This window comes from Indicator indicator, chromosome 30 (assembly GCF_027791375.1).
Source record: "Indicator indicator isolate 239-I01 chromosome 30, UM_Iind_1.1, whole genome shotgun sequence".
Classification (NCBI taxonomy): Eukaryota; Metazoa; Chordata; class Aves; order Piciformes; family Indicatoridae; genus Indicator; species Indicator indicator.
The window spans coordinates 2,268,590-2,553,426 of NC_072039.1; the positions used below are offsets into that span (position 1 = coordinate 2,268,590).

Genomic DNA, 284,837 nt, shown 5'->3' on the forward strand with positions numbered 1-284,837 from the left:
TTGGCTTGCTCTTGCAGTGAAAGAAAGATGTTGTATGACCACTGTGCTTAGCATATGTGTGCTAGGAGTAGCTCTTCTGGAGGTGTGGCTATGCACAGGATGGATCCTCATGGCACAGCATTAAGCAGATGTAAACACTTAGTGTTGGCTCTGCTCATGGGCCAAGAGCCTGCTTGGACTCTTGCCATCAGCCTGTGAATGTAGCTCCTCTTCTCTTGGTGTCTCACTGTGCACAGACAGCTCACACCTTTCAGCAGAACGTCATCATGGGAGATTTGCTTCACTTTTTTTGTTCTTCCACTAGTCTAAAATACTCAACTTTTATCAACTTTTATTGACCCAGCTCCACATTCCTCACTCTTAAGAATCCTGCTGGAATCAAGAATGCCAAAATAAAAGCACAAGTGGCACTGCTGCAATATTGAGTGAAGAGGTTTGTTTCCAGTAAGCAATGTACTACTTTGGGTTATGTCTGGGGTGAGCAAGGAGGAATAATTATGGTATTTATGGTTCTAAGGAAATGTCAGTTCAGCTCTGGAGGTAACCCAAACCCCAGTCTGACAGCTTACTTCCTTTTGACAGATTTCTTTTCTCCAATAGTGCTCAGCTTCAGAATAATTTTTAACCTTCTAGAATGAGTTTTATTTCCTCTAATTAGAACATGCATTTAAAAAAAAAACATTTTTGTTTCTTCTGGAAGCCTGCTTGACTGCTTTGTTTTGGCTTGGAATTTACACCAAATGTAATGATGGAAATGCTCCTGCTGATGTGTGATTTCTGCAATTTAAAACATTCTATTTTTTTAATTTCTAAGTTAATAGAGAGAACCCTGGTTTAAGTCCAAAAGGTTAAAGATTAAAGCCATAATGTCCAAAAGATTGAAGTCTCAAAGGTTAAATCCAAAAGATTAAAGCCACGGTGCCTCTCTGTAGGTGTTTATATGCTTGGGAAAGTATTTTCATGCTATTTTTTAATAAACACCATTTGTTTGTAGGACTGAGCATGGTTTTAGTTCAAGATAACTTCCATCTGAATCCATTGGGAATAGTCAGCACCCAGCATGCAAGGAAGTACCTGGCAGCATGACCATGAGCCAGCAATGTGCCCTTATGGCTCAGAAGGCTAAAGGCATCCTGGGGTGTATTAGAAGGGCTGTGCTGAGGAGTTTGAGAGAGGTTCTCCTCTTCTTCTCTGAGCCCATGCTTCCTTAAAGCTAAGTCCTGGGGGAATACTAGAAGCACTTTCAGATTTTAAAAGCATTTTAATGGTATGAATAGTGAACAGTACAAGTTGTTGGTTTGGGTGTTTTTTTTTTTTTTTGAGACTCTTCTGTTTCTCATTGCTGAAGGTCTTCAGGAGCAGGTTAGATATCCAAAACCAAACTACCTGATGTTGCAGAGGATCCACTTCCATGGAGCAGGACTAGATTTCATTGTAAGATCTTTGCAGGTCTTTTGGGGTTTTTTTTGGGGGGGGGTTTGTTGTTGTTTTTGTTTGTTTTGTTTTTGTTTTGGTGGTTTTGTTATTGTGTTGTGTTTGGTTTGGTTTAGTTTGGTTTTTTTTTTTCTTGATTCTTCAATGTCAGAGCTGTGGGAGGAATAAAGCAAAGAGAGGAAGAAAGAATGGAGTGGTTGTGTAGAGGTGTGGATGCCTCCAGCAGATACCCTGGCTGCAGTCACATAGAGCTGAAGTAGAGTTAAAGCTTACAGAATTCTTTGAGTTGGCTGATGGCTGGTAGAAGCCTAGCAGAGCAGTTTGGTGCAAGAGCAGTGCCACAGCCTGGGTGCACCAACAGGCATTAATTGCCCTGCTGAGCCTGCCTGGGACCCCTGCCTGTGGCCAAGAGCCCCCCTTGGAGTCAGTCTAGTCCCTGGTCCTTGCCAAAGCTGTGCCACAGGGACAGTTATGCCTCCCCTAACCCCTGCTCATCCAGACTCACTTAACCATGGCTCCAACTCATTGCCTTGTCTGGTCTGGTGATGCCTGAGCTGTTGGAGGACCTGTGACTGTTACCATCAACCCTGCTCAGGTACTGTGGAACTGTGTCCTGCTGGTGCAGTCCCTTCCCAGCCTGTGCTGTGGGTACCCTCAGCTCCTGGCTTGTCCTCCTCCTGGGGCAGCTGTGCTCCTTCCTGATAGCTAACTATGTACATAGGGAGCAATGGAGAGCTGACTCTGGAAGTGCTCTGTGGAGACCCTGAAGACAGGACTGCACACTGGCATTCTGCAGGCAGCTCCTACAGCTCCCAAAGCCATGCAATCTACTCTGTAAATATTTAACTGCAGACATTTAATCGACCTGCTTCTGGGAGTGTGAGGTATTTATGGCAACAGTGTTTGCTCTACCAGTGCTTTGGAGAGATGCTTTTCTTCTACTAATGCTCTACCTAATTTGACTTCCATTAATGTTAGTGTCAGAGCATAACTGAACTGATTTCTTCTTTTGGCCTTGCTTTGTCTCTGGTTGCTCCTAGAGGCTAACTTGATGCACATCCTGTTTCTCTATGGACTGCTTTCCTTGCAGGAAAAAATGGGGTTTGGGGTTGGAGGTTGTTTTGAGAACTGATTCATAGAATCACAGAATGGCTCAGGTTGGAAGGGGCCTCAGAGATCATCTCCAACCTCCCCACCATGGACAGGGACACCTCTCAGCTAGACTCAGCTGCTCAAGGCCTCACCCAGCCTGGCCTTGAACACCCCCAGGGAGGAGGCATCCACAACCTCCCTGGGCAATCCCAGCTTTAAAACCCCACAGAATATGGTCCCACAGCATCAAGCCTGTAGACAGCACTTCCCTTTTGCCCCATTTTCCTCTAGTGGAGATTTGTATTTTCAGGCCAGCTGTGTCAGAGGCACACACACAGGACGAGGTCACCCTGACAAACATGGACATGTTGCAGGCAACACCTGAGAGGCTGCTCTTGCTGTGGCTCAAGGGACCAAAACCAAACACTCTTGTAGTGGCCACAATAATGCAAGAGTCCAGAGTTGTGTGCAGGAGAAAAGGATCCAGGTGGATGAGACTGGCCACAGCTGCAGTGGCTCTGGTGTTACTGGTCTTAGCCTGCCTGAAAAGGTAACTAGGGTGAAAATAGTGCAGCTTGGGACCATGCAGAGCCATGTGCTTGCTGTTGCCACCTCACTCTGTAGAAGGTGTTGCTGGAATAATTTGTGGGTTTCCTTCTGGGGCTGGGAAAGCTCCAAACTGGAGGAGTGAGACTGGGCCCTGCTCTGAGCTCAGGTTTCTGGAGCAGGACAGCTCTCTGGAGGCTCATGTAGATAGACTTACTTTGGGATTACACTGCACCAGGCTGTTAAGACTGGGGAGGAAAGAATGGGAATAGAGAGGACAAATGATGTCTGAGTAGCTGTCAGTCATGCTCAGTTAGCTGTTAACACAGGGAGGGATGTTTTCTCAGGTTCTTAGAGTCCAGCACAGAGCCACAAGACTGCTGCAGGCAGTGGAACATCTCCTTGTGAGGACAGGTTGAGGGAGCTGGGGCTTGGAGCAGAGGAGCCTGAGAGGTGCCCTCATTGCTGGTGATAAAGATGTGCAGGGCAGTGTGGGGAGGATGTCCAGTGATAGGACAAGGGGCAGTGGGTGCAAGCTGGAGCAGAGGAGGTACCATGGGAACAGAAGGGAAAACTTTTTCACTGTGAGGATGACAGAGCCCTGGAGCAGGCTGCCCAGAGAGGTTGTGGAGCCTCCTTCTCTGGAGACTTTCCAAACCCACCTGGGTGTGTTCCTGTGTGACCTGCCCTGGGTGATCCTGCTCTGGTAGGGGGGTTGGGCTGGATGCTCTTAGGAGGTCCCTTCCAACCCCTAACATTCTGTGATCCTGTTGTCCTTCATTTGGGATAAGAAGCTTGTTCTGAGTATGAAACTAAGTAGCACCAATTAAACTATAAAGGTAAGGCTGCTGTGGCTGCCTTACACAACCCTCATCTCTCGGGCTTCCCTCTCCTGCTTCTGCAACCAGTCTGAGCATTTAGGTTGAGGAAAAAGCAGCCAAAGAGAGCTGGGTGAGCAGGAATAAGACAGAGAACAAGTAAACTTCTTCAGGAGAGGAAGAAAAAAAAAAAAAAGTGGTTGCTTCTGTTCTTCCAGCATGGATTTCTGCCCTCCTTCAGGGTGCCAGCTCAACAATCGCTGTATCAGCAGGAGGTGGCACCGCTGGTGTCAGTTATTAATAAACCTCTTTCTGACTCTCTTTTTCTTTCTTCCTCCTCTTCCTTTTAAAAACTCATTGTAGAGATTTTTTTTGTCCCTTTTTGAGCTGGCAGAGAACAGAAGGTCCACGAGAATTTAGGAAGCATCAATAGCATTGTTCAAATGGACCCACACTGAGATGCTCAAGGTCAAGCTGGGCTGTTCTATATGGACACCTCCTTAAGGTGGTTCTTCCAATGCCCTGAAATCTGTGTAAAACACAACCAACTGCCTAAGATGAAGGCTGGCCAGAGATTAATGCAGCCCGGGAAAGATATATCAGCAACTAACACATTTGTTGCCTGTCTGAAAAATCTCCCTTTGCTTCTCCAACAGCCTTCATTAGCATTGGATTTGGGGGCCCAGGGAACTTCTGAGGCCCAGAGACTTTGTTTTCTGCTTTGTGACAAAGCTGTTGATGTTTTTGTCTCTGAATCTGAGCTTCAATAAACTGTCTTCTAATCCTCATTTCAGTCCATTTCCAGAGCCTGGAAACAGTTTCCTGTGTGACCTGCCCTAGGTGATCCTGCTTTGGCAGGAGGTTTGGACTGGATGATTTCTGGATGTCCCTTCCAAACCATTACCATTCTGTGCTTCTGTGATCTGAAATCCATGAATGTTTGCCTAATGCACCTGACTTGTGTCAAAGGGTGGGATGAATTGGGTTATGGCAAGGGAGAAGGGGGAAGAAAATTACCTGCAGTCCACTAATGTTCCTTGGAAAGTCCCCAGGTGCTGTGGCTCCAGAAAGCAGGATGATCAGTTTGCCCCAGCTGAGACAGGTCTGTGTGTGGAAGCCAGAGGTTGAGTTTGTCTGTGCAAACAGCTGCTGCACTGCAGAACAGGAATGCTCCATAGATGCTTCTAAAAATCTTCCTCTCCCCTCAGCATTTCAGTTAGGGAACAGATGACTAAAAATAGCTGACTGTCTACAGCACCCAGAGAGCTGTGCTTGATGATTACTCCTCTAGCATTTCATTTTTGTCTCCTCAAGCTATCCAGGGTTTGGATTTTTGTCAAATAACACAGTCCCTCATTCAGTAAAAAAAAGAAAGATGGATTTAGCATCAAGCTGATACTCATCAACACATCTTGCATTCATCTCTGCTCCTGCTGATCTTTCCTAACATTCTGCTCTGCTATGGACCAGCAATCAGGCTCTGGGAAGGCTTCCTAGCAACGCATCAAACCATTCTAACAATGTTTTAGAGAAAAACAGGCTGCCTTCCTGGCAAGTTACAGTGAGAAACTGCAAACTGAGAGGCATTTTCACAGGGAAAGGTGCTGACCTGTGCTTCTCCACTGAAATGGAGAGACCCCACAATTCTGTCACCATCTGACCCCACAATTCTGTCACCATCTGACCCCACAATTCTGTCACCATCTGACCCCACAATTCTGTCACCATCTGACCCCACAATTCTGTCACCATCTGACCCCAGAATTCTGTCACCATCTCACCCCACAAATCTGTCACCATCTGACCCCAGAATTCTGTCACCATCTGACCCCACAATTCTGTCACCATCTGACCCCACAATTCTGTCACCATCTGACCCCACAATTCTAGCACCATCTGACCCCACAATTCTAGCACCATCTGACCCCACAATTCTGTCACCATCTGACCCCACAATTCTGTCACCATCTGACCCCACAATTCTGTCACCATCTGGACCCCACAATTCTAGCACCATCTGACCCCACAATTCTGTCACCATCTGACCCCACAATTCTGTCACCATCTGACCCCACAATTCTAGCACCATCTGACCCCACAATTCTGTCACCATCTTGACCCCACAATTCTGTCACCATCTGGACCCCACAATTCTGTCACCATCTGGACCCCACAATTCTGTCACCATCTGGACCCCACAATTCTGTCACTATCTGACCCCACAATTCTAGCACCATCTGGACCCCACAATTCTGTCACCATCTGACCCCACAATTCTGTCACTATCTGACCCCACAATTCTGTCACCATCTCACCCCACAATTCTAGCACCATCTGGACCCCACAATTCTAGCACCATCTGACCCCACAATTCTGTCACCATCTGACCCCACAATTCTGTCACTATCTGACCCCACAATTCTAGCACCATCTGACCCCACAATTCTGTCACCATCTGACCCCACAATTCTAGCACCATCTGACCCCACAATTCTGTCACCATCTGACCCCACAATTCTAGCACCATCTAACCCCACAATTCTGTCACCATCTGACCCCACAATTCTGTCACCATCTGACCCCACAATTCTAGCACCATCTGACCCCACAATTCTGTCACCATCTGACCCCACAATTCTGTCACCATCTTGACCCCACAATTCTGTCACCATCTGACCCCACAATTCTGTCACCATCTGACCCCACAATTCTGTCACCATCTGAGCCACAATTCTAGCACTATTTGACCCCACAATTTTATCACCATCTGATTCTACAGTTTTATCACCATTTTCCTCCTTTTTTTTTTTTTTTTTAATGGGAAAACCAGAAAGGTCTCAATAAAGCAGAGCAAGTATCAGTAAGACTGGAGTTTGGGGAGTGTGTGTTGTTCTTTATCACGGGGTTAGGTTGGACAAAAGAGAGGGGCAAGAGAGAACAAAGTCTGAGCTATTCCATATTGAAAGAATGAGATCCCTAACCACAAAGACTAAGAGCAAACCAGCAGAGCATGGCAGGTGTTAGCTTTTGGTTTTCATTGGTAGAGGCTGATTAACCTAGACTTTTGTGTTTCTGAAGCAATCTAGATAAAAACTGGGCCTTTAGGTTTGTTTGCTTCTTCCTCCTTTTCCTCTCAGTATGGGGTTTTGCCACTGTCCTCCTGCTTTTTGAGAGTGGAAAGGTTGACCAATGAGAGCTGTACTCTAACATCTAGAAACTTCAGACATTGCCCTCCTGCTCCAGCTTGCTCTTCTCCTCACGTCAAATCTTGACCAAAATAAAAGCTCCCCAAATGGCCCAGCTGGAGCAGGTTTGAATCATTTTGTGGGCAGATGTTTCCAGGGGGGTATTGTGTCAGTTGCTAGTGTTGTTCACTGAGCTCCCATCCTCAGGTGGTTCTGCCTTGCCTCTAACACATGGCACTGCCTATGGTGCAGATTATTTTCTGCATGCATGAGCATGCAGACCTTGTTTTGAACAAGGTTTGGTTTCTATAATTAGACATCTTCCAACACCAGAAAACCTGTTAATGATGGGGAGTGTCCTTTGACAGAGGCTCTGCTTGAGAAGAGTTTCTCTCTTCTATTGTAAGGAAGAGAACTTTGGTCATCAGAGTGTGCTCAGAGGGAATGCCTGGAATTAGATTCTTTTCGCAACAGCTATTTGGGTGTATAAATGTCTTGAAAGGATTCCCAGTTCAGGTCATTGCCTGACTGATCACAGGGTGTTAGGGGGTGGAAGGGACCTCTGGAGATCTTCAAGTCCAGCCCCCCCCCAGTATATTTTTATTTGGCTGTGACTCTTGTAGAGCTTTTGCATGTCCATAATGCATGAAAAACAAAAGGCCGTGTGCCTTTTATGGAAGGTGTCCAGAGAAGGGCCACGAGGATGAGCAGAGGGCTGGAGCTCCACTCATGTGAGGACAGGCTGAGAGTTGGGGCTGCTCAGTCTGGAGAAAAGAAGGCTCTGAGGAGACCTCATTGTGGCCTTCCAATATCTGAAGGGGGCTACAAGAAAGCTGGGTGTCAGGTAGTGATAGGACTTGGGGGAATGGATCCATGCTAGAGGAGGGGAGATTTAGATTAGACCTTAGGAAGAAGTTCTTCCCCATGAGGGTGGTGAGACACTGGCACAGGTTGCCCAGGGAGGTGGTGGAAGCCTCATCCCTGGAGGTTTTTAAGGCCAGGCTGGATATGACTCTGGGCAACCTGATCTAGAGTGAGGTGTCCCTGTCCATGGCAGGGGGATTGGAACTGGATGACCCTTGGGGTCCCTTCCAACCCTGACAATCCCATTATTCTAAGGATTAAGCTGCAATCTCTGACACTTTTGCAAGGAAAAAAAAAAATCTGTAGGTTTGTGTTGTCAAGAACTGGAATTTGTCTTCTTTCAGTATTCAGGACAATGTAAATTAATCTCTTTCCCTGAGGAAGGCATTGTGGTTCTTGCAGCCTTCAAAGGCAGCAGCTGACTGCTCAAGCAGCCACGTCAATGGACAGCCTTGGGGGTTTTTTTCAGTCACTGCAGCTAGTGTGGTGCAAAAAAGCCCTAAGGGATGAATATGTGGTGGAATCCTTTCTCTAGGATTGCTTTATTTGGTGGTGTAGTGACACTGTAGAGTCTTTGGGGAAGCAATGGGGTGGTCAGAGCTGTTAAAAGGGACTTCAAGTGAAAGAGCAGAGACAGCATAGCTCAGAGCCAAACTTTCCAGCTTGAAGCATATACACCCATAGCTAGGGGAAGGTGACCTAAGTTTACTTGTAGCTGGCTCTGGGGGTGAGAATTGCTGGGAGTTGTGGCTAGTCCACTACAGCCTCAAACAAAAACACTTAACTCGCTCTATTCCCAGGGGTATTTGCTGTGACTCCTCGGATGAACTGTTTAGCAACACTTGGAGCAAATCGTGTGTTGTTTTGTATACCTACCGAGTTGGTATTGGCACAGAGCCTGAAAGCTGCTTCAGGACTTGCTTGCATTGTTTACTTGGTTAATTTCATACCTTGAGCAAAAAACCCTTTTCCACTGCTTGACTTCGTGGTGTTCTGACATGCTCTAAATAAAATCCAAGCCCTCACAGGCTCTGCCTGCCTCTTCCCCTTGTTCCCACAAGACAAGCTGCCATGGAAGAGACTTCTTAAGGTGAATTTCCCAGTTCTCGGGAGACCTGAAGGAACTGGCTTCTCTAGTTCTTTTCTTGATGGTGTCAGAGAAACGCCGCTACCGCGGCTCCTGAAGAGGGAGGCAGCAAGTCCTGCCCCGCAAGGTGCCTGGTTCAGCTCTCAGCACACTGCGAGCTGCTTGCCTGCTGCTGCCTGCGAAGGCAGAGAGCTGCAGCCCTTCGGCCGCAGCACTGACACGGGAATTGTCTACAACCAGAGTATTTCTGCTGTTAAAATCCAGACCGAACACTTGCAAGAGCGATTTGCAGGGGTAGTGCTGCTGCAGCAGCAGCGACTGAACCGTGTGCCCCCGGTGAGCTCCCCTGGCACTCAGCGGGAACTCGGTCCCTGGGCTGTCGGGGCCTAGAGTCGGGTTGGGGGGCGGGCAGACGCGGGGCGGCGGGCGGCAGCCCCATCCCCGTTCCTGCTCTGGCTTCCTCACGCCCATGACCCCCAGGAGCACCACGACGGCATGGGAGCCTCAACCTCTCCTTGGCAGGCGCGGGAGGACGAGCCGGCTGCAGCCCCTGCAGGCAGCCTGAGCCTCTCACCGGCGGACTGCTCGGACCTCGCCAGCCATGAGCAGCCGCACCCCCACACCGGCTCGGCCCAGCCCGGCCCCCGCTTATCCGTGGAGCCGCTCGCTACGCCTTTAACGACGGCGGCTGCGCCGCGGCGGGTGGGCTGCGCGGCGGGACCGAGCGGTGCGGCAGCGTCTCCCGGCCGCGTCTTTCCGCGCCGCAGGCGAGTGGGCGGTGCGGGGCTTCCGCCAGGAGCAGATGGGGTGGCGGAGAGCGGGGGACTGGTGCGCCGGGAGGGTCCCGCGGACGAGCACCTGACGCGGCCGCAAAGGTTCGGCTGGGAACGGGCGGCCCCGAAATGGCGAAAGCTCCGCGCTCAGGTGAGTGCTGAGCCCGGACGGCAGGAGGGGGCAGCCCCGGGAGGGAGCGCAAGGCGCGTAGGGGCAGCCTCGGGGGGAGCGCGGAGCCCGGGAGCGCAGCGCGGAGCCCAGGAACAGCGGGGCAAGGCTCCAGCACGCTCCCCGCCCGCCCACTGGCGGCCTTGCGGGCAGCTCCGGTTAGTGTCCGCCGCAGCGGGCAGCCCCCGCGCACCGGGCACAGCAACGGTGAACGTAACTTCAACGAACGAGACACAGGTGCGTTTGCGCTCTTCGTTTTTCCCGACCGGGATTCGCTCTGTCTCGGCGCTAGCCTCGGCCGGTGCCGGTGGTCGCGGGAGCGCCGTGCGCGGCTGCAGGGACAGTGCGGGAGTTCCGCGCCGGTGGCCGCTGGCTGGCCGTCTCCCAGCCCTCGCCGCCGGTGCCTGGCCGGGAAGGGTCTCGCAGCTCGGGGGGAGTTCTGTGGCTGCCGCCTTGTGGAGCCTGCGCTCGCTGCCGCCGGCTGCCGTGTGCCTGTCGGGTAGGGCTTGCTGGAAGGCAGAGGCAGATGGAGTCTCCGCTGCGCCTTTCAGCTTCACACGCGCTCGTTCGAGGCTGAGCAGTTCGGAGCGGGGGCCAGAGGGTGTGAGGATTCTGAGCAGCAGAGCCCTGATGCCCCACGCCTGGTGGCAGTGGCAGCCCTGTACCGGGTGGCACATACTCTATGCAGGAATGACCAGTGCCAGGCAGCAGAACAGGTCACAGAATCGCAGAATGCTCTTCCTCTTGCTGTTGCAGAAGTGGTTTTCTTCCAGGCTGCACACAGAGCTCATTGCCTTTGAAGGTGAAGGCCCAGCGGTGTTAGGACTGAATGCCTGCCCTGCTGCGCTGTACCTGAAACTTGCCTACTGCTTGGTGCCAGTTCTCGGCACAGCTTTATGACAGCAGGGTAATGTTAAAGATAAACACAAAGGTTTATATTTTTATCATCCTCCCCAAATAGGATGGGTTGGTGGCAGCACAGAGACATAGTTCTCAGGAGTATGAGACCATGAATAATTTCAGAAGATGCAAATACAGTATTGAACTAAGTGGTTGTTTTCCATCTATGCAAGATGAAGAAATACTCCAATGTGGAATAACTTTTGGTTTTATTTATTTTGTGTGTGTGTGCTAGACATTGGTTTGCAGTCCTTTGATAGGAAAATAAGGGAGCACTGCTTTCACTTCCAATGGTATTGATTATTTAGCTTGCATGCCTAGCTTGTTTGTTCAAACCCACCTCTGCACAGGAATTTTCAAGGATGGTCCTTAGATGTGGTTCTGCTCACTTGGTCGACAAAAATACGACTTTTGATGCCAGCTTTACTGTGAAGGAAAGCAAGAATGACCATGCACAAGGGAGCTCTGGCAAAACAGATCTGGGCTAGCAGCAGGGGAAATGTGCTGCTTTTACAAACTGAGCCTGCTGATTTTATTAACAACTGTAGAAAAGTTTGGGCTGTTTTGCTTTGGTGTGCTCTTCCTTGTAGCCCCCTGCCAGTGCTCTAGCCTTAGCACAAAGACCATCGTTGTAGTAGCCACAAAATCTGCTGCTTGATCACTGTTGAGTGCTTCTAAAAGGCTTTTAGAGGTGTGCAACTTGACTTATTTGAGTACCCAGATTTCACCTAGTGGACTCCAGATCTTAAGTGCTTGGAATAACTCCAGCACAGGAATGCATGGAAAATGCAGGATTGTAGGTTACAAAGCCATCCAGCAGCAAACTCCAGCTCACTGCCTGACATGTCACTTTGGAGGTGGTGTGCTATGTGCTTTTCATCTCCTACTTCTTTTCTTCTTTTTTTTTTTTTTTTTTTTTTTTAACAGAGCAGTGACTCAAAAATGCCAGAGCCTGCTTAGGAAGCCAAGAATCCTTGCACTGTGAAAGTAGAGTCTTTCAGATGTGATGCATCTGAAAGTCCACCTACAGTCATTGCAGGAAAAGGTTAGAGCATATTCATATCTTCTCTGGTTTGGGAGGAGGTGATGATACTGCTGAGGGGGAGGGTGAAGTTAGTTTCTGCTGTGTGGAAGTTGGCATCTGAAGCATCAAGAAGCAGCTCTAAAAGAGGTACCATGTTTACAGATAACAGGATCTAGGATTTGGTTGAACAGCCAAGCCAAGCCTCCTCCATCTCACCAGTAATCCCATAAAGCACCAGACTGGAAATGTCACCAGCACCTTAAAATAGGGGCTTAAAGGCTTGCACAGTTTAGTTTCTTGATTTGTTTCCTGTACTCAATTAGCAAATAAATGCTTGTCCTTAACCATCTGCTGCAGAACTGTGAGCTGCAGGATGTGCAGTGTAGGTAACCAGGGACTTGTCACTGTTGAATTGCCATGAGATGAAAGCTGTGGAGTGAGGAGGAATGGGGGAGAGGAGTTGGTTACATTGGGTGCTTCTCACCACAGCAGTGCCTGGACTGTGCCTTCAGTTAGCTCTTTCACCTCTTGCAAGGGAACCTGCACTTTGTGTGGATGTTCTTCTGCCTTTAACAATGTGTCTGGCTTTGTCAGCTGTGCTCTGTGCTCTTCTTTTTATCTTTATCTAGGGACTGATGCAGCCACCAGGAGAATAAAGGGAGCTCCAGACCCTTTCCCTTTTCCAGCCCTTCCTGGTATCTGCTCAATCTTACTGACCATCTCCAACCTGCCTCTCCTTTCTGCTTCTTGTCCCAAGCTGCTCTCTTTCCAAAGAGGGCCACTTGGTTATTGCCCTTACTCTTTCCATCACCTCTCAGTTTTAACTTTGTACCTATCAACTCTCTTCCCACCTCTTAGAAATCCTGTCTCAGTACACTGCCCCTGTCAGCCCAGGGCTACTTCCAGAGGGAGTATTGGAACATCTCAGTGCTGCAGCTTCTCTGATAGACTTAGTGACTTTGTTGGCTCCAAGGCCCTGCTTGCTTTATTGCCCTTTCAGGATTACCTCCCTTCTCCTTTTCTCCCACTTACATGCCTCTAACTTCTTGCCTTTCATCTGCTTCTTAAACCAGAAGCTTTCTCCTAGTGCTTGTCCTCAAAGCTGGCACTTCTGTCCCTTTTTGATTCTTCCTCTTCTCTCCTTTCTGAAGTGCCAGCAATGCTTCTACACCTGCAATGGATGAGGCTGTAAGTGTGCACAGATCTCAGCAGGGCAGGGCTCAGCTGAGCACTGCAGGTTCAGCAGTGGAAGGTGTTTTGGTCATCTGGTGGCTTGTTGCAAACAGTGAGAGAAATTTTGCAGATTTCTGCCTCTTTCCCATGCCAGGTCCCAAGCTTCTCCAGCTCTTCTGCAGTAAAGTTCTAGGAACCAAACAGGTGGGAAACTTTGTTATCTTAATTTTTCAGAAATGGTTTTTTTTTGCAGTCTTTACAGGCTCAGCTGCAGGGTCAGGTGCCTGCCCTCCCTGGTGTGAAGGAGGAAATAGGATCACAACCCTTATCAGCAGCTACCTGCTCAGCTATTTGGATGCCTCTCCCTGCTCTCTCCTTTGGGGCTGTCCCTTCCCCTCTCTGTTTTCCCATTTTCCTGTGGCCTTTCACACTCCCACTTGGCTGTCTGCTCTGAGCCAGCCACCTGCACCCGTTTGGGTCACCCTGTCCTGCTGTCCTTCTCTTGGCCCTTGGTCTTCTGCTATCTCCTGCTCAGCCCACACCTCTGCTTCCTCTGACTCTCAGCCCCCATCTCTCCATCAGGTTCTCTTTCTTTATTTTCTTCCTCTCCTCCATCTGTCTGGCCTCCCACTTACCCCTCCTAGCACTCTGCTTTTCTTCTTCCCTGTCCCCCTTGGCCTTGTGTGCTTCCTCTCCTCCACCTCCCTCTCACCTCCCACTTCTATTTTTCTTCCTCTTCCCTTTTGGCCTCACACTCTTGTGGCCCTTCCACTCCAGTGGATTTAAATTGAATTTCAGTTCCAGTCTGCTACAAATTCGTTGTGTGACTTGAGTTCTGTGTGGCACTGCTAACAATGATGGCATAGAGGGTCCTGCTCTTATGTTGGTCTGCTTGCAGGCAAGGGCTTGCTCAAAGTGTGCTTGAGTTTTTGCTCTGGAATAATTGGAGAGAGGATCAGCATCTCCCTCTGTCTTGCCTGAGCTCCTGAGTTTGAGGAGTGGCTCTGGTAGTTAAATTCATCTTTTTGAAGTACCTCTTCAGTCTTACATTTGCCAAAGAAGAGATCAAACATAACTGGGAAATAACAGTAGGTAATTTTGGCCTCTAGTGGAGTCAGTAGGCAACACTGTTGGGTAGCTCAGTTCAATCACTTGATGGGTGAGCAGGAAGCCTCTGAAACCAGCAGAACAGAAAGAAGTATGATGATGATTGTTGTTGTTATTATGCAACAGCAGTTCACAGCAACAGCAGAGCTCATTCCTTCTACCCAGCATCTCTTTCCAAATGGACAAATGACTTTTGTGCTTTTTCGTTTTATTAGGAAACCCATCCCTGAATCCAAAATGGTCACAGTTCTAAAAACAAGTGGTGATGTTTCAGTCTTTTCCACAAAGCCTGTTTTTGCTTACTTTTTAATTGAGATTAATTCAGCCTTCCATGCTTTGCTATCTATAGGACTGAGTTTTCAGTAGCTCTGAGAACACTGTGTGCTATTTGTCTCTGCTAACTGGGTTGGTGTGGCAGTAGGATTCAGGAATGCTTTTTTTATGGTCCTCTGTGACGTGCTTATGTCTAAGCTTGATTGGAAATGCTTATTACCAACCAAAAGAGGTAGGAAACTGCTTAAAAATCTGTAATATTTTGACAGCAGTGTGAATGGCATTGAATTATTTTTACCTACTGCTGCAGTCATCTCCAATGAAAACAGCCATTTTTATCTTAGGCTGCTTGAATGCATCTTCCTGGAAGGCCCAGCACAAGCACACCTGAGCCTGGATGGTCTGTTGGAATAGCCTGGTCCTTTAGTGGCACTGCCAGGGCACACCAGGGACTGGAATGACTGGCACTCAGATCAGCCTGCTTGCCTGAGAAGGCAGCCATTGATTCAGGCATTGTTAAGGAGAAGAGAGGCTTTAGGAGATGCTGGAATGATCCTTAAACTGATGCTTCTGGACCATGCCTACTGTTCTGCCCTCTTCCAAATACACCTCTGGTAACAAATCTGTTGTTTCATTCTTAAAGCATTTGTGCTGATCCTGCTGGTGAAGTTCTGCTGTCAACAGTGATGCCTCCAGTCCTGGTTTTCTTTTCCAGCTGCAGTCAGTGTCTGTAGAAGCTAATTCAAGCTGAGGAGAAGGCAGAACCAGTGAAGAAAGGTAGCATGGTTGCACAGCAGGACTGGGCTTGCTCCTCCTGCTGCGTTTGTAAAACTAATATTGCGCTCCTTAGAGCAAAGGCAGAGCCCTGAGTCTTGGCAAAGGCTGCTGGCCACTGGAGGACATCGTTCCTGCAGACTTCACAGGAGGTATTGCTGTGCCCTGCACACATTTCACCTCCATGTGTGTTGCACAGAAAGATCTGGAGCCATCTGTGGACAGCACTGCTTTATTCCAAGCCAGAGGTAAGGTCACCTGCTGGGATGGAACAGGCAGAAGCCTTTTCTTTCTCCTGACCTGACAGACATTTTAAACACAATTTTTACCTAACAAATGATACCAGGACAGCATTTTTGGTGCTGGTAGCAGAGTGTATGGAATTATTGGGTGACAGTGGTGAGCAGTTCTGGGCTATGATGCTTGGGACTTAAAGGGTCAGTGGGTTTTTGGCACCAGGCCTTTTAAAAGGATACAGGAAAGAGATTAAAATTAAAACTGGGATTCAGCAGCACTAGCTGCTCAGTTGTCAGAGGAAGATCTTTGTTTCTTAAAGTGCTTTTCAGAGCCTCTTGCTTCCCTTCTTGGCTTTCTGCTTCCATTTCCTCAGCAGTGAGAATGTTGTCTCCAGACCAGTGAGGCCACTTTAATTCCTCTTGTGTTTGGTTTTTCTTTTCCCCCCTCTCTTTTAGAAACACTCAGGTCACGTGGAATGAAGTGCACTCATGTGCTGCTTCATTGTCACAGCATTGCTGGTTTGTCACATCTCTTAAGGAAGGCACCTTGGGAAAGAATTTGTTGGGCTTTGCTTACAAAGCCAGGAGAAAATCAGCTCTGCTCTGCTCTGCGGGTGAAAGTGGGATGGACTTTTCCTGTGGCTTCTCTACTAGTGGACAGCAAGGTGCCCTTGTGGCCAAGAGGGACAGTGGCATCCTGGGGTGCATCAAGAAAAGTGTGTCCAGCAGGGCTGGGGAGGCTCTCCTCCCCCTCTGCTCTGCCCTGCTGAGACCACACCTGCAACACTGTGCCCAGCTTTGGGCTCCCCAGTTTCAAGAGAGACAGAGACCTGCTGGAGACAATCCAACAAAGACCTATGAGGAAGGGACTTGAACATCCCTGCTGTGAAGGGAGACTGAGAGCCCTGGGGCTGTTTAGGCTGGAGAAGGCTGAGAGGGGATCTTAATCAATGTCTATAAATCTCTGAGGGGTGGGTGTCAAGATGAAGGTGCCAGGCTCTTTTGGGTGGTGCCCAGTGATAGGGCAAGGAACTAGAGGTAAAAGCTGGAACCCAAGAGGCTCCACCTCAACATGAGGAGACATTTATTATGAGGGTGTGACAGAGCCCTGGAGCAGGCTGCCCAGAGAGGAGGTGGAGTCTTCTCTGGAGACTTTCCAAACCCACCTGGATGTGTTCCTGTGTGACTGCCCTGGGTGATCCTGCTCTGGCAGGCGGGGTGGAGTGGATGATCTCTGGAGGTCCCTCCCAGCCCCTAAGGTTGTGTGATTCTGTGATACTCCTTAGCTCTGTTTGTGTGGATTTTACAGACTAAGACCAAGTAATCTCAGATTTTTTTTCCACATCTGTGGATGGATAGCATCAGAAGCTGCTCCCTCTGTGACAGGGGAGTGTAGCAACCTGCAGTACTGCAGAAAAGGCAACAGTTTAGGTAGGGAACTGCTTCTGCTTGTGGAAGAAAAGCACCTGTGCATTCTGTGAACTCCTGCCACTTCAAAATGTTCCTCTTGTCTCTTACTCTGTCATGCTGCCTCAAAAGCCTACAGAAGCATGTGCTTCTAGTTCCACTCATGGGACTGCCAAAGGAGTGGTGTGGTTGGTTTCCGTTAAAGGCACTGCATTTCCACATGGATTCCTCTTCTATCCTCTGCAACTGTGATGCTGACCAGTTGAAATGAAGTGCAGGCTGCTACCCTGCTTGCAAGAGCTGCTGAAATCTGGCTGCTGAGAACTGGTCAACAACGATAAAGTTTGCTGGCACAGAAGGCTGAAATGTCCCTGCCAAGGAGTTAGCCTGCTTTTTGAAGTAGTGTTGGGCTTTTTGTGCTCTGAACCAAAATAATACAATAAAATACGGAGCAGTTGACACTGGAAATCAAATCAGTGAGTCCAGGCAATGGCAGTGTATAATGCAATCAAGAAATGTTAATAGAGTCCTATTAAGGTGGCTAATGCTAATCTCTTGGCACAGAAGGAAGCAGCCCCAGTGAGACTAATGCAGAGCTGCTGCCTCTGAGAGTGGCTATGCTGAATCTGTTTCTAAATCTAGAAGCATTCCTAGCGCAGTGTAAGAGAACTCCTGCTCCCAAGGACTTTTCTTGGAGCCAGAACTTATGCCTGGAGATTTGTGAGACTTTTTCCCTTATCTCCCTTCACCAAGGTCACTGGAAGCATGAGTTTTTCTTTGGGGCCAGCAGTTTTAGTGATTTCCAGCCAGGCTAGTGGTAGTTCTGCTCCAGGGAGCTGCTGTTTCCTTGTGAAGTCTTCACATTTTAGAGCTGGTTCATCTTGCAGCACTGCAGTGCTGGCACTGATGTTCAGGACTGTTAACATTTGTTTCTTCCCATGTTTTAGTGCTTTTAGGCTTCTAAAATGTTGAAAAACCCAGAGCAATCTGTGCTCTGTGCTTTCCTGACAGCCTCTGCAGGCAGATGTCAAGGCTTGCATGCCTTTGCTGTGGAGATGAGTTCCACTGAGGCTTGGGAGCTTGACAGTGTGTGACAAATGGGATGTGGATTGGTAGCATTGCATCTGCTGCACCTCTGAGAATGCTCTGTGCAAAGTGTTGCTCTGCTCCTCCCAAAGGAGCACTTTCTTCCTTTCTCTGAAGCATCTCCAGTCTCTTTTCTTGAGTTGCAGATGCTGATTTTTTTTCTTTGCATGTGGTTTGACAGGAGGTGCAGTCAGATACTTACTACAGTGGCTGCGTCTTCCAGCAATCCCTCAGATGAGTTCTTTTCCACTTGTAACAATCCAGAGCTCTTTCCAAAGAAGCAGCAGCTTCTCTTGTTAGGGTTACTAAATGTTCCAGAAATCTGTAGCAGTAAATGTAATTGATCTGTATGCATTCTCTGGTAGGTTCCAAATAGCACTGGATGTGCTCCCAATACACTCTGTACTCTGCTAATGAACACTGACTTCTTAGCCATTTATTTGGATTTGATCTGGTTTTTAAGCTATTAAAATTCAAGTATCTAGTTGGGGTTTTTTTACTCTCTTCTTGGACAGCTAAAATCTGCTTCCTCTTAACCAGCTTTCATTTGTATTTCTGATTGGTTCAGCTGTTGGTGGTGAGGGATAGGAACCTGTTGGTGGTGAGGGAGAGGAACAAAAGGCTGTCACCTAGTATTTCCCCCAGAACAATGTGGTAGGATGCCTCCCCTCATGAGGTTGCTTTTTTACTACTGGGAGAAGGAGAACACCTTTGTGGACAGGGCCTCAGAGAACAGCAGATTGCAGGTCTGATACAATCATGTGGAGTAATGAATAAAACCAGACATTAATCTGTTTGGTCATGAGAATTCTTTCTCTAATAGTTGTAGTGGTGGATTTGAGCCCTTGTTCACCACTGATCTGGGGGAGGCTTTATTGGTAAGATAAGGAATATATTTCACTACTACTTTCTAGTGTTGAGTGGCTGTGGATGTAAGGAGAACTGATAGTTAGGCTGGTCTGGTTTACTAATTACAAATTACCCGAGTATGAAAAGCCATTGGGCCCCTCTGAGCTGTCAGGACTAGATCTGTTCCTGTACCTATTCTCATGTGGCTTTGCCTTCCTGGCTTCAAATGAAAGCCTCAGGCTTCAGCAAAACGAAGCTGTCTGCTGGAAACAGCTCAGTGAGTAAGAATTCAGTAATTTGTCTGTAAATCTGTGAGCCAAACAGGATGGCACTTCTTCTAGAAGTGAAATTGAATTTAAAGGAGAGCTACTGCCACGACCTGGGGAAATGCTGCTTCAGGTCTTAGAAACTGTGCAGTTTGAGTGCTGGAATTGAACAGCCAGGTGAATTCAACAGGGAAGGGTTTCTCTTTTCCAGCCTGCATTAGCTGCAGCCCTGCAGGTTCTCTGCCACAAGACCTTGCTCCCATCACTTCTGTCAGCTGGAAGGAGGAGGTTTGATTTTTGTGCCGCCCTGAGGACTCTGGCTGACTGCTGAGGTTAAAGTAGGTGTGCTGACCAAAGTGATCCTCCTGAGCCATCTCTACAAGCTGCTGGCTAATGGTTTGTTGCTGTTGTTTTTTCTTTCGAGGCTGGAGCAGAGGTGAGCGTTCCCTGGGGCTAACCTGAGTGTCTTTGTGTTCCCAGCTGCCCCCCGCCGCTTCAGTGGTGCTCAGTGGCACATGCAGAACGTCCTCAAGGACTCGGTGGAGAGCTCTGATGATGAATTCTTCGATGCCCGAGGTCAGTACAGGGTTTTTTTGTCTTCCCCCTCTATTCTTTCCCCAGTTCTGCAGCAAGTAGCTAAGCCCTTTTGGGGAGGAATTGGCAACGTTGTCCTCATCAGACTGAGATCTGAAAAAAAAAATATAAAACTGAACCCAAACCATCAAATCTTCTCTCCAGGATTTGTGAATGGACCTAAATTTGCAGGAGATGTGTGAGGTGCTGGGGTGGATGAGTGAGCTGCCATAAACTGGGTCTGGCAGCATGAGCAGCATGACTGCAGCAGTGCAGAGCTTCATAGAGAGCCTCTTGGCCCCAGGTTCTTTACAGATCAGGTAGCAGCTGATGTTGCAGATGGAGTACTCTTGTTTACAATTCCTGGGGAGGACCACAAGTGTTTGTGTTCCTGATGGCCAACTTTTAAAACTGGTGGCTTAGGTTTTCCACTCTGGCCCAACTTTCCCTGAAGCGATTGGGATCTCTGCTTGTTCAGGCAGCAGCTGTGTCTGAGTGCTCCTGGATTTCACCAGGTGGATCCAAAATGCAGTGTGCCCACCAGCAGCTGGTGAGACCCCAAATCTTGGCATGCTCTTTAACATGTTCTGAAGTGGGAATAAAATTGGTGTGCACACAACCTCCTACTTCCAACCTTACTGATGCTGTGATTCTGTGGGAGATGGGGAGGGAGGGCTCTGGTTTTAGTTTTGTTTGCAGGAGCCAAGCCTGATAATTTTCTGACATGTTTCATTTGCTTTCCTGAAGAGAATATCCAACAGAGGAGGATTAATTCTGCTGCTAGTGAGAAATGCAGCTCTAAGGTCTTTCATAGTAGAAGCTATTGAGGTGAGACTGAGCTGTCCTTAGGTTGTCCTGTTACCAGGAATTCAGCAGTAATGGTTGCTGGAATAAAGTTGGTGACTGTCCTTTGGCTTTTGTACTTAGCTGGATTCATTAATCCAGAGTAATCCCAGTGGTTCTGAGTGCAAGGTGTCCCTGCCCACAGCAGGAAGAGTTGAACTAGATGATCTTGAAAGGTTTCTTCCAACCCAAACAATTCTATGGCTCTGTGAAAAGCAGAGGAATTCTCTTGCCCCCAGACATTTGTTGACACTTCTGGTTTAAAGCAAACCTGATCCAAAGTGGAAAGCTCAACTGTTCCATGGGAAACTTGGCTTGGGTTTGGATATGCCTTGGGTTTGGCTATGGCTTGGTTTTAGTGGGTTGCTTCAGTAGCAGCCCACTCAGCAGGCATTCTGCTGATCTGTAACTGCAAAAAGAAATATTTACATGGGTGAGATTGTTACTGAGTTTCTCTCTCTCGTTATTTATGGTACAGAGAGCAACTCCCTCCCTTCCCAGCATCCTGTTTGTGAGCAAAGTAATGTCCTTTGCATTGGCTTCAGTCTCCTTGCTGCGTGCTGATTTGATACCTGGGGATGCAGGGAGCTATTGCAAGTGGCAGCTGGTGAGATGAAGGCAGGGGCTGGCATTAAATGCCTCCTGTCTTGCACTGCATTCCACATTTCAGCATGTTTTAGTGTTCTTTGTGAGTGGAATTGTTGCAGGAGTGGTTGGTGGCTGCCTCATGGTGTTTTCATGCTCGAGCTGAGCTTCAGCATGAAGGAGCTGTTACGTCAGGAGCTTTTTAGTTGCTTTAATAGTGCAGGGGGTAGGAGACAGGCAGTGAAAACAAAACGGCTGGTGTGGGAGGATCAGCTCGCTGCTCTTAAGAGGTTTTGAAGCTCTGAAGCTTTTCTTTCTGTGAGGATGAATTTGCAGCATTTTCCTCAGCAGGCTGGTTTTGCAGAGGCACAATTAATCTGATGATTAGTGTGTGATATCCAAAGGACAGGTTGGGATCTAAAGGTCTTCACCTCCAGCTTATCTGCCAGTGGCTCTGAGAATGATGCTGACTTTATCTGATGGTGAACCACTTACTTTCCATGTTCCTGCCTGTAAATTGCCTGCCGTAGCTATAAAATTTATGACAACTTTAAGCTTGAAAGACCAGCTGCTTACCCAAGAGTTAGATTGATTAATTTTTTAATTGCCACCTTTCTCCCCCTAGTAGTCAAGAGCCTCAATCAAGCAGGGGAAGAAAAGTGCAGAGAAGAGATGCAGATGATCTTAAGTACTTAATTGGAAAGGATGTCCTATGGCAGATTTGTTTGGTTTGTTGTTTGCTCTCCTGGGCATTTAAAAACCAACCAAACAATGCACACCACTCCAGTACATTCCAGGGAACAAAATTCCCTCCTTTGTTGTCTGTGTTCAGTGCAGAGCCTTTTTGAAACCTGAGACATGAAGGTTTAGATTGGAGCTTAGGAAGAAGTTCTTCAGTAGGAGGGAGGTGAGACTCTGGCACAGGCTGCCCAGGGCAGCTGTGGCTGCCTCCTCCCTGGGGGTGTTCAAGGCCAGGCTGGATGAGACCTTGAGCAGCTGAGTCTAGTGGAGAGGTGTCCCTGCCCATGGTGGGAGAGTTGGTGTGGATGATCTCTGAGGTCCCTTCCAACCTGAGCCATTCTATGAGGTATCAGTTTTCTCCCCTGTTCCTGCACAGCTTGGCTTGCAGTAATAACTGCTTGGCTGGTGTGGAAGAGTCTGTATCTGAGGATCAAGAAGCAATCCACAGGAGACTAAACAAGTGACCTGGAAAGGTAAATAAATGAGAGTGGTTAAAAATAATTTGTAGGTAGGATGAGGCACAAAGCTTGACTGGATGTTGTCTGGTGTCACAGTGCCAGCTCCTGCCCACCTGAAATCAGCTCAGATCTGCACTTCTGAGCTGGGATTTAGCAACCCAGCTCTGTTTGAAGAGGTGTTGGAGAGCTCTGGCTGTGTGCATGCACAAGAAAACACACTGCTGAACAGTGATTATTTTCTCCTTGTTCTGAACCAAATGACTGCCTTATCTGAAAGAGGCTTAGCACAGGGATGTTCCAGCTGTCTGCACAGAGAGAGGAAGGGAAAACTGGATATTGTAAGCTGATTTGTCCCTTGTAATCTTTATTGTCAGTGCGTGGGCACACAGATGCTGCAGCTGGTGCTGGGATGATCCTTGCACCTAGACTTTGAAAAAGTGGTTTCTTTCTTTTCCCCAGATGGATGCTTCAGTGTTATGGGAGTTTAACATCAGAGGAAACAACTGGGGCTGTGAATTGTCATAGGCACAAAGCTGACGTGAAGGTGTGCCTGAGGTTCTGGGGGAGAGGCAGTGTGCCCTGTGTGTGTAGAGAGCTATTTTATTTGCCTTTTTTAACTGTAAGAACGGCAGCTTAGTCATCTGGAGGCATGGAGGCAAACCCAAGATCTCAAGGTATTTGTGTCATGTCTCTTGAAAATCCATGCCTTTGACGTGGATCCCAGTCTGCAGAGGTCTCCTTGCACTGAGAGAACTGCTAAACACTCCATTAACTCACCAGCACAGAAAACCTTTTTGCATAATTGATGATCAGGTCTTCCAAGCATGGTTTGGCTTTGGGGATCAGAGGGAATGCTGCTCTTTTGGGAAGAGGCTTTAGCTGCAGCAGAACTGCACACTTCTGCTAAGCAGCTGAAGTGAAAAGGGACAGAAGAGTGTCCTGTGACATGCATGGAGATGCTGTTCTGCATTGCAGATACTCAGAGTGAGGTGAATCTGTTAGGCACTGAGAAGCTGTCACTGTAGGGAGAGAGGTGTGGTGGCCACTGTGCTGCCTCTCTCCCAGAGCCTAGTCCACAGGAACGGCAATAGCAGAAGGGGCTTGGGGTTGAATATCATTGCTTGACAGGCTGGGGCCAATCTTGCAGACACAGATCTGCAGCTGCTCTCAGCCTCGTTTGGAGAGTTTCGCTTCATAGTCACAGGCAAAAAATAATCACTTTCACTGATTACCCTCACCACTTAGGAGCATCATTTTAGATGTTGTGGTCTTTGCATTCTCACTTTGTGGCATTTCAGCTAACTTGGCCTGATTGTGGGTTGGCTGCTTACAACTTGTCTGAGAGAAGCTCTTCTCCCCCTCTACTCTGCCCTGGTGAGGCTGTATCTGGAACATGGTGTCCAGTTTAGGCCCTTCAGTCCAAGAAGGACCTCAGGGAACTGCTTGAAAGAGTCCAGCACAGGGCCACAAAGCTGCTGAAGATAGTGGAACTTCTCCCTGTGAGGCCAGGCTGAGGGAGTTGAGGCTTGGAGCAGAGGAGCCTGAGGGCTGCCCTCATTGCTGCTGATAAAGTTGTGCAGGGCTGGAGCCAGGCTCTGCTCAGGGCTGTCCAGGGACAGCACAAGGGGCACTGGGGGCAAGCTGGAGCAGAGGAGGTGCCACAGGAGCAGAAGGAAAAACTTTTTTAGAACAATAAGTATTTTGCTTTCTTACCCCCAATAGTGACTTATTTACACTCTTTCACTTTCTCTGTTTTGAACTTTGCAAGGAAAAATTAAAAAGACAGTTTCAAACCATCACACAGTGTGAGGATGACAGAGCCCTGGAGCAGGCTGCCCAGAGAGGTTGTGGAGTCTCCTTCTCTGGAGATATTCAAAATCTGCCTGGATGCATTCCTGGGTGATCCTGCTCTGGCTGATCCTGCTCTGGCAGAGGGCTTGGACTGGATGGTCTTTCAAGGTCCCTTTCAACCCCTAACATTAATTAAGGCTGTAATTGAGCCTTCTTAAATTGAGCCTTCTGGCACTGTCTTCTGTGTTGCTCTGTTCAGGCAGATCTGAAGCCAGTTGGTCTGGGGAAGATATCTCAGGCTGGGGTTTGTGTCAGCTTTCCCAGGATTCCTATTCATGGTAGAAGCTGTGGCAGCTCTCTGCTAATTAAGAGCTGCTTTTAATTTGCTGCATCTTCCTCTCCTGAAAATAGATCCACTAAAACAGCTTCATTTTAGAATGCTCTGGGAGCAACTTGAAGATGATTTAGGAATGCTACTCAAGCACTAAGGTGGGAGTTTGGGAGGTCTGAAAACTCCTCAGCTGTTTATGCTCTAAGGCAGCAGGGAGATGTGAAATTCTGTTGTGCTGAGTAAAAGCCTCTCACAGGATCACAGGAGGTTAGGAGTTGGAAGGGACTTCCAAAGATCTTTGAGTCCAACCCCCCTGCCAGAGCAGGACCACAGAAGCTAGCACAGGTTGCCCAGGAACACATCCAAATGGGTCTTTGGTAGAGATTTCAGGCCAGGTGTGAGGAAGCTGAGGACCACTCAGTGAAGTACATGAATTGTAGGAAGAAGATGGTTTGTAAATGTCTTAATGCCAAGAAGTCTGTGCTTTCCTGCCTTGGTTTTTAGTGAGTGTCATTCCCACTGGAACAGAGAAGACAATCCCAAATGATCCCTGTCCCAGTCTACTGCCTCCATTCTCTTAATTCCTTTTGTTGTTTTTGTTTAGAGGAACTACTTTAAAATCAGAATGTCTGTGCAATGATTTTTTTTTTCCCCATTTCTAATGCTGTCCACAGTTCTCAGCTCTTCCATAGCAGGATGATTCCCAAAGTTTTGGAAGGAAGAGGGTCAGTGTGTGGATAACATTTTGTATATGGCATTTGGAACCTCTTGGGAAGGGATGCCACAGATTCTGGGATTCTGTGATACTCCTAGTTTTTGTGTGTAAAGTATGTTGATGTAGGATGTCATTCAGCTTTCATTAAATACTTCTTAAGTTTGATTTTTTTTTTTTTTTTCATATCAGGAGCAGTCTGAAAGGGTTCTAATGACAGCAGCAATCCTTTGTGTAATTGTTGCTTGGAATAAAGAGTGACTGCTATGTATAGATAATGAATGACATCTGCTACTGAGTTGTTAATCCTCTAATCACAGACTTTTAGGGAGAGATAATAATATGTGATAAACTTCTTCTGTGGATCAAATTTACATGTGGATTGGAGGAATCTAGGCACAAAGGGAAGGAGAGATGATGTTCTCTGCCCACTGGGTGAGGTGACAGAACCCTGGAGCAGAGAGGCTGTGGAGTCTTCTTCACTGGAGATATTCAGAACCCACACAGATGTGTCCCTGTGTGACCAGCCCTGGGTGATCCTGCTCTGGGAATGGGCTTGGACTCAATGATCTTTTGAAGTCCCTTCTGGGAGGGGAGTTGGACTGAATGATCTTTTGAGGTCCCTTCTGGGAATGGGGTTGGACTCAATGATCTTTTGAGGTCCCTTCTGGGAATGGGGTTGGACTGGATGATCTTTTGAGGTCTCTTCCAACCCCTGATGTCCTGTGTTTCTATGAAAAGTCTTAGTGTACTAAACCTTTTGCAAAGGCACAAGGGATATCTTTTGCAGCCTTGTCTTTGTCACCTTTGGTTCTGGCTGCCAGGGGACACTGTTGACTCTCCCTTAATTTGCCATCAACCCAAACCTGCAGAGCTCTTCTGCAGGGCTGCTCTCCAGCCTCATCTCCTTACCTGGATGTATTCCCAGGATCACCATACCCCAGGTGGAGAATTAAATGTCATACACTTGGTGATTGCCTAGCTCTAGTTTCTCCAGATGTCTCTGTTAGGCTTCTCTACCCTCAAGGGAGTCCACAGCTTCTCCTAATTTAGTATCATCTCTGTTTTCTCCCAAACAGCCTTTGAGGAATAATAAAGTGTTGAAACATCAGGAAAAGAAATGTGCACAAAAGCATAGATGCTAGCAGGGGACAGAAGGTGTTTCTGTGCTCAGAAGCACTGTGGGTGCTGCAGGAGCTTGTGTCTTTGGTAGAGGGAAGCATGTGTGACTAAAGATAGTGCCAGAGAAACCCCAGGAGTTTGTGCTGTCCAGGAGAGAGACTGCAGCTTTCATCTCCTGGAGAAGTGGAGTGGCTTGGTAGCCTTATTCTGCCCCCAGTATTACATCTCCTGGTGTGTTTCTTGCCTCTCTTTCTCACCCATTCTCTGTTATTTATCCCCAGAGCTTCCTACTCCTGCAGCTGAGAGGACTCTGTGTGTGGTGCAGCTGGAGTTGAGTCCTGTGTTTCTTTATGGGAGAATTTGGAACCTGTCCCAGGCTCTCCATCTCCCCATGTGTAATTTGCACTTCAGAAACAGCCTGAAGTAGGAGGCAGAGGGCGCAGCAGTGGGCACAATTAAAACGTAACATTAGTGAACTGCTGCTGCATTCTGAAAAACAGCTGGAGTCAAACTCTGGTTCTTCAAACAAAGATCTCTGGCTGCCAGTCTTGTAAACAGAGAATCAAGCACCTGTGTTGGAGATGGAGCAGCTGTAGATGTTTCTACTGTTGATTCATCTGCCGTGGCTGGCTACTTAATTGAGTGAAATCCACAGAGAAAGGGAGAAGCAATATTTTACTGTTTTCTTTTGCTCCACTTCCTTTTGTTTCTTGCCTTCCATGTAGCAGGCAGAAAGTTTTCAGTTCATAGCAGGCCTGGGTTATGCTCCCATGTTGGAAACTTCAGCCTTACTAGATTGATTCTCTTTTGGGCTTTGATGCTAGCAGATTTTCCTTGGGTAAATGATGGTCACTAAAAATGTTTTTCTCTGTGTATCAGATGTCCTACCAATGTGAACTTCCAGCTGGGTGTGAATAAAGTAAGAAGCTTTTCACAGTTTGACCAGGCAAAGGATGGAAGGAAAGCTGGAGGAAGGTCATCCTGTGCTTGTGGGCAAGGAAAAAACCAAAGGCTTTCCCTGGGTGAGGCAGGACTGCAGGTCCTGTGACAGTCCCAGAGAGAGTCCAGGGCTTGTGAGTGAGTCAGCTGCCTGTAGATGTGCACTCACCCTCTGTGTCCTTCAGACCTCTCCTGCTGCCATCACCTCAGCAAGGAGGGCTGGAGAGAAGCCTGAGAGGAGGGAGAATGTTGTGCTTAGAAACATAGGGTCACATTCTTCTCAAACAAGTTGTGTTTCAGAGAGGCTGTGACATGCTGCAGGATTAGATGGGAACAGAAACTCAAGCCCAGGTTTGTATACTCAGAAAGTTTTTTTGCTTCTTAAGAGTTTTAAAGTGCTTCTTAAGTCCTTTGCTTCTTCAGAGTGTTTTAAAGTGGAGTTGCTCAGGGCGAGGACTGCTCAGAGGCAGGTGGCACATTGAAGGACAATGTTTGCCTACAGTTTCTAGGCCTGTTTGGGGTTGGTTGGTTTGTTTGTTTGAAGAGAGAGAATGTCTACAGCTTGTGTTTTGTGTCTTCAGCTTTTCCTGCCTCCCTCCCAGTATGTATTTGGATGGGATCCCAATCAAAGAGGTGGTTCTCTGCTTTGTGGCTTGGTGCCATTGCTTCCCATCTCTGTGTCCCTGGATGAAAATGGAAAGCTTGGCATAGCACAGGGGGTGAAAACACGCTTGAAAAGCCAAACTGCTCTGAGTGGCCAGTCCTTCCCCTTCTCTGTCTTCTGAATGTTCTGAAGTCAAAATCAACACCAACAACTTTAACACCCCCCCCAAACAGCCACAAACACAAACAAAAAGCCCCCATCAAGCTACTGTTGGGGTTTCTTTCTTTTTTTTTTTTTCTGAAGGAGGTAGAAGAATTCAGACTAATGATGTTGCTTGGTATGAAACAACAACAGCAACCAAAAAAAAAAAGTGATTTAGTAATCATGTAACAATTGCTAATTTTCTAATTTAATAATTAATTTATAACTTAAAGTGACTGCTCAATGAAAGCAAATACTCAGCCAGTCCTTTCTTTTCCTGCACTCAGTCTAAGGAGTGCAGGGGCATGTCAGTAAGCCAAGAAGCTTTCCTGGAGTGTTCTGGATATGCTAACTTGTTATCTGGTCCCCTTAGGGACCATGAAGAGTGTTTATTTCTCTCTCAATTACTATTTCTCACCATGTCTTTTTTTTTTTTTTTTTTAGCTCTCTTGTTTATCACTGTAGTTTATTCTGTTCTCCTTTTTCCTCCTACAGAAGAGATGGTGGAAGGAAAAAGTGCCATTCTCATAGGCATGAGCCAGTGGAACTCAAATGACCTTGTTGAGCAGATAGAAACAATTGGGAAGCTGGAAGAAAATCAAGGTAAGGTTTAGCTTGCCTTAGATATTAATTGAAAGTTGACAAGAAGATGGGAATGCTGAAGCCATTAGTTCAGAAATTGCTTTGGGTTGGAAGGGACCTTCAAGATCATCTAGTTCCAACACCCCTAAGTCCTTTTCTTCATAGCTGCTTTCAACCCACTCTGCACCCAGCCTGGATTTGTGCCTGGGGTTGGCCCAACAGAGATGCAGGACCCTGCACTTTGCCTTATTGATCCTCCTGCACTTAAGGAAGGCTATGCTGGTTCTGTGCCACAGCAGAAAGATGTTTCAGCCTTAGCCCAACTGCTGACAGGAGAAAAAAAAAAATCAAAGTTCAGGTACAGAGCCACAGGGATGATTAGGGGACTTGAGCATCTCCCCTATGAAGAGAGACTGAGAGCCCTGGGGCTGTTTAGTCTGGAGGAGAGAAGACTGAGAGGGGATCTGATCAATGTCTATCAATATCTGAGGGGTGGGTGTCAGGAGGAGGGGGCCAGGCTCTTTTCAATGGTTCACAGTGATAAGACAAGGAACGATGGGTTCAAACTAGAACATAGAAGATTTCACCTCAACAGGAGGAGAAACTTCTTTACAGTGAGGGTGACAGAGCCCTGGAGCAGGCTGCCCAGAGAGGTTGTGGAGTCTCCTTCTCTGGAGCCTTTCCAAACCCACCTGGGTGCATTCCTAGGTGATCCTGCTCTGGCAGGGAGGTTGGACCTGATGATCTCCTGAGGTCCCTTCCAACCTCTGATATACTGTGAGGCTGTGATACAGCTGGAGTCTCTCTTTACAAACATTATGGAGAAACCAGAAGGATGTCCTGTATGGTTTCTTTCCCACAGTACTTCACTCAAAAGCTGTGAGGATAATGCTCTGCTGACTCAGGGAATCTTTGGTTTTTTGCCCTTGAAGCTGGATCCCTGACAGCTTTTGGAGAACACTGAGTTCATTGCCTTTGGTTGCAGAGGGCTTTGTTACAGTTTGGTCTCTAAGGCAAATGGCTTTGCTAGGTGCCTGTACAGAGAGTGAGGAGCTGGTTCTTTTTCATGCTTTAAGAAATTGATTGATTGATAAATCAGCTAATTATGGGCTCTTTCCACAAATGAAGATGTGTGAGAAGATGCAGTATGCTCTGGGCATGGCAGAGGAGCCACTGGACACTACTTAACTAATGCTACAGTTCCAACATGAGACAGACAAGGTCCTCAGGAACGTTATAAATGGCAATTATAATTCAATCACTGAGGCTCAGTGAGTACAACTGAGAGCACTTGACCAGCACAACCTTTCTCATCAGAGGTGGAAATAAGTCTTCAGGGGAAAACTGGCAGCAGCATTTAAATGTGTTAACTTTTCATTACAGAAAATAGCACAAACAGCAATCGAGCTGAAAGGAAAGCAGACTGAGGCTGAGGCAGCCTCAGCAGGTTAGGATATCAGGAAAAAATTCCTCTCAGGCCTTGGAATGGGCTGCCCAGGGAGGTGGTGGAGCTGGCCATGGCAGCTGTGTTGAAATGGAGTGGTCTTTTTAGCATCCCCTGCTTCCTGGGGTGTTTCCTCCAACTTGCATTCAAGCCTTGATGCTGAGCTGCTGCTGCTGTCTCTCGGTGCAGTCCTTGTCACTGTGTTGTAGTTAATGGGCAGAGATTTTGTGATCTGCTGAGCTCCTTAGCACCCTCTGACTCTGGATTCTGTCTCCCCTACAAGCAAACTCATCAAGAACAGCATGAACAGATAAAAATTTAAAAATTACTTTGCAGAAAAAAAATAATTGTCTGGAGACTGCCCAGGGGCTGCCCAGGGGGGTTGTGGAGTTTCCCTCTCTGGAGATATTCAAAACCCACCTGGATGTGTTCCTGTGGGATCTGCTCCAGGTGATCCTGCTCTGGCAGGGGGGTTGGACTGGATGAGCTTTCAAGGTCCCTTCCAGCCCCTAAAATTCTGTGATTCTGTGACTGTGATGAAGGTGTCCAAGCTCTCAGTTCCTGAAGGGCTGTGTTGTTTTCCTACTCTCCACTTCTTCCTATGATTCCTTCCATTTGTTTGTTTGACAGCCACAGTTTTAGCACAACCATTCCCTTTTATTTAAAAGGAGGCTGCCTTGCTTTTGAGGGACTTCTCCTCTTGTTCAGAGGCTTAATTCTTTCTTGTCTGTTTAGCTTTCTGCTTTTTCTGAATCAAAACCAACCTAGAAACCTGGGGAGCAGTTTCCAAGCTCATTTGTACCTCTTACGATGCAAACAGGTTTTGGGACCATGTGGTCCCTGGGCTACTGGTAGCAGTTTGGGTGTGAAAGGAGTGATCTGTTCCACTGGTTGGCTGACAGAGCAGATCTCACTTTCAGCCTTTCACTGAAGTGACAGGAACCCAACACACCAGAAAGTCAGGACAAGACTCTGTGTAACTACAGTTGCCAAATATCCCAAAAGTTTGCAAAGCCAAGATTCCAGAATCTCTCAAATGCCAAGCTTGAGATCTCTTCCTGGCTCTCCTTTGCTATTTGCCCTGTCATACTCTGCTTAATTGCTCAGCAGTGTGAAGGCTGCCTTGCCTAATTTTACCCACAGTGAATGTTCTGTGTAAACAAACTGCTCTCTTCCTTCCCTGCACTAACACATGATCTTCCCCTCCTTGCCATGTTCTCCTAGAGCCATATCATTAATTAAAGGGTGTTTGTACATAACCAACTGTAATATTTACACTGCTGTTAAATCTATTGCAGTAGCATCTGCCACTGCCTAATAATGTGAAGAATGGCAAACAGAAAATTTGGCTTAGCTGAGTGAACAGTGGAAGGAAAGGAGAGAGAGTCAACAGCATTCCAAAGCACATCAGATGGCTTCTACAAAGAACAGATTTACTTCCTGCAGCAGGTTTCAGAGAGAAGCAGTGAGCTGGATTTCTGCAAATCGTTCATGGTAGCAGTTCACACTAGGGCAGGTTACCAGTGTCCTGCAGCTGCTCTCACTGCCTTTGTGATGCTGTGTGTTCTAGAATACAGATCAGCCAGTGCATGCAAAATGTAGGAAGCTTCAACTAGCCACTAAGATACCTTTCAGCTGAGTCTTGCTGCAGGGAGTGTTGCTTTCCTTGCAGTGCCTCCACAGATTACCGTTTTCCTTTTTAGTCTGTGTTAAGATCCGGTCCTCATGCTGCAATCAGCATGTGTTCTTGTCTGTTTCTTTGGGCCTAGAATTTCCCTGGCTGCTCTTCCCATCCAGAGGGTCACACCATCTGGAGGTGTATTACCTCCTTTCCTCTCCCCTGTTTCCCAAGTCTGACATAATCGTGCTCACACCAGTGTTGTGCTTCCCATGGCACTCCACAGAATCAATTGTCAGGGTTGGAAGCGACCTCAAAGATCACCTGGTTCCAAACCCCCTGCCATGGGCAGGGACACTTCACACTGGATCAGACTGGAAAAGCTATTAACCAAAGAGATTTTGGGGAAAGCTGTTCTCAAAAGAGATCTTTGGAAAAGCTCTTAACAAATGAGTTTTTTTATACCTAGCAGTTAAATTTCACAGTATTCTTGCTGGGGCAAGAGCCACGCTCTGAAGTGGAGCATGAAGTTTATTTGTTCCAGTAGTGTGGTGATGTCATTAAATGAATTCAGATTACTATAGGAGAGGAAGTCATGCATACCATAAAGCCTGCTGGCACTCCAGAGGCTAGTGCTGCAAGACTGGATGTCACAGGATCACAGCTCACAGGATAGTAGGGGTTGGAAGGGACCTCTGTAGATCATCGAGCCCAACCCCCCTGTCAGAGCAGGACCACAGAATCCAGTGCAGGTCGCACAGGGACACATCCAGATGGGACTTGAAAGTGCCCAGAGAAGGAGATGGGGAAGAAGGGTGCCCTCAGTATCTCACAGGTGCTGAGGCACACAGCTCTGTTCTGCTGTGCTGTCCTCAGGTGCTGGTTCTCTCAGCCTCAACAGTTCCTTTCCCTGTAAGGTGAGCAGGTAACAGTGTGAGCCAAGCTCGGTGTCAGAGCAAGACTCTGAATTGCCTTGGCAAGGAACTGGAAATGAAAGAGGTTGTGTGTGAAGTCTGGAAAGTGATTCATTCAAATCATTTCCATTCCTCAAAAGTCAGGTGATCCCTTTGCTTGCAGTCTCAGCACACAGGATGGAGAAGAGCAGATTCTGTGTGGTACATTGCAGAGCCTTGTCATCTGCTCTGTCTGTTTTACTCCCTCTAAAAGCCAAGTTGTCAGCTGTGATAGCTGGAGCAAAAAGAGACTTGTGGCAGAGCTCTTACTCTGTTCTGCTGCATCCATCAGAGGAGTGGAAACCTGCTGTTACTCATTGTACATTAACCCTGGTGGAGTTCACTGTAGCAGCATCTCTAATTCACGAGGTGAGGAGCAGCGTGTGCAAGTTCTGTAGCCTGAAGGTGCTGGGCAGAAGCTTTCACTGAACACCAGAAAATCAGCAGGCAGAGGATTGCAACACATGGACTGTTTTATTCAGCTATCATGGAGTGCCACAAGCTTCCTTGGTCCCTGTCATTTGTCCAGCCTGCTTTTTGTTTCCAAGTGCACAGAGCACAACGTGGCCTGCTGTTTGTTCAGACTGAGAGCAGAAAAGTGGAATCCCTTCACTTGTTTGAGTTTGCTGAAATGGTTGGTAGGCTCCAGGGAAAAGAGTCAATTTTGCCTAGACCTCTGAAGAAGGAATCTAGACAAAGGATTCAGAGCCCTGTGTTCCCACCCCAGCTCTGATGGTAGCTGTGGGCTGGTACCATTGCCTTTTGTTTCTGTTGGGGTGTGATGATGTGACAGTGTGAGAGATGAAATCCCTGTCCCACACCAACAATAGCCAGGCTGGCTCAGTCTGGAAGCAAATGCAAGCTGTATTTACAAGCAAAACTATCATCTATGATGAAATGCAATGAATCTGTACAAATAGACACTAGTCACAACATTTACAAATATGTACAATCAACAGAAAAGCACAACCAAGCTCCCTTTGCTTCCCCCAAGGGGCCTCCCCCCCCAGCCAGAAGGAATCCCCCCAGGCCCTCCTGGCAGCAGGCAGAGAGTCAAGAAGCAGGGAGGCTGTTAGACTGAGCTTGTCAAGGTCAGTGTGTTATCTTCAGCCAGAAAAGAAGCAGCAGCCAGGAGCCCAGCAAGCAAGCTGAGACTGCTCCACTCCCCAACGTTGTTTTGAGTAGTAGTTCTTAAACATTTCTACCTCTCCAATGGAAGTGTTTAGAATAATCATTATTTTGCTTTCTTACACCCAATGGGGATTTATTGACATTCTTTCACTTTCTCTGCTTGAACTTTGTGAAGAAAAATGAAAAAGACACTCTTAAAACCATCACAGATGATGGCAAAGTGTTTACACTCTGTGGCAGAAATGGCTTCAGTGCTGTAGGAGACCTTCGTGCACGAACTAATGAGAGGCTCTTCTGTTCCCTGTGTTTTAGGGGGTTGTATTTAGACCTTTGTGTTTGCAACTTTCCTTGGACAAGGGGACTGTGGGAGGGAATAGAAGCTCAGAAAGATTCTTAAAACCCACTGCTTATTAAACATTTGGAATAAGAACCTATTTTGTGTTGCTAGATAACTTTTGCTGATTCTTGGTTATGTATAGGTTCATGCTATGGGTGATCAAATAGATTCCTGGTTACAGTTTCACTGCTTGTGATGCCTTTCTTGAAATGAAGAGTTAAATCTGGCTGCCAGAGTAAGCATTTTGATGAGAACAGTTTTCAGCTGCAAAATATTTACTGCAATATAGTAGAAAAAATTCAAGAGCTTGGTGTTCCTCTAAAGCAATCCTGTTTCATGTTGTGTTTTTTCCTTTCTGCAGGTGAGGAGTCTGCATTTTCCTCTTCTGGCTTTCTACAGGACAAACAACGTGAGTTGAAGTTCTTCTCACTTTTCTCTGTGCTGAGGCTGTTCAGCAGCTAGAGATGGAATAGAAATGTTAACTAGTGTGGGGTTGGCGCTGTGTTGAGAAGGGAGAAGGGTGTGGAGTGACCAAGATTCTTTGGAGTTTTATTTTAAATGTATTTTATTTTTTAGTGTGGATTGTGAAAACGTACCAAGGAGGTGCCTGTAGCATTATTTGGTGTATTAGCCAGTGCCTGAGCATTGGCTGGAGTGGCAGAGCTGGAGCACTGGAGGGTGCAGCTGCTGCTCTACATGATGGCTCACACAAGACACCACAACGTGGCTTGATTTGGAGCATAGAAGCCTTCAGTGCTTTGTGCTCTGGGCTTCCTTGTCCCATCTCTGCTTGAAGAGGTGAAAGAGGTGTTAGAGCAGCCAGCAACTCTAACAGCAGGAATGAAAAGCAGCACCATGCCTGGCATTGCAAGTGCTCTCCTGCTGCTGGGGTCCTGCTTTCAGAAGTGCATTCATGAGTCACTGCGCTGTTGATCTTTTCTGTGCTTTTGCATTGCCTGCTGAAGAGAGCAAATTGGCCTAGAGAAGAGAGTGGTGTAATTAGGGTGTTTTCTTTCATCCCAGTTCTCTCTGAGAATAATTGCTGGTTGCCCTCATGGAGTTCACAGTGAAGCATCTGTTTGCTGTTACTGCAGCAAATGCTGTGCCCTGCCTGTGGAAACCAGGCTCTGCCCAGCTCACCTGGCCTGGTCTGAGGACTGGAGCTGAGGAACACTTGGAGTCTAAATACTGGACTAGAGCTTGTGTGTTGCTTCTAGCCCAGTGCTTCATGCACAGTACTTGGCTGCATTAGTCATGCCCAAGATCTGGTGTGCAAGAGTCACTCCATGAGGAACCAGTGTGGAAGTTAACACAGGCACTGTGTCATGGTGTGAGCTGCAGAGCAGGACTGGGCTCAGTCCTGTGTGCCATCGTTTTCCTCTGAGCAGCACAGTTTGCAAAACTGCCTCTGCAGCCTGTTCCAATGTTCTTTATCATTTGTTAATAGGAGGCATGTGCTGCAGCCTTCATCCAGACACATTCCTCATGACTGATTTGAGATTACAGCGACAGCAGCTGGCAAGAAGTGGCATCATTTCTCCTGGGACTGGGATAGAGGAAATGACACTTTTCTTTGGGGTGCATTCTGACTTCCAGCTTGCAGGAAGCACAGGGGGAGTGGGCTGGGTTCATTGGATAGCACGAAGAATTCCCTCTGCTCAGTGATATGAGCCAGAGAGTGGCTCAGCAGTTGTCTGGACTGAAGTTTTAAGTGTTTTGCTCCCAGGAAAGCATTCAAACCAAGGCTGGGTTTTTGAGAGCTCTCAGTGTGTTTGGAGACCTGGTTGCTTTTGCAAACTTGGGCAGCATGACAGCATTTGGAAGTCACCACTCCTGTCCCCTGCCCACCACTGAGCAGTTCCCTTGGGTGCCAGCAGAGGAGCTGGCCTGGAGGAATGAGATTTCAGCATGCTCTCCACTTCCTCTGTCTCCTCTCTTTGTGCCAGATTTGAGAGGTCTGCTGGACTCTGTAGCTTGCAGGTTAATTAAAAACCAAGACAAAACAAATGAACAGAAAGTTTTTAATCTCATCCTACCACCCTGACTTTTCCTGACTGCATCACCAGCTGGTTCCTGATACAACCCCCTGGTTCCTGACTCTGTGTGGGGTTTTTTGTTACTGTAATTTCCAGAATGATACAATTAACATAAATTGGTGCAATGATGGCATGAAAAAAAATCTGTAAAATCTTTATAGTGCCATCAGAGAGGTTCAGGCCAGTGAACCCATGTTTTTTTATTTTACCTCATTAAAGCACTTTCAGTAAATAGTAAACTACATAACGTCTCTGTAATCAGCTCCATTTTGGTGCCTAATTAAATTTCTGTCATTCTCTCTAGTAGGTCATGATGTCCGTTTTGGTCGCCTACAGGGTTTTAGCTGCTGGATAGTCTTAGTTTTTTTTATTGTCATCAGGGCAGAGTTATTTAAGTCTTTGGTATTTAAATGATAAAGCTGAACACATGCAGCCCCAAAATCTGATCAGCAAATCCCTTGAAATGCCACAGGCCCTACTGCCTCTCTTGCTGTGGGACTGCCTTGAATGCAGACAAGTTTGGTGCTTTGGGCAGAGCAGTGCTGGAGGTCCAGCCCTTGACATTCCTGACTTATGGTGCTGCAAATCAGCAAAAAACCCCATCTGGCTCACCACTCCTTCCAGCCTGAGCCATTCTAAGGTTCTATGACTGCAGCCTGATCTTTTAGCAGTGCTCTGAAGGCAGTTGGATGGTGCACGTTGGTGTGGCTTAAAGAGGATACTGCATCCTTCCCCCAGGCTGATCTGCATGTCAGTGTTTCTCTACCCCTTAAAGCTGACACCAGGCTTTGTTTCTCAGCCAAAGTGAGAAAACAGTTTTGAGAGAAGCCACATTTTATGACAGAGGGCTACTGCAACAGCAGAGTAGAAACTGCAGTTAAAGCAGTGCCCAGAATCCTGATGTCTGTGACATTTGTGTGTGTGTGAAGCAAGGAACAACCTGGAAGTGATGCATTAAGGAAAAAGCAAACCACCCTCTGCTTTCTGAAAGTTTCTTTAGAACAAGATTTTCAAAGGAACAGCACAGAAGTAATCCTAGGAAGTATTCTGGCTTAGAGCATTGCACTGTAGAGATAACTGAAGAGATTAGTGAGGAGGAGGAGCCCTGAGTTTCCTACTTCAGTGCTTTGACCAGCTGTCACTTCCTTGTCTTTGTATTTGGAAACAAAGCACAAGAGAACACCTCTTAGAGACAGCAGCAAATCAGAAGTTTTGATGCTTTCCTTCTTGCCTCTTCTTTCTTTACCTGAGAAGTCATTGTGCCAGGAAGTGCTTTGAGAACTCTGTGAGCTGAAGTGTAAGTGAGCTTCAGTTTGCTCTTTGCAAAGCTTTGTTCATCTCCTCTGATGCAGGCATCTCCTGAGTGCTGCAAGAGACAGGAATGTGAAACATTCCTTTAATTTGTAAGGAGGAGATTGGTCCTCATGTATAAATGTAACAATGAAGCTGACAACAGTGCTAATCAAATTTCTTCCTGCAGCTGTTTCCTAGGTAACTAACACATGCAGCTGTAGAAAAGAGACTGCATCATGAAGAGACCAGAAGGATCCTGTAGCAATTCTCTTCAAAGACTGAGGAAATGTGGGGGGGAGGAAGAAAAGTGGATAGTGTTGTATCATCTCCTTCTTTGTCTTCAAGACCAGAGGAGATTGTTCAGAAGGCAAGCCTTTTCAGAGCTAGCTGCAGAACTTTCATAGACTAGATAAGAATGTTTTCAGCTGGTCCTACGAAGATCATGGAATCATAGAATGGTTTTGGCTGGAAGGGACCTCCAAAGGTCATCCAGTCTATCCCTTTCTGCAGTCAGCAGGGACGTCCTCAACTAGATCAGGTTGCCCAGAGCCCTGTCAAGCCTCACCTTGAATATCTCCCAGGGTTGGGACCCCAACTACCTCCCTGGACAACCTGTTGCAGTGTTCCACTACCCTCGGGGTTCAGAACTTGTACCTAGGAGCCAATGTGAATCTACTCTTCTCTTTGCCCCTCATCCTATCACTGCAGGCCTTTTCAAACAGTCTCTCCATCCTTCAGGTGCTGGATGATCATGTAGTCCAACTGCCTGACCACTTCAGGGCTGACCAAAAGTTAAAGCATATTATTGGCTCTGGCCAGCCTGATCTAGTGTGAGGTGTCCCTGCCCATGGCAGGGGGGTTGGGACTGAGTGATCCTTGTGGTCCCTTCCAACCCTGACTGATTCTATGATTATTAAGGGCATTGTCCAAATGCCTCTGAAACACTGACAGGCTTGGAGCACTGAGCACCTCTCTAGGAAGTCTGTTCCAGTGTTTGACCACTCTCTCTGCAAAGAAATGCTTTCTAAGCTGTGCTTCCAAAGGCCAGTGAGCAGTCTTATGGTCTTAAAGCTGATGTCACGAATGCTCCACCACATAGAGCAGATTGCTGCCCAGCCAGTCTGCCCAAAAAAGTAGTCACAAGTGGGTCTTTGGGTCTCTTTGGTCATGCTCTGAAGTTAACCTTGTCAGCCTTTCATTGCTGTGTCCACTGCACACAGTCCTGTGTGACAAGGTATCAGCAGGGCACTGTGATGCTCTGCAGTGTCTACAGTTTGTTACTCCTGCTTTGCACCCTGGTGATGGAGCACTGGAGTTACTTCTGCAGCTTTCCCAGGTAGTCACAGAAGTTTCTGGAAGAACTGGGTCCTGAAGGTCTCTGGAGAACCAATAAAGAAGTGTTCAGTGCCACTTAAGGCATACCAGAGCATCTAAGGGGTGTGTGTGTGGGATGAGCAGAGATGGTGCAGAACATCAGGTAACCTCTGCTGCTCCAGAAGGGCCCAGATGAACCAAAGCAGCTGTCCTGGTACTGTTTACCTCTGTATAAGGACCTGAATCCTGTGCTAAATGTTGCTGTTAAGAATAGAAGAGCCCCTAATATTGAGGTCTGCAAGAAACCTTGTTTGTTGTTCTGTTTATCCACAGGATTTCCTGTGAACAGATTGTTGTGTCTTGAAACTAGAAACCTGTCTTAACTCCTGAAAGAGGAGGCAGCTAAATATTTATATGTTCAGCTATGTCTCTTTTCCTTTCAGGTGAATTATATAGAGCCTCTTTGAGGAAACAAAGGTTCCCAGCACAAGGCAGTATTGAACTAAACGAGGACAATGAGGTGAGATTGATTTCCAAGGAGCAGAGCTGTGGAAATGCTCTTGTCTTTCATTCAGGAATTGCAGACCTGCTTTGTGCCTTGCCTTTGCTCAGCAGGTGCACATGCAGTCACTGAAAAGCATCACAAGCTTCTTAGACATTGCTTTAGTGACTTAGGTGGAAATAGGACCCAGCTCTCTGAAGAGGCATCCTTCAGTCTGCTTAGGACTTCAGTGGAGGTGCAGGTTTTGTGAAGCAGGTTCAGCAGCATTGATGGTAACAGATTTGCTTCAGCAAAGGTCTAAAAGGGTTGTGTGCCTCCCCCTTAAGTGATTAAGGACCTGACACAGGCCATGGAAATCACAAGTTTGCCATTTTTTGAAGAATTCCAGTCCTATATCCCCATGAAAATTGTGGCAGTCTTTGGTTGCCTACAGATGTCCTTCTCATTAGCCTCTTGTCATGGCTGAACTACTGCTGGGGGGCAAATTAATTTCATTCCCTTTGACTCCTCCTGTGAAGGATACCTGTTAAAAATCCAGCTGAGAGGCTTTTTGTAACAGTGACCTTAAGCAATGCTGACCCACTTGAGTTTTACCTTCCTGTTTTGAACCTGTCAGTTCTACCAACCCATCAGCACTGACACTTACAAGCTGGAAACATAAGGAAAAACTTTTCCACTGTGAGGGTGCCAGAGCCCTGGAGCAGGCTGCCCAGAGAGGTTGTGGAGTCTCCTTCTCTGGAGACATTCAAAACCTGCCTGGATGCATTCCTGGGTGACCTGCCCTGGGTGCTCCTGCTCTGGCAGGGGGGTTGGGCTGGATGATCTTTGGAGGTCCCTTCCAACCCCTAACATTCTGTGATCCTGTGATCTGTGCTTCAAGGGTTTTCTGGCCAAGCATAGTTTGCTCTTCCAGGTTCAGCCATGCTTGGATGAAGTGTAGTGGAACACTGCACACATGCACAGTCATGGCAAATCTCATGAAAAAGATCACAGTAGGGCTGGGAATAAAACCATTTCTGCTAACTGCTAGTGAGTGTTGACACCAAAGACACCACCACTGTCCACAGAAATGCTTCCTGCCTTCTTACTGCTGCTTCTTCCTCACAGGAAGGAGTTCAACACCAGAACTGCAAAACTCATGTGCTCATTTTGATCCTACATGGGGGAAACATCTTAGACCCTGGAGGCGGGGACCACAGCAGCAAGCTTGCAGACATCAACACCTTCAGTTCTGTGTTTGAGAAGGTGACCCAAGACCATTTCCCTGCTGCTTTGGGCCACATCTTGATTCGTCTTGTGCCCTGCCCAGCAATCTGCTCTGCAGCATTCTCTCTTGTTTCCAAGTAAGTTGATTTGCATTTTGTGATGTTTGGCTTTGCTGGCAGCCCAAATGAACAGAGCTCCTAGTCTTGTTCCCTGTTATTTGACTCCCTCCATCCAGCCAGACTGAAAATAGCCAAGCAGGGTGTTTGAATTTCCTGTAGAAGCATTCCTAGCACTGACCTAAGATTGGCATTGCCTTGGTATGTTCTTGTGTGGAGCTGCTTGTGAGGTACCTGCTTGGGGCTGGCAAAAGGAGAGCTGATTGCCTGCTCTCACATTTCTGCAGCTTCACAGACAGAAGTCCAGGATGCAGTTGTGGAGCATAAACTTGTGGTAAACACTCCATTTAGCAAACTGTGGGGGAGGAAGTGTGCCTCTAATTACTGCAATGTTTCATCAAGGGTGAGCCAGATGACTGAGTAAGCAGCAGCACAAGAGTTCTTTTTTTAATTTGAATGCATCCTCCCTTTTCTGAATGTGCAAGGCATGGTGCATGCCAAGGTAGTAGAAACTTCTGTTTACCTTGGCAGAGGTTTGGGATCCTGCTGGGTCTGTGTGCAGAGTGCCTGGCTTCAGAGGGATTCCCCTCAATGCACCTATGCAGTTCTCCCTGCTTTGCAGACAGTGGGGTTTGAGGAAAGGGGGATCCTTCAGGGCAAAATCACTCCATCCAGTAAATGTCTCAGATGGCTTTGTTTGGCCTTCTCCTACCTCTTCTTACCACTTTCAGCTTCCTGTATCTCTCATGCAAATCAGAAAGTCACTGTTTGTGCAACCTGTGTAAATTCACAGTGCAAGACTGCTCTCTGCCTTTGTTGCTAAGGACAAGTAAGGGTTAAAAAATAAGGCACATTCTTGTTCCAGCTAGATGACTTTGAGAGCCATCTTGTGTCTTTTCAGGGAGAAAAATACCCCAGAGTGGATCAACTGTTAAGCTTTTTATAGCATGTGATTTGATGAGCACACATTGAGTCACACCTCAGACTAGAGCTCCTGAATTACAGTATTAGGCAAACTGGTGAATAGTAATTGCAATTGAGGGGGGGAGGGGAGCAAAGAAAAAAAAAAAAGATAAAGAGCAAATCTTTAAGTAGGAAAATAAGCATCTGAATAATCAAATGAAAATGTTTTGTTGGATGAGTTGTGGAGTGCTGAGAGCCTTGCAAGCTCCTTGCACAGTGGTGGGTCCTGCATTTTCCTGACCAATTTTATAAAATGCTTTAATAGTTGGATGAGAAAGTGTTGAATAACCTCTCAGCCTCCATGCCCATGGGGCAGTCGTGATTCTCCCTGCTGGCAGCTGCCACTCTGCCATCCATCACTTCTCCCCTGGGAGCCAGGGCTACTCTTACCCACCACGTACGACCAGTTCTGCCTTGCTGCCTGTACTGGGGAGGTTTTAGGTTCTAACACTGCTGAGTTTATCTGCTAGGCTTTTGCATTTAGTGGTTTCAGCTTCTTCCTTGTGATTTCCCCTCTCCACCTGCAGCCTTTGTGCAAGTATGGTATCCCCAAGTTGATGATTTGGAAAGACCTCCTGCAGTGTCCTGCCAGTGCATTAAGATAACAAGACCTGTGCTTTTCTCAGCTCCAGCACTGCTGTTTCACCCATTTGTCTCAGCTTCAGCAGGCTGGGTGCAGATGGGTTGAGAGTAGCTCTGAAGAAAGAGAATTGGGTGTAGTGGTTGAGGAGAAGCTCCCCAGGAGCCAGCAGTGCCCTCATGCAGCCCAGCAGGCAGCTGTGTGCTGGGCTGCAGCCAGAGGACTGTGGCCAGCAGGGCAGGAGAGGAGATTCTGCCCCTGGGCTCTGCTCTGCTGAGACCCCACCTCCGATCCTGCCTCCAGTTCTGTTGTCCCAACATAAGAAGGACACAAAGCTGTTGGAGTGAGTCCAGAGGAGGCCACAAAGATGGTCCAAGGGCTGGAGCACCTCTGCTGTATGAGGACAGGCTGAGGGAGCTGGGGGTGTTCAGCCTGAAGAAGATAAGACTCTGGGGGTACCTTAGAGCTGCCTACCAATACCTGAAGGGTCAGCCTATGAAACAATACTCCATTGTGATGATTGGATCCTGTTCTTTGATGTAGTAAGTTACTATATGGAAAACAAACAAAACCAAACCCCACCCCAAGCTGTTAAAAATTGCTGATTATGTCTTACTGCTATGTGGCAAAACTGCCCCAAGTTTGTTTAAGTACAGAAGAGCCTTCTGGCATGGTCTCATTCACATAAATCAGCAACTCCTTGATGTTATTTTTCTTTTTGTAAGCAGCTGAATTCTGTGAGGAAATGACCTTTGCTGTGTTCTGGCACTGTTCTAGCCCAACCCATTTCTGTTAACCACTCTTCATCCTCTCTTGCTGCATGCTGCTCCTTGGCATCTTTCCTGATGGCAGCATCTCCTTCTCTAGCTTAAATCCCTACAGCTATGATGAGAGCTGTCTCAGCAGCAGTGAAGACCACATCCCACTGGCTGCCTTGCCCTTGCTGGCTGTTTCATCCCCTCAGTACCAGGATGCAGTTGCCATGGTGATCAACAAAGCCAATCAAGTTTACAATGAATTTCTCAAATCCACTGATGGGGCTGGCTTTAATGGACAGGTATGACTGTTTTCCCTTCCATCACAGTACAATTCCCTTGGAGCAAAGCCGTTTTTAAGCCATTGTGTTGAGGGGGTTGAGTTGTGAGTGTGGGACAATACTGCAGGTATGATGAAGGAATGTGAGCCTGGGATAAACTCTACAAAATACCTTCTCAGTGCCCACCAGGAGAGAGAATCTTCTGGAATCCTGTGCTAAACTGGGTTTAATCAGTTGGTAGAAGATACTGTACCTTCTCCAATGAGAATTTTGACCCCCTAAGCTCTTAGTAAATATTGCTGTGACCCCAGGTAATGTATGAGAGCCTTAATTGTGTGCTAAGTACTAGGTTTGTAGTAGGGTGCAGGAACTGTCACCGTGGCAGGTGAGCTGGAAGAAGCCTACAAGTGACTTCACTGGGGAGTGGGTCACAGCAGAAAAAGGACATGGCATTCCCAAAGCTACCCAGGACATGTGCAACACTGCTGCCAGCTTTGAGTAGTTGTCCTCTAAGTTTCTTTACTGCTGTGATGGAGGCAGGAAAGAAATAGCAATAGTTAAATGTTGGATTCCTTATGCTCTTAGTCAGAGACATCCCAGCTTTTCTAGCAAGAGTGAGAGGAGCTCGGTAACACAGATTATCATTTGTCTCACTGCTTAGCACACCACATTAGCACACAGCACATTACCAAAGTTTGCTGCAATATTTACTAAGAGCTTAGGGGTCAGAATGCCTGTTGGAGAAGGTATAGCATCTTCTACCAACTGACTAATCCATCTTAACACAGAATTCCAGAAGTCTCTCTGCTGTTGGGCACTGAGAAGGCATTTTGCAGAGGGTGATCCCAGGCTCACTTTCATTCATCCTGTCTGCAGTGTTGTCCCACACTCAGAACTGCTTTGAAGGGAACTTGTGTGTTTGTGTCAATGTGAAGCCAGAGTGAATCTCTCTGCTTAATACCTCACTTTAAAAGTTCTGTTCCTTTGTGCTGATAGGGGGGTACCAGTCTGGTTTTAATCTCTTGAGTTCCTCTTCCCAGTATGACTCTGAAGGAAACCTGATCTAGGGGGAGGGTGTTGGAACTGGATGATCCTTGGGGTCCCTTCCAACCCTGACAATTCTGTGGTTAAATGTGTTTAAAAATCTTTGTGAGACTCCTTGTCCAGTGAGCTGGATTTTTTTGAACTGGAGTTTGGCTGCAAGCACCTGTAAGGATTCTTGTCTGTTGGACAGAACTCCCAGGTGGTCAAAATAGTACCTGGGACAGATATTCTTAGTGTAGGATGTCTGTAGTTAAAAGGAAGTGGGAGAGAATAGCTTTACGTTTTCAGCTGCAGGAGGAATGAAGGTGTGAGAAACCAAAGGTGCAAAGAAAGTGCTGTGATGCTTTTTGTTTCTTTTAACATGCCTGTTACAGCTCCCAGAAAAAACCCTTGTTATTTCCTCAGGTGTGTCTCATTGGTGACTGCATTGGAGGAATTTTGGGCTTTGATGCCATCTGCTACAATTCTAATCCAGCTGATGAGAGTCGAAGCAGCAGCAGGAGAGGAAGCAGCAGCAGCATCCAGGTGAAGAGAAAAAAAAATTCACACAGCTGAAACTCTGTAGATTCATTTCCTGGAGGAAATCAGCTCCATATAGACAAGAGAAAAATTAAGGCATTGGTAAATTGCCATCATAGCAGGAGATTTTTGGTCATATATATTAAAAAAAATGCTGTCTGAAAATTAGGTCTGCAGCTGGAGCTGTGTGATGCACAGAAGTCAGTACTGAAAGCTTTTATCTGCAGATCTTCAAAGCAGGGTACCAAGTGCTCTTTGTGGTATCCCTAACTGTAGATGCAAACGTTTTCTTTATCAGTAGTCTCTGGTAGGCTCCTCTTGCATCCCACAGAAGTTCACATTCTTTAACAATCAGGTCCTGCATCCATGGAGCATGAGGAGCAAGACCATTCATGTTGTAATGGGCACAGGTAAGACCCCTTCTGATTACCTTCTGATGTTTGCAGTTCTCGTGGAATGATGAATAATAATGAGGGCTAAGGCTTTGGTGTTACTCCTCCTTCCTGCTTCTAATCTCCTTCCAGCTTTTAGGCTATGCATTGCACAGGGAAATTTAGCCTTCATCTCTTTTCCTCATCTGCTGCTGCAAAAAGTCTAACCCCTTCTGCCCTTTCTTTGTATTTAATGGTAAAGAAGTGAGGTCGGATGTGTAAATAAAGCCATTTCATAGAAGCTCTGCTCTGGTTTGGTCACTATCTAAATTTCCCTTTTTTTTTTTTTTTTTCTCCTGCCTTCTGTTCATTCTCTGCAGGATAATCCCCTCTTGGCAGAGGACTCCAGTCTGGGTGGCAGCAAAGCCCTGAGCAAAAGCAATGTTGACATCTTGGGCAGCGTGGAGGATGAGAAGCCAAGGCAGCCGTTGCCTAGGAAACAGAGTGACTCGTCCACCTGTGACTGTGATACCATCACCCAGCATCATGCTTTCCTCTCTAGGTAACTGCTGCTGGATGGCTGAGGAGAGGCAATAAGCTTTGCCTTGGAATGGAGCCTGTCAGCACTGCAGCAGCAGAAGGATTTTTATTGTTTGTGCTGTGATCTGGAGGTTTGCTTAAAGTCCCTGTATACCCCTCGGAGAAAACCACAGGTGGGGTGGGCCAAGTAGGAACTTGCCCACACGTGGAGAGGTGTTTTTTGACCTCAGAGAAACCATAGATACAGTGGGTTAAGTATGAACTTACTCACACATGGAGAGCTTATTATTTAATCTTTATTCTACCCTGAGTCCTGAATATGCAAAACTGCATGCAAGCAGTTCTGCTTCTTCACTGCAGCCCACAGCAATCAGGATGGATGAATGCTTCCTAATTCCCAATTCCTCTTATGTTTTGCTTTCTAAAGACCTCTCTGACTTCCCTTACAGGCTTTCTATTGTTCTGCAAAGAGTGAGATAATTGCTTTGGGTGCTCCCATTGGGTTATTTCAGAATAAGCTTGCATATGTCTGTACTGCTAAAGAGGGGTGGGAGGTAAACTTCAATCTCAGTCCCTGTGTAACTTACCAATGAGTGTTCTGTAGAGCAACTGAGGACACTCTTGGATGTTGAAGATGGTAAATTTACTGAATAGCTGCACTGCAAATCAAGATAAGTGGCTGCTCTGCTGCAATAGCTAGCTAGAGTTTAAGGTATTGCTTGGATCTAGAGCTTTCTAACCTCTGCTCTGGGAATGGATTTGCTTTTTTTTTCTTTGGCTGCCATCTTCAATATTGTTGAAACAGTGCATTTTCTTTGCTCAGCATCCACTCAAGTGTGTTGAAAGATGGTGCAGACTTCCCTCCTGTGACTCCCAGCCTCTCAGAAGTCAGCTTGGGCCGATTTGAGTTCGAGGTGTCTGATTTCTTCCTCTTTGGATCGCCGCTTGGTTTGGTGCTGGCCATGAGGAGTACTGTTCTGCCTGGCCTGGATGGTAAGATCTTTCTGGGGCTTGGTGACCCTTTAAACAAAGAGAGTCAGCAAGAAGGGGTAAATAAAGGAGCCTAGTTGAAGGCTAGGGAGGTAAGTTTCTTCCTCTAAAAGATGGGAATGTAAGCATAGATAGGTGTTGAGCTGGTAAGGCTTGTTCTGAGGGTGGCACCACTCACCTGGCAATGTCTCTCTTGCTCTTCTGCTAATCATATACTCCATGGCATACAACATGAAGCTTACACCTCACCAAGGGTCTGTCCTTGAGAAGGATATCAAAAGTAATGTCTGTGCTAACACTCAGTAATATATTTACAATTTTTTTCCTTCCCTCTCTTCCTCTGTCTGGTCTTCCTCCCTGCTACAGGTGTGCAACTCTGATTGTGGGGTCTCTGTAATCTCTGTTGCAGTTAAATGTTTTTTACATATGAAGTAGCAAACAATCTAAATTTCTTGTGGCCTGGAGTTTGCAGAAGACCAACTTAACCATGTTGCTGTATAGGTTCCTTGAGAATTGTGAAGGGGCAGCTCTGAACTCTTTCTCTGTCTCTTTCTCACTCAAGTATGCCAGGTGCGCCCAGCCTGCAGCCAGGTGTACAGCTTCTTCCACTCTGCTGACCCGTCTGCCTGCAGACTTGAACCATTGCTGGAGAAAAGATTCCATCTCCTGCCTCCATTCAGTGTCCCACGGTACCAGAGATACCCACTGGGGGATGGAAGGTCTCACCAGTTAGGTACAGTACCTGTTTTCATAGCTCTCCTTACCTGTTCCCTTAAGCATTCTTTCCTTACACAGCTCACAGGTCTTGCTCTCCTCCTCACTCTGCAGGACTTTGCTCCATGGTTCTTGCATCTGATGCTATTCAGGAAAATTAGCTCTGTGATACAAATAAACAGACGGACACACTGGTTTCAGAGCCATGCTGTTCACCTCATTGTCCTTTCTTGTTTATTTTCCTTTCTGTAACCTGCAGGTGATGCTATCCAAGCCCACAGTGCTCTGTTCCTTGAGAACAGCTCTTTGAACATACCTTTCTCTCAGGAGAGCCCTGCATCTCCAAATGCATCTGATCAACCACAAGGGAAAACAAGGAAGTTGAGCTTGGCCAGCACAAACAGTGAAAACTCAGGGTCAACAGAAAGCTTGCCCTCAGCATCCCTCACCAACAGTGAGTGCAGCCTGGTGCTAGGTGCTGCCTGATATGGCACCATCCCTTCCCTTCCTGGCCTTATCTGTGGAAAAGGAAAACCAGCTTGGAAATCTGGGGAGAATCCTAAGTCACTGCAGTTTTTGAATACTACAATTTGTCTTCCTTTTCTGTTTGTAATTAAGTAGCTAAAGCAATACTGGGGCTGTTTAGCCTGAAGAGAAGACTGAGAGGTTCCACCTCAACATGAGGAAGAACCTCTTCACTGTGAGGGTCCCAGAGCGCTGGAGCAGGCTGCCCAGAGAGGTTGTGGAGTCGCCTTCTGTGGAGACTTCCCAGCCCTGTCTGGATGTGTTCCTGTGTGACCTGTGCTGGATTCTATGGTCCTGCTCTGGCAGGGGGGTTGGACTTGAAGATCTCCAGAGGTCCATTCCAACCCCTAGCATCCTGTGAGCCTGTGTAGCACAAGTGAAGTCAGGGGTTTGTATTGAGGTGTTGCTCATAAAAAGTCATAGGTTGGACTTGATGAGCTTGAAGGTCTTTTCCAACCTGGTTAATTCTGTGATTAAGGGTTTCATACTGAAGAGGTTTAGAAGCATATTCCAGTCAGGAAAGAGAATAGCTAGGTAAGGTTTGTTACCCATGATTAGAAGTGCTAGAAATCATTATACTGCCCTGTTGCTGGGCTGCAGTCATAGATCAGTGCTCCATTTGGGAAGAATTTGCAATTCTTCCTCTCTAACAGGACCATGCAACTACTGCTCTTTCACCCTGCATTTTCCATGGAACCAAGGGAAATCATGCCCCAGATGATTTCTTGGACCCAACAGAACTTTGTAAGATTGCAGGCATTGAAGTGATGATGCAGTCAGTGGAAAACAGAACTTTGTGTTTGGTAAATGCCTTTTAACAGGCTCAGATGCCAAGAATAAAAAAAGCAGAAGACTTCGTTCAGTCATCTGGCTTAAACATAAAGACAGAAAGAGGGTTGTTAGGAGGAAATCTTACAGAAATGTGATGCTCTTTTGGTTGATTTTCCTTTTTTTTTCTTTTCTTTTGTAGTTACTGCAAAGTGGTGGGGAACAAAACGAATAGATTATGCCTTGTACTGTCCAGATGTGCTGACAGCATTCCCAACTGTGGCCCTGCCTCACCTCTTCCATGCCAGCTACTGGGAATCAACAGATGTTGTGGCCTTCATTTTAAGACAGGTCATTGATCTCTGCATTTGGTTTTTTTTTCCCCTCTCTGACTGTCACTTGATACCATCCTTATGTTTTCACCATTTTCTCTGGAAGAATGTGCCAGCTCTATGGAAAAGCTTTGAAAAAAGTACTTGAAGTGTTGGCCAAGAGGTGAAAGCAGTTTGGACAATTCACGTGGCCCTGTGGCTCATCTCTTTGTGTTTTCGTTGTGCTTTTGGCTCTGTAGCCTTACTCAGCTGCAGCAGCACTGTACTTCCACCCTTTTTTCTCTTTTTGCCAACTAGCAGGGCTCCCCAGCACACAGTTTATTAAAATAATTGCTATAATTTCAGGTGATGAGGTATGAAAATGTAAACTTCAAGGAAAATGACAACCTGGATCCAGCAACGCTGAATCCATCCAATCCGCCGGAAAAATGGCTCCGCAAGAGGACCCACGTCAAGTTGAGAGTAAGTGTGGATCCGTGTGCCAAGGGAACACTGGGGGCTTGCAGCAATCTAAATGGAGTTTGGTCTCCCAGAGCATAACCAAATATTACTGAAGAGCTGAAAACATAATCCAGAGGCAAACAAATTAACAGTTAGGGAACAGGAACAATCTGAGAGGTGTCCATGCCTGGGTGGGGAGGTTGGAGTAGAGGATGCCTAAGGTCCCTTCCAACCCAAGGCTTTCTGTGATTCCTGATTGCTGTATGCTTGGAGAGAGTACCTTGATTTAAATAGCAGAGAGGCTTTACATTTGAGTTAGGCAAAGAGCTTGTTCTTTTATTCCCTTACATGTTAGGTGAATCCATAATTCCAGGAAAAAAACCATTTTCTTCATTCTTCAGATGCCACTTTGTTCAGTGAAGATGCACCTCTCTTGCATGTAATTCTGCAGCTCTGTGGCACCACTTGAAGGGAAAGATAATTAGCATTCCCTTAAATGCTCTCTTTTATTTGGTCATCATGAGTGCAGCCTGTTCAGGAACCTGCCATTAGCAGAAGCATGGCTTCAGCTGAAGTGGGAACAGTTTTGCTAGGTGCTCTCAGTGCACTGTGACACACCTCAGATGCATTGCCCAGGACTGTGTTTCAGTGGCACTGCTCCTCATAACAGAAGAGAGGCAGCAGCCTGGTTACAGCAGCGAAGAGCCCTCTCACCTCCTGCTCTCATTTCAGAACGTGACTGCTAACCACCGAGCTAACGACGTCATTGCAGCAGAAGATGGTCCTCAGGTGCTGGTTGGGCGCTTTATGTATGGACCTCTGGACATGGTAGCTTTAACAGGAGAAAAGGTAAAGTCTAAGTAATCAGATCATAAGGGTGTTCAGCAGTAGGACAAGGGGGAATGGTTTGAAGCTGAGGCAGAGCAAGGTTAGACTGGAGCTGAGGAAGAAGTTCTTCAGCGTGAGGCTGGTGAGACTCTGGAACAGGCTGCCCGGGGAGGCTGTGGCTGCTTCCTCCCTGGGGGTGTTCAAGGTCAGGTTGGATAAGGCTTTGAGCAGCTGAGTCTAGCTGAGAGGTGTCCCTGGGCATGGTGGGGAGGTTGGAATAGATGATCTCTTTGGGTCCCTTCCGACCCCTGACATCCTGTGATCTCTGAGGTCCCTTCCAACCTAAGCCATTCTATGAAATTCCTAATTTTTCTAAACCTGCTTTTACTGGAAAACAATTGCTGAAGTGTAGCACAGATGTACAGAACTAGAGAAAAAAAAGCCTTACAGGGAGGGGAAGGGCTGTCACTAGCCAAGGATGTCACTTGGAAGCTTTTAGTACAAGCCACAGCTGGAGATAGTAATGGGATCTAAGCTTGGAGGGCCTTGCAAAGGGAGGGATGCTGTGTGCCACAGAATCAGAGTTGCCTACGTTGGAGAAGACCTTAAAGACCATCAAGTGCAGTGGTTAGCATGTGTGTGTCTGTGGTTTCTGCAGGTGGATATCTTCCTCATGACGGAGCCCTCGTCGGGTAGGTGGGTGTACTTCGACACTGAGATATCCAACAGCAGTGGCAGGATATCCTACAGCATTCCCAAGGAGAAGAGGCTGAGAGTTGGTGTGTATCCCATCAAGATGGTGGTCAGGTAATAGCTCCAAGCTGCAACTACAGCTGTGATGATGGTTTGTTGTGATCAGAAAAGACACCAGTTCAGACTGGAGGGGGTGTGGAGAGGGATTTTGGTCAGGTAGTTATCTTTTCCTGGTCTTGTCACCGTGCTGTCAGCTTAGACCTGAAGCAGCAATCATCTGTTTAGTGGCCAGGCCAATGAGTTTATCCCTACTGCAACACAAATCCTCAGTGCTTCTATAGACATATATAGACACAGCACGTTTCAGTAGCAGTTTAGTTACTTCAGACTAGTTTGGAGGTTGTGGCTGCCTCCTCCCTGGGGGTGTTCAGGGCCAGGCTGGATGATGCCTTGAGCAGCTGAGTCTAGTGGAGAGGTGTCCCTGCCCATGCTGGGGAGGTTGGAGTCGATGATCTCTGAGGTCCCTTCCAACCAGAACCGTTCTGTGGTTTATACACATCTGATTTCTTACTGAAGTCAAGCTTCCCAATTTCTCTTTGCAAAGCTGCTTCTTAGAAGTTCCAGTTTTAATTGCCCAACACAAAATGGAAATCTGAAGCCTTATTTGACAGCAATTTTTGAAGCTGTAGATCCAGACAGATCTAATTTCAGATCTCAACTGGAATATGCTCAAAATACATTCTGACTGTTTTTTTTTTTCCTTTTTTTTTTAATGTATTTATTGCTTGGACTGTCCAGAGGGGACCAGACCAGTGCTGCAAGTTACCTGACTGTGCTTCCCCGAGGAATGGAGTGTGTGGTGTTCAGCATTGATGGTTCATTTGCAGCAAGTGTTTCAATCATGGGAAGTGACCCCAAAGTGCGAGCTGGGGCTGTTGATGTCGTTAGGTAAGTGAGGTTTGCACACTTCACTTCTTAAATCTCTGACTTTCCTATTTGAACATTAATAGGAAGGAAGAGAGCACAGGGGTTTTTATTGTGGTCTTTTTTTTTTTCTTTTCATTAAATGAACAACAGTCCTTTTTAAAAGCCAGGATTCTTCTTTGCAGGTGTATCTCGATATCTGAATTTTTTTTAGAGGAGTGTTTGAATGCTGTGGTTTCCTTTGAAATTTCTAGTTTAAGTTGCCTGAAGATTTAAAAAGTTGGCTTCTTGGGACTATGGCCTTAAAAGTGTGGTGGTGCAGGGAATTAGTGATGGTTCCTTGTGTCACTGTGACTAGCAGCTTGTATCTTGTGTTTCCCTCACTTCAAATAAGGACATACTTCTAAGATACCAAATGCCCTGAATGCGAGAGCATTTTATAGAGGGGAAATTAAAAGGTCTTTAAATCCAGTCTTCCAAATCTGTTAATGTCAAACTGGCTGGGGAAGCTCTTGTTTTGGATCTTGCATGGCAGTGGGTGGGTGTAACTTCTCAGTTAACTGTTCGAGGACAGATTGGATGAGGCTTTGAGCAGCCAAGTCTAGTGGAGAGATGTCCCTGCCCAGGTTGAAGTAGATGATGTCTAAGGTCCCTTCTAACCTGAGCCATTCTACGGTTCAAATTTTCCACTACTTACAGCTGAAGCAGGAGGAATTCTCACTAAAGCTTTTGAAGGTACCAGGACTTGATGCTTAGCTCTCACATTTAATATATCACTGTACAAGAATTTCTCTTGCTGCCCTCTGCCTTTTTTAAGATGCAGACATTAATACTTAGTTATTTTTTACTAGGAGCAGGGACTTAACTATGCTGCTTTCCACTTGTTGAAGGATGGCATCTGACTTCTAAGTGGCTCTGTGCTGGGCAAAGAAATGCTGAGCCGACCTGTGAGTCTCATTTCTCTTTCTGCACCCACATAACCTACCTGCTGTTCCTGACAGGCACTGGCAGGACCTGGGCTATCTGATTATCTACATTACTGGCCGCCCAGACATGCAAAAGCAGCGTGTGGTTTCATGGTTGTCTCAACACAACTTCCCCCAGGGGATGATCTTCTTCTCAGATGGGCTTGTCCACGACCCGCTGCGACAGAAGACCATTTTCCTCCGGAATCTCATGCAAGAGGTACCACAAACCTCTTTATAGCCTTTCAAACCTTTTCCCAGAGAATGTCATTCAGGGGGTTTAATAAATGTTTATCAATACCTGAGGGCTGGGTGCCAAGAAGGAGAGGACAGGCTCTGCTCAGTTGCACCCTGGGATAGGACAAGGGGCAGTGGATAGAAACTCCAGCACAGGAGGTTCCAGCTCAACATGAGGAGGAACTCCCTCACTGTGAGGGTCACAGAGCACTGGAACAGGCTGCCCAGAGAGGTTGTGGAGTCTCCTTCTCTGGAGACTTTCCAGCCCCATCTGGATGTGTTCCTGTGTGACCTGTGCTGGATTCTGTGATCCTGCTCTGGCAGGGGGGTTGGACTCAATGATCTTCAGAGGTCCCTTCCAACCCCTAACATCCTGTGATCCAATGACAAGGTTAAAGATCTCTCTTCCTTTGGTACAGTAAATCTCACTGGCCATCACAAAGTCTTTTTGCCATTTCTTATTTCTTTCCTCACTTTTTGAAGAGCAAGGAAGGCTGATAAAACATCCAAAGGGGCCCTCCTGGCATAACAGATAGATGAACTCCTTGCTCTTCCCTGTGTGTAGTCCTCACTGTCATGCAGACAGACAGATTGAGCCTCCTGTGGTTTACAGAATGAGGCTGCTAGCAATGATCTCAGCTGCTGCTTGATTGCAGAACAAGTGCCACCCTGGTAGTGCACATGTTGAATAGAGAGCTCATTTTAGGAGCAATGTTTGTTTCAGTGCCACATCAAAATCTGTGCTGCATATGGCTCCATGAAGGACATCTCTGTGTACAATGTCTTGGCTCTGTCACCATCCCAGATCTACATAGTTGGACGATCAACCAAGAAGTACCAGGCACAGTGTCAAGTAAGTGACTCTTGTTACTCAACCAGGAAGTCCTAGGGGGAACAAGGGGATGCAGGCATGTGAATGCATCTGCAAACTCACACTCACACACCCCCAAAGAGGAAAGGACCAGAGACACTGTTTCTGAGAAAGGCAGTTTTGCTTTCAGCAAAGGGAATGGGGTGGTCCTGAGGAGCAAAGGGAATGGGGTGGTCCTGAGTAATAATGGGCATGGGGTGGTCCTGAGGAGCAAAGGGAATGGGGTGGTCCTAAGTAATAATGGGGATGGGGTAGTCATAAGTAGGAGCAAAGGGAATGGGGTGGTCCTAAGTAATAATGGGGATGGGGTAGTCATAAGTAGGAGCAAAGGGAATGGGGTGGTCCTAAGGAGTAAAGGGAGTGGGGTGGTCATAGGTAGGAGTAAAGGGAGTGGGGTGGTCATAGGTAGGAGTAAAGGGAGTGGGGTGGTCATAGGTGGCATCTGTAAGCTGCATCACAAATTGCTGAATGACAAAATGGAACAGGTCACTGAAAGCAGACAAAGGGAGAGGAGCATTAGTGCTCTGCAGGTATCTAACTGGGATGCTCAAGAGAGGAATTTAATTCCTCGCTGAACTCACGGGTCGAGGCAGTCGTCATTTGTCCCTCCCTTTCTTCCCTCCCTGTTTCAGTTCCTCAGTGAAGGGTATGCAGCCCACTTGGCCTCGCTGGAGTTCAGCCTCCACTCCCGCCCCAAGAAGAACAGCTCTCGGATGATCCTGCGGAAGGGCAGCTTTGGCCTCCACTCCCAGCCGGAGTTCCTGCGCAAGAGGAACCACCTCCGCAGGACTATGTCTGTGCAGCAGCCGGAGCCACCTGCCTCCAACCCCAAGCCAGAGCGTGCCCAGAGCCAGCCCGAATCAGACAAAGATCACGACAGGCACTTGCCTTCCATTGCTTGGGTTCGAGGGGGAGTTCACAAGTTTGAATCTATCCCTTAGGAAGCTTGGGAACGTAGCTCTTGGGTGCAGCCCATCAGACTCCTAGGCCTGCCTCAGAGGTAATGTTGAGGCAGCTTGAAACTAAGAGATGTAGAGGGGAACCTGTACCTCAGAGTCTTCCCTGCTCTGGAATCTGCCTTCTTACACCAAGTGGGGAGCTTGCAGTCTGTTCCCCTTGATGTGTTGATTGAGAAACATTAAACCTAAACCCATGGCAAGTGCTTACGGCATCAGAGCAACAGGAAATCTCTTTGGTTATATATATATATATCTTATTTTTTTCTTCAACAGATGTAATAAAATGTGCAATAAGAGAAAAAGCTGCAACTGGCTGACCTTCCTCAAAAGGAGGAGTCTCATATCAGCTGACTAGCTGCACCCAAAACAGTAGGCCCCATAGGTTGCAGAGGTTTGCACTTTAACTATGAAAGTGAGGTATCTGTTTCCACTTCACTTACAGGGGAAGCAGAGGTGGGAACTGTAGTAACAAGTGGTCAGGATTTACAGAACAAGATGCTTTTTGGGTGCCTTAAACCCAAGATTTCCTTTACAGCTTGCAGTCTTGGTCAGCAGACCCCCAGCATGGGCACTCATGTTTGTGTGAGGTGCTGGACATAGATGGGAGAACTCTGCTCAAGAATCAAACCATGAAAAACAAAACAAAACAAAAACATGTTAGAAATCAATGTGTCTGCCACAGTCTGAAGCAGTTGGTGTTGCTGTATACAGAGTAATGTGCAAGTGTACAAAGATCACATTTGTTTTGTGGAACTTTGGTGACTGTGCAAAATGTGTTGGGACTACCAGTAAGGAGATGGCTCTGACCATCTCAAGTCCAAGAGGTACTAAGGTGGTAGTAAGCTAAAGGGAACCCTTTTACTAAGGGCTCTACAAACTTCAGAGCAATCACTTTTCTCATTGTTCTACCTAGAAACTTTACACTGGAGGTGAAGAGGAGAGGAAAAAAAAAAAGTGAGGGAATTCCTGTGAGTAAATTGTTTACCTTCTGCTTTCTAACAACTGCTGTGTTGAGACAATCTGTAGCATTCAGAAGGACAGCATTGGAGCTTCAAAGAACGGACACACCAAATTCCAGGTGCCAAACAGACGTTTTCCTACTAATGTAAATTCCTCATTGGATCCCTCAATGAACTTACTAAGAAGCAAAGTGTGTGGAATTCTCCCTCTGTGGTAATATTTCTAAAGTGTTGTGGTTAGTTTAACGTAGTAGCAGTTTGCAGATTCTTCCACCACACCACATTCAGCATGAGAACTTTGACTGAAGTGTTTTAAAACCTGCAATGAAGTTCCAAGTGCACAGAAAACTCCTTTCTCCTTCAAAGTGAAAACCAGACTAGTGACACTGAGAAACTTTGAGGTCAGTAGGAGATTTTTCTTTCCAGGTTTGTGTTTGGTTTTAATTTCAGGGAGTTGGGGTCGTGCCTTCCCCCCACCCACACTCCCCCTTCCAGGTTTTCCTAGTGTGCAGCTCGACCAGAAACAGCCTCTGAACAAGTCTGTTCAGTAAAATTAAGGATTTTTGAAAGTTGATGTGTAAAGAAAGCAAGAAATGCAGTGGAGAGCTATGAAGACAGTGCAGAAGTGAACCCAAAGGTTTCAGTGTGCATTTTGAAGGGCATGGTGATGCCTTTTGCTTTGAAGGGCAGCAAAGCAGCTCATGAAGGGAGAGCGTGGATTTAAATTTGTGGACAGTACTTGGTGAGATTATCTGTTACCTGTTTTGAACTTCTGGAAAGAGCTCTCTTGGCACAGCAGTAATTTGTTTTCTATAATGTGTCCCTTAAAGGAAAAGGGAATCTCTGCTGAAGATTCAGGAAAGGTTAAAAGTTGATAGCTCACACTACCTGTGTTACAGGGGGCTGGGGTTTTATGCCCTGTTGCCAAGTCAGCCAGCTACAAAAGCTGAATCAAAGATATCACATAGAATCATGTCATAGAATGGTTTGGGTTGGAAGGGACCTTAAAGATCATCCAGTTCCAAGCCCCTACCCTGGGCAGGGACACCTTCCACTAGCCCAGGTTGCTCAAGACCTCATCCAACCTAGCCTTGAGCACTTCCAGGGAGGGGACATCCACAACCTCCCTGGGCAGCCTGCTTCAGTGTCTCACCACCCTCACTGTAAAGAATTTCATCCTAATATCCAATCTGTCTACCCTGCTCTAGTTTCAAACCTTTCCCCCTCATCCTTTCACCCCAGGCCCTTGTAAAAAGTCCCTCCCCAGCTTTCTTGTAGGGCCCCTTCAGGTACTGGAAGGCTGCTCTAAGGTCTCCCCAGCGCCTTCTCTTCTCCAGGCTGAAACTCCATGGAAGCAGCCTTCAGGTTTACAAATATTTTCCCAGTAGTGTCACACCTAGTTCTCTAACCCATAAACTCAGAGGAATTATTCTGTGGCCTGTCTTGGCCCTGTTACTTGTATTAATTCTGATCATAGAATGCACTGCCTTGGGAGGGACCTCTGAAGACCATCTAGTCCAACCCCCCTGCAGTAAGCAGGGACATCCCCAACTAGATGAGGTTGCTCAGAGATCCATCCAGCCTGCCTCATTTCTTCCTCTGTCCTCTGCAGCTAGGAGGTTGTGCAGGTAAAGCAACCTGCATTTCCCTTCAGTCAGCTCACTGTCAGCATGCTCCTGCTTGCTGGGTTTAAACAGACCTGGGAACCCAAGGCTAGTAGAGGAGGAACTCATGAGGCAGGTAAGTTTGCTGAGGGGACCTAAAAGCAACATGGATTGCAAACTTCTTTCTAAGCACTGGGTGTTGTGTAGCACGTCTCCTGACATTGATCACTGTTCCTGCTGCAAAGTTCAAGGCTAATGTTTCTTTAGCTGTCTACCTCTATGATCCAAGAGACTCCAAGATCTATTTTTCTTTTTTTTTTTTTAAGTTGCTGTAGTAGAAAGGCTTCCTTCCTTTCCAAAGAGGGATCTGTGTGTGATTCTGACTGTATTGAAGGAACCAGCACCTGAGCACAAGGTTAGAGCAATCTCCTAAGTTGTTAAGCTCTGTCTTTTGTAGACATAGTGTCATGAAAACTGATTTTTGTCTGTTTCTATTATTGAGTCAACTTTGCAGTAGTCACTGTGCTGGCTTCTCAAGAATATTGTGAGCTAATAGTAGTAAAACCAATGTGTGTGTGTGTGTGTGTGTGTGTGCATGATTTAGATGGGTAATGTTTCAAACTTTCTACACCTGGAAATGAAGTCAAGCTGAAAATACTTTCCCTGATTTAATTTCCTACAGCTATGAGAGCTCATGTGGCCTTTTGCATAACTCTGATGTTACTTCTTGCTCAGGGATGGAATGGTTTATCTCCTGATCACATGCCTCCAGCTGAGCACTTTGGCAAAGAGTGACACAAGGCACTAATTTGGAGGTTAAGGCTTCTTGTTAATTAGCTGATCTTCCAAACCATTACATGCTAGATGCATTTCATAGGCTCATAGATTCACACTGGTTTGGGTTGGAAGGGACCTCAAGAATCATCTAGATTCAATCCCACTGCCATGGGCAGGGCTAGACCAGGTTGCTCAAGGTCTCATCCAACCTGGCCTTGAACACCTCCAGGAGGGTGGCATCCACAACCTCCCTGGGCAGTCTGGGAAAGCACCAGGCAATTGCCACTAAAGTGGTAAAGCAACTTCTGCTAGAGCTGAGGGTATGAACAAGGTTTGAGCCATCTCACAGCTAGGCTGGCTGTCCAGCAAGGCTCAGTGGCAATGGCTGGGGACCTCATGCATGTTGAACCTCTAGCTTGCTTTTTCTTTGTTTGTTGTCCCAGCTATGCTTAGGAAAACTCCTGTGGTTTGCCTGATGACTCATTGGGTTTACAGCATCATTTTTCAGTTGTGTTTTTTCCTTGAAGTCTTTGCTTCTGGTCAGAATTTTAGTTACATGAAACTGCATGTGGTGGTGGTTCAGGGGCAGGCAGTTTGCAGTTGGCTTTCAGTTTTACTCCTGTGCTCTCGTAGAATAGAATTATTTAGGTTGGAAAAGACCTCTAAGATCATCAAGTCCAACCATTCATGGAAGGATTATCAGTCCTCCTAAGCAGGCTGAGGATAAGCTCGGTCCTCCAGTCTTCTTGCTTAAACTTTATAAGGCCACAGAAGTGTTAAATCATGCACAGAAGGAAAAGGGATAGAGAAGTCAGGCAGGTGGATGCCCAAGGCACAGGTTACACTCAGTCAGCAATTTCTGCACCTTTAGTGCCTCCAGTCTGTTACAGAAAAATGCATTCTTTTAACCTGCTGAAGGAAGGAAACCTAAGCGAAACTGTAAATCACAAAATCATTATTTCAGTGGGTGCTAAGGCAGTGCAAAGTTGGAAGCATTTACTTCTTTTTTTCCCCTGTTGCTATGGATCCAGTTTTAAATTACTGCTTTAAAAAAAAAAAAAAAGTTAAAAATTAATGGCTGTGATTAATACAAGTGGTATAGACTTGAGATATTGTGAAAACACACCTGGCACAACTGTGGTTTGCTATTGTTTGTGTGTGTAGTTACTAAATTAAAACGAAAACCACCTTCAGTGAAGTTTTGGTTTTGCTTTCACAGCAACTTTATAACCAGTATTATTTTTGCAATTAAAAAAACCAAAACAATTAAAACCCCACAAACTAGACAAAACCCAACTCCACAATGGCTGTTAATTCAATTTTGTTGTCTAGTTAGGATTTGAATATATTGTTGTGTAAAAAAAAAACCAAAAAAAAAGGTGCAGAATATTCCACAGATCTGAATAGTGATGTTGAGCCAAATCTGTTTTATTTTTGAATAATAATTATTTTCTTTTTTTTTTTAGTGTTTGCATACACTTAGTGCTCTTGGAAAACAAATTCTTGCTTGACCAAAGTACTCCTGTTTGATTTCGTGGCATGGTTTGTATCTATTCAGTGTTTTGTTAGGCATAAAAAAAAAATGCCATTGGTAATTCTTGTTCCTTGGGGTTGAGGAGAGCTGCCACTTGGGGTTGTTTACACACAGGCAGGCTCAGTTCTTACAGATTACTTCACCTGTTCCTCTAGTATCATAGAATTGTCAGGGTTGGAAGGGACCTCAAGGATCATTTAGCTTCAAACCCCCCTGCTGTGGGCAGGGATACCTCCCCCTAGGTCAGGTTCCCCCAGACTTCACCTGGGGGAAGTCACTTCTAAAGTGCTTCTGTAGAAGTGGAACTATAAAGTGGAGGAAAAAAATATTCCATACCTTAATCTACTATTAAAATAAGCAGAACCATGACACTTTAGCTGGAAGCTCCACTCTTCTGCAAAATAACCTTTATTTGCCATTATTAATGACCAAAATAGTCCCTTTATTTTTTTCTTCAGCCTTTAGGCTAGGGCACTACTTCTGTGTATGTGTATGTGTGTGTGTGTGCCTAAGCACATCTCCAATACTTAAATCTACAGCACCAAGGAATAAATTAACAAGGGCGGGAGGGAGAAATGGAAATATTTTTCCTTATTTATTTTTGTTTCCTAATATTTGTTAAAATTCATTTTTAAGCATTTTTAATAATGTCTAGAATCAGTCAATATTTTCATTTTTAAAGTGTTTAACAATTGTTAGTCATCAGACAGGACTTTCCTCAGGCTTTCTTTCCTTGCTCCCTCTTGCATCTAAGCTCTAGAAAGGTGAGTACCCCAGCAAAGGTACTGGGTGAGCAGGGATTGGGCACCTTTTAATGAGCCCACTGGCATGAGAGAGTGGGAAGGAGAGGTTGCACACTGCAATTCCATGAGGTTTTGGGTTTTTTTCTGATTAGAGCTTGAAGTGTGCTATCTGACCTCAAGATAGCTGCATTGAATTGTTCATTTCAGGCATGCAGTGGCACTTCCCCATCCTCATCCAGAGCTGGTAGAGGATAGAATTACCACAAACACAAAACCTTCCTCCCTTAGCTTCTCTAAGAGCAGTGATTCCCCCATGCTGTGTTGATAGCCTCAGCAGAAATTGGGGGGGCGGGGGGGGATAACAAGGGACTTTGACTTCATTCTGTTTAATCATTCAAGGGTAAATAGAGGTTCCTAGAGATGATCCTAAATTTGGTTCCCCCATACAAAAAAAAAAAAAAAAAAGTAAAAAAATAAGTAGCTAATAACACATTTTTGGGGGCTGAAAAGAGCTCTTCTTTGCAGAAATAAAGGTACTGGAGCAGCTAGCATCCTGTGTCATGGACTCTGGAACTGAAGTCAGGTGTTGATATTGCCTCATTCTAGCTCAAACCCAAGGTAAAAGGATTACTGTTTACCCTCTGGTTGTATTTATGTCAATATGCTCCAATAAACTGGAGATAACCACAGGGGAGGGGGGAACAGGAACCAAAGCTGACAGCTCCTTTCTCATTTGTAAGGATGCACAGAACTCATGGAGGAGAAATGAGAGAGAGGTGCAGGCTTACTGTGATGTGTTGGGAGATGGTTTACCAGATGGGACAATGTTGAAATGTCACTTACAGATTGTAAGCTTTAAAGATGAGGTTATTGAGGGAGGACTGGTATAGGGCCCAGGGTGGCAGTCCTCTCACAGAACCCCAGGCCTTTTGCATCATTTATTTTTCTATTTGTGGGGGGGAGGGAGGGAACAGTCCACTTCCAACTGAATTCATACAAGGAAACTTGAAAATTGTTAGCTGTTAACTTTCAGTTTGTAGTTTTATTATGATGTGCATACTTTGAAATATTGTTTGTCAGTGAGAAGGTTCTATCTGGTGACAAATGTTTATATTTCCTATGGCTGCCTTGTAAAGATTCAAACAAACAAAAATGTACAATAATGAATTTCTTAATATGGAACAAGGAGTAAGATTTCTACAACTGGTACAGATTTTGATGTGAGCTGGTTTTTAAAAATCTTATCATGGATTAGTCAAATAAAAACCTTCCTTGCCTTTAAGCCAACAGTGTCACTGCTTCTTCTTACCAGGGATCTGGGAAGTAGTGAGCCATCATTGTACATATTTGAGTAGCTAATGGAAGCAGTATAAATAGAGGCTGTTTAAGCCATCTGACTGCCTGAAGTAATACTTAGATTGGAGGTTGACTTTTCACAGAGTTCCAACTCTCCCTCCTTCTCAGCAGTCATATAAAAACATTTATGAACAAGACAGCATCTTAGTGAAAGCTTTATAGGAGTAGTAGGAGGAGATACAAAGAATCAATTCAAGCTACTGTGTAGAATTAAAGATGTTGTAGCACAAAACCAATGGTTAACTTCACTGCCAAGATGCTGTTTAAAGCAGCAGCAATACTGTAAAGTTGCACTGATTTGTCTGGACCCTAACTACTTAGGTTTAATTAAGCTAATCTAATAGCAATCCTTAATAGAGTCTTAATGTGGTTTCTCTCTTGTGGCATGAGTGACTCCACAGAAGCCTGGTGCCTTGGAATGGCAGTTGTGGTCAGAACTCCAACAAACCACTGCTGTTTTATTAACTTCCAGTTATCCATGATGCTCAACTTTTGCTTTCTTTATATATATATATATAAAAAACATATTAAGCTTTCAGCATAAGGGACTGGGACTTTGTATTAATTAATGCTTGTAGCAATTGGACACCAGTAAATACTAAATACTACCTATGCTCACCCTTTGTGAGTCTGTGGCCCTTGCTCTGGTCAGTCCAACATAAGCTTCAAAGTACTTCCTGCCCTATGAAAGTCACACTCATGTGTGATGTCTGGGGCACAGTTTTGATTTTCCTGTTCACCTGGAAAGAAAAAGCAAGGGAAGGGAAGTCCTGAGCTGCTTTGTCATGCAGATTGTAAAATGTTACGGCTTGCTCAGTGGATGGAGTGCACCTTTACAAGTGCTCCACAGAGCTCTCCTGTGTTAGTTTATGAGCATATATAGTTACAGCTATCTCTGCCTAGGTACCAAGGGCTCCCTGGAGTTTCATTGCACAGCTTCTGATAGCTTGAGAAGGTTTCTGAGCTGGACGTGCAGGCTGTGAGTTCTGTGCCATTAGAGAGCTGTGGTTTGATCCTGCATGGTGCCTGCAGAAGAACAAGACTGCCATTAGCAGCATGAAGTCAGTAAGGTATATTAACTGCCTGTCATGCAAATTCCTGGGAAAGTGTTAGATGGGAGCAAGAAAGAGGTCTGTGGCCTCTACACTTTCAGGGTCTAACAATTCTGAACACTGGCCAGAAAATACTTTACCTTCAGTGAGCATAAATGCCAGTACAAGTGAAGTACTGCAGTGCTTTAGCAACAGGAGCATTTCTTGGGATAAAAATCTAAGCCTTTAGAATGAAAAACATTAGCACATAGAACTGGTGACTATAAACAGCTTGAGATCAAGATTTGTTTCATCATGGAAAAGATGAAAAGGGAGCTAACACTAAAACTCATGACAGTTGGATACTGTAACAAAGCACCTCCAAAAAAAAAGGGAGTTTGGTTATTCCAGCAGGCAACCCACAAACCAGCTGGTGACAGAGCACATCTACAGATGCAGGAGAACTGGACCAAATTGTTTACTGGAAGCAATGCACATCACTGCTTAAGGCTTCACTCAAGCATTTGAAGCTGCTCTTGTCACAGCCATCAACAGCTGAAACAGGACACAGCATTCAGAATGACTAACACAGAGTGATATGAATATCACAATATAGCTCTCAGTGAAGGTAATAGAGGCATTTAGCTGATAATGGTTCAATGAATTGACTTTAGAAGTGATGGATAGAAACTTAGAGCAAAGAATCCTCCTGCTCATCCACTTAGGTACCAATTGCTGTGTTTAAAAATGCCAATGATACAGGTCCCAACTGCTCTTACTGTGCTGGCATTGTCTGAGCTGCCAAGACAATGCTCAGGGATGGAAAAGAAAGGCTGTAAAATGTTCTTGTCATGCTTTGTCATCATCATTAGTAATGGGTGAGAACAGAGGTGGAGTAACAAAACCATTAGTACCAGTAGTTTTCTGGTCTGGGGTGAGAAAAGCTGCTCTTTGCATAGAAGCCAAACTTCTGGCTCAGTGTGAACCCACAAGGTTTCACTAGTCCAAAATGTCAAGGTGAAGCTTTTCAGCTGCAGTGATGTGCTGTGGCAGAGCCAGACACAGTGAATATGAGGGAAGAATCCTGTGGTTCCACTTAATACTTTAAAGCAGCCTGAGTTAAGCAGCCCTTCCCTCTCCAAACAGCAGGTTTTCTCCTCACAGATGCATGCAGGCACAGACAAGGGAAGTGAACAGCTACTTTACCTGGTTCATACTATCTTCAGTTACCAATGAGAGAAACTGTCATATCACTAACAGATGGGAGAATATTAGCAATGAGATTTAATGACCTTTCAATGGATATGATCATTAACTTCACACAAGATTTAACCTCCAGTTAGCTAGAAATGGTCCCATTGGTAAAATTTGAGCTTTTGGAATTATGTAGGATTTTAAGTCCTTACTTCTACAGGTTAAAGTACTTAATGCTAAGCCCTCTCCAGATTTTAGATGCTTGACATTTAATTATTGAATGCTTGACAGAGTCGTCAAGTGTTCCAAGAGAGGAAGAGGTTTAGGGAATTGCCCTATGACAACACTTCTGACCTTCAGTGCCTAATTGAGTGACATACAAACACAGCAGCCTACCACCTCATGGATTAATCAAGAGGCTTCTTCATCCCCTGCATTGTTGAGTTATGGGCAGCATGGATTATTTGTTAAGATAATGCTGCCTAAGAAAAAGCTTTTCTTGTAATTGTGCAGGCACCAATGACAGCATCAGTGCAGTGGGATTCCCCCTTTGCCTTGTCTCTTTTAGGCAGACAAGGAGGTGCTGTTCTCTCAAGGCCAAAAGTAGGCTCTTGCTGGGAAAAATCATTTCCACAGCAAGAAACCTAAAACCAGAGAGCATTTGGCAGGCTTTAGAAGGTGCAAGTCCCACTGCAGATTTAACCTGCAGAAGTTTCTTGAAGGCTCTGCCATACCACAGCTGGGAAAGTTCTCAACTATTCCACATTCTGAGTTAAAGGGATCACTTAGCCTGCAATTGGCAGTGTCCAAGTGGGTGGTAACCTGTTACTAAAAGCTGACAATTAGCAGCATTTACCTGTCCTCTTGCACAGCAGCATCATCAAATGCCTGGGAGATGTGCTTCAGCTGGCAGATCCTGGAGGAAACCAGCTCCAGCTCATAGTCAAACTCTCTGCAAACAGAATGGTCATTACTAAAGACCAAACCAAACCCCAACAGAATAAGGTTTACAAAGGAATGTGGCTTACATCTTTCTGCTGCTAGGAGCAGGTGATGAATAAGGGCTCTTGAGTGCTGCTGCTCTTCTTGATCTCCGGAGAGAGACAGCATCTTTGCCAAACCAGGATGCCAAACCCTTGCATTCCCTGCGTTCTGACAGCCTCTTTGGCCTAAGCAAGGCTCTTTTGCTGGATCTTGGGGTGCCTTTGGAACTGGCTGCTGACTCCTTAAGGCAAGAAGTTCGAGGTGTGGTACCTCTTTTCTTGGCAGAATTGGTGGCACAGCTTCTGCTGGTGGATTCAGATGGAAAGGTCACCTTGGAGCGCACTGGGCTTTGGCAAGACTTCTGTATTTTCTGCAAGATGCATTAGACAGACATGTTATGCTAAATTAACTCCTTTGGGCTGGAGTTTGAAACCAGAGAGACAAGGAAAAATTGAGCTGAACCCTTAGCTTTCGTTCTCATACCAGTTTTAAACTAGCACGAATGCTTCTCAACCTCTGTACCCATTTGTGCTGGGGGAGTCATTTCTTTCCCCAAGTCTAACTTTTCAAGGACTTCACCAGGCATTGGAACACAGCTCCTGTGCAGGAAAGAGCCAGGCTCCCTAACACACAACTAATGCAGTTACAATCAGAGGTCTCCACCCTTTGGTGGAAAGTGCAAGCTCAAGTTTGCTACCCTGATACCATTAGTAGGTTTTGTCAGTCCAGGTTTAGACTGACTGTAATGAAGAACATGCTAAAAAATAATATGGGTATAGGAAAAGGAATAAAAAAAAATAATCCAAAGAACCACACATTTATCAGAAACAATTCTTTACAAGCAATGGCAGTCTACCCACCTTCCTCCTTGTGAAGGCTGCTTTGCCATACATGATGAAATACAGTAGGAGAAGAGCATTTGCTTAGTTTCAGCAGAACTTTGACTTCATTGCTATGTCTTATAGGTCTTCTTTTCACCTTCCTTCCTGTTCTGCCAGAACCACAATTTGCCTCTCTATAATTCAGGATGGGTATTAAGGCTAGGAGACAACCTTTCTGGTGTGCAAGTGCATGGGACAGACTCCCTGGAATGCAGCTTCCTGTACAGAGTCCAGAAATCATAGTACAGAAATTGAAGCAAAAAAAATAAACTACCATGCTCCACTGCAAAGCCAAAGTACCTGGGACACTGTTCCAAAAGCATTTTTTGCTGTTCTTCTGAGAGTCTGAAGAGTTTGGCACTTCTGTCTTGCTTCCAGGCTTTCCCAAGTTGGGGTCTTGTGAAAATCCATCTCTACTTGCTTTAGTGGGACTCGCTTCCGTAGAGACATGCGGATGGTATTGAGAGAACTCAGAGAAGGCCTTGTCCTGAATTTGTCAGGGACAGAGCTCTCATTCTCATCAAAGTCACCCAGGAGGTGGTGTTTCCGCCAGGACATCGTGGCCTTGACGTTCTGTAGCACAGATGCCATCTTGGTCCAATTCTCGGTCGACCTTATTCCTAAAACACTTGGAACAAGAGCAAAGTATAGAGCACTGTGACAAAAGAGAGATGGAAATTGTTGTACAATACATTGTCACATCTGCCTGAGACAACTAAATCACAGCTAAGCAGACTTCTGCTTGAAGGAGAATGTAATTGATGCCTACAGATTTAGGTCCGTGCATGCCCATGAAGAAGTCTTACACTGCATTTCCAGCACTGGACGTCAAACTTAGAAAGCTGTGAGACTCAAGTTTGTGAGGTAGACTGCTCTGTAACTGCAAATTTCTTTTTGGCATCTTAGATTAAGATCTTGTATCCCAAATTCTTGTCTCCATTAATCAAACCAGCCTTCTGCTGCCAGGCAGATTTACACAGCTGCTGCGGTCTCTTGCCTGAGGTGCTAGCTGAAGGCTCATACAGTTATGATTGTGGATATGAGTCCTGAAACACACAGAATAGTTGCTGGCAGGAGACAGTGGTGGGAAAGGCTAAAATGCCTGTTCTCTATGTGATATCTGACAATTTAAATATCTATAGATACCACTAGAAAATTACTTCTAAACAGCAACTGAAAACGCAAATGTATTTTAGCAATCTGAACCGAGAGTGGATTAATTTTGCCAATACTTCACTGCAGGTTACTGTCAATTAAAAAAAAAACAAACGCTGGAGGGTCTCTACCATCATTACACCTTTTAGGAAAGCCTATTCCTTAGTACTATTCCTTAGTACTTCTGACCTCCCAAACTGTCTCCATCTCTCATAAGTGCTCTTATCTGTGTCAGAAAGCAGTGAGACGCATTGAAATCCTTTTAGTCTCTTCCGTTCCTAGCTCGCAGCTTATCCCCCACAAAAACGGCAGGCAGCTGCCGGGTCAGCCGCAGTGACACGACCCCGCCTCGGGAGCTCATCCCAGCAGCTTCCGCTGGTCAGCCAGGGCTGCACTCCCGCGGCTGTCATTCCCTGCGCTAGCTACCGAGAGTCGAGCACGTACAGATGCGGCCTGGCCAGCACAACCGGCTTTGCCCCGCGGGAGCTGACACGGCGGCACCGGACAAGCGCAGCCCGCACCATTGCTTGGCCCACCGGGCGCTGTTAAAACAAGTGCCAAAGGCGACGCCAAGACCGGAAGAGAGCGGCTCAAGCCTCTCGCACGGCCGGGAACCGCAGGCCGCAGCCAGCCTGCTGGGGCAGCTGCTGGGGTCTGTACTCACAGCAACGAACGGAACCAGGCGCAGCCACTGCAGCCAAAAGCCTTCTCGCGCTGCCACTACCCCTGCCACTGCCGCCGCGTTTAAACGACACCCCGCCCACCCCGGCTGGCCGGATTGGCGCCGCTGCCGCGGTCCAGTCCCATTGGCCATGCTGCTGCCGTAGCTCATTCTTATTGGCTGCGCCGCTGCATGCGCGGCGGCTGTTATGCGGCTTCGCGCCTGCGCAGGAGGTGCGGCTGTTGCGCCGGCGGAGCGATTGGGCTGCTCTGCCTGCGGTGGCGCCTGGGGCCGGGGACGAAGCGGGGACAGGCGGCGGCAGCACAGTTGTGCCTGCTGTAGAGATGCTGATGGCGACTGCTGCCCGAGCACGGCCGCACTGCAGCTCCTCCCTGCCCCCCCGCCGGTTTAGTGCTTTTGCGACCCTATGGTCTAGAGATCCATTGCCTGGCAGAGACAGCTGCTGTGACTGCACAGCTTGCACTGGAAGCAGTCTGGCATATCACTCGCTGTGGCAAACCAGGCAGCAAAGAAAGGCCAAGTGCAAACTGTGGCTTGTTTGGGTTGCAAAGCATTTTTTCACTTCGTGGGGTTTTCTTATCCTACCCCAGAGGAAACGAAGACCTGCAAACCATTTGTCTTTGAAACACTTCCACCTAACGTTTCGTTCTGGGAACAGCTGTAGCAAATTCTGGTTTTTTTCCAAAGGTTTGGCTTGTTTGCCACTCACCAGGTTAAACTTGGAGCTGACACTTCAGAGCTGGAGACACCTCCACTGCTAAGATTTGGCCTGGAGGCATGGGGAAGCCAAACCAGTCACACTGCAGGACACCTCCTGAGTCCCACCACTGGCTTATACTTTCTATGAAAGTTCCTCAGAGCTGTGTTTTACATGATGGTGCTGGTACCTCTTTGTATTCACATGCTATAACATGGGTGAGTATAGCTGTTTGCTCTTGCATAAGTTCATTTGTCATGACATCACAAATGTTACCCCTTTTGCTCCATGGTAACCACTGAACTTGGCAGAGGGAAGGCTCAGAGGGAGGGAAATCGAGTCCTGAACTCTGGAGGGAGACTATGAGAGCTGGAAAAGTGCACAGGGAGTCCAGCCTTGACAGTGGTTCGAACTGGTAACTCTGGCATTGTGGTGGTTTGCTCATGTGTTTTACCGCTACCCAGTTGCTCCTCTGGGCCACGAGCTTTCTGCCTGGCTGTTGCAGCGCAACTGAACGTCCTGCTCAGACCTGCTCAGATGGAATAACTTCTAATGTTTCTTACTCTCTAACAGGGATTGTACCTTAATGTCAGGTACAACCTCAGATGATTGTCTTGGAACAGTACTCCAGGAAGATGAGAACAGGCACTAGCTTTGCACTGACAGTACTGTTCAAATGTCTACAGCCCAAAGCAGAGAATACTTTTAGACACACCACAAACCATCACTTACAGCTGATGCTAGCCAAAAGTTTCCAGGGGCTGTGGCTGCTCTATTAGCTCTTGATAGCATTTTGCTGTTTAGCTAGATTGAAGGCCAAAAAAGTTAAAAGGTGTGCCCTGGGCTGGTACTGTGACTGTTCTCCACTCTTTTTTTTCTCTTTTCATATAGGTTAGACTATGGTTTAGAGCCAACAGCTTGTTTGGCTCTGACAGCTTGAGTACAGAGGCAAAGAAAGGATTGTTGGGTTTGAAAGTCAAGAGGCAAACTTTGATCCATTTGCCTGGCAGCTCTTCTGCTGGGAATGGCAAGAAATCTGCCCCCAGCTGTTGCCATCTAAGTTTGGCTCAACACCCAGAAGAGAAGTGGAGAAGCTGTCTTCTCAATGGAAGATAACAGTGAACCTGAGCAGAGCTCCTGGGCTCATCTACCTGATGTGTGTCTGAGGAATATTTTCTCTTGGTTGGACGACAAGGACAGATCTCAGGCTGCCTTGGTATGTGTGAAATGGAGCCGGGTTATGCACTCAGGATCCCTCTGGAGGTGCAGAACCATCACGTTCCACAGCCGCCCATCGAGGGCACACATACTGGAGGTTCAGCGGGCACTGTTCTATGCCAAGAAATTTGGCAAGTATCTGGAGCACCTGGAGATCAAGTTACCAAATCCTTACAGTACTGCCTTCACCCACAAATTTCAAGTGATTATGAGAGATCTTCTGTCACACTTGGGTAAGTGTAACCATCACCTCCTGTCCCTCAGCATCCGGCACCTGGAGTTAGACCGCTACTTCTGGAGGAGTGTGGCCAGGGCTCAGTTCATCAAGCACTTAGCTGCCTTCCTGAAAAGAATGAGCAAGCACCTTGAGTGTCTTGACTTAAAAGGAGCAAGAGCAACCATGGACAATGGCTGTGAGCTGCTGAATTCTCTCAGCTGCATGACAAATCGAAGCTTTATATCTAAACTCAATATTGAGGATTTCTTCAGTCTCCATCTTCATGTCTACAGGAGCAGCTTGTTTCACCAAACCATGTCCAAGTTCCATGGCCTGGTCATCCTGTCTTTCAATTATAACTGCCTCTCTGATGAGCTGCTGGACATCCTGCAGGAGCGCAGCGCTCATTCCCTCCGCACCTTGAATATCAAATGTCACATCCATGACCCTCACGGACAAGTGATCTGGGGAATGTCCTGGGCAAAACTGGCCAAGAGTGCCCCAAAAATGACCGTGAACTTCTTCTTTGAAAGAGTCCTGAAGCATGATCACCTGGCCAGGATCCTGCTGGTAGACATCCCAGTTAGGAGCATCAGTCTACGGAGCTGCTATTGCAATGACCCAGAGTGGATAATGAGACCTACCCTCACCAACCTTCTCCCAGCCTACCAGCGTGTTCTGGAGGTAAGGGACACAACAGTGCTACCTTACTGCAGCATCCCAAAGCTAAGCAAAGGAATCCTAACGGCCTTCTGCATAGCAGCACTTAGCAATAGGAATGTTCAAAGGGTGATTTTCCTAAGTGAGCTGTTCCAGTGTTCCAGCTGTGGTCTAGTTCAGGTAATGAGCCTTGTCTGATTACAGTCCCCATTATGCTAGTTCTCACTGGCAGGCTGATCTTAAGTTGCCCTCAGAAAGCTAAAACACCCAAAATATTGGTGGTTGTAATCCCATCTGTAAGCAGAAAGAACCTTTGAGGCAGGGAAAGATCATTTTTTGTAAGAAAGATTTAGGCTTTTTCTGGTTGTTCAGTCTGGAGAAGAAAAGACTCCAGGGGCACCTTAGAGCTCCCTTCCAATACCTTCCTACAGGAAGGCTGCAGAGGGACTTTTCCTGAGGGTGTCTAGAGACAGGCCAAGGGGGAATGGTTTGAAGCTGAGGGAGAGCAGGGTTAGACTGGAGCTGAGGAAGTTCTTCAGTGTGAGGGTGGTGAGACTCTGGAATAGGCTGCCCAGGGAGGCTGTGGATGCCTCCTCCCTGGGGGTGTTCAAGGCCAGGCTGGATGAGGCCTTGAGCAGCTGATCCTAGCTGACTTCTTTGGGTAAGATGGGGAGAGTCCTCCTCGTTGAATGCCAGTTGCTGTGCTCCCAGGCTGTGTGCAGCAGCACCAACAGTGTTCTTTCCCTTTCAAGAAATTAACTCTGGAATTAAACAATGACTGTGAGCTGCTGGACGAAGAGCTGCTCCAGCTCACCCTAGCATGCAAGAGGTTGTCATATCTGAAGGTCTGGGCATATCTCAGTGTCACCTTTATGGAGAGGCTGCTACAAAACCGTGCAGAAGGGAAATGCATTTTGACTACCATAAAGGTAAGCCTCTGTGCCTCAAAACTCCTGTTCCCTTGCTTTCTGCAATGCCCAGAGAAAGGTGAGGTCCCCATGCCCATAGAATGGTCACTTATGGAACTGGTTAACAACTTTCCCTCTATTTAGCATTATAATGAGCCTGGGAACCACTCAGCTTCCAACCTACTTAGCCATGTACAGAATACCATAGAAATTTAATAAGAAGCCTCAGCAATTCTGCAAGTCCTTCCTAGACTGAGTGCTCTCTGTCACCTCTAGTTCTCAGTCACTTCCCAAGCCCAGTGCTTACATCTGTGCTTAACTTGAGGCAGGTGGGCTGGATCCCACTGAACTGCAAAATAATACAAACACATCTGACTCCTAAGGGTGCTGTGTTGAGCTGGGGCCAACCCATAGCTGTAGTTGGTGCAAACCATGCTGTCATGCTACTGGATGTGCTAGATTCTGAACTCAGTAGATCCTCCCAGATCTGTGCAGATCCCAGGGATGCATCAGTACTTGGGAGTAAAAGGAACCTTGCTCTTCCCAAAAGTTGTCAGGAGATGACGTTTTCAGTCAGTTTGGAGTGAAAACAGGGTCAAACCTCAAAATTTTATTCAAGCCTGTGGAATTTGCCTTCTTTAGATCCCTCATTGTTCACAGAGGCTTCTTCTTGCCATGAGCTGTAATGGGCTGTGCCTGTTCCACATATCTAAGAGACCCAACTGTCATTGATGCACAGGTCAAGATTTACACAGCCGAGCAAGACGCCGCTGAGAAGGATCAGCTGCTGTGTGCTATCTACAGGAAATTCAAACACCTGATTGACTCAGAGCTTAATTATTTTGCCACCACCTACACAGTGCAGTAAACCACAGGCAGAGAGAACACCCAGTGATGTCTGCAGGCAATGAACAGAGCCTTTTGGAGGGCATTAAAGGGATTTGAATCTTAGCAGCAGTGCCTCTGAGAGTGAGATACCAGTGCAGCAAAGTTTTATACTCCATGCATTAAAGTGTTGGACTGAAAACTGTTCTCCTGTGCCTCCAGTAGCATTTATTCTTGCCCCTGCTTTGTTTTTCTTCACCAGAATCAAAGGAAGCAGTGAGCCCTTTTCCACTCTTCCAGGCATCTCTAGCAAAAAGAAAGCCACTTCTCATGGTAAAGCCTCCAACACCTTGCCAAGGAGCTCATCTCCTTGGTTCCATTTTACAAACAGGGAAACCGAGGCATGGGGTGAGGAAATGGTTGGTACTTGGTCTTGTTACACCTCATACAACTGCCCTCAGCCCCTCCATCCAGCCTGTCCAGGCCCCTTTGCAGAGCCTTCCTACCCTCCAGCAGATCAGCAGTGCCACCCACTTTAGAGCACAGATAGCTATGAAACAGGTAGCTGTAATTACCAGCTAGGTTTTAATTACTTTGCACAACTAGAACCATGAGAGCATTGAGCCAAACCAATTAACTCTGGAGGTTTGTCAATAAGATTCCAGCAGGAGCTGGCTCTCTGCAGCACACACCAGCTCCCACATGATGCCTTCAGAAGTTGTTAATGCAAACAGACTCTCTCATTTGCATGCAGAGCACTTCATCAATGTACAGGGAATTCTCCTTGACCTGGATCTCCTCCTCCAAGGAAAGCTGTCGGCGGCTCAGACCTTTCAACACTGTCTCAGCCTCTGCCAATGTGTCCTGTAATCTAACAGGGAAAATACAGAGAGGCTTTAGCTGACAGCACACAGACAGATTCTTTTCCTGAGAGAAAAATAGAGGGAAAGGGATTCAGACTGAGAAGAGCCATGCAGCTTCTCTTCAAGTGTCCTGCCTTTAAAGGAAAAGTAGTTCCCAGCCTTTCAGGGAGACCATAAGAGGGACATGGAGCTGCTGAAGTGGGTCCAGAGGAGGGCCAGGAAGATGATTAGAGGGCTGCACCACCTCCCCTGCGGGGATAGACTGAGAGAGTTAGGGCTGTTCATCCTGGACAGCAGAAGGCTCTGGGGAGACCTTATAGCAGCCTTCCAGTACCTGAGGAGGGGACTTTTCATAAGGGCTTGTAGTGACAGGACAATGGGCAATGGCTTTGAGCTGGAAGAGAGGAGATTTAGACTGGACATGAGGAAGAAATTCTTTACAGTGAGGGAATTGAGACACTGGAACAGGTTGCCCAGGGGCTCCCTCCCTGGAGGTGTTGAAGGCTGAGTTGGATGAGTCCTTGAGCAACCTGGGCTGGTGGAAGGTGTCCTTGCCTGTGGCAGGGGGCTGGAACTGGATGATCTTTAAGATCCCTTCCAAGCCAAACCATTCTGTGAGTTCATGAATCTATAAACAGCTGAGAGTCAGTGTTACTTTGACTCATTCAATTAACCCAGTCGTTTATACAACAGCTTCTCCTCTTCCATCATTTCCACTTGCCTTTGAATGTTTTGTGTGATCTCCTGGACTTCACTGGTCAGCCTGTGCTGCACTGGGTCGTAACACAGCTCCACGTTGGGCCGGCAGTTCCGAGCTTCCAAGCGGGTGTGAGCCACTTTAGCAGGTCCCTCTTTGTCAGCAATTGCTTTCCTCAAGGCTGCAATGTTCTTCTCCTGCGAGGCAGTCTCATCCAGCACCTTTAACAGTTGCAGCAATAGCAGTCACAGGCACACTCCTGCTGCTGAGATGTTATTTCATCAAAGGGTATTTCTAGTTGATTGGATACAGCTGGGTGATAGGTTGGACTGGATGATCTTGGAGGTCTCTTCCAACCTGGCTGAGTCTATGATTCTATTCTATGATTCTATTCACAAAGGGCAGCCAGGATTGCGATTCCTTTACTGGAAAGCAGCTGACACTGTTCTGACTGTTCTGGACATTTATGCTCAGCTATTCATTTCTCCTATTAACACTCAGCTGTCATGTAGTAAATTTTGAGAGCATTGCCCTTGATTCTCTTCAGTAGTTATCACAGTTGTGACAGTTTTACAGGAGTCCCATGTGCTTAAAATTCACAAGGGAAACCCTAACTTTACTGATGCCTACTGCAGCACCTACATCAAGTGACTCATTCCACAAATTCAGCACACAGAGCTGAGAAAACAAAATCCAAGCTGATTTGGGGCAGGGAGGGGAACAAGACGTGGCAGGAGCTGCCAATACTGCAAAGGTGAAAACATTGAAGCAAAGCAGCTTAAGCCACAGGACTGAGAAAAGTGGTAGATGATCCAAGCCCACTGGTGCTGCCCTTTCACTGCCCATCCCTTACCATTGCAAGCAGTGTCTCCAGCTTGTGCTTTGCATCCTTGACTTCCTTCACCCTGTTTGTGAGGGCAGTGTTCACCACCTCGCGCTGCTTGCGCAGGTCGCTGGCTGTCTGGGAGAGGATGCTGTCAATCAGTGCCCTCAGTGCCAGAGAATTGCTCCTCTGCTTCTCAGCCTTCTCAACATTTACGTTGGAGAAATCCACCCAGTCCTCAAGGCTGACAAAACTGAAAAGAGAGTCAAACTGAAAAGAGAGTCAAACCTGAAAAGAGAGTCAAACTGAAAAGAGAGTCAAACCTGAAAAGAGAGTCAAACTGAAAAGAGAGTCAAACTGAAAAGAGTCAAAACTGAAAAGAGAGTCAAACTGAAGAGTCAAACTGAAAAGAGAGTCAAACCTGAAAAGAGAGTCAAACCTGAAAAGAGAGTCAAACCGAAAAGAGAGTCAAACTGAAAAGAGAGTCAAACCTGAAAAGAGAGTCAAACCTGAAAAGAGAGTCAAACCTGAAAAGAGAGTCAAACCGAAAAGTGTCAAACTGAAAAGAGAGTCAAACTGGAGAGTCAAACTGAAAAGAGAGTCAAAACTGAAAAGAGAGTCAAACTGAAAAGAGAGTCAAACTGAAAAGAGAGTCAAAACTGAAAAGAGAGTCAAACTGAAAAGAGAGTCAAACTGAAAAGAGAGTCAAACTGAAAAGAGAGTCAAACTGAAAAGAGTCAAACTGAAAAGAGAGTCAAACTGAAAAGAGAGTCAAACTGAAAAGAGAGTCAAACTGAAAAGAGTCAAAACTGAAAAGAGAGTCAAACTGGAAAGAGTCAAACTGGAAAGAGAGTCAAACTGAAAAGAGAGTCAAAACTGAAAAGAGAGTCAAACTGAAAAGAGAGTCAAACTGAAAAGAGAGTCAAACTGAAAAGAGTCAAAACTGAAAAGAGAGTCAAACTGGAAAGAGTCAAACTGGAAAGAGAGTCAAACTGAAAAGAGAGTCAAAACTGAAAAGAGAGTCAAACTGAAAAGAGAGTCAAACCTGGAAAGAGAGTCAAACTGAAAAGAGAGTCAAACTGAAAAGAGAGTCAAACTGGAAAGAGAGTCAAACTGGAAAGAGAGTCAAACTGAAAAGAGAGTCAAACTGAAAAGAGAGTCAAACTGAAAAGAGAGTCAAACTGAAAAGAGAGTCAAACTGAAAAGTTTTTGGCTGGCAGCTTCAGGGCCTCTGTGACTTCACAGCTCTGTAATCATCACTCTGTGAAACAAAGAGCTGTGGCCTGCAGGTCCCAGGGATTGCCACTTGTGCTGGGAATGCTGCAGTTACAAAATAAAGACCCTCTCCTGTTGCAAACACTCCAGACAAGGGTAAGATGGAAACAAGTCACAGAGCAACTTTGTTATCATTTTTCTAATGACAGGTTGAGTTGTGGGGGAAACACAGAGCATGACCAATGTTTCTTAGAATACCTTTTGCTGTGAGAAGCTCATCAGGAGCCAGCAGTGCTCTAATTCAGCCCAGAAGGCAAATCATGTGCGGGGCTGCATCAGGAGGAGTGTGGGCAACAGGGCACGAGAGGGGATTATGGCTCTTCACTCTGCCCTTGTGAGACCCCACCTCAAATACTGTGTCCAGTTCTGGTATCCCAGCATAAGGAGGACACAGAGCTGTTGGAGTGGGTCCAGAGGAGCCCACAAAGATGATCCAAGGGCTGGAGCACCTCTACTATATTAAAACAGGCTGAGGGACCTGGGGGTGTTCAGCCTGGAGAAGATAAGACTCTGGGGAGCCTTAGAGCTGCCTTCCAATACCTAAAGCAATCCTACAGGAAGGCTGCAGAGGGACTTTTCATGAGGCTGGAAGAGGCTGCCCAGGGAGGCTGTGGCTGCCTCCTCCCTCAGGGTATTCCAGGCTAGGTTTGAGGCCTTGAGCAGCTGAGTCTAGTTCAGAGGTGTCCCTGCCCATGGTGGGGAGGTTGGAGTAGATGATCTCTGAGGTCCCTTCCAACCTAAGCAATTCTATGATTCTGTGATTAATGAAGCTGTTATTAGCAGTGCAGTTCAGCTGTTAGTAATAGGTAACTGTCCACACAAACCATTCACTCTCTCACACAGATCACCACAGTCACTTAACTGCAGCTAGCCAGCCCCCAGCTGCATCCCCAGCACTAGAGACTCACACTTGTGCACTATTGGCTTGCAGGCAGGTGTTTGGGCAGTTCCTCAGAGGGTTCCTGGTTTCATTGGGTGGCTACATAAAGCTGCAATTATCATTTGCATGGAGCAGCCAACACATTCTGGATGTGGTGTGAGCTGAAGAACCTGCTGCTGCATGCTGGAGTGGGATCTTGGGATTGCTGGAACACCTTATGCTAGGGGTATAATGATTGGATGTCCATTGAACTAAATCACCACTTACTTTCCTTCTGGTCTCATTGCATTGTCAGAGTATCTGATACTGGGAGTGTTGTTTGTCAGGTTAGCACAGTAATCATCAATCATCAAAGCTGTGAACTTGTCCTTCAGATCCATTTCCAGGCTGTATTTCTCTGAACGGTTTAGCCTAGAGGGAGAAACAAGCAGAGTCTGAGCCAGTGTGTAGGACTCACAGGTGTCCCTAACAGGAATGCCTGAGGTAAGACAAATGCTGTGATGATATTCTTCATCTATGAGCTGTTGGTTGCAAAGTCCAAAAATCTAGAGCCTTCCAATACCTGAAGGGGTCCTACAGGGAGGCTGCAGAGGGACTTGTCCTGAAGGTGTCTAGAGACAGGACAAGGGGGAATGGTTTGAAGCTGAGGGAAAGCAGGGCTAGAGTGGAGAAAAAAGTTCTTCAGTACAAAGGTGGTGAGACTCTGGAATAGGCTGCCAAGGGAGGCTGTGGATGCCTCCTCCCTGGAGGGGAGGGGCCAGGCTGGATGAGGCCTTGAGCAGCTGAGTCTAGTTGAGAGGTGTCCCTGCCCGTGGCAGGGAGGTTGGAGTAGATGAGCTCTGAGGTCCCTTTCAACCTGACCCATTCTAGGATTCTATGAAAGTTACTTTGGACCTGTGCTCAGCCTGACCCTACAACATCTCAGGCTGACTGTCCTCTTACTTATCAGCTAATCAGTGCTCAGTTATGCTCTTTGCCTCTGCACCTGATTTGCTCATTGGTTTGTTCCAATGTACGTCCAAGCAATGCAATAACCTCCTGGAGGAGCTCAACTTCCTTCCCCAGTTCCTGTTCCACTTCATCATGCACCAAGTCAATCCCAGTTCGCCTCTGCCTAAACAAGAGGAAAGGCCATCAGTTACATGGTTCAAATGCAGACATTGAAGTCCAGCTTCCTAAAGTGAAGGCTTTTCCTTGACACAAGGGAAGTTTTTCTTCCATGGGTTTGTTCCCCAGTTTTACAGACCTAAAGCTGAACTGCAGAGAAAGGCAAGCCCTTATTTTGCTATTTTTTAATTATTTGTTAAAGGTCCATTACCTATTTTTTTTTTTTAATCTCTGAATGCTTTTCTTTTCAGTCATCTCACCTGTTCAGGAGACACTTCTGGGCAATCATGAGTGGCTCTTTGCAGCTCTCCAAAGATTTCTCCAGCCTAGTCTTGAAAGTCAGCAGTACCTCTGTCTCATGAACAATTTGTTCAAGTTTGTTATCTAATTCTTGCTTCCAGAACTTTATTTCTTTCTGCCTCTGTTCTGCAGAATTCAAATTGCAAGCAAGTATTAATGCAAACTCCTCTTACATGCCAGAACACTGTGGGTCAGGTCTTACCTATGGCTAAAAATAGACTTACTCCATAGTGGAGTGCATGTAGTGCTGTAGGCTGCTGTGTGGAGACAGTTTTGCAACTGTCAGTTTGGTTTGGACAGCTTTCTGTGTGCTTTGGATTAATAATTTCGTTGTTACAAAACAAAGAATCTGCCTAAAACGAACAAACAACAACAAAAAAGTAACTGTTTTGCTTTTTTCCATGAGCCTGGGGAGCATGGCATGGACACATTCCTGTTCAACACCCGCTGGTTTTCTAACTCCATCTTAATCACACAGCTTAAAAACCACCTCTTGACAGCTCCATCTTAAGCATCTATCTCAGGTAACACATCTGGACAGCTGCAGATCAGATGGGGTTACCTATTTTCTTGTTGACATCACTCTGGGTTTTCTGAGTTGTCTTTTCTATTTCATCCAGCAGCCTCTGACTCTCAGCTACAGTGCGCTCTGACCTGCATTTCTGAGACTCAGTGCTGGCATGCTGCATCTGGTTTGCAAGGTCCCATTCTGAGGGGTGAAACTTGGGTGGAGCTTGCAACAGTCTGGCCATTGAGTTTTGGGAAGATTCTGGATGCAACACAGGTCAGTTCTTGGAATGTGGAACCTAAAAAGAGGAACAGCATGATATATTTGCCTGCAGAAGCATGAAAAGGAGAAGGCAGATCCATGAAGGTGAGAAAAATGCTTGCCCCTTTTACCTGCAAAGTTACAAAGGTATGAAAAGAGTCAAGGCTTCCCAAGGCTTTGTTAAGGTGTAAGGGAAAGATTTTACAGTGGGAGAATGAAGAAAGAGAAGAATTTGGGAAGAGGAGAGAGAGTGAAAGGCTTGAAAGTAGAACTGAGACTACAAGATTGGCTGTTGCAATAGGAGACCTGTGAGGAAGGATGAAATTACTAAGTGGACAAACTGAGCAAGAGTGAACAAATACAAAAGTCTCCTGCAGACAGCTGCTCCACAGCCACGCACATCTTTGCCCAAATTCCAGCACAGGTACCCTTAAAACAAGCCCTTTTCTCCCTCACACACCTCTTAGCTGATGCTGCTCCTAGCCTGGACTGCTTCCAGGGTCAAACTCAGGCAGTGTCACATCCAAGTCCCCTTCGCTGAGGGGTGGTGGTGTTTGCTCCCAGCTGTCTTCCAGCCTTAAGCTCCGCAGCAGCAGCAGCAGCACATAGTTTGTTTGGGTTTTGTTTTTTGTTTTTTCAAATGTGCGACTAAATCTTGCAGGAGGTGGCTCGGAAGAGCATGGAAGGTAAACAAACCGGTTGCTATGGGAACAGCAACGGCACCTCCAGCAGCCTTCTGCTGCTGCACCGGGTGGAAGAAGCACAGCACACACAAGCCAGCTGTGCCTCCTTTCACCCATTCCCGGATACAATCTGTCTGGAAATAAAAATTTATTATTTGTACATTCATTGAGAGAGTTCCCACAGCTCTGGCCATAGGCACTTGTTGCAGAAATGCATAAGGATTGTGAAAGCAAATGAAAGGTTTGTTAAGCAACCAGGCACCTCCAGTATCAGTCATAAAATATCCTTAGCAATATGCTCCAGCTTTGTTACAACTATGTTATTTTTCTGGGAAAGGAATTGAGAGACAGAGAGAGGAAATGAAGGAGACATCAGATGGTAGAGTTATGCCCCTTCTGTATAGCCCTGCTGTAGTTTAGATCAGAGCAGGGGGGCTCAGAGCTCCCAACAAGGTTCAAAGAAGAGTGCAGTGATACTTGCTGGTTGTGCTGGTCAAAAGTTGAGCTGGTCCAAGACAGAAAAGTGGGAAGCATCTGCAATTGTTGGCTGCAAACACAGTGCAGTGACAGCTAGAAAGCAGCTAATTAATGAGCTTTAATTTCAAACTATTCTCTTAGTGGTGATAAAAAGAGGTAACTACAGTGCCTCTCATGCCAGCTGCCATGTAAGCAGCAAGCCAGGGGTTCAGCTGGAGAAACAACCTCTTGGGGAAAAATGCAAGTAGTTCAGAGTTAGCCAAGGAAAAAGACAAGCTTCAGAAGACAGGGCTCATAGAACTGAGAGGAGAAGGCCTCAGAGATTGAAGAAGCAGCAGAGAATGAAGTGCAAGGCAAGCAAGGAAAATGAATGACAGCTATGAACTGATGCAAGGGCTGGAAAGCTGTGGCCACAAAGACTCAACAGGCTCCCGATTCACGAGGCAAAGCTTAAGTATGCCGAGGCTGAACAATGCTCAAAATGGATTATACAGATATCACACATGCTGCTACCGAGGCAGTGAACTGGGAGGTTTCCAGCGGTTAAATCACTGCAGCCTTCCTGAAGCTGCTAACAGTGTGCGGCTCAGCAAGCCACAGCGGGAAAACCGAGGCAAGGACCAGGAAAATTCAGAAAGGCATAAGAATGAAAAGGGTTGGTAATTCCTGACATCGTTTAGCAATTTACAAGGCGGGGAAATGACCCCGAGGCAGTCACGATTCCACCGTCCCCCGCTCCGGCGTGGCCCAGCCAGGCTCCTCCCGCCAGCGGCACAACACCCGCGGCGGCCCCTGCCATCTGCCCACCCGCGGCGGCCAATTGGCTGTCTCCCTGGCCAATCGGCTGTGGCCGCGGCCAATTGGCTGTCTCCTGGGCCAATCGGTTGTGGCCGAGAGCAGTCGGCTGTCCACCCGGACTGGTCGTACGCGCAAGGTGGCAGCGGCGGCGTGGTCCTGGCAGCGCTTTCCGCTGTGTTCCGCGCAGGTAGCTCTAGGGGGGACGTGGCAGACAGCAGCACCTTCCCCATACAACATCCTAAAGCACAGCTGCAGCCGGAGGAGAGCAAATCCTCTTGGCGAGCATGTCAGCTCCCCTGGGGACTGGCAATAATTTTGCTGTCTAGACCTTGCTTTATTTAATTACTCGCTACCAAGCCTAAGGAGACCGAGCACTTACCTGTGTCTCTGGCACTCGCATCACACAGCAAAATCAGCCATGAGCTGGGACTGGGAAAGAACGTGATGCACACAGCCTCTCTTGTTGCAGTTAGGGTGGAACTTGGCTCTGCTAGCCAGTGAAAATACTCTGCTGTAAGAATGCAAATGTGTATCCTGCTTGCCAGCTGTGGACAGATTGCTCATCACACTCTCAGTACTTCTCCACAACACAAGCAGAGTGTGTTTCTGACACCAGCACAGTGAGTTTCTCCTTACAGAGCAGTTGGTGGAGCAACAGCTGTACACTTCTGCAAAATTAAGGCCATTCCAGACAAATCAATAACTGAAGGCAATGGCAGTTGTATGGCAAACACAAACAGCCCACCCAACCTCTGTCCACCTGCATGAAAGCTGAGATTAGCTATAGCAAGGATTCTGCCAGCTTGACCAAATATCAGTCATTTATATTGGGTATTTAAAAGTCCTTCAAAACATTTTGACAGTGTAATAGCAACAGCCTAGCCACACTTTAAACAGAACTTCATAGAATCACAGAATGGCTCAAGTTGGAAGGGACCTCAGAGATCATCTGCTCCAACCTCCCCACCATGGGCAGGGACACCTCTCAACTAGACTCAGCTGCTCGAGGGAGGCATCCACAACCTCCCTGGGCAGCCTGTTCCAGAGTCTCACACTGAAGAACTTCTTCCTCAGCTCCAGTCTAATCCTGCTCTCCCTCAGCTTCAAACCATTTCCCCTTGTCCTGTCTCTAGATACCCCCAGGAAAAGTCCCTCTCCAGCCTTCAGGTATTGGACGGGAGCTCTAAGGTCCCCTGGAGCTTACTAGGCTGAACAACCCCAGCTCCCTCAGCCTGTCCTCATAGCAGATCCAGACTTTCATCAGCGAACATATTTTCCTCTTGTACTCTTTTGGTATTTGTTTGTTTTGCTGTGTTGTTTTTTTCTCTTCCTTTCTTTCTTTTTCTTTTTTTTTCCTCCTCCTGAGACTGCTAACAAACTGATGCATTTGTTCATGGGTTCTGAAGTAAACCTCACTGGAAAGGGAGGCTGAACCAAAATCCTATTCCAAATGCCATTGAACTTCTGTACTTTTTTTTAAACTGAAATTTAGAGCACAGAGCATCAAGACTAGAACAAAAACCTTCTAAGCAAAAACCTTGGATTCTTTTCACTGATTTTCTTTGTTATCTGTCAGTTCATTCTAAAAAGAAGCAGTAAATCTGGAGAGCATTTGACAGATTTTATTATAAAGGGTCACCAATACAGAACCAAAATCATCTTTATAAATATCTACAAAAAGCACAAATGCAGGTTAAAAATCATTCTCCAGCATGAGCAGAGGGCTCCTAGCTTTCAGTTTTTATTTCCTATGACCCTATTCTTAGGGAAAAAAAATCTAATTTTAAAAGACTTTAAAAATACTCTTTTTAAAAACCATGCTGGTTTAGCATCTTTGGTTTTAACATTCAGTGTGAAAACTAAGCTCTGTTGATTAATCAAAGCCTTTTTGTCCAGTTAATGGAGAATTATGTCCCTTTACTGTGGTTTTAATGCTAATTTAACTGAAAACAGAAAGTTGTTGAGGCATTTCAAAACTTGCCTATCACACTGCCTGTCCACCTTGCAGTCAACATGAGCACTGAACAGGTCTTAAAAGATGTATTCCTGTCCACTCTGGAGAGCTGCTTACACCTGGAGCCCAGGTCAAAGCACAGCACAGCTTTGATTTTAATAGTTCAGAGGAGTTTGTACCTTGCTAGCTACCCTCTTTGCTGGAAACCCAAACCATGCAAACACACAGCCTCATACACAGACCAGCTCCAGCTGTTGCTGTTCTTCATGATGAAGAAACTGATCAAGGACTGCCAGTGGAGGATCAGCAGAGCTTTTAAGCAAGTCGCTTTAGATTTGACCATTGTGGACAAATGCTTTTGCCCCACCAGTCAGAGCCCATGTTCTTAGTTTGCTCTGAGAACAGAGCATTGTCTGTCTGGTGTTTGTGCAAGCAGATATGCTGGAGTGCAAGGGCAGGGCTGGAGGAGAGGCAGTGTTTCCCTCCTGGTTGAGTTTCAGCACTGCTGTTAGCTTACTGTTTGCTAAATGGAATTTCACTCCTCCATCTCTTCTTTCTTTTGTGCTATGCTCACCAGACAAGTGGCCCTGAAAGTGCTACATTCTGGAGTGTCACCAGCATTTTAAAAGGGAACACTTCTGTAGCAGTTCCTTGTCACTGCATAAAGAAAAAAAAGAGAGATGAGCATCAAATTAGCTTCCTGTGATCTTTACACACAGAAATATGAAAAATCCAAACTACTACCAGCACCAAAATGACAGCATTTTGCCTTTCCCTATGGGTTGGGTTTGGGGGTTTGTTTTTTTTTTTTTTTCCTGTCTTTTGCAAAGGTGTTTCTGTCTTACTGCCATGCTGAGGTGATCAACACTTCGTGGCACTGCTCAGCAACACTTCAGTCAGCCACGCAGCTTGGGTGGAAGCCAAAGGATAGTGAGAAGCAAGAAGCGACACTGTTCGGTTTGCAGAACGCCTCTCTGCCCACCAGGACACTGCCCTTGACCCTTCTGCCTGGAGAGGTCTCAGCAGCTTTCATTCAAAGTGTCGTAGATGGTTGTAGAGAGACTGGACATAGGTGAAGACACACATGGGGTCTGGCCTGTGGCCCATCAGCAGCATATCCTCCACTTCTATCAGGCGGTCGCAGTGAGCCTTCTTCCTGTGGGAACAGAGAGGCAGAGGCAGCAGAGCAGGAGTTAAGTCCAAGGCCTGTAACTGCTTCCAAGATTGCTTTGCTGCTCTGATTTCATCATTGCTGAGGCACTCAGGAAATCCATTGTAGTGTGGTGGGTTGCAAGTCCCTTCCCACATTAACACCACCAGACTAGCTCAGTTTGGAAGCAATTGAGGCTGTATTTACAAGCAAAAACTACAGTCTACAACGGAATGCAATGACTATGTACAAATATGTGCTCTTGGGGCCAAGGGAGCCAATGGGATCCTGGGATGTATCAAGAAAGGTGTCCAGCAGGGCTAGGGAAGTTCTTCTGCCTCTCTACTCTGCCCTGGTGAGACCACACCTGCAATACTGTGTCCAGTTTTGGGCTCCCCAGTTCAAGAGAGACAGAGACCTGCTGGAGGGAATCCAACAGAGAGCCACAAGGATGCTTAGGGGACTTGAGCATCTCCCCTATGAAGAGAGACTGAGAGCCCTGGGGCTGTTTAGTCTGGAGAAGAGAAGGCTGAGAGGGGATTTGATCAATGTCTATCAATATCTGAGGGGTGGGTGTCAGGAGGAGGGGGCCAGGCTCTTTTGGGTGGTTCACAGTCATAGGGCAAGGAACAATGGGTTCAAACTAGAAGATTTCACCTCGACAGGAGGAGAAACTTCTTTACAGTGAGGGTGACAGAGCCCTGGAACAGGCTTCCCAGGAGGGTTGTGGAGTCTCCTTCTCTGGAGACTTTCAAACCCCACCTGGATGTGTTCCTGTGCAGACTATCCTAGGTGATCCTGCTTTGGCAGAGGGGTTGGACCTGATGATCTCTTGAGGTCCCTTACAACCTCTGATATACTGTGAGACTGTGATATACAGGATTTACAACATTTACAGATATGTACAACTAACAGAAACAGCACAAAACCCTCCTGGCCAAAGCCAGGAAAGCTGTCCCTCTGTCTGCCCCTTCCCTGCCTTCTCCAGAGCCCCCTGGCAAAAGGAAGAAAAGACAAGAAGCAGAGAGGTTGTTAGAACTTAGCTTTCAAGGTCAGTGTGCAGGTGTGTTAGCTCCTGCACAGAAACAGCAGAAAAATGCAGAAGCACCCTGCTGGGCTGCCCAGCAGGAAAACACCAGAGAGACTGAACTTTGGTTTGAGCACTGAATCTTAGAGGTTTCTATCTCTCCAGTGAGAGTGTTTAGAATAATCCTTATTTTGCTTTCTTACATCCAGCTGTGATTTACATTCTTTTCTGCTCCAACTCTGTGAAATTAAAGGCATCGCCTTAAAACCACCACAAAATCCTGATTTTTTTTTTTTTTTTTAGACTGCCAAGTCTCCTGTTCTGTGCAGAGCTTTATCATCTTTTTTGGGGGATGAGATAGCTAAGCTACTGATCCAGGATCTACAAGGAAAAACTACAGAACTCCTCAGTGCTGCCCCAGCTGCACTGATCTAGGAGCACTTCACAGAGACCTAACTGAATACTCACTCAGCCATGGTGAAGGCCAGCTCGAAGTTCTGCTTGCGATTGGCTGGGTCAAGCTTATTATAATCAAAAGCTTCAGGAAAGAAAGAATGCACAAGAGCACAGAATGCCATCCCATCATTCCAGCTTGAGGAGAAGTTCTGCAGGTCAATGTGCTGTCAGGGTGAAAACAAAAATACCATGTTAGTGCAGCATGGGGGAACAGGGAGGAAAATCCTCTCTTAAAAAGACTTCTTCACAGAGTCACAGAATCAACAAGGTTGGAAAAGACCTCAAAGATCATCAAGTCCAACCTGTCACCCTAAACCTCATGACTATCTAAACCATGGCACCAAGTGCCACATCCAATCCCCTCTTGAACACCTCCAGGGATGGGGACTCCACCACCTCCCTGGGCAGCACATTCCAATGGCCAACCACTCTCTCTGTGAAGAACTTTCTCCTCACCTCCAGCCTAAACCTCCCCTGGCACAGCTTGAGACTGGACATTAGGAAAATTTTCCACAGAAAGAGTGGTCAGGCACTGGAATGTGCTGCCCAGGGAGGTGGTTGAGTCCCCAACCCTGGATGTGTTTAAAGGTGGTTTGGATGTGGTGCTTGGGGATATGGTTTAGGGATGAGCTTCATAGAGCAGGGTTCTGGGTTGGACTTGGTGATCCCTGAGGGGCTTGTCTAACCTGAATGATTCTGTGATTCTTGCACAGGAAAAACATTACTGGGTCACCTCTTGCTCTAGGCCTCCTAGCCAAAACCATGAAAAAAGCACTGGAGTGATGGGCAGCTGTCTCTGATCACAAAGACCACCACCAAGGCACTGCTCTGACACACGCCCAGCACCTCACTCCTGCTGTCGCTGTCTCGAAGGGCTGCCCATGCAAACCATGACATTTGTGCTACCTGCATCAAACCTGAGGACCTCGAGGAAGTTAAGTCAATGTCTGGCATGTTTTGACATTCACTTTTTAAGAATGTTTTACTTGCACATTCTCCTGAAGAAAGAGAGAGCTGAAGGCTGTAGCATGGCTTCACCTTGTATCCCAGGGTTTTTGAGCGGCACCAGTCCAACAGAATTTGTTTGATGCTGCTAGCACTGGCAACCCCAAAACTCTGTGACCTCTTCAGCTTAGCTCTGGATTCTCCTTTTCCTCTGGAAAATGAACAGAGATCAGATTAAATTACACTCTAGAAAAGTTTCAACCTACTTGCCAGCAACATCTGTGCAACCTTGACCAGGTCAGGCCCTTTCCAGGTGGTGTTTTGAGAAAGACTTTACTGAAATTTCAATTTTTTGGTTCTGCAAGAAAAACTCATTTTCATTTCACTAAAGCCAAGATTCCAAGCCCTATTCTGTTTAAATCATACCCCATTATGGGGCATAAGGAACAGTCCATGCTTTTGGTCCTTCCCACCTCAAATATTGCATCCAGTTCTGATATCCCCATCATAAGGACACAGAGATGTAGGAGCAAGTCCAGAGAGGGGTCACAAAGATGATCCAAGGGCTGGAGCACCTCTACTATATTAGGACAGATTGAGGGAGCTGGGGGTGTTCAGCCTGGAGAAGAGAAGGCTCCAGGGGGACCTTAGAGCTGCCTTCCAATATCTGAAGGGATCCTACAGGAAGGCTGCAGAGGGACTTTTCCTGAGGGTGTCTAAAGACAGGACAAGGGGGAATGGTTTGAAGTTGAGGGAGAGCAGGGTTAGACTGGAGCTGAGGAAGAAGTTCTTCAGTAGGAGGGTGGTGAGACTCTGGAATAAGCTGCTCAGGGAGGCTGTGGCTGCCTCCTGCCTGGGGGTGTTCAAGGCCAGGCTGGATGAGACCTTGAGCAGCTGAGTCTAGTTGAGAGGTGTCCCTGCCCATGGTGGGGAGGATGGAGCAGATGAGCTCTGAGGTCCCTTCCAACCTGAGCTAGTCTGTCATGCTGTGATTGTGTTATTCCCAGACTCTTAAAATGAAGGAGAAGACAGCTTTCACAGAAGCCCTTCCTGCTCAGAGACACCTGCTTGTTCAGCTGAACTCCAAAGCCAGAGGCATCTGCAGCTGTGAATTTCCAGGGCTCACTCTGTCAAGTTAGCAAAGCTGTGCCTGACCTCATCCTGTCCTTGAGCTCAAAACCCTACATCGAGGAAGCCCTCCCAGCCAGCTCTCCACTGCTGCTAGTAACTGACTACATTAGTTTCCCACTGACAGAGCCACTCTGGAGGCTGTGACTCACCTGCCACCATCCTGCTCAAACTTCTCAAACAGAGCTTTCCTGCTCTGGGCTCCTGTGATCCGCGGCAGCGTCTGGGACCGCACCAGCTCCCTCCTCCGTTCCACTGGTCGATGCGCAGCGGGGGGAGAGGAGCGAGAGCTGGGGCTCACATCACAGCGACTGTCAGTGCCACTGGGCAAAGAGAGCAAGAAAAGGCTGTGCTGAAACAAAAAAGTAACTCTGCAGCCTCCCTTCTCAGCATGGAATTTTATCTACAAACTCAACTCTAGGCTGGGCATGCTAAGGATGTTTGACTGCAGCCATATGCTGGTTTCCAAAAAAAATTAGCCCAAAGTACAACTTTCAACACAGCTGAGCAGTTTAAAAAGTGTTTTACAAGGACCTGACAGCTTGCTCTTAACAAAATTCCACCCTGGGCACAGAGTTTTACTGACCCACACTGCAACAATGCTGAAATCCACAACTAGGGCTGCCTGAAACTGCTCTCCAGGGGATTTTTATGCCACCTCTGTTCCAGTTAGCCCTCAGAAAAGCTTACAGCCTTTAAAGAGCTTAAAATACAGCATCTGGGACTCACCTGTTCTCTAGGCCAGCAGCACACCTGTCCCTTGAGGCTATACTGGCCACAGTGGGTTACCAAAAGGCCAAGAGAAGTTCCTTACCTTTCACTGGGCTGGCTGCCACTGCCTGTCCCATAGCTCACAGCTGAGGCACACTTGGTGACAGAATTGTTCTCTGTAGGACAAAACAAGAGCAGCAAGATGCATCAGGGCAGGCTCTGGAACAGGCTGCCCAGGGAGGTTCAGCAAACAAATGGTTTTTGTCTTTTTTACCTGACTGGTTGGAGGTTTTCACTGCCATTGCATTTTTGTCCTTGCTCTGTCCCAGCAGGCCAGCAGCCACATTAGCTGCTCCTGTAGTCTCTCCTGAAAACCTCTCTGATGTCCTGGTGACTGCAGTAACAGGAAGGTGAGGCATCTGTAAGCTGACTGCAGGGGCGTGGGCTTCAAGGCAGGAGTCTGACATGTGAGAAGAGGTCAGTTCCTGGGAGACTTTGGCCTGACCTAGTGAATAAAAAGGACAGAGGAGGTAAACTGATTTGCAGGTCTGTAACAAAGCTACAAAGCAATTTCCATGCAACAACTTCGTTTTACAAATCTTTGGAATGGTTCCAACCCCTTACAGCACACTGCAGAACCAGTCCTAGTGTGAGTGATGCTTGCAGTGATCAGACCTCTCTTGCAGCAATCAGCAAGGACAGCTGCAGCCCTCAGCACAGGAGGGACATGGACCTGATGGAGTGGGTCCAGAGGAGGGCCACAAAAATGATCAGGGGACTGGAACACCTCTGCTATGAGGACAGGCTGAGGGAACTGGAAGTGTTCAGCCTGGAGAAGAAAAGGCTCCAGGGAGACCTAATAGCAGCCTTCCAGTGCCTGAAGGGGCTACAAGAAGGCTGCAGAGGGACTTTTTGTAAAGACCCACAGTTACAGGACAGGGGCAATAGTTTGAAATGAGAGCAGAGCAGATTTAGATTGGATGTTAGGAACAAGTTCAGCACCATGAGGGTGCTGGAACACTGCAACAGGTTGCCCAGGGAGGTGGTTGAGGCCCCATCCCTGAAGACATTCAAGATCAGGCTTGACAGGGCTCTGGGCAACCTGAGCTAGTGGAGGATGTCCCTGCTGACTGCAGGGGAGTTGGACTGGATGAGCTCTGGATGTCCCTTCCAACCCAAACACCATTCTATGATTCTGTGATTAATTACTTAGCTTCTGCATTTGTTAAGTTCCTTCCTCTTCCTTCCTGCCCCAGTCTCCTGCTGTGGGCTAGGAGTCAGCATCCCTGTTCTTTCCAAGGGTTTCTGGAAGGCCATGTGCCTCAGCCTTCTCTAAACTGGAGACAGGGAGTCCTTCCTTCACTGAAAGGTGATGGAAGTGGGCAGATGATCTCCAGAATGTTTTGGGATGCAAAGCTAAGATGCCACTCAGAATAGAAGGCCTTATCATCACTACTGCCTCAAGCTAATGTGACAGTAATGGTCTCTAATTTATGGAACACCAGAGTCCAAGCTGGACAAGAGAGTTCAAGTTTGTGAGCTAACTCTCCTCATTAGGAAATAAGCATGGCCACAGCACAATGGCAATGCTGAAACCACAGCACAATGGCCATGCTGAAACCACAGCAGCTTTCAGTGCTTCCCACACGTGAGGCTGGCTCTGTGACTGCCTGTAGCAGGTATTTTACAAGCAGTGCTGCTTCATTTCATGCTCTGTTTCCTACCTGATGAAGACTGGTGCCCATTTTCAATGATGGAAGAGCTAAACACTCTTCTAAACTCAGGTTTGTGGTGGTCATCCAGGTCTACACTCTGTCAGAACAGACACAGCAGCTGAATGTCAAACAGCAGCAAAAGTTAGAACAGCATCCAGAAACACCTGCCCAGGGCCACGAGCAGGGCTTCCTTGTGCCAGTCACCACCACACAAGGAGGGAACAATTATCCAGTCCAAAAGGCAAACCTGCAAACTGAGCACTGACAATGCAGAATTTGTATCAGGGTTCACAGGCTTGTCCTCATGGACCTTAGTATCTAGGAGGGGTCTTCCTTTTTGTTAGATCAATTTATCACCATCCACTGTGAAGGTGATAAACAGAAGGCTACACAGGGGAGAGACTGATGGAGACTGCTTAATGCTTTGCTTTTTGTTTGTTTGTTTCTGTTTGCTGCAGAGAAAAAAATGACATTCCCATAAAACACTGTAAAAGCATCACATCAAATAAGTTATGATCCTACAGAAAGGCTGGAGAGGATCCCTTCTGACCTAAGGGTGTAATTGAGATCCCAGTCAACAATTACTGCCCATATCCAGAGCTGCAATGCTCCTGTGGCACAGTCAGAGCTGTTTGTGTCACCCATTACCACCTGAACGTGCCAAACACCTGTGCAGAGTGTAGCCATGAATCTACTTTATGAGCTAGGGGTTGGAGGCAAGCAAAACAGTGTAATAAAGAGGTCACTGTGAAGGTTGTGCAGCACCTTGCAGCATCTTACACAATGCACTGGCTTCCTGCTGTGGGGAGGAGGTCCTGCTTTGCTTTATGGCTAGCAGTGCTGGGGCAGAAACTGACCCCATGGACAGGGAAAACCCACGTGCTGAGAAAACCCTGGCAGCATCTGGGATGAGATTCTGCCCTGCCTCAGTGGTGTCAGGTTACAGCACTTTAAAATCCCACTCTGTTTGGGGATGCCAACATTCTGCCACATCCAGGTGCAGTACCAATCCTCTGTCAGTGCTGGCTACACAGCAGAGGGCCAAGTACTAATCTGTGCTCAATAATGAGAAGTACTCCTGAGTACAACTCATCTAACACCAACTAGAGGAGGAGGTGGTGAAGCTGAAGAGAAGAAAGTGAGGGCTAATATTTTGCATGTCTTAGGCTTGCTCTTAGAACTGATCTCTCTGTGGCTCAGCAGTCTCCATGTAATGGAGAATGATAACTCCATGCTTGTAGGGCTGCTGGAATTCCTCCCTCACTGCAAAGAAGTTAGACTTTGGGGGATCCATAACTGGAAGCTGCTATAAAGCAGGCAAGTATCATAACCCAGCAGTTAAAAAACACGCATGCAGGGAAAAAAAAAAGGAGTAAAAAGGAGTTTAACCATCAGAGCAAGAGACTAGGAAGAAAAGAAATAGAACTTTTATTTCCTCTCTGAGCCTCTAAGGTACACTTCTGTTGCACCTTCAAGCTTTTGCCTGCAACAAGGCCAAGCGCTAGGGAAATGACAGCCAAATGAGCTTCCTCTCTCTCAAATGAGAGATCTCATCATCCAAAGTCTTCCATAACAGCACCAGCTAGCAAAAGGGTCATGAGAAAATCTTTGGCTCTAGAGATGCTGTTTATCTGTGAGAGGAACCTCCCTCTCTTGTCACCCATGCCAGATGAAACTGAAGCTTTGCTTTGGTGAACTGCAAAGTCACCACTGAGTGCTGCAAGGCAAGGAGCTGACGCTCTGCTCCTTGCATAGAAAGAGATCATTGATGCAATGGGGAATGATGAAGTGTGTGGGGAAAGGCATACAAGGCTGCAAGAGGCCAGCAAGAGCTGCACCACATTCACACCTTAAGCCTTCTACTAGAGAGCTGCTGCCCATCAGCACACAAATATTCTCTACCTGCAGCTAACCCTGCAGCTTCAAGAGAAAGCCCTGAACACCATCAGCACATCAGGAAAGCATTTGCACTCGGGGTAATCGAAAAAAACAATAGAAACACTTTCCACAGAACCATTTTTGAAGCAAGGCTGGATAAAAACAGACCCGGGAGAAAAACAGACCCCAGAGAAAAATTCCATCTTGGCAACTTCAGCAGGTGGCCAGGGCTTTGTTACAGTGAATTACAACAAAGCAAAAAACAACAACAAAAATCTGGACAAGGACCAAGGATCAAAAAGCACACTTGCAGGAAGCATAAGAGCATAGTAAGTTGCACCCTGGGATAGGACAAAGGGCAATGGATATAAACTACAGCACAGGAGGTTCTACCTCAACATGAGGAGGAACTTCTGCACTGTGAGGGATGCAGGGCACTGGAAGAGGCTGCCCAGAGAGGTTATGGAATCTCCTTCTCTGGAGAGAAGGATGTGTTCCTACGCAACCTGCACTCAATCCCTTTTGTTGGGATCAAGACTGCATTGCTCACATAGCAAAAAGGAACCCAACCAATTTATCTTTTCAGAAGCAAAAGGCTGCATCTTGATTTGCAAGTGTTTTAGCACAGGTGCTGGTTTCTCTCCAAACACACACAGTGGTCATATAACCACAGATTGCAAGGGGACCCTGAGGGAACTGAGGAAACCCATTTGAGCAGTCAGGTCAGTGCCTTACCCACAAACTTCTCTTTTCACTGCATCTCATCTTTCTGTCTGCATCTCCCATGGTTCTCAGTACTGAAATTCCTTCTAGGTCAGCTATGCTGACTTGGGAATTTGTCCAGCCTTCCGCAGAAAATTGTTGGGAGGGCACTGAAGAACTGTCAGTACTTAAGTGATCTTCTCTGAACCCTCAAAGCACAGTGGCAAGGTTCCAATCCAAACAGAAGCTCATTCTGTACCTTAACACAGGCAGATGCCTAAAGCTAGATGTTGCCATAACCAAGACTTTTCATTGGGTATGAAGTGAACACTGTGATGGAAGCAGTGGAGATGGTGTGAGGGACAACACCTCCTTGTCTTCTCCATGACACTTCTGTTCCTTGCAACTCAAACATGTGGATGGCTCCAGGTAACAGAAAGGAATGGATTTCAAGGCTCTGTGTGCTGCTCACCCTTGCCACATGGGGAAAGAGGCAGCAGTTGCCATGGCACAATGCGTTGAGCAGCAGCTTTACCTTTTCACCTGCCTAGCTGGGGGAAACCCTCTGCCCCCCTTCTTGAGCCAGAGAGCTGGGATGCAATACAGACTCTGCTCATTCACACTGCTTTAACTTTGAGGGAATTTCATTCCCAAGCTTCTATTTCTCCACCATAAAGCAGCTTCCCATTCTCCAACAGTATTAAAGACCTCTTAAAAGAGCTTAATCAAGATTACATGAAATCGGCTGCCACCTATGAAAGCCAAGTTCCTAGCGTCACACAGTGTTAAGTGATGGAATCGTGATGTAGTGTCTGGTTGCCACCTCCTGGTGTCAAGCATTGCACAGCAGCTCTCAACTCATAGCGATTAAAAAAGTCTCAAGTGTCGGATGAGCTTCCCACTAACTGGGATTTCCATGCTCCAAGTTACCAGGCTCCACTAAGCTGCAGAAAGACTTTCACCACTGGAAGGAACACATCTTTGTGCCAGTTTAGGTCATGGAGACAGCTTGCAGGAGGGCCACCTTTCACGGATGGGCTTGCATCCCTGTGGGGCAGTGGTTATGCAGCAAAACTGCCTCACTGCAGGATGCTAAGTCACTATGCTAGGAAAACATCTTACTGCCTGCCATCTGCTGAGCTGTTCTCCTCTGCGAGCCTGCCAACTGGCAAACGGCATGGCTGGCACACAGAGCCCTCTGAATCGGCTCCAGAAAGGATACATAGATATTCATGTACACAAGGATATTGACAGCTGAGACTGCCTCAGCTTCTCTTACTTCTAATTACAGGGAACTGACTGGTTGCTACTACTCTAAAAAGAACTCAGTCTGCCCAAGCGATGCCATGATCAGGAACGTCTCAAGGCGGTATCAGGGCTAAGACCCTTTCTCAGAGCACCTCCCAAAAGTCCACTGCCCTCCCCCGTCAAAGCGGCTCCCCGAGTCACTAAACGCTCTCCCACGCCCGCCAGAGCCTGGCATTGCCCATGAAGCTCGAGCATACTCTCGCCCCCGCTTCCCACCTTGCGCCCACCACTTACTTGGCTTCGGCCAGCGGCCGCTAGCTTGGCATGGCTGGAGAAGCCCCGCTCCGGAGAGCTCCACGTCGCCTCGTCCGCCCACTCCGGGGGCAGCCCGGCCGAGCGGGCCAGAGCCTCCACCTGCCGACACAGGCGGTCCAGCTGCGCCCGCAGCCGCCGGTTCTCCTGCTGCAGCTCGGAGACGCTGCGCGCCAGGGGGCTGGCGAGGCGCAGCACCTCCTCCACCTGCCGGCCTACGCCTTGCTTGAACACCTGCATGTCCACATGGATCTCCCGCACGGCGCCCCGCAGCGTGTCCTCGTAGCGCCCCAGGGCCTCGCAGACCGTCTGTGCCTCCCGGCTGTCCACGTCCTCCACCTCGCTGGCCATGGTGGCTGCACAGGGAGCGCTGATCGGTAGCCGCTAGCGGCAGCCGCCCGCTCCGCTCCCCTCCGCCTCACTGTCGGCACCCCGCAGGGCGCCCCCTGCCTCCCGGCGTGCCTAAGGCCGGCCCCCGTGCGGGGTGGCCCCCGCTGCCGCTGGCCCCCGGCCCGCTCTCATGATGCGAAGAAAGAACTCCGCAGAGTCCGGTGTGGGGCGCCCGGAGAGAAGGGGAGAGGGGCGGCTGGCCGCGCAGCCTCTGCTCCTCTAAATGGGGAGATGTAATTTCAGCAGGCAACGGTGGTAGAGGGAGCGAGAAGGGGCGGGGGCAGTGGTTTGTTCGTAGCTGCCAAGGGCTCGGGCACGGCGGGCTGCGGGACACAGGTGTGCACACCAACACCTGCAGACAGGAGTACTGGAGGCTCATGCGTCCCTTCGTGCACACAAGCTGGTGCACACACACACACGCCACACTCACCCAAGCACAAGATTTTCCCACTGTGGGCTGCGATTCCATGGGCATTAATGAGAACTGAACTGCCAAATTATCCAGCAGATCCCATCACAGAATTAACAAGGTTGGAAAAGACCTTTAAAATCATCCAACCATAGCCCAACTCCCATGACCACTGAACCATGTCTACAGCTTCTTGAACACCTCCAGGGATGGTGACTCCACCACCTCCCTGGGCAGCCTGTTCAAACCCCTCACCGCTCTCAGTAGTTTTTTTACTAATGCCCAGTCTAAACCTTCCCTGGCACAACTTAAACCCATTGCCTCTCATCCTATTGCTGGTTACTTGGGAGAAGAAACCAACTCCAATCTCCTTTCAGGTAGTTGTAGAGAGCAAGGAGATCTCCTCTCAGCCTTCTCCTCTCCAGATTCAACAACCCCAGCTCCCTCAGCCACTCCCTCATATGATACTCTGCTCTGATGAAGTTTTCCAAGCTGCTGGCACGTGCCATGACAATATTTCAGCAACTAAAGGAGTATAAACATTCTAAATATTAAAAATCAGTTATGTCCTCAGTGACTTATCTTGGTCATTAGTTCTAATCTGCAAAGCTTATTTCAAAACAGCTGAAGACAACAATCACTTGGTGTGGGCAAAGAGCCAAAAGGCCTCAGCTGTTTAACAGGACTGACAGGTAACTTCCCTGTGTTGCCCTTGCTTGGCACCAGGAATCACCACAAGGCTGAAATGACAGGGGCAGGGAGCAGCAGAGCACCCACACTGCAGGGATGTGTACAGTCACACCAGCCACAGGCAGCAAAAGAAACACTCTCTCCATTCCCCACTCCCTGCAAGGCCTTCCAGCTCCTTTGGCCATGGTCACTCACCACAAGGACTAAGAATCTCTAATGCACACTTTGGGGCGCCAAGTCCTGTTAAAGGGTAACATTTAGGCAGCAGCAGCAGTGGCTGCCATGGCTGCAAACTTTGTTTTCTCAATACTGCTCTCAGGTGTCAGTGAGGCTGGGTCACCCTCTCCTCAGGAAATCGCTGTCCGATCGTGTGTCTGACGGCGTTCCATGGGCAGTTCCAATACTTTCCAGAGCAGAGTTCTAGCTTTTCATGGCAGAAGGTAACCCAATACTCTGGCCTAGCTCCAGCTAGCACAGGACTGCCAGCTGAGGGGGAGACCTCAGTGATTGGACATTTTTTTTTGTCAGCACCTGTCCCAAAACACTCTGTTACAGAAGAAGTGGAAAAAATCCGTGGTCGCTTCACCAAAACCAGTTCCTGAATCACGTCTCCTCCTCAGCACCTCCTTCATCATGCACAGCACCTTACAATGTGGCTTATTATTAGCCATTACTTTCCACAGCACTCAGCTTGCCTAGCCTGGGAGGCAGAGGTGACACCAGAGGAAATTCTGAATGTGGGGCAGAGGTGGGCAAAAGGGAGAAGTAACTACAAGACTTACAGGGCTTAAGGGCACTGTGAGAGTGATCCAGGACCAGGGTCTCACAAGCAAATTCCTGGGAGGGAGGAGGAAAATTTGCTGATGTGGTAATTTCCCTTTGGATTCTGCATGTGAAGGCAGCAGTGTGGGCAATGCTGTGAGACAGTTTCTTGCTTAGCTTCCATCATGCTGGGACTCTGCTGCATGAGTCTGTGGAGCTGACAAAAGACAGGCAAAACCCCAGCCCAAAGGGCCAGTGCTGCGTTCCCAAACCAGCCAGCTGCACTCTGCTTCTGTTGTCATTCCGAGAAACACCTTTGCTAAGCATCTGGAGAGTTTCTGGAATGTCAGGACACCAGCAGCATGTTCTTGCTCATACCTCGGGTGTCATCTGCTGCCAGGTACTCCACTATCACTCCCTGCATTCCACAAACACTTCATAAACTACTCCAGCTTACATTATGGAATTCTTTGGGCCTCTCGGACCGTTTATCAGGACAGGGCTTGATAGTGGCTTTCCTGTCTGATAATGCTGGCTGCTGAGCTCCTCAAGCACGCACAACCCCTCTAACACATTCCTGTGTACCACACAAGATTCCTACAGTTTGGATAGTGGCCTGACCCATGTGCTGGTTTGTCTTTCCCCAGTAGGATTCCCTTTTTCCTAAACACTTTGCTTTTCTGGCTTGTTAACCTTCCCAGTTTGCTGCCATCCATCCTTGTGTTTCTACAGAGAGCTGCTTTCCTTCTGTCTCCTTTTGGAGGGAGAAGTTGGATGTTGGACGTGCTTACAACCCATGGCAACCCTGGACAAAGCTGATAGGATCCCAAAGGAGCCATCGGCTCTCTGCCTTCAGCCCTTGGCTGCTGCAGCAGTTGAGCCTGTGTGACACATGTCACAATTAACGCTCATGAAATCCTAGAATGGCTTAGGTTGGAAGGGACCTTAGAGTCCTACTTCCACACTATGGGCAGGGACACCTCTCCACTAGACTCAGCTGCTCAAGGCCTCATCCAGCCTGGCCTTGAACACCCCCAGGGAGGAAGCAGCCATAGCCTCCCTGGGCAGCCTATTCCAGAATCTCACCATCCTCCTACTGAAGAACTTCTTCCTCAGCTCCAGTCTAACCCTGTTCTCCCTCAGCTTCAAACCATTCCCCCTTGTTCTGTCTCTAGGTACCCTCAGGAAAAGTCCCTCTGCAGCCTTCCTGTAGGATCCCTTCAGCTACTGGAAGGCAGCTCTAAGGTGCCCCTGGAGTCATTGACTGTAGCAGCAACTGGCAGTAGTCAGACAATTACCAGAGACAGCCAGGTAGTGCTTGGACACATGACTACAGGAAAAGCAGAGCACCATTCTGTCTGGTCCCCCTCCCCACCTCATCACCAGAACTCTGCAAACCACATCAGTAAATTTGTTGAGTAAGAAGGCAGCACTCCTCAGGGAGAAGCTGGCTCTTTCCTCCACTTCAGTGTTTGGGGTAACTTCAGAAGTGCAGTCTTCCATTTATGGCAGTCGTGACTCCATCACAACAGGGTCCTTGCAGGGTCACATTCCTTCATGCAGAGACACCCTGGCCCATGAATATGCCACAGAGGCAGGCAAAGGCTGGAAGGAAGAGTTTTATTCTCCTGACAGGACAAGGAACTTTGTTTATTCAAGGCCTCAAAAAAGAGGCAATAAAAAAAGGCCTGAGGCACAAAAGCTGATGGTGCCACCCCTGACTCCAGACCTTGGACTTCTCTGTCACCTGTCTCAGCTTTTAATTAACTCAGTACACCATTATGGATGCCAAAGAGGGGTAACAAAACCTGCAGCTGAAGTGATGAAGGCTGCTCTGTCCTTGCCAGCTAAGGCTTCTGGGCAGCTTTTCCAGGCTCTTTTCTCCCATAGAAAACAGAGCCAGTGAGGCCAAGGAGTTTGGCAGGAAAGCTGTGTAGAGGCCAGGAAGCTCAGCTCAGCTTTCAGCCAGGGCTTGGTTGTATTTCCACAGTTTCTTTTCATGTGTGTTTTGTTTGTTGGGAAGAAGAGTTGAGAAGATGACAAAGTTGAGAATTTGGGTATTGAGTAGTTCAGCTGGGGGAAATGCAGGGCAGAGCTGCATGGTGGAAGGACTGATTTCTAATTTTGTGCTGTGATGCAGATGGACAGATGGGAAACTAATCCTGAGAGCTGAATGCAATGTGCCTTCATTTGCTTGCAGGCTTTTCTGCTAAGCATGCCACTGTAGCCTGAGTAGGGGTGAAATCTGAGTTGTAGAATTACCTGTGACCAACTAAATTACAAAAGAGTGAGCAAAACAGAGATAAAAACCACAAACCCTCCTCTTGCCTCTGTCAGGTGGGCCCATTTAACAGGATCTAGAGCCACAAGAGGCTGAAATAACAAGGGAGTGACTTCATCCTCTGCACTCAATCAGCACAGCTGCAGCACTGACATGCATGGCAATGGAACTGAAGGAAGAACAGTAGCATTAACAGCCACGATGATAAAAGGATAAACTCATCAGCTGTCACCAGCTGTCTTCCTCCAACCCAAGGAACTGTCACTGAATCCTCTCTAGAGATGGCACATGCTCCACAGATCTCCTTGTCAGTCATGCTGTGTTTCTAAGGGTAGGTTCACCCTTCGTCCATGGCACAATTTTCCTAAGAAAGGCAACAAGTGGCTCCAAGTGAGGGTCAACAGTCAAGAGGCCCTGCCTTGACCCCAGAGAGGAGGCTGGCCAAGTAAATGTGCCTCTGTGGGGATGACCCCTTGCACATGCAACCAAGCAGAGATCTCTTGAGAGAATGGGGCAGTGAAGACAGAGGAAGCTACAGTGAAACAGCTCTTGGAAAAGAGGGTTTAACAGCCCCATTGTGCCTGTCCCATACCAAGAGAGGCCAGTGACAGCTAAACAGACAGCAAAGAGTCTGCACAACTTCTCCAGCATCCCAGAGACAGCACAAAGTAAATAAGACTGAACCTAGAGTCCAGGAACTGTGAAACAGAATGTGTCAGGCTTCAAGGATCTGAGTAAGAAGTACTGCCTGGAGCAGCAGCTCCTAAAGCCTAGGGGCCAGGGTGCCGTTAGGGTTAGGGCTAGGGTTAAGGCTAGTGGTTAGCACTGGGTTTAGGATTAGCCTTAGAGTTGAAACTGTTCAGCCTAGAGAAAACAAGGCTCAGGAAGCAGGGGGCTACAGGGGAGCTGGGGAGGGAGTTTTTACAAGGGCTGGTAGTGATAGGATGAGAGGGAACGGATTGAAGCTTGAGGAGGGTAGGTTTAGACTGGAGATTAGGAAGAAATTCTTCTTTGAGGGTGGTGAGACACACTGGAACAGGTTGCCTAGGGAGGTTGTGAATGTCCCCTCCCTGGAGGTGTTCAAGGCTGGATGAGGCCTTGAGCAACCTGGGCTGGTGGAAGGTGTCCCTGCCCATGGTCCCTTCCAACCCAAACCATTCTATGAATCTGTTCTGTTCTATGAATAAATCTGAACAGAATGTTCTCAAAAGGAAAACCAAACCAACCTAACACCCAAACTTACAAGAGCTGGGATATCTTGGTACTTAGAGCTGTGCTGGACACACTGCAAACACTGCCCTGTCAGCTGACAGCTCCTGTCATCTGACAGCTCCATTTCAGCTTCAGGAAAACAGTTCAGACACCTGAAAGCAGGAGAAGAGCCATTAACAATTATCTGACAAGAGGTGACACTTCATCTGCATCCACAGTATTTAATTTGTTTGAATAATATAGTTACAGATAAACAGGTTCACTCCATATACAATTACCAATACCTTTTTTTTTAATACAGCTCATATTGCAGTACATCAACACTATTTTATTTACAAGGTATTTATGTACATTAACATCTTTCTAAAGTCAGTGCATTGTCAATAAGTTTTTATACAATAATTTACAAAGTGAACGTAGTTAATAGTTAACTTAATAAAATTTACTGCTAATTCATGATTTAATTTAAAAGAAAAAAAATTAATTACAACCCATGTAACAAACACAGAAGATCAAATAACATTAGTAGATTGTGCTACCTGCTTAAATAAAACATTTGAAAGGAAATCAGTTTGAAAATCTTTCACTTTTTCATGGAGTTGGCAGGGGAAAGAGTAGACAAATAGGTGTTGAAAAAGAAGCTTCTAACCTAGAAATTCACACTTGCTTTCCTTCAGTCTCAATGTTTAGACCACTTTAAAGATAAAAGACCATCTGGGATAGGGAGCCACACTTGACAAGTGAGACAATACTTATTTTGGAGCTGACCTGCAGGCCTCAGAGAGGCACAACCTCCACCAGAGGCAGGGAGGATTTTGCCTGAGTAAAGACAAGAAGATCAGCTGAGAATTTCTTCAATGGTTAAAACTTAGATCTCTCTGGAAATGGAATTCACTGCGATGTTTGGCGTTCTTGTAAAGCACATTAAAATGAATCCAAGCATCTGCTTCAGAGATCACCCATGCTAAGTATCAACTTTGTTAGGGAAGATAGAAAACCTAAAGAATTTGGAAGATGACACAGGACAAAATTAGTAAAGCTGCTTAAACTCAGCTGAGGAACAAAAGGCCAAAGGAGTGAAACTTCTCTCTTCATTCAGATATGCAAACCATTTAACACTGAAAATGTTGAAAGAAATGCCTGCTCAAAAAAACCAACCCCCTTTTTTTCCAGGCTCTGCTAAGCCTCAGTCCAGCTTTTCCTTCATGCAATAAGCCTGCTTACTTTCAAAAAGTATGTTGCAAGGGCATGGAAAGCAATCCTGCTTGAATTGCAAGTAGATGCAAAAAAAAAACCAAACAAACCCAAAAAACCCAACAACAACATTTGAAAAGGCAACCAAATTTGGAAAAAAAAAAAAAAAAGAAACTCCATTAAATCATGAACCAGTTAAAAAAAAAAAAAAAAAAGAAAAAACAATCACAACAGAAAACCTGTCCCATGAATGCTACGACAGCTACCTGACAGCCACAGCTTCTTGTTTGAAATACACAGTGGATAATTCACAGCCATTCACTCCAGAGCCCTTACAACAACAAAACCAAACCACAGGTTTCAAAGTGCAACTTTAAAACATAACAAAAAACAAACAAAAAAAAAAAAAAAAAAACCAACCCAAAACCCCACCACCAGCCAGGAAACAAAAAGCTCAAGCATCTCTCCTTCCAAAAAGTTGGGAACAGTTTTGTGCAATGTGCACATTTTAAGACACCGTTGAGTGCAGTCACAAACTGACTCTCTTCAACCTGAAGCTCCTTCTTCAAGGCATCTCAGAACGTTGAGACAGTGCTCCCCAGGCAGAAAAGCCATTCCTGAACCATGTTGATCTGCACAGCCAACACGTGAAGAAAAACACAAAGGTAATGAACCATTTGAGTGCCAGAAATGAGCCTCTTCTCAAATCAGCATTTGGTTGTGCTCCCAACATACACAAAGCAAGCAACTGACACACAGTAGTGGTGGCAAAACTGGAAATGTCTCTCACTCTCCACCCAGAGTTCCTCACATTTGTGCACTTCTCATTCTCTTTGCTTTGCTTTCCCTGTTTTGCCAATAAAATGCAATAAAACTGCAGGAAAAAGGAGGTAGCAATATCATGTTGTCCATGGACAACACTACAAAAAAAATATTTTTTTTCCCCCCCATTATCTTAAACCTAAAGAGAGCTGTTGGGGTTTGTTAGAACAGCTGGTAAACTCTACACTACTTCATTTAGCTCTTATCTGGACTATTTAATTTAGCTCTTATTTGGTCCTAGTTGGCTTTTTCTCAAACCATTTGATTTAAAGGCCAATGGCAGTCTCAGCCTGATGTCTAACATCAGAAATGTTTAGAGCATGTAGTGAGATAACAGAACAACACCACCAAAAAAAAAAATTACTATCTTCATATGAACTGCTATTTAATTAGGGTTTTCCTTTTGTGCTTTCAGATCACGGGGGGACAACAACTACACTTGGGTTATCTGTTTCAGTAATGTGTTCACCAGGTGTCAGTGTCAGGACATCTTCCCTCAGGTTCTCAGCCTCAGCTCACTGTAGGACACAGTACTTTTTGTAGTCTGACTCAAAATCCTCGTCCATGCTGCTCGTGTCTGCCATCTTCTTGCCATCTATCTTTGGCAGAAATTGTGCATAGTCTACCCCCTGCTGCTCGTAGAAGAGAATGTAGGCAGAGTCGGTGTCGATCTCATCGGGATGCAGCTCCTGAGGGCAGAGAAACACCTGGGCTGAAAGGCACCACGGGACCACTGTGCCACTGTCACTGAACTGAAAGCACACACAGCTGCCCCAGCAGCAGGGTTTGTACCTGGTTGTTCACAAGAATCACACACAGGGGACACAGAGCACACACACAGCTGCCCCAGCAGCAGGGTTTGTACCTGGTTGTTCACAAGAATCACACACAGGGGACACAGAGCACACACACAGCTGCCCCAGCAGCAGGGTTTGTACCTGGCTGGTCACAAGAATCACACACAGGGGACACAGAGCACACACACAGCTGCCCCAGCAGCAGGGTTTGTACCTGGCTGGTCACAAGAATCACACACAGGGGACACAGAGCACACACACAGCTGCCCCAGCAGCAGGGTTTGTACCTGGTTGTTCACAAGAAGGATCACATTTAGTGGAGGTTAGGAAAAAATTCTTTCCTGCAGGAGTGGTCAGGGTTTGGAACAGACTGCCCAGGGAGGTGGTAGAGTCCCCATCCCTGGAGATGTTCAAGAAACCTGTGGCCATGGCACTGTGGTTTAATGGCCATGGTGATGTTGGGTTGAGGGTTGGACTGGATGATCTTAGAGGTCTTGTCCAGCCAAAACAATTCTGTGATTCTATTTTTCTGTCTCTCTCATTGCTCCGTTATTTACTTGAGAAGTTTGACAAATTTTAGAGTGCTAAGTGCAAGTACTTAAAAATGTCAGAACTTAATTAGTCAGTAATTGGACACAAAACTGCCAGCATCATGAGAAAATATTCTGGGACTTCCATTTTTAGTGCTTTTCTCATCTTTGTACAAAATGAGTACTTTCCTTAGCCACAGTACAGGCTGATGAACAGATGTTAACTTGGAAAAAGTCTCATGATGGGAAACTGCCTCAAGTTGTGCTAGGGGAGGTTTAGGTTGAATGTTAGGAAAAAGAATGTCTTTATTGCAAGAGTGGTCAGGCATGGGAACAGGCTGCCCAGGGAGGTGGTGGAGTCACCATCCCTGGAGTTGTACAAGAAACCTGTGGACAGGGTACTTGGGGACATGGTTTAACGGCCATGGTGGTGTTGGGTTGAAGGCTGGACTCCATCTTTTCCAAACAATCCTATGATTCTAGGATCATTTCAGTAACATTTTTCACATTCATCCAGTGCAACTTATGAGATGCTCATGATTTCACAGCACAGTTCTCACCAAATGTCAGGTTCTGTGGCCCTAGGTGAATGACTTGGTAGAGAAAGAAAAGCTTTACCTTACAGCTACTGTCATTGTAGCAGTACCACTTGTTGTTCGGGTTTTTGGCATAAGTGACATAATGACCCCCTCCCAGAATTCCTGAATGGCACTGAAGAAAATGAAGAAGAAAAGAAATTCTTGGATCAAAACCTAGAATTCACAGAATAAATGATTCACAAATTCACAATCTTCAAGCGAGCAACAACAGCTCATGACAATTTATAATCTGGAGCTGACTAACTTTATGTACTCCAGCAGAAAAAGCATTATGCAGAGACACTGTTCAGGGGTTCTCAGCTTTATGGCAAATTAATTTGGCTGACAATGGCTCTGCTTTGTTCCTTTCTCAACAGATCCCTGCTTTCTCTAATGACAACTGTACAGTGAATGCCTTCAGTCAAAGCAAGGCCACACAAATGAGACAATGGCCTCAAGCTGTGCCAGGGGAAGTTTAGGTTGGATATTGGGAAGAATTTCTTCACTGAAGGAGTGGTCAGGCTGGCCAGGGAAGTGGTGGAGTCCCCATCCCTGGAGGTGTTCAGAAAATGAGTAGATGTGGCACTCTGGGACGTGATGGTCTAGTGGCCATGGAGGTGTTGGGTAGAAGGTTGGCCATGATGATCTTAGAGGCCTTTTCCAACCTTCATGACTCTACAAAAATAGTTTCTCTGAGGAAAACAGAAGCCAGCTCACCGAGATTGCATATAGATTGTAAATGGGGTTGACACAGACTTCATCTCTTTGGTCATCTGCAGTGTCATCCTCACTCTGGTTGTCCAGCTGCCCGTTGATGCTGCCGTTGCTGTATGCGCTCTGCTCGCAGATGTAGCCATTGGCTAGAGTCACCTCGCTGTCCTGAGTGGTGTAGAGTTCACCCTGGCTACCACTCAAAACCTGCCCCCTGCTGAGAGCATCCCCTTGGTCAGCAGTAAGCCTCTGCTCCTGGTCAGTACCATTCTCCTTGCAGGTATCCAAATTCTCTTTGCTACTCGACAGTTTGTTTTTGCCCAGCTGTGGTAGCCGCAGACGCCCTTTACCTCTTCCTAAAGTCCTTGGGCTACTGTTTGGGCTACTGTTTTTACTTGAAGGACAGCTGGTGCCACTTTTCCTCCCCAGAGATGGAGATGCTAAAACAGAAAAGACATGGAGCACTAAGAGAAGTAAACCACATAGTCCAGATTTCTTTTTTTGAATGACCAAACACTAAAGCCCTACTGTTTGACTGCAGGCAGTGAGCACTCTCCAGAAGTAGCTTTGCACACACACCCCCCTAGCAACTGAAATTTGAGTCTCTCATGCAGGAGCACATCCCATCCCTCACTCAGCCCAGCCCACTTACACAAGCAGTACCAATATCTGCTGTCACTTGGTGGTTCCGCAAGGGTGAAGCTTCACTAAGCTTTACAGAAGTAAGTGCTTCAAAATAAATGTAGTGCTGTGGCCAAAGGAACATTCACATTTTGTTCAGAATATCCTATTTGCTCCCCTCCACATGCCAGTATTGACTGAATTTTTCACTGATGGTCACTCACCTTTGATGTTATTCAAGACTGTAGTGTTAAGGGAGGATGGACTCCTGTTCAGCGAATCTCCTTCTCCTGCTGTATAAGTGATCTGCAGATCTATTTTCCTAGGCTCCCCTTGGAGAGTCCGTGGTTCAGGAAGGCTGTCGACCTGGAAGGTCAGCTGCTTTCTCTGGAAGTGATTTGGATCCCTTTGTACCAAAAAGGCACTTGGGTCAAAATTTTCTCTGGGAAATTTAACAATTTTCTGGGATTTTATCCAGCGCCCATTTACAAATTGAAATCTTTTCAGGTGAATGATCTAAGGAGAAACACATCAGAAAGGAAAGGAGGAGAATCAGATCACAGGAACATTGCTGTTTAAAAATAGTTTTTCACAGAGCATACACATTTTGGATGCTAATGCAAACCAGGAACATTGCTGTATGTGGCAGTTTGGAGTTCAGGAGCAAGCTGGTAAAATATGGAACTAAGATCTTCATGGGGAAACGATGGAAAAGGTTGCTTCGATTCACTGATCAGCACCTAGCAAATCTGAGAAGCTACAAATGCAGGTGGTACACAACAAGATCATGTTAGCAGAAAGACCAAGTGTAAATTCTGTGTCAGAAGAAGTAACACTGCATGCGAAACACCAACAGAAATGTTGGATTTGAGGTTTGGTTTGTTTGCCTGCATCACAGAAATGTGTGAAGCAAACTAAGTCAGTGACCCTCCTGAGACTGTAAGCAAAAGCAAATCTTATTCAGAAGGAGATGTTGGACAGGTTGCCCAAGGAGATGGTGGAATCGAGGTCTTCAAGAATCATACAATGGTTTAGGTTGGAAGGGACTTTAGAATCATCTACTCCAACCTCCCCACTATGTTCAGGGACACCTCTCAACCTGACTCAGCTGCTCAAGGCCTCATCCAACCTGACCTCAAACACACCCCCAGGAAGGAGGCAGCTAAAACCTCCCTGGGCAACCTCTTCTCACCACCCTCACACTGAAGAACTTCTTCTACTTAGGGACATGGCTAATGGCCATGGTGGTGTTGGCTTGATGGTTAGACTGGATCTTGGAGGTCTCTTCCAATCAAAACAATTCTATGATTCTGTCATCTGTAGCAACTAAAATTTGTGACCATGTACTTTGGTTTTGTTGCTGTAGAAGAAAATGACACAAGATCATACCAAAATAGGGGGGAGTCTCCAAAGATCCAGTTTTTTGGTGGCCAAACAATGGGTCTTGCACTTGGAACAGTAGTACATCTCATCCTCCCCCAGTTCTTCCTCACTGGTGAAGGCTCTCAGACAGCTGTCCAGATTGATGGGCTCTGCCTGAGCTCGGCGGCTTTGTTCGACACTTTCATGTTCTTCTACAATCTGAAGTGAGAGAAAACTCTGTCTGACTGGGAAAGAGACAAACTGCTTGGAGAAAGGCCCTGCTCAGAGTCACACAAACATCACCATCTAGTTATTTAGGATTAAAGAGAAAACTAGATGCACTCTTTTAGCAGAAATGTGACTTCAGTTATGAAGAGGTAGCCACATAACAACACAGTGCCCTCATTTTTGGGTGCTGCTTGCAAGCAAAATCATCCAGACAGTTTAGAGATTCAACTTTAAGTTTGAACAGCCATTGTAGAATAGCTCTGCTAGAGGCTTACCGTGAGATATGCTTTGTTGACTCAATGAAGGAATAGGTTCACTCACATGCAGAGTTTATATATATATATATGAAACTCTGGTTGTGAGTCACTTTTGATCAAGCTTTCATAATATATTACAAAATAGGTTAATTGGATGTTTTCTAAGCACACCATATACATATAGATATGTTTATGGCATTGGTGTGCTTAGAAATAGGTTAACTGGATGTTTTCTAAGCATACCATATACATATAGATATGTTTATAGCACTGATGTGCTTACAAATAGGTTAGTTGGATGTTTTCTAAGCACACCATATACATATAGATATGTTTATGGCATTGGTGTGCTTACAAATAGGTTAGTTGGATGTTTTCTAAGCACACCATATACATATAGATATGTTTATGGCACTGATGTGCTTACAAATAGGTTAGTTGGATGTTTTCTAAGCACACCATATACATATAGATATGTTTATGGCATTGGTGTGCTTAGAAATAGGTTAACTGGATGTTTTCTAAGCACACCATATACATATAGATATGTTTATGGCACTGATGTGCTTACAAATAGGTTAGTTGGATGTTTTCTAAGCACACCATATACATATAGATATGTTTATGGCATTGGTGTGCTTAGAAATAGGTTAACTGGATGTTTTCTAAGCACACCATATACATATAGATATGTTTATGGCACTGATGTGCTTACAAATAGGTTAATTCGATGTTTTCTAAGCACACCATATACATGAAGATACGTTTATGGCACTGGTGTGCTTAGAAAACACCCAATTAACCTATTTTGTAATATATTATGAAAGCTTGATCAAGTGTGACTCACAACAGACAAAAAGTATACTGCTGTGGCTTCTTAATAGCTTCCCTTCCACATTTTGCTCACCTTAAGAGGTCTAACATTAAGACATTTAACACTGGGCAGTGATGACTGATTTCAGTTTAACAGAAAGTGGACAAAAGAAGCACCAACTAATTCCCAGGTGGTGAAGTGTGCTGTGCTGCAGAGGCCTGAACACACAAGCAGGGGTGTGTGTGGAGCTGTTACCCGTTCCTGGGAGGTCTGGTAGCGCAGGTGCAGTGCTGTGGGATCCCAGTCTACAGCAATGCAGGCATTCCCCACACAAGCTCTGTCATCTGTGCACTCAATTTTGCAGCCACGGCAAAATCTAAATCCAGAAGTTAGATGTGGTAAGGAAACTGTTCAATAACTGAGTTTTACATCACCTCATTTTGTAACACCCCCCCTGAGAGCTGCAGGCCTTGCCTTCGGTGTGGAAAAGAGCAATCTTCATATAACAGTGGTCAGTGTCTGTTAGCTGCTTTACTCCAGAACCTTCAGAAACTGCAGCAGCTGGCTGAGCTCAGCCATTTAGAATGCTGACCAAGCCTACCTAGGGCACCAAAAAAGGTACAATACTCTATCTCCCCAAGTATTTGACAGCACAATAATTGCTGTATTTTATTTATTTAGCTGGCAGAGACTTTTATTTTTTAATGAGTAGGTGATCTGAATACATTCCAGCAAGGGTCTGGAATTTTCATTGGAATTTTCCCTAGACAAAGAAAAGCTATTTATGCTTCCAATTTCTCCTCATCCATTTTAGTTCTTACTCTTCAAATGGTAAAAGGAAGGTAGAAGATTTATGTCTAAAAGTTTGGATTCGTACCAGACTCACCCAAATCATCCAAATAGGTGCCTGTATAAATGCACACAGAATACTGGAAGGGGTTAAGAGTTTTTTGGTAACCACATATCTATCTCCTCATTTAAAGTTTCTGTGTCAGCAGAGCTTTCAGTTTCCCAAGTCATAAATTCTACACTCCACTGAAAGTCTGCCATGTGAAGGTTTTGGTTAAATTAGATTCTAGATTCTTATTGTTTGATACTGCCTCTGAAATCTGAAACCTATCACAAACCTATTACCATAAAGAGCATTTCTAGTGGTAGGAATCACTTCCTTCAATCTAAAAAGGACAATTTACCTGTACCATGGACACCAAGCACAAGAATTTCCATCCTTCTGAACTACCCTCAGGGTGAATGGATACTGATAACCCATGGAATCATCACTGGAACAGAAGAGAACATGAAACATGAACACTCTTTCAGATGACCTCTTGCCTTCCTTCACTAGATTTGCCTTAAAAAATTAAAAGAAAGCAGAAAACCCTCTCAGAATTGTAATTTTGATTAGATGAAGCCATTAAAACAAGACTTGCCTAAATCTGTCAGGTATAATCAATTACCAACCACTGGATGAGAACAGATCAACTTGGCTCTGTAAAGCCAAGCTTGAAGTGCAGCTAGAAAGTGTATCCATGTTTAACTGTACTACAAAAAGATTACCATTTATTTTTAATTATTGCCATTATTAAATTGCAGGACTCTAAATGACTTCCTCCAAAAATAATCCACTAAATGGAATCTGCAGGCAGAAATCTGAGATAAAAGCACACACAATTGTCCCTCAAGTTGTTGACATCTAAAGCTTGATTCATAGAATGGTTTGGGTTGGAAGGGACCTTAAAGATCAGCCAGTTCCAACCCCCCTGCCATAGGCAGGGACACCTCCTACCAGCCCAGGTAGCCTCATCCAGCCTGGCCTTGAACACCTCCAGGGAGGACCCCCATCCACAACCTCCCTGGGAAACTTGTTCCAGTGTCTCACTACTCTCATTCTGAAGAATTTCTTTCTAATACCAAGTCTACATCTCCCCTCCTCAAGCTTCAATCCACTCCATCTCATCCTATCATTACATTTAAATACACATTATAAAAGCAATGTTCAGAAGCATCATGAGAAGTCAAAACTGATAAAGATGAAAACAGTTTTCAATCTTGTAAGCAACTCCAGGCCTCTGTGTTACATGAAGACTGAGATGCCAAACTCACCAGTCCTGTGCATGGTTACTAGCTTCCTGAGGTGGGAGAGGGCTAGCCAGCCTGGAAACCTGAATCCACACTGCATCATATAGGTCCTTCTTGCGTGTATGGACTGTGCAGGGAACAATGAGTGGCATTCCAAAGAGACTGGGACGATTCTTCTGAGATGAGAGGAAGTATAGTTCTGTCCGCATCTGCATGGGGGAAGGAACAGAGCAGGCATCAAATCACCTCACCAGAACCACTGGGATGCTGCCCTTGGGATTCAGTTCAGGTTTTGGCAACTATTCATAGAAAAGTTTGGGCTGGAAGAGACCTTAAAGGTCATCCAGTTCCAACACCCCCTCATCCAGCCTGGCCTTTCATTCTATTAAAAGTACTCTCAGCATTTTCCCCCAACATTAAATACTGCAAATGTTAATCATTGACTTGAAACCTTTCTGGTAGTTTAAGGTATTATGGTGATGTTGTTTGGGCATTAGACCACATAAATATCAATCTGTGTTTCAACCATGTACAAGAGTTTATATTGCATGTGACACATTGCTCTCTACAACTCCCTGAAATGAGGTTGCAGTGAGGTGGGAGTTGATCTCTTCTCTATTGTATCAGGTGATAGAACAATAGGAAATGGTCTGAAATTGTGCCCGGGGAGGTTTAGGTTGGAGACTAGGAAACATTTCTTTCCTGCAAGAGCGGTCAGGCATTGGAAAAGGCTGCCCAGGGAGGTAGTGGAGTCCCCATCCCTGGAGGTGTTCATGAAATGTGTGGACAGGGCACTCTGGGACATGGGTTAGTGGCCATGGTGGTGTGGAGTCAACGGCTGGATTCAATGATCTTAGAGGTTTTTCCCAAGTGAAACAATTCTATGATGCGTTCGTTTTCCCACTACACTGTAATGTAGGAAAATGCACTTCATGATGCTCCTCCCTGTCCCTAAATGCTCTCTACCCTAGGCAAGTATTACATAAGTATCCCTTTCCATTGAGCAGGTTTTTGGCTATGAAAAGTGTAGCTTCCAGAGACACCTTTTACTGTATGACTAACAGCTTGCAATGGCTCAAAAACTCAGCTACAGCATTCTGCAAAATCTGAAAGAAAGTAAGAGTGGTAACGGTGATTGGTGGCCACTGTTTGAGAGAATAAAGGAAAAAAGCCTCATACAAACACAGAGTAAGGAGGGAATATTAATGACCTCCTGGCCCACATCCATCAGGCTCTAAATGTCAACAGACTGAAGCCTGGCCCCAGCCCACACAGAACGCATGGCTATTTGAAGTGTTCAGTCACCCAGATTTGACATTTAGAGTTCAGCTTAACCACAGATGCTCTTACAAGGAGCAGATCATGCCAACAGAATGACCCAACAATGAACTACAGATCCTCACTCTGCCTCCTTAAAGAAAAAAAGGTTTTCCCATACAATGCCAAAGAAACGCATTTCTAGCAGCTCCTCTAATTGGATTTTTTTTTTCTGCTCAAAGAACCTGGAACATTTCATGAGAGAGTTAGTAGATGCCCAAGTATGCATCTCAGCATTACAGAGCTGGGAAGCATGCCAGTGCTAAGGGAAGGAAAACACCACACATCAGACATTATGACTGACAAGAGTTGTGTTGCTGTAAGATCTGGGTGCTCACTTCACAGGGAAATGTATTCTGGCTCCCTCTTCTTAAGAAACAAGGATTAATTTATTATAGGGATATCAAAAAAAAATCCTCAGTGACCTCCTCTCAAAGTCTGTTATGTGAACAGTCTCCAAGAGCTGCAAAACCTGCTCACCATTTTCCTGTGGACTGCAATGATGTACCCTGTGCAGGGACTGTCAGAGAGCGAGGGCAGGTGACCGTTGGGAGTCCAGCTGGTGTGGTTCCGCTCGGTCCCACATGGCACTACAGTATTTGGCATCCCATTTGGAATTAGAGTTGGTTTGGGAAGGTCCCCATTCATCATTATGTTGGGTGTTCCATTAGCTGATGGCCCAGTTGAGACATCTGTAGATAAACAATTACATTTTCAGTACCTACAGTAACCACACCTGATCAGAGGACTTGAATCCTTCCCATTCTCTTTGATGCATTTCATGAAACCTCTTCTGCTTTCCCTAATACCAACATCTGACCTTTCATTTGCCTACAACTTCACAAAGTCAGAGCATGCAAGAAGAGGAAAAAAAAAAAAAAAAAAAAAAAAAAAAGAGGTGTTTTCAACCCATTCACGAGACCACGAACAATAAAACCCAATCCATGCTTCCAATCTTTTACATGTCCCGCCTTAGAGGAAGAAAACGTTTTGAGTGTTTCTTGTGCCTTTAACTAAGTAGAAAGCGATCTTCAGACTGCTGTCCTGGGCCTGATCATGAAAGGATTCCTGTCCATCATTAGATACTGAGCCTGTCCATGGCTTCTCCATGAATAAAGCTTCAACTTACTTCTCTTTTCTTCAATACTCACTGCTTACTTCTGACTAAGAAGTCAGGTTTTCTCCTGACTCTCTCCAGTACCCAAGCACTGTGGATTTGAAATGAACAGGGACATAAAGAGCTTTTCTTTTACCTGTTTGCACAGGACTTGATGCTGATGTAGGAGACCCTGGAATTGGTATCTCAAATGCACACAAAAACCCACTCACTGATAACCGGACTTTCTGGTTGTCTTGAGGAAAGTTCTTCAGTAAAGGAAGAAAAAACAAAAGGGAAGTTACTCAGCCAGGTGTGTGCTTGAAAACAGTGCCTCTATCAGCTCATCTCTGCCCTCCCATCTGCTTTCTTACACCTTTCTAGAAGGTAAAAAGGAGCCTGGAGAAGAGAAGGCTCCAGGGAGACCTTAGAGCAGCCTTCCAGTACCTGAAGGGGGCTACTGGAAAGCTGGGGAGGGATTTTTTACAAATGGCTGGGAGTGACAGGATGAGGGGCAATGGCTCTGAGCTGGAAAAGGGGAGATTTAGACTGGAGATTATAAAGACATTCTTTACAGTGAGGGTGGGGAAACATTGGAACAGGTTGCCCAAGGAGGCTATGGATGCCCCCTCCCTGGAGGTTGTTCAAGGCCAGGCTGGATGAGGCCTTGAGCAACCTGGGCTGGTGGGAGGGGTCCCTGCTCACAGCAGGGGGATTGGAAGTGGCTGATCTTTAAGGTCTCTTCCACCCCAAACCATTCTGTGATTTGGTGATCCCTTTGCAGATGTCTACAGTAAGATCTGAGGGAGTGATTGCTGGTTCTCTAAGCACACTGAAGGCACCTAGTTTGTATGCAAAAAGGAATTTTACATACAAACACACACACCAAAGGCAATCATTAATATGCCTCCAACATCCTGACAGTGTTTAAACTGAAAGCACTCTCAGATTTATTACCTCAAGATTATTTTTTTCCTTTTTTCCCCCCTACAAATAGAATTAGTAATCAATCCAATTAAACTTCCACAAGCTTCTCCATCACTATTAATTTTGTTTACAGGTGGTTTATTTTGGTTCAGTTCACTTGGATTTTAAATCTATTTCAAGGCAAGCCAAATTATGCTTTAAGAACAAAAGAAAAGATCATACAGAGGTATAACTAAGCTGATCTTATCAACCTTTTAATTAAATTATTTCACAGTTCTTGTAAGCAAAGCTTAGTGTCAAGAAGAATGAAGAAGCATGCTGGTGTAGACAAACAACAAACAAAAATACCAGAGTGTGGTGCAGTAATGATGAACTTTATTCTTTTTCTTACCTTGATGTTGGAGCTGTGCACCTCTGCAAGTAGAATCTGTTCTGGTTTTAGCCCACAGAGTTCACTTAACTGTTTTTTCAGACCTGTGTACTTTTCATCCATGTTCAACCTGAGGCCGTACCGAACAGGAGTAGTACCATCTAATTTAATTACTTTAGAAGGGAAAAGAAACACAGTGGTCAGCTAAGCAGGGAAGTTTTCAAGACAGGAACACACTAAAGCTAATTAATGTCAGAAAGGTTTCCCCCCCACCACCTGAAGGTATTTTTTTTTATTTCATTGGTTTTTTCGCAAATCAATTTTTGAGGTCTGCAGACAAAGCTCAGAGAATCTCCAGCTTCCCTGGAGGTGTTTAAGGCCAGGTTGGATGTGGCCTTGAGCAACCTGGGCTAGTGGGAGGTGTCCCTGCCCATGACAGGGGGGGCTGGAATTGGATGATCTTCAAGGTTCCTTTCAAACCAAACCACTCTATGAATCTTCTGTGAAAATGCTTTAAAATCTGTTTCACTTTTTAAATCACCTTTCCTTTTGCCTCTTTCCCCCAGCACATGGGCTCTTCATACTATAGCTCACGACCCCTCAAGTGTTTTTTCTTTGTACACTCCCCCCAACCTTTCCTTTTTCACTCTAGGCAGATTTAGGACAACCTCCACAACACAGTGAACAGCAGGGAAGGTCTCAGAACCTCCATTTTAAATACGCTTCTGTATTAAGTCCTATAGTCAAGACTGAGAGGCCTATCTATGCTGTGTCTTTAGAGGGATTATTTTAGTTTAACTGTATTCCAATGAAAATTCTTGTCCCCTATGATGTTAAAATGATTGCACTGTATTTAAGTGTAAATAGTAACACTGTGAATTTGGGTGGTTTATTGCTGTTCTACATAAACAGTTTTCATTTGAGCACTGCCAAGTTTACAGAGAGGTAAACACTTCCACCCACCTGTGATTTCAAGGTGCATGTAGCTATCCATTGGCAAAGGCAAGGATAAAAAATTAAAAGGGTCAAATCTAACACTTATATGTCCACAAGTTTTACATTTCACTTGTGACTTCAGCTGCCCATGAAATAAATCTACAACAATGGATCTGTTTCTTCTTAGATGGTTTTCCCAGGCCTAAGACAAAGTACAAAGAAAAACCAACATAAAGTTAGTCACTGAAGACTATTTGCTTGAAGAACAGGAAGGAGAATATGTTGCAAGACCTCCAAAGATTCATTGGCCTAGAGAAGTCAAATTCATTTCACAGAAGATTACCAATTTCTAGTAACTAGGATGTATTTAGTTTCAAAATGAGTAAAGAGAAGTCATTTCAATTAACACAATAATCAAGGTATTGCTTCACTTAAAGCACTTCTAAAACAATCATCAGGCATCTGGAAAGATTTTGATATTCCATCATTCTGAGGAGTTGTTCAAAACAATTGTGCTGAAAACTCATTTTCAGCTCAAAGGTGAAACTGACTCCTTAAAATCACAGAATTGATAAGTTCTAATAGACCTCAGTCCTGAAAGTCAGTACAGCAAACAAACTCCAACCCCCAAAACTTTAATCCATACCTCTGCTGCTACTTCCCAGTCTGGTCGACCGTCACTATCTTTCAGCTCAACATATGGCTTATCATGAACTCTGTTCAAATCCTCGTGAAGACCATCCAAAAGAAAAGCCAGAAGCTCCTGTGAGTCTTGCTGTTGGAAGCCATTAAATCTTGGAGCATATTTTGCTATTGTCCACTATAAAAAAACCCCAAACAAACAAACAACAACCCCTCAGAACTTTATTTAACATCATGTAAGAAAGGTTGTAGCAATAAATCAAAACATTGTAGACAAGATGCATGCTGTCAATGAGCATAAATTCAGCTGCCAAGAGTTACAGGCAACCCCTTATTCTTTCAGACCATTTACAGGCAAATGCATCATCTTCTGTCCCTAAAAAGGGCTATAAAAGCCACACTTAATGCCACAGCCTCTGATTTGTATCAAGTAACTCCTTTGACCTCACAATTACTGTACCATGACCATATTCCACAGAAAGCTGCTCAGATTCTGAGCACTAGGATGGCTGAACCTTGGCCTCCTCCAAATATGCATTGTGCTTCTGCACAGTCCCTTCCTGAACACCTCTGCTGCATTCCTTACAGCAAAAGCTGTGAGCAGTTTGGAGTAACATCCACGATGCCTGAATGCCAGGACAGGGTTGCTGGCTTCACAGCCAGCTTCCAACATGAGAAATAGATGTCCAAGCTTCCTTCTCCTTGTCTAAGGGAGATACTGACTCAAGACCCAGAACAACACAGGTGACATCAGGGAAACGGCCATGAAAGATTTCCGCTACCCAAAGACATCCTTTAACTAACAGCCACCCAGCCTTACCCGCAGCTTTAAGGGTGCAATGTTCTTCTGAGTTCCACTCCACAGCTCCTGAACCAAATCCCCGTAGCACTTGGCCATGTGTCCTTTCATTCCTATTGGATTTGTCCTAGAAATCATGAATAATTAACACCATACTAAAAGTGAAACAAAGTACAGACATGAGGACTAACAAGGGAGTGCAAAGGCTTCTTGCTGAGCTGTTTTAACTCTCCCAGAAACAAGAGAGGTTCTATTTTCATGTATCTGCTGTAGAGCTGACAGCTCCGATAACACTGAAAAGGATTTATTCAGAATGTCTGCCTCTGAAAGCTGAAACTCAGAAGAAATGGCAATGGTCTGAAATGGAGAGTTACCTGTTAAGCTCATAAAGGTGTCTTCCTGAGATGAAATAGCGTGTGAGAGGCTGGGTGTTACTGACACACTGGATGCTGGAGTTCATGAAGCACGTGTTACCCAGATTGCTCAGTCCAGTAGCACCCTTTTCAGTAGGAACTGCCAAGAAAAATGCAATCATACCAATTGTGCAGATGTCAGACATTCAGAATGGTCAATCAGTGAAGTCAAGACCATGACCTTTTCACAGGGACCAATTCAATTTAACCTGCCCTCAATTACGAGGCTACAGCAAGCAGAGGCCCAGCCTGTTCAAGCTATTTGCTCTCTCAGCAGAGAGAGCCCACTTAGCAGAGACTGGGGAATTTTGTTGGATCTGATCCAACACAGACATCAGTACACAGAATGGCAGAGGTTGGCAGGGACCTCTGGAGGCCACCCAAGTCCAACTCCCCTGCTAGAGCAGGGTCACCTATAAACCCAATGTCCATGTGAGTTTGGAATCTCTTCAGAGAAGGAGACTCCACAGTACAATCCATACAAACTACTTTCAGACTAATGAAATTACTGGATTCATTTCTTTAAATCTCAGCTATGCCTTACCTTGAAAAAAAATCCAAGATGATGAATACAAAATCCAGAATTTGCTACTGCTGCATCCAAACATCTCCAGTTTTATCCATCTATACATCCACCCCTCCCAGACTTCCTTCCAGCATCTCAGTTAATAAACAAAAGAAGCAAACAAAGCAGCACAGGCATAAAAGACCTCTTCCAATGTTAAGAGCATTTATATTGAAAAGACCTAGTTCAACATAATTGGCCCCTTGAATTTTTCTTCTCATTATAATCCAGTTATGATGCTGAAACACTTACCTTTATGTCTGTCAATTTTACTGCTGTTTGCTATAAAAGACATCTCTTCTGGCCAGCTCATGTCTTTGTTTCGCACTAGAAAGAGAAGTGGTACAAGGATTACACCTGATGCAGATGAACAGGTTCAATTAGTTCTCTAATACTAAATTGACATTAGAAATCATTTTATTTGTAGCTACTGTTTTTGCTAATTTTCATCCCAATGTTTCCAATCATTACTGGAAATCATTCTAATGCTGGCAGCATTCCATCTTTAGAAGTTCCTCTCCTGTTGGTTAACAAATTTCCCAGTACTTGGGCTAACACCTAATGAGGGTTCTCCAGACTGAATAAAACTCTTCAATTCTTGAGCAATCACCTAATATATATGGTTGTTAGAGCTGCCTTCCAATACCTGAAGGGATCCTACAGGAAGGCTGCAGAGGGACTTTCCACAAGGGCGTCTAGACACAGGCCAAAGGGGAATGGTTTGAAGCTGCGGGAGAGCAGGGTTAGACTGGAGCTGAGGAAGAAGTTCTTCAGTTCAAGGATGGTGAGATTCTGGAATAGGCTACTCAAAGAGGTCGTGGCTGCCTCCTCCCTGGGGGTGCTCAAGGGCAGGTTGGATGAGGCCTTGAGAAGCTGAGACTAATTGAGAGGTGTCTCTGCCCACAGTGTGGAGGATGGCTTAGGTTAGGAGGGACCTTAGAGTCCATTCTATGAAATATTCATATAAAATATTTTTTTTAAGTGTGTAAACCAATTATAGGCCATTTTCCTACCTTCTATTACTAAATGCTGCTCATCTTGGATTTTAAGATACTCCAGTCTGTGATCTTCATCATCCAGCAAAGTAAGATAGTTCTGCAGGAGAAAAAATAAACTTCATGCAGTTATTACTTCTAGATTTCAAATTCCCTGAGGAGATTTTAATCTCAAAGTGGTGAAATTAAAACAGTACTAACAATTGCCTCACATAAAAGAGAGCATCAGTTCCCTACCCATGGTAATTAAATGCAGTAGTTCACTGCTCTCCAGAAGCACCTAGTTCAGTGCTTTAATTGTAAGTGGTATTTCTTTAGAATGAGAGAATTACATGGACTGAATGATTCAGAGGAATACATTCTCCTATTAGGACAGACGGAAAGACTTGGGGCTGTTCAGTCTGGAGAAGAGAAGGCTCTGAGGTGACCTTATTGTGGCCTTCCAGTATCTGAAGGGGGCCTACAAGAAAGCTGGGGAGGGACTTTTTAGGTTATCAGGTAGTGACAGGACTCGGGGGAATGGAACAAAGCTGGAAGTGGGGAGATTCAGGCTGGACGTGAGGAAGAAGTTCCTCACCATGAGAGTGGTGAAAGCCTGGAACGGGTTTGCCCAGGAAGGTGGTTGTGGCCCCATCCCTGGAGGTGTTTAAGGCCAGGCTGGATGAGGCTCTGGCCAGCCTGATGTAGTGTGAGGTGTCCCTGCCCATGGCACGGGGGTTGGAACTAGATGATCCTTGTGGTCCCCTTCCAACCCTGACTGATTCTATGATTCTGCTGCTTCGTTGTCATTTGAAAGAGATCCTGGAGAGCTTCTGTAAGCACAGAAACCTACAGCATCAGGCAGGCATTGGAATAAGGCTGTCTAGGGAGGTGGCAGAATCACCACCCTGGGGGTGTTTAAAAAAAAAGTGAAGACATGGCACATGGGGATGTGGCTTAGTGGCCATGGTGGTGTAGGGTTGATGGTTGGACATGATGATGTGAAAGGTCTTTTCCAACCAAAAAAATTCTATGATTCCATCTCAGTGAAATAACACGGGTTTTATTTCCATTCTCAGCAGATTCTGTGAAACTCCACATCAAGGCTTTGAGATAACAAAATACTTACCAGGCTACTATGGAGAGAAAAAAAAAAAAAAAAAAAAAAAGGTAAATTTTCTGCATCACTGACTCCAAAAAATCTAAATTTCACTGCTTGGGCTGCACAAAACTAATCTAACATCTCTACAAAACAAGTGATGAGAGTTTTCCAGCCTGGGCAGTTAAACTTCAAAGGAAGCTCAAGTCCACTATCTTTTTATTCCTCTCTGTGTGTGTTTAATTGTTGCTAGAAAAGAATAAGATACACAGAGCTGGGGAGGGACGTTTTTCAAGGGCTTGCAGTGATGAGAGGGAATGGACTGAAGTTTGAGGAGGACAGATTTAGGAGATCAGGAAGAAATTCTTTACAGTGAGAGAGGTGAGACGCTGAACAGGCTGCCCATGGAGGTTGTGGATGCCCCCTCCCTGGAAGTGTTCAAGGCCAGGTTGGATGAGGCCTTGGTGTGGGAAGGCCACGGCAGGGGGGTTGGAACTGGATGGCTCTAAGGTGTCTTCTACCCCAAATCATCCTATGAATGTATGGATCCCCAGGAGCTGCTGGAGAGCAAAGCAGGAGGCCGTGCAGTACCTCGCTGTTGTACAGCCAGAGGCGCATGTCCTCCTCTTTGATGCGCAGCCGCTGCGACAGGTACTCGTGGATCTCCTTGATGGTCTGCATGCGGCTGAAGCAGCCCGTGTAGGCCAGCACCCTCTTCAGGGGCGCATTCGGGGAGGGCACATTGCCTGCATTCACAACCAGAAGGAAAAGGCAAAAGCTGATGTACATGTAGCCACAGGCCAGCTGAAACCAGCTCACTCACAACTTACACAGACCACAGAAGGAAGCACACAGCCCTGCTGCTTCTCTCTATGTATAAAACAACGAGCTGGATGGAAAGCTGGTTGGTACTGACCCTGTGGGACAACAAACTCAGATCAAACTACTACTACTACCTGTCATAAAATTGTTCTCCTAAGATTCTCATAGGAAACAGATAATTTAAAAGAAGTTTTAAACGACTGAATTATTCTTTTTTTTCTTTTTAACCTCTGAGATTATCAGAGACAATGGTGATTTTCCAAATGAAAGACTTGGAAACGTCCTGAGGATTTTCTTTGTGAGAGAATATTTTAAGTAAAATGTAAGGTCAAAACCATCAGTCTGACTACTCTTGAGAGTAGCACGACTGAGCTTCAGCCCTCCTTCCCTGAAGCTTCAGCCAGCAGAATGCTGCTCTGTGAAGGTGAAATCAGCCTGGCAGTTGCACAACAAAAGTATTCTTCATAACTAAATTCCTCAGACCACATTCTGAGAAGATACAGGGGACTGTCACCAGAATTTCTAAACAATCTCATGTCTGCCACACATCAGCAGAGCCTGGCATTGTTTTCTGTACTGTGAGCTCATCTTTAAATCAAACGTGCACAAGAAAGGAATCCAACTTCACATGAGCTTTTTGAGCTTCTTTCAACTTGGGAAGTTCCTCACTCTTCACAGAGTCAGCTCTCTAACACATTCATGAAGTGATTTTATTACACAGCCAAACCCAGCTGGGCAGCTGCTAGTTAAGTAACCAGAGAATTGACTTTGTTCTACTTTCACTGTCAAAAGCTGAAAATAAAATAAGTAGTACCACATCAAGAGATGCAATATTACATGCAATTGGACAAGAGAGTAAAACCAAACTGTAATCATCTTAGCAATCAGCAAAGCATCAGTTTTGCTTCACTGTACCACACAAAGTACTCTTATTTCTTAAGGAAAACAAAAAAAAAAAAAAAGCATTTTCAGGGATTAGGGATGAGAGGATTAGTTGTAAGATTACAGCAAGAAAGCACATTTGAAATCTCAAAACCAGATTAATAACTGATTGGACAAATTAGTGCAGAGCAAAATGATTCCAAATCAAGATCAAATTTGGCACATCAAAAGATTCCCTTTATTTGAATTTTGGCATTTGAAGACATCCAAAGCAAGCAGTTTCCATTTTATTAGGCCAAATGTGAGAAATTAATTTGGGTAGCAGGCAGTTTCTTGATCAAGCAGGCAGCTGCTCTCCTGGATGGTAAGTTGGAGATTCTACCAAAGCAGTGAAAAATTGAGCATTGCATGAGGGTTTTAAAACACAGGCCAATATTAGAAAGGTTAAAGGTTTTAATTTTCATTTCATTTCTGGACATAGGTGGCTGTGGGTGCTCAGGTATCCCTGTGTGTATGCAGACACACCTGTGAATAGGGATTTCCTCAAAGCTACTGTGCAAACTAACTGGAAACTGAAAACAAATCCTGCAACACTTTCCAGCTGAAGTGTGAAGCTGCAATCTAAGGACTACTCTTCTAGCCCATTACCTGCACAAGCCGTTGGTGACCACAGTTATGACACACATGTTTGAGTTGGATCCTTACACTTTCTGCTGGATTGCCTGAGCTGCATGAAATCATAATTTTTACATTCAATTGTTGTCTAGAGTATTAAACAATTTTGGGCATTAAAAACCTTGCTGCCCAAATAACTGAGAGCCAGTTGGCTGAGCAATGATTTCATTGATTTTACTACTGGCCCCCAGACACACAGACTCATCCTGATGCACAGATGCACCTATTCTATGGCTACAAAAATTAACTACCCAGACCTGCCCTTCTCAGCTCTTCAGTTTATGCAGTGCTCATTTCTCACTTTCAACTCACCAATGTATTTGCAGTAGCTACAGGACTTAACTGAGGAGGAGGCTGATGGGAGACCTCATTCCTCTCTACAAGTCCCTGAAAGGAGATTGCAGTGAGGTGGGGTTGGTCTCTTCTCCTTAGTATCAGGTGACAGGACAAGGGGAAATGACCTGAAATCGTGCCAGGGAAGGTTTAGATAGGACATTAGGAAAAATTTGCTTCCCTCAAGTGGTCAGGCATTGGAACAGGTTACCCAGAGAGGTGGTGGAGTCATCATCCCTGGTGGTGTTCAAGAAATGTGAGGAAAGGGATCTCAAACACTAGAACAGGCTCCACAGGAAGGTGGCTGAATCCCCATCCATGGAGATGTTTCAAAGAGGCAGAGATGTGGTGCTAAGGGACTTGGTTTAGTCCCAGACTTAGAAGAATTAGAGAATGGTGGGACTCAATGATCTTAAAGGTCTTTTCCACCCAAGTGATTCTATGGCATGGCACTTTGGGACATTGGTTTAGTGGTCATGGTGGTCTTAGGCTGACACTTGGACTTGATGGTCTTAGAGGTCTTTTCCAACCAAAACAACTGTCTGATTCTCTGACTCTGAAAATGCTCCCTCAAGCCTCTTTCTTTGCAGAGAAGATGGGAGAAAAGCCTTCCAATCTTTGCCAGCTGCTGATTGTGCCTTACAGTGATTAGCTGGTGCACAAGCACAGTGGCAGCAAGCTGTGGGTCTGGATTTCTTAGAAACTGCACACTTGTATTCTTGCTGCATTCTTAAGTTACCTCTAGGTAAATGCTGAGGAAACATTCTCAGGCTCATCATACCCATATTCACCCAGATGTTGGACTGCTGTGTTCGAGTGGCAGGCTGCTGTCTCAGGAAGAGCAGGTAGCGAGGAAATAGCTCCAGTTCAGGCACATTTGTTTTGCTGTTTTTGATCACCTAGGAGAAGATGTTTGAAAGACATTTTAGAGACTGCTGATCCAAAGAGGGGCAGGAAGCAATGATTAAAGCAAATGGTTCAAAAAAATAAACTTTCTTTTACTAGGAGACAAGAAACCTGAACTTCTTACGGGGTCTTAGGCAAACATCCACAGGAACAACAGTTTACTGATTTCTAAGCACTTTTGGAAGCTTAGGAGTTGCAGATTGTCGAAAGCAAACACCTCAGAGGAGCAGAGCTGCCTGGACCACACCATGGAAAGAACATTTTCCTGATTCCAGAAATAGATGTGAATCTACAATGAACCTCAGCTGTGCCAGTCAGTATATGCTTCAAGATCAAAGCTCCCACATGCTGGATAAGTTCATTTCAGTTCATAAACTCCTAAAGTTCAGACCTTTGTTCTGCACTTTATCAAGTATAGGATTGAATTTAAAACTTTGTACTGTAAGAACAGACTTCAAATTTTCTTTTGTTGCGTTTTGATCCAATAACAGAAAAAGCTGAAATGATTCCAGAGCAAGACTTGCAGCTTTCCAGTCACCTGCCCAGTTTCTGCCCAGACATTGACACACAGTGGCAGGAATGCTCACTGCTTCTAAGACCATGCAAAGCAGAAGACAACACACAGCTTAAGCTGTGGAAAACAACATGATGCACTGAAGTGCCATGAGATTAAAATTCAGTTCTAACAAAAAAAAAAAAAAATACTGATAGACAAAGTTTTGAGCAACCTGATTCAGTGAGAGGTGTCCCTGCCCATGGTAGGGGCTGGGAACTAGATGATCCTTTCCAATCCAAACCATTCTATGAATCTATTTTCTGGAAAGAAACAACCTAACAGTACCCGCTGCGGGGTGGGAGATGAGGACTTGAAGTGCCTGGGTACGAGGTGGCAAGGAATCAAATGGTCTTCAAGAATTCAAGTGCTCAGATAACTAAGTGTCAAAATATTCCTTAATTATGGGCTGAAAAGCCACAGTTTATATTGCTTATATTTTTTTTGCAGACAGGATATCCAAACTAAAATTCTCTTATTCTGAAGAAACCCCTCTTTTCTTATGGAAAAAAAGAGGCTCTTTTCTTATGAAAAAAAGAGAAAGTCTCTCTCTTTTTTTTTTTTTTTTTTGACCCTATCACACAACTCCCAAGCACTTTACTTTGTGTATAAAGAGATGTGGCCTTTGGTGGCTGATGGAAGGTGTTTGTTTCCATGGAGAACGTGTGGGAGCAGGGTAACAGAAGGCAGTGATTTTTCACTGTAAATTTGCCAGTACTGCAGCTACCAGACCAAACTGTCAAAAATCACACAGCTAATTCTCTCCTCTTTGTGACACTGAATATTTCTGACACTAACTACCTCATCTCATAGAATAGCTCACGTTGGAGCTTATCTACTCCAAATTCCCCAGCATGGGCAGGGACACCTCACAACTAGATTCAGCTGCTCAAGGCCTCGTCCAGCCTGTCTGTGAACTCTCCTAGGGAAGAGGCAGCCACAGCCTCCCTGGGCAGAGTCTCACCACCCTCCTACTGAAGAACAACTTCCTCAGCTCCAGACTAACCCTGCTCTCCCTCAGCTTCAAACCATTCCCCCTTGTCCTCTTGCTGGACACCCTTATGAAAAGTCCCTTTGCAGCCTTCCTGTAGGATCCCTTCAGGTACTGGAAGGCAGCTCTAAGGTCCCCCCTTACCATCTCTATTGCTATATAACCAATTTCTATTGCTACCACCAAAAAAAGAAAAAAAATCCTCCCCCCATACTTTCCTTAAGTGCAGCTGCTCTAAGAGACTACCTGACACAGAATAAATCAACCACTAGATGGAATAAATACACTCCACAGAAACTCAAAGCAGTTCCCCACGTTGTTAAGTGAACAGGATGAATTACTTCCATTTTTCTTGCCTCTAACATCATTCTACTCCTTTTTTGTGAATTCAATATTAATAATTCAAGGCATGCCAGCCTTTAGCTTCAAATGCTGATGACCTGTTAATGGTTCTTGCAGTGTTACACACAGAAACAGAGAGATAGCTCAATAAATTGGGAGTAAATTATATGATTCAACACTGGCTATTGCTCTGTAATTACTGCTTCTCTTTCAGAAATACTGTTGTTGTTTCAACTGCAACCAAAAGAAAAAAAACAAAAAAATCATCTCATTGGGATAATACAACTGAATTCTTAGCCCGTTAGTCAATTTCATGTAATACATTGCACTTTTACATTTGAAAATTGTGTTTTGTAGTGCATTCTGCATTGTGCTCCAAATTAATTTTAAATAAAAGATATTACAGCTTTAATCTAGCAAATACTGGTGTCAGTTACAAAAAGCCTATTTCAGTCCTTCATATTTTTTTTTGCCTTTTTTCTAACTAAACTTTGATGCAAACAAGTAGAAACAGCACAACTGCTTTGACAGCCTCTTGCTAATTATGGCCCCTCCCTGGGGGTGTTCAAGGCCAGGCTGGATGGGGCCTTGAGCAGCCCAGTCTAGCTGAGAGGTGTTGCAGCCCAAGGCAGGGAGGTTGGAGTAGATGATCTCTGAGGTTCCTTCCAGCCTAAGCCATTCTAGGATTCTGCTCAAAATAACAATTGGTATTCACACAGCCACAACACAACACCTGCAACAGCTGAACTTGAAGGACAGCAATTGTTAGCTTGCCCTCACTTCATGAAATTGTAAGAGAGAGAGAAAACCATTTTCAAAGCTGCAGGTGTCCCAGTTTAAAATCTATTGGGTTTGCAGACAGGCTGGAAATGTATCTAAGCTTGTAAAGGTGGCTGTTCTGATGCCAAGTCTTTCAAACTGCTCTGAAGTTGGCTTTTGCCTGCTTTAGCAGTCGTGATCAGCTGAGCACTTCTGCCCTGTTGCGCTGTCTCCTGGGGATTGTGCTGCAAACCTCCTGGCAAATATCCACAGCTTTCTATCCATGTCCATTTCTGCTCTCCAAGACTTTTCATTGAAGACTACCCATTTTGAATCCAGTGGGAGATGGCCATAAAAGACTACCTTGTGCAAGTGGCAGAAGCTGGGACACACTAGGTTTGTTTATATTACCTTGGGGTCTATAATCACAACTCACCGGCCTGGGCAAGGACAGATTTGCTCCATACCAATGGTACAGTGCTCTCCAAACTGGCTCAGGTACCATGACATAGTCCTTTCCTTCTATCAGCTGTGGAGATCTCTTTAATCTTCCACCCTCCATTGTTAACGAGGCAGCCTTGAAACAAAGAGGGATTTTATCAAATGTCAAGTGAAGCAAGAGCCCTCAGCTTTGTTCTGTGACAAAGCAGTGTTATAATTCAGAATGAAGCCACTCAATGGAAAAACAAAACAGCACATAAAAAGCTGTGGTAAAAGCATGCTCAAAGATAACCTTGCCCATATTCACATTTACCTTCACTGGTTCTTGTGTTACTAGGGGTTGGTTATCAATAGCTCCTGGTTTCTGAGGATTAAGCTGTAGCAAATTATTCCCATTGGCTCCAAGGAAACACTGGTTATTGTTGTCTGAAGTATTATGCTGCCTAGCAAAACAGACATCAGTCCCTGGTGTGCCAGGGTAAAGAGCATCTGTAACAGAACACAAGGGGAAAAAGGAAATCTCCATTTCAGTTCATGACTCCATAAACCAGAAATGACTTAAACCTCTCTATCCTTTCTTTGTTTTTTAAACAGATATTAGCAGGAAATCAACCTAACTAAGTTTGTATCATCAGATATGTGCAACATTTCCTTGTTCTCTGGATGTCTGAATATCAAACTCCTGAAAATCTTATCTATAGAACTGAATATATATTCAACAATGCTTTGGGTTTAGTTTTTCTCCTTGAAAGGGCAACTGGTTTTATTCATACAGAACTTTAGTTATGCAGAACACTACATCTAAATGTCAAATAGGAAAAGAGAAAGGAGCTTTAACTTAAAACTTGTCTCCCTTCCCACACTTCCCCTATCTCCCCCAAAGCCCACCCTACAAAGTGCTCACAGTAATTTATCTTCTTTAAACTGAAGTTACAATTTCAAGACACAGATTTTAAACCACCAGATGCAACATTCATCTGTCTTGCGAGAAAACCCCAGCAGCTCCCATTCTCACAAGAACTGACTGAAAATCATCACCAAAACATCTTCATTCACAAAAATGGCTTTGAGAATCTGCACAACCTCATTTAGAGTACATGCCCTGAAAAACTCTTAAGTGTGCTCTTCCTAACTATTTTCTGCTTCTCTTTGTAATTTCTGAGGTGATCCCATTGCAAGACAACACCAACTTGGCATGAGCTGAAACAACTTAATATGAAGAGAGAAAAAAAATACACTCAAAATAAATGACAGGATAAAAACTACCTTGAAAACAACTCTGGAAATTCATTGTTGTATGACAAAAAATGAATTTTTGCTTGAACAAGATTGCTTCTTGTTTATCCACTACAGACTAAAATGTCCTAGTCATGATGTCCACATGTAGGCCACTGCTGCAGGCTAAACTGTGTTATCTTGTTGCCTGCAGAAATCCATGCAGTAGGTAGTTCTACATTAAACCTCCAAGGAAATAAGATTTTATATGCTTACTGCTGCTAGTGGTCTCTGAAGCTTCTGATGCAGTAGAAACATTATCTGAAAACTTTTCTTCTGATGCACTGAAGTTATTAAGACCTCCCATTTTGTCTTCTCCCTGTTCTGAAGCTGCAGCAGCTACGAGTGAATTCTTACCTCCATTCAAGACAGATGAAGGCTCTATCACAACAGGGTTTGCATCCTAAAATTGGTAGGCAAGTAGAAAAGTTAAATTATACACCAAAAATCAAAGAGGTTTAGCATTAGCCAAACCAAATCACCAAAATTCACAGCAATGTGACCACAATGAGCTTTGGAGTCAAAAGAAACACCACATCTTTCTACATCTGCTGATGAAAACGCTGCAGGAACAGCCAAAAATTGTTCAATCAGTTGCATAAATTCTTCTGCGCAATATAAAAACCAAAACACTAAATTATTTTCTCTAGCTAGACACATAAAACTGTTTCAGACAGCTATAGTTACAGGCTATAAATACTCAGAATTTGCCCTTGTTGAATTTCATATGGTTAAGTGAGAACAGTAAGCATAAGATCAACAAAAAAACAAATCCATTCTTTTCTCAAACCTAACTTTGTTTTGAAGCCAAGTTTCTTTGTTTCCTTAAGGGAAACAGCATTGGAAAGGCAGTCTCTGGCTCACACTTGGGCAAGATTCATAGCACGGTTTGGGTTGGAAGGAATCTTAAAGATCAGCTAGTTCCAACCCTCCTGCCATGGGCAGGGACACCTTCCACTTGACCAGGTTGCTCAAGGCCTCATCCAACCTGGCCTTGAACACGTCCAGGGAGGGGGCATCCACAACCTCCCTGAGCAGCCTGTAGCACTGTCTCACCACCCTCACTGGAAAGCATAAAGGTAGAGATAAAGAAGGATGGAGAAAAAATTGTGCATTCCCCCCAAAGCATAACTTCCCTGTCCAGTACAGACAGGATGTAAGAAGAATTCTACCCAATTACAGCACCAGTCACAACAAGACACCAGAAGATAAAAGGGAATTAACTGAGCCTTAGAGGAGAAAAAAAAATAAAACCCAGGCAGTGAACATCACTGTAACAACACTGGGAAAAGGGATGTTTGCTGTTTGATGTTGTCCCTTAAACATAACTTGCCAAATAACAAAATTGTGCAGTGGAAAAATAAGGCTAAAACACCTGTTGGAATGACAGTAATCATCTGTGGAGTTCCACAGGAACTGTGAATGCTCTCCTTGCTCCAGAGGTAGACAGACAGAGGACTAATGGCATTGTGCTTTTATGCAGGGGATTAGGTCTGAACTCATGTGCACATCTGAGCACTTAAGACCATGACAAGGATCATATTACCTAATACTGAGGCATTCAGCCATCATTTGTCCAAATCACTGTGCACAAAGAAGAGCTGCAATTACATGGGCAGTTAATGCACACATTGCAGTTTTCTGAATAGTTTTAGTTCCTTATGTTTATAAAACAACTCAAATATTTATTTGCTTACTTAGCACTACATAAAACTCTTCTGAGAAATAGTCTGTTTCACTTCTGTAGCCTGCAAAGAACTATCTCCATCTCACAGAATGGTTTGGGTTGGAAGAGACCCTAAAGATCAGCTAGTCCCAATCCTCTGCCATGGGCAGGGACAAATCCCACTAGACCAGCTTGTTCAATTACATTTTATTGAGTTTCCTTAAAAGTGCTTTCTTTGGTAAGATTCACAGCAATGCTTTAGCTTCACTATTTTAGCTGGAGGGTGTTAGAGAGCACCCTGTAACTGTATGGTTTTAGTAGGACTCCTTGGATCACCATCAGCTACTGGAGTACTTTTCATTATTGCCTATAAACCAAATCCAATCAACTCCCTCCTTTATTTGTCAAAAAAAAAAAAAAAATGCACAGTGCAGCATTCTTGGCCCAAGTAAAGTCAAAACCACACCAGGTAGCTTTATCATCAAAAGAATCAAAAGACTTCAGGGGAGTACTATTGTGAGAGGATGTTTTTATTCAAAAAATATTTTGACATGCAGGAGTGATGAAACAAAGCAAGAGAGATGACAGTTTAATGAAATTACACTGAAAAGCTCACCATGTGACAATGATTCAGCAAAACAATTATTTTCCTCTCAGAGACAGGAGATGCTTAATTTCAAGCATTATTGGCTAAGCAGTCATTTGCTCCACACTCCTTTTTTTCCATCAGACAAAGAAATCACTTATGCAGGAAGCATTATCATTATACTTACATATTTGACATACTCTTTCCACTGGTGCCACCATGGCATTGCAATCAGGAACCAGTTGTGCCCTGGCTGAAGGCCATACCTGCTTTCTCTTTCCAGCCAGCCTCTGCACAGAAAGCAAGCACAGCAGGAAGTATTAGCTGGAAGAAGGGAAATGACAGCCCTCCTTTTGAAAAATATTAAAAGGTTGATTCTGAAATCTGGTTTAGATTCTGAGCAAAACACACACCTAATAATCTGGCCTTCCTCTTCTGGAGTGGCAGGTCGTAGCCCCAAAACTATATGACACACCTGGGAAAAGAAAGCAATTCTTATTAAGAATGCCACCACTATAGAAGAAAGGAAAGAAAAGAACAACTCTAAAGGGACTCCTCAGAAAATTCTTTTTAATTATGTAGGAAAATTACCTAAAAATGAAGAAATTACTAAAAAAAAAAAAGAAAAAAAAAAAGAAGTACTTTGAGGTAGGAGATTCACAACTTGTTCCCACTGCTAAGACAAAGAACCAAGAATGTCAAAGGCCCCAAGGCAAATTAAGGTGAACAGGAAATAAATTGTCATTATTTTCAGGCCTGAAGCAAGGGCTACAAATGATCACAGTGACTGACATGGATCAGATACACCAAAGGTTAAGGTGCCTTTAGGTGAGGCAGAGAGGGAATGAGGAACTGGGCGAATGCAAGCTGTTGGAAGAGGATAAGCTAAAGGTTAAACAATAACGAGAATGGAAAAGGGCAAAACTGGGGAGATGTGGCTGTCTAAGGAACTGAAGGGGAAAGATGCACATGAAGAGACCAAGGGAGAAGTATAAAGCAGTCCAGCCAAGTAGTCACCACCCACAATGCTCCTGAAATTGTCCAACTTTCCCTGAGTATCTGATGCTTTATTTTTCTTTATGAAAGAAGCACAGAAGGGCACCACTCCCACACAGCTGCTCAAGGGGGCTGAGGCCTTATTCCAAGTACAAGACAGCAGTGCCCCATGGCTAATACTTTACTCATTTCTTCCTCGTCAAAGCAGCCCAGGCTTGGCTGGGAGAGGACTGTGGCTGGTTTCTGGCAGCAGCTGCCAGGCGCAGGGCGTGTGGCAGGCAGCGATGCGCAGAGGGGAGCAGCCTCTGCCCCAGCCTTTGTCTCGGGTTGCAGGGAGGAGGCTCAGCTGTCTCCTCTCCCAGACGGTTTTCAAATTGGTGGTTACTCATAACATGATTTATAGTCTTTTCCTTATGTCTCTTTTGAGGCCATCAATTTGCATCTCAGCTGGAGATTTCTAATGACTGGTGAGATATCTTATTTAGATTTATATTACAGTGTGAGAGACTATTCCACATTCTGAATAAAACAAAGGCCATTAGCTGCTGGGAAGCAACAGCTTTTCCAGCACATACAACACAGCTGGCTCTGATATTCCTTTTTAACCTCATGTAGCACTGTGCCAGTATCAGATTCTTCATAGAAACTATCCCTGCTGCAAACAAACCCAGTTGTTGACAAGCTTTCCATGGCACTCCACTCAGACTACTTAAGATTCTCTGCCTGCAAATGAGAGACACAAGCTCATGACAGTTCAAATAAATGCCCAGACAAATCAATGGCAGACTCTGTCCTCTTGAGCCTGCAGCATGAGATGAGGATGCCTCAGATGATAAAAGTATCAAAGGAAATAAGGATAAGAATCCGAAATGAAAATGTGACTCTGTCAGGAGAAAAAATACTGCAGACCTCCAGCAGTAATGTGGAGCAAGGGTGGTGGTAATCAGCAGTAGGGAAAGTTCATTAAGTGTTCTTCATCTTACCCCAGTGTTGCATAGAACGGGTTGGAAAGGACCTTAAAGATCATCCAGTTCCAACCTCCCTGCCATGGGCAGGGACACCTTCCACTAGCCCAGGTTGCTCAAATCCTTATCCAACCTTGGCCTGGACACCTCCAAGGAGGGGACATCTGCAACCTCCCTGGACAACCTGTTCCAGCATCTCCACCCCCACTGTAAAGAGTCTCCCCAGAGCCTTTTCTTCATCAGTATTAAGTAGTGACAGGAATTTGATGCTAGACGGCCCAAAAATAAAGGCAGCCCCTCTTGAGAAGACTGCAATGTGAGCACAACCTGATGTAATTACAGATAAAGAACTTTCTGAAGAACTTTCTGACTTTACTCTTTCCAGCTGTGGTGTAGCCAATGGTCTCAGACCCCTCTCATTCACTCACCCTGGAGTTGTTGGAAAAGCAGTCCAGGGTGATAAACAGGAGAGTCAGGAGCCTGCTATTCAGGCAGCCTCTCACAACAGTTAATTGTTTTAAGAAACCCACAGAGCTTCTCTCTGATGAAATAGTTTTCTGCTACAATCTGACCCTATAACTGATTAAGCTTCACTTGTAAGATGAAAGCAGAGCCCACTGGTTCTCTCCAGCCCTCTCTGGAAGATCTGAGACTGTCATACAGGGCTGGAGGTGAATGCTAAATCAGGGCAAACCTCCAAGGCTCCATTAGGATTATTATTTTTTAAACTCTTAAGTATCAACCTCTACAGGAAATGGATAAGGAACAAACTGCAGTGAATGAAAATACTCTTAGGGAGTGATTTTCTGCACAAAGTGAGCCTAAGCTAAAATATGACTGCTTCAAGGATTTATAAAAATCCAGTTCCACCTCAATTAAAACTAAAATTCAGTAGACCCTTAATCCTCAGCTTCTATATCACAAGAATGATATGATTATCACAGCTTTCAAGGACTGCTTCATTAAGACAGCAATGAGAGCTTCCTTAGATGGCCTTAACAGAAAACAAAAGGAAAGTGGTTGCATAAAGTTTAGCAACACCTTTGCTCATTTGCTGGGTCACCTTCTTGGCAAAGACTTGCAAGAACAACTGGTTAAGAGCACAGCCTTTTCCTAACGGTGAATGTAACTGCTGATGCACTTGAAATTGCATGTTATACACAGCACATGATGTTCTCTTCAACAAATTATGCTTTAGCCATCCCCATACACTGAAAAGAACAAAAATCCCATAGAGAATCAGCTCACTGAGGTAATGCACAACTGCAAACCCACCTCACTTACTGCAGCAAAGCTGTAAAGGGTGTTGGCCAAATGCTGATGCTGCACTGTGTGGCCATGCCAAAAGCTCAGGAGTTAATGATCATAATTTGCAAGTTTCAATTTCCTCTAAACATACCTGAAACAGTAGATTTAAAAATTCATTGGCAAGTGCGCTCTTCACACTCCATATCTGGTAGTCCTCCAGAGTGAGGTGTCCAAGCTTAGTTGAAGGGAGGAGAAGGAAAGAGGAAGGAAAAGCCATCAAACCATTAACCATGGCTACTTTAGCTCTGAAACAATATAGAATCATAGAATGGTTTGGGTTGGAAGGGACATCCAAAGGACATCCAGTCCAACCTCCCTACAGTCAGCAGGGACATCCTCCACTACATCAAGTTGCTCAGAGCCCTGTCGAGCCTCATCTTGAATATCTCCAGGGATGGGGCTTCAACTACCACCCTGAGCAACCTGCTGCAGTGTTCCAGCAACTTCATGGTGCAGAACTTGTTTCTAACATCCAATCTAAATCTCCTCTTCTCTAATTTCAAACCATTGCTCTTCATCCTATCACTGCAAGCCTCTGCAAACAGTCCCTCTCCATCCTTCCTGTAGTCCCCTTCAGGCACTGGAAGGCTGCTATTAGGTCTCCCTGGAGCCTTCTCTTCTCCAGGCTGAACATCCCCAGCTCCCTCAGCCTGTCCTCATAGCAGAGGTGCTCCAGTCCCCTGATCATTTTCATGGCCTTCCTCTGGACCTGCTGCATCAGGTCCATATCCTTCCTGTGTTGAGGGCTGCAGAGCTGGACACAGTACTCCAGGTGAGGTCTCACCAGAGCAGGGTCAAGTGGCAGAATCACCTCTCACCATCTGCTGGCCATGCTGCTTTTGATGCAGCCCAGGATGTGATTTGCCTCCTGGGTTGAATCATATCACTGTATATAGTTCACTGGTTATATATAATATTATTGCATAGTAGCTTGATAATGTGTAAGTTACTATTGAATTACTAGAGCTCCTGAGGAGAAAGTGTCTTCACACAGCACAAAATAGAAGCCACACTAATGCTCCAGGCTCTTTTTTTTTTTTTTTTTTCAGAAGATCATTTTTAACATGAAACAAAAGAACAGTTTCTCCAGAACAGAAGTCAAGCATCAGATTTAAAACTGGTATTGATTATGCACAGCCAAGCCTTGCAACGAGCAAATATTTCAAAGGCAGTTCTTCTGGTTATGTGTTTCTGGTTTATTTTCATATAAAAAATGACTTAGAAAATTCACTGTTCTTTCTCTCACAGGAAGTGTGTGGAAAACTTTAATTTCTTTGAAGAGATTCCTTTATTGACACATTTACACAAGGGTTTTTCTCTTACAAATCACAGAATTGTTTAGGTTGGAAAAGACCTTTATGATTGAGTCCAACTGTTAAATAAACTGAGGGTATAAAAATGACAAGGAAAGAACAGCAAATTCCTACCTTTGTGGTATCATGCATATTCAAAATATCTTCTACAATCTCAGACAAATCCATGTCCAATTCCTTAAACAAAAGGAAGAGAAAACAGAGTTAAATTCTATCAGCACTCTCCAGGGCTGCACATGTTCAACAGAATGATCTAAGGGTAAGAAACACTGAAGATCCCTTCTGTGTAATTCACAACTGACAGCTTCCAGAGAGTTGTACTTTTGTAGCTAAGGTTTTTTAGATGAAGCAGCACACGCTGTAGGCAAATCATTCTGCTTTGGTAATGGCAGCTCAGAGTTATGTAAGGAAAGTTACACCCAGTTACAAATAGCTAAGGTAGAATTCACAGAACAGTTTGGTTTGAAAGGGATGTTAAAGATCAGCCAGTTCCAACCCTCCTGCCATGGGCAGGGACACCTTCCCCCAGCCCAGGTTGCTCAAAGCCTCATCCAGCCTGGCCTTGAACACTTCCAGGAGGAGGCATCCACAACCTCTCTGGGCAACCTGTTTCAGTGTCTCACCACCCTCACTGTAAAGATTTTCCTCCTAACCTCCACTCTACATCTCCCCTCTTCCAGCTCAGCTCAAGGAAGCCAGTATTTCACCAAAATCGTGCTCAGACAACATTCCCATTCCTGCTTTTGAAGGATGAAGGACTTTAAGAAGCAGAAAGAAATGAATCCAACCCCAGGGAGGACTTACAGGTATTTTATCAGTACGATTATCTTTCCAGACCTCTAGGAGTGCCACCACCATGTCCTTCAACTCGGTGCGAGACAAGACCCCATCCCGGTCAATGTCAAAAACCTTGAAGCAAACTGAGACCAAAGGGAGAAAGAAAAAAAAAAAAAAAAAAAAAAAAGGAAATTACTTTTCTATGCTAGGACTACTCAACAATTATTTTCTCTTTTTCTTGCAGAATGTAAGTCTGCAGAGTCACAAGAACATGATTTAGTGCTGACAGTTTTGATGAGGCAGGATGCATGTGTGGTGGTGAGGAAATGGAGCAGCTGTGTTTAATAAACTGAAATGGAGATCCCTGCAATTCTGTGCTGTGTTTTCTGATGTGCCATAGCGGGGAACATATGTGCATCCAGAAATTTCCACTCAATGAGAGCTTTTAAGTTGCAGCAAGATCGCTTTTGGGAAAGTATGGAACAAAGGTATTTCAAAACCACAAGAACCTTGCAGGGAGACAGCTGAAAAGTGGAGACAAAACAAGCCAGACCATGCTATTTACCACAAGACAATCAAATAGGACATTCAGTTTGGATTAGAGATAATAAATAGGTAAGTGCAGTTTTGATATTGAGATATATACTTCTGTGTCATAATCATAGAATGGTTTAGGCTGGAAGGGACCTCCAAAAGTCACCTAGCCCAACCCCCCTGCTGTGAGCAGGGACATCCTCCACCAGAGCAGGTTTTTGCTAAGCATGTTGAGAATTTTTATGAAGCTCTAAGTGGTAACATCTAGAGAATAAGGTCTAATCATCCTTTATAAGAGGAAGCCTTGATATTTAGAATTTCTTTAATGTTTTAACTTCTGAAGTCTGTCACTTTTCACAGACACACTTGCTCAGTGAAAGAAAATCCTAAAAAGGTGGAAAGAACTAAAACTTCATTGCTCAAACCTGAAAAACTTCTTTAAGATGAATAGTTACCATTCTGCATACTTACACTTCTGTCTTTCTGCCAAGGGTCCCCTGCAACATGCTGAGAGCCCACAGGAAATTTCTTTAAAATCTATGTGATTGTCTCGGTTTTCATCAAAAGCATTAAACAAACCTGCAAACCACAAAAGCATCTCCTGTTACAGCATCTGGCTGAAACAGCTGACAGTTGTACTTAGCATTTACAGCAAGGGTTAATGGTTAACATTTGCAAGAGGTACCAACACTCACACTCAGGAGTGGAACTAATTCTTAAGTGGAATGAAGGTAATTAAGCACTTCCAAGACCATTTTAAAAGGTGAATTAGATTTCTTGTGGATGGCCAGAAAAACACCCCAGGGGCAGGGTAGGGAAGGAATCATGAATCCTGAAGAGAAACCTTGTTTTCAAGGCTTCCTTATAATGACTGAGTTATACAGAGCACATCCAAACCAGGATGGCCAGGCCCAGCATTATCACAACAGCTAAAGGATCAAAATAGTAAAAGCTCTCAGATGCAAACTACTTCTGGCTTTTCTGAAGTGCCTGTTAGAAACTCCTGAATACCACTGCAAGTTTAGCCCTAAGAGAGTCAGGAGATTCAGTTAAGGATTTAAGAATCCTACTCATTCAGAACATATTACTTCTTTTATCTCAGAAAGGGGTTTGTTGGGTTTTGGTGTGGGTTTTCTGGTTGGTTGGTTTGGGGGTTTTTATGTGACATGACTCAGTGGCAGTATCCCACAGCAGACATGTAGATAACAACCACAAACTTTCCCCATAGCAGCTGTGTAAATTTTTGATCACTAATTAGCTAAAACACACTGACAAGCACAAGGGTGGGGGGATATATCCCTGCTGAACTGAACATCAGGTCTGGTGTTTTAACAGCTTGCATCTGCTGAAGATGAATTTCCCATCTTCTACTTACTGCTGCCACTTGTCAGTAAAACTGACCATTTGGTGATAAAAAATTGTCACTATAGGAGTGCAGACAAAAACTAGCACAGAAGTTGAATGTTACTTAATGTCCTTATGTTGTGTAGTAAATGGCAATTAGACAGTTGCAATCTCCAGTTATTGCCAGAGTGGCTTCAACTTGAAAGACCAGCTTGGCTATTAATGGCTGCATTGCATCACACATCTCCTGACCGAGCCTTCTGAGCAAAACCTTCCTTGACTCACACTATTAGGAGAGACTCTTTCATTGACTGTATGATACAGCTCCTGGCTTGCATGTTGAATTGTCATTTAATGGATGAAACTCACATCTGTCAGTTTAAAAATCAGTCTTCTGATTTCCCTCCCTCAGGGACAGCAGAGTATTTTGTCATTACAGAGTATTAAGAAACCCAACAAAAAATAATTTAAGCACTAGCGGGGAAATTCTGCATGAGGTTTAACACATGCAGTCCTGACAACTAGTAAGAATGTAGCACACAGAAGCAGCACTTCATAGATTCATAGAATGGGTTGGGTTGGAAGTGACCTGAAAGATCATCCAGTTCCAATCCCCTTGCCATGGGCAGGGACACCTTCCACCAGCCCAGGTTGCTCAAGGCCTCATCCAGCCTGGCCCTGAACACCTCCAGGGAGGAGGCATCCACAGCCTCCCTGGGCAACCTGTTCCAGTGTCTCCCCACCCTCACTGTAAAGAATTTATTCCTAATCCCCAGTCTAAATCTCCCCTCTTCCATCTTAAATCCATTCCCTTTTGTCCTATCACTACAAGCCCTTGTAAAAATTCCTTCACCACTTCCTTAGCCATTCCAGATTTCCCATCAGAGATTTTCCAGGTATCTTTTCTAATTTCCAAGCACTCAGAACCCAGTGGAATGAATCTCTGTGATTTAAGCTTACAATATATTTCGAAAGAGGCCCACTTCAGAGCCACGCAATTTGAGTGTCAGCAGACCATCAGTAGCCAACACCACAGCAAGACCAGTTCCCTGCATATTTGACCCACGGTTCCATACCTTCACTCAGAGATGGATGAATAGGAGGGGAAACCAAAGGGGCAAATGTTTCTAGATCGAAACGTCCAGTTCTTGACTGAGCTTTCAGCAGCCAGTAGCGCTTCTCTAGATCGATGATGTCAGATTCTTCCACTGTACAATCAACAAAAAAGAAGAGAATTCTCTGCAATGTCTAGACCATGGTAGAATTCAGCACCCAATAAAAATGCAGCATTATTTTGTCACAAAGAGAAATTATGTTCATTTTCTTGTGCCAGACTCTTGCATACAACAATTAAAAACCGAAGCAGCAGAGAAATGAAGGTTAGATTTTATCTTATTTATCTACAGAATCATCTTACCTGGTCACCATCTAAGAATTCAACATCTTACTTCTTCCTCAGCTCCAGTCTAACCCTGATCTCCCTCAGCTTCAAACCACTCCCCCTTGTCCTGTCTCTAGACACCCTCATAAAAAGTCCCTCTGCAGCCTTCCTGTAGGATTCCCACAGGTACTGGAAAGCAAACAAAGTGTTAGGCAAAGGTGAATAAAAATAGCCAGAGGAAGAAGTTGTGTTTCCTTTCAAAGCCTTACAGACAGATGCCTTTCTCTTTACATTTTATCCTTGAAATTGAATATATAGATAGATACAAATAGGAAGTTTCTACTCAACAATACTTTTAACCTTTCTCCATATGCAAGTGTGTCACAACACTGCTTTAGGTCAGTGTGAATTAATTGGTTCTCAAATAGATCTGCAATGACAAAGCTGTCTATATTAAGAACCACTACATGTGATCCCATTCCCAGATGGTTCTGAGGCTTTAAATCCATGCCAGCTTTCTAATAGGTTTAACTGGAGCTATTTGGCCTGGTTTAGCCTAGAGAAACAATAATAATCCTGTAAGGCTTAACAACAGAAGAGACCTCTCCCCCCCCCAAAAAAAAAGTTTTGTGTTAAATTGAAACCGTTTTCTTTTCCTGTTTCTGTCATTAGGAGGAGTAATTTAATAAGAATTGTAATTTAAATAGAGCAGTAACTTAGGTAACCCACAGTAAGTGTCACCTAGTTGTGACAGGCACAACAGTGCATCCAAACTTACATAGCACCTCACCCTCAGCAGCAGCAAATGTAGAAAAATTGTACCAAAAGCTTGATAGCTGAAGTAGAGTTGGAGGAGTAGAAGGGGTCTGCATTTTCCTCTAAGATGTATTTAGAGAGACTAACTAAAAAGTAACATCAGTGCAAAGACATCCCCCCTTCTCCCTTGGTACACAGGACAATCACTAGACAGGCCAAACAGCAGTGTGCACAACACCCACACCACAGCACGCCAGCCTGGGAGGGACCCCGAGGATATCTGGGTCCAGCCTTTCCAGGTGATAGTGGAGTTGAAATGAGCTGGCCCAGCACCCTGGCAAGCTGAGTCTTGAAAGTGACCAGTGTGGGGGATCCACTGCTTCCCTTGGGAGATGATTCCCAGTCTAACTGGGCTCATGGGGAAACATTTTCTTTCTCATCACCAAAGCTGCAGCTCCAGGGTCACATTAAGCTAACCTAACTCCAGGTTGCAGAGAAAAAGTTTACCTCCCCCTTAACCTCAGGCACATGCTGCAGCATCCTCACTTGCATCAGCATCAGTTATTGTGTATTTAAGTAGTAAGTGAGATAAGAGAACTGATTCAGGAGAAAAAATAAACTGATTTCCTTTTCCTTCTTCCCCTCCTTCCCAGCTGGATCAATTCCTTTATCTAGCTTACCTTCTCCTGGCTCTTGGCTGTGTTGTAATCACAGATTGATTTGGGTCAGAAGAGATCTTTAGAGGTCATCTAGTCCAAACTCCCTGCAGTGAGCAGGGACACCAGGACACCTTCAACCAGATAATCAGATTGCTCAGAGCCCCAAACAACCTGACCTGGAACGGTTCCAGGGATGAGGCATCCACAACCTCCCTGGGCAACCCATTCCAGAGTTCCTGAAGAACTTCTTCCTAAGATCCATTCTAACCCTACTCTCCCTCTGCTTCAAACCATTCCCCTTAGTCCTGTCTCTAGACACCCTCAGGAAAAGTCCTTCTAGTATTCATGGAGGTGTTAGGTAGAAGGTTGGAATTGATGATCTTAAGTTTTTCCAGCCTTAAGGATTCTATGACTAAAGTCCCAGTGTTCTGCAGGTAAGACAACAAGGTGTATCCATGGAGTTTCAAGAACAGAAACAAACAAAAACTAAAATAACAACTGAAAGGTAAAAGTCACTTTCTGAGCCGGAACCTTAAGTACCTGCAGAGATTCACAGTGTTATTATCCTGCCTACACAACTCCATACACAGGGCAAGCTTGTAGTGTCATTCAGAACTGCACAGACACATCCCTGCTCTCCTTAGCAAACACAAAAGCATTATGCTAATTCTCTGGAGCATGAGCATGTAAATCACTTTGTTTCCTTGCAATCCACCTTTGTGACTAGGCAGAACAACAAATGTGCTAGTTGCACTGCACTCTTGAAATGATGCCACACTGACAACACTCAAAAAGCAGAAGGAAGCTCATGTGTTGTCTTTTCTGAAGAGCAGATCTGCAGAACTGCTCTGGAAGGTGCATTATTTATCTTCAGTAATTAAAAAATGAAAGATTTACTGAAAGATTCACAGATTGCATCAGGTTGGAAGGGACCCTCAAAGATCTTCTTGTCCAACCCCCCCCTGCAGTAAGTACGGATACCTCAAACTAGATCAGGCTGCCCAGGGCCACATTGAGTCTGATCTTGAATGTCTCTAGGGAAGGGACCTAGACCACATCCTGGGCAACCTATTCCAGTAATTCACCACCCTCAATGTGCAGAACTTCCTCCTGATGTCCAACCTAAATTTCCCCTGCTTCCAGTTTTGCCCCTCATCCTATCACTACAGACCCTTTTAAACAGTCCCTCCCCAACTTTCCTGTAGGTCCCCTTCAGATATTAAAATGTAGCTCCTAAGGTCTCCCTGGAGCCTTCTCTTCTGCAAGCTGAACAGCTCCAATTCTTTCAGCCTGTCTCCATAGGAGAGGTGCTCCAGCCCTCTGATCATCTTTGTGCTCCTCCTCTGGACCCACTCCAGCAGGTCCATGTCCTTCCTGGGTTGGAGTCCTCAGAGATGGACTCAAATCTGACAAAATAAACCAATTCTCCAATACCCCTAGCAGAAGCTTGCTGTGCTCCATCCTGCAAACTGCACTTCACAGTTTCTACAGTGCTAACCTTTAGTGCTTTGTTATTTAAACCTAAGCAAAGAAAGGTTATCAGAAAGCATCTTATCTGCATTTCTATCAAGCACTGGTGGAAATTACAGAGTCCTTTGAAAGATAAAGAATTTTCAAATAATCTTCAGAGGAATAGCTGATAAGTACTAGCATAAATGCTACACTGATACTACAACCAAGGCAGGTCCAGTGTGCTGACTTCGTGCAGAAAAGCCAAACATTTTAGGCAGTAAAAACCAAAAGAGCTAAACATCAACAGCCAAAGGGGCTAAATAACATTCTTTTACTGACTGGACTTAGGAAATTCAGACTGAATGCAATTAAAAATGTGGCAAAAGAGCAGGTTTTGTTTGTTTGTTTGTTTTTTAATGAATTGCAGCCTGCTGCAATAGTTTCACTTACATAAAATACAGGAAGATTTATTGGATTACAGCACACGTGAAAGTTGAACTCTGCAGTTGTAAAGCCAGCTGTTATGTAATTTCATTGCTCCAGAGTTACTGGGTTTGGGGTTTTTTTTGCACATAATCTTGTAAACCAGCCTCTGGATATGTCATGGACCATCTATTCCACCGGAAATGTAAACCAAAGGAAATCTCTTGCCATTTATGCTATAGATCTATCATCATATTTGTTAGTGAAGTTTAAATGAAGCATGATAAAAAGCAGAATGCAGTTATCTAAACATACTAATGTGGAAAAGGTACCCCTGTCCATGGCAGGGTGGTTGGAACTAGGTGATCTTCAAAAGGTCCCTTCTAGCCTAAACTCTATCAATCTATGAATGAAAAAAATGCCACATTCCAAAGACTTCATACAGATTTCAACTTTTCAAAGTGTACTTTTTTTCCCCCCCCCACTAATGTCTTTTCAAATTGCTGAGATTTCACTCAGTAATTCAAATTTCAAATGAACTAAGCTTCCTTAAAATATAACTACTAGATATAACATAGTCCAAAATACCAGACAGGCTTCCTAGGCAAAAAAAAAAAAAAAATCATTTTTGACAATTAAATAATTATTTGTGGGAGAAAATCCAACCAGTGCTAGTTGGTTGATACTCAGGTGTAGGACAAACTGGTTTTAGGAGCTAAGGTCCAATAAAAACTAAAGTTGTTCTGGTAGCTTTTAAATAAAATGATTATTTGTGGTCACATGGAGCTATTATGCACCTGTGGAATTAAACCCTACACTACCAACTTACTACCATATACCACTTTATGTGTCCCTCATCACTTGTCCATCAAATAACGACAAACTTCCAGATCTGGGAAGTTATAACTAATGTTTCTTAGCCCAATTCTCTAAGAATTAGACAAACACAGTCAGAAGAGTGATAATGTCAAGTCCACCTCTAGCTACAATCTCCATGTTGTAAAGGTAATATTTCTAGTCAAAATAATCATCTGAGAAACTAAATCTCCTGCAAATGAGTTAATTTCAAACCTGCCACTCTGTGATGGACACTCAGGTTGCGATAAAGACTTGTAAAAACCCCCAAGCATCCTTAATTGTAATGTCATTTCCAGGAAATACGTGCCCTTGGAAAATGTTACATAGGTAGCAAGCCATGAACAACCTTCTGGCTTAGAGAAGAAAGCAAGCCTATGTTCCCATTCCAGGCACCATTCCTTACACCACCAGCATTAACCGAGTCCTGCAACACATTTGAAAAGGTTAAGCTTTACCCACCTATTGGCACAATCCTGTCTGGTTCACAGCAGTAGAAGCATACCATATTCCCAACATTTTAACTGCAGCTTGCTTGCTTTTACTGTTTACCATCATCTCCTGCAGGCAAAACCCAGTCCCCAGGCGCAGAGAGAGCTCTTCATCGTGCGGCAGCTGAGTCAGAACCAGAGGCTGACTGAACACCACCCTGCTCCTGACTAAACACCTTATTTGTCACCTTTAAATTAAGACACTGAAGACTATGGGACCTGGGCAGAGAGAGCTGCTTTGCAAGACACAAAATAGCCTAGGAGCTAAGAGGATAACAGTGTGGCAAGATGCAGATTAAGTGATACTGAGGCTTCTTCTTACCGGCCTGGGCTGCTGTAATTCTCTCATTGCCTTTATTTTTCCCTAACTGGAAAATGGACACAGAGAAGGGAATATTAGAACTTGAACCAAGACCCCTGTGTGTGTCAGGCACAACTATCCAGGCATTTATCTAGCAGAATATTGTGTGTCTGCCTTAAAATGAGATAAGCCATGCAAGAAGAGGTAGTAAACATCCCAGTTTCTCTCAAAGCACAAGTGTTCACACACTTGGAAGAAAACAGTATAGAATAAAAGGTGCTCTTAAAGGCACCTTTAATAAATCCTAAATCTCCAGAGTTGTCTCCTAGTGGCCTTCCATAAATCATTAAGAGATGGTGTTTCAAGAGTGGGCATCCAGACAGCCTTTTAATGTGAGCAAAGCTGAGTGATCACTTCACTTCTAGACTCACATCTTCATCTTACCATGAAGCCCTACAGGTTTCTAAACCCATCGCTGACAGAAGTAGTTACTTCCACAACATCCAGTTTCAATTTTATACTGTTTCAAAAACTCACTCTTCCATCTCAGTCGTGCTGTCTGGTTATCCAGGGTCCCTCTCATTTATTATGTTAAATTAGTGATAACTGTATGCTCTAAAATATAATTACTGTACTGATTACACACTGTCTTGCTGCATTCCAGCATGGTAGAGCTGTCAGAAAAAGCAGGAGCATTTTGATGAGTTTTTCTGATGACAGAAGAGAGTCTCTTCAATTCAAAGGAGAATTAGGATGTCATTTAATGAGAGCTCAATGACACAAGAAGTAGATAACAAAGAAGTACAGATTACACGGTCTGTCAGTTTGAAACCAGTAACCCCTCTGATAAATTGAAGTATTCTCCCCATGGAAAAGGACTGAAACCCTGACTCTAAGTCCATCACGTGACACTGAGACATCCCAAAACAACTCAGTTGTAAAAAAGGAACCATGGCCTGTGTTGCAGCAACAGAAATACTTCCAGTCAAAGGAAGGAAACCAATAAGGTGCCACCTGGAGTCACTCTGACACCCATGGGCTGAGATGGAACAGAGGAGGGAGCACCTGGTATGAAACAGCCCTGAGCTGGGCTCCTTCTACTTGAACAAAAAGGTCAAGAAGAAACATAAGTCACCTGCAGTTATACTGAGTGGTAAAAAGGAAGGAGAGCAGACTGTCTGAAACCAAGGACAATGCTGACAGAAAAAAAAGACACATACTGCCCTCACTAAATACATTTAGTAGGTGTACTGGAATAATTTTCCCCAACTGCAGAGAGGGGAAAAAAACAACAACCCAAAAGTCTCAATATCTTATGAAAGGAATGACACAGGGACCCCCCAGGGCCTGCACCTGGGAGAGGAGACCCTTCCATGTGTCTCATGTTATTGTGTGTCTGCCAACCCAAACCCCAGAAAGCTGCACTTTGCAGGCAGGGTGGAGCCAGTTCCGTTCTGATACAGGAGTGCAAACCAGCCAGGGCTGACATCCACCAAGAGCTAAGAACTGGATTATTGAATTGCTTCATTTGGATTTAGAGCAGCAGAGACTGGCTGTTTAATTTGCAGTTAGCAAGGATGAATAATGATTTGGGGCAGTATTCTCCTACACAGAATTTTAGTCTTCCTTGTAGACCCTGACAGGAATCTTTTCCAACCTTAATGATTCTATGAGAAGAAAAAAAAAACGTTTGGGAAAAAATAAAATAATTCAGAAGTACCTGGATCATACCAGGAAACAGATAAAATCCAACTAGTGCTGGTCAGCACTCAGGTGTAGGAGAGCCTCTTTTCCCTGAAACTGGGGTTTTTTTTTGGGAACAAAGGTCCAAGAGAAACTAAAGTTGTTTTGGTAGCTTTTAAGTAAAATGCTACATATTTATGATTTAAGTGAAAGGGAACAACATTTGATTAAAAGCAGCAAGTGTGTGCAACTTCCTGTAAAATTTCAGCTCTAATTATACGTTGAGGAACACAAAGTCATCTGCATAGCAAAATAAATGTTATTTACCAATGAAAAACTGGAATTCCTTTGCTTCCCTGATAGCTTGGCTCATTAAGAAAATTTAACTGGAGTCACTGATGCTCTGCAGTAAAATGGCTGTTGTCTGTTTCTGAATCAATGTTCACACTGTTCACTGCTTTTATCAGTGCCATTTTTCATGTCTCTCACACCTTACTCGAGATGTTTAATGGAAGAACAAGGTGAGGGGAGGTCAAGATTGGCAGGAGGGTCTGAAGCTGGGGCCAGGAGAGGGCGTGCTGGGACTCAGCCAGGTGAGAAATTCATCAGCTGCACTGGCTTCACAAACCAGGCTGCATTTTACAGTGGAAGACTCTTAAACCTTTCAGTTTTTCACTGTATCCTGCTCACAGTGCTTGCCTAGGCTTACTAAGCATTATTTCAGTTCTTTGTTCTCCCACAAGGCCACCATTCTCTCAGGTAAAAGAATCAAAACCAAGCCTTCCTTGAGAGGAAAGGAACTGTCACAACAGCTGGTGCTGTGTTTTACACATTCAGCTGTGCTGAGAGCATTTCTGTACTACAATTCCTACTCTTTAGATTGATCTGACTAGACTGTGATTATTAAACTTAAAACACAAACCAGCCCCAAGGCCCCAAGAAATCATCCTTTACTGCAATTACTTCCAAGTGCTCAAGCACTTCTATTTTCCTTACTTTTGCATCTGCAGGATGAAATTCCTATACTGCCTCAAATCCCAGAGGTAAGCATCAGATGCATTGTAAAGAAACTATTTCTGCAGACCTGGAGGGGAACTGGTTAGTTCAGCAGTTCATCTTGGTTGTTTAGTCTGGAGAGGAGGAGGCTGAGGGGAGACCTCACTGCTCTCTACAAATCTCTGAAAGGAGGTTGGAGTGAGGTAGGGGCTAGTCTCTTCTCTCCACTATCAGCTAGATAGAACACGAGGAAATGGCCTGAAATTGTGCCAGGGGAGGGTTAGGCTGGAGAGTAGGGAAAATTTGTTTGCTGCAAGAGTGGTCAGGGATTGGAACAGGCTGCCCAGGGAGGTGGTGAGTCCCCATCCCTGGAAGTGTTCAAAAACTGTGTGGACATGGCACTTGGGGATGTGGTTCACTGGGCATCGTGGTTGGACTCAATGACCTCAGAGGTCTTTTCCAACCGAAACAATTCTATGATTGCTATGACCTTAAACTCCTGTCAGTTTTCCACATCTGCCATCTGAAAGACACTGGGCTGCAGACAGTGTAACACAGCACAATTAATTTAGGTTTTTCCTCATTCTAATATTTAGATGGAAAATAACAAAAACAGAATAAAATTTGATTTTATCTGGAGGGCCAAATGTAGTTGTCAGAGGGGCTTTCCAAATGTGGTGAAGCATGCAGAGCCTCCAGACACTTTGCAGTTTGACACATTCTACTGAGGGCCTGGCTGCCTATGGTGACAGTGACAGGTTTATCAAAACCAGAAGAGCAACACTAAGTATTAAATAAAAAATAAATAAATATTAAGAGCTCCTGCTTTATTAGATTTTAATTATAAACCTCACAGATTTAGTATAAATTAACTTTACTGCAAAAGCACAGGAAAAAACTGTTCAGAAATGTTTTAATTTCAAAGCATGAAAGAAAAAGGGAAAAAAAAAAAAAATCAAAGCAAGCTCTGAGGTAACATCCAGAAGCCTGGGGTAAAGCTTTCTTTGAAGACTTGGGGCAAAGGATACTTGACAAGGTTGGAGCCATGGCAGATCTCAATTTGACAGAGCTTGAGAGATATTTTTTTCCCCAGGGCTGATGTCTGGAAAATTCAAAGAGGTTTGTGGATTTTTTTTTTTAGCAAACCTCTTTCTCTACCCTCATCCATTAGACGTCAGAGTATTCAGTGGTCTTGTGCAGTCTCATGTAATGCTAATAAATTACCTGCCTATACACTTCTAATTTCATTATGTATTTTAATTTCAGCTGGTCAGAATTTTAATGCTCATATTTAAAGCAAAGGGCAAACCCTGTATGTTTCTTTATTCAGGCAACCCATTAAAGAGATTAAATACCACACTGACACCAAAGAAAATCCATGAGAGCCCATAAACACCACCAGCTTTCTCCAATCACCAACATCTGAACTGCAAACCCCTTCTCCTCAGGATACCAAAGCCCTGTAGACGCTTTGCTGTCATGTATGCTTCCATTAGACCTGCACATCAAGTGTTATTGATCAGCCAATTGTTTGGACATTTGATTTAAAAATAGCTGCTCCTTCTTTCACATGAGTACAGACACAAGGAAGTGCTTGTTTTGGGAGGTGATTTCTAAATGCAGATCCTGAGGAGGCTTTTCTTGAGTTAATTTAGTTCCCTGACTACTGGGCTCGATGATCTTAAAGGTCTTTTTCTACCTTAATGAATCTATGATTACTTTTCCCCCCTGCAGAAAGCCAATTCAGAGGTAATACTTCTCTTGGAAATGAGCATCATTTTCAGAACTGTCTCAAGAGTTTTACAATCCACTATATCTGAAAGACCAAATACAGAATCACAGAATTGCTTGGGGTGGAAAAGACCTTTAAGATCAGTAAGTCCAACCATTCTCTAACTCTACCAAGTCTGGTGCTAAGCCACATCCCTCAGGCACCACACCTCTGCCTCTTTTAAATACCTCCAGAGATGGGGATTCAACCAGCTCTCTGGGCAGCCTGATCCAGTGTTTGAGATCCCTTTCAGTGAAGGGATCTTACCCAATCTAAACCTACCTTAGGGCAGCTTGAGGCCATTTCCTCTCATTCTATCAGTTGTTACTAGGAAGGAGAGACCAGTCCCCACCTCAACTCCAATCTCCTTTCAGGGAGTTGTAGAGATCAATGAGATCTCCTCTCAGCCTCCTTTTCTCCAGGCTAAACACCCCCAGCTCCCTCAGCTGTTCCTCACAAGACCTGTTCTCCAGACCCTTCACCAGCTTCCAGTATTAAAGTCAAGACACTTCAGATAAATGTATTTGTCAGAGAGGATATTCTGCCCTTCTTTTCTTTCTTTTATTTTTCCCCTCCTTTAAATTAGCTTGGTACCTCTGCTATAAGAGGTGGTGTAATCTCAGCATCATTATCTCTTAAAAATAATGACCCATGGAGTGCCCTTGTCCATAACAGTGGTTTACATGTCACAGCACAAAGAGCAGAGAGCAAATTAACATGAAGAAATTTATCTGGCTGAAGAGAACTGCACGCATCCCAGATCAGTGAGACTTAATGAACGACTACAGCAGGGCAACAGTTTGTCTGTGAACTCTGAAATGGTTTTTAGTATGCACATAAGAACCAGCATGGTTTACTTACAGTGTGTGACTCCAGCCAGGGTCTGGTAGAAGGTAGGAGTGTCACTGTCATCAGTGAGTGTCACATACACACCTCCAGACAGCAGCCAACGGGAAAACGTGAAAGCATCTTTGTTGTGCAATAGCCAAACCCTGAACTTCTCATAATTCACCTTTTCACTCTGCAAGAAAAATCAAATGTGAGCTGTTTCTCTCTGCTTTCTCAGTGCTGGTAAACAGGAACAAGTCAGCTATATGCACACCAATTGGGACAATCTCCTTTAAAAATAAGTACTAAACTATTTTTTTTTCCTTTGGAGCCATGCCTGTTTTCCCATTTCACTCTAAAACACAGAACTAGGAGGGAAATCAGACTCCTCAGTGCTCCCTGCGTTTCAACCACCTACTCAATGTGGCCTTTGGAAAGTCATCTACTCTGAACCTGAGGTTAAAGGGACTAGAGAAAAAATGGTTACTTACAAGTGAAAATAACAGGGCTTATTTTTATGAATTTCAGTTTATTATGATAGATAAGAGCTCTTATATACCAAATAGCAGGTGCTAGAAAGTCATAAACATTCTGTTAGAGCTGCACAAGTATACAAACAACACAGAAATTAGACTTGTGAGTGAGTAACAGTAAGATTAATCACTGTAGTAGCACGTCAATTTTTTGCCTCTGTTGACCAAAATCTGCTTTGGAGTGTACATGTGAACAAGACATTCACAGGATTTTTAACTCAGTGTCTCTTGCTGGATGTCTCATGGAAATATCTGTTCAGAAATATATAAAACATATAGATTCACAGAATTTAAATGCTGGAGAGGCTGTTTAAAGCATTCAGCTGAATGGTTTCTAAGCTATGGCCATGAAGCCCTAGGGATCATCAGACTCATTTCTACAGGACCTAGAAACTACCTAAAGTTAAGCCAATCTCTTAGCAGTAGACAAACTCATTATATGGAGATCCTAATCTCCAAAGGTAATAAAAAGGGATCTGCAAAGTGGAAGAGGTTTCACATCATTATTTGAACTTCCCTAATATCACAGCCCATTAAACCTTACTAAATGACACCTCTGCAGAATCCAACAATTTGCATTTGGCCACAGACTACCTGCAGCTGCCAACTGTAGGCAACTGCAAACCCACCACCTCCCTTGCCAAGTTGCTCAAATGATTAATCAGCATCACTGCTAAAACATTTGTTTCATATTCCACTTGTTATGGATTATTTCAGGCTCCAGATAATGATTCTTCTGATGTCTCCTTTCCTAGACTGAAAAATGTTACATTTTTCCCCAACAAATAGATGCAGAAGCATCCAAACACTTACAGACAGCATCAAAACCTTCCAGACTGTTATAATTCAAGGAAGTCAGGATGCTGCGATGCTCCTCCATCACCAGTTTCATCTGTATACATCCACACTGCTGACTGACAGCATGGTCCTAACCTTCCTCTTACCAACCCTGTTTCTGATCCTTCATCCCTTCTCTTTTGTGACAGCAATCACATTAGTGCAGCCATGCAGCAAAACAGATCTAGCTGAAAAATAACCCCCAGGATTAGGAGCTACAGCAAAGGGCTTACTTCTCAGCTAGATCAGTTTCCCATTGCACTTCATCAAGGCATCATAGAAATACCTGAGCCAGCACAAAGGTAGGAGAATGAATGACAGTCAGGAGAAGGTGGACTTTGCAGGATTTAACCCATTATAGAACCACTTATTTAAGCAAAACCAACTCTACTGCTAAATTAACAAAGAACAAAGCAGATCACGATTTTAATTTTTTATTTTTTAACTTCTCTAGCAGCTTGAGCCAGAGACAAGAGCATTTTCTTGCTACTTGGTCCATTCTACTTTCCCTCTATTTTTTTCCATTGCCTTCTGTAAATGCAGCAACAGCTGTGTCATGGTTCACTAAGACTGTTTTTCCAATTGGTTAGAGAAAGGACAAGGAAGAAGAGAGACAGAAAAGCTTTTGACAGGGGGGAGAACAGACATTTATATTGTGCAATGTTTACAGCTGAGCCATGATGGGACTTGAGCAACTAGAGCAATACAGGTATCACTGAATGGGGCTTTTGTATTGCAGAAACAAGGGTGAGGCAAATTCAGCTATATTTTAAAGCTCCTCTTTCTGGATGTATCCACGCAATAATGCTGAAGGAATGAGAAGTACCTACAAACAGCATCCTTGAATGCATAAACCCATGGGCCATACGGCAGGCAGGAAGGCCCACAGCAGGAACAGTAAACTTTCTCACTCTCCAGCAATGACCTAGTGTGATTAACAGGCCAGTAAATCCTGCTGAGTGGGTTATTACACTATTTTCATTTTAAAAGAAAAATCAATATCCAGCATTTTCTTGAGCAGGGAAATGGTATGAAGGCAGATTGATGCTTCTCTTCCTGCAAGTCTTCCTAAGGTATATGTCTGGGTTTCTTGGACAGTGTGCAATTCCCATCAAGTCATATTGTTGGGAAATTATAAATAGGAAATATTGAAGTGGGTCAGCTCCAGAAACTGGACTGCAGCATACACATGACAGATGATGCCAGCCAAGAATGAAGATTACAATCATTGCCTACAAAGCCAACACGGTGTCCCTGCCAGATTCAACAGCTCTGCCTCAGCCAATGCCATAACCAAAGGTACCTTCTACATAGTACAATAAAATCTAAGGTAACTCAGTGATCTGATCTCCACAAATAAAGCTTTTAGCCCACCAGTTTCTCAGTGGAATGTATAATGATGACTGGATTTTGCTGATCTATGGTCCTCTGATAACACATGAAGCAACCAAAGCACAAAACCCTGGCCCTTCACCAGGATCAGCAGTGCCAAAGAAATATCTGTGCACGTTTAAAAGTAACAACAGCCTGGGTTTGACAAGAACTTCAAAAAGGATACATCTCTCAAACAACCTAAAGCATAAATAAAGGTTGTAGCTCCTGGCAGACACACTGAGACAAAAGCAATGCCATAAAACTATTATTGTTAAGGAATAGCTGCTGGCAGGCACATTTAAATCCAGGATGCAGGTTTTCTTTGCCCTCTCAGGTCTGTTCTAGATTTCTTTCCTAATCACAGTAAAATGTCCATATTAATGAATAAAATCCCACTAGCAATATTAGTATTTAAATGTACTTGATAACATGATTACCCTTGGGCAATGTTATCTTTCAGACCAGCACAGCAAGTCAAGAAGCATGGAGACTGCCTACATTTATCTACAGAACTGCGACTCACCCCAATGTAAATTGGATGTAGTATTACAAGCACAAGAAACTAGGAGCTTTCACCCACTCAAACGAGGCCAATTTGTTCCCATAGGTGCATGAGCCATGTACATGTCAGAGAAAAACAAACTACCCAATGAAACACATTTTGTTGTAAATGTATTGGGCTGAAACCTGTCTGAAATACCTCAGAGAAACATTTCTTGAGCGACTCTGGGACTTTCCCATCAACCACATGCAGCATCTTCTCCATCTCTTCACGGACAACATAGCTCCCAGATTCATTAGAAAAGAGACTGAAAATGTCTGAGGAAAGAGAGAAAAGTTTAAGCAATTATGGTGGTTACATTCTTCAACTATTAAACATTTAACAGGCTGAGAATGCCAAAAGCTCTGCAACAACTAAAGGACTGGACCAGGCTGCCCAGGGCAGTGGAGAAGTCCCCATCCTTGGAGGGGTTTCAAAGCCATGGAGATGTGGTGCTGAAGGACATGGGTTTCACAGAATGGTAGGGGTTGGAAGAGACCTCGAAAGAGCATCCAGTCCAACCCCCCTGCCAGAGCAGGAGCACCCAGGGCAGGTCACACAGGAACACATCCAGCTGGGTTTTGAATATCTCCCGAGAAGGAGACTCCACAACCTCTCTGGGCAGCCTGCTCCAGGGCTCTGTCATCCTCACAGTGAAAAAGTTTTCCCTTCTGGTCCCATGGAGCCTCCCCTGCTCCAGCCTGCACCCAGTGCCCCTTGTCCTATCACTGGACATCCCTGAGCAGAGCCTGGCTCCGTCCTCCCCACACTGCTCTGCACACCTTCATCAGCAGCAACGAGATCACCCCTCAGGCTCCTCTGCTCCAAGCTAAAGAGCCCCAGCTCCCTCAGCCTGTCCTCACAGGGAGATGTTCTACTGCCTTCAGCATCTTTGTGGCTCTTTGCTGGACTCCTTGAAGCAGTTCCCTGAGGTCCTTCTTGAACTGAGATTAGTGCTGACCTGGCAGTGCTGGGTTAATGGTTGGACTTTACTATCTGCAAGGTCTCTTCCAACCAAAATAAATTCCATGATTCCATGACTAAAACCTTGGACTGACTCAATTTCAAGATAGCTCAACAAGGTTTAGGTCAGGAAGCACCTCCTTTTTCTTTTACCCTTCTCCACCTATCAAAAGGAAAATAATCACTATCAAGACAGATTAAGAAGGAAGACAAAACAACAGCAGGCAGTAGGCAGATGCTTGCATTTGTTTTGAAAAATATCACTGCCACCCCCCTTCCTCTGCCCACACACCATGATCAGCAGCCTTGCTGTAGGATCCCAACATTTACATTCAAGATAACTTATCAAATATTTCAGTTTGGGGAGTGCAGAAAACTAAAAGGCACCGAGTTTTAAAATACACAGCTAAAAATGTCTAAATTGATTGGCAAATGTACCCCTAAAAATAGGGACTGAGGATACCCCAGTTTATTTGCTTTACAGATGTGTGTTATACACTCACTGGCCTCTATCCTGTTGTTACTGGGGTAAGTTACAGCACTTACATTTTGCTTTCTCCTCCTCTCTGCCTCTTGTAAGTAGAACTAATCCAACTATCAAATTATTGAAGTGCAGCCCTTTGGATATTCCTCCAAATGAACAGTAGATAACCTAGAAGAACAAACAGGGGAGTTAATCAGAAAGTTAACAGAAAAAACAGTGATGTCAGAACTAAAAAGCAACAACTCCTGCTGAGGCTGTGTGTGTGTGGCTTTTAGGCCAGTCACCTCTCATGCAGCTAAACACATTTCTAAGGGGAATTCTCTTCCAGGACATATAAATGAACCTTTCCATGGTCTTTGAATTAGTGAAAAGCAGGAACAGCAAGAGGAAAGAAAAAGTTAGAATGCTGCAATGGAAAAAAAGGAAATACCCAGGACAAAAGAGGATTTACTGCTCTAACTGCTCCAACATTGAAAATAGCAAGATGGAAAAAAAAAAAAAATCTACCACTGCTGCCTTTCACAGACTCATAGAATTGTTTTGGTTGCAAAGACCTTTAAGACCACTCAGTCCAACCATTATCTAACTCTGCCAAGTCTGGTGCTAAACCATGTCCCTCAGCACCACTTCTATGCCTCTTTTCAACAGGGATGGGGATTTAACCACCCTTCTGGGCAGCCTGTTCCAGTCTTTCAGGTCCATTTCAGTGAGGAAGTTTCTTCTAATATCCAACCTAAAGCCTCCCTGATGCAACATGAGGCCATTTCTTCTTGTCCTGGCCCTTGCTCCTAGAAGAGACCAACCCCCACCTCACTGCAACCTCCTTTCAGTGAGTTGTAGAGAGCAATGAGGTCTCCCCTCAGCCTCCTTTTCTCCAATCTAAACAATCCCAGTTCCCTCAGCTGATCTTCCTGAGACCTGTTCTCCAGATATTTCAGCAGCTTTGTTGCTCTTCTCTGCTAGGAAGCAGACTAGCAGAATTCATCTGCAGAATGTGCTCTAGCTGACTTCCAAAGAAGTATCAGGCAGCAAAGTAGTAAAAAAAATTCTGAAAGGTTGTTCAATCCTCTATCCAAGTTATTTCCAGCCATAATGGTGAAGCAGAGAGATTCCCTGAAGACACTCACCTCCATATAATTCTACCTGTTACCTTCAGCAAGTCTTCTCCTTTTCCACCCATCAGGCTATCATTTTTTCATTGCTATGCACTTAAGACTATTAAAAGATGTCTGAAGGCAAGCAAATGTAAAGGAGGCAGCTAATACAGGAGGATCTAATTCTACAGCCAACAACTCCTAGACCCAGCAGAAGACACAATGCTACCCAAACACATTAACTTTCCACAGGGTGCTCAGATCAGCCTCTTCTATTACTGAAGTTTAATCCATTTACAAATGCTTGCAGGGCTCAATTATTAAAACTCAACTTGTGCTCTATTTGACCACAATGATTGTGTATGCTTCATGGCCAATGTCATGGCAGAGATTTGAATTTCACATTTTCTATGACTAATCATTCTGATTTCATAAGATGCCTTCAAGGCTACACTGCACATGTAAGCAATTTACCTTTGTATTACATTGGAATTATGACTTCTTTTAAAATAGGCACTCAGCTCTGCTGAACACTACAGTGAAAAGTCTTAATAGAACTGTTTGTGATCAAAAACCCCAGAGCACATTTGAGATTAACAGGACTTCCAGGACAAAATGTAGCTAGGAATAAACACAGGAGAAATAGCTGGGTTTCTTTCACTAATTTTAATGTGATTTTTCTTTACATTTTATTCTCTACCACTCCAATTTAACCTTTCTTTTAGAGCTTTCATTTAGCCTTTTTAAGAACAGCTATTTTCTAAGCAATATTGAATAAAGCTGTCTCCTTTCTTCATCCATCTGAAAGCCTATTGCAAATTTATAGCCATTTCTGAGTTTTTCCACTCATTTCATAGAATGATTTGGGTTGGAAGGAACCTTAAAAGATCATCTAGTTCCAACCCCCCTGCCATAGGCTGGGACACCTTCCACTAGCCCAGGTTGCTCAAGGTCTCATCCAGCCTGGCTTTGAACACCTCCAGGGAGGGGGCATCCACAACCTCCCTGGGCAGCTTGTTCCAGCATCTCACCATCCTGACTTTAAAGAATAATTTTGGTTGGAAAAGACCTTTCAGATCCTTGAGTCCAGCTATTTTAAGAGTCAATAAAAGGCACCATCAAAATAGGATGCAGGTTTGTATTTTCCAAAGTTACTTAATGCTGTTGCAGCTTTACTCAGAACAGCCACACCCAGACAATATCCTGGCAATTTACATTACAGAATGTAAAATGCAATGTAATTATATGGCACACAGACAGAGGGTTTTTTTAATCAAATATAAGTCTGACACATCATGTTTCATGGGCAACTGAAGAGTATAACAAAATGGTTCCCATTCTGTTAAAAAAAAGGAAAAAAAAAAAATCTCAGTCTATACAAAGTGTTCCCTTCAGGCCCTGTGCCCCTACACTCCAGTAAGCCTGCTATAAGAGTAGGAGAGGATGCTCAAAGCATTCTTTTGGCTCCTTTCTCTAGAGTATAAAATGTCCTGGATTCCTTCCTGATTTTATCCTTGTGATCCCTCTTTTCTCTCTGTACTTGAGAAGCCTGTGTTCTTGTGGCTGCCCCCTCAACATGCCCTTCATGTTTCTGTTGGCATTGTCCCTCTTCTTTTTGTATTACTTGAACTGCAGCTTCTTAACCAATTAGTCACACTTGGAGACAAAAAAATAAATGCAGTGACACTGAGCTACTTAGTAAGTATCACAGAGGGCTGTGTATAAACTGTCTCATCTGTAGGTATATAAAAAAGGTTTAATCTAATTAGTCATTTACATGACTCACAGGCTGAAGTTAGGTCTTTTCTCAACATTCTTCCCCTCCTCAGTCTAAAACACAAAGGTATTAAAAACACTTTCTGGAAATATTATCAGCATTTTGTCCTTCCACCCCCTCTGAACAATATTTTTTCTACTATGGTGCCCACATCTGCACACAGCAAATTTAAAAATAAATGCTGTGTTCATGCATCTCACCATTTGACCAGCTTTCCTGCAGTTAAAACAATACAAACACAGCACTCATCTGAATTTAATTTAATTGATACCTTCAGCCTCATTCTTTCAAGCCTCATTTCTGTCCTGAACGTTTCAAAAGTGTGCTTCATGTGCACAACAATCGTGTGAGTTGTCTGACCAAAGTTCCACTGGCTTCAACTCAGTGGTTTATGTCCCTGCCATAAAACTCTGCTTTTATTTATTTCATGAATTCCTCAAGGCGTCACTACTCAGTTATGAAAAACTATTATCCAAAACATGCAAAGACAGCCCTGCAATCTGAGGGTCAAAATGATCAATTTTAATGATTGAATGGCTGAAAACTCAGAACAAGGCTTTAAGCTGCTTAATGATTTTGCCTGCCTTTTCCGCATCCTGAAGCCAGGAATTACAAAGCATCCCTGCATGGCACAAGGAGAATCAAATCCAAATTTGGTCCAGATTTACAGTACTCAAGCTCACACATATGACTACTGCTATAATTCTTTATATTATCTGTGTGTGTGTGTATATATGAAAAAATAACCTAAATGCTAGAACTACACAGTAATTGGTACTAGAATGCTGAGATGCCAAAGTGCCAGTTTTAATGAGATGACATCAAAATCCAATTATGATGCTTCCATTAATTTTACTACACCAACTGGAAACCCAAACCTGCAATATCACTGTAACAAATGTTAAAAGTGACAATCACCACCAAAAATTGCGTCTTTAAGGACAGATTTTTAAGGCAGAAAGTCGCCAGCAGACATGTGAAAAGTAGGAGCCTCTATTTGTGACCAAAAGTTTACTTCATCTGAATCTGTCATTTAATTCTTAATACTGTCATAGAAGGGATAAAAAAGTACAAGGTAACTCATAATGTAAAAGTCTGAACAGTCAAATAAGACAACAAACACAGAAGTGACTACTGAAGACAGGCTTTAGCTATGGGCAGATCCTAAACCTGCTTTTGATTGCAGTTTTTCCTGTGTTAAGTGCTTGAATCTCCACATAAAAAAAAAAAATATTACAGAGGCAAATGACATCACCCTCATTATCAACACTTAGGAAAAGCAGAAAACATAAGGGAGGAAAAAATTAAGCTTTGAAAAAAAAAAAAAAGTAACCCTCTGCCAGAGTTTTAAACTTTCTGCAATGTACACTTCACTCCTCACATTACCTAAATAAAACTGGGAGACTTGGACACTGCCTGTGAGGTCAATAACACCAAAGATCCCAGGAATAGCAGCTGTGATTAGAAATCACGTGGAGGAAGATATCATCTGAAAGGTCTGGCTAACCTTCTTCTCTACCAAGAATATTTGAATTTCTCTCTCAAGGCAGAGGTAACACCAGGAAAGGAAATGATGGTTTTAAACATGCACATGTACAGGATACTATTAACTCTTTTCTATTTTTTCTTTTTTTTTTTCTGATATAGACACACAATATTTATACCCATGAAGAATATTTTCATTCTGGCTACTGTTCAGTTAATTTGTACATTTATTACACGTAAAATTATTTTTAAGAGCTTGTAAAGATTACTCTGCACTTTTAAAAGTAAAGTGGGAAAAACATAAAACAACTGAGGGAAAGAAAAAGGAAGCTGATCTCCAGAGTAAATAAAATGCTGGTCTCATGGCCATGTACCTCTAGAGGTACACCTTGCCAGCCCTTTACTTCCTCAAATCTACACCTTCAGGTTCACTTCAAAGTCATCTGCCAGCTATGAGCTGGGTTGGAATCAGCAGTTCAGTCATGCAACACATCACTGTCAGGTCTGGAACATTATCTTCACACAGAGAAGGCAAGTTGTGATGTATGAAAAATGGAAAGATGTGAAATGAGCTTGTGTATCTGTACAGGCACATCTGTGTGCACACCTGGAGGTGTGCATTACCAACTACCTTTGCCTCCCCAAAAACACAGCAAGTTCACAGGTTACCTCAGCAACTTTTGGAGGGACTCCATCACCAAGAACTTCCCTGATGAAGCACTGTTGAGTCATATAATATGAGAGTCCACAAGTTCTCTTGAAAGCATCTTTCAGCCGTTTTAGCTCTATGTCTGTAACTGTTGAAGGAGAAAGGAGGAGGGGAAAAAGAGATTTGGTCAATAAAGATGTCATAGAAATGTAGTAACTTAAGGGATCTCCAAATCTTTACATTTACCTTTACAATCAAAAGACAGGAAGAAATTAAATGCATGACTTCAACTAGATAGTGGGAAAATCTGACTACTAGCACATGAGATCTTACCAAAAAAAAGGGAGATGAAGCAGACCTTAATTGAACATCAATCAACACAACAGTTCACTGCCTAACTTTTCTCTGACTACAGTAGTGTGTTGTAACTTGTTCTAAATCAACACAGTTGATGATGAGTGGGAGGGAAAGGGTTGGGGAAGATGACAGAGAGATGAAGCCTAGAGAAGGAGAGTGATTAATCCAACACCATTGCAGGAAACCAGATGATGGTCCTCTGTTTCCTCTCCCAGCAATCCCACCCATGGCTTTATTCCTGCTGATCCAGGCTGATGATATGGATCAAACCATGTTTTGTCACTATTTTTGTCACACAAAAGGACAGTAAGATAGCTAGCTGATCGATTTGATGTGGCATGCAAGCCAGAGAAATTATCTGTAGCCAACAGAGCAGGTAAGGAAGTTTCATCTAGCAACTAGGCTATCTTTCTGTATATATTAAAAAATAAATACTTAATCACCACTTACATGCTCATAACAGTACAGTGAAGCATGAATTAACAGGAATTAAATGTCATTCTTCACCTAAGATTTTGCTGCACTCTGCTTGCCAGCTAAAACCTGTTCCAACTTGTTCACAACCCATAAACGTGGAGCCTGATGACATCCCGTTTATACTTGCACATGAGCTTCCTGAAAAGCACTCCCTGCTTTCAAGTTTTACAAGCATAAAGCAACTTTCTAGCAAAGTGTTTAAAAAGTGAAGTAGCTGGTTGAACAAAGCAAGTCCTCTGTCAAAAGTCAAGTTGCAGTGAGTAAGAGGCCATGACCTGCATCACATGTAAGTTCCCCTGGCGAGCAGAAAGAGCTATTTACCGTCTGAGAGCCAACAGAAATGATGCCGTACACGATAGCTGCTCCACTGTATTTATAGCACGGTATTTTCCTTCCCCTGATATAACATGCCAGGCAGAAACAACACTGACATGGCCAAAAGCCTTGTCAAGCTTTTTGTCAGCCAAAATAAACCAGAACACTTGAGAGCCAAACCAGCTCTCTCTTAAAATTTCTCCGTATCTATTAATTCATTCATCAAAAGAAAAATCATTCCTGAAATCACACTGAAAAATTCCTCTCTAATTTTAATCCTAGTTAACATTAAAGCCAATTAGTGACTTAACTGTGTGTAAGACAGAAACTGGGTTGAGTTTCTTTTACAGCTTTATGATAGATTCTGGGTACTTTTGACCAGCAAAAAATTAAAATCAAAGTATCTAAGAAATTAACTGAAAGCATGAACCACACAGGACTGGTGCTAGCAATTACCGTGGATCTGGCAAAGACATGTTCAAGTTATCAGCAGCAGATATCTTGTTTTAATAAAACAAGCACCCTTTAATTATATGGCAGAAGAAGGCTGGTAGAATACTGTAACCTGCCCTAGGTGGTGATTAAATGTCAACTCCCCACCTCATGTTTAAGGAATAAAACCTTCAGACTGCTAAAGCAGACAGGACAAGGGGCAATGGACACAAACTTGAACACAAAGTTCCATGTAAAGATGAGGAGGGACTTCTTTAAATTAAAGCTGATGGAGCATGGAACAGGCTGCCCACAGAGATGGTGGAGTCTCCATCTCTAGAGACATTCAAAACCCACCTGGATGCATTCCTGTGTGACCTGCTGTAGGTGACCCTGCCTTGGCAGGGGAGTTGGACTTGATCTCCAGAGGTCCCTTCCAGGCCCTACCATTTTGTGATTCCAGTTCAGCACTGCACTCCTGTTGCACCCCTAAGCCCCCCAAATCCCTGGGCAGAGCAGGTTCTCACAACTCCAGTCACCTTCCAGCTCCCCTCACTGCTGACCTGACTTACTGCAGAAGCAATTCTCAGAAGGAGCACAAGCACAACCTTGCTGAGTTATGGTTGTGCACTATCTGCTTGCTAGGATTAATTAAAAGAAATACAACAGCCCACAGCCATGTCAAACTTCCAATTACTGTTTTAATAGAAGATTTTATTTATCCAGTAAATGTGAGCCGTGTGTAATAGGCTGGACTACGAAGCGATTTTAGTCACACAAGCACTCTCACAATCATAAAATGGACTGGCAATTCCAATTCTGAGAATACCTGTATTAACAGAAATTAATTTGTGGACCATATTGAGTACTCCAGAGATATTTTATGGATCACCTTACATCCCTAAGTGCATCAAACAAGTTACATGTTTCTAGGAGCCAATGAAACTCAATCACCTCTGCGGTGGCAGAACTGCACAGAACAGTATTTCATGTGCTAAACTCTGATGTAACAGAGAGCAGTGAATGAGTTTAACCTTGCAGAGCTGCTCTCTCACAGCTTTGCAGGACAAAGGAGGCTGTATCACGAGTGAAGATGGCAAGCAGAGCAATGAAAAGCCAAACTAGATCTTAGGAACGCAGAGTCCTCCAAGGGCACTGCGGGCAGCAGTCATCAGCACTTGGTGAGCACCTACCACTGGCAAGTCTGCACTTCTGGCAGTGCTCAAGAACAGGAAAATCCCACACATGCATCTCCTCTGGAAATGCAGAAGTGACTGGACTCCTACTGAAGGTGAAGAGAAGGCTGGGAAGAAGGCTTGTCAACCAATCCTACCAAGACCTTCAAGAAGAACTGCCAGTATATCATTTAATTGTAGACAAGTGATGCTGCTAGTCCATGTTACATTTCTAAAACAAGTTACTAGTCCTAGAGAGCACTTACTATTATTATTTGCTCACAGAAACTTCAAAACAGGTCATGGAATTACAGGAAAGGTAATTCCATTCCTTCCCCAGGACACATTAAAATGACTGATGCTGGCCTTTTAAAATCATTTGCAAAGCTTTTTAAAAGTAAGTTCATTATACATTTAGATGGAGGCATATGAAAGTACTACTGAAATGGGCAGAGCATAAATCAAAGATATTATCACCATCTACCATGAGTCTGGAAGACAAATAAAATACTTGAATACAAAATCCCAACAGCAGAGCAGCAGTGATACAACACAGAAGTAGAATGGGATGCTGTGTTGAGAAGAAATAAAAATAAGCCTTCCATTATGAACGTACCATTTCTAGAAGCAATCTATCTATTAGTATAACAGCATTACAAATAAGAACATATACACACATCAGATAGCCACAAGCTACCTTTTTCCCTCTCTAATCCACAGGTCCTACACAGCAAGCATCACAGACCACAGCCAGCTCGGACAGGGCCTTGAGCAACATGGTCTAGTAGGAGGTGTCCCTGCTCATGGCAGAGGGTTGGAACTAGATGATCTTTAAGTTTCCTTCTAACCCAAACCAGTCTGTGATTCTATGACCACAGGGATATTTTTAATCCCACTTTCAGACACGAATGTGGTTAACAACCCTGTTTCCTACACTGACTAAAGTTCCTTCAAGTAAGTTGATTCACTTTTTCCAAAGGCACCACCTTACCAAACGCTTTCAGGAGACAGCTGTCTACAAACACCTCAAGAAAAGACCATTCACAACCTGCTTCCACGAGACACTCCAGACAGACACCACACTATGGGATACTCTCTTCTTGTGTTCATAACCTGACAGTGAAAACCACAACATGTTAGACTTCCCAAAATAAGATTATGGTAGCAAAAACCATCTGTACATCACTCCTACCAATAACAGGTGCCACAAATTCAGTTTTATTGCAGAGAAAGCAACACAATTGGACACCCCTCCCCTCGTTCTTTACATTTCAACACTGCAGAAGCTAACTTTTTCTTGTAAGGCTCTAATTCAAAATAATAAAGCCAAGTTTCAGTAATTAGGTATTCTAGTTCTTAAAAATATTATCTGCCTACTTCCAAAGAAAATCTTTTCCACAAAAGGCGAAGTCACAGACTAGGTTGTTCTGTCTTGGTGACTTTATTAATACAAACTCCTCAGTGCTGCCTTAGCTGGATGGTTTCCAAAAAAGTTAAAGATTTCAGTTTAACAGAAGATTAGTGCTGCATCCAACCCTCAGGGAATATTTGAGCTCCAGCTTGTTTAATAAAGTTTAAATGAAACCATGCCACCTCAGCTGAAAGTGTCACCTCAGCTCACAGTAATTGTAACCAACCTTCAGCTCATCCAACTGCTGAGGATATTTTTAGTTTAATAGCGTTACTTAAACTTAATGCTGTTTACATGGATTTTAAATCCACATCTGTCCAGGTAATGATCGGTGTAGTCCTGTTCAGCCCTGGACACCACTCTCTGCTCTGCTTTCACCCCACTGAGTCACCCTGGAGTTCTTTTAGAATCAAACTCGATCTGAAGCTCAAACTAGGCAAGCCCAGACGCCCAACTCTAGACTTAAACCTTACTTTGCCACCCAGTAAAACTGACCTGAATTTCAGAGGGGATTCTTGCCAACTGTGTCACTGATATAAACAGAGCTGCAAGGAATCTGTCTCAGAAAAAAGTATGCTATGTTTCTGTTGAAGCTTGATGTTCTGGCCATAAGATTTAGTGTTCCATTTGGAAAAGGAAGGCAGGGAATACAGCTGAAGTCACTCCTTAAAACTAAAAACAAAGTAAAACCAAGGTTCATTACCCAAAGCACATACTGTTAGTACTCAAATTCTCTAATATTTACATGTGCTTCATCAACAACTCCACAATTTCAAGTTTGTTTTAAATAAAAATTGTAGCCCAAATAGTGTAGATAACCCCAAAATTTATATACTACAGTTCCTCTTCAAGCAGCTGAAGAAAATTACTTTTACTTAGACATTCTATAATGTTAAAAGAACATCTTTAGATGTACCTTAAACTCAGTTGAGCTAAACTAAGCTGGAGGAAATCAACCCTTAGAGTGGGCCTTTGGCAGGCTTTGCAGACACATTCTCTATTCATTTCAGCAACTTTTTTTTTTCTTTCCACATCCTGTAGCACTAATCCCACCCCCACCTCCTTGTCTTTATCTTGGAGCTTTAAAATGCAGTGTGAGTAATGTATGGTTCAACGTGCAGCACAGCCTCTGTCATTTCAAAGGTCGGGCAGAAAAGGACAGGACAACTTTAGACAACAAACACCCCTGCAAAACTCAGCTAGCTGGGAAGCAAACACTTGCCTCAGCAAAAGTTACTCTGCTGTTACAAGGCTGCTAGTGACATTCAGTAAGAGTCATCATAAAAATATGGCTGCATAACTAAATACACCTAATACTGATATTTTTGCTTGTTCCCCTCTGGTTTGGAAAAAGAAACAGAAGAAAATGGCCACATCCAAGCCAATTCCTCACTAATGGAAGTATCTACAGCACATAATTCTCTCTGAGGAACAGAGACTGAGCCTAAGCTAAGGCTGCACACAAGACCTCAACAGTATGTTTTATTCACATATTGTAAGCAGTTTAAATATTCTTTTTTTTTTTTTTTAAAGATGCAACGCTAGGAACACTTCTGAGGAACACTATTGAGTGACGAAGACAGGCTCAAAGAATTTGGGCTCTTCAGCCTGGAGAAAAGAAGGCTCCAGGGAGACTTTAGAGCTACGTTTCAGTATCTGAAGGGGAAGTCTTTGGAGGGACTATTTAGAAGGGTTTGTAGTGATAGGATGAGAGGCAATGGTTTGATACCAGAGCAGGGGAGATTTAAGTTGGCCATCAGGAAGAAGTTCTGCACCATGAGGGTAGTGAAATAGTGGAACAGGTTGCCCAGAAATGTGGTTTAGGTCCCTTCCCTGCAGGCATTCAGGGTCAGGCTCGATGTGGCCCTGGGCATCCTGATCTAGTTGGAGATGTTCCTGCTGACTGAAGATGACCTTTGAGGGTCCCTTCCAACCCAATGCAATCTGTGAGGACAAAACTCTAGAACTGCCATGCACTAAAGCCTCTGATTGGCACCAGTAACTAGCTCACACCTAAAGCAACAACCAAGAGTAAGTAATTTTGCCATCTTTCAGCATGTGGCCTCTCTCCAACACCCTTGCAGAGAAGTTTAAAGATTTACAGATGCACTGAAGAGAAGCAAGACCAAAATTTACGAGCGAGCACTGCTGCCTAAGATGCAGCAGCTCCCACGTGAATGCTAAGCATTGTAGGAAACAAATACTCATTTTGAAAGAAGCCTGTCTAAAGGTTAAAAGAAGTGGTTAGTCAGGCTTAATGGATTTATCACAGCTTACATAACATAATTACTATATACCTTACCTATGACACGGGAGACAAGAGCGAGCACAGTACTGACACTTGAAATTGCTGTTTATTAGGAAAGCCAGAGCAGCCACAAAAAGTACCTTCCTTCTCCATGCTGCTTCCCCTACCCTTCTAATCCAAGTAGAAACGATCTGAAATGCTGGCTGCAGAATGAGATACAAAGTGCAGCTTTCAAAAGCATACAGCTGTCTGCTGCAGTAGACAATAAAACCAACATCTGAACTCTTGTAATACTGCCTGAGACATTCAGGCAAGAGACACTTAACCTCTCCTTGTCTTAGTTGTCTCAGTCCTAAACTGAAAATAAATTCTGGTCTGCATCAGACAGATGGCTGATAAATGATCTAAGATGCTCTGTAAAAGTACTAGAAGCTACTACCTAAGAGCTGCTTTAATCAGTGGAAAGGACAGAACCCCAGTAGCTTAACTGAGGGTAGGTGGAGCTAATCTACCATGGCTACTATAAACTGACAGCCAATTAACTTAATTATAACAAACTGGACACAAACAACATGTGTATCTGTTTTCTTTCGTTTCATCTTATTAAGGCAGTGGTTGCTGAAAACATCTCAGTGATTTGGCAACCTCTATTTACACCAGAGTCACAGAAGTAACATGCAAGTCATCACTTCCATTAGTAGCAGCAGCAGTAACAGCACAAAAAAATGAAACAATTTTGAGGTCTCAAATGCCCAAAAGATTTCATTTAGCAACATGAAAATACATTATTTATTCTACTTCACAGGTGACTAGCAAAAAGAAAAACCAAAAAAGCCAAACCAAGGCAGAAGACCACAGGGTATCAACAATGCTGAAAATCAAAACAGGAAACAAATTACAGCATAAGCAGGAAGGAAAAACCAGAGAGGATAAAAAGTTCAGTTAAGGTAAGGGGTCAAGAAAGTTTGAGCTCATCTGACTAAAGTACCTTACAATTTATCTAGTGGTTCGTATTCCCAGAACTGTAAGCACCAAAATGTCCACAATACTTTACAAACACACAAAAATTTGAGTTTCCAATGTCACCAAGGGATGAAAACCAGCTTGCTGTGTCAGTGCCTTAATAAAACCACAACAGGAAAAAAGAAAAAAAAAAACAAACAAAACCAACCAACCCAAAAACCAAACAAACCAAAACAAAACACAACCACCAGCCCTGCAGATCTCAAGCATACAGAGCAAGCAATAATTTGCAACCATCAGCATAACACTGCATTTATTCTTTACTAAAAATAACCAAACCTGAATTTTAATAAAGCAGACAATTTGATCATCCTTCAGAAAGTAAGCAAAATTCACCTACCTCAAGCTCTTCCTGACCTCCAGCTTGGGTTTTAATAATTCTAATATTTTGATTTTTAAGTGACAATTTTACAGGTTCACTATCAAACTCACAGGGCACATAATTCTCTAACCAGACAATTATCTTCCCTGTAATCACTTGCTCAATATTTCCCCCAGGAATCTTCATCCTAGTTATACATGGAAATTTTATTACTTTTTTCATTAGTCTTTATTGTGACTTAATGGCTGCGGTTATGAAGTTGTCAAGAACCAAAGCGATTACTAAAAAGCTTCAAAGAGGTGAAATTTGCAAGTGAACATAAAGTATGATTGGGAACAACCCCAGATAGGAAGAATAAACTGCAAAATACAGTTGAGATAAATGAACCAGCTATGACTAATAAGACAACCTCCACACCCACCTGGTTCTGCCAAAAAGGAATTCACTTGAGAACATTTTGAGGAAAAACACAGACACACACACAAAAAAAAACAAAAAACAAACAAAAAAAACCCCAACCAACCAAACAAAAAAACACCCCCAGAAAGCAAAGCAAAACAACAACAACAAAAAACACCCACCCAAAAAAAACACCAAACCCAACCAACCAAAAAAAACCCCAACAAAAATTAATCTGCTCTTTAGGAAGCTTTCATAACCATCAAAAATGACACCATTCAAATTCCACAGTGCAGCTCACTAAAAAAACTTCACAGCCTTAACAGGACATTTACCAACAGCAGGAATATTAAAATTGAAGTATTCGATCCAGTTGTATATTTTTTTTCCTGCTACCTAGTCTTTGTTTTTTTGGTAGTAGTGATTCATCCTGAGGATAAAGCTTTTCTTGGTTCTGTTAGACCTCACCATAATGCATATCAGAGGTTTAACATCTTGTGTGCAGATTTAGTTATTACAATAGGATTTGCCAATTTTCTCTAACATGAATACTTAGCATTTATGAGACGCTTTTAATCTTCAAAGAGCTTACTTCTCACAGTTCCCATCCTCAAAAAGAATGCCATTAAGTATTACTAGCCTGTTTTATCCATCTGTAAAGTACCTCCACCAGGGCACACACTGTCACGTTGCTATTTGGATTATGTTTGCTTCCAGCAAAGCTAATCAGTCCGTGTTCTGTGACAACCCTCCCCAGAAGACTGGTGTGGATAGGAATTGCTACATAAGAGCCCCAACAGTGAAATAATCCTCCCACCATCTGAGCATTTAGATCTTATTGGCTATATTTTCTATCCTCAGGAATTAAAGGAGCCTAGCTTTTTTAGATGCTTACCAGTCCAGCTCTGTGAGCTACAGAAGAAACCTGAAAGAACCTGAAAATTCAGAAGTCTCTGCAGAGCATTAAAATAACTTTTACCATACATACAGCTGCAAAATCCAGTGCAACAGATTGCAATATTAGGGACAAAAGTAATTACTGTTCTTAATTAAAGAGCTGGTAAACTCATTCTGAGTGACTGAACAGTGATTTCTAGCCCTGACTGATGGCAGGATGCCACATTGGATCACTTATACCTCTTCCAAGATGAGGTGCTGTTACTACTCTGGATGCTCTGAATAAATTATTGCTGCCCCTGGAGAAGAGAAAACTCATCCAGCTGGCTGCCCAGCACAACCAGGCATAAGACAGTACAGAGAAGTAAAAGCAAAGGAGGTGAAGGTCCAGGTTTGAAGCAGTTCTGAACACAGAGCATAAGCCATGCTGCAGCAAAAGCACCAAGAACACTGAACCCCACTCCAGATGACAGAAGCCTGGACAAAAATCAGCCAGGAATTATGGAAGCCCTGAAGGGATGCAACTCTGCCTGGGATGCCTGCCTTCACCTAAGCATAGTCATCCTCTGTCCAGTTTCTGCCCTCTGCATTCCTCACTTTTCTTTCCTTTTCCACTACTATTTTCTTCTAATGCTTCTCCCACAGTTTATATAGCTTGCCTACAATTTCCTATGAAGATCTTCTCAGGATTTAAAGTGGGTGTTGAGATCAATTTGGATTAGAAACAAAACTGCTTTTCTGAGCTGTCCTTTCATCAGCTTTCCTGGCAAACATACAGAATGTATGGTCACAGGTGAACAGAACAGCTTCTCTCACAATTCAGAAAAGCTGCTTCCACTTTATTACCACCACGAAAATCATCTATACATTTATGCTTGTTAAGCTACACCAAATGCCATTATGTACCTCATTTCCAAGAAATAAGCAGCCTATTAAAATGAAAAGCAAAGGCAAATGCCAGCTATGTAAATACAAACACCACGTAAGGACCATGCCACAAAATAAATTGTACTGAAATGAATATTTCATATCCTCTCTGCCAGTAGTGACAATGACACTAAATGCAGCTACAGTAGGAATTGTTATTCAATTAAAACAAAAGCAGCCATCTAAGACTGAAAATTAAACATAATCTGCAACTTCTGCACAGGAAGGCAGTGTTTCTATAGCCCTCAGTGAGGAGTAAATGCAAGGAGTTCCTCTTTGCAGTTGCTGGTATAGTTTTGGTCATTCATTTACTGAAGTGGTAGTCTCTGGCAGCTAAAAGAGCCAACTCTAACTGAGTGTAATACTTAAATACAATGTGAAGTATTGTATGTGAAGACTAATAAAAGATTCAGATATTTACACACTGGTAAATCTTTATTTCCAAAGTTAAAAGAAAAATACTACCCACTTGGAAGTCATTGTTTTGGCACAAGCACTTCACACACGTAGAGCTGAAAGACAATGAAAGGCTCTGTATTTTGAATCTTCCTATTTTCAACTCCTGAAGATACATCTGTCTAAAACAGAACCTCAAATTCAGATGCAAGGTGAACTATTCTAGTGTCAGCTCACAAATTTGTATCTTCTGTTCCACTGTTACAAACACATAAGAATAATTTTGCTACACAGTCTGTGAATTACTGAAAAATACAAGCAGAATTACAAAAGACATAGCACATGTAGCTGAGAAATAAAAGAAAAACTCAGATGTGGTTAGTTCCACAGTTGAGTGAATACACAAGCTTGCTTTTGAGTTTCAGAGGTTAGAAGAAAGCACTCAGGTTTTCCACTTCCATACATTTATGTTGCTCCTCCTTTGGTACATCAGAGAAGTCCTATTCCTCATTAAAAAGTGTATTCTGAGACTTTGAACACATATGGTCCTGCCTTTGGTTGCTGTTGGGTTTTTTTAACAGATTACTCCCAAAACTACCAGAACACCAAAGTGTTAGGTCAGGTTCAGTGTCTGGACTGTTGCTGCTCCGTGCTTGGTACCTCATGGTATCCTTTCTAGAGCACAGTGTCAGCACTCGTATCCTTATGTCTTTTTTGGTGGTATTTGGTTTGGTTTGTTTGTTTATTCTCGTAGCAGATTGTATTAAAAAATGAAATGTTTAGGGTTGCTGGTCCAAACACTTCTGTTTGTCTAGATCAGGGTAATGGCAGATTCTGAACTCATGATCAGAAAGAATTTTGAATGAATGGCAGTTGTAAATATGCCCTCCTCTAGCCCATGTCTCAACAGTTTTTCCCTGGTTTCTACCCCACTGCATCTTTGGCAGAACACCAAGAACTGAATCCAAGACGGCTTTTAACAGACAACAGCAAATAATTAGCATCACTGTTCCCAAACTCCATTCCCACTCCTGCATCTCCTGTAGCCCCCCTTCAAAATACTCCTCATTAGATATATGCTATCCCTAAGGTCCTACATGCAGAAGAATGCAACAGCCTATTTAGATACACCACGGGATGGGAAACCACCTTCCAGTCCATTTATTGCCCCAGTTCAGATCGCTGGGATGACTCGAATTGCAGAGTTTCACACAAACACACTGGCCATTGTTTCACAGAAGAGAAACACACAAACAGCAAAGCATTAGAACGACTTCACACCAAGGAGCTACAATGCCCTGAATAGTGTCAGCAGTTGGAATCTTTCCCTGAATCCCTGAAAAGGCTCCCAAGATATCCCCAAGGACATTAAAGTCTCTATCAGAAGCTGTACATTTACATAATAAATTATGAACATTTTATGTGAAGAGATACTTATCAAACACTTTATATTCTGCTTTTCAACCTCTACTCTGGCAATTCTCTGGCCTCTGCAGATAGTTAGCCAGTGTTCTACGCTAGAATTAGTGCAGATTAGGGTTCCTTCCACTTTAACCTATCTACATTGCAATCTACTCATTATTTAGAGACCAAGATTAGTTCACATAAGATATTTACACAACTATTCTCTAAGCAAGGTGATTAGAAGACAGCATTGAATTGCAGGTAACGCACACATTTAAAAAGGGAGAAGTTTTAAGAGGGGAAAAAAATTGATTCTAATTCTTTAAGAAAAGAAAAATCCTGTTGCTAGCTGCAAGACTGGAAAACAAGGCCAAACAAGTTCTTCTATTACTTTTCCACTGATAGCAACCTTGGTTAGCATCCTCACAGAATACAGAGCAGGCCAGACTGACTGCACTAACTGCTGCTGCTGCTTTGTTGTTGTTTAAAAAAGCAATGGTGCTTAAGTGCAAATCCACTTTTCTAATTTTTAAACCAAAATCCAGGATTTAACTGTTTCTCCTTGTCAGGGAAAACCTCATAAAAATCATCTTTACAAGACTAGGAAATTTCCAGTGCAGAATAAGATTCTGTTTCTGGCTAACACCTAACAACTAGAAACATGGATTGAAAAGAAGTGCTACTTCAGCTCAAAATAGACTCCTGATGCCACATTCAAATTTATTTTTAGAAGAAATTTAATCTGCAAAACTGAAGTTCTCATAATTACTATCCCAATACTTTCAGTTCTTTTTCTCCACATCCACAGACTTGGTAAATCTGGCACTTCCTGTTCCGTTTAGGCTTCTCAGTTTCTTCCACTTCTTTCTTTTTCATTCAAGGTTTCAGAATTTTAAAAGAACAAATTTCTCAAACTAACACAGTGGCCCTGGGCAGCCTGATCTAGTTGGTGATGTCCCTGCTCACTGAAGGGGGGGGTTGGACGAGATGACCTTTGAAGATCCCTTCCAACCTGATGCAATCTGTGAAGAGTGACCATTTAGAACAACTGTCAAAAAATCCACCAAACCCAGCCTTGTGCTCATTTGTAGGGTTGCACTGAGACAGGAGATTATACCTGTTAAAGTATTTCAGTTCAGGAATTGCTGCCACAGCAAGTCTGCCACAGGACAAAACCTGAGCACTCCCATTCTCACTATAAATTAAGATAAGGAATATCAATTCAAAACACAAAAGAAACGTAGGCATACATTCTAGATTCAATACTTAACATGAAGTTAAATTGTATGAGTGGATGACAGCTGACAGATCAGCCAACAAAAAAACAGATATGATATGAATAAAACCTACAGCTCACAAGGAAGAATTCAAAAGGGCTTATGATAAGTTTGATTTTTAAAGGGTTGAGGAATATATTTTTACACAGAACGCAATTATCTCTTATTTTGGCCTGGTGACATTGCCTCTCCCAACTTCTGGGTCCAATTCAGGCTCTGAACTAAGCAAAACAGCTTCAAAGGACGTGGTCATTAAAAGCAAGTAAAAAGCATCAAAATAAGTGTTATACAAGACACTGAGAAACAGAGCTTCACTTTCCCTTTGTGGCTGGTATTTAGAAGTATGTATGGCACTCATGACTGGTGAGGCTGCCTCACTCCAGACCTGTTCTCCACTTCCTTTCTCTGCAGCTCATGACATGAGAACTCAACCAGAAAAGATGGGAAATTTCTACTTAAGGTACAGAATTTCTCACTGACTGTTTAAGACCATTCTAAAATTCAAAATTCAGGACTATGGCAATGTGTACCACCCATCTCCTCACTTTGTCCAGTCACCCATCACAAGGGGCTCTCCTGTTAGTCTGCACAGCATCCTTCTTCCAGAAACTCTGGATGGTTTGCAGTGTGTTCCACCTTAATGCACTGGTGAACACATTAACCTGTGTGGCTCATGAATACCATTCCAGAACAGAGATTATTTTGCCCCAAACACACCACACATGGAAAGCACAATGAGTTGTTAGCCTCATTACACAGCTCCATGTGACAGAAGAGGCTTGTTAGATGTTGTGATAAGCTAAAAGGAGAAGGGAGAGGATTCAAACATCCTGGAGACAAGGAATGTCACTTGATACACCAAGTCAGCCTACCTGTGACAGCTAACCACTTGAGCGGAAGGAATGATTCAGGGAACACTTCCAGTGCTTTCACCATTTTTACATTAATTAATGTACAGAATGGGAAACAAAATCCTGGTCACTAGACACTGCCTTGATTATCATCTGTCCAAACCTTTCTCAGGTACATCCTCAAACCCAAATAAAGGCCTTGTGCAGATGTCAGCAGAGTTTTAAAAGAAAGTGATTTTGTTAAACCATTTGGTTATTTAACCAAGAAACACACTCCTCTATCTCCCAGAACTCGGCCATATATCAGTATTACACTAAAACAATGAAGAATTTTTTATTGTCATTATAATAAATGACTTTATGCTCTCCACAGAAGAATCCATTGATTGGTTCTAACTTGCACCAGATTTTAAACGGATTTGCTGAAGCACCACAAAAACTATATGCAGACACATTTTGTTTCAAACTAAGACTAGAACCCAGCTTATCCCCATTAGGAATCAGAAATCCAGAAGCTCTCACACCAGTTTAATAGAAGTGCAGTGAAAAAGAGATGAACTCTTCCCAAAAATGTCCTAGCTTTGGCTACGTCAGCTCACAAAAAAACCCCAACCAACCACTTCTCAGGAGTGTTAAAATTTGTTATGTAATAAAGAAATGCTGAGTACTATCAGACAGCTAAGCTGGAAGCACTGAAGCTACACAGACACAATCATCACTAACAAAGTAAGATGTCCCTGAAGAAATAACAAAAGAGAATGTGCATCAGGATTTTGCCACTCTTTAGGCAAGCAGGGTGCTTTTGTTCCAGTAAGTGCTGGCAATAATATAGTATTCAAAGTTTCGTGAATAAAACCCTTTCAAACTCTCAGGCAGAATCTACCTTAATGGATTTTTTTTTCTCTTCTACATTCATCTTGGCCCAAAGGCTTCATTGTCTCGTTATGCAAATGACCTTTTCATATGAAAATTAAATGTTAAAAGATGCTTTTTGTAGTTCTTCAATACCCAAACATCACGTGGACTTTGATTATAATTCAGACTAAGTGTAACTTAAAGAAAAAGCAATTGTTTCAAGCAATACAATAAATTAATTTGGGTTTAATAGACTTTAAAATGATGTCTTATTTAGAATTAACCTTCAGAAGTTTCTTTCAGAACTTAAACTAAGAAATTCTCAGTTTTATTATGAATCCTGAAAACCAGACTGCAACATGCAGTTCTGAAAACACGCATGCAGAACTTGAAGACCTGCGTCGAGATCTTAGCACATATTCAACCTCACTGGGTGTTCCTTGTAGAACCCAGCTAGCAGTCAACACCCAACTGGAGCTCACCTAAAGAGAGGCTGACCAGTTGAAATCAAACACAATGTGCTCCTGAGCCGCCTTCACTGAACACCAAGTCCCACATGTTATTGAAACGAACTCTGTAAATTATCACCAAACAGTTTAGCTCCTAGGGTGCAGTAGCAAAGTGGAGAGCAAACACCACACTCATACAAAGGCAAAGACTTATCAGTCAAGGGCAGGCAAAAAACCTCACCCTTCTACTCATTAAGAGCACAACTTCATGTCATAGGTATCTGTAATTATCTAAGTCTGTACAGTTCCATATGAGACACCAAACATCTCTTGGTGCACTCCAGTCCTCCAGCCATTGGCACTGCAACCAGCCTGCAGCTACAGCACCCATCTGCCCCAGAAAGACTCAGGTTGATACACAGCTCCTCACCAAGCAAATCTTTAGAATTAATAAGACTACAGTTAAGTAACCTTCTTTTAGGAGGCCCTGAAAAGCCCAGCTGAGTAGCCCTCGTTCACAACAGTCCTTGCAGTACCTTGTCAGTGAGTTGAAATAACTCTGGCCTTCGAAAATGCAACACTTGGTTCTACCCTCCTCAGTTTCTTTTCTGGATGCTCACTGTATTTTGAACTTATTCTTGGGGGTAGGGGGGGGAAGAAAAAGAAAAAAGAAGATTATTTTAAAAATAATTAGTAGCCAAATGATACAGATGCCATAATAAGAGCTCAAGGACATACAACTCATTAGATCTGGCTGACACGCCCCATATAGCAAATCCTTTGGAATGAATGCATGAATTCACAACCCAACCAAAAATCCACTCCATTTGCAGAGGATATTCTGTCATTTTTTAAATGACAGGCATTAGCAATGCCTGGTTTTTTCAAATACAGAAAAACCATAATCAGTCCTACCAGGAAGAAGCAGCTGGACAATAATCTTAATTTATAGAATTAAAAGACATATCATGCCTCACCTAAACACATTACTTGCTAAGGCTATGTTCTTTTATCCTCACAAAGCTTGTCATCCCTTCACAGGCTCATTTGGCGAATGTGATTTCATTTTTTGGAGCACTACAGAACTGAATGCCTTACTTATTTTATGAAATGAGACAGTAGGCTGGCTTCCCTCTGAGCAGAAGAAAGGGGGTGAGGTTTGTTTTTACTCATTTCTCCCATCGTGCCAGCAGCCAGAAAGCCTGGTACTGTTACAGGTCAAGTACAACAGGACTCAAGAAGCCCCCTCTGTTTTTTCTTTCCTTTCACGTTTCATTAGAGAAGCTTCACATCATTTTGAAAAGCTTCCTGGTTTCTATTTTGGCCTTATTTTATTTTCTCTGTAGGACACTGTCAGGTAGCTTTAGAACCCTGATGCTGTATTTCATAAAAACAAAGCTTTACAAAATTCAAGATGAACAGAAATGTTTTCCAGAATCTGTCAGGTTAGGAAGTACCTCATGAGGTCACCTAGTTCAGCCTTGTGCTTCAAACTGGGTCAACACTGAACTCAAACCAGCTTGCAAGGGCTCTGTCCAGGGAGGTCTGGAACACCTCTAAGGATAAAAGTTCAACAGCTTTCTCTGAGCATATATATTTAAAAAGAAAAGAGAGACTTGCTGTCAAAGGAGTGAAAACTAGACACTGATTAGAAAGAGGTGACTGTGAAAATAACTGATTTCATTGATTAAAACACAAGGAACCAAGCAGAACAAGCAACAGTTACATGGGCTATGAGAGATATAGGCACATAATCTATAAAACAAATGTTTGGGGTACTCAATTTTAGTCTACATCAAGGTAAGAAAATACATTACATATCTATTAGCCTGACAGTGTACTTTCTGAATGTTAAAATGTCTTGTTCTCTGTAACCTAAATGAGGATTTGTTCAGCTCATCCTTTAACTTCCAGCCACCATGGCTGAAATGATGTTATCTATTTACGCTCATCTGGCAGCTTTCCTAACCCTTTTGATTTGAATCTCCAGTGACATGCTGACAGGACAAAAATCCATCTAATACTATGAGGCTACTACTAGAGACACAATTCACCTGTTGAAAGGAGAAACTAGAAGGCTCTAAGCATTTACTGAATTCCCATTTTAACATTTTAAGAGCTTTTTGGTTTAAGATGCTTGATTGTTTCTTGTTTATGAAATGCCTACATTCTTAAATCCTCTTATATCAGACTAACATCACTGTGTGCACATCCAACACAAGCACTTACTCAATGCCATCCTTGGGAACCATCTAAGAATTACTAAAAGCCTACTAAAAGCTATGTGATCAACTCCTTCAGAACCATGGCACTCACAGAAACATAAGCAGAAGGGAACATTTTCCTCTAATTCAAAAGTTTTCAACTGGTATTTTGTAAAGAGTTTCTGAAGACCACAAAAGGCATCTCAGGAAAGGAAACTTACTGGTAGTTGACTTAAGTTCACTATACAAATGTTCCTTATTTCCAATAGGAGATAACTTGGACAGTTACAAGCAAGAAGAGGTTGAAAACCACTGAGTACACTTCTCTAAACTTGGAACCCGAAGTAAGAGAAGAGAAAGTGGTCACTGCAGCTCAGCAGATAGAGAAACTACAGATAAATAAGCTCTCTTCTAATAGTGGCCTCTTTTCATCAGTTCCTGGAAGTAGCACTCCCCAAGCCACTTGTGCTTTATAGAACACGTTCAGCAGAGACTACTGAGGTATCCTCCCAAAACAAGCAGCAGAACCGAATGCCAAAGTTGTGAAATAATTACTGCTCTGTGAATTTGAGCAGCTACTTGCAGCTCTCCAGATTTATAAACAGGAAGTGTGAAGCTCTGCATTCATACCTGCTTTCATCATATGACAGAGCCCTAAAGCCATCAAATACTGGCTGACAGAACAAGTCTCACTCTATAATCTAGACTGTCTCAACAGTGGATCCTATTCATTCTGACAGCTAAAAATAAAAGGCTGGGAGAGATCTGAGAGATCCAGGCATTTTCATCAGATGCATCTGAATACTCAAAGCTCCTTAAACAGAAGGACACAGGTTTATATCCCTTGAAAACAGCATATCCTGAAGAACATTCACCTACCTATGGTGTTCAAGCACTGTTTTTCAGATACAAGAGAAGAGAAAGTAGCACAACTGCTTTTGTGGGATATAAAAATAAGAGAATAAACCACCAAAATGGTTCCCTGGTCTTTTTTTTTTTTTTTCCCCTAAAACCTGTCTCTGGGAATTTAAAGGTTCATTTTATAGGCTGGAAAAAGTAGTCTGTGATAGGCTCAAGGGCTGAGTCCATGGATTTTTGTCACCAGGTTGAGATCAAGACAACCTCAAATAAATGATTAGATATTTGCACAAGTTTTCCATCATCCTTTTGTCAGATTTATTACATCTGTACACCGGAGGATGTTAATGACTAGACACCTGATATATATGCCTTCATTTAAATAAAACAAATGTAGCTATTTTTCAAATTGAAACAAGACACAAAAGGTCATTAGCAAGATTTATCCTCTGCCCATCACATATCATCACTCAGCACTGGGAAGAATACTAACCAGACTTTCTGTGGAGTAGAGAGAGCTTCCATGGCTTTGACTGGCTTCTTGTTCTTAAGCTGGTGGCTTCTTGGAGATAACACAAGCAAGGAAGAAAACTATCTTCAAAACCTACTATTTCCTGACCTCTCCAGAGACAAATCCTGCAAAATTGATGCACCTGTGAGTGCCTCAGTATTAGCAGTGCAGTGGTTTAACTGCATGCACATTGCTGAAAGATGGCCCTATTTTGTTGGGGGGCTGGGGTTTCTGCTCTTTTTTTTCCTCAGAGGTCACTGTGAACAAACCAAAACACAAGGAAGGAAATCTATCAGCAGCCACTGGTGTCTCCAAACACTACACTCAATGACTACACCAACGCTGTGCCAGTTCCCTCTTCTTCCATCCCAGCACAGAATCAACAGAACTTTTACCCTGCTTTAAGAACAAAAAAACCTCTGCCTTCCTCTCTGAAACAGACCTGACAGATCCATGATGATGCACTGACATTTCTTTTGTGTAAGTGGTTACGTGACTGAATATTTAGCATATCTAAGCTGAAAATGGCCTGAGTTAGCATGACCTGCTCTAAGCAGCATTATAGAATCTAAGTTTCTATGAATCTCATAATTTTCAAGCACCTTCATAAATTTACACTGAGCAGGATATGTTAACACTGACTGGAAAATACAGTCCTTAGGGATCTGAAATAAACTGGTCATCAATACCACAAAGTCACCTCTTTCCTGGGGAATCCTTATTGAAGTATTCTATACACAACACAACATAATGCAGGAGCTGCTGTGCTGGAACTAATATAAGAGTAATAGAAAGTTCTTCCTTTTATAAAGTTTCACTGCCCAAAGACAGTCCTTGAAGGAACTGGGTGTCAAGGCTGTCAGCAGAACAAGTAAAAGATGAGGCAGACTCCTTGGCATAAGGCAAGGCCTAACCCTGGGTAATTCTCAGGAAGAGCGAGCAGCCAGGCAGCCTGATGAATAGAATGGGAGTAGAGGAGTCAGAAGTCAGAGGCACAGGATGGAAAAGGCACCAAACCAAAATAGGAGACTGACTGAGCTATGGAAGCCTGCCTGAATTGAGGCACAGCCCTAGGAAGAAAACTGCACTTGCAGCTTAGGGCTGAGACAACAGAGCAGTGAACTCAAGCTACACTGCCAGTTTATGCCAACACCAAGTTAGTTTGATAAAGCAAGTCAACAATCTTCTGCCCAGTTTGGAATGAAGCAAGTCTTTTACTTCACCTACAGAGACCTGCCTGTGAATTTCATCACCTTAGAAAGAAGTCATCCTCAGAAGAAGGTCTAGAGAGTCAGGAAGAGCACTCAAGTTCAGAACCCATACCTCTTCCCACAGCAGCAAAGCAGTGCCTCTGGCTACTGTAAGATCATTACCTAGCAATATTCATTACAACAGATGTCTAAAACAGATTCTGTTACTTTTCACTCCCAAACTACACAACCGGACACAGATTGTACAGGGCATGAGGGAAAAAGGGAGACTAACAAGACTCAGTCCTGCACTGGTGGACACAAACCAACTTTATAATGCCCATCTACAAGGCCACACCACACAGAGTGCAGTCAGCTGCCTGTGCCAACCAGTAGGAAAAAAAATAGTAATTGCAGTACTATCTCATGCTCAAGGGTGAAAAAGGCTATTAACACCAGGCTGCTCTCACATTTTCATCTCCTTGAAGAGGAGTTACATTTTAGCTACAGTTATTTATATTGTGAGTGTTTAACCACAAAAACTCTCCTCACCTTCACAACCTTTGGTTACTCCCAAAATGACACCGCAGTAAATAAAATCGCGGCTGCTCACAACGTACAAGTCAGCCTTGTTTTCTCAAGCCTGCAGAACCAGCAGCACTAACTGTATTTTTCTAGATCTTCTGAACAAGTGAAATTAAAAAACAAGAGTCTCAAAAATATGACCACAACATTCTGAGTGATTACTACCTTCTACAAGTACAATTAGCCACTATTGATTACATATGAAGAATTCACAGTTGAAGAATTTGCTCAATATCACCTAATATAAAACATTTAACAACCAGGACACAATGTTATGACCAAATCTAATTGGACATAAATCACAGCATGGTTTGGGTTGTAAAGGACCTTAAAGATCATCTAGTTCCAAGTCCCTGACATGGGCACAGACACCTACTACTCCTACAAAGGCTACTCAAGGCCCCATCTAACCTGGCTCTGAACACTTCCAGGCTTAGGAGCTTCCGCAACTTTCTGGGCAACCTGTTCCAGTGCCTCACCAACCTCACAGGGAAGAATTCCTTCCTAAGCTCTAATAAATATATTTAGCTTTCTTTTCATAATGTTTATGTTGACCATTATCGCTGCTTGCATCCAGAGAAATGTCACAAGTACCAGCATGGTTCTGTGCAAGTAGGAACGGTCCAACAAATAATGTTTTGATAAGTAGCCTGTTTTATACATACAATGATTCACTGGTTAAGTAAACAATATAGTTATTCAGCAAAACATCAACGTAAAACAACCTTTTTGTCCTCAGAAAAATAGTATTAAATGCCTCACGTGGGTAGAATAACATCACAGGAAAATACTACATTCACTGGGCAAGAAATTATTTTAAATCACTTTTTGAAAAGTCAATCTTATTTTTACATCAAGGGAACTTCTACTCATGAAACGTGCAGATTAAGTTCTGAGATTTTTAAAGGAGCATAAGAGTTTAAATCTAACTTTAAAATTCAAGGCTCTTATATTTTTCTTCTTGATGAATTTTTGGCACATGTACCTTGAGCAAACAAATGTATTTTCCACGAAAGAGAGTTTATTCCAAACCTCCTGTTACATTCAACTTCACACATCTACCAAGCTACATTTATGACTCCTGCTCCTCTAAAACCACATGCACCAATGCTTCTAAAGATTTCCTATACTTTCACCAGCAGTGAAATTCTTCAAGGCTGTTATGTTTAAAATCTGTAAGGAAAGTGAGTTCGAGTCACATGTTTGTTTCTTCTGCTTGACAGTATGTTGCTCCATTTCCTATCTGACATAGCATTCTTCAGGAGCTCCAGCATAAAAAAAAAAAAAAAAAAATCACAAAAATCCCATTTCACATTAATTTTTTTCTCTTTCAATTAACACTAGACCTCCTCCCAGCTCTCCCTTATCAATCCTTACATGCCTCTCAGATGGAAGCAGAAATAAGAAGGGCAGCCATGTATTCAGTTGAGCTTAAGAATTTTATCAATGCTTTAAACATCACAAAGGTGAACTGCTTTAACTCTTGGTACTACACCACATGAATGCACAATATGGCAGCAAATATAAAAAACTATCCCCCCTGCAATCCATGTACTGTTGAAAATTACTGTCCCTCTTTGTCCTTGGACTTGGATATCAGTTCTAGAGCAAGGTAGCTGGCAGGGTGTAGCTTGCCTGTCGCCTTGGAGCCCTGCAGCTGCAAGTGTTCAGCACTGAGCTTGTTTATGTTTTCCCTTTGCTAGTTCCTCTTTAAAATCTCCAGGAGGTACCTACAAACAGACCAAACCAGCAACACAAATAATAAACCACACATGGTACATCCATCTTTCAACCCAGAGATGCAGATGAGTGCTCACTATCGCCGACAGCAGCAAGTAAACATGCGGAGCCGGTAGGCAAGAGGCAGCCGGGAGCTGACAGCACGGGGAGAGAAGCGGCGCGGCCGGTCCTGTCACATCGCCACGGCCGATTTCCCAACGCCGGACTCCGAAAGCCGGCAAGCGACAGGCGAAGGCAAGGCCGGGGGCTGCGAGACAGCGGCAGGGTCTGGCGGCATCCGCGCCCGCCGGGTGCCTCTGCCCCTCGCCGCCCTCCCCTCCCCTCCCCGCCTGGCTTGCGGGGCCGAGCGACGGGAGCGGGACGGCACCGCCAAGGGCTACCGGGGGCTGCTGCCAAGGTGTGGAGGCGGCCCAGGAGAGGAGATCCTCCCCATAGCTGCTGCTCAGGCCCCATTATTAGGATAGGGGAGATAGACAAATAAATAAATAAATAAAGGACGGAGGGGGGGGTGGGGGGGAAGGAGAGGAAGGGGGCGGGGAAGGAGCCCGAGGTAGAGGAACGGCGCAAGTGCCTCCGCGCCGGGGTCTGTCATGGTGGTGCGAGGAGCCACCAGACACCGCCTCCCCGCGCCGCCCGCTGACAGAAGAACAGAGCGGGGGACCCGCTGACAGGGGCAGCAGAGCGGGTTGCCCCCCTCCCGCAGCCACCCCGGCAGGCCCGTCGCCGCGCCTCCTTCCTCTCCCTCACCCCTTCGCAGGGCCTCGTCGTAGCTGAGGAAACCGATGCGGGACTCCTTGGCGCCCATGATGCTCCTCAGTCCATGGCCTCTCCTCCTTCTCCGCCGGCCGGCTCGGCGCCGCGGAGCCCGGGCTGCGCCGCTAACGACTCCGGAGCACAGGGCGCGGGCGGGGGGAGGCGGGGCGGGCCGGCCCGGCCGGGGGGAGGAGGCGGCCGCGCGCCCTCCCCGCCGCCGCCTCCATGGCGGGTCACGTGAGGCAGCCCGCCCGTCGCGTCACGTGACGAAGGAGGGTTGGGTTTGCTTCGCTCCCCCCTCCCCCCCCCCCGCCTTTAACGGGTGGTGCGGGCGCGCCCCGCGCTCTCTTGCTCCCCCTCCCGCCGCAGGGAGCGCCCCGTGCCACGTGACGCGGCAGGGACAGCCTCCCCATTGCCCCCCCCCCGCGTCACTGCCCTTAGCGGCGCCGCCTCCTGCCCCGGCGGCAGTGGGAGGGGTGCGGTGCGGTGCTGGCCGGGGTGGAGAGGTGCAGCGGGGGTTCCAAAGAGGGTGGCTGGGTTTCTGCAGCTGGGCTGGCATCTTAGACCCTGCCTCAGGGCCGTTATGCGCCCAGGCAGCCGTGCCACAGGGGGCAGAGAGAGAAGAGAGCTGTAAGCTTCAGGTCGTGTCGCAGTTCTGGTGGTGGACTCTGTGCATCGATCTTTTAACACACACACCCCCCCCATACTTCACATAGGACCGTGACTCTGAAAATCCTCCAAGGAGAAGTATTGCAAGCTCGGACTGGCAATAGGAAGTTCCTGTTGCATTAAAGTGTCTTTTCGACACTGATACAGAAACACGGACTGAATTGTAAGAGTATCATAACTCTGTCCCTCCCTGTTCTCCAGAATCTTTGCTTTTAGCATTCAGTCCAATACCTGCACAGAATGGGAGGATTTCCCAAGCGGCTTTGATACGACATTAAGCCTGCTAACATACCCTGGGTCACTGCTAAGCAGAAAACAAGGAGTTTGGAGGAAAACGCTGATTTCCAAGGGCAGCTGGTTCCAAGGATTGTTGCTGCACATGCACAAAGCTTGTGAAAACATCAGTTGCGAGTCATTCCCTAAGTTACAGTTTCCGTCCTGAACGATCTTACCACATCAGAGCTGGAGAAAGGTCAAGCCCGAGTTACTTTCTCGCTGATGTCAGTTTCACCCGCAGGTATTTTTATAGCAAACATTCCAAACAAATTTCGTAGCTGATATGCAAAGCCAGGAATGCTGCTCACAGAGAAGCTAGCTTAAAGGCCAAATTTCTCCTCATCTAACACTACCCAAATGCAAAGACACTACAAATAAATTAAGCTTCCTAAAGCCCCCTTTCATCCCCCCCCTCCTCCCCATCATCTGAATTGTTTATTATCTTAGATCTGTGACAAAGAATATAATTATTAGGCTCAAGCTCAGATTCTGCCATAAAAGACCTCTCTGGAATATAGACTATAGGGCTGAGAGGGGATCTTAACTGCTTTTTAAAAATGCAAACAAAATGGTTGGAAACGTACTTCAGCAACCAGCTACTTGTTACACACTTTTTAAAGAGGGTACAAGCTCCTTTTTATTCTTACTCCTCTGCTACCTTTACATATCTCTTCTCAATACAGTCCCTTACCCATGCAGCTTTCCATTGAAATAAACTCCTTACAATATTAGAGGGAGTGAATTCAACAGACGCGGCAACACATCAATCAAAAGCACACGTTGGTAACAGTAGAAACAACTGGAGAAGTCTGGTTTATGTAGTGATTAGAGGAAGTATTCCAACCCCTAATGATGGCATCCCTGGTACCATGCTCTGTTTGTGATGGATTGCTTTTTAAACTCACAGCTGAGGAGACATAGCTTAACTCCTGGCTTCACTGCAGTATTCCTGTGGGACCTTATGTCTAGCAATAATCTTTTAATGTTTTGGTTGCTCCTCTGAGTTACAAGGATGACGATACATAGAAAGCAATTAGAGCAGGAAGCAATTGCAGTGGTGTTGTAAGACAGCTTCAAACCCATTACCCATTTCTTCCAGTTTTCACACCGATTTCACCAGGACTATTTGTGTTGCCTCACCTCAAGCCTCCCACTTTCAGTAAGTTATATTATTAAGCTGCAGCAACAAAACCCCAAGTAACCAGGCACACCACAGATCTGACACAACACTCCCAGGCCTGTTTCATCTAGGAGAGAAGGAACCTGCTGGGATAATTGCCCTCTGCTGCTATTGCAACCAGCACAGTTTAACTGCTGTCCTGCATCTGCTCCATTCCATCTTGCCACATGGACAAATTACCAGCATCCCTTTTTGTGTACTTACAGAAACCCATCTACTTCTTTTCAGTTGTTGAAAACACCTCAGCAGATCAAGCTCTCTAAAAATGGGTATCATTCCACCACTTCTTAGCAGACTCCCTCTATGCCAGCTGCAGATCATTTTTTCCAGGATTTTATGCCATGTTTAGCTGAAGCCTCACCAGCACTTTGCAAAACTCTCCTGTTTTTATCTGTTATGCCCAGCCTCCCTCAGTTGCCCTCACACAACATGGGGCTCTGGCACTGGAGGACCAAGCTATGGAGGAAGTAGATGAAGATCCATGCAGGGGCTTGCCTGGACTGACTCAGCCAGCCCCACACATTAGGACTACTTGTATTAATAATAAAAAAGAGGAGAGGCATTGTTGTAGGTGAAGACTGCTTTGAAATCATTTACTTGATCCATAGTATGGCACCACCATTTGCACCAAATTTAATAACAAAGATCTCCTAGACTGGAAGCTCAGGCTGGAGGCTGAGGATGGCAGTGCCTTTGTGCAGATTAAATTAAGCATGTTCTCAAAGGCATTGAAGCAGGAACCTGGAGATAAGACTTCGTATGCGAAGTGTGGATTAGATCTGGCAGCAAGTTTTGAATGAAGCCTTTTTGGGGAGCATAAGATTATAGAGGTTTCTGCTATTTAAATGTTATGTCAAAGGTAAGTTAAATCAAGATGCAGTGAGTTTAGAGCTGCATTGGGTGAATTGAGCTCCTCTCTTCTGATGGGAAAAGGCTATACATGCAAATCTAACTGGCCACAAGTCCTTTTGATCACTGGAATTTATTTAATTATTCGCTAACCACAAATTAATAAGCACTCAGTAAATATCTTTAAGTGTCTTTGCATCACCCTGAAGTATCTGTGAAAAACAAGACATTTACTGGTGCACTGAAGCTGCAGGAGGCTTGCAGCAGCATTGCCTTCTTGGCAGAGCAGCCGGCAGTCACCAGGAGGGTGGTTGGCAGTCTGCAAGGCTACCAGGGACAGAGGATAAAAAAAGTCACCCAGACTTCAGCTGAGGCTGAAGCAGACATCTGCTAAGGAGAAGGTGTTCTGAGTTGCATTGAAAATGCCTGACCTCCAAAGAGATAAACCAATTGTGGGACTGCTGCAGTGAATCAAAAGCAGCTCTGTAAAGGGCTGTATGAGTCCCTAGGATTTTCTGATTTAAAATTCACTAAAACCAGGAGCCAAAATTGCAAGTTTTAAGCCATGCTCTATTATTTGTCTCTAAATTTCTGCCTCTCTTTCCCCAGTATCTGTCTCCCCTCCCTGCCCCCTGTTAGTCATAGAAAGATTGGAAGGGAACTCCAGAGCTGAGTCCAGCCTCCTGCCAGAGCAGCATCACCCAGGGCAGGTGATGCAGAAATGCATCCAGGTGGGTTGGAAAGTCTCCAGAGAATGAGACTCCACAACCTCTCTGAGCAGCCTGTTCCTGTACTCCAGCACCTTTACAGTAAAGAAGTTCCTCCTCATGTTGAGGTGGAACTCAATGATCAGCTGATTTTTGCAAGCTCCTTACAAAGACACAAACACATTGCTCTCTCCTGCAAAAATGCTGCACTCTGTTCTCTAGAGCAGTTGCCATCTTTACACTGAGAAAGAAATGGAAGTCTTTACAGTAGCTTTTTTTTCTCAGGAAACCCCACTCTATTTTTAATCTATTCTATGTTTACTTCTCAACCACAGATATTCAAACAGGATTTCTGCAACCCCGGCAATCATTGCCCTCGTTGAAGGGATGTGTTCATGAATGCAGCCCTCACCGGGGTGGCAGCCAGGGGACTCTCGGTGGGAGATGATTCAGACTTTTCCCTTTTATTTTCAGCATGAGAGCACTTCTCTTACACCTGCCCTGTAGATCTCCACTTCTTTTACACTTGTCCTACAGGTCTGCACTTCCCAGCACTCCTGTGACCTGTTCAAGCAGTTGCCCTTCCCTACCCTTCCTGACACTGCTGCCTGTGCCATAGCAGCCCAGCCCTTTACCCCGGGGCTGGCACTCGTCCCTGCCTTTTCCCGGCAGTGGCAGACACTTCATACCTTCCTCTTTCCTGATGAGTCGGTGCTGTATATGCAGGGTGGGAGGCAGAGCAGAACAGTCTGTCCCTCTGCCCCAAAGGGCTGAGCTGCAGTGACAGCATGGTGTGGAGGTGACAGTGGCAGTGGCAACGGGAGATCTGCTCTGCTTTCCCACAGGTGGCAAACATGGGTACCTGGAGAGTCACAGAGGGTCATAGAATGGTTCAGGCTGGAAGAGACCTTTAAAGGTCATCTAGTCCACCCCCACTGCATCAGCAGGGACACCTGAGCAGGTTGCTCAGAGCCACAAACAATCTGACCTGGAATGGTTCCAGGCATGGAGCATCTGCCACCTCTCTGGCCAACCTGGGCCAGGGTCTCACCATCCTCAGTGTTAAAAATTTCTTCCTTCTATCCAGTCTGAATCTCCCCATTTTAGTTTCAAACCATCACCCCTTGAACTGGTCATGGGACACTGCCTCTCAAGACATGTACACTTCCAGGGGTGGAACTAGATGATTTCCAGAGGTCCCTTCTAACCCCCATCCTCTACATCAGGTTGTAGCTGGTACAGGGAGAGAGCTTGGCCAGCAGCACTCGGTCCTCTCCAGTAAATACAGCAAGGGAAGCAGAAGCATCCCACAGCCCTTACTTGAGCTGTGGACGTACCTCTGTTTAATTTTGCCTCTCCTTTAGAAGAAAATTAATTAATACTTGCAGTGAGCCACTTCCCTCTGGATGGCTGTGTTCAGGGAGCTCGTGCCAGGTTTGAAAGCCCTCAGAACTGCTGCTCATATCACTCCTCAATACATAATCCCAGCTCCTGTTACTAGCAGCGTTATCTCCACTACCAAAGAAGCTGAGGCACGCCACAGGCATTCTTGGCTATTTTGAGACTGCTGGGTAAGTGATCCCCCACTATTACTGCAGTTGCCTTTGAAACACACAGCAGACACCACCATAAGGCACCCTCCACTCTCGATGTTCTCTTCAGTAAAGCTTCTCTGTGCGTGGAAGAGTGACACAATCATGCTTGAGGGCCACAAAAAAACCCAAAACAGTAAAAAGCCCCATTTATTTTCTTTTCCTTGGCAGACTTTGCCAACATTCCTCCAACCCAGAAGTAACAAAGTGCCACAGCTAATGGAAGGTAAGTGTAAAACATCAGACATTTTTAGCATGGCCTTCCTGATTTTCTGTCAACCTGTTTGATTATGCCATAGAGAGGGGGGAAAGTGTGGTAGAATTAATCAGCCTGCTGGAGTGAATGCTGAAGGAGCAGATGAGCTTTGGCAAGGCTGTTGCTAGCACTGAAAAACTGTGACAAGAGAGGGAAAAAAAAAAAAGGCAGCCCTAAATCCAGAAGTGTGTCACTCAGAAAGGGAGACATGCTGTGATTTATCAACGGAACAGAAATTGATGGGAACACAGCTCTCCCATTTCAAAGTGTTGTCTCTGTGCAGATTAAGAGTAGTATCTGTCATCAGGAAACAATGGGAAATGAAATATGTTTGATAAAAGCAATTCTCTACTCCCTCAGAGAGAGGAACCCACTTGTGTCGCTGGGATGGAAGCAAAAGGATTTCTCTGCAGCTCTATCCTCGGCAGCAAGACAAAAAAAAAAAAAGTGTTGTGACAAGAGGAAGTGCAGATAATTAATAACAGAAGATCAAATGGAAGGAGTGGCTTTGCAAGAAGTGCCTAATATTTGCTGCCTTTCAGCACAGTCCAGGCTGCACTGTGGGAAGAGGCTGCTCGCCCCCAGAGCACAGCAGCGAAGCCAGCGCCCAGCGGGCAGCAGCTCACCACTGGGGCACAACAGGGGCAGCTTTCCCTTTCAAAGAAAGGGCTTCTTTCTTCTCAGCTCAACAGCTGCTGCACACAGGGTCTCCAACATCTTAGCACTGTGATTGTTGTGTATAGAAAAGGCAACTCCAAAGCATAAACTATGTAACAACTTCTTGAACGTTTTACCAGCAGCTGATGCAACAGGAAGCGCATCTCAAAGCAGCAGGGCAGCAGAGGAAGACAAAACCATGGAGCCAGGACCATCGTGGTGTTTGGCACATCCCTGCACCTCCTTTGAGTCTGTTTCTGATCTTGGAAGGGAAGGCCAAAGCATCTTATTTGCTGATTAAGGTTCTACACCATTCAACAAAGAAAGGACATCCTCCAACAGAGAAACCTGCCAGCCTTCATGAGCTTGCAAACAGACTCAGGTCTCAGTTCAGTGTTTTCACAACACAGGCAAGGGAAAGAACTCTGGACAGCTGTGTGGCTGTGATTCTGTGATGTCCACGTGTGTGTGCACAGGCACATTTACACACTGGTATGCACACACTGCCTCTGACCAGGATCCAAAAGTTGCACCTCCCTGTTTTAATTAAGGACTCTCCAGACATAGAATCATAGAATGGTTTTGGTTGGAAAAGACCTCTCAGACCATTGACAGGGGTGAAAAATAAAAGACATTAAAATAACAGACTTTCTTTCTGTGATCTGATAACAGTAATGAAGGATTTTCAAGTTCTTTACCAGGTAGCATTATTTAAGATAGTGCCATGCCTGCAATCTGTCCAGACTCAGTGAAGACCTGCTGCTGGAGCCAACAAAAAAAAAGTTGATCTCCTGGCCATCTGCTCCAACCACTACCTCACACCTCATTCCCCCACGTACAGCAACGAGCCACAACAGGATGCAGATGACCAGATTGCTTAGCTGTCATTTCAGCTGAACATGCTGTGGCTGTTGATGTGTCACTGTGGACTCTCCAGACCAGGCAGGACAGTTCGCTGCTGGACACGGAGCTGCTTCAGTGCTGTTCCCCAGCATTTCTGTGGATCCGTCGTACCCTTGCAGCAAGGGAAAGCATTAGAGGTTAATAAAATTTTTCCCTACTCTATTAAGTATTTGCATGTGTTTCTGTTACATAAAACATGCTGTTAAATGATCCATCAGAGCCTTTGGCACTTGCACTCCCTTTGGTTGGAAGCCCAGCTGCTCCTGGAAGAGCTTTTGGCCTGGCAGCTCTTTTCAGCTACTATAACAAAAATTAGGCCTGAAATCTTGAGTGGATTCTTGAGCAGATTCTTAGCAATAGAAGACAAGTTCAGAGCAGCTGAAGGCTGCCAAATTGTTGCAGCTTGAAAAGGAAAATTGGTCCATTCAAGGAAGGGAGCAATTTGAAGTTCTTATAAAGCATTTGCACACCACAATGATGGGGAAGAGTTTCTCCAATCATTTCTCTCTTATCACTTCTTGGCTGTTTCTTCCACTTTCAGGTAGTTCCAATTTCTCCTTCCATTTTTTTTTACCCACACAGTTAACTAGCAGCCTTCTAGTTGAGTTCTGCTGGTTTTGGAGATGAGCTACCAGCTGTGCAACCCTGCAAGCCAGTGTGTCCATGACCTTGAAATTTTCTGTGTAGTCAGCCACAAAATGCCTTTCAATAGTGTTTTCTACCTCTCTGGGAGCATCTCTTGATTTTTATCATTAGATATATATCAACTTCTAGCCCCCAAAGCATTGTGTGAACATTACCCAGCTAATACCAACAGAAATCACTCCCCTCCCAGCCCATGCCCTGTTATTGTCTAAGTAACAGCTCCTCCATTTCACTGAAGCCAGCCTAGGGAGTTCTTTTTGCTTGCTCCTCTGCAGGAATATTAAACCAGAATGAGAATGAAGAGAGCTGTTAATTTTATGTCACAACTAGGAAACTGAAGGTCTTCAGATCACCCTTTCTCCTCAGGCTTTTAATTGCAGAATTATACTTCAAGATTTGACACAAGGTTCTCACCTCCTTGTTTTGTAACAAGTAAAACCAGACAAAACCCTACAGTTTTTTTCCCCCTAATCTGCAGAGCCTGCACAACGTGAGGTGAAACACTCCCAAATAGGTGAAATTCTGCTAATTACTGGCATGTTCTGACAGTTCTTGTGGCTTTACAGAGAGCCATGGCAAAGTAACCCAAATTATAGATCAGAATGTGCCAAGCTTTTCAGCATTATCACCAATTCCCTTTGTGGCTGATGCCACCAGGTTCTTTGAGCCTCTGGCTAAAGCATTGCTCAGCCACTCCAGATTTGTTCATCACACCAGACCCAGCAACAAGACATCCACAGCATCCTCTTCTCACTTCTCATGAGGTACAACAGCAGATCATAGAGATTCTGAGGCATGAGACAGAAGAATTTGAGTGGAGTCAGACGACTAACAGAATTTTTGCTCAAAAACCCCCAAAACAACACAAACCAAAAAGGGAGTGAAAATAAAAGATTTTTGAGTAGGCACCATGCCTTACATTTTTTTGTTTGGATAAGCACTAATCTAGACCCCAGAATACTCCCACTTCTAGATTTGATTCTTAGTAACCCATTTCTAATTTTATATTTAATTAAAAATAATGGGAATGTTCTCTAATGAAGTGAGGTCATGACCTCCTGTGATCCTCTTCCAGATCCTCACACTTTCTGCCTTTGCCACCAGACCTGCATTAATGATAGTGATAGGACTAGGGGGAATGGAATAAAGCAGGAAGTGGGGAGATTCAGGCTGGAAGTGAGGAAGAAGTTCTTCCCCACGAGAGTGGGGAGAGCCTGGAATGGGTTGTCCAAGGAGGTGGTTGTGGCCCCATCCCTGGAGGTGTTTAAGGCCAGGCTGGATGAGGCTCTGGCCAGCCTGATGTAGTGTGAGGTGTCCCTGCCCATGGCAGGGGGGTTGGAACTAGATGATCCTTGTGGTCCCTTCCAACCCTGACTGATTCTATGATTCTGATTCTATGATTAACTGACAGTGCTTTCACCACAGATTGCATCAGGTTGGAAGGGACCCTCAAAGGTCATTTTGTCCAATTCCCCTGCAGTCAGCAGGGAGATCTCCAACTAGATCAGGTTGTCCAGGGCCACAGTAAGTCTGATCTTGAATGTCTCCAGGAATGGGACCTCAACCACATCCCTGGGCAACCTGTTCCAGCATTTCACCACTCTCATTGTGCAGAACTTCTTCCTGGTGTCCAACTCAGATCTCCCCTGCTCCAGCTTCAAACCACTGCCCCTCGTCCTATCACTACAAGCCCTTCCCAACACGCTTTCCAACACCCTTCCCTGCCATCCTAAATCACCTGGCCCCACAATTCCCTGTAGCCACAGCCTCTTTCTATGCAATGAGATTGCACCAAGAGGGAGATGCATGCCCTGCATCCCCACAGCAGCTCACACACCACCATCCTATCACCCAGAGCCCTGCCTGGCAGTTGGACAAGCAATAAATCAGCAAAGCCAATTTTTCTCTGCCTGCAGATTAATGTTATATAAGTTATGCCTTGCCATGCAGTACAAGCAGCATCAAATGCACCTCTTTGCATTCCAGTGGTGGTGGCAGATCATAAAAGCACTTAATATGTTTATTAAGGCCACTGAAGCTGGAGAGCACAACTGCAGTCATTAGCCACAATTCTCCAGCTCCCCATATGCCAGACAAAGGATCATGTTTAGCATTTTCAGGCTGGTAGGAGGGAATCAGAACATTGCAGAAACTAAATGGAATGCACTGCTTTATTTTATTTTTTTCCCCCCTCTCCTTCTGCCTGTCCCAGCAGAGCCTGCATTTCACCACAGCTACCCCACTGCACTGTCAACAGAGGAGAGTGAAACCCAGCAAGTAAGGAAGGCCTTTTGTGGGGTTATAAGTTCAAGCATAACAGGGTGTTCAGTGCTTTAAGAAAGAGAAATGAAGCTACTTCTCTACACTCTGTGGGCTGGGGGGGAATTTCCTGGCCTTTTTTTTTTAAATTATTTAATAAAATAAAAAATCGTTTAAAAAATACCCCCCCAAAGAAAAGCCCCCAAAACAAACCCACAAACCTGACTTCCTCTGGAAAATCCATGAACTGAAGTAAGAGTTAAGTAGAAATCTATACATCCTCCAAGAATCAGGCAGCCTTCTTGCATACAGGGTCAGGTTTGGGGCAGTGTGATGTGAGGCATAGGAGAAAGAAGGAAACACAAGGGGGGGATGTCCATGAAAAGGTCATCAGTGACAAGAGAGGGATGAGACCTGAATACTAGCAGGAGCCTGAACTTCATTACCCCTTGCAACCCTGGCACACATCATGTGCCCAGAAGCTTCATGTGCTGGGAGCCAGCAGGCAGCCAGCCCAGTAGCACTGACTGCACTGGCAGTGGTAGCCAGGCTAATGCTTCTGTGCACAGAACAAGATCTCTGGAGGCAGATATCAAAATCTTCTAAAGGAGCAGGGAAAGATGCAGATTTGAGAGCCTTTGCCATCAAGGGAGGCTTTGATATTGAGGGTGCCATGACCTGGGGAGACCTGGTGCAATCTCCTGGTTCAGGCCAGTTGCTGTTTTCCATCCTCTTCATGCGTGCAGATACAACAAAAGTTTTTCCCTATTGAGTCTCCATCCTCTTCATATGTGCAGATACAACAAAAGTTTTTCCCTATTGAGTTGTTCCCTATAGAAAAGCCTTAAGATTGGAAATGAAACAAAACAAAAAATCAGGACAAGAGAACCTCTCCTGGTGCCCTGACATTTTATTTCTCTATGGCAAGGAGGAAAATCCCCTTTTTATTCCTCTATGGTTCTTTGAATTTTATTTTATTCCTCTCCCTTGCAGAGTGGAAAATAATCTCATGGGAGAGCAGCTGTTTGCTGAGGAGGGCTCAGAGCACACCCTGGGCAGAGTTGTGAACAGAGGGCACAGGGCACACACACAGGAGATCCACAAGCCCTTTGCTTCACCCACCCCCACCCCACCCTCACCCTCTCCCAGCACAGAGCCAAGCACAAGGAGCCTGCTGGCACTTTGCTCTCTGAACCAGCAGGGTTTTCCCCAGGAGTTAATTTTATTCTATCTACCTGGGAAAAAAAAAATGTTAACAAGTTCTGTACAGCCTCCCTGAAGGCCTCCTTATCTTGATGGGCATTTCTCTGCCCAGTTGTCTCCCTCCCTGCTCCATTCTGTTTTCTTCCTTTTGAGACTAGGAAAGCTCATGCCCTGGCTCCTGGAGCAGCTGGGTTTCCCACCTGGTTATGCCAACCTTCCTGCCTTTCCTGGCACTTTTCAAGCCCTCTCTTCTCTCCCAAACAGTATTTCATTCTCCCATCTCCTCCTCATTTCTCTTTGGCTTATACACTCGGGGCCTCTCTGCATATCTTGCTAATCCCTGCCACATTCCCCAGGCAGAGCTGACCTTTGGCACAGGAGGACCAGGCTCAGCATTTTCCAGGCTTCTCCAACTCGTTGGTGAGCAAATCTGTGAGGAGAAAGTGAGCGAGGCAGAAAGCACCTAGGGCACTTCCTCTGATGTGATCCAAGAGCTTACCAAAAGAAGCTAAATTATTTTCAATATTAAGAGATACCTAATTTGTTATAGATTTGGGTTTATAAGCAGCACCAGAGGGGTGGGCTTATTACCATCTCATTATCAATGCCTGTTTCAATTTGCATACAAACTCAAAAGCTTGTGAAGCACAATGACAAGGAAAGCCCTGAACTATCCTGTTTCTCCCAGGCTGCAAGTTGCAAAGCATGGAGGAAGCTGATAATGCTTTTTCAGTTCCTGAAGGCTTTGGGCAGCTTAGAAAATAGTTATGTGACATTAGCAGGCACCGTTCATAATCTCCCTCACAGCTGGCTGGAAAGCTAAAGACAAACATCTACGCAAAGCTGATGAAGCCTCAAATAATGTAGGAACACCTGAAGATCCATCTGCTGACAAGGAGGTGTCCAGCTCATGAGGTTAGTCACCAGTAGCTTTGGGCAGTGTGGAAGACCTGGCTGTCTGTGTCTCCCAGTCTGGGAATACTTTGAGTCATAGAATCACCTGGCTGGAAAAGACCTTAAGATCATCAAGTCCAGCCATAACCTAACATCTCCCTGTACACACCTGGGAACACACCTGGGCAGATCTTGCAAGAAGATGCAGCTGTGTTTATGGCTTCTACACACCACTGGTCACAAATCATCTGTGGTTTCTTGACCAGATTATTTCAGACCAGTGATTAAATGAGCAACTCCCAACACTTCCCAGGAAGAGATTCCTATGGTGTATTAGGAGTGTCCAGAGAAGGGCAACAAAGCTGATGAAGGGTCTGGAGAACAGCTCTGGTGAGGAGCAGCTGAAGGAACTGTGGCTGTTCAGCCTGGAGGAGAGGAGACCTCATTATTCTCTACAACTGCCTAAAGGGGGTTGGAGTGAGATGGGAATCAGTGTTAGCTGATAGAACCACAGAAAATGGCTTGAAACTGTGTCGGGGAGGTTTAGGGTGGAGATTAGGAAAAGTTTCTTTGCTGCAAGAGTGGTCAGGGACTGGAACAGGCTGCCCAGGGAGGTCATAGACTCCTCATCCCTGGCAGTGTTCAAGAACCATGTGGCCATGGCACTTGGGGCCATGGTTTAATGGCCATGGAGATCTCAGGCTGGAGGTTGGACTCGATGATCTTAGAGGTCTTTGCCAACCAAAACAGTTCTATGATTAAGATGCCTCTAAGAACACCACAAGGAAACAAGACCTAGGACCCAACTTCTCTTCCAGCTCTCTTCCCCTAGTACAAGATTTATTAACTTGAGCTGTATTTATTGGCACCCAGCTGCAGGTAGAAGACAGGTCTGCAGCTGCCTGGGAAAGTTTTCGTCATCCTTAAACACCAGGAAAGGAATTTCCAGCTCCAATTAGCAAAGCCTCCACCCCTGCAGTCGGAGCAGTTGTGCTGAGTGTCGTTAATCAAGCTATCAAGTGAAGCGTTCACCGCCCTCCCGGCAAGAGCAGCTCGCTGAGGAGCCTTCCTCGGCACAACCCCTCCTCAGTACCACACTGCACTGCCTCTGACAACCACGTTTGGCTTTTCTGTTTAACTAAAGCACGTGCCCAGGCAGTGCCTTTAAGGCTGATGTAAAATACCTGTGTGTTTAGCTGTGTTTATCAGCTCTCCTTCCCTCTGACCTACCAGTAAATAAATATTGCATCAGATGCCTGCATCTCTGCTCCACAGCCTGACTCATCCCACCACACATGTTCATGACAAATCTGCCTAAACCAGCAAATAACAAGCAGCAGCACAAACAGAGCATCTCCACCTCTGGTTCCTTTTTGGCTCCATGCCTACTCCTTGCAGTGGGAGAGCTGCTGTGCTGCAGAAGGCAATGTTTGCACTCACACAGCAGCTCCTGGAAGACTCAGATGCTCAGAGAGTAGAAATTAATATTCACAAAAAGAGCTGTCAGGGGAAAAGGAAAAGTTTTCCCTGAGGTGCATTGTTACAGTACAGGGTTTGACTGGCACTTGGGCTGCCTTTGCTTCGCAGGGAGAAATAGGAGAGGCATAATACAAAGGGCTGCAGAGATGCTGAGGGGACAGGAACATCTCCCTTCTGAGGAAAGACAGAAGTGGGGCTTTTTAGTTTGGAAAAGAGAAGAGTGAGGGAGGGTCTCATCAATGCTTAGAAATACTCAAAATGGAGGTGTCAGCAGAATGGGGCCAGACTTTGTTCAGTGGTGCCCAGTGACAGGACAAGGGGTCTCAGGCACAAACTTGCACTTAAGAAGTTCCATCTAAACATGAGGAGGAACTTCTTTAATTTAAGGGTGATGGAGCACTGGAGCAGGCTGCCCAGAGAGGTGGTGGAGTCTCCATCTCTGGAGACATTCAAAACCCACCTGGACATGTTCCTGTGTGACCTTCTCTAGGTAAATCTGCTCTGGCAGAGGGGTTGAACTTGATTTCCAGAAGTCCCTTCCAGCCCCTACCACTCTGTGATAATCTGTTTGTACTCCTGACTTTCCCCCATCCCATGAGAACATTGCTTCAGAGGACTCCTGCCTGTAGGGAGGCAACAGAACCAGCTGTGGTCTGGGCTATGCCATCTTCTCACATGGCAGGCTTCAAACCAGAAAGCAACATTGTCTTCCAGAGGGACAGGGGAAACAGAGACAACCACAGGCTTCTTCTGAGGCCTCAAAGGCACCTTTCATGCCTGACCCCACAGGAGTGGACTCATCCACAAGACCTTACATGATGAACCAAACCAACTGAAATCTGACTCAGTGCTGTCAAAAAAACCCAAGGTAAAAATCAAGAGGCAGGGGGAGTTAGCTTCAGTGCTTTGAATTGCGCAGCTCACAGTGCAGAAAAGGCACTTTGCAACCTCTGCTGTCCAGCCTCCTGCTCTTGCCACTCTGCTAATTGTGCCAGAGCAGGCTGCTGAGTGCCTGCTCTCTGCTCAGCTGAGAACCAGGTGAATGGACAACTCCTAAACACAGCCAGATCCTCAGATGAAGGCTGGCTAGGGAAGTCCATCTACACTTCTGCTTTTCATGGCTCTGGCTGAGCTCAGCATATGCTGACAGGTAGAAGGACGAAGACTGGAATTTTCAAGGGGAGCTCAAGGCCTTCTCCATCCTCTGTGGCAGGGAAGTGTACACAAGGCAAGAGAGCCACTCCATGCTGTAGTCACATGCTTGGAGGAGCTGTAATCTTACAAGGACACAGATATGGCCATGCAAATATGGCTTATGCCTGAGCTAACAACAGGCAGACATCCCTGGAGCTCCTGAAGGCTTTTCATCTAGCTGCTAATGCCTGTGAATGCTTGTGATGAAGAAGCTGCATTCCTCTTGTGCTCCTGCTAGACAGCAACACAGAATCATTTTGGTTGGAAAAGACCTCTCATATCAGAGTCTAACCATCAACCCAGCACCACCATGGCCATCAAACCATGGCCCCAAGTGCCATGGCCACAGGTTTCCTGAACACCTCCAGGGAGGGAGACTCCACCACCTCCCTGGGCAGCCTGTTCCAGTCCCTGACCACTCTTGCAGCAAAGAAATTTTTCCTAATTTCCAACCTAAACCTCCCCTAGCACAGTTTCAGGCCATTTCCCCTCCTTCTGTCATCTGACATTAGGGAGAACAGACCAACTCCCACCTCACTCCAACCTCCTTTCAGGGAGTTGCAGAGAGCAATGAGGTCTCCCCTCAGCCTCCTCTTCTCCAGGATAAACAACCCCCAAACACACTATCCTTCAACAGCCTGATTTAAGAGGTGAGGACATAAGCTGGCAGCTTCTTGGTTAAACCTCTGGAGGAGACAAGGAGAGAAGCTTCCTGCCACACTGGGGACAGATGTCACAATTGCAGGCAGCAAACACAGCAAGAGGGCAGTTGGTAACAGGAGGTGAGAAACCAGCTGCATTTTCAACATCTCCTTCAACAAAACCACCTCTAACATTGTCCTCAGCACTGGCTGAGGCAGCATCAGTGCATTTACCTGTGCCATCAGCACTGCTTGCCTTGTGGTAAGATGTAAGACAGCTAAACAAGCTGGAACAAACCTCAGATGGTCAGAGAAAGCTCAGCTCCAAAGTCTCCCCAGGTAATTGTCTTTGTGTCTGCCCAGCACCAGCCTGAGCAAGGCTCCTGCAGCAGCTGACAGCAACCTTTCAGGCGTGGGGGAGGTAGAAAGCAAAGACAGGAGGGGAAATGCTGCAAACATCTGAAGGGAAGGGCTTGGCTTACATGGATTTTTGTCATTATTGGATTCAGTCATGGGGAGAGGCCAAACTTCCCTCAGAGAGCCTGAAGACAAGAACCTGTCTCTGTTTCAAGGGCCATCAGCAGGCACTTCCCCAACACTGCTACCTGCAGCAGGCATTGGCGCGGCAGGGGCTCAGCACCACCAGCTGCAGCAAGCGTTTCTCTTCTTTCAGGGACCAGACACATCCAAACTTCTGCCAAAAACAGTTCTGCTCCCTCCACACAGCCATGCCCAGGAGGACCACAGAGAGAGGGGCCCTTTGTCCAGCCCTGGAGATGACTCCTGGTGCCAGAAGCGACCTGGCACAGGAGCCAGGCTGAATCACAGCTGCAGCAATCGCACCAATTGTCCAAGGGACACAACAATTGCATTTGTCTGGCTGGTCAGGGCGTGATGGGAGCCTGACACATTTTTCTCTGTGAAAGCATTTGGCCCTGAAGTAAATTTTCAAAACAAAGTCTCTTTAAATCCAAGCCTTTCCAGACTTCCCCCCGACGAGTACAATTTATTCTTTCTAAAAGGGAGAGCTTTGAAAGAGATGTCAGCCAGAACTTTCACCACCATCTGTGAAGGATGTAACTCTGAGTTTCCATTGCACTGTGATGGGAATGGAGGTCTCAACTCAAACTACCTCCCTGGAAAACACCCAGGGTGCAGCCCAAGGTCCCTTTTCCTGGCTGCACCTCTGCTCCCCATCAAATGCCCCTGTCGTGGAGATTAGCCCCACCACCAGGTGAGCAAAGCTGTTTGACCCCTGCCTTGGGAGCGTTGGGAGAATGGGAGAAAGGCCCATCCTGAACTTGCTGGTGCAGAAGCTGCAGAGGAAAATTGTGATGGCTCACACCAGCAGCTGCACCCACACTTGCAGATAGCCAAGGCAGCACAGGTGTGACTCAGAACTGCCTCTTTGCACCACATCCAGAGGCCAAAAAAATCTGCACTGATGCACAGTTACAGGTGGACTTTCTGCAGGTGCAAAGCCGGTGCCACCCCAGAGTCCCAGAGGCTTCACCAAGCTCCTGCAGGTGTAAGCAAAGCCAAGAACTTTTCTCTCCCACTGTCCACAGGGGTCGGTGACTCATTGAACATCCTGACCACCACCATAAAAACATAGAGCTGTGGGTTCTCTGCCCAGCATTTTCTGTCTTTAGGACCACAAAACTGATGTGGAGAGGTGACTCTGCCTCAGAGGGCCACAACCTTGTGGGGCTGGAGGGCCCCAGCAGTCTCCATGGCTGGCAGAACTCAGAGCCGGTGACCAGGCAGCCCAGTTACCTTGGTCACCATCCCAGCATGTTTTGGTCCAAACACAGCTCCATGGCAATTTCCCCTTCCTAGCTGGTGTGAGTGAGGCCTCAGGGAAGGAGAGGGGGTTTGTGTCCCATGGAGGACATGGGCTTCAAGGATGAAGTGGAAGGATCCGGGGCAAGGGACAGCAGTGGAGATGGCACAGCCAGCCAGGTGAGGACCAGGAGGGAGGTGGCACACAGTGAGACCAAAGCAGAATCCAGCTTCAGTTTCACCTCTGAAATGTGGCTTGGGATCAAAATTGCAGAGAAGTCATTTCACAGGAGAGCAGAGCATGTCAGAGAGGAGAGGACTTCTCTTCCTACATGCTTCAGCAAGTTCTGAGAGGCAACATGAGCTGGTGTCAGTTACATAAATGTTGCTTCCCAGAAGATGAGCAGAGGAGTTATCCACACAAATGTTGACACAGGGAAAGCAGCCATTGCCCTTTGCAAAAGAAAAGATCCCTCACCCTGGAGCAGGAAGGTGCAAGTTCAGTGGCTGAGGATTTGGGTTTGTTTTCAACCTGGTTTTGCAGCAGGTCAGCCACAGCACCTTGTCCATTAATAAAAGCTGGGTCTGGAGCAATGTGGCACTACAATGAGCCCTTTGTAACCACAGATTGCCACTTAACAAGTGGCTGCCAGCCTGCCTTTGATTAATGCCATTAGGAACCAGTGGCCATTGTTTACCTTGTAATTTATTAGAGCTAGGGTTTCCAAAGGGGACCTCCAGCAGGCATCTAATTCTTATGGACTTTTAATTATTCTGGAATACCCAACTTGAGTAAGCACCTCTCAAACCTCAGCCTGAAATGATTTAGCAGGAAGAGAAATGAGCTTCTGAGCTTTAGGACTGGCCTGGTCCTTGGCAGTTATTTTAGGAGAAGGCTGCAAGATCTGCAGGAACTGGAGGACTAACCTGTGGGCTTTGGCACTTTGCAGAGCCCAGAGAAGGACCTGGCTGGCACGGTGAAGGAGGCAGCCTGTGGCACGGGCCATGGGAGTGCTCCACCACGCAGGACCTCACTCATCTGCTGTGCAGAGGGCCTGGATCCGGACACCTTTAAAATTGTGAGATACTGAATGGAATTCAGCAGTAGAAAAAGTTGGTGGCACCTCAGGTTGCTGAGAGAGGAGGAGCAAATAAACCCCAGGAGTCTGGCTGAGGGAGCAACAAAGCAGGACCAGACACTTCCTTCCACAGCTTTATTCCTTCTCTGAATGTTTTTTACCTCGTTATTTTCTTGTCATCTCTACATCACACTTTCATTTTAAACAAACAAAATTAAACAAAAGAAACAAACCACCACAAAAAAAAAAAAAACGACAACCCAAACAACCATCCCCAAACCCCACCAAAACAATCACATCTCACAAGCACTGTTTAGCTTTTCAAACAACTGCTGCTATGTTATCCCTTCACATGATACCAGGTGCTCCCTGGCTACCATGGTTTGGTGTCTCTGCAACCCTTGCACCACAGCCACAAAGCCTCACCTCACGCTGGGACCCTGTTCTGGTGCATCATGGCATAACCACACAGCCCCTGTCACAGCCAGACACAACACAGAGATGATGATCAAAAGGGAGGGCATCCAGATGCAGTCTTTGCTCCCCTGACCATGCAAACATTTGCGACACATCCCAAGTCTGGCCACAGAAAACAGCAGCATGAGAACATCAGCAAAGCAGTTCCCTTTGCTTCTCCCTGAGGCACAGCAGCTCTTCTGTAGCCTCAAAGTTAGACTCTGGGCCCTACAACATCCAAAAGGAACCTCCAATCTTGAAATCCTTCGATTCCCCTTTCAAGTCACATTAGATTTAGACTGGAGATTAGAAGGAAATTCTTTACAGTGAGGGTGAGGAGACACTGGGACAGGTTGCCCGGGGAGATTGTGGATGTCCCTTCCTTGGAGGTGATCAAGGCCATGCTGGATGAGACCTTGAGCAACCTGGGCTGGTGGGAGGTGTCCCTGCCCACGGCAGGGGAGTTGGAACTGGATGATCTTTAAAGATCCTCCCAACCCAACCCATTCTATGATTAGACATGCCTGGGGTGTCACCAACCTTGGGACATGCAGAGGCAACTGGGATTGTCTGCTGAAGACCCCCATCAGCCCCTCCATGTCTACACAGAGACACTCACCACAAGACCAAGCTCCTCCAGTGCTTCCCAGCCAGCTCTCTCAGCAGCTTCTTCAGTGAGCCTGGATTTTAGGTGCTGAACACCTCTGCCTACACCTTTTCTTTACAGTGCAAGGAGTTTTTGAGACCCTTTAAGAAGTCACTCAGGAAGCTGCATTTGCCCCAGCACCTCCCCAGAGAGAAGAAATTGAAGCAGGTGAAGGAAAGTTTGACCATAATCGGAGACCGCATCGATCTGTTCCTCCAGCAGTACTGCAGAGCCTCAGAAGTTGAGCACTGGCAGAAGTAAGGCTCTGCTCTTACCAGCACCAGTGGTACCACACTGGTGATGCTCCCAGCAGGCACTGAGACACCTACTTGGGCCCTGCATTTGCAGGCTCTGGAAATGAGACTGGGTGTCCAGAGGAAACTTGCATAGCTCACTCTAGCTGCTGAAGGCTCACTGGTTTGGCAGGGGACTCCAGCAGAGGCCATGAGGCATTAATCCTGCCCAGTGCAAAGCCAGTTTGATTTGCTGTCCCTCAGCAGCATCCTTTTGCAAGGAAAGTGGCTCCTATGTGGCCACCTGAGTTACTGGAGCATCCTTCTGGTGCCCAGGGAAGAGCAGGTCTGTAGAAGTTTGTACATTTTAGGGAGAAAAGAGAAGAAGGTGGAGTGGAAGCTGTGGAAAAGGTGTGCAAGTGGTTACAGCCACTACATGACTGGGGAGCAGGATGAGGAAGAGGATGAAGCTGGTACTCACACAAGCCATATGTCTGTCTGTTCCCCAGGCTGCTGTGGCAGTTTGTCTCCCTCTTCTCAGAGATGGATGCAAAGCAGCTGCAGAAGCTGCAGAGGTGCATCAAGAAGAACCAAATGGCTAAGTTTCTGGTAAGCAAATAAGAAAGTTAGTACCTGTGAGGGGGCTTCTGCTGAGGGGACAGCTTGCAGAGGCTGATCCATGTCAGAGGAGAAGCCTGTTTCACAGAAGGTCACAAATGCTGCAGGTGTTGCCAGTTCCTACTGAGCTGAGCTCTCCCACCTTGCCCTGGCCAGCACTGGGAAGCTGAGCTACTGTCTCCAGCCTCATGGTTTATGACTTCTGGAGCAGTTTGATGATGCCTTGTTTCCAGTCATGCTTCACAGACCAAGTCTGAGCCCTAGTTTTATCAGATGACACAGGAGTTAAGCTTTGAAACAAGCGACAAGTTCAGGTAAATCCTGTGATTGCCAAAGCCCTTTTCTGTGTCTGACCATCAACCACATGAGGAAACTGCAAGGAGCAGTTTCCACAAGCACTGACTCCAAAGAGTTAACTCATAACCAACCATAACCATATCTCCTAAGCAAAGGCTGAGTACAGCAGGAAGTTCAAAAGTCCACAAGAAACACATACTTTAAGAAGTGTATTAAAAAAGAATTAAAACCAGATCTACAATGAAAGCCAAGAAAGGAGTCAACCAGGAAACTGTTGAGTAAATTAGAAAGCAGCAGTAGGTGAGACCTTGCTGGGTTACTGGGACACTGCTTGCTTCATCTGATAGCTGGCAGTGATAAGGTCATAAGTAAGTTTGAGGCTGCAGGTAAATAGCTCTCCTCCAGCTAAAGAGAAAGGGGGAAGCTGGCCACACAGGTTTTATTTTCAGTTTACAGGGAAGCAGAACCATTGTGAGGCTTTAAAAAGTTACCCCAGAAACGAGGAAATCAAACCTATGGTAAAGAGGAAAACCCAAACACAAACTCCTGCTTCTGTCCTGAGATGCCCAGTTGGGAGATACTAAAAAAGCAACTGGCAGCTCTGGGAGGCAGGCAGCAACAGGAGTTCTTGCTTGTGAGTGCTGCAGAGGGGAAACTGAGTTCCATTTCCAGCTGAGAGGCTCATCTGAGCCCAGGACACAACCTTAGCTAAGGACAAGCTGAAGGTAGCTTCCCATTACCACCTCAGATTCACAGATTGCATCAGGTTGGACGAGACCCTCAAAGAACATCTTGTCCAGCCCCCCTGCAGTCAGCTAGATCAGGCTGCCCAGGGCCACACTGAGCCTAGTCCTGAATGTCTTCAGGGATGGGGACTCAACCACATCCCTGGGCAACCTGTTCCAGTATTTCACCACCCTCACTGTGCAGAACTTGCTCCTAATGTCCAACCAAAATCTGTCCTGCTCCCACTTCAAACCATTACCCCTCCTCCTATCACCACAGGCCCTTCTAAACAGTCCCTGCCCTGCCTTCCTAGAGATTCCCTTCAGATACTGAAATGCTGCTGTAGGGTCCTCCCGGATCCTTCTCTTCTGCAAGCTGAGCAGCCCCAATTCTTTCAGCCTGTCTCAAATAACCCCCCCAAAACACCTTCCCCTACCTAAAAAACAGAAGCAAACCACACAATTCCACAGGAAAAACAAACATACAACCCACTCCCCAAACCAACAAAACCAAACAAAACCAAACCCCTAAAGGAACAAAACCAAAGGGTGGGTGACAAGCGTGAGTCACGCTGCGCCGCGTGCCGAGGAGCCTGTGCCAACCTGCAGCCAGCAAGGCCGACAGGAGCAGTGACAAATTCTGCCTGTTATGTAATGAGTGACAAATGCCTTTTGTTATGCAAGACAAGTGGGAGAGAAAAAAATAAAAAAAAAAATAAAAACCAACCCAGCATCTTTACCCTTTGTGGGAAGGGAACAGCAGTCAGCTCCCTGCTGCAGCATAAACAACAGGCTGCAGATCCGGGGTGGGGGGGGACCAGTGTGTTCCTCACTGAAATAGATTATTTGGAAATGTCTCATTATTTAGATGAGTGAGCATAAAAATACAGAGTCAATAGATAATTAGTAAGAGACTGAGGGTGTCAGCATGGTCATTTGATAATTTGGGGAGTTTTGTTAAAGAGAGGCTGGCAAGCAGCTGGCCACTAGCCTTACTCACCGGCTGTGGGACTCAGGGATCCATGGCCCTTTCCCTCACGTCTGGACTTTTAGACATTTGTTTTAATTAATCACAGCATCTCAGGAGGCCAGGTTGGAAGCGACCCCAAGGATCATCTGCTCCAACCTTCCCAGGTGACAGTGTAGTTGAAACGAGCTGGCCCAGCATCCTGGAAAACTGACTCTTAAAACTGTTCAGTGTAAGGGAATCTTCTGCTTCCCTTGAGAGACGATTCAATGTCTGACTGTTCTCACGGGGAAATGTTTTCTTCTGGAGTCCAGTAGGAATCTCCCTAGCAGTAGCTTGTCCCCATCACCCCTTGTGTTTTCTGTGTGACTCCTTGTAAAAAGGGAGACTCCATCCTCCTGCTACCCATCCCTTATGTGCTGCTCCATGGCAATAAGATCTCCCCTAATCCTTCTCTTCCCGAGGCTGAACAAACCCAGCTCCCAGCCTCTCCTCGTATGTCAAGCAATTTAGAAACAAACAAGACACATCTGAATTTACACACTGGTCCCAAATTTCAGACTTGCTGGAAATCCCAGCCCAGACTCCCTCCTCAGCTTAGAGCTAGAACACAGCATCATTTTCCTTTGCATTCTGCCGGCTCCAGCATGCTGCTGAAAGCTGCAGAAATCAGCCTCAATCAGAGAGCAAAGAAATAAATCTTCTGGGTTATCTGAACCTGGGGAGGCTTTCCTTTTAAAGACAGTCAAACAGAATGAGCACTGGCAGCACAAACCCCCTTTCCCCCCCTGGATAACCTGGAAGGATGCACAGTGCTCCCCATCTGCTCCCGTGGTACCATCCCAACAAGCTCAGGATGCGGAACGCAGGGCCCCACCACCACCCCCGGCCGTGCTCCCGGTGCACAGGGTGCCACAAAGCGACAGTGACATCCAGTGGCAGCACACACCCGTCCGCAGCACCCACCTCGGGGCAGTGGGGCTGAGCAGCACCCAGCTCCCGTTTCACACATCGGGTTGAACGCAGTCACCAAACGGCACCGTCAGCCCCCAGCCATCTCCTCGCGGCGCCTGAAAGCTGACAGTCCTCTCGCTGCGGTGTCGAGAAGGGATCCTGCTCTAAACCACAGATTTTATAGGATCATAGAATTGTTCTGGTTGGAAAAGACCTCCAAGGTCATGGAGTCGAACCTTCAGCCTAACACCATGGCCTCTAAAAACCATAGCCCAAAGTGCCCTGGCCACACATTTCCTGAGCACCTCCGGGGATGGGGACTCCATCACCTCCCTGGACAGCCTGTTCCAATCCCTGACCACTCTTGCAGCAAAGAAATTGTTCCCAATCTCCAACCTAAACCTCCTCTGGCTCAATTTCAGACCACTTTTTCTTGTCCTAACCCCTAATACTAGGGAGAAGATCCCCACCTCACTCCAACCTCCTTTCAGGGAGTTGTAGAGAGGCAGAAGGTTTTCCCTCAGCCTCCTCTTCTCCAGGCTAAACAACTTCAGTTCCCTCAGCTGTTCCTCACCAGCCCTGTTCTCCAGACCCTTCCCCAGCTTTGTTACTCTTCTCTGGACCTGTGCCAGCCCCTCAATGTCCTTCTTGGAATGAGGGACCCAAAACTGAACTCAGTACCCAAGGTGTGGTCTCACCAGTGCTGAGTACAACGGTATGATCATTCTCCTGCTCCTGCTGGCCACACCATTCCTGATCCAGGTCAGGATGCTGTTGGCCTTCTTGGCCACCTGGGCACACTGCTGGCTCATGTTCAGCTGCTGTCAACCAGCACCCGCAGGTCCTTTCCTGCTGGGCAGTGGGGTGAGGATTTGAGCTCATTGCAGCTGCCCCCCAAGAGGACCATGGTTAAGCAAGAGTTAATTGGCCAAGCATGAGTCAGTGTGGTGTTTGCTCATATAAATATCTTTAAAGTGTTGTTTTGTTTTTGTTTTAAAGCAACTGTGCTGCCCTTCAGAAAATCCAGATTCAATTCCAAGACCCAGAGAATGTGATCTGAAACAGCTTTACATCAGCTGGGGTCTCTCCAGAGGTACAAGCGACCTACAGGAGAAGCTGGCTCAAAGAGACAGTCACCAGCAACATAGCCACCAAGTCACCACCCAGCATCAAGAACAAGAGGTGAGAGGTACTCACATAGCCACTGATGGCACCAAGCAGGAGAAGCATTTTCCTGCTGGAGTAGAGCCACCTGCAAAAGGATCAGCAGGTGAAGGTGTGATCAGTGGTGAAGGGGAGCAGTCAGGCAGGGTGAACTGCTGTCTCAGACATGGGAGTAGGGGAAGAGCAGCTATTACAGCATGAGACAGTAGTAAGGAAGGAGAAGACATCCCTTTGTTGGCCCACATCAGTTGGTGTTAATTAGTGTGCCTTCAGCTAGCAACCTGGCTGCTCACACATACCTGTGGTTTGCCTTTGGGCCCTCCCTGGCAAAGCCACCCCTGCTTGTCTTCTGGAGCAAAAATGTAGCCCAACCTGTACCAGGGATGGTTGCTGGCCAGATTCACTGCAGCCTGTTTACTCCAGCACAGCAAATCCCAAAGGAATGTAAAGGAGACATCAGAAGCAAATGCTGCTGAGTTGGGGCTTTGCCACAAACAGGTGCCACAGCCTGCCTGTGGAAGGAGGATTTGTCCCACGTAAGCCTATTTTCAAGCTGCTAAAATGCAATCACATGTCCTGTGGGAGTTCTCATGCACTCAGAACCATCTTGCTTTCCATCTCTTTTCTCCCCAGTCTTTCTATTTACCACTAAAAAAGTCCAATCTGGCATGTAACAGCTTGGAGGGAGCACTTAAAATCCAAATTGATAAACTAAAAAGTCAATCCCCCCCCCCCAAGAGGCAGCGAGACAGCGTGAGCTGGGAAGCTGAGCAGGAGTCGCACACGAACCTGCCAGCTGTGAGGCTCCAGGCAGTCCTCCTCCGCCTGTCTGCTCCCCTCCAACAACAGGGGAAACACCACCCAGCCACTTCTTACGTAGGCAAATGCACAGGAGGCACCAAGAGCATGAAACCAAGCACAAATACAGGCTGGGAGAGGGGTGGCTCAAGAGCAGTCTGGAGGAGAAGGACTTGGGGGATGGCAGTTGATGAAAAGCTCAACACGAGCTTGGTCCCTGCAGCCCAGAAGGCAGCTGTGTCAGGAGAAGTGTGACCAGCAGAATGAGGGAGGGGATTCTGCCCCTCTGCTCTCATGAAACACCCCCCCTCTCCCCCCGGAGCAGTCCAGTTCTGGTGCCCCCAGCATAAGAGGAACATGGAGCTGCTGGAGCAGGTCAGGAGGGCACAAAGATGAGAGAGCTGAAGAACCTCCCCTGTGGGGACAGGCTGAGAGACTTGGAGTTGTTCAGCCTGGAGAAGGCTCCAGGGAGACCTTAGAACAGCTTTTCAGCTCCTGAGAGGGCTACAGGAGCTGAGGAGGGACTTCTGCCAACAGCTTGTAGTGACAGGATGTAGGGTAATGGGTTTGAGCTGGAAAAAGGGAGACTGAAAATTAGGAAGAAATTCTTTACAGTGAGAGTGGTGAGGCACTGGAAGAGGTTGCCCAGGGAGGTCATGGATGCTCCCTCCCTGGAGATGTCCAGGGCCAGGTTGGATGAGTCCTTGAGCAATCTGGTTTGGTGGGAGGTGTCTCTGCCCATGGCTGGGGGATTTGGAACTGGCTGATCTTGAAGGTCCCTTCCAACCCAACCCAATTTATGAAACACCAAAACTTAGTGCAATTGAAACCTAATAAACACAGCAAAGGTGTGGGACTGCTGGTGGCTTGAGAGCCTGGCTGAGCAGCCACCACGAGCAGCCTGCTGCTCCTGTGTGTTTCTGGTGACAATGCATTTGTAGGATTGAATCCACCCAGAGGACATCTTGGATACAGCTCAGAGGAGTTGTGCCTTCCACTTACCTTGTGGGATTTTTTTTTTGTTTTTAAGGTTCCTAGACAACTTCAGAGGTCAACAGAAATCAATTAATACAGCAGCATCACCTGAACAGAACACAGGGAATGAAGGCAGTCTCCATGGTTTCCTGAAACCACAGAACATGGAAATACTTTGCAGCATCTTAGCAACAAGCTTCAACCCAAGCAAAATGAAAATTACACTGGTTTAAAGCCTGTGGTCTTATTTATTATCATCCTGGAGTTTCCTAACAGCTGTGCACCAGCACTTGCTCAAGGATATGTGAGTATCAGCCTCACCTTTACTACCTCACTCCACAGCCCCAAAAATGGAAGAGAAATGTTTGTGAGGAAGCAGGCAGCTGCTCTTTCCCTTGCTAGAGCAGGAACCCTCTTCTGAGAGCAGGATTTGTTCCCCCCTCATTTCCACTCAAACACAAACCCTCCACATGGTATCCTGGGGTGCATCAAGAGAAGTGTGTCCAGCAGGTCTAGGGAGGTTCTGCCCTGGTGTGGTCTCAAGATGATTGGGTAGGGCCTTAGTTGTTGCCTTCAGATCTGAATCCTAGCAAAAGAAACAATCCCTCCTAGATCCCTTTGGAAGGGCAGATAACACAAGGCCATTTTTAGACTCAAGACAACAGATTCCTTTTGAAATGGCATCTTGGCTGCCACCCACAGCCCTTGGCAAGCGAGTGCCTCCCTGGCTGTGCTGCCCGCTGAGGCGCCGCTGCCAAGTGCGCAGGAAAGTGCTCCCAGGGGGCTGGGGAGGAGGATGCTGTGTGCTGCTTTCACTGGGCAACAGAGCCTGCTGCTTGCATTGGGTTTCTTTGTGCAGAAGAGCAGACACTTGGTGTGCTGCAGACCTGGTTCAGCTGTAACACACCAGGAATTTTCTTAGCATAATAGAAGTGTTTTCACCTCGAGATTTTGCACCTTCTCCGTAGCACACTCTCTACAAGCCAAACGTAGCAGCCTGTGCAGCTGCATCAGAAAAACACTCTATGCCCTCAAAATGTCACACTTGTTTAAGAGAACTGAGCAAGATTAAAGCCTGCTCCAGACTTGGATTATTCTACATTTTTTCCAGTAGGACGTGAGGTGACTTAGAAATGACAGGAAAGCTTTCAAGGAAAACTGAGCTCCACCAGAAATAACCTCAGAGAGATTCCTGACCTGATGACATGGGCAAAAAGGTTTCACCTTCAGAGGTGCCTGCTCTAAAAGCACAATGAGAAAACCTTTGGGATAAATTGCAGGATGCATCAATGCCCCTCCTGCAGCGGTACAGGGATTGCTGGTTCCTGCTGTTTGATCCTGGAAGCTGCTGGGCACTGGTGCTACTGTGGCAGATTTGCACAACCACACAGCTTGCAGTGCTCAGCCTGTGTTTCCTGGCTGGGCCTGTTTGCTCTTTCCCATTTAAATGGAGCATTAGGGAATGCAGGGAAGGGTGGCACAACTTAAGGACAGTGAGATTGCCATGCATTTTATGAAGTGCTAACGCATAACCCAAACTGGTTTTCTACAAACACGTGGGACAAAAAGAGGGAAGGAAGAAGGATGGAAGAAAGGGGGGAGAGATGGAGGTGGGGAAGGACTGGGAAGGGAGGATGGGAAGGAAAAGGAAGAAAGAAGGAAGGAAAGGGAAGAAGAAAGAGAAGAATGAAAACCCATTTCCCCCCACCAAGCCACAACCTGAAGAGATGCAAAGCAGAGACCACTGTTGACCACCAGGTTCAGGAGAGTAAAGCAGAAAGATGCCAGCGACAAGCAAAACTTGTGCTGCCTGTGAAAGCAGCAGTGAGGCCTCAGGGCAGCCAGTCACCCTGGGAAGGACATCCTCAGGGCATGAGCCATCCCCACCAGAGATGGAAAAGTCTTTCAGTCAGCCAGAAGGAGCTCCCCATGCTTCAGGAAATCCAAGAGAGCATTTCTCTTTACACTTAAAAACACCCAACCCTCCCAGGAACAATCCAGGCTCCCCCCAGCAGCTCACCTCAGGCCAGTTTGAGGGGATTTGTGGTTACATTCCATAGCATGAGGAAGAGCATGGTCCTTGCTGATGTCAGGGTTTGGACTTCGGTCAGAGTAACCAGGAGCAGAAACTCATTACTGGGAGGCAGCTTTTACCCAGCCTGGTTAGTTAATTCCTCCAAAACCAGCAGTGCCACCTCATATTCCTGGTTTCAACATCTGGTTCCCTTGACCTGGGCAAGAAGAGTCCCTTCCAAACCCCACACCATGCTGGAAACATGAGATTCTGTGAGGGGGGAGCAATAGGGCAGACACTTGTTGAAAGGAAAGTTTTCACCCAATTGAAGGCAGATAGCTCCAGCTACGGGAACACTCTGTTTATTAGGTCAATATTTCATTGTAGCAATACAATTACAGAATATCACAATGCTGGTTACAAACAGAGTATGGTTTGATGGTTACAAATAAATGTTGGGCACTGCAGTCTGTGAGAAGTAGGCTACAAAATGTTAAAGTCTTGACACGACAAAGTAGGGTGGGTCTTCAAAATGATCAAGATAACTCCATAGAAATGGAAGTGGCACTACAGGTGGAGATTCTGGTTGAGAGGTGGCTTTGTGTAAGTAGTTCCATTTACACAATAAGACAGTTCAAGCAACATCTTTTTTCTTTATCTTTTTTTTTTCAGCTTTTTTTTTTTTTCTTCCTTTTTTTAAATGCTATTAAATTAAAATCCCCTGTAGGTCAATAAAGTATAAAAATAGTACTGAACCTGGTAATATTCGATAAAATGTAAGAGTTCATTCACATCATTAAGTAGTAAAGAAATTGTAAAGTTGGAGTTACCATGGCAACATTGCTTCCCAAGAAAGGAATATACAGAAAAGAAAAACCTTACACATATGGTACCTGCGACAATTAGTTAGCGATCCAACACTGAACTTGTGCACCACAAACCAAGTTTCTAAATATCTCTATATTTTTATATAGTTATATATTTATTTATTTATCTTAAAATTTAGCTTTGAGAAGGAAAAAAAAAAAATGTGCACTTCAACAAACTCACTAAGGCCACTCATGCTATAGATACCTAGGATTGCAATGAAAGAGTTAAACAAGACCCTAGAGCCACGCACCTTGAGATCACCGAAGGGAAATCTGTTTCACTGCCTAAAACATTCCTGAGATTTAGGGACACACGCACAAAAAATTAAAAAAAAAAAAAGCGGTACCATTTTTTTCAGATGTTGGTTATTGTTCGTTTCTAGGGAGAGAGAAAAAAAACCAACAAAAAAGAGATTTCTTCCCCACTTCTCACAGAAATCTTCACAAGGCCAAGAAGCACAATGTGTGCCAGGCCAGTTGCGTCAAACAGGTGACCACCCCAACAAAGAGTCAGATTTGCAGCTAACATTTGGCCACTAATTTGCTTGTTTTAAAACAAAGGGGGGGAAAACCCCAACCACAACAAAATAAAAAACCCAAAAGGGAAATAATGACCTTTAGGTACCAGGATGTTTCTGCAGTGGCAGCAGAGGAAGGAGCTGTGTTTACGATCATTGACAGCAGCATCTCCCTCTCACCGTTTGCTGCCAGCTGTGAAGTCAAACCCAGTCCACACAACTCAAGTGTTTGTCAACAGCTTCACTCCTGTTTGAGGCACGATGAGTTTTCCTTTTTTTCTTGGACACCACCAATACTTAGGACAAGAAAAAGGAAAAACCAAGTCCGATGTGCATTTTGTGTACCATGAGAAGCAGCGTGATGCACTGATAGTGAACTTCAGACCACAGCACAAAGGGAAAACAACTTCAGTTTGAAGCTTACAAATGTCCTAATAAGTTAGAATTCAACAACTAAAAAACCTTTACAATTATTTAACAAAAACTTGTGTACAAAAAGATACCCCCCCATCCTCTGAAACAATAGGTTTTGATACAGAGCAGAGTGCACATGGACAGCAGGACACCAAGGCAGACACTTCCTGGTGTAATTAATGCCACCTTGTAAAAGTGATCAAACAAATGTCTGGGGCCAAACAGTCCCTACTTGCTTTACTTCAAGTAGCTGAGGGATATTATTTTAAAAAAATCTTTTTGCAGATTTCCCCTTTTGTGAGCTCAGAAAAATCTGTGTTATCTCCTTCCGTAACAAGTCACCCAGAAGAGCCCAAGGAGCAGTGGAACCCTGACATGAGCTTCCTCCCTCTTTACAAACTGTGTCAAGTAGGACAAGAAATTGCTGATTCAAACAACTTTACGCTGAAAATCAAACATTAAGGGTTTAATTTAAGCAACAGTTAAAATAGTTCTCCTGAAGGTGACACCTGTCCCTCCCACCTACCCCCAGGCACTACTGGGATTCCATGACTTACCTTCCACAACAACTCACAGGAGGCATTGCACTGATCTCCACTCATCAGCATCAAGCAGCCCCTACTCAGCTTGCAGGAGGTGCTCTGTGCCTCTACTGAATCCCAGGAATTAATTCACCTCCTCAAGTGTTGCACAGCTGGGCCTGAGCTCTCCCATCCTGCAAGGCTAACAGTTTCCCCACCCCTCACCCCAGTACTTACATTGAGATGAGGATGGAAAATTCTCATCTCAGTTGAGATGTTCTCCCCAGTTCTGCCTCTACAGGGAGGAAGATGCAGGGTTCACCTTGGTGAGTTCTGCACAGCATGGAGGACACAAGGGCCTATACCTCTGCTCCTGCAGCTTTGCCTGCTGCAGAAGTCATCAAATACTGAAGTAAAACTACAAGATCTACTGCAACCACGCTGGCCTGGAGGACAAGTCATTTGCCTTCCTCTGGAGTCATCCAAGTGGCCTCCTACTTTCCCAAAAAATCAAAAAGACAGCAGAGACAGGAATTAACAACTAACACCACCACACTGCAGTCTCCAGATGCTCTCCCAAGCACTCAGTTGAGGAGGTACTGAACCAAAAAATTCAAGAAGTGTCAGTTTTATGTTATTACATGGAGAATAAGTATTACATCTGCAGCAAGGACAGGATCAGGTGAAGGTTCCAATCCAGGGCATGCGAAACAGGCAACAGAGCTTTTTGTAGGCAGTTGCAAACTCCATGCACTGTAACAGCTTCAGCAGTCAGCTGTAGCTACCTTTAGTGTCTTGGCATGGCTAGAATTGTGGAGATGCTACAATAAGTTCAACCCAAAAGTGAAGTGAGGATTTAATTCAGTCCTCTGAAAAGCATGCAAGTAGTCCTACAAGGATTGCTGCAACTGCTCTTGGCCATGTCACACTGCTTGGCCAAAGTGCATTACTCAAGAGAATTCTGGGTGACTTCCAGGACCTTAGTCCCTTCCAGACAAGCCAATGCACCAAAGTCCATGACATGCTGCTGAAGTAGCTTCAGGAGAGAAAGCAAAGTACATCCAAGCCAGCAAGATCTGAAAATAAAGCTACTGCTGAAACAAACTGAACTGATGCACTTGGTTATCAGACTGAAGCTCAACCCCTGCATAACCTGCCCCATGCTAGAAGCTCTCCCTGGTTGCCCTGACTTGAAGGCAAACCATGAAACACACAATCCAGAGCTGGCCTAACAGCAGTGGTTCGCACAGAACACCCTCACCAGTTATCAGACAAACAATGCTCCTCACCCCAAACGCACAACCTTGGGATGTTTCAGATCCCTTTCTCTAAAGCAGGAAATAGGAGACCCAAGCCTGGAAACCCTGAGCACAGAAATGGTCTCCAGATAAAGCCAAGTGTAAATCCACGTACTCAGTTTCAAGCTTTTAAACACTTCTGCAGTACAGAAATTACACAGACTCTTTAGGATGATTTGAAGCACATCTTCCCTAAGTTCTGACACTACTATGACATTCTGCATTTCATTTTAAATAGGAATTCAAAATTCATAAGACCTTTGTAATTCATTGGTACCCTGCTGTATGGGCATTCAGGGCCCAAACATGTCTTCCCTTCATGTGTTTGGAGTACCTAAAGGAGTCAGAAACAAAAACCGCTACAAATAAATTCAGTTTTTCATCCACACATAATATTGAAGTTGGATTTTCACTGAACAGCTGTTGAGGATATACTGCAGTCTTAAAGTCTTAATGCCACAGAATTTTTTTTAATATAAGTACTTCTCACCTCAGTGAAGATATTCCAAGCTATGCAATCATTACATCTGCATTCACTAACTACACAACTGCATTTTAAAACTGGTATTATTCAGCCTTTCTACCGCAAAATATACTTGAAGGCACCAGTATATGAACTATTGGCCTGTAAAATTTCAGTTCTTAAGAGCCATTATGCTCAAAACAGTGTCTGAAATGTCTGACATTTCTTCTCTGCGCTCTTTCTTGAAGAGCAACAAACAGATTTCCCTGTCCCAAACACATTAAAAACCAGATCCCAAACAAAACACCCAGTCCAAGTCCTGCAGGAACCATGCTCATGGAGCCTCAGCTTGGACTGACCTTCCACAGCCACATCACAAACCCCTGAAAATAGGGGGGAAGGAAGGGAGAAAACCCCAAACTGACAGAATCCTAACTATAGGAGCACTGTTTGTGCTGCTATAAGAAGAACTGAGGTAACAGCAGTGAGTTGTTTCTAGTTTGCTATGTTACACAGACTTTCCAAGGAGTATTACCTCACCGTTAAAAAAAAAAAAAGACCCAAATACCCCAAAACAACACCCAAACAAAAAAAAAAACACCGAACCAAACCCCCCGCAACCAAACCGCACAACCAAGCAGCCCTCCTCCCCTCCCAACAGAAGAAAAATTAAGACAAACCAGTGAGATAGGCATTATTCAAGGATCTTTACAGCTGACTTCTGCTTCTTAAATTAATATAAAGGAATCAGTTTCTGGTTGTACTGTTGTTTAATGTAGAAATGAAGCATCACAAAAAAAAAAAAAGCACACCCAAAAGCCAACCAAAAAGAAAAAAAAAAAAAAAGAAAGAAAAAAAAAGACCTGTTGTGCTTTTTGGCATTTTTGGCTGACCCCTGCAGACTGTACAGTAAGTTGTGTTCTCCAGAAACAGAAACTGGATTGGAATACAAAACTCTTGAGTGGTATAAACAAGTGACTGCCTCAGTTATTGATCAGAGTAAGCCCATTCAAAAGAGGGGAGGGGGAAATAACAAACAGAAGATGGCTGCAGCAAAGAGTTAAGCATTTCTAGGTTTTGCTCGTGGCATCGACATTAATATTTGTCTAAGCTTACTAGGTTAAGGACATGCCATCGCAACCGCTACAGAACGTTCACTTCCTAGGTTTGTATCTATTACATGAATATAATTTTGCACTGATCATACATCTAAATGAAAGTTTTCTACTGTAAAAGTGAATGCAGGGGCAGAAATATTAAATTAAAGCCACTGGTCCAAAAGCTGTTTCTAGCAGGCTGGTCCACTTTTGCTTCTCCTGGTCCTGTTCCGCACATTAGCACTCTTGGTGGGTACCAAGGCAAACTAAGCTTGCTGGTCTACTGGATCTTCTCTCACTTCTAAGTGAACACTGGTCCAGTTCAGGATGTTAACAACAACATACGGTGGTTACTTGCTTAACAACCTGTCGTGGTTCACAGAGTAAGTTGCTCTCCATTTTGCTATTTGTCTTCATAAGGCAGCAGCCAAGGCTGGGCTGTTCTCCCTTCTCTTGCCATCTACCATTAGCATGGCTACGATGCTGACAGTGGAGAGACCTTCCTCATGTCACTTCTGGGAGCACAGCACTTATCCTTTCTATGCATCAGAAGAAAGCTCTTGATGAAACCTTCCATTCATAATAAGAATGCAACTCTTTTGAACTCAAACAGTTTTATTTAAGGTTTTCTTGCAGACTTTTTGCAAAGTAGCTTCTTTTGAAAGGAGAGGAGGAAAAAAGAAAAAAAGAAAAAAAGGGGGTTTTGGGAATACCAAGTTAAAAATGTGAGCCGAACTAAACATGCCAGACATGCTGAGAAGGATTTAACACACATTCATCCGTATGGGCACTCTTCAGTAGACTGGACCAGTGTTTCAATGCAAATTCCAGCCCCCAGAGAACTACATGGTTTAGATTTCACAGTATGACTTTTCCCCCTGTAACCTGGAGGAAAAAACCTTAACTGGTTAATTGACCAAGTTCTTAGCTACTCTGCCCACCAAGGTTCTGAGACATCAGAAAAGACTGGACCACTTCTTCAGTGGATTGAGAGCTGGTGCTTACGTCCTCCAGAGCATCTGTAACGGAGTACTGCCGATCCCGCAACCGATTCCAATTGGCCAAAATATTGTGGTATTCAAAAACCTTCTCATAACTGCCAACGGAATTGTACAGTTTAATGAGACCTCTGTAATCATATTCAAGTCCACTGTATCCTTCACCAAAAAGTTTCTTTCCTAAAAGAAACCCAAAAGCAAACAAAATTAAACGCTCCACGTGTACGTTATTTCTCATGTCCTTGTTATCAACAACGCAGAATCACAGAATGGTTTGAGCTGGAAGGGAACTTAAACATCACCCAGTTCCAACTTCCCTGGCATGGGCATAGACACCTCCCACTAAACCAGGCTGCTTGAAGCCTCATCCATCCTGGTATTCAATGCTTCCAGGGATGAGGGGCCCACAACTTCCCTGGGCCACCTGTTTCAGTGTCTCACCACCCTCAGAGTAAAGAGCTTCCTCCTAATGTCCAATCTAAATCTACCCTGCTCTAGTTTCAAACTGCTGCTCCTTGTCCTATCACCACAGGTCCTTATAAAAAGTCCTGTAACTTAGAATGCTTGGAAGAGACCTTAAAGATCACATAGTTCCAACCCCCACTACCATGGGCAGGGACACCTTCTACCATATCACGTTGCTCAGGGCCCTGTCCAATCTGACCTTGAACACTTCCAGGGAAGGGAGTTCTTTACTAAAAACTTTAATATCCTTTTAAATGAAGGTTTTGTGTAGGATTAAAACCAGTGATCAAATCACACACTGCAAGAATCACCTACCAATTGCTATGGATCTCAAATAAAGCTTCTCAGCATTTTCATATTGATTCATATCATAGTTATAGAGGGAAGCTAGATGGCCCACTGAAAGGGCAACTTCATAATCTTCTTCACCTAGAAGCTGCTCCTTAATCTGAATGGCCTTGATGTGCATTTCTTCTGCTTCCTGTGAGGACCAAATTCAGAGGTCAGTAAGACACCATTCACCACGCCATGAAGACAAGAAAAAAAGGAAGGTTTAAAGAAACATGACTATGCAGTGGCTGAACAGTCTGTGGTATTTTATAACAGCCAAAAAGTAGGAAAGACAAAATTAAATTAAATTCTCCCAATTTGTTAATGGATCAGCAGATAGCATCACTTTTTCTGTGGTCAAAACTGTTGTCACCCTGTTTCTGAAGGCAGCATGCATCTAAGTGATTTATTTTTGCACAAAGCTTTGGAGAGCTGAATTTTATTATAAAGCACATGCTTTCCAACTTCTTAGGAATTGTGGACACTGAAAATCTTTGCTGTGACAGATTTACAGATGTCTTGCAGATTTTCATTCAAGACTTTTACATCTCTATAATCTTACCTTAAACTTTCTCATGGACTGATACAGTCTTCCAAGGTTGCCATAATGTTTTGCTGTTTGTACATTAAACTCCCCAAAAGCTTTTTTAGCTAACTGGAGTGAGGACAAATGTAAGTCGTGAGCTTCTTCAAGTAACCTCTGCTCAGTTTCCTTGTTGTGACAGTCTATTGCAATCTCCTCCAGGATAAGTGCTGGCAGAGGAGAGAAAACCCAATGTTACTGTGTTCCAAAGAGATCTTAACTGAAGGCAGCAGAAAGTCATCTACCCAAGACATCTTGGGAGACATCCCATCAGGCTTTGTGTGGATTACAGGCTGTTTTCAAACAGGTACAACCACATACCAAGCTCCCAATGTATATTTTGATATTCTGTATTTTTCCTCCCTCCTCCCAAAGTCTTCCAGTAAAGTTTTAAAGAAGTTTTGTTGTGTTGGACAAGCCTGTTGACAGAGAACATCCAGGCCAACAAAGAATATTCTGGAGTGGCCTCCATTTGAAAATAAGCCTCAAATGACATTGCCTCTGCTAAGGAACAGGATAAACTTGTCTAAATGCCTCATTTCCAAAGGTCCCAGTAACACATCTCAGGGTACTACCTTTAACTCTCTTTGAGGATGCCAAGAGAAGATGATCTTCCGGCAGGATGTGAGTGATAATGCCAATAGCACGCTCAGCGTGGAATCTGCAAGAGTGTCAATAAAGCCCCAAGATATGGATGGCTTCAGTTAGCAGCTGGCTGATACAACATGTTAAGATACATGCAAAAAACAGAGGCCTTTAAAATCTGACTGGAAAATTTGTACCATTTAGGCACATTTTTCTCCATTTACAGAACTCAATTTGCTGCCAGCACCTTAAATGATTGTACTTACAGTGCATTGTCAAACTTTCCAGAGCTGTACTGGTGAACATATGAAGAATAAGCCAAGTCTTCATGAGCTGTAGCTACATGTATGTTTTTACCTCCAAATACTGACTGCCGGATATCAAGAGCTGTCTGAAAGATTTGCAAGAAAACATTTCCCTGGTTAATATAGAAAAAATCCCTCGTGGATCTCAGTGGTAAAGTAGAGGGGAAAAAAGGTACATCTCATAGGCCTCCAGAATAGCAGAGCCATACCTACAGACTTGAGTATAAAAGGGTATAAAATTTGAGATACAAAAGGGAGGGAAGAGTAGGTGTAACAGAAGGGAAAGCATATAGAAGGGGAAAAAGAAAGCAAATCTCCACAGCTAGAGGTGTTTAGGATTTTTTTGTCTCGGGGTTGTTTTGGGCTTTTTTTGAAGGACAGTAATTAAATCAACTATTTTCTATCTCTACAAATTAACTGAGTTTCAGGAGGAAGATTTAAGAGATGATGAGTATCAAGTGAGATGGAAGACAGCCATTTGGCCCTGCTGCATACCTGATAGATTGCAACAGATTGGCAGATATTGTCTACATTCAGCAAGTAAAATCCATAGTCCAGGAGCGTGTCAGAGTATTTGGGGTGCTTGGCTCCAAAATGCTCCCTGTGGAACAGATTTGTGTTACACACTGAGGCCACTGACGTAGCACTTTAAAGGGTTTTTCTGAGTGCTGCTTACCGGGCAAGGTACACTGCATGTTTGATCAGCTGCTCTGCCTTCTTAAATTCACGTTTCACAACACAAGCCTAAGGAGGATGAAATGAAGCAGTGACAAGGTGCATGCTCAGCACTCATCTCCTCCAGACAACAGCCCAAGTGCTAACTACTATCCTTCATTTTCAAATATCATGGTGGTTGCTAAAGGGATTCTTGGTTATTTAAGAAAAGCTCCATAGATAATATTCAAACTTGTGTTTTAGCCCAGGACTTGTCCTCTGCTCAGTGTGAAGCGAATGGGACACGAGAGGTTATGGAAGGCTCTCAGGTTAAATTTGTCCTCATGTTCATCTTGGTTTCAAGAAGGAAAAACTCAAATCCCCACAGCTATGAAATTGAGGTAGGTCAACTAAATGTAAGTAACATCATAAGACACAAGACATGGACCTGGTTATCCAACCTTCTGGAGGTATGACCTACCCTCACCCATTCTTGGTAGCAATTCAGTAAACAAAAGAAACATAGAAGATTTTAAATTCACCTTTGAAGCTTGTCGTAAAACATCCACTACTACTTTTACAGGCAGGCCAACTGTGATTTCCTTCATAGCTTCTATACACCATTTATAAGCCTGTGGAACAAAGAGTTACCAACATAACCAACCTGGGACTTCACTACCTTGCAACATTAAGAAAAACATGACTTGGCTGTGCAAAATAAAGTGGTCATTTACATAACAAAACCTACCAGAAGATCTGTAACTGCTTCTGTGTAATGCAACTTGTTCAGCTGAGTCTTGAAAGACAGACTTTAAAAGGCTAATACTGAATGTCTACGAATTTTATACAAGCCCAAAGCATGCATTATTACAATGACTTTTACAGACCAAAAGGCTTAAGTTATAAACTCTAAGAAATTCCTATTGTGTACTTAAGAGGTAAAAGAAAACTGCAGTGCTGGTTGCAGTTAAGTCACAGGTTTTCATAAAATAGGTGCAAAGATTCATTACCCATGTTCTGCAAGTCTAGTGAAACGAACTTCTTACAGTAGTTCATTTATAAATTGGCAGTTTGAGCTGGTTACCTATCACACACAATTTCTTCATGTTGGGCAAAGTATCATTAAGAACTTGTAGATTAACTTAGAACTATACACACTGAAGTAAATAAATCCTCTGGTACTGCCACACAGGTACCAAAAGAGACCAGGAACTCCAGCTAGAAGGATAACCTCACACTGAGCCAGCCATGGAATGTCCCAGCAGGCTCCATAACCGCTTTTCTGAGGAAGACCAAACCCAAAATGCCACTCACCTCATCATAGTGGCTCTTGGCAAAGAGCAGAGCGCACAGCTCGCCGTAGAGCGCGGCTTTGTTTGCCTGCTGGCCATGTTTTGCCAGTTTGTCCATGTAAGACTGAGCCAGCTTGAAAGTCTCTTCTCCCAGGTGGTATTTACAGTTCCCATTCCGAACGTGCAGCAGCCTTGGGAAGAAGCACAGAGACAATCTCATTGGTGTCTGAATACAATCATACAATTGTTTTGATTGGAAGGCACCTTTAAGGTCATCAAGTCCAACTGCTCACCTAGCACTGCTAGGTCACCATTAAATCATGTCCCTCAGCACTACACCTCTTTTAAACACCCCCAGGAATGGTGGCTCTGCTACTTCCCTGGACAACCTATTCAATGCTTTACAATCCTTTCTGTGAAGAAATTTTTCCCAATACATCATAGAATCATTGAGGTTGTACAAGACCTCTGAGATCATCACATCCAACCTTCTACCCAACATCTCCATGAATGCTAAAACCATGTCCCCAAGAGTCATGTCCACTCATTTTTTGAGCACCTCCAGGGATGGTGATTCTACCACCTCCCTGGGCAGCCTGTTCCAATGCCTGACCACTCTTGCAGGGAAGGAATTTTTCCTAATCTCCAACCTAAACCTTCCCAGGCACAGCTTGAGGCCATTACCTCTTGCCCTGTTGTTAGCGACTTGGGAGAAGAAGCCAACACCAGCCTCACTCCAACCTCGTTTCAGGCAGCTGTAGAGAGCAATAAGGTCTCCTCTCAGCCTCCTCTTTAGGTTAAACAGCAGGGATCTACAATTTGGTGTCACACTTAGAGCAGAACAGGGCTGTCACCCCAGCAAAACTCCCCTGTGCTAGTTTGGTAACAGAACAGTTCTTTACAGAGCATTCAGTGCTTCATGCTCTGCCTCTTGCACAGCAAGAATTTTACTGCTGGAGATGTCAAATGATTTTACACATTGATGCAGTTTTACATATTCAGTGCTTGAACCACTTTGGTGTTTTACTGAACCACTTCTTGTTTTACTTCCAACAAAGTCCAGTATTCCCTACACTGCTGGAATTCCATTTCCAAACTCTGTAACACAGTTATTAAATCCCTTCTACCTTCTCTCCAAAGTATGTTAAACTGAAACAGACCTCAAATAAGTCTAGACACAGCTCATTTTCATCAATCTGCATTTTTCCTTCAAGCAGCTGAGTCCTTAAAAAATGGCTTTATTTTGTTTTTTAGGGGTTATGGGGGGTGTCTTCGCAAGAGAGTCAATCACATCCATTTGACACACTATCCAGCCCTGACTCAGCAGCACCAGAAAAGACTTCTTTGTTGACCCAGTTCACAGCAACTCTAAAACCCCTCTCCCCTGATCCTACCCCATTCCCAGCCCACTGCCTTCCTCTCTGAAGGATTAACAGAAGCTTCATCAAACACCAGCTAAATGCCTGCAATAAACCACAGCACTATTGAAGCATACTCCTGTTTCTCTAGAGAAGAAACAACTTCAGGTTCTGGCATCTGTTTAAAACTGAAGTAAGGGATGGTTTTTGTTGGTGTAGGCTGATGCTTATTTACTTTAAAGAGATACATTAGAACAGTGTGTTATCATATTCCAAGCCTGAAGGGCAGAACTGCATTCCCAGCCATGCAGGCTAAGAAGAGCCAGCTGGTCCTTCTTTGCTGCAAATGTCTGCCATGGAGCTCATGAAATTTTGGTAAATTAACCTCTATTGTCCCTCCTGGAAATCTGTTATTAGACAATGAGTAAGACAGACTGAAAAACATCAGGCAAGCCTTTATGAATCAGGAGGACAACTAACAGAGGAAGAGAAGCAGCTGAAGTGAAGTGGAGCAGAAGGTAATGCTGTGTGGCAAAGAGGCTACAACTGAAACTGGGAGCTGGTGTGTGGGTACAGCATTTGGTACCTTTTATGACATATTATTCTAGATCTTCCCACAAGCTGTTAAGGGGGGCAGAAAGAACAGTGAGGTTTGTGATCAAACGTTTCTCCTCTTTAAATCCATTTCCCATTACTATTTACTCTGAGAATTAAGTTACTGTAGTCATGCCTCCTGCACCAGCAAAGCAACACATCTAAGCCTGCCCTATAAATCCAGCCTGCCCTTAACATGGTCTCTTCCCACACTTTCCTATTGAAATGTATCATGGAACACAAAAGGAACCAAATTCACATTCTCACAAGAAGGCAGCAGCAGGCCAGCACACAGCAGATGTCTATTAGCCACGCAAAGAGATGATCAAAAGACCTTCAAAAACCTCGTGAAAGAAGCTACATAAACAAACACCAGCTTTCCAATGAGAAACACAGCAGCATGGTTCAAGAACAGACAGAAGAAAACAACAGCCACATTTTTCCTTACAGAAGGTCTGAGAGCTAAACATGATGCGCAAGTGCACCGTGTTCTTGGGCACTGACAGCAGCAAACTATCTAACATTCAAGCAACAAGAAACAGGAATTTTGAAGAAACTAGAGAGGAAAAATGACAAAATTATAGCTTCCCTAAGGAGGGAAACTATTTTGCCTGCACCATCCAACTGGGTGCTTCTTTGCAACATCAAAAATACAAAGCCCAAATCCCATGTAATGGTATAAGCCAGCAGGGATAGTGCTGCAATTTAGATAAGCACCCGGGAAAGATAATATCCAGTATCTGGATGCTTCAGTGATAGTGTCTACAAACACAGAAATTGACCAAGAAAGCCAAGCTAAACCTAACCCAATCCTCCAAGATAAGTGGAGTTTATGTGATCCACTTTTGAATAACAAGAAATCCTTTATTAATCCAAAGGAATTTCAGAAGATAAAGGCAAGAAGAAGAAAAAACGCCTTAGGACATTTATGCTAATAGCTATGAATCTTCTTTGATGTCTGCAGTAATAGCTTTTGGGGAAGAGTTTGCTGCCCCCCCAATAAAAATCATTCTCTAAGCATACACACAACCGTTACACAGAAGCTTAGGAAATCTAAAAGCATCACAAAACACTAAAGAACCAGGGAAATGTGAAACAAAGAAGTGAGAGAACCACACATTTGCATTATGTGTTTGTGACTTCTTGGTTAACACACAGTAATGAGAGGAAACAAACCAAAAGGAGATCAACATGCTCAGGAAAGTAGCACACAAGCTTGTAGGAGACTCAAATGTTCACATTTTCTCAATTTCTCCTTATAATGTACTACTGCTAGTAGAAACACACCGAAGTGTGCCTAAATAACACAAAACTTGGCATGTTTTTAAACTGCTTTCTATTATTAATGCAATGCATTAAACTTCCAGAGATTGGACTTGGGAGCTTTTAGAATCACAGCAGCCACTCTTTTAGTGTCATATTTTCAAAACCTGGATTTAAATTTTGTTCTCTTAAAACTCCACTGTGATCACAGGAGTAAGAACAAGAGATTCTACAACAGGGATTAGGTGGTAACAACAAAATGTTTATCTTACTGCCTCATGACTCGGAAGCAGAAGAGAGTTAATGCTCTCTCTCACAATGAAGTGCTTAGATTTTACAGAAGCATTTCTGAAAGCAGTTAAAATTCTCCCTTTTTGGTTTTCCACACATTTCCAAGCCAATGATGCTGTTGACTGTCTGGGAGATGCCCAAACAGAAAGTGGTGTCTCCTCATTCACACCACTGCCCAGAGGGACTTAAGGGGAGGCCACCAGCTTTCATCACAATGCCCTCTCTGCCCAAACACAATTAACTTCTCCAGTTCAGGAGAGTTCATCCTATCACAGAATGGATTTTCCTAGCACAAAATTACAATCTCCTTTCCACAACTGCATGGGCTGAAGTCCGGAGTTACCTCCCCCTCCTTTACTTTCTTTTCTTTTTCTCTTTCTCCAAAGAGAGGGGGGTTATTTTTAAGGCAGTTTCTCCAAGCTTGCCAAACAGCCTGATATAACTAGGCAACTTTTTTTAGACTAATTAGAAGGCAAAGGCCCAAGCACTACAACAGTGGTGCTATAGCCATCATTCCCCAGTTCTAGGAAGGTGTGTACGTATGCCAAGTCTTCTCCTGGCACCCATTCTGGAACAAAAGCCCGCAGGAGCTGGCAGGGCAGGACAAGGCCAAGCAGCAGCATTGCCATGGCCTCTGGCTGGCACATGAAATAACCAGCTACTGGCAGAGCCCATTTACTCCTCCTGTTTGTCCAACTATAAAAAACAAGATGCAGGCTTTTTTGGGGAGCAATTTTCCAAAATAAATTCTGCCTTATACACAGATAAATAGAGAACAGACTTTGTTATTCATTACAGGAGCTAAAAAAAAAAAAAAAAAAAAAACAGTAAAATAATCCTAATTTAGGCATTCAAGTGCCTACCTGCAACACACAGAAGGTGTTACCAACCAAAACCTGCCTGCTTGCTGCAGACTGCATTGGCAGTAACACATTTAGATACACCTAAGAGAATTAACAGTGATAATATGAGACCTCTTGTGAATTGAATCTGAGTATCCCACCACAGGCCCACCCACAGGTACAAACCCCCAGTGCCTCCTAAAAGCAAAATTCTTTTCTTAATGTCTAAGTGGTGTCTGAAGACGTCTGCAAGAATTGGACATATTGAAATATTTACCTCATCACAGTTAGGCTGCTCAGCATGGAGCAAGAGAACTCACTGGATCTGGAATCAGGAAAAGTGTGTTTTCCTGTTATTTTTGCTTAGCTGCACCTGTATCACTTGTGTTTGGATTTGGCAAATTCTTCCTGTATTATATATAACCTCAGCGAACACCAACATCTGCCATTCGTTTCAAAAAAACCAGGTGCTGGCCCATCCTTACTGTTAACCACAACATATTCTACAGAAAGGCAAAATTATCTTTATTTCGCCCCCCCACTGAACTGTGCTGCCAATTTCCCAGTTGAAACCCCAGGATATTAGTGTAAAACAAGCACCTTCTGATCTCTAGGTCTACCCAAGGAAGCATTTCAGTGCAGCAAAATATTAAAGGGAGCATGTGAAGCTTGACAGCTCCAAGGCAGTTGGTAGCACTGTGTTTACTGTGTATTTCACAGTAAGACATACAGGAATTAAAGGTGAGCTCACCTTACACAACATTCTACAGCACGAAACCAGTGAAGGATTTCATCATGAAGGGTGCATAACTGAAGGCAGGAAAGAAATACCTTCTCTGCATCACTGTACCAGCCTGCATCTGATAGGAAACCTCCTGGGGAAAACAAACAAACAAAACCACAACAAATCAAGAACAAACAAATTTGAAGAGCAAAACACCTTTTCAAGAGAAAAAGGGTGTGCTCAAGACTTGTAAGAGACTACTTAGTTCATATAGGACTGCATATGGTTATCTTGTCAAGGTTAAATTCCTCCTGTCCTGAATTGTAAACAGTGAAGTAGAAGAATTCTCCTTGAGGGTGACTTTTTTTGTTGGTTTCAGATAGCTTTCCTACAGTTTTCTGTCATTAAATACTTACCCATACTAAAATTATGTGAGGTCTTAATGTTAAGCATCACAGGTATAAATAAATGTTTAATCCAAAACATATAAAATAGCAAAGACAAGCCCATATATTCTAAGATATTAAAATCAAATGTATTTTTGTTAAGGAATCAAGTAGTTGTCTAAAAAATACATTCCAAACCCACAAGTGTTCTCTAAAAAGAAATCATATGAAGAAAAATCAACATCAGCTTAAGTGAAGCTTGCCTGAAGGAAAGGATCATACTCAAAACAGTCTATCATCACCAGTTACCTAAAACAAACCCAATCTGGATTGCTTTTTCTTTCACAGCAGCATCTGACTCTGCAATGTAGGAGCACCGTCTGCTGAAAGAATAGGCCAGTACAGAAGCAACTTTTACTCCATGGTCCATCAAAGCCTGGAAACAATGATGAAGCAGATGCCTGAAACAAAAGAAAAAGAGAATTTGATTGCATATGAAGTTTTTAAAACACTGCAGTCACTTGGGTCTTGAGTGCCATCAATTCAAATGAGGAGTGATTCAGAGAACTAACTCCAAGCCTCTCTCAAAGCAAACCCAGATGAATTCAAGCACAGTTTTCAATCTCAGGGCTAATGGATCACAGTTGTTGGGTTAGCCAACAAAGTGAGCAACACCCCACGTTCTTTCCAAGGACACCCTCCACTCTAAGCAAAACATGAGCTACCCACATAACACTGGAAAACAACATTTTCAGCTAAAACTTAGAGAGGAGAAGCCTCAAATCCACCCTGACTCCACAACTCCCACAGAAACTGTAGGTAAGTGAGCACTGAAAAAGCCATTAACATCACACACACACAAACGATGGGAGGGAGCTATGTCTAAAGACTCAAAACTTATTGTGGTTACAAAGAGTATCATTCAGAAAAGTCAAATTTTGAGCATAACAGCACAAACTGGAATATTTTATGACAGAAAAAACTCTTTCAACTGGGACAATCCTATCAGCTTAATAAACCTTCCACTTGAGCTTTGACAGACACAGGAGTGCTGCTGCCCAGGGACTGGCTGGGCACTGAGCATTATCACTACATTAAGACACTTACCTTTTATCTAAAGCTCGTAGCACCTTTGCAAAAACTTCTAGTTCACAAAATTCACTACCCAGCTGGCATAAGCGGCCCTGTTGGTAAAGCTGAAAGACAAACACAAGTGAATTTGCAAAATTTCAGACTGAGTTCTTCTGGGAAATTTAGCTTCATAGTGAAGATGACTTATGACAAAATCTAGTGTTGAAGTACAACAGGTTAACAAGTAAGTTTCATTATCTTCACACAGCAGGACAACTTTGGCATCTAAAACCAGAGCAGACAAGCTCTGAGAGCTCAATAGGTGCTTTTAAGCTGGTTTTATCTACAAATGTATTTTCAAGTATCTACTATATACACCTGCATCATAAAACACTGCAACACCTAAGCTAAAAAGCCAAGACAGAACCAAACACTCCTGAAAAAAAAAACGGAGTAAATGGGAAAATTCCAGTGAGTCTGTTCATGCATTTGTTAAAAGCAAGGGTGAGTTTTATGTCCAAAGTGATTTGTGTCTGTAAGTAAGCCAACAGATCAGTTGATCTGTTCATAAAACCCCAACCATGGAGACAGTTCTTCATGCAATGCATGGTTAAGCAGCAGAACTACCTGCCACATCATGCTATAAATGCAAAGAATTTACATAGCTACAAATGGGACTGTACAAATCTATGACAGAAAAAATCCATGGTGGGCCATTAATTCCTGATGTCTGGAAGCTCCTGAACCATGGATGACCAAAAGAAGAACAAGTAACCTAAGAAGTAGCACCACACACTTGCCATAGTCACCATCACCAGCCTCTGCAAATAAGGCAAGAGGCACAGCATGGGATCACACAGGGCTGCTCCAGTACAGCCATTTGTTACTTCAGGTGTTCCAGAAAGAAAACAAACCCACACACCTCCTTTTTGCATTTAAGTAATTCTGTGAGACAGTAACTCAATGGGAAAAAGGAAAAAGCCAGTGGCTCATGTCTCACAGGCCCTTCTCTCTAGAAGCTGCATCATTCAACACAGGCCATTTAAGATCCATTTGTTCTTCTGTGGTACCTTTGCCATGTGATGCAGGGATCAGAAAACTGCTGGTAGACACAAACCAAATCATCCACTCAAGTTTTATGAGCACACAGGTAAAGCACTGCTATGCTGCACTCTGAGCACCCTCATTTTTAGTTCATAGAGTTAAGACATTCAAGCAAACACTGTCCAAAATGGGTATGTTCATACCTAGAGCAAGACTCTCCGTGCTGTCTAAGCAGGTTTTACAGCTATGAGGAACTCTGACACAAGGAGTGCAGCTACCTTTATGTAAGAAAAATTAAGGCTGAGAGAACACATTATTTAGAGATGCTCAATTACAGATTGAGTGGAAATGTAAATATTCCTCTCAGTTTTGATAATTACTTTAAAAACCTTTTTTATTGATAAGCACCTCATGTCTGGCTCACCTTTTTCCCCACTAACACTGGAGACAGATGAATTATATTCAAAATACAGCATGTGAGAACACGTCCTCCAGCCAGAGATTTAGTTTTGTTAACTCTTCTTATCAACGCACGTAAGACTAATTCTACAGCACAGCAAGTTAATTATTTTAACAACAGAACCCACAAAAAGAAAAAAACACCACTTCAAAAAATACTTTGACCTAATAATGTCAATTGCCAGCAATGAATGTTTTCCTTTCAGTCATCTATTTTGCTGGGAGGATAAAAAAAAAAAAAAAGGAGGAAGTCTCTTAAAAACCAGTGCAAGCCTGCATGCAAAGTTACTCCTCAGATAAAATAGTGCTGTGTCCCTGTGCTTCAAAGGGATCAGTTTCCTCTGAAGCTATATTCTCTCTGGCAGCAAAAGAACATCCAGTCTGCTGTATTTAAAAACTACAGTCATGGTTAAGTGTTCTCATTTCCTTCAGCACAGCTGTCTTATGGTAGCTGTTCTCTAAACCCTAAAACCTATTTTCTGCCGTTAAAAAAAATTTTTTTTAAAAGTCTTGCCTTGTATTCCATGCCCAAAATTGAAGGTGGACATCTTATGAATAATTGATGAGATCACTTCTGGAAAGAACTAAGACACATCCCCAAGCTGTTTTGCCAGCATTTCAGACAATCACAAGTACTATCACATGTTCAACAACTGGGCTTTTGATCAAGTACCTCCTCTTTTCCCCTTGCAGTGTGCTAACTAAAAATCTCAGAGCATAACCTGATACTAGTTTACTTTACACTACTGGCAGTGTGAGCTTTTAAAAATCAATGTATTTATGAGGTTACATGAACACATCTTGTTACACACCCACTGTTACATGGGATTCTTCAATGCCCTGGCTGGGCAGGAGAGAGGGGGACAGTCCCTAACTACAGCCTCAATTCGGATACATCAACTATTTCAGGCACAAGTCAAATTTGGCTTACAATTGGAGGCTGAAGCTCCAAGCCTGCTATCTGCACACCTCTTATCCCAATTCACAGGTTAACACTTGCACCATTTTGCCATGCAAAACAGCCCCCAACCTCCTTCTAGCTGGTATAACCAGAGATACAGTATCCTTGGGACGTTTACTGCACACTTCAGCCCCTCCCTAGATGTGCTGGCAAGCATTTTTGAGGAGCTAACTCAGCTCGAAGTCTCCTGAAACTTGTAACTGTTACAGCAATAATTTCAACCCAAATCTGACATGGAAATAGTGAGTATACGTCAAACTGTGAAGCAATTCCAGGAGATTCTGTAACACTCATTTGTCCATTGAGAAGCAGTTGCAAGCACTGAAGAAATGGTTCTCCTGTTAAAGCTCCAGAGACACAAAAATTCCTGACCACAAGCCTTGCTACATAACACACACACACAAAAAAAAGTCAAACCAAATAGTGATTCAGGAAAAACATGCCCTAACAAGAACAGCAGACTTGGACTTCTGAAGAACTATTCTTCAGAATAAAATATCTTCTAAACACAACCTATTTGGAGCTTAACAGATATTTCTTTTTCTTTACCTATGGAAACATGAATAAAAAGGCCTACAATATGACTTCCAACTAACATGTTAATTCTGCACTGAAGACAGGACCCAAGGCATAGGTTTAATACATAGACATGTTATTACACACATGCACAACTAACTGTTTCGCATAGCTGTGAAAAAGCCACCATGATCCTCCTCCAGTATCTAGGTCTTGAAATTTAACTCCTAAACATCCATCTACACAGTCAAAAGCTGCATGCAGTGCTGTCCCAAATTAAACACATTAATAACATTAACCTGTTACTTAGCTACTATTATTTCATCATACACATGCAGGTTCTTGTCCATTTTCTCTCTCTGAACAGATTAAGCTGAGCTCTAAGTGCTTCCTAGCAGTTAGAAAATAAGTGCAAAGATCTGTTCAGCCACTAGCAACAGCAATGCCATAAGACATGAGAAAAAGCTATCCAATATTTGCATCACCACATGCAAGCACAAGAGAAACAATTTCTTCTAAACCTAAGGAAAAAAAATTGTAAAAATAAAGTTAGTAGTTTGTTTGTTTTTTCCCCAAACAGCTGGGGATTAGCCAGTTGTAAAAAGACCTTCCAGAAGGGGGACTGTAGCATACACAATCCAAAAAATACGTTCTTATGCTCCAGTTTGGAAGAGGACTGAAAAATTAATATGGATATTGGAGTAAAACTTAAAGATAGAAGGAATTCCAAGGAGCTTCCCAGCATGTTTAATAATGTCTAATAGTGTAATGTGGAATACTGTGCCAAATTTGGGAAGGACTCTATACTTAATCAACCATCAGCAGTATTTGGGGGAAAAAAGTTTGGCTGCAAACACGATCTCCCTTCCCTGCTGAATAAGGAAGGAAAAAGTTTCTTTTCACCAATGCCCTGAATCAATCCGTAGACAAATGACTCATTATAGAAAGGGAACAGGGGACCAGGCTTATATTTCTTACAGATTATTTTCCAAGTCCATTTTATTCTTTTCAATCTATTTAAAACCACCTACACAGCTTCTGGACAAGTGCTAGTTCTAGTGGCTATTGTTTAGGGCATAAAGCAGCAAACTTTACAGCTCTTCTTTGAAAACACTCTGCGTATTTCTAGCTGATCTTTACGAACCTTAACCAAATAACCAAGAAAAACCCCAACCTTACTGAACAAGCCTAACTTCAGAGACAGCTTTTGCAGCCTACTGCTTTCACACACTGCACATTTCTCCACGTCTTCCCACTCACTCTGCTTCCTGTACCAGATCAGCAAAGCTTTCTGCTTCACACCTAGAGAGTCCAGCACAAGGAATACAAATATGAGCCTTACAGTCATGCACATGTATGGGTCTCCATAGCAGTATGTGGGGAAACCCAGTCTGAAGTTGAACCAGTAAAAAGGAAATGAAGTGCAATATGAATCATTGTTTCAAAAGGAGCTGAACCCCTCTGCTCACAATGTGACCTCACCATCTGAATTATGATGAGTTTTAAGTGTAGTAGTCCATGATGAGGTCTAAGAATAAGGACACTGAAAAAAGGTGAGGTTAGAACGTATCAGGATGAGAAAATATGTGCCATAAAGGTGCAAAAACCAGCAAACAAGTAAGAAGAAGGTAAGAAAAGACAAGTTTCAAATGAGTGAAGACATTACAGGGAAAGAAGGTTCAGTTCTAATCTAAATTTAGACTACAAAATAAGACGTGTTAAAATAAAAAGTAACGATAATTGGAAAAAGCTCATGAAGTGATGATTCTCTTGAAGTGTGAGGCTTTAATTTAAAAAGGTGATACAAGGATACAATTTAATTCAAGCAGCATTTGGTGAAGTCCAGCTGCACACACCACTCTGGAAGCCCAGCCAGATGATCAGAATGCTTGTATGTGTGTGGGCACACATGCAGAAACAACAATAGTTTCCCACATATTCATACAATTTCTGCACCCCCAAAATACAGCAGCGTGAATGTAATGAAGCCTTTGTGCAGTCACACTGATCAGCCACAGCAGAAATCCTACAAAATACTGCCCAATTGCTCTGGGATTCTTTTGCCTCTCTCACATACTGCTTATGACCTTGTTTGTACTCCTCTGGTCAGAAAACCTCAAAACCAAAGCAGCACAGTTCCACTTCATTTCAGCTTCTCATCCTCACTCTCCTCAAATACCCATGAGACTGAAGCCTTGAGACAAGCTAGTTTTATTCTACTGTATAGAAATTATGCTTATAATGATTCCTCATCAGGAAATCCAATCTCCACTGCAATGCAGAGAACGGAGGTTTTATTGCTTGTTGTGATCAGTCAGCAAATTCCTGTTTTGTTTGCTTCAAAAAATGCCTAGAAGTGATACAAGAGCTTTTATGAGCCATCACTGTTCTTTTCTGGATTAGCAGGACACAGTGAGGAGAAATTCCTGCAGCTACACTCATCATTAGAGAAATTGGAGCTATCAAGATCTAAACTCAAAATCTGGTATTTTGATTCACATCAAGGTAGGAGCATATCAAAAGCTTTATCTATCAAAGCACAAAAAAACATTTGGATTTTGCCCCAAAAACGTAATGCAAAACCAAGTCAGCATAATGCAAGTACTAGAGGTTACAGGTCTGTACTAACTAAGCAAAATTCATGTAATCTCCTATTGTTCTTGTGGTTAATGATCTCACCAGAAAACATTCTAAGAACATTAGACCCAAATGATTTTCAAGAAAAACATAAAAAAAGAAAAGCACATAATCTAGAAAAGCCAGAAGTACAACAAATACTGAAGTTCCACATTAGCCAATACAAGTCCTTGACTGGCCTGCTAGTGCCCACCTGCACCAAACACCTGTGACAGAAAACAAACTCATGGAGCAGCATCTTCTCAGAAGCGCAAGACCCAAATAAATGAAGTAACTGCACATAACAGAACATCTTCTCAGAAGCGCAAGACCCAAATAAATGAAGTAACTGCACATAAAACATAAAGGTGAGGCAAGAACAACTGAATTCTGAAGATGACATTCACTGAGCAGTCAGCAGACTTCCGTTAACAGAAACGACATTCTTTACATCAATTCTGATCCCCAAATGCTAACTTCTCAACAAACTACAAAAAGATAATTTGATTTTCCTCATTTTGTGCCCCACCCTCCTTTTTTTTTTATTTTGAGGACTTAGTTTATTCCAGCTGTAACCTACTTTTTAATGCAGAATTTTGGCATTTACAAAAGCTCAAGAGCTTTTGTACCTGCCAGGCATGTCCTGTTTAGGCTGGTTGTCAGTTAATTTCTTTCTTTGGCTTCTAAAAACTAAATACTCACTTTCTCTCTTTACCCACCCCCCCAAAAAAAACCCAAACAAGGAAGAGAACCTAACTAGTTTTACTAGGAAACAACACCAACCAGGATACACATAGATCTGGAAAAGAGACAAAGGAAACAAAACATGATATGCTTGGATATTTATTTCCACCCCCCTCAGATACAGGTGTTACTTGTACCACTATTTGTTATTAAACTCTTCAAAACACATCTGTGATTAGTAAAACTTTTAAATATTTTTAACCACAAACACAGACCTGAAAATTTCCAGGACATCCTTCCAAGCCTTTTGCTCTGCCACTATTATTTTACTTATGGTTGCAAAGAGAAGTCAAATGTTGCTTGAAGTAATTGCAGTAAGACCCTGCTCAACCAGCATAGGTTTGTTGTTTTACTGCAGTCATGATTATTTGATATTGCCTTTTTTTAAGCTTTAGTCATTGTTTGGGAATGCAAAAAGAAAGATAAATGTTTAGTAATAGGAACCTGCCTACTCTTGTCACCTTGCAGCAGAACCCATTTCTTACTGAGCTCCACAACAAAGAACATTTTACAGCTATTCTGGGTTTGATAATTGAAAAGGCAGAGGTTTATAAAGCCTGTCCTAGAAGTTAAGCATTCTGAAATATGCAGAATTACAAGTAATTGGATTTATTAAGGAATGGAAAATAAAGGCAATCTATAATGACAATAGAGACAAGCACTGGAGTAGAGGGTATCTTGAGAAAAAACAAAGACACTCTGCAGGCATTTTCCTACCTTTTAAGAGCATAGTGACTATCTCTGCTGCTCTCATAGTGCTGTATCCTACCTATGTAATCATAATCAACGTGAATAGGTCAGTAAATGTTAAGTTCAAGTGTTCATAGCAATGATGAAAAAGTGCTGTATGACTACTGACTTTTAATATCTGCATATTGAAATAAAATCTGACTGATGCTATGTTTTATTTTTCATAAAATCAGTGGCATTTTCTCCAGCATCACAAACCATGATTAAACCTGGATAACAAACCATTACTTCCAAGTTAGATGTGGAAGACTGGCAACCTTTTTATTCCTTTTAATAACTGCAGAAAGTGATTCTCGCTCTTTTTCAAGGTCTAAAGGTAAGCATAATCATGCAAATCCTCAATTACACACTACTTTTCCTGAGCTGTCTTTAAAGAATAAGTATTATTCTATAGAATACTAACAAATAACACCCTTCAACACAGCAGCAACCACCACCATGTAGGTGAGAACAAGTTTGTCTTTCCTTAAAGACTGTTACAAACTTTGCAAATTCTACTTCTGCTTTAAAGAAATTGATAAGCAGGATGTATTGACCATAACCCACCAAGCTGAAACGGTTTTTAACATACAGGTGATTCTGAGAACAATTCTATCCAGAACCAAAATAGTGAAACAAGCACCACAGACAAGTGTCCAGATGTGTGATGCTGTCCTCATTTTAACCTACCTCAGCCTTGTCACATTGCTGTAGCTATCCAAATACAGAAAACAAGAACCAATTACAAAGCATGAAATAGGTGCATAGAAAAACATAAACACTGTTCTGAAAGGTTTGTAATCTGAGTGAGGCTTTGAAGCACTCACTGCACGCAGACACCTCTGCAGATAAAGCATCATTTAGGAAGGGCTGAGGACTTCCTCACTTCCAAGGTTTTAGTTACACTTACGTATAAGCTACTTTGAATGTGACATAAAAAGGGTAAGCTCTCCTACACAGAAAACCACTGAGAACACGAAGGACTTGCCCACCATTGGCAGCAATGTCCAAACATTCACTGCACCGTGTGGTTTTATTTATTCTGTATATGGACATCTCATAGATGCAAATTCCTAAGAGGAACATAGGTACACCTTACACACTCCACTCTATCCAAGACTGTCCTGTTGCAAAACGCAGAAATAATAGGAAAAGCAACGCAAATTACTGTTGTTAACAGAAGCTATACTGGCTAGTAATTAGCACAGCAGAAACAGACAAGCATGTAACATGGTTTTCATCATCTGCCCTACAAGACAATGCACCAATGTACACAAGCAGAACAAACAGATTAGGAAGTCTCTTTTTAGAGGTCAGATATACTGCTGGTTCTCTTTTTATCATGGAACAATTCCATATGAATCCAATCCAATGCAACCACTGTAGAGTGCTAATAGAAGGATAATAAGTCAAGGATCCATTAAGCTCACCTATAGATGAGCTTTTAAATAATCTGGGAATAATATATCCTTGGATATTTCTGTCATTAAAAGGAGGTGGTGATTCTATGCTTTTAAAAGCCACAGAGCACCACCTTTTTATCTGAATGAACATCAAGACAGGCAATAGCAAGGAAGTTTGTCAATGGTCATGCTACCAACAGTTTAAAATAACCCCCAAAATAGTTTTCCGCATTGTCAGTTCCGTATCTTTAGTCTTTATCTGATGATCGCTGTATGTCAACCACACCATTATGCGTGAGTATGCTCATAGGTGCTAGAAAGGGGTTTCCAGGTTTCTCAGCACAAAAGGCTGACAACTAATAGTCAATATACAAAAAATATACCTGCCTGTTTCAACACTGCATGAACAATTTCACTATCTCAAGGGAAGATCAGCTTTCCTTACTACACTACTACTCTATATACATGTGATGGGCCACTACCCTTGGTTCATAAAGATTTGTCTGAAGAATGACTTCATTTAGCACATCTCCGATTTTTATAAACTTATTGCCAGAAGAAAGAAGTCTTATCCCCCATCTTAGCTTTTTTTCTACATTGCTTCTCTCCCGAAGAATGCTCATTTCCAGCCGTTCCTGGATGTGGATGAAAAGCCTTTTAGTGGACAATAGAAATTAATGGACCATCTCAGCATACCTTTAACTCCGGATAGTTTAGAGCTGAATGAAAAGCAGCTCTTTCATGAAGGAATAATTTAAGGCTATTAAACTATATCATTAGACTAGTCTCAAATCTTTTCATCTGGTTCCTACCAGATCATTAAAGGTGATACAGAAGCATAGCAAGCTACCACTGTGGCATCACCCTTTCCAATACGTTAAAAAAAAAAAAAAAAAGGAAAAAAATGTATTTTAACACAGATAGCTTGGGCTCATCTTGCCCGTGCCTGTTCTCCACCTCCAACAACGGGGAGGATGGCATCTTCCCCCACCTACGGACCCCCTGCCCACGGCCCCCAAGGACAGGCCCCTTTCTCCGTGTCCCCGCACCGGGACTCCCGCAGCCTCCCTCCCAGCAGCCCCCAGGACTTTCCCGTGGGCCAGGTGCCCACGAACGGCGCAGGGGAAGCCGCAGGCCCCCAGACCGGCCGCCACCTCCCCCCGCAGCCTCCTCTCGTTCAGCCGCGGCCCCACACAGGCCCTCGCTCCCCAAAACCGTCCTTCAGGCCCTATTCTGTACCGGCGGGCAAGTGGAACTGGTGGAGGCGCTAGGCCTTGTACCCGGTCACCCCTTGAGTCCCTCGGGGAGAGGCGTGGAGCAGGCCAGGAACGGACCTTCCCCCCCTTCTCCTCCTCTGGCCCGCTTCTCCTTCCATCTGCCCCAGGCCCAGCCGGGCCAAGCCTTTCTCGGCCCCCCACCGCCTCCCCGTACCTTGTAGTAGACGTCGAATTGGATGTTCTCAGGCAGCGAGCGGATGTCCCGGCGCCGGGCCCGCCCGTAACTATCCACCACGGCAGAGATCGCCGTGTTATAGAGCGTCTCGGGCACCCACTCCAGCTCCACCGCCGCCATCTTGGGTGTGCGGAGCCGCCTTCCCCCCACCCACCTTCCACCGCCTGCTCGCCCGGCCCGCTCCTCCTCCCTTTCGCGCCTCACGCCCCGGGACTCTCGCCGCCCCGTCCGGGCACCGAGAGGTGGCAGCGATTGGAGTCCGGAGAATGTGGGGATGGCAGCGGGGAGAGAGAAGGGAAGGGAAACACCCGCCTGCGCGGACACGCGAGAGAACGAATGTGGGCCGGAAAGGAAAGCCCAGGGCAGTGAAGAGCTGGGGGAGGGAGCCTACGGAGTTATATCGAGGGGGGGAGAGGAAATACGGGGGAGGAGGGTGTGAGAGGAATCCCTGCTGGCAGTGAGAGGGAGTGAGAAGTGGTTTGTGGCAGGACTGTAGCCTGGCTTCAGGTGACCACCACGGTCAGGCACAGCACCTTCCCCACAGTCGACATTGGGCCGTGGGGTTCCCTACCCTTGGGGTTTGGTGGCAACCCGTGATTTATTTGTTTGGGGACGGCTGACTGAGCACCCCCAGCAGCTGGCTTCAAGAGGAGCCTTAAATGTTCCCCCTCACACACCGAGCTCCAGGGTCTCTGTCCACCCTCAGACCTTTCTTGTGAGTGGGAATGTTTGGTGTTCACAGCTTCACCCGGGGCCACGTATTGCTAACACTGAATGGCCTTCTGTGGCTTGCAGGTCTTGGCAGCTCAAAGTGAGCATTACTTGGGAGCCCGACTTTTGAGGGGGTTTTACCTGAAGCACACCTGACTCATCTGGTGTTCCTGCTCGGCTGCCATGTAGTAAACACTCCCTTTTCCCTCTGTAAATTAACCTTGTGACCCCTCGTGGAAATGCCACTCTATTTTGTCAATAGCTCGTTATCGTTACCAAGCTGTCTGGGGCATGTTTTTCTTCCTAATTTGCTTTCCATGTGGGGCTTGCACACACCACTAGGAACATATTGGATAGTTCTTGGACACAGATGGTAGATTTTTAGGCAGAGGCAATTAAGATCGTTTGGTCTAAAACAGACTTGCACTGTGTGTAGCCAGTGATTTAGCCACCCCAGTGCAATGCAGGCCAGGAGTCTGAAATTACTGCTGGGGTGGATTTTGGTACTGCACTAAGTTAATATCACTCATCTGACTGCTTTAGCATGGTCTTGAAAAAACTTGTATAAAAAAACTTCTAGAAAAAAACCCAAGCCCTGATACACTAACTATATTAGGAAATATTTCTTCTTCTGTCAAGTGTTATTTTGAGTTTCATAGCTAATGTAGGACTGCTACTGTGACTTATTGTTTGTTCTTTTGTTTTGTTTTTAAAATTATAGGAGGCAGAGCTTCTCTTTCACTTTGGGGACTGTTTTTAATAATCCTAAATTGTTGCTATTCATCCCTCCCCAGTCTGTGAGAGAACATTATTCGTTGTCTCTTACTTGTAGAAAGAAATGTTATGGGGTGGGAAGAAAGGAACGTGACATAAACAGACCATGGAAGATTGCTTTGTCCTGTTTTTCCTTTTGCTTTTGTGTATTGGTGGCTTTAGGTTTTTCTTTTATTCTCTGAGAGGGTGTGGATTTTTTTCAGGTGAGGAAAGACAGCTGGTTGCTATTGGCAGTTAGGTAAAGACTGTTTACCTAGAAAGCTAGTTTGAAAAGGTCGGAGCTGGAGGTCTCTGAGGAGGAGACAGATAAAGCAGCTTTCCAGTGCGTGAAGGAAAAAGTATTGGTAATACAAGAAAATGATAATTCTGGAAGTTAAAATGTTATTTGTTTTGCTTTAAAGGTTTGTGAAAATAATGGCTACAGTAGAGAAACTTTTCAAGACAGGCTGTGGCAATGGGCTTTATTTTTCTGTTTACTGTGTCTTGAAAAATTAGCTAGACTACACCTTTTACTGTCTTGTAATTTTTTTTTTTTTTAGACAAAATTGTAGTGCGTATATTTAGGGAGAAGGAACATCTATGGAAGAACGACATGGTCTAAATCCTCTCTGGAGTGTTATGTATTCAGTCTATAATTTTGGTAGAGGCTGAGGAACAGTCTTCCTGGGAAAGGTGATTTAATCTCTAGGTAGAAAGGAAACTTAGATATAGTAGCATTTGTTTATTAGTAGTGTGTGGCTTGATGTATTTAGGTACTGAACACCGTGGTGATTTCCCATCTTAGATACCTATTTTGTTCTTAGAAGTGTTGTTAGAGAGTTGGAGGAGTCCTCAATTTGTTGTGTGTGCATTCGATGTTGAGGTGGTAGGTAACTGTTCAAAGTAATGTAGTTAGTAGCAAAAGAGGCTTGCAAAAGTCTATTTTATTAAATAATTGGTTAGTTCTCTGGATACCTTTAAGGTTAAGGGGCATGTTTAATCCTGTTCAATGGATTTTTTTTCCCCTCAAGCTGTACTGGGAACTTGTTAACAAAATGGCTCCATTCAGTGATGTGCTTTTCACATCCGTAAATTATTTTATACCAATTACTCATTAATAGTTGCAGATGTTAGAAGATCTGACTCCAGTACTTGTTGGCAGAGGTTCTGATGGATATTTTTATCTTTATTGATATGATTCTCTTTTCTTTTGTCTTTTTTATTGAGGGAAACATTTAAAAGACATTTACAAATATTGCCTGTGCCTGAAAGCGAAATGGTCATGGATGTTGTTTAAGCAAAAGCATTCAGTCAGTCTGTCTTAATCTCAGCTTTTGAAGCTGTCTTAATCTTAGCTTTTGAAGATGTATCTGGGTATCTGCACCACTTGCATTAAAGCATATGGAGTGCAATGGCTCTGTACATCTGTGTGTCATTGACGTGGATGCGGATGCAGACAAGCCTAGTCATGAGTAAATATATAAAGAAAATCTAATCATAGACTTCTATTATAAAAACTGTCCCTAGAGATCAAACAACCTCTTGACTGTCAAACTTCCCTCTCTTGAAGAAGTTCATACAGAAGAGATTTTACGTCGGCAAAGGAAGACAGTTGTGTAATTTCAATAGGATATGGTTGGAGCCTGGTGGTGTTCTGTACCACAAAAAGCCTCCTCAAAACCCTTTAAAAAAAAAAATCCCAACCAGATATTGGTACCAAGTTTCTATTTCTGGACAACAGTGACTTGTTGAAGTTCACCTCTGCTAGAGGGTAACATGAGTTTCTCCAAACTTGCATGTGAACCCATGGTTTCATGACTGTCAAGTCGATTTGGTCTGTAAATTAGTGCAGAAAGTAGCAGTATTGTCTTTGTTTCATATTTTGTGATTCTGTCTGAGCTCCAAGCTTTAAAAGAGTTTTTGTTGTTGTTGTTTTGGGGTAGTTTTGGTTTTCTATCTGTGTGCATGCAGATTTTTATTTCAGCCAAATAGGAGCTCCATGTGAGAGCTTATGCAAGAAGCAGGAGGATTGCCTCTGGCTGCTGGGTTGTTTGTTTTTTGGTTCTGGTTTTTTTTTGTTTTTTTGTTCTCTCACCAGTATGTTCTTAGGTCAGATTAAGTCAACTGCAGTTTCACCTGACTTGTTTTTAACTAAAATTAGTTAGAAAGTCTTCACATAATGAGCATTTTTGGTGGATAGGTGTAGATGCTCATTTTTGTCTGGTGGTGATTAGTGTTTATGAGACCTTTTATTGACCCAGTGAAGAACTGAGGTGGGATGCTTGCAGGTGCTCTGCCTTTCAGATGCTTGTCTTCATTTTTTAACTGTTGTGTAATAGCATAACTACTGTGATTATTATATGATTTCTGATTCAAAAGAATAAGCAGTGCTATGTTGGGGATTGAAAGGAACCTCTGAAGATCATCCAGTCCATTCCCCCTGCTAAAGCAGGGTCAACCACAGCAGCTTGTCCAGGATCGCAATAACCCAGATGGGTTTGGAATCCTTCCACAGAAAGAGACTCCACAAACTCTCTGGGCAGCCTGCTTCAGGGTGCCAGCATCCTCACAGTAAAGAAGCGTTTCCTGATATTCAGATGGAAACATTTCTGTGCCTGTTGCCCCTTGTCCTGTTGCTGAGCACCACAAAAAAGAGTCTGGCCCCATCCTCTTGCCCCTAGTCCTCTGATGCTGATGAGCATTGAGCAGGTCTCCTCTCAGGCTGTTCTTCTCTAGGCTAAACAACCCCAGATCTCTCAGCCTTTCCTCCTCACAGAGATGCTGCAGTTCCCTCAGCATCTTTGTAGCCTCTGCTAGACTGTCTCCAGTAATTTCTTGTCTCTTTTGAACTGGTGAGCCCAGAACTGGACACAGGACTCTAGCTGTGGCCATCTTCACAAATGTGTTTGTGAAACTGATGTGTTAACACAGATGAAATTCAGTGTGAATGCAGCTGAAGTGTCAGATTAAGTCTGCCTGGAGAATTAGGATTTGGATCAAAATGGAGCTCAGTTCAGGCTTTCCAGATCAGAGCAGAAGTTCTTGTTATGGTTTAAATAAGAAAAGTTTTATTTTTTTAATTACCAGAGCTGGATGTACTTAGTGGAAAAAAGGTTTCTAAGAAAACAATAAAAAACCTGCTGAATTTCCCTATAATGTGCTTATTTTGAAGTGGGAAGGAAGTGAGCTGACATGGGTAACATATGAACCTACTATATCTCCTTGATGTGGATATTAAAGGAACCTTGGAAATAGTTTATGGGGAAGTTGTTGGAGGCTTCTAATTTTAAATTCCTAGCAGGAAATCATTAAACTGTGGAGGAGCCAACACAACAGACTGTTGCTCTAAAACATGAGCTAAATGCAGAGCGTTCACATGAACTTGTCAGATCTTAATGCTGATAGCTTTTTTCCTTTCATGTTTACTGCAACCCAGATAAAAACAGTTTCGTTTTTCTGTTCTTCATATCCATCAGCTCAGTAGTCACATTCTGGATGAAACGTTAAAGCAATGGTGGTGTGGTCATAGCTCAGGGAAGAAGAAGAAACTGAGGCTATGTTCCAGCAGACCCAGAGGGTGTTAACTCTTTGTGTGGTCAGATCCCACTCCCTGCATTGGTTAGGGAAAAACCTTTAAAAATGGGGATACTGCTCAGTTTGTCTTTCTTCTTCTCCAGGAGATTCTCATGCTTTGTCTGAGAACATTTCTGAGATGACTGAAGTGTTTCATATAGGCTTTGCAAGAGCCACAAGAGGTATAACAACCTTTGGTCACTGTCACCTTGGCTTGATGGAACATATTTAGGGGCTGGAAGGGTGTCCTGGTTGAGTTACAGCTAATTCTAGTCAGTGATTTGACTTCATAGCTCAGTCTCTACTCAGTGCAGGCACTTTGTGCAGTTCAGGGCATGTTTATAGAGATAGGGGCTGCTCCAGGCTGTGAGAACGCTGATGGTTACACTTCCTATCAAGGGTTGGGGTGAAGGCCAAGGCCACTGCTAAATCTTGTGGGGTACAGAGTAAAAGTCTGCTCCTATGGGAAGGAGCAGACAGTTCAGGTGACCTTAAATGGACCAACAAAGGATTCCAGTCCACAAGCAGTATGAAGCTGAGGCATCATGAAGTTCTAGGTGCCTTTTCAATGGCTTGTGTCTGCTGAGTCTGATCTGGGACTTCGGCAGTGCTTGCCCACGGTGGTGACAGTGACCTAACTGCCATCAGGGTTGACATTGATTAATATCTTATTTGTTTTATTTAACTATTATTGTCATTCAAACTGGTTTAGTTTCTTTCCTGACCCATCAGTCTCTGTCCCTTACTCCCTTTCTCCTTCTTTAGGGAAGGGAGAGGGGTTCATGAAGAGCATCTGTCACTTGTCTGGGGGCCAGCCCAGCCCTGACCCATGACAGAGGGAAATGCTGGAGGTTGGTCACCAAACTCAGCTGGGGTGCTTTACAACTGAAGTAAGGTTTAAGAGCCTGTAGTAGGCGCCGCCTGTAGTAGGCGCCGCCTGTAGTAGGCGCCGCCTGTAGTAGGCGCCGCCTGTAGTAGGCGCCGCCTGTAGTAGGCGCCGCCTGTAGTAGGCGCCGCCTGTAGTAGGCGCTGCGGTGCGGAGCGCTCGCCGAGCGGAGCCGAGCCGTTCCGGCGGGGATTGTCGGAGGCGGGCGGAGCGGTGTAGCGCCGCGGACATGCCCGAGCGGCGCCGCTGACATCAACAATAGTCGGCGGCGGGCGGGGAGCGATCGCAGGCGGGGAGCGGCGGGCGCAGCCGCGCCGAGCGTGTTCCCCCTCTATGGAGGGGCTGTACTCGCTGGGGGTGAGCGTGTACTCCGACCAGGGCGGCAGAAAATACATGGAGGACGTAACCCAGATCGTGGTGGAGCCCGAGCCACCGGCTGAGGCGGAGCGCGGCCACCCGCACAAAGGCGGAGCGGCGGCCGGAGGAGGCCCGCGCCCGGCTGATCCCCTCGTCGAGAGCGGCCGGCGAAGAGGAGGGAGCCCGAGGGCGCCAGAGGAGGGAGCGCTGCCGCCCGGCCCCGGCTCTGGCCGGCGCCCGCGTCGCTCCGTGGCCTTCTTCGCCGTGTGCGACGGGCACGGAGGGCGGGAGGCGGCCCAATTCGCCCGGGAGAACCTGTGGGGCTTCATCAAGAAGCAGAAGGGCTTCTGCTCGGCGGAGCCGGCCGCGGTCTGCGCGGCCCTGCGCAAGGGCTTCATCGCTTGCCACCGGGCCATGTGGAAGAAGCTGCGTAAGTTGCAAGCGACTGGTGCCTTTCAGCCGCCCCCGCTCCGCCGGGCTCCTGTCCCCTCCTGCCTTGGTCCCCGTTGGGGCACGTAAAATGCGGCCGGTCCGGGGCCTTTCCGCCCGGCCGCCGCGCCTGACGGTGACTCTCCCCTGGGTTCCTCTTCTCCTTTCTCCAGGGCCCTGCAATGAGAACGAAGGGGACAGCAAATTCCCTTGTCCACTTACGTCCCCTCAACATCACCCCGAGGCGTCGATGTCTCCCTTTCCCCTTAAGCTGGTATCCCCTGAGCGTGGGACGTTTTAGCCGCCTTTTCCACCCCCCCTTCCTCGCCCGGCCCTCCCGCACTATTGTGAGGTGCGTGTTCGAAAGCCTCCCTCCCTCTCTGCTTGGGAGCTGGGCACCCGCGCTGCTGCTGTAGCATCGCTACCTTCTGTCTGCAAAGAATAGGGCAGTTAAAAGCAGGATCTGATTTGAGCTGTTGAATTAATTAATTCAGTAAAACAAGGAAAACGCGAGAGCAAACAGTGGGAGAGAAGATAGAATCAGGGGGCGAGGACACATTGTAGAATGATTGTGTTATGTAGCTGAAAATTATGTGGTTACAGAGTTGCAGTTTGTTTTCAGTCGTGTCTCCAAATTCGATTTATTGGGAAGTCTTTATCTTTTTGCTTTGGGGAATTGCACAGAACCCTCCTTTAGATTTCCCTTGTCCGGAGTATCATGAAAAGGAGAGAAGAAAAAGAAAAAAAAATAAGTAAATCTAGCAAACTTAAACATGCTGGGACAGTGTTTTCCCCGTAACTGTGCCTAGATTTCAGTTGTTTCTGTCGAGCCCTGATGGCAGGATTTGAAATGTGGCTGTTGCATGAAGGGTGGCTGTTTGCTCATTGTTTGAGCATTGGGGAATATGCAATGTAGATGACAAAACAGACACCAAGCTCAAAAGAAGTAGAAACCACTTGAAGATTTTATGGATTGTAGGCTAGAAGTTGAGGTCCTGAATAGGTAAGGGGAAAGGAGGGGAGAGTGACAGGACAGGTGACAGTAATAATTCCTGTACTCTTCCTTCTCCTTGAGATCTGGTGAGACTGCAGAATTGAGTTTCTTTTTCATGGTAAGGTGCAGGTTGTTGTTGTTTTTATGTAATGTGTAGAGCATGTGTGCATTGTGTATGCATTTATGCATTCAAATACCCCAGAAAGGAAAAATAACAGCAAACAGCCTATGAAACCAGACAGGCAGGAGGGGAACAACGGTAAAAGTAGATTAGAAACACAAGACAGTGATAGTGACAGTTGGGCTTTGGAGGCAAACACAACAGGCAAGAATTGCACTGAGAGCACTGTGGAGTTTCAAAGAAGTGATTCATGAAGGAAGGGATTATAGTGTCAAAACAGTTTCATTTTCTTTTTCCTTTTTTTCTTCAATAGCAAAATAGAGAAGTTGTGCAAGTGTCAGATACTTGAAAAGATACAGGGGAAGAAATAATATGGTTGAGGACATGCTGATACGGGACAGAAAGGAAAGGGTGTGAGTTTTAGAAGCAGCAGAATTTGATCACAGCCTTAATGCTGGGGAAGGAGTGGTACACGACCTCCTAGGTTGCAGACTTGCATGGTAAGAAGAAAGATGTGTGAATAGGGGAAGATAATATGGGAAAGAAAGATAAGGAGTTTCATTTTCTGGTTGTAGTATCTCTGATCTGTCACTATTACTGTGTGTGAATATGAAATGCAGAGAGGTGGAGTGAAGTGACAGAATGCAGGAAACACTATTTTAGTAATGAGTGTTTACCAAATAGTTCTTGGGTTGTGGTGCCAATTTAACTTGTTGTGAGAAACAACATAGCTCTGACTCTGAGCATTTGATGACAGTTGTAGGTAGTGTACATAGTAAACTTCTACACAGTGTGGTCTGATTGCTGCTCTGTGTGCATAACAGCTAGAGTTTTATGGGCCACAAGCATTACTACGTCTAGTTTATAGCTCTTACAAAATCCCAGTGCAAATTTTACTTCTAGTAAATAATTTTTTGTATCTTCCTTTGTAGAGGAACCCTTTAACTGTGTATTGGTGACACTGTGAACATGAAAAGGAGGCTGGGCCTTTTGGTATCTTGAAATAGGACAGGAGAGTGTGATGGATTTTTTGGAGCCTTTGTTGCACCAGTTGATGGACATGGGAAGAGGATCTTGTACTCGACTGCTTTATTAGTTCTTGGAAGCTGTAGGGTCAACCCAGTGGCTATCTCCTGTGATAGACAGAGAATGTATTGATGATGAGTACCAGAAAAATTAAACCAGAAAAATACCTCTGTCATTGATGATGGGTTTTTTTGTGTTATTTTTACAGTAGTAAAATTATCTGTACTAAAGGGTAGTTTCAGAGACAGGTTGGATGGGGCCTTGGGCAGTCTGGTCTAGTAGGAGGTATCCCTGCCCATGTCAGGGAGGTTGGAATTAGATGATCTTTAAGATTCCTTCCAATGTAAACCATTCTGTGATTTCCAGAGTAAAAGTTCTAATTTGAAGCCTGTTTCTACAGCTGACAGTGGCAGAAGCACACTCAGGAGGTCCTAGATTTTGGTGGGACTTGTGCAGGTTTATATTTCCTTGATAATTCATTATTTGTGTAGCCAAGAGCTTTTTTTAAATGTTGTATTTAGCTTAATAGTATTAAAAGCATTTTTCAGCATAGAGTTAGAGTTTAGAAAGAGCTGCATAATTCTGCTTTGGTTATAACTCTTCCCATTAAATTTAATTGAAGCAGTAAAAGTCAAATAATATTTTCATCTCTTGTGTAATAACAAGGTGGTGTTTTTTTTTTTTTTTTTTTTTTTTTTTTGTAATTTTCACTGCAGAGTCATACTTTCAGGATTATGCTTGGAGATATTTAGGATTTTTATGTATGTGTTCTTACCTGAAAAGAATCAGACCGGTTGGCCATCCATGTTTTTAGGCTAACAAAATTCTTGTGGTCTGGTCTGCTGCTGTATTAGAAGTTCATATAGCATTTATTTTTTGAAACTTTAATAAGATTTTTTGAGTCAAACTAATTTGCAATGAGGTGTCATAGTTTGATTTTATGTATATAAATCCAGTGAACTCTCTCCAGTCCCTCTGGCAGAAGAAGAGTGTAAAAAGAAGTAATTGTGAGTTGCATATAAACAGTCTGCAGTCCTGGAAAGCTGAGTGGATTTGTCTCTTGAAACTGTCTGTTGTTAGAAGGAACGAACTGGATTTTAAATGTGATGCTTCAGATGGCTTGAACACTTAACATGCATTCTTTTTTTTCCTTGGAAGAGTGGGAAGTGCATCTGTTAAAGTGGAAAATGTGGCATTTTGTGGGCAGGTATTGTGAGAGCCTGTGACAGGCAGTGTTGTCAGTTCACTGCTAGACGCAGATGTGGGTTTGCTTCCTACTCTCTTCACTCAGGTGGGTCAGTGTGTGCACTGCACTGTTCCGTGAAGGATGTGATTTTCAGCTCTCAAACCCTCTAGCTGTAGTGGAGTCATGCCCATCCTGGGACATACCAATATTCCTAGTACAGAGCATAATAATTCATGGCAGTAAATACAGAATTAGGGAATGTTTGCCTATCTTTGTTTTCCCAGAGGGCTACCTTGAGGTGTTTCTCTGTTGCTAAAGCTGTAGAAGTGGTATATCGTCCCTGAACATTTCAGGTGTGCCTTTGAAGTGTGACTTTAGTTTTGAGAGTTTGGTTGTGATTTCAAAATTTCTTTTATTATGTCTATCTGGTGTGGCACAAAAAATGGGCACAGATTTGATGTGAACTTACTGAAGTGAAGTTTAAACTCAAAAAGGGATGGTGTGGAATACAGTTAACCTTGAAGACATGTTATTAATGCCAGTTATGGGTTTAAGGAAAAGCTTGTGTTTTGATTTGAGATGGTGTGGCCAGGCAGGGAAGGAAGTGTTATGAGTATATTGAAATAAGAACAGTGTCTGGAGCTGATATTTCTATCAAAGCAAGTTTAATGTGCTGTTGTTCTTAAATGTGAATTAGTATATGTTTTCCATGAATTAGTGTATATTCTCTGCTAATTTGTCAGAGGAGAAAATACCTTTTGACCACACCTGATCAGCTGGACTCTTGTGGTATCGTCTAAAATAAATATAGGGCTAGTCAAAAGAATGTTTTAGCTCATACCTTGCATCTAAATACAAGAACCAGAAAAGGTAACAAAAGTAGTCTTTAAAAATAGCATTTTGTGGGTTTTGAGGGCCAGTGTAGCATGGAGAAAAAAAATTCAGGAAGCAATAAAACTTTCTTGGTTGTACTGTCCTGTGTATGTTTGGTTTTAGGAGTTCCATATAGTTTGCACTGAAATGTTTTTTATTTTTTCAAATGAATAAAGAAGATGCAACCAGTCACATTTCATGAAGCAACATAGTTTGTACTTCCTGGCTGAGCTAGCAGGTGAAGATTCCAATTTGCCAGCTGATGTGCCAGCTATAAAACCACTTGAGTTTATGACCTCAGAGTTAGAAAACTGAATGAAGGGTGGGGTTTTTTAAGTAGGGAAAAGTCAGTTTAGAAAGATCTCTTACTGCTTAAGTTACAAGACTGATAAAAACATGTTCCTGATATGTGGGAGGAGTTGGGTAAGTGGCTTCAATTTTTAATGCTTGAGTTGGGAAGAAAACTCAGGAGTTCTGGCACTTTGGTTAATTTCTGATGATACAGAGCTTCTAGAGAAAGGAATATGCTTTGCTATGTGTAATACTTCTCTCTAAAGAGGAGAAAGGCATAAACTAAAATCCCTTGACAACAGGCAGATTTAATTTCTGGTTCTGTTGGAGCCTGAAACCTGAGGCTGCTGTATCATTCTGTTTCTCATAAGTGGGTGATTGCATTCTCCGTGCTCTTCATTCCAATAAAGACTGATTTGACTCTCTAATATATTTTATTGCTATTGAGGGGTTGTTACACTGACAGAAACTCATTAGTTGCAGCTTGTTTTCTGTGAAGTGCATGGTTGAAGTCCTCATTACCAGTTGGTGTCCTCCCTCATTTGCCTTCTATTTGGAACGTGTTAGATTTACTACCCACAGTTAAAACTGCGAGACAAAGTACTTCCAATAAGCTGACTGAATGCTCATGTTCTTGAAATAAAGCTACTCCAAGGGAGAAAGTGTCTTTTAGTATTCAGAACACAAAGTTAGAACTTAGAACTTAAATGTTTAAATTGTGCTGGATATCTTGGGAGCTAACACAGAGGAAGTGCAGCTTTTATCATCAGATTGTCTGTATAATCTCTGCTTCTCCTTCAGCACTCCTTCCACTGCTTGCTTGCCTCAGGCATCTGAACATCATTCAGTGGCACTAGAACTTAGGAAATTCCTAATCTTTTATTTCTGTTTTTTACTTAAGAAGGTTAAAATACCTGTTTTTGGAGGGAAAGGCCTGATTCTGTTTTGTTTTGGTTTTCTTGTGTGTTTGTTGTGCCATAGGAAAATATATAGTGCCTTGGCAGTCTGACTTGGGTGTTTCCTGCAAATAGTGTGTGCAGCAGAGTGGAATTTTTGTGTTGTACTCTGTGAATGTGACTTGTGAAGTGCAGAAGATAGAATGTGACAAGGAGATGAGTCTCCCATCAGAGTTTGTCTGAAGACATGAGTGGGTGCAGTGAAGAAGAAACATGAGGTTGTTGTTGACAGTTAAAATCAACTGAAAACTGGGAACTTGAATCATGTTTTCTGAGGCTACTGGACTCCTATGGGTAGTCTTAGTTGGGATGTTGGGAAGATTGAGCTCAGGTTGTGCCAAGGGAGGTTCAGGTGGTTCAGGTTGGATGGTAGGGAAAATGTCGTCATGCAAAGGGTTCTCAGGCATTGGAACAGGCTGTCCAGGGAGGTGGTGGGGTCACCGTCCCTGGAGGTGTTTAAAAGATGCGTGGATGTGGTGCTGAGGGATGTGGTTTAGTGGTAGTAGCTTAGCAGTAGTGATAGGGTTCTGAGCTCTAGGTGAGTGGTGATCTCAAAGGTCTCTTCCAAACTCAACAGTTCTATGGTTCTATGGGTTTGTAGACAGAAAAATAGACAGGAAATGGCATGAAAGAGGAATTTGGATTGGACATAAATGGGGAGAATATAGTAGGAATACCACAAGTGTTTTGAGGGCAAAACAGTTGAGAAAAGATTTCCCTAACTATGTAGTTCATGCTAGTTATAAGTATTTTATAGCTCTGAATTCAAGAGCTATCTTCTGCAGAAGATGCTGTGTTGGCTTATGGATAGCATACTTAAATAGTCTGCATTATTGAGCCCTCCCAAAGGAAACATGAAAAAAAAAGAGTTGAGATGTTATTCACCTCACAACGTTGTTCAGCATATGAAGTAAAGCAGCATTTTCCTTCCTTCCGAGGGGGTCAGGAATGCGCAGGCAACATGATTGCCACTCAGGTGGCCAGACAAAATGACCTAATCGATGATGTTTCTACCTCTTCAGACAGGGAAGGGAACAGGAGAGTTTAGGAAAACACTTGATCAGTCCTGTTCAGTGCTCACAGAGCACATCTTCCCCCATCTCCTTCTAGTGATGCTTGGAATATTAAACAGGAGGAGGTGGTGGTTTGAATCCCATCTCAGAGCTGCGGTGTTTGTGTCAGTTCAAGCTGTAGCTAAGGGAGGGATGTTGTGAGAGCAGTGGGAACCTGAGGGCACTGCTTGCCTGGCCATACTGTAGTTAAGTACTCAGTATTGTAACATTGCACAAGCCTCTGGGACGCACCCTGCATCTCAGTCTTCAAAACGTTCCCAGTTGCACTGAATTGAGACTAAAGGCATTTTTCTCTTTTCTCTTGCTTTGTCGTTGCAGCAGAGTGGCCGAAGACCATGACAGGTCTGCCGAGCACGTCAGGAACTACTGCCAGTGTGGTCATTATCCGCGGGTCAAAGATGTATGTTGCTCACGTTGGCGATTCAGGAGTGGTGCTGGGAGTCCAGGATGACCCCAAAGATGACTTTGTGAGAGCTGTGGAGGTGACACAGGACCACAAGCCAGAACTTCCAAAGGAAAGGGAGAGGATTGAAGGTCTCGGGGGCAGGTAACTGTCGCTGTGCTTTTTACTTCAGTTTTGATCTCCAGGTGCTATGGGTGTCTTTCTGAACTGAATTAGGCTTAAGTGTGTTTGTTCTGAGGGGGACAAGCAAGCTGGTGAATCTCTCACACTATATTTCTTCCCTCTCTGTGCTCTGTTTAGATTTTTTTCCTAGCTTGTTGGGGAGTAAGTTGCAGTGATCCCTTTTTACACTGTTGTGCTTTTTGCTTGGGGTTTATGATATAAACAAAAGTTCGATTTCCTGGTGGGTTCCCCTGCAGCTGAGGTGTGGTTACAATTCAAAATGTTCACTGAAAACTTTTCAAGTGAACATATTGAAATTTGACCTAGTTTCCTAAGGTCTGAGGAATCTAGGGGGGGGGAAATGTTTTTCCATACAGATAATGATAGAAGCTGTTTTGTCAAATGGCAGAAACAGAGTGGTTTTGACACAAAATACTCTGATTTCTCATTCTGCATTATTACTGAGGTGAGAATGGCAGCTGTTGAGTAGGCTCTTCAAAGCTTCTATTTAAGGGACATAAACATTTTTAGGTTTGAAGCAAGATACTACATTTTCTGCGCTTAAGTATGAACTTAACATCATCATACCACGTTTTAATGCATATCTTTCATTTCTTCACTGTCAAGAGCTGGCAGATGTTAGAACATCTCTGGGTTGTGGTTGGTGTGTGTTCCCTGTGAGTGAGGAGGAAGGCAGGCAGGTTTGTCAGATGGCACTAATGTTTTGAGACAAACCTCAGGGCTTGCATTTGGCGTAGCTTCACAGGAGCTCTCTGTTCTTCCCAGCACCAGATGGATGGGCACAGTTTCCTTCTCTTAGCAGTTCAGAGGCAAAGACCACTGAAGGTTTTCCTGTTGACATCATTGGTATGAGAACCTTGTCAGCTCATTAACCTTCAGATGCTTGTATCTCTGGCAGGTGGATGTTGATCAGTTAGCTCTACTGGTAGCTTTGCAGAAAGGATAACAGTTTTGCTAGGTTAGTACTTGTGATTGTGTGGATTTCCAAGTTGTGTAGCTCAGACTGAAAATCTCTGAAGCTTCAGAGAAGCATTCTCTGGAACTTTTGATTGAACAGGAATGGTTAACTTCCCCTCCCCACCCCCCAGTATTTTTACTGGTGTTCCTGGTTTTTTCCCAGGCTGGCTGTTGCAGGCTGTTGTGAGGCAAGTGGTAGGAGTGAGATAGAAATATGCAGCTCTGCTTATTGATGTCTCCTCTTTCATCAGAGCAGATTGAGAATAGTTAATGGGAGAGCCATAACTGAGTCTTTGATTAAAAATGGTCTTTTCCTGTAAGCCTCCAAGTGTGGGATGAGGTCTTCTTTCAGATGATGACTGAAGTTTGTGTGGTCGTAAGTTGCACAAGTGGATGAGTTTTTTGGGTTTGTTTTTTTTTTTTTTTAGGATGTGATGTTTGTGACTTTGCACTGTGTATGGCAAGGATGGAGCTAAATATGCCCTTGTTGTTAAGGCCTTTGAAGTCTCAGGAAGTGCATCTTGAATAGCTTTAGTATGAGGAATCTTGAGGCTGTTCCAGAACTTCTCAGTTCCTAATTACCAATGGCTGTTCCTTGGATAAAAGCTGGCTTTTAAGTCACTAGTTCTTAACTTGGTTGGGACCAAGTTTTGCTACTTCTTTGTTCTAATACTGTTTTTTCTTCCATGGCTCATACTTTCCCTGTTCTTCTTTCATCCCTGCCTCCTCTGCCTGATAGCAGCTGCCCCATTTATGTGCCCTATAGCTTCTCCTTTGACCCTTCCAATGCCATCTGTGAAAACTAAAGGCAGTACTCAGTGCCTTCAAGCAGGTGTTCACATTCAAATGCAGAGCTGTTTTTTCCTGTCACCTGCTTTTGGCAAATAGCAACTATGAACAATTTCTCTTTTCTTTCTGCCTCACCTTGGAGCACCATTAAGGAAATCCCTACAGGAGGCTGCTCCTTTCTCTTTTGTTTTTTCAACTATACTGTGCTGCTCTTTGCTGCCAAAAGTTAGCAGATGGAGCAGACTGAAGGAGGAACTACAGGATATTTCCACCCAAGTGAGTTGATGTTGATGGCCCTCATCTGAGGAAAGCAAATTCAGTTGTTTTTTTCCTGACAGATTAAAAAGATACATCTGTTTGTTGCAGCCAGCCAGAATTTCTCCCAGGTCTTCATTCCCCTCCTTTTTCTTTTCTTCTGCCCTTCATCTCTCACTTTTCCCTTTGGCTTAATATGAAAATGAAACTGTCTAGGAGAAAGTGTGGTTTGAAATAAGTTGTGCTGTGGACTTCCTTGGGGGGGTCCTCTCATTATTGACTCCACATTTGCATATTGAACTGGTTTTGTGTCATCGAAATAAGCTGATGGTTCCATTTGTCCTTTTTGACCCCTGCCTCTTTCTGATGGTTTCAGTGTGATCAACAAGTCTGGTGTGAATCGCGTCGTCTGGAAGAGACCTCGCCTGACTCACAACGGCCCTGTACGCCGCAGCACTGTCATTGACCAGATTCCCTTCCTGGCAGTTGCCAGAGCACTTGGTAAGTCAAACTGGTGCTTGGAAAGTGGAACACCACTGCATCAAGCCACCAGCACTGAATTACAGCCTGTCATGCCAAAACATGTCATTCGGAGGAGTTTACTTGCCTTGATTACAAGGCTGGCTGGAAGTCTGGGCCTTTAAAAGTATTTTTAATACAACATGGATTCCATTCTTCAAATAAAGCTATAGAAGGTGTTGTTGGTGAGGAAAGGACCTTCCCTGCAACATGTCAGTCTTACAAGGATTGGGAGAAGGGTTTCTATTGGAAATAATGTACAAAGCAATATGTGTCTCCAAGATGGAGAGCACATTTGCCATCTTCTTGCCTGTAATTTTCGACTAGGTGGTGGTAAGAGTATCTTTGGCTGCATAGCAGACCAATTATTTTGGTCTGCCTTTTGTGGTGAATCTGTTATCTTTCAAGACTTATTAGAATCACAGAATTGTCAGGGTTGGAAGGGACCTCAAGGATCATCTAGTTCCTACCCCTCTGCCATGGGCAGGGACACATCACACTAGATCAGGTTGCAAGGATGAACAAAGGGATGAAAGTCAAATCTGTGTTTTATCCATGACTTGCCTTTGCAAGAGTATTAGTAATGGGAAACTATAATTTGGAGGTCAAAAAGGTGTATTACAGCACCTAGCAAACTTGTTATGATTGGTCTTTGGAAGTACTTCATAACTTAATCTTTGGATACCTCTTGCTCATGAGTGTTAGTGTTTCCCGGTCAGATTTGTTGCTTAAATTTCTTAGCAGAATTCCAGTCTTCTGCAGTTCATTTTGATTCCTTCCTCCCTTTGCCTCAGTGAAGAGTTCTCTATCCAGGTACACCCAGTATAAGTTTGATTTTTATGGCAATGTGATACCATATTTTTACCTGTGAAAACCATCCTGTGACTTAATTTCTCCTTGGCAAGCTTGACAGTTATGTGATAGTGTTGTCAGTGTTCCTAAATCAGCTGGCAGTGTGTCATGGGGACAGTCTGTTCCTGGGACTGTGGTCATCTTGATAATACAGAGCCTTGCTGTGTCGTGTTTCAGAGACAGGGATACCTGTTTCATGTGGATTTGTCCAGGGCTTTGAAGAATTTTGCAGTGATAACTAATATTGGAAAAGGTAGCTGTCTGTAAGGGCAGGAGTCACAGCTGACTGAATGATGATCTCTTAATAAAAATCATCTGGACATTTTTCTCTATATCTTAGAAATCCTTGTGTGTCATGTTTGAGGCAAGGTAGGTGCTTATATTATGGTTAGTAAACCTGACTCAAGTATGACTCTCCAGGATTAATAGATGACTAGCAAACAGAAATCTTCATCCATCCTCTCCCCTTCTTTGCAGAACTCAATCCTCCTGGGTTACAAAAAGTAGATGCTTAATTTTGGTGAATCTTTCATTCCTGTGAGTTTGTTGTTTGTCTAAATAGCTCCCTGACTTTTAATCCAGTTCATCTCAGCAGTTTGAACAAAAGGCTTTGACTGGGTTTTGTGTGCAGATGGGAACTCAAGGAATGATACATCTGTTAGCCCCCTTACCTTCTTTCCCATTCTGTGAGCAAAGATGATTGCTGGAGAGTTCTGGGTCCAAGAAACGAGGCCTCCTGTCTTTTTAGCAGTTCTCGGGTACACAAGTTGGCAGATTTGGAAACCTGAGAGAGCTTTAGCTTCTTCAGTTCGTGGAGGAACACATTTACAATTTGACAGTGTTTTGGTGTTTGCTTGCTCAAGGAGCCTCCATAGCCTCTTCCCATCCCTTTCTGAGGAGGTGTGACAAACCTCCTGGAGAAAGGAACACAGCTGCTGTGCTCCGTGGGACCCAGATGGTGCACAGATGCTCACAGTTTGGAAACAGGATTTAACTTCTTTCTGAGGCCAGCATGCCCCTTACGCTGCTTACAAAAGACCTACCACCACTAATGCCATTTGCATTCATGCTGGTGAGGCCTGCTCGACCTCTTGGCTGCCTCCCAGATTGCTACCCTGCTTGGCACAGCACGGCTGCCTTGGAGCCTCTCCAAGCGGAGTAAGAACTGCCTGTGTTGACGTACACTGGTTACCAATACTCCAGTCAATCCCACTAACGTCTAACACACTGAGTCTTTTGGCTGCATCCAAGCTTGCTTGTTATTCTTGACAGAAATCCCATACAGATCCTAGGCTGGATAATAATTGGACAATAATCTTTAGTAGGAGAGCAAGAGTCTTGATGCTGCTCTGCGCCATGGAAAGAAACCTAGAGAGGAAGATTATCTGAATAACCCCTCCCCCCAAAAAAAATTTAGAACATAGATTTATTTTCTTTTTTAAGTTTGTCTTTCTTTTCCAACACTTCAGAATATTTTGATGTAGTCTCATTCAGTCCTTAAATCTAGCACTCATTAGAAGGAGTACAGCAACAGCTTTTGAAATAGCAGGAATAGAAACACTGTGGAAAAATAATGGATTGGTTGGGTATTTGGGCAGCAGGAAAAATCCTGGTGCAATAGAAGTCCTTCTGGCCAGATTAATTCTGTTGACATTCCTTTTACCCTTCTGATTATCTGCAATGTCTTCCTGCCCTAAAAGAAGCATTTGTGGTATGTGCTTTTTATTATACTCCTGCATTTAAGTAATGGTTAACTTACTTATAGCCCCATAACAGTTTGCCAGTTTGCCTTAGAATAGATACTTACAATTCATGTGGAGTCTCAGAACTTGTCACTTCAGGACTTGCAATTCTAATCAGAAGAGCATTTGGTTTCCTTGGTGTGTAATCATTTGAGGAAGTTTCCTGGCACCCAGAGTTTCATGGTAGCTCTCTGTTTTTCAAGCCTGTCCATAAAACAGGTGTGAGATAACTCACAGTGCTTGAATCCCCAAGGCTGTGAGTGTGCACATTGCTGGATACCATAGAGCAGCTGCTCAATGGCAGCAAGCCATCATGTAACTTGGTTGTATGTTTGGAAAAGCCTGGGAGTGCTGCATGGTGCCTTGTTGTTGTCTCCCTGTAGAGACAGTAACTCCACATGGCACTCAGGAAGGCACTGTGAGCATGCTGCCCTGCATGTCTTGGGGAGATGACCTGCAATGGCCAGATAAATGCTAGCAGAAAGGTTAGGTTTTAGCTCTGCCATCTGTTCAGCCTGGAGAAGAGAAGGCTCTGAGGAGGCCATATAGCAGTCTTCCAGTACCTGAAGGGGGGGCTACAAGAAAACAGGGGAGGGACTTTTTACAAAGGCTTGTAGTGGTAAGATGAAAAGGAATGGATTGAAGCTTGAGAGGGTAGATTTAGACTGGAGATTATGAAGAAATTCTTTACAGTGAGGGTGGAGGGACACTGGAACAGGTTGCCCAGGGAGGCTGTGGATGCCCTCTCCCTGGAAGTGTTCCAGGCCAGGTTGGATGAGGCCTTGGGCAACCTGGGCTAGTGGAAGAGGTCCCTGCCCAGGGGAGGGGGGCTGGAAATAGATGATTTTAAGGTCCTTTCCAATCCAAACTATTTTATGAATCTGTCTAAATAGACTGATTTAAACTTATGTCTGGGATAATAAGCACAAGGCTCCAAGTGTACAGGGTGATGTGTTTTGTTCCCATGTGTTGAACTTATCACAGAAAAATGGAATAAACCAATTTTGCAGTTTTCTTAAGTTGCTGTTTAAGTTCATATCCTCAGCTGTCGCTCAGCTGAACAAGCTGACTGGTGTGGTGTGCTGGTAGCAATGGGTCTGGATTGGTTTTTAAATCATACAGGATCTCTCTTGTTGGTAAATTAGTTCAGGTCTAAATCAAGTAAATCTTTAATGGACTCTTTTCCCTCCTCCTCCCTCTCCCTTTTTCATGGGAACTAACACAAAGCCAAAATCTGCAGCTGTCCAAGGGGCTGTGTAGTAAGGGATTGCCTTGCAGGATTGTAGCCGTTTGGGGTGTGTGGTTTCTTTTTTTTTTTTTTTAGTAATGGATGATGAAACATGAACCAAGAGCCCGTTAGTTAAACTGCTCATTCATGTGGCAACATGCAGCATCTTTTCCCTGTTTTGTTTTGTTTTTTGTTTTTTTTTTTTAATGAGAAATATAATGGATTCAACCCATATTTTAGGTGGTGTGGCCTCTACTATACAGGTTTGACTTCTCAGAAGAACATGAATTTCCTGCTGGCTCCTAAAGAGTTATGTACCAGAATGGTAAATGTTCAGTGTATAGGTGCTACAAGAATGTTTGCTCTCACAGTAACATGGAAGCTGTTTTCCAGAGCCACTTTCTGGATGCCACAGTGGTTTTGTGAAGCTCTCTGGAGGTGCATACCATGAGACCCTAGAAAAGAGGATAGAGATGACTGAACTGTCTTTAGCTATTCCTGGGATGTGTGAGCAGAAGCTTGTGTTGCATTCATCTTCAGACTGCTGTAAACATGCCCTCTTGTGGCTATGGAACTAGGCTGCCATGAGTTTTGGTGAAAATTTTCCCACTCCAGCTCAGCTTGGGTAGTTTTCAGTGGTTGCTGTCTGTACCCTTGCTGAGATTTGCTGCTTCTCTGACAGTGAAAAAGGGAAGTCCAGCAAGTCTTCTCTTTGTACGAACAGACCTGTTAGATAAAACTCTGATGTAAAAAGATCTGGGATTAATCAAACTAGGTTTTCGTTTTGGGCTGACTTATTTCAAGTAAACTCTTCTTTCCTCTATTAAAACCAAAAGAGATTTTTGTATTCAAAACAGCATGCTCCAAAAACACAAATGAAGGACTTTGATTTATGTGACTTCTGGACATGCTTTTGCTGTAAGAAGGCTTTGGGCTTAATCCAATCCAGTCTATTTATATGATGGGTGTTTTTGTTTGGAACTTCAATTGCTTCCCTGGCAGAGGCTGACTTACAAGTAGGGATTTTTTTTCTAATATTGTATTTTTAAAGGTAATAGTAAGCAGATAGGAGAGACTATATACTTTGATGCTTTTATATGTAGTTAAATTAATTTCCTGCTTTTTTAGTATTTCATTTCAAACATTTAATTACACATGCAGTGTAATTTTTGTGCAGATCCCTGTGTATTATTCTGGTTTGAGGCTTGACTAACAAACAAGTATGATTTTTTTTTTTCCCCTGAAAATATGGAACAAACTGCATTGATACCTTTGTTTGTTTGGAAAAGAAATATTCCTGGTGTGTAAGTTTGTAGAGAAGCAGCTTGTTGCCTTTTTGTAAAGGTTTGGGTTTTAATTCAGAATAAAAATAGTAGGGCTCACAAAGTGAAGTCTGAGAACCTGGCGTTCCAGTTGTGTAATACTACCCTTTGGCATCTCACATCATCTTGCTATCTTGGCTTCCCAGTCTGCTAAAGGGTCACTTGCCTGTCTGCTTACTTTGGGACAGAACTAAAGATTCCAGAGTACTTTGAAAAGCCTGGGAAGAATTTTTTCACCATGAGAGTGGTGAGAGCCTGGAACGGGTTGCCCAGGGAGGTGGTTGTGGCCCCATCCCTGGAGGTGTTTAAGGCCAGGCTGGATGAGGCTCTGGCCAGCCTGATGTAGTGTGAGGTGTCCCTGCCCATGGCAGGGGGGTTGGAACTAGATGATCCTTGTGGTCCCCTTCCAACCCCGACTGATTCTATGATTCTAAGTGTTCTATGCTTCCTAGCTTACTTTCCTCTTCCTTTTTCCTTCCCTGAATTGTGGCAGAGAGTGCCATGTGAAGTGACTCCTCCTAAGTTTGTCATGCATTCCTCAGCCTCTGTGGATGCTGTGCTGGCCAGCTGGCCAGAGACAGGCAGACAGCTGACAGGAGCATTCTATCTATGCAACAGCTCTAAAAAGCTCTGACTGCATCTGTGGTGCTCTGCCCTTTAGGAAAAAGAGAAAAAAAAAAAAAAAGTACCTAAGTACCCACCCTAGTGCCATGGACTGGCCTTTGCTGGCTTGGAGATGAAGGATCTGTGAGTTATTCTTCACATGAAGTTCTCTTGATGCAGTCCTGCCAATGGTCAGTCCCGGTTAGAGCCATGAAATATTGCCCATTAGCCCTGTGAGGAGCTTTCTTCCTCTTGGAGGAAGATTCTCTGAAATGAGTCTGGTTCTTACTCAGCTGTTTTCTCCAGAAGAGCAGCAGATGGGCTTGACGACATGTATGGAGATGAACCAAAATTATTTAGCACCAGGTTATTTTTATCAGGCAGCACAGTATTTTTAATAAAAGCAAATGATTCAGCTAATAACATTTGTCATCTCTCCTGAATAAGGATGACCAAACGAGCAAGTAAAAGCATAAAAATATTAACACATGTTGGAAATTACTGCTGCTTCTGTTTCCAAGACCGGGGGATTGTAAGATCCCAAGATCTTGTTTATTGTGCCTGCTGTGTCCACGACAGACATGATGTGAAGAACTCTCAGCTCATCCAGACTTCTCATGTACAATAATTGCTATTCTGGAGCTGCTACAGTATTTATTTTGATCCTGTTGCCAGCTGGCTGGCTTTGTCAGGAGTCTGCAGAGGGAGAGTGCACCTCTACACAGGCAGGCTGGGCTTTTAATTAGCACTTATTAGAAGCGTGTGTTTGCTGCTGCTGCAATGAAGGTGAATTGGTCCTTTAATGAGGATGGACCATCCATCCGCTCTTGCTACAGCCCAGTAATTGAGTTGAAGTATTCCCTTTCCTGATTCTGGAAGAGTCTTTTCAGCTGGTTGATAGCTTGAGGCAAAGCTAATGGAAGGAAGTAGGAAGACAAAAAGCTTATTTATTATCTTTAAAAGGGTTGTGATGGATTTGGATGAAGGCTGCAGGCATGCTTTCTGAAACCAGCAAAAAGCAAAGGAAAAAAAAACCAAACCTGACAAAAACCTTACTCTTAACCTGGAGTTCTTGACCTTCTGTATGCTGTTCAGCTCTGACGTTTTAATTAATTTCTACTTTTAAAGCCATGCATTCATCACAGAAAGATCTAACCAGTGCTTGCAAATAATGTTACTTTTTTGTTGCTTATCACTATAGGAAGATACTTCTGAGCACTTAAAGAAAGAAGGAAGAGAAGGTGTTAGCATGGCATGCAACCATTCTTCATTTAAAGGCCCAGCCTTAGAGGAAGTTCTTATTTTTCAAGTACACCTCATAAATAGAAAGAAATGGATACAGAAATGGAGTAGTTTAATTTTGAGAATGGTTTGGAGGAAGAACTTGAACCAGCAGATGTTCTGACTCAAATGTGTCACCTCAGATTCAGTTCAGGCCATGGTTCCTGGTGAGGTGACCCCAAACTCATTTGTGTAGCAAGGGAGATTTAAAAATAGAAAGGTTCACTGCATGAGGCCTTCCAGGGGAGAGGCTTTAGGCTCTCATTTTCTGCTGGAACCCAGGCATTTACTTGTGTTCCTGTGGCCTCTTTCCAGCTCCAAAATTTGGCACATGGTGTTCAGCTGGAAAGATACTTAACAGGGGACTGCGTGGCTTTGAAAGTGATGCTAATGCTGAGGGAGGATGAGGGAAGGAGAAATTAATAGGTGAAAGGTTTCAGTCTGCCCTCCTTTACCCCTCTCCCTTTATCCCTTCTCTGTTGCACCTGCATGCACAAAACACACAGCCAGTCAGAGCCATGGGGTTCCGTATTGCTTGGATGGCTGTGGAGGAGCTCAGGTTTAAAAAACAGAAACAAGGCAATTTGGTACCTTGAGTGTGAAAAGGTGAAGGGTTTAGTTTGGGGTTTGGTTTGTTGCTGTTTTTCTTCCTAACAAGCCTGGCTTATAGGTGTGCAGAGCAGCAGTGACATGGTGATACAGAGTGAGATCTAATACTGTGTGTGAAGCTGGGGAGAAGAAAGGTCTTTGTGATCCTCCCTGCCAAACTGCAGCCTAGTTGTATAAGCTGTACTGTGACTGCTTGTGCAAGATGGGAGTGAGGATTTTGTCTGCAGTGTTTGAACTGCCCCTGTAACTGGAAAGGCAGGTTTTTGCAAGTTAATTGTGGATTCAGCAGAATGAGGCTTTATTTCTTTGTGGAGAGCTTGAGTTGTTCAGATGCATTTTCATTTGGATATTGAGGTCTCGCTGTTTTCTAGATACTCATCTGTTATATTCCCTTTCTTCTGAAAATCTTAGTCTTAAGGGAGTGGAAGACCTCTTGTAAACACAGGTTGGTTTGAATGTGTTTTTGTTTAAATAGCCATATATTAAAAACTATGCTCAGAAAGTGACAGCAGCAGAACAGTAACTGTGCTGAAATCACTTTGTGTTCCTGTTTGTGACCTGAGAGTGGTGGGAACAGTTTTCTGTAGTTCCCAGGATTCACGTTTTCATGTGCAATCTAACAATTCAAAACCATTTTCTTGTTCACTAGGTGATCTTTGGAGCTACGACTTTTACAGTGGTGAATTTGTTGTGTCTCCTGAACCTGACACTAGTGTGCACACAATTGATCCCCAGAAGCACAAATACATTATCCTTGGCAGTGATGGATTGTGGAACATGATCCCACCTCAAGACGCTATCTCCATGTGCCAGGATCACGAGGAGAAAAAATACTTCATGGTAAGAGCAATGCTCTAAGCCATTGTGGAAATTTAATACCACCTTCTCCTAAAAATTCCTTAGTCTGGCATGTATGAAAAGTACCTTTGTTGAGGCATATTCATGGCTTTGCCACAATATGTAAGCTGTTACCATGTGGCTGATGCTGTGATGTCAGTTGCCATCTGTGTTAATGTGAAGAAGAAAGGATCCAGTCTCTTGTAAGTAGTGTCTTGTGATAGGACAAGGGGCAATAGATACAAACTGGAACCAGGAAGTTCCATCTCAACATGAGGAAGGAGGAAAAACTTCTTTACTGTAAAGGTGACAGAACACTGGAGCAAGCTGCTCAGAGAGGTTGTGGAGTTTCCTTCTCTGAAGGCTTTTAAGACCCACATGGATGCATTCCTGTGCGACCTGCCCTATGTGATCCTGCTTTGGCAGGGGGATTGGACTTGATGATCTCAGGAGGTCCCTACCATTCTGTGATTCTATAATAGATAAGAATGTACATCTTAGGCTGTGCCCCATGAGCTGTCCATCTTCTGTTTATCAAGTAAAGTGACCCTGATTGCTTTCTCTGTCCCTCTCTTGTAACCTAAAGGGAGAGCACCGCCAGTCTTGTGCCAAGATGCTGGTGAACAGAGCCCTGGGGCGGTGGAGGCAGCGCATGCTTCGTGCAGATAACACCAGCGCCATTGTCATCTGCATCTCCCCGCTGCAGGACAGCAAAAGCAACTTGGAAAATGAAGAGGAATTATATCTCAACTTGGCAGAGAGTCCCTGCTATAGCAGCCCTGATATGAATGTCATGACACCCTCCCGCTGCTGTACTCCCCCTGTCAAGGTAACAAGTTTTTTTCAGTGTTGCAAATGTTCTACTTTGGAGTGTGAAGCCCACTAAACACTTAGTAGTTTTCCTTTTCCTCCCCTAGTAGAGATTTCTTCTGACTGGCTCCAGGTCTTTGTATTAATTCTATTTTAATACAAAAGGTTTTCTTCTCTAGGGTTAAACTAGAACTGGTGTCATCAGTTTGAAAACATGGATCCTATTTTCTCAGGAGTTTTTAAAATTAAAGTATTAATATAATCCAGGTTTCTGCTTTAATAACAAGCATCCAATTGTCCTGTTTACAGAGTACTGTAAATACCAGAAGAAAAGAAGTGTGAGAAGGGACAGGAAAAGGCTTTCAGAATGAAATACTTGAGGAAAACCAAATGTCTCCAGGCAGATTGTAATAAATGAAATGTCGAGCAGTTGTCTCCACATATGTTTGATTGCAAAACAAGAATGTTGTCTAGTTAGCTGTGAGTATGTTTAGTAATTACACCATCCAGAGCAGTGTTATCCTTTTCCTAGTACAAAGAAGTTTATCAGATAGATAAGAGCCACAATGGAAGGAAAAAGATCATCATAAAGTTTGGTTCTGTACAGGCTAGGCTGTAGGGTTTTCATTTATAAAGCCTTCATGGGAGCCTTCTGAGTAAAATTCCGTGTATGGAGAAGTGCTCTTGGCTCAGTGTTTTCCTCAAAATCAAAAGTGTAAAGTTAAAATTATTAAGCTGTAATTTATTGATTACAAAAAAAAAAGTATGACAATAGAGGATATCCATTTGCAGAACAGTGAAGCAACAGCTTGGTTCACAAAGCTGCAGGTAAATGTATGCTCTAATTTAGGGTGGTAATTAATCTTCTTATCAAATTGCTGTTGGATTTTACTGACGAGGGATTTTACTGACAACTACAGTTGCTGTAAAGAAAGGAGAGGTGGTTCCCCATTTCAGTCTGAACTCCTGGAGATTGTGGTAAGATTATAGCCCAGAGAGGACAGGTGAGTGGCACTGAGAGGTGGCAATGGAAAGGATACTTGCTTGTGATACTCAGAGAGCTGAGGGAAGCACAGGCAGCCTTGCCTCTTAACAGCTGCTACCTTCCAAAACAATTAGATTGGAAATAGATGAAGACCAAAGTGAAGTTTCTCAATTAAACAGAAATATTTCTTAATTGCATATCCTTCTGGCAACAATTACTAATACCAAATTAATTCAAGTATTCCTGAGGCCAGCGATAAAATTTGATTTATTAGATTGTTGAGAAATGCAATTGGTGACTCATGTCTTATTTGTCTTGGTTCATTACATCCCTCTTTAGCAGTCTGTCCTCTGACTTCATCTGGCTGCCCAGCGCCGTATCCAATCTCAGCTGTTTGTACCAAACAAAAGATGTTGGCAGCAAGAGCCACGGCATTCAGCCTCTTGCACAATAAAAACATAAAACCTAAGTCATGGCTAGAGACACAATGTCAAAAATGGAATGAAGCAGATGAAGTGTTGTTGGCAGAGCTGCTCAGTGTGTGTCATCTGGCTTTCTTACTGGTTCTGCAAGAACAGAGTTGAAGAATAACCTCTAAAATACCATTCAGAAAGAAATTCTTTACAGTGAGGGTGGTGAGACATTGCAACAGGTTGGCCAGGCAGGTTGTGGATGTCCCGTTCCTGAAGGTGTTTGAGGCCAGGTTGGATGAGGCCTTGAGCAACCTGATCTATTGGGAGGAATCCCTGCCTATGGCTGGGGGGTTGGAACTGGATGATCTTAAAGGTCCCTTCCTACCCAAACCATTCTATGAATCTGAATCCACGAACGTCTTCATGCTTATGTTGCTCTGTAGTAAAAGAATATTATCTAAATAGTTTTATCTACACGCTGGGAGAAACAGGGAAGTAGGAGGCAGTGGAAACCCAGATCTAGATGCTAGAAACAATTCTGTTTTCTCTTTCAGAGTGCCTTTTATTCATCCTTAGTATTAGATTATTTTTTTTCCAAAGTGCTGAGCAGTCTTGGGGCCCCTCCTGAGGGCGAGCTCAGGTTGTTCTGGGTTGTGACTTCAAAAGCACTGTTCATGCATCTGAGATGTTCACTGCCTTACTCCGATTCATCTCTGTGTGCATTTGAGTTTTCAGCACCTTATTTTCTTACAATAGTCATTGACTTCCACTGATGGTATTTAGAGTAATGTGGCCTTGAAATTTCCTTTTGAAGGACTCTCTGAGTAACCAGGGAGTTCTTTACAATTAAATCTTTAATAAGGTCATAATTTCTGCCTTCAGGGCACTGCATAAATGCTCGTTTTCATAATTCCCCTGTGTCTAGTCAAAGCAAGTATTGTCCCCATTTTCCTGTTGGTAAAACTGAGACTGAAGCAAAAACACTTGTGGAAGGCTGCAGGTGGGATGAGTAGCTGAAGGTAGAGTTCAAAAAGACGCTGGCTCTCAAGGCATCTTATCAAGGAGCTTCTCTTCAATGTCCAGAATGACTGTACCTCACAGCGAGTGGGTAGATGCACACATCTGTAGAATCATAAAATGGTTTGGTTTGGAAGGGATCTTAAAGATCAACTAGTTCCCATCCCCCAGCCATGGGCAGGGACACCTTCCACTAGCCCAGGTTGCTCAAGGCCTCATCCAGCCTGGCCCTGAACACCTCCAGGGAGGGGACATCTACAGCTTCCCTGGGCAACCTCTTCCAGTGTCTCACCACCCTCACTGTAAATAATTTCTTCCTAATCTTCATTCTCAATCTTCTTTCTGTCTAAGATATAGACCATAAAACTAGGCAATAAAATGTGCTCCTCTGCTCAGCAAACAGTAACTATTTTTAGATGGGCTCTGTGTGATGCTCCACCTTTGTGTGTGTGGTCAGGACACCTACGATGCAGTTTGTCAGTCTCCCTGATAACCTGGTTATGCAGTAACTAAGAATTCTGAAGGTAACAAAGGTTAGAAGGTGTTTTCTGCTTGGCCATCTGATGATGTGTAAAGGCTTCAGAAGGCAGGGTAGGTGCTTGTATCAGGCATTGAAGTCATGTTGGAGAATGCCACTGCTGAAGGTCCTAGGGATTGTGTTTCTGCATGGCCACCTAAATTAACAGCACATCCAGGCAGCTTCCTCAGCGTTTTATAGCAGAGCAAGTAAGGCACCCAGGCTGAGCAGCTCTGAGCAGCTTCTGAACGAAAAGATGACCTGTCTGCCATTATCAGGCATATGCAGCTTGGGTGATTGAAATAAATCCTTTTATGAAGTTGGTGCACACAAAGTCCCAAGTTCAGATCCACAGTCTCAATTGGCTTCTGCCTTTCAGCATGGAGAAGAGAGAACTGTTTTAGAGCAGGATTTTTCTGGCCCTGATGATGTTTAGAGAAGTTCTGTCACATGTTGTCTCTACCCTCAAAGGACAATGCAGATGAAATAATTACATCTATGCCTAAATTTTTTTTCTTCCTCTTTTCCCTCAGCTTTTAGAAGATGACCCCTGGCCACGACTGAATGCTTCCGAGCCTGTTCCTCCTCTCATGCACAGCAACATGATCTCAGAAAAGTATTTAGAGCTGCCAAATGAGATTGCCAAAGGCAGTTCACCTTCACCAGGAGCAACCCCGAAGGATTCAGGCCCACAGGAGGAGAAATGCAGCAAAGCCTTAGCTTTGAGGATACAGGAATCCTACAGCAATGGTTTGTCAGTCAGTCTCTCCTCTTCCAACCCCACAAATTCAGGCACGGACCAAAAAGGCTTCAAGGCATCTTCTAACGGCCAAACAAAAGCCCAAGATGCAGAGAGGACACCCACAGCAAACTTTAAAAGGACATTGGAAGAATCCAACTCTGGCCCAGCTCTGAAGAAGCCGAGACGTGGCCTGAGTCGAAACATGAGTGTGCAGGCAGAAGGCCTGTCCCCAACGCCCCCACGCAAGAGCTCCAAGCAGCTGACCATGCGCCGCAGCCTGCGGGGCCAGAAGAAGCTCAGCAGTTCGCTCTTCCATCCGCCCCGCAAAGCCCTCTGCGTTTGCTGAGGGCTCTCTGCCTAAGGAGGTGAAGTTTTGGTGGTCTGATTTTTAGAGTTTGAAAGTTGGTGCAGAAGTTTTTTGGAAACTCTCTTCTCCCTCCCCTCCCCTCCCCCTCCCCCAGTTTTTTTTTAAAGTAGAAACTTTTTTTTTTTTTGTATCCAACAGCTTTATCCCAGCCTTGTACTTGCTTGTATTATAACTGTGAATTTTGTAGATGTGTAGGGTATAAGTTACTGTAAAATGTGTGTAAATTTGTATTCCTTCATATAAATGTAGTCTCTCCCTTGTATAATTGTTAAGCGGGGGCTTAAACCTCGTTTTAACAAAATAAGAATCTTTTTTTTTTTCTTTTTTTTGGTTAATTTACTAAAAGTTCTGAATTTGTATTCCTGTGAGGAGACTTTCACAATGTTTTTAACTAAAGTAAATTATTAAACAGAATAATGGAAGATAATGTATTTTCGTAGGATGATCCCTTCCACCTAAAGTGTGTCTTTTAGAGAATACACCAGGTCTATATTTTACTTTTTAAATTTTAGATTTCTCTACTCAAAAAAAAAAAAAAGGACAAACAAAAAAAAAAGGAAGTGCACGTGGAAACAGATGTTGAGGCTTGCTTTTTACACAGCTCAATGTCCATTTCTTTATGGTAATTAAAATACTATGCAGTATCTTATTTAGCTGTTTTTTTTTTTTTTTTTTGGGGGGGGGTGGTAACATTAATTGTCAAAAAAAATAGTATTTAGCAAAAAAACAATGTGTGTGGTTTTAAAACTCCCAAAATCATCCCAGGAAAGCCATTCCCTACCCCCTGTTATAAATGATGGCATTTTGTTGTTTTTTTTTTTTTTTTAATCCAGGCATAAAGCTGGAGACATGAAGTTTCTGCTATTCCAATACCAATGGTGCTGCTAATATCTTTCAACAGAAGTTCTTAAATTATTTTATGACTATTTTCATTCAGTCTGTGGACCATGTGTATGTTCACCTAAAATAAAACACTAAAAAAATGATGGGGATGCCTCTTGTTGTTTTTGAATTATGTTCTGTTGAGCATATTTATTTTGCTTTCATTAGTCTGTATTGTGTCCACTTCTAGGTTCCCCAGTTCAAGAAGGACAAGAAACTGCTTGAGAGGATACAGCAAAGGGCTACAAAGAGCTGCTAGAAGACGTTACCAGGGCCTGTGAGTGATAAGACAGGGGGCAATGATTTTAAACTGGAAGAGGGTAGGTTTAGATTAGATATAAGGATGAAATTCTTTACCACGAGGGTGGTGACACATTGTAAGAGGTTGCCCAGAGAAGTTGTGAATGCTCCATCATTGAACGTTTTCACAGTCAGGCTGGACAGGGTATGGAGTAACCTGATGTAGTGAAAGATGTCCTTTTTTTAGGGTAAGCAGGTTGGATTAGATGATCTTTTGATGTCCCGTCCAACCCCAACCATTCTGTGATCTCCCTTATGAAGAAAGGCTGAGGGATGTAGGGCTTTTTAGCCTAGAGAAGACTGAAGGGAGTGCTTGAAAGTACTCAAAGTTTGGGTCTCAGGAGGATGGGACCAGGCTTTTTTCAGTGGATCCAGTGACAGTACAAGGGGTAATGGGCACAGACATGAACACAGGATGTTCCATCTAAAGAGAGAGGTGGTAGAGTGTCCACCTCTGGAGTTATTCCAAACCTGCCTGGACAGTGTCCTGTGCAACCTGCTGTAGGAGACCCTGCTCTGGCAGGGGGTTGGAGTAGATGAGCTCCAGAGGTCCCTTCCAACCCCTACCATTCAGTGTGATACTCTCCCCTTTGCTGTGGCTGTTTGGCTTAGGAAGCAACCCCACATAGCTTTATTTTGGATCTGATCCTGGCATTTTGTACAAAATGTTCAACAGCGGCAATATAGAAATAGCTTTTTTTCTTTAATGAGGAGGTAAAAGGCTGATGCTTTATTCCAGTGGCCAAGGTTGTTATTCATAGAGCCTAATTCTTTACTGCTGGAACAATAAAACCGGAGTTGAAATCAGGCCTGCTATCTTTCTCTGTTACCATGGTTACAGAAATCCAAGGGGGAATCATATGCTTCCTGAAAATGCATAATTCTCTTTCATCCACCCTGTAAACGCAGCACTATCTCAGGGGATGAAAGTAAAGCTCTGCCCAAATTGCATCCTGCTAGAATATATTTGTGTGTGTGGGATGCAGCTTAACAGTGAAGTTTGGATGAGTGATGTTGAAATTCCCCTCTACTGGGGGAGCATACAGAGGCCAATAGCATCTACATACACTTAGAGCAACAGGCTCTGCAACAAGCTGAGACAAGAATTGTCTATTTGCAATTTAGCCTCAGGGTATTTAACCTTCAGGTATTAGTATCAGATCAACAGGTCTTGTGAGCAGCTGAAGGAATTGGGGTTGTTCAACCTGGGTAAATGGAGGCTGAGGGGAGACCTTTTTGGCTCTCTACAACTCCCTGAAAGCATATTTGAGCCAGGTGGGGGTTGCTCTCTTCTTCCTAGTAACAAGTGATAGGGCAAGAGGAAATGGCTTCAAGTTGCACCAGGGGTGGTTTAGGTTAGGTACTTGAAAATGCTTCTTGGCTGTGCAGGGAGATGGTTGAATCCCCATCCCTGGAAGGGTTTAAAAGATGCAGAGGTGGTGCTGAGAGACATGGTTTAGCACCAGACTTGGTACTGAGTTAGGTAATGGTTGGACTCCATCTTAAAGCTGTTCAACTAAAACGATTGTATGAATGTGTATGTTGATAATATATTCAGCCTTTTTAAGGACACAACAGATACAAGTGTAACACATTGGTTAGATGAGTATCTGTATAGCTGCTTATAACATCAGTGTGCAAAAGCAAAAAAGCCTACAGCAAGTTTTGCGGTTTTTTTTTGCTCTAATTAGAAGCAAAACTTCATCAAATCATGCTGTGTTCATACATTCATGCCTCCTTCTCCCCCATTTCTGGTAAGTGATCAAGTAATCAATCCTGAATGTCAGGATTACACATTGAAAGCTCTTCTGCAGCAAACTTACTTGCTGATAGCAACTGTCAGCAGTTTACTCTTTATACTTCACCCACCTATGGATCATTTGACTTCTCTGACATCAAAGCCCAGAGAGGGAAGAGTGGAAATCTCCAGCTAACATGTGAATGCACTCTCCTTTTGCTACAGTCCAAGTCTGAATTGCACCAACTTTTAATTTTCTTGCGCAATAAAGCTCAGTATATGCAAAAACACAGTTCTGCATCATGATGATGCTGGAAGCACGCATGACTTGCATCAGTCTGTTGCACTTCCCAAAAATAATAATAAAAATACGTTTTAAAAGCCTCCAGCACTTTTTTTTTTTTCCCAGAGCACAATTTTCCTGTGAGGCAATTTAACAGCTGAGAAGCCATCATCTGAAATTTTTGTTCCGGATGCACAAAGAATGATCAACCTTTTCTGTCAACAGAAGCATGCTGCCTTAACGATCTTCATTGTTTAAAATTTTTGGATATACAGAACAGGACTTGTTGGTTATGGAAGCTGGGGCAGGTCCCCAGGACAGCTCTCCCAGTACGGACTTTGTGCTGCAGCTGCCTGGAACCTCCTGCCAGAGGCCCAGGCTCCCCGATGGAAACCTGACCGGTGTGAAGAGCTGCCTGCGAGGGCGGACACTCAGCTCCAGCCAAGTGCGTCACCCTCAGGAATCCGCGCAGCACCGGACACCTGTAAACACGCCAAAAGCACCGTCAAAAAAACCCCGCTGATCTGAGGGAATCCCTCTTCCACCTTGCCGGTGGTTGCAAGCGCTCCGGGCAGGGAGACGCTCCCGCTGAGCCCCTCGCGGGGCCTAACAAGGGCTCGCCTCCAACCCTACAGCCCCTCACACCCTGCGCCGTCCCCCTGCCTGATGGCATTTTCCCCCACAGCCCGCTCGCCCCAGCCACTCCCTCACTGCTCCTCTCTCAGCCCAGCAAGCGCCTCCCGCGGGACCCCGCGCAGCCCCACCCCTCCCATAGGCCATCACGCACTGCCGCGCGGAAGGTAAACACCCCGCGTGGGTGAGACCACCTCCGCCGATTGGCTGCGCGGCGCGTGACGCACAGGCCGCGCCCCCGCCCACGTGCGCGGGACTGGTGCACGGCTCTCGCGAGCTCTGGATGTAAACAAAGCTGGCGGGGGGGGGTGAGGGGGCAGTGCTGCCTCTCGCCCTCTCAACCGAGCTTAGGGCGCAGCCGCCCTCCTTGTCCCCTGCGCACCGCCCATGGCTGCAGAGTGGGGCGACGATTGGCCGGCAGAGGGGAGCAGCCCGCCTTAGCAGCAGTCTGATTGGCTGGCAAGGCGCGGTACGCTCGGTGTCATTCCCCGTGGGGGTCCCAAACACTGTCAGAGAGGAGCCGGGCGGAGGGCAGAGGCGGCAGGTGAGGGGAGCGGGCGGCCCCGGCCGGGACGGGGCTGGAGGACACAGGCCGAGACTGAGAGTGCTGGGTGAGGGCAGTGGGGTGGGATCGGGCTCTGGGGGAGCGCTGTGGCCGTCTCTGAGGGCGGGTGTGGGGATGTGAGGCCGGGCAGGGGCCAGGGCGCTGAGGGAGGGCAGGTGACGGCCGTGGGATGGGGTCCTGAAGGAGTCACCGGCAGCTGGCTCCGCAGGACGCGGGGTGTTCGGAGAGGTGTGTCCGGTGGGGATCGGTGCCTTCCCGGATGGCCGCGGCCTGATTCCCGGGCGGCAGTCGGGGGAGAGGCCGGGCAGGTTGAAGCGTTTCGTTGGGGAGTTGCTCCATAACGGGAGGCTGAGGGTGCCCAGGGCTTTCTGGCCGCCTCCTTTGTGTCCGGCCAAGCCCTACTGTCGCAACTTCTCAGGTGCCCCAACCTGCGCGCAGGTGACAGCACCCAGGGCTCGGGGCAGGCAGCGAGCCCCGGCTGACACAGGCGCGGTATGAAGGGCTATTTTCTCCTTTACGTGCCGTTTTCCTCGTTTGGGGCTCCTTGACAGGTTTGTTAATTTCAGCGGTGCTGCTGTAGGTTTTGTTTTCAATTTCAGTGGAGCTCAGTGTTTATCCTGCCTCCCTGCCTGAGGTGGCCCTTACACAGGCTGCCCAAACATGAAATGATGCTGAAACTGGCATCACATCAGGCATCAGGCTTTTGAATGGAATCACAGAATTGTTTCAGTTGGAAAAGACCTCCAAGATCATCGAGTTCAACCCTCAGCATAAGAGGACCATGGCCATTAATCTGTGTCCCCAAGTGCCCTGTCCACACACTTCTTGAACACCTCCAGGGATGGTGACTTCACCACGTCCCTGGGCAGCCTGTTCCAATCTGTGATCACTCTTGCAGGAAAGCCATTTTTCCTAGTACCCAACCTAAGCCTCTCCTGGCACAATTTCAGGCCATCTCTTCTCATTCTGTTGCTAGGAGGAAGAGGCTGACCCCCACCTCATTCTGACCTGCTTTCGGGGAGTTATAGAAAGCAATGAGGTTTTCCCTCAGCCTCCTTTTCTCCAGACTAAACAACCCCGGTTCCCTCAGCTGCTGCTTACCAGCCCTGTTCTCCAGACCCTTCAAGCAGCTTTGTTGCCCTTCTCTGGACACATTCTAGCACCTCAGTGTCATTCTTGGAGTGAGAGGCCCAAAACTGAACCCAGTATGTGAGGCGTGGCCTCACCAGTGCCTATCACAGGGGCATGCTCCCTGCCCTGATCCTGTTTCTTGATCTGGGAGGGGTGAGAAAATGGAGCAGGTGAAGAGCAAACTGAAGAATTGGCTGTGAGCATCTGTGATGCTCCTCAAGTGCTTTTGCCTTTAGGAATGTTGTGCTGAATTTTCACATGGAGGAACAGAAGTGTGATGAGAAACTTGAAGGTGGCACAAAAAGCTGCCATTAAAAAAAGGCAGAATGTGTTCCACCCTGCTCTTAGTCTTAGCTTCAGTATAACCTGCTAGGGATCTTCAGGAGGCCAACACACTGCAGTTCTGATTGCACTTGAGTTTTATGTAATTATTTTCTGAGACAACAGCTCATTAGTAAAGAAGAATCCTGCATAATGGTAGTGATAACTGTGTGCCTGTGCCACTATCTTTAATGGCAAGTGTGAAGGAAATTTATCCCTTTATCACTTTATCAGGGAAGTTTGTAGGTTAGTTTTGCCTTTGTAGCCATTGCAGGAGCTGTAATGATTGAGGTACTGGGAAAAAAGTTGGTTGGTTGGGATTTGTTTGAGGTTTGTTTATTTGGTTTGTGAGTTTTGGTTTTTTTTAGTTGCTTTATTTTTTGTGAGTGTTTTTGTTTCTGTTTTGGTTGTTTTTTGTCTGAGTTTTTTTTTTTTTTTTTTTGGTTTGGGTATTTTGTCTGTGTTTTTTGTCTGGAGGTTTTTGTTTGGCTTGCTTTGGGGTGGTTTTGGTTTTATTTTGTTTGGGATTGTGTGGAGTTGGTTGTTTGGGTGGCTTGCTTGGGGTTTTGTTGCTTGTTTGGGTTTCTTGTTGGTTTGGTTGTTTGGTTTTCTTCCTGTTTGGGCTTTTCGTTTGTTTTATTTTTATACAAATGCTGTAAAGCAGAGCAGTGCCTTCTAGCTTCATCTAAATCAGGTTTCCTTCATCAAGAGGGTTTTGTCATCCTGAAGAATGTGTCAAGAACTTGTGTAATAAATCACCCTGCTACAAATTTTTATCATTAACCTAAGTGTGTCCCTTACAGGTACCTGCGAAGGAGCAATGGCGACAGAATCTCCGCGCCGCCCCAGTCGATGTACTGGAGGGGTGGTGGTTCGCCCGCAGGCTGTCACGTAAGCACCTCCTAGAAGAGTAGCCCTTATTTGAAATGTTGTTTATTTTCTTGTAGGAGAAAAACCTAGCCTGCATTTTCTTTCCAAACCAGCTCTGAGGGCTTGTGTTGACAGTAAGCTTTTTATTGCATGGAGGCTTTTTCCTGTCTCCTAGGACAGGTCAAACCGTCTCCCAAAATGGGCTACTTTCTGCTTACACACCAAAGCCTTCAGAGCTGTTCATCTTAAAGATGATTATCTTGCAGTGTTTTGTTGTTTATTTACACAGTTTTGTTTGCTGTACAAACACCACACTAGCTGTAGGTCAGTGGTTACAAACTCCTTCCTTAGGCTAGGAGCACGTGTAGCAGATTCTGTCCTTGCTGTTCTTTTTAATAATACTTTGTCACAAGTATTGTGACAAAGGAGTGGATGCATTAAAGCACTGTAACCCTGTCATTAAAGTTCTTCAGTAAGCAGAAGTGTGAATTGTGAGCTTATTGCTTAAGAGAACAAAATCAAGAGCAAAGGAGGAAGCTACCTTTCTCAAGTGCACCATAAGAGACCTTTTTTTAGTTTACTTGAATGTCAATATTTTCATTGTGTTCAGGTGAAAATACTTCCATGGAAAAGAGCTTAGGAAGGCAGTCTAGAAGATTTATGATCCTGTCTTTGCTAAAGGATTTTTGTAGCAGTTTTCCTTTTTCCTTAGGGGCATTTATATTCCTGAATTGGTGCTGCAAGATGGCACTGTATTGAAGTGATCACTTGGATCATCAGTTTCATCAAATCCTAGAATGACTTAGGTTGGAAGGGACCTCAGAGATCATCTACTCCAACCCCCCCAACATGAGCAGGGACGCCTCTCAACTAGACTTGGCTGCTCAAGGCCTCATCCAACCTGGCCTTGAACACCCCCAGGGAGGAGGCATCCACAACTTCCCTGGGCAGCCTATTCCAGAGTCTCACCACCTTCATCCTGAAGAATGTCTTCCTAAGTTCCAGTCTAACCCTGCTCTGCCTGAGCTTCAAAGCATTCCCCCTTTTTCCTGTCTCTAGGCACCCTTATGAAAAATTCCTCTGCAGCCTTTCTGTAGGATCCCTTCAGGTACTGGAAGGCAGCTCTAAGGTTCCCCCTGGAGTCTTCTCCAGGCTGAACAACCCCAGCTCCCTCAGCCTGTTCTCAGAGCAGAGGTGCTCCGGATCTTGAATCATCTTTGTGGCCCTCCTCTGGATTGTTAGTTTCCCACTGGAGATGGCTGTGTATTTTGACGCCAAGATTCACTTTATTTTTACCAGGGGAGCACAAGAAACCTCTAATTGTAGCACAGAAAAGTTGTGTTAAAGGTTTGTCTTGCATCCATTTGAGAGAATAACAATTTTTTATGGTGTTGGAGAATTTCTCTACAAATCCAGTTCTGTTTGTAATCTTTTCTTGAAAGTAAGCTTTGAACAATTAACAACAGAAAAACATTGCAGGAATAAAATTATCTGTCCTTTTGTTTTATTCAATCTGGTGGCTTGTTCTTGAGAGATGATATGTCTTTTCACCTCAAAAATAGCTTCATTTTTGTTGAGACTTTCTGTATTTTGATCAGCCTGTAGCAACATTCTGCTGTTTTTCTTAAACTCCTCAATTCTTGCTATCAAAATATTTATGTTTTGCTGGATTTTGTCTGTTGTTGTTGTTTTTAAGCACTTTAAAGATAACTTGTTGGAAGTTTTGCCACTTCCGGAGAGATTTAGATTACGTTGACAGAATAAAACATATCCCAAACATCAACTTTGTTTCAGGACGTAGTGGGGGGGAATAAAAAGTGCTCTTTTCATGAGCTGAACAAGGAAGACAGTGTGACTCTTGCTGGTAGGCATTCACATGAGAACTTCAAACACTGCCTTTAATACTATGCCTGCAGACCAGTATTATTGCTAGGTAATAAAGGGCTCTGAAGGTACACAGGAGTTTCGGTGACCTACATAAGTCAAAGAAGAATCAGCTCTGTAAACCATAGTTTACTTACAAGTCCTTGGCTTTGAGCAGTGAGACAGACTTCTGATGTGGTCATCTTTGGATGGCTAAACAAAATCTAGTGTTAGGATGGGTTGGAATGAGCTTTCTAAAATGGAAAACTTTATGGTTTAGATTTATCTTTGTTTTCAGAGAGTAGTCAACCAGTGAAGATGATCCAGGGGCTGCAGCCTTTGACTTGAAGTATCTTCTCCATTGCAGTGTAGAGGGCAGAGTACTTCATTCTTAAACACTGAGCACTCCAACTTCTATTAAAGGAATTCCTATTCTGTCCTACACAGCTCAGTTTCAGGAAGCACAAAGCAAGCAGCTTTACCTTTGAACATCAAGGACCCAGATTTCTTGTTTGTGATTTTTCTGTGTTACTGCTAGAAATCTTGAGTCAGCACAGGCAAAAAGACTATCAATGTAAAAAGTAATTCAGGGGCTGCCAAAGCTGTTATCTAAAGAGTTTATTTTTTTCTTTTGAAGATGGTTCTTGTTGCCAGCATGTTCCAGTACCACTCATTACACAAAGCACAAACTTTTAGTGTTGTTACAACACTCTCTGATATGGCCAACCCACATTTGCATTGCTCAGCAGTTACACAAGAGACTCACCCCTTCTGCAGGGATAAGCTAATAAAAGCATTAGTTTAAGTCTACCAGAACAAGGGTATCTTGCACTACAGACTATCCTAAATCATTGCTGCTAATGGACTTCCAAGAAGAAATAAGCTTCCCAAGCTATAAAATCTTACCCAAAAATACCTCTCTTTGCTATTCTTGGTTAGAGTTTTGTTCCATCTCCTGCCTCACCACGCTACCACTTACATCAGCATTGTATGTGAAGTATGTAAGATCTTAAAAGCTTGCTTGTCCCACAAAGAAAGCTCCAGCCCTTAGCTTAAGTCCTCATCTCATGGTTTGGAAGAATGGTTTGGGTTGGAAGTGACCTTAAAGATCATCCAGTTCCAGCCCCCTGCCATGGGCAGGGACACCTTCCACTAACCCAGGTTGCTCAGGGCCTCATTCAACATGGCCTGGAACACCACCAGGGAGGTGGCATCCACAGCTTCCCTGGGCAACCTGTTCAGTGTCTCACCACCCTCATTGTAAAGAGTTTGTTTCTAATACCTCCTTCTGTTTTCCAGGGAACAGTCATATATGGAAAGTGTTGTCACGTTTCTCCAAGATGTTGTGCCACAGGTATGTGTAAATCTTTACAACTACTTTCTTCAGTGTGCAAAACAGTTGAAGTTTTTTGCCAGGTGGACCAAAATATCATTGAAATAAAAACATCAAATTTGGGGGGTTTTTCTGAATGTGAATTCTGAGTCCAGGTATTTTGAAGTGGCATCTGATTTCCTCTGCTGGGTAATGATTTAAATGGAACTTTCAGCTACACAAGAGTTGCAGAATAAAGTACAAATAACAGGAAAAACATCTCAGCCTTCTCCTATGATAATTTTGACAACAGAATGGTTGGGGAGGGGAGAGTCTGGCAGTAATACTTGCTCTGCCTCTTGCAAAGGTATTTTTTCTGGGTGTGAAGTCTGTCTGGACTGGTCTTAGAACAACGTCTCAGCTTAGCTTTTATCATTGGCTGAGAAGCAGAACACTCCGTCAGCCACCTTTACTACTGCTTTTTTATCTTGTTTTCTTTACTTGCCTCAGAGTGGCCTGACTTGTGGAACTGGACACAGAGGCCTAACCTGCTGATTTGTGCTGAACAGAAATCCTCATTGCTTCTCACATTACTTTCTTTTTAATTTCTGGGATCTCCCTCTTGGAGAATTGCTGTGGTGCTTCTGTCTGCTCCTGGACATAGTTTTCACAGGTAGCAGAAGCATGGAACTGGGATGGTCATTTCTGTATTGCTTGTGGACCTCTCAGTAGCAGAGGGAAAATAATTTTGTTTCTTACTTCTTGGGCAAGCTGTAGTGGAGGAGTATTGCAGCTATTAGTCTGTAGCCTCAGGAAACTCTCTTGCTTCTAATTTGAAGGATTATGTTGGCTAGTTAGTCATGAATTTCCTCTATATAAATAAAAAAAACCCTCTCCTTGCAAGTAACCAATTTGTGAAATGCATTTGGGTTCCTGGTCAAAATTAAAGAGAGTCAAACTTTCATTTAAAAGATTGCTGCATACCACACACACGCCCATGTTTCCCCCTCTGTAGTTAAAGGTACACTCTGTGTTTTATTTCACAAATCAGATTGCCTTGGAGGCATGGAATGTGACTTGTTTTGAAAAGCAATGCCCACACTTATATTGTAAATTTGTATTTTTAGTCCTCCTTATTGCCTTTCTGGTGTGTATAAAGCAATTAGAGAAGCTCTTGTCATATCTAATCCAAAATACTGCAGAGCATTTTGTTAGAATCCATTTGGAAGTGATGGTATTTCTGCTTAGCTCATGTTCTTCCCACTGCAGTTTCTCCTGAGAACTGTAAAACTTGCAATTTGGACACATGACAAATCTCCCTTCACAGATTCTTTTTGTATCTCATCTTTTTTAATGGGAATCTGTAGAGCACAGAATGAAATGTGGATCTGTTATACTGGAATTACAGCTGATTCTCTTTTCAGTGGCTGTGAAAGATGTCACAAATAGAACTAAAACATGTCAGGAAAATAAACTGTGTAGTAAAGGTCTCTGTCTTTCTTCAGTCTTACTTACAAAGCTTTTAAGTGAATTCAAGAGAATTCTAAAAGTAAAAATCATAGAATCACAGAATTGTCAGGATTGGAAGAGACCTCAAGGATCATCCAGTTCCAACTCCCCTGCCATGGGCAGGGACACCTCACACTGGATCAGGTTTCTCAGAGCCACATCCAGCCTGGCCTTGAAAACTTCCAGGGGTGAGGCTTCTACCACCTCCCTGGGCAACCTGTGCCAGTGTCTCACCACCCTCCTGGTAAAGAACTGCTTCCTCAAATGCCTCACATGAGAGCCTCTAACATTGTTTCTAGTGGTGTACACTGCTGAGGTGAAAGATTTTGGAAGCCCCACTGTATTTTAGCTTGACTCAATTGCTCTAAGTCATGTGGCATTTCTCACCTGCTGCAGAAGATTTAAATATGTCTTGGCATTTCTACATTAGTGAGTGATGGTACACTTGTGGAGTTAGCGTTGGTTTCTCATGTAACCATTCAGTTATGAAGGAAAACCTTACAGGAGTACTGGTGACAGATACACGTGTCTCTGGTTTTTTAGTTTTTTAACTTACATTCCTTCCTATAGTCTTTAGAGGGAGGGGGAAAAAAAGGGGATATTAAACTTTCTTATTTCAACCCTTTTGCTTGGGTTGTTTTTTTTTTTTTCTGTCCAGGCCTACAGTGGTACCCCACCAGAAGAAAAGGAGAAGATCATGTGGGTCAGATTTGAAAACGCAGATTTAAATGGTATGGCTTCCTTTTCCCTCATTTATTCTTGTGGTTTTGAAGTCCATGTACCATAATTTCAGTTAGCTTTATCAGTGAGTATTGTAGGCTTAAAATTAAGTATTTCATTCCCCTGTTCTAAACTAAATTCTGAATATCACAGTATATCAGAGGTTGGAAGGGACCTCAAGAGATTATCAGATCCAACCCCCCTGCCAAAGCAGGATCACTTAGGGGAGTCTGTGCAGGAACGCACCCAGGTGGGTTTGGAAAGTCTCCAGAGAAGGAGATTCCACAACCCCCCTGGGCAGCCTGTTCCAGTGCTCTGTCACCCTCACTGCAAAGAAGTTTCTCCTCTTGTTGAGGTGAAATCTTCTATGTTCTAGTTTGAACCCATTGTTCCTTGTCCTATCACTGTGAACCACTGAAAAGAGCCTGGCCCCCTCCTCCTGACACCCACCCCTCAGATATTGATAGACATTGATCAGAACTCCTCTCAGTCTTCTCAAGGCTAAACAGCCCCAGGTTACATTCTTGCAATGAGTGTAGAGCTGCACTTCTGTTCAGTATCTACCAAATAGACAAACAGGCCTTGTGACTTCATTTAAAGGCAAACTAAGTCTTGCTTAGGAAGAGGGGCAAATAAAAATACTCTTCTTTAAGGTAGCTGAAAACAAAGCACAGAACTGAATTGATTTCCTCTTGCGTTTGATTTCAAAGCCAATTATCTGACTGAATCCAGTCCAGGTGCAAGATGCAGGTGCAGTGATGTGATAGAATTCAGAGTAACCTAGAAAGGAAGAGAGTTAGGTAAAATGAGCAGGAGATTCTATGATATTTTTCAGGGAAACAACAGAGCAAAGTCACAAAATATTCTTCAACTGTAACTTAGCATTTCCCATGCATCTTCATAAATCATCAGCAAAGACTCCTGACCTAGCACAGAAAACAGATCTCTAACCTTTTAAGGGAAAATAGTGATTGTGACAAGCTTTTGTTAAGAGCACCAAGTAGATCCTCACTTAGGATCTGAGCTGCTTTGCTTGGCTACTTCTGTTACCTTTATTTTGACTAAGGAAGGTTAGGGACTGAATGAGAAAGAGCTGAATGCTGCTCTGCTATCAGATAGTTAGTTCAAGAATTAATTCAACATCATGGAATGGCTTGTGGTATGTGGAACATGTCCTTGTCATAGCTGGGGAACTAAGGGACCTGCCTTCTGGATAAGACTGGATTTAAGTCTTTCAGCAAATTGCTGTTTCTTGCCTGCTGACTTACTTTCCTGTCTGGAGCTCCATGGTAAAGGCTTATTCTGGTCTCAGATGAAATAATAGCAATAATAGCCAAAGCTGTGATGGGGAATTTTCAGCCTTTCCAAGAGGTTAATGGGGAAGAGTGTATGTTTTCCAGCTGTTGAAATGGCCCAGAGGTTGGCACTTCATAAATTCATCGTTATTAGAACTAGCAAAGACCTGTCAGCCTCTACACGGCATTATGTCCAGCTTGAGGCTAGTTAAGGTTTGTTTGCTTGTGGTCTTGTTTTCCTCCTATGTTTACTTAAAAAAAAAATCATCTCAGGCATTCCCTCTTCAGGGTCCTTTCTACCATGTAACAAAACCACTTCACAATATTCTTCAGAATCAGTCATATTCTCTTTAAATTTCCTTCTAATCTGCTTGAGCCTGAGTATATCATTCTCTTTCACCACCCTAAATATCTCCTCTCTTCCTTTCATGCTTCCATACTTGCAGTGAGCATTTGTTCATCCTGTCCTGGTTGAAAATGTAACTTTAAAGGGCTTTACTCAAGAAAAGCTTCATATTTTTGATGATTATGTCCTGTAGCACTTTTCTTCTTGGGGATTTTCTTCCTCTGCTAAGGCTGATGTAAGGAATAATTACAAAGTATCTAGAAATAGTTTTGCCCAGCCTGTACATTTGTCATTTCTGTATTTGTTGATGTTTCTTTTGTTGTTTTTTTGCAAAATTTTCTGTTTGGAAAGTTTGCTATGTTTTAATAATCATTACAGAAGGTTTTTTTGAGGAAGCTTTAGTGACAACCCACACTGTAATCCAGAAACCCTTTCTCCATCATCTTAAATTGTAATGCTTTCTAACCTCTCTCTGAAACTTTAACAAATCTCTTAATGTTTGCCTGCAAGAATATATCCCAATATTGTTCAGATCAAAAATTTAAACCAGTTTTTGCTTTTCCTTATGACCACAGCAACATGCATTGAGAAAACCCCATCTAGGATAACTGACACCAGGTGTAGCTGATCCTAACCTGTTAATAATGGCTTTGGTATTTCAACCCAATTTAGATACAACCAGGAATATGGAGTTTCATGAAATCCACAGCACTGGGAATGAGCCACCACTACTGCTAATGATTGGATACAGTGATGGAATGCAAGTCTGGAGCATACCTGTAAGTACAGAGTTCACTTCTGTGCCAGAGGCTTTTGTTGTTTGTAATGTTTATTGCTTGAATACTTCACTTGCTCCACTTCACTAGGAGAAATTAAAAGCTAGTATTTATTATCAACATCTTATGGTTTATATGTAATCTGTTTATATTAAGATTAATCCTGAGCATAGATCAAACACTAGAATTCATGTGCAGTCAGATTTTACAAATGATTTAAGTACATTTTCAGAGTTGAGTTAGGAGCAGTGCTTGACATTATGGAACAGTTCCTACCTCAGGAAGGACAGAAGAGTCTTTAACCTACAGAAAGGAATAAGGGTAGAAAAAAGAGGGGGGAAAAGGATTTGTTTTTCCCAGGAATGAATGCAAGTATGACAGTATGAATAGTATTTTACAATCACATGTTTGTCATGTACATGATTTGCAATTTTAATTTTATTAAAGTCTCTGTGTGCATATGGGTTTGATTTTGGGCTGTCATACACACACCCTGCAGTTTGGGCTGGAGTGGTTTATGAGCACATGGTCTTAATTTGGGGAATTTCCCCCCAAATTTCTTGAAACTGTAGAATAAAGTTTCATACAGTAGGTCATAAAATTCCTAACTTAAAAAAAAAATAAAAATTGCTTATAACACCTTGTCCTTCAAAATCATGTAGAGAGGTTGGAGTTCTTTCCATTGCAAAATAAATGGAGTTTTTAGAAATAAGTTGGTTTTGTTTTGGTTTCTTTTTTTACTACTTTATGGTTCCTGTGCAGGACCTGTTTATATACCAGTAGCTTACACAGTAGAATAGAGAATAATGTCGTTTGCACACCAAAAGTCAACTTAAACTGAGTCTCACTGCAGTATGGAAGAGTGCTTTTTCCTCTCAACTGCATATTTCTAGCTGGAGATGGAAAAAAAAGAGTTGCTGAGCTTTTTGCATTTGAAAAAGAGTTTCATAGAAATGAAGCAAGACCCAGTATACTTGGCTAAATTTCAATGTTTAATAACTTTTTATTAAAATCTAGGAACTTCAACCAAAATCTAGGAACACTTTAATTAAAATCTAGGAAGTTTTAGCTCAGAAACTCTACCTGGTTCTAATTTTCATGGCTTTAATCTTTGGATTGTGTTTTAAATCTGCCTTACTCTGGAATGACCTTGAATCCTAGAATGGCTTAGGTTGGAAGGGACCTCAGAGATCATCTACTCAAACCTCCCCACCATGGGCAGGGACACCTCTCAACTAGACTCAGCTGCTCAAGGACTCATCCAATCTGGTCTTTAACACCCCCAGGCAGGAGGCAGCCACAGCCTCCCTGGGCAGCCTGTGCCAGAGTTTCACCACCCTCACACTGAAGAACTTCTTCCTCAGCTCCAGTCTAACCCTGCTCTTCCTCAGTTTCAAACCATTTTCCCTTGTCCTATTGCTAGACACGGCTATGAAAAGTCTCTCTGCAGCCTCCCTTCAGGCAGCTCTAAGGTGCCCCTGGAGTCTTCTCTTCTCCAGGCTGAACACCCCCAGCTCCCTCAGCCTATCCCCATAGCAGAGGGGCTCCAGCCCTTGGATCATCTTTGTGAATCCTCAGCCTGGATTTACAGTATAGAATTAAGTTTGTAGACTGATCAGTTTCCTCTTGGTGTACAAATCAGATTGTTAAAATGATGCAGATGTTTGGCTTTGTTCTTCCCCGTGTATTACAGGAAACAAACATTAGGTGTCACTAAGACACTGAGCTAAGAGAGGGCAGCCAGCTGCAGCAGTAGCCGGAGCTGCTCAATTAGTTAAGATCCTGTGTGTAGTCACATAGCCTTAAGCTACAGAATTTTGGTAAAGCACCTTCCTTTATCTTCCTGAAATGTTCTCATCCGAGTGAACCTGTGTTTTCTGAAAAATGGATGGCAGCACATTGCATTGGGACTTGTCCTGGCTGCTCTGTGATAAGAAGAGCTTTGTGTCTAGCAGAGATTGTAGGGTTGCCTCTTTGTGAGAGTGTATGTAACATGCCCTTGCTTGGTGCTTAGGAAGAGTTCTTTGCCTCCTCATAAGTGACTTTCTGTGTCCAAATGAGTGTCTCTGTCAGAGCTATCTGTATCAGTGCCCCTTGAGGAATGCATCATGAGATGGGATCTTGTATGCATAAGGACAGCAGGAATGAAAGACAATGAAAGCAAGGAGGAAAGAGTCTCATTTGGTATGTGAACAGATTACCTCAGTGTAACCTGTTCTGCATGAACTGGCTGTGTGTAAGCTCCTACCCCACAGTACCCTGCAGTAAACATGAAAGAACTGGATGGAGATTACTAACAAACGATGAGTTAAACTACTTTGTTTGTCCTGGCTTATGTGGAGTAAGTGTGCTTACTGCTACTAGGATGAGGTACTTTATTCACGTTTCCTAGTGGGGAAGAGGGGTTTTCTTTGGGGGTGTGTGTGGGTTTTTTTTCCTCCCCTTCCTCTCTTCCTCCCCTCTCCCCCTCTGCCGCCCCACACTTCCCCCCCCTCCCCCTTTTCCCTCCCTTCCCTTTGTCCCCCTGTGTTTGAATAAGCCCCAAATCAGGCCATGAAATGACTGATATTCCTTTCTTTTTTCAGTAGGATGCTGCAGCCAGGTTATCTTCCCCTCTCCCCCCCAGCCTGTTTCAATTCTTCATAATTCCTAGATTTTTATACTATTTAGTATTTTTGGAAAAATAAGAAAAATGGAATTGCAGGACAGTTTCTTTTCATGTCATTACTTTTTTTTTTTTGCAGAGGTGTTTTTAATGGGTGAGGGAAAGTCCAGTGAAGTGGAAAAAATGCCAGATGTGGAAATATTTTACTATCCAACCTAAGAATGTCAGCTGTAGAGATATTGCATCACTTTGTCAGCCCTTTATTTGTCTGTTCTGTGAAATTCTGAGAGCACATCCAGCGAGGTGCAGCTTTGACCCATGCAGTGTGTGTGTGTGTTAGTGTAAGTCCAGTGCTGGACTGGTTCCTTTGTCAGTAACATGATCTTGGAGAGTTTCTCTGAATCAGAGAATCCCAGGAAGGGGATCATCTGGTCCAACCTTTCCTGGCAATTCCTGTATTTAACAGGAACTTTAAGTATCTTTTCAGAGCAGGATTTTTGTAGCTAACAAACTTGGAGGAAACATAACCTGTTTGTTTTGGTTGTTCGGTTTGGGTTTTTTTCAGTGTTGCTTACTCTGGGTAAAATAAAATCTGGCAGTTAAGTGACTGACTTAAATATTTAGACTGTATCTGGCAACAATTTTTTTGTGTCCTTTGGTATTATACAACCTTTCCTTCTTGATCTTGCTGAATATTTAGCTTGTAATTAAGCCACAGTTATTCCAGTTAAGAATAAAACCAGCCCCGATCTCTCCAGTTTCAAACCCTTTCAACTTGAAAAGGCAACAATTTGACATTTATGTGAAAATCTGCTCAGTAAGGCTGTTATCTGTGGCATTGTGCTTTTTATTCCTACAATTGAACCTCTATTCAGCACTTAATAAAGTAATGTGTTGCAGGCAGACCAGTTTGTGTCTGAGTGATTATGAAGTGTTTATGACAGCTTCTAAGCTAACACTCTCCATAATGGTGTTACATTGACTTCTAAACACCTCTGCAGTCTGCCTCCAGGAGTGTGTGTCTCTTTGCAGTCTGAGTGCTTTTACATTAACATCTCCTTGGAGTAAGATCTTTGACTACAGAAGTGTTACTTGCAAATGGAAGATACCATTAGGGCTGCTTCAAAGGGCTGAACTGATGTTTGGACTGCTGGGTGCTGGGGTTTTGAAGAGTGCAGGGTCTAAATCTGTATTGCATAAGAAGTGGAAGGTGTCCATCCAAACAACTTTTCTTTGATCTTTGTTTTGAAATGGGGGTGGGAAGGTTAAAAGTGTTCTTAAAATACACCTCACTAAGTGGGGAGAAATCTGGGAAGACACCAAAGTATGACTAGAAGTTCGTCTGTGATAATCCTGCAGTGTACTTTTGTGTTTTATTTGGAATTTGTTTTTTCTCCTTGCTCCCAGTTTCATGTTTCAAATACAGTTGGAACTTGTTTGTGCCTAGCATGGTTTCCAAGTATCTGTTCTAGATGTTCCTGTTCAGGGAAATCCAGCTTGGCTGATTTTGTGGCAGATGAGTTTGGTTTTGGTTTTTTTCATTGTATGCTGTAAGTTTCAGAAGTAGAAAAACCATCTTCATTTAATGGTTTGTATTACAATTTAAAAAAATGGATGATCAAGACGAGCTGAATAAAGCAGGAACTACCAAAGGGACCTTTTAATAAGCATCACAGATGTATATTTAGCAGAAACACTTAAAGGTTGTGGGATGATGACACTGCCACAGACTGAAGGGATGCGTCAGCCTGGATGGTAGGTGATTGCCCCGTGGAGACCTCTGGAATGCAGAGGACTCATTGGACAAGGATGGCATCACACACTGCCATTCCTCCACTGCCAGACCTTAACATTTCTTCAAATGCTGCTGTCAACAATGACAGAATCACAGAATGTTAGGGATCAGAACGGACCTCTGAAGATCATCCAGTCCAACCCCTTTGCCAGAGCAGGTCACACAGGAATGCATCCATGTGGGTTTGGAATGTCTCCAGAGAAGGAGACTCCCACAACCTCTCTGGGCAGTCTGCTCCAGGCCTCTGGCACCCTCACTGTGACAAAGTTTTTCCTCCTGTTCCCATGGCACCTCCTCTGCTCCAGCTTGCACCCACTGCCGCTTGGCCTATCCTTAGACAATCCTGGGCAGAGCCTGGCTCCTTCCTCCCGACACTGCCCTGCACCACTGTTAAAGCTTGGATTAGCCACTTGGAAAAACTAAATG

The 284,837-nt window shown here is 44.4% G+C and overlaps 10 protein-coding genes across 10 annotated transcripts in view; 5 read left to right on the forward strand and 5 right to left on the reverse strand.

Moving 5' to 3' along the window:
- Window positions 1–9,521: 9,521 nt before the first annotated feature.
- PITPNM3 (PITPNM family member 3) lies at window positions 9,522–54,777 on the forward strand. The gene is made up of 20 exons (XM_054394520.1): window positions 9,522–10,467; window positions 19,544–19,639; window positions 28,459–28,566; window positions 34,390–34,437; window positions 39,115–39,191; window positions 40,281–40,516; window positions 42,906–43,095; window positions 44,524–44,643; window positions 45,389–45,570; window positions 46,372–46,541; window positions 47,101–47,271; window positions 47,512–47,706; window positions 48,748–48,896; window positions 49,223–49,339; window positions 50,051–50,167; window positions 50,805–50,953; window positions 51,638–51,787; window positions 52,765–52,948; window positions 53,690–53,818; window positions 54,469–54,777. Exons 1-20 carry the CDS (start codon window positions 9,522–9,524, stop codon window positions 54,775–54,777), a joined length of 3,843 nt encoding a protein of 1,280 aa, XP_054250495.1.
- A 10,068-nt stretch (window positions 54,778–64,845) lies between these two features.
- On the reverse strand, window positions 64,846–66,449 carry PIMREG (PICALM interacting mitotic regulator). The gene is made up of 3 exons (XM_054394450.1): window positions 66,159–66,449; window positions 65,022–65,347; window positions 64,846–64,945 (listed from the first exon to the last, which is right to left on the reverse strand). The coding sequence occupies exons 1-3, from the start codon at window positions 66,447–66,449 to the stop codon at window positions 64,846–64,848; spliced, it is 717 nt and encodes a 238-aa protein (XP_054250425.1).
- Window positions 66,450–69,497: 3,048 nt separating this feature from the next.
- FBXO39 (F-box protein 39) lies at window positions 69,498–72,263 on the forward strand. The gene is made up of 3 exons (XM_054394521.1): window positions 69,498–70,511; window positions 71,240–71,416; window positions 72,135–72,263. The coding sequence occupies exons 1-3, from the start codon at window positions 69,498–69,500 to the stop codon at window positions 72,261–72,263; spliced, it is 1,320 nt and encodes a 439-aa protein (XP_054250496.1).
- A 668-nt stretch (window positions 72,264–72,931) lies between these two features.
- TEKT1 (tektin 1) lies at window positions 72,932–78,917 on the reverse strand. Its single transcript, XM_054394339.1, has 7 exons — window positions 78,728–78,917; window positions 78,126–78,291; window positions 77,744–77,872; window positions 77,026–77,169; window positions 74,634–74,856; window positions 73,805–74,001; window positions 72,932–73,091 (listed from the first exon to the last, which is right to left on the reverse strand). Exons 1-7 carry the CDS (start codon window positions 78,915–78,917, stop codon window positions 72,932–72,934), a joined length of 1,209 nt encoding a protein of 402 aa, XP_054250314.1.
- A 4,736-nt stretch (window positions 78,918–83,653) lies between these two features.
- SMTNL2 (smoothelin like 2) lies at window positions 83,654–94,469 on the reverse strand. The gene is made up of 8 exons (XM_054394268.1): window positions 94,101–94,469; window positions 89,988–90,075; window positions 88,538–88,768; window positions 88,367–88,439; window positions 87,705–87,875; window positions 86,518–86,635; window positions 85,492–85,643; window positions 83,654–84,002 (listed from the first exon to the last, which is right to left on the reverse strand). Exons 1-8 carry the CDS (start codon window positions 94,467–94,469, stop codon window positions 83,876–83,878), a joined length of 1,329 nt encoding a protein of 442 aa, XP_054250243.1. The 3' UTR covers window positions 83,654–83,875.
- A 7,889-nt stretch (window positions 94,470–102,358) lies between these two features.
- Window positions 102,359–180,902, reverse strand: USP32 (ubiquitin specific peptidase 32). The gene is made up of 34 exons (XM_054394523.1): window positions 180,845–180,902; window positions 157,815–157,942; window positions 152,852–152,957; window positions 151,502–151,620; window positions 148,091–148,250; window positions 137,538–137,669; window positions 135,589–135,696; window positions 134,611–134,726; window positions 133,921–133,983; window positions 132,585–132,668; window positions 129,638–129,699; window positions 129,412–129,514; window positions 127,189–127,375; window positions 126,011–126,186; window positions 125,693–125,833; window positions 122,445–122,604; window positions 119,585–119,739; window positions 117,934–118,015; window positions 117,173–117,247; window positions 116,317–116,455; window positions 115,964–116,069; window positions 115,148–115,321; window positions 114,529–114,703; window positions 113,587–113,738; window positions 112,426–112,537; window positions 111,653–111,864; window positions 109,880–110,064; window positions 108,970–109,056; window positions 108,032–108,152; window positions 106,505–106,696; window positions 105,340–105,631; window positions 104,501–104,934; window positions 103,824–103,916; window positions 102,359–102,567 (listed from the first exon to the last, which is right to left on the reverse strand). Exons 1-34 carry the CDS (start codon window positions 180,900–180,902, stop codon window positions 102,394–102,396), a joined length of 4,863 nt encoding a protein of 1,620 aa, XP_054250498.1. The 3' UTR covers window positions 102,359–102,393.
- A 17,245-nt stretch (window positions 180,903–198,147) lies between these two features.
- CHCT1 (CHD1 helical C-terminal domain containing 1) lies at window positions 198,148–207,042 on the forward strand. The gene is made up of 6 exons (XM_054394524.1): window positions 198,148–198,216; window positions 198,987–199,115; window positions 200,299–200,474; window positions 200,960–201,059; window positions 205,011–205,193; window positions 207,004–207,042. Exons 1-6 carry the CDS (start codon window positions 198,148–198,150, stop codon window positions 207,040–207,042), a joined length of 696 nt encoding a protein of 231 aa, XP_054250499.1.
- Window positions 207,043–214,795: 7,753 nt separating this feature from the next.
- APPBP2 (amyloid beta precursor protein binding protein 2) lies at window positions 214,796–235,927 on the reverse strand. Its single transcript, XM_054394262.1, has 13 exons — window positions 235,787–235,927; window positions 225,920–226,008; window positions 225,122–225,273; window positions 224,454–224,577; window positions 219,377–219,545; window positions 218,605–218,694; window positions 218,085–218,152; window positions 217,904–218,009; window positions 217,370–217,494; window positions 217,094–217,179; window positions 216,498–216,688; window positions 215,921–216,086; window positions 214,796–215,320 (listed from the first exon to the last, which is right to left on the reverse strand). Exons 1-13 carry the CDS (start codon window positions 235,925–235,927, stop codon window positions 215,067–215,069), a joined length of 1,761 nt encoding a protein of 586 aa, XP_054250237.1. The 3' UTR covers window positions 214,796–215,066.
- Window positions 235,928–242,063: 6,136 nt separating this feature from the next.
- PPM1D (protein phosphatase, Mg2+/Mn2+ dependent 1D) lies at window positions 242,064–265,468 on the forward strand. Its single transcript, XM_054394272.1, has 6 exons — window positions 242,064–242,517; window positions 249,355–249,583; window positions 252,000–252,124; window positions 260,429–260,619; window positions 261,203–261,445; window positions 264,892–265,468. The coding sequence occupies exons 1-6, from the start codon at window positions 242,064–242,066 to the stop codon at window positions 265,444–265,446; spliced, it is 1,797 nt and encodes a 598-aa protein (XP_054250247.1). The 3' UTR covers window positions 265,447–265,468.
- Window positions 265,469–269,838: 4,370 nt separating this feature from the next.
- The window catches only part of BCAS3 (BCAS3 microtubule associated cell migration factor), a 372,406-nt gene continuing 357,407 nt past the window's right edge, over window positions 269,839–284,837 (forward strand). The window contains exons 1-5 of the mRNA XM_054394123.1: window positions 269,839–269,847; window positions 272,124–272,211; window positions 275,353–275,407; window positions 277,533–277,605; window positions 279,908–280,014. Of these exons, the coding sequence (XP_054250098.1) occupies window positions 272,141–272,211; window positions 275,353–275,407; window positions 277,533–277,605; window positions 279,908–280,014 (306 nt within the window). The 5' untranslated portion in view covers window positions 269,839–269,847; window positions 272,124–272,140. The remainder of the gene's footprint in view (window positions 269,848–272,123; window positions 272,212–275,352; window positions 275,408–277,532; window positions 277,606–279,907; window positions 280,015–284,837) is intronic.

Coding starts and splice junctions, on each gene's coding strand:
- PPM1D (XM_054394272.1), top strand. CDS start 242,064: ATGGAGGGGCTGTACTCGCTGGGGGTGAGCGTGTACTCCGACCAGGGC. Junction 249,584..251,999: donor ATTGAAGGTCTCGGGGGCAG/GTAACTGTCGCT, acceptor TGATGGTTTCAG/TGTGATCAACAAGTCTGGTG. Junction 260,620..261,202: donor AGGAGAAAAAATACTTCATG/GTAAGAGCAATG, acceptor TGTAACCTAAAG/GGAGAGCACCGCCAGTCTTG.
- FBXO39 (XM_054394521.1), top strand. CDS start 69,498: ATGGAAGATAACAGTGAACCTGAGCAGAGCTCCTGGGCTCATCTACCT. Junction 70,512..71,239: donor CCTACCAGCGTGTTCTGGAG/GTAAGGGACACA, acceptor TTCCCTTTCAAG/AAATTAACTCTGGAATTAAA. Junction 71,417..72,134: donor GCATTTTGACTACCATAAAG/GTAAGCCTCTGT, acceptor ATTGATGCACAG/GTCAAGATTTACACAGCCGA.
- USP32 (XM_054394523.1), bottom strand. CDS start 180,902: ATGGGCGCCAAGGAGTCCCGCATCGGTTTCCTCAGCTACGACGAGGCC. Junction 116,456..117,172: donor TAAAATTGACAGACATAAAG/GTAAGTGTTTCA, acceptor TTTTCTTGGCAG/TTCCTACTGAAAAGGGTGCT. Junction 112,538..113,586: donor TGCACAGCTCCAACATCAAG/GTAAGAAAAAGA, acceptor CCTTTACTGAAG/AACTTTCCTCAAGACAACCA.
- PIMREG (XM_054394450.1), bottom strand. CDS start 66,449: ATGGCATCTGTGCTACAGAACGTCAAGGCCACGATGTCCTGGCGGAAA. Junction 65,348..66,158: donor CTTTTGGAACAGTGTCCCAG/GTACTTTGGCTT, acceptor TGCATCTTGCAG/AAAATACAGAAGTCTTGCCA. Junction 64,946..65,021: donor GCTCCTAGCAGCAGAAAGAT/GTAAGCCACATT, acceptor TTCTGTTTGCAG/AGAGTTTGACTATGAGCTGG.
- CHCT1 (XM_054394524.1), top strand. CDS start 198,148: ATGGGCTTCAAGGATGAAGTGGAAGGATCCGGGGCAAGGGACAGCAGT. Junction 199,116..200,298: donor ATCCGGACACCTTTAAAATT/GTGAGATACTGA, acceptor TTTTCTTTACAG/TGCAAGGAGTTTTTGAGACC. Junction 201,060..205,010: donor ACCAAATGGCTAAGTTTCTG/GTAAGCAAATAA, acceptor TTTGTTTTAAAG/CAACTGTGCTGCCCTTCAGA.
- APPBP2 (XM_054394262.1), bottom strand. CDS start 235,927: ATGGCGGCGGTGGAGCTGGAGTGGGTGCCCGAGACGCTCTATAACACG. Junction 224,578..225,121: donor CCAGATTGGGTTTGTTTTAG/GTAACTGGTGAT, acceptor TGTTTTCCCCAG/GAGGTTTCCTATCAGATGCA. Junction 216,689..217,093: donor ATCCTCAAAGAGAGTTAAAG/GTAGTACCCTGA, acceptor CTCCTCTGCCAG/CACTTATCCTGGAGGAGATT.
- TEKT1 (XM_054394339.1), bottom strand. CDS start 78,917: ATGGCCAGACTGTTGCAAGCTCCACCCAAGTTTCACCCCTCAGAATGG. Junction 77,170..77,743: donor CAAACCAATGAGCAAATCAG/GTGCAGAGGCAA, acceptor TTCTCCCTCTAG/GCTAAACCGTTCAGAGAAAT. Junction 74,857..77,025: donor GCAATGAGACCAGAAGGAAA/GTAAGTGGTGAT, acceptor CTCTCTTTTCAG/TTTTGTCAGCCTTGAGGACT.
- SMTNL2 (XM_054394268.1), bottom strand. CDS start 94,469: ATGGCCAGCGAGGTGGAGGACGTGGACAGCCGGGAGGCACAGACGGTC. Junction 88,440..88,537: donor GAAAACCTCCAACCAGTCAG/GTAAAAAAGACA, acceptor TTTGTCCTACAG/AGAACAATTCTGTCACCAAG. Junction 84,003..85,491: donor CTGGCCTTCACCATGGCTGA/GTGAGTATTCAG, acceptor CTGTTCCCACAG/GAAGAAGGCTCACTGCGACC.
- PITPNM3 (XM_054394520.1), top strand. CDS start 9,522: ATGGGAGCCTCAACCTCTCCTTGGCAGGCGCGGGAGGACGAGCCGGCT. Junction 47,707..48,747: donor CTCAGCATCCCTCACCAACA/GTGAGTGCAGCC, acceptor TTTCTTTTGTAG/TTACTGCAAAGTGGTGGGGA. Junction 52,949..53,689: donor TCCGGAATCTCATGCAAGAG/GTACCACAAACC, acceptor TGTTTGTTTCAG/TGCCACATCAAAATCTGTGC.